The sequence below is a fragment of the Acinonyx jubatus genome, chromosome A2 (genome assembly GCF_027475565.1).
Source record: "Acinonyx jubatus isolate Ajub_Pintada_27869175 chromosome A2, VMU_Ajub_asm_v1.0, whole genome shotgun sequence".
Lineage (NCBI taxonomy): Eukaryota > Metazoa > Chordata > Mammalia > Carnivora > Felidae > Acinonyx > Acinonyx jubatus.
In genome coordinates this window covers 133,581,920-133,870,277 of record NC_069383.1, presented here as the reverse complement: position 1 = coordinate 133,870,277, position 288,358 = coordinate 133,581,920, and the positions used below count along the sequence as shown (strand labels likewise).

Genomic DNA, 288,358 nt, shown 5'->3' with positions numbered 1-288,358 from the left:
TTATATGTTTGTCATATATCCATTTAGTTGTAACATTTTTAAAAAGCTATGTTCAGAAGACCATTTCATTTACTCCTGTTTCTTTCCCCTTGTGACCTCTGTTCCATTATATGAATCTCCACCTTTTGTCTCAGAATAAAAAAAAAAATCCCCAGAAAATGTAGGCTTCTGCATTTAGATATATTTGAAGCTGACTTTCCTCCTATCCCTGTTTACTTCTCTGCCAAAGAGTTCAAAAAAAAATTGGAAAAATGGGAATCCTAGCAAATTAAATAGTATATTACTTACACTAATTTTTTAGGAATAACTCGTGCAATTTGGATATCTACCTCATTCTTCGTTTCCATGTACTTCCATGCTCTAACTTTTCCCTCATTTTTCTTGCTTAGCTTTAAAGAAGAATAAAATTACTTGCAATTTCACTCAGAGACATGCGCTGTTGAATATTTTGTTTCACTTCCTTCTAATCTCAAAGAAAGCTTTCGTTTTAGAAACGCTACCTTTATTTTTTAACGTGTATATGTATTTTGCTTCTAGCCAAATGAATTATTTTTTCCCATTTATAAAAGCAATGCATATTATTGCCATAAAATTAAACCCAATAAGGTACATAAAGAAAAAAATTGGCTGTGTTTTCTTACCAAATCTTTAGACGCATTTGCCCAAAATTTCAGGCAAATCTCTGTGGCTCTGGCAACCATTGGTTGGCTGTTATTGAAACTTTTCTGCCAAATTACAGGGAAGGTGGATAATCCTCTGGGCCCCCAGGTCAATTTGAATGGACCCTTTGTTAGTTTCAAGATATTTAAAATACATGTTGTTTTGGAACATCTTTTCTGAGTAGTAGGGTCAAAACTTACTTCCCTGTCTTTCCTAGAGCAAACTAGAACAGGGCGGTCTAGCTAATTGAGTGTGATGTTTAAATTTTTCTAATGTTTATTTATTTCTGAGAAAGAGAGAGACAGAGACAGAGACAGAGACAGAGTGTGAGAAGGGGAGGGGCAGAGAGAGGGAGACACAGAATCTGAAAGCAGGCTCCAGGCTCTGACCTGTCAGCACAGAGCCTGATGTGGGGCTCAAACCCATGAGCCATGAGATCATGACTTGAGCTGAAGTCAGATGCCTAACTGACTGAACCAGCTAGGCACCCCTTATGAGACTGATTTACTGAGTACACTGATTCATTTATTCAACATTTATTGAACATCTAAACTGTGCCAGGCATGGTAAAGGCATTCAGGAGCAAGACACGGAACTTACATTCTAATGAAATGAAAACTTTTTATTACCTTTTTTGGCCCTGCCCATTTGCTTGGCATGTAGTAAGCACTCAATAAATTTCTTTTGTCACACTGCCTTGAAGTGACTTGTGAAGAGTATTCTGGCATCAGCTGACCCAGCTGAGACGTGGAGTGTGGCCATGGTTCTCCCTCAAATAACGAGAACATTTGTTCCACCCCGGTTCACTTCCTGCTCAAGGTCTATTAAAAACAAACTCACCGTCAAGATTAGTTCTCAACTGGGTATGTTTCCAGGGGCAGGGGTAGATAGCCAGCAGATGCATCATACATGGAAACTCATCTCATCCCTTAAATCTGACCTCCGAATGTCTTTTAGATCTGCCGATTAGATTCTCGCTAGAACACAATATCAGACTCCATCCTCAAAGGAAATAAATTAAGCTACGCCACACGAGGACAAATGGTTGACATTCTGCTCTGGCTAGCATCTTGTGTGCAGCTGTGAACAGCTGTGTGAGTGCCAGTTAAGCTGTGATGCTATCACTGGGGAGAGAGATAAAGGGCAATTCATTCACAAAGCACTATTCAAAGGGCCTCACAGGTGTGTTCGAAGGATTGGTTTTCTGCTATCCCCTTTCCATCTGAAATTTATCCTGAGATAAGGTGATAGAACATAATATAGAATTATAGGTCTTCTCCCTCCGGGAACGGTGTTTTAGGAATACATGCTGTGACATTCATAAGCAAACATGAAATAGGGAAACGCACTCTCCACTTGACAAAGAGGATTAGCTTCTGACTCTCTGGAGCGATTCTTGGACCATTTATTCATTCCCTTATGAATAAGCCTCAGTACCCGCCCCCCGGCCCCGCCCCCGCCCCCGCCCACGGCGGCACCGCCGGTAGAGAAAGCACAAATGTGGCAAAGAGAGTGGCCCTTTTAGAGAACAGCTTTATTTATCACCCATATTTGCAATTCCACTCCCCTAAAAGAAGCCGTCAGCTGCTCATCCTCTGACTACAGTCGAGGCCTTTGGTGAACAAGGATGGGGGCAGACGCTAACTGCCAGTGAGGGGGACAAAATGAGGTGAGGAGAGGGCATTTTGTAAAGAGATTGAAATGGCCTGTGGATGCTTGTTTGAAATAGACTGCACATTGCTGCTTGAAGGGAAAATGGTATGTATCAGCGACCCTCTTGAGAAATGCAGTTAGAAGGTAAAACAGGAAAATTAACACTGGGTACAAATCCTAGGTCAGTGTTCCTAAATGCTGGCCCGGGACACGGGCCACCTTCGTGGACTCGGTTGCCTAGTAACCTTGTTAAAGCTGCAGCTTTCCTGGCTTCGCTCATGACTGCAGAATCGCCAAAGGACTACCTGAGTTTTTGCAACCAGCTCCCCAAGATGAGCCGAGGGTACATGGCCCTGTTGGGGAGTGACTGGTAGATCCCAGGCTAAACAAATAAACAAACCAGCAAACAAAAATAAAGCAGATGGGGAGGGGAAAATCACAAACCAAGCCAGAAAAATGAGACAGCAGGGCTTCCTGCCCTGCTATGTGGTCACAAACCAATAAGTAATAGTTTGCAATCAATAAATAGCAATTAATTGAAGGCTTACACTATATCCAGGACTGATCTATTGCCTTAAATCTTTTCATCTTTAAATTGCAAGGAAATTTATGAGTGAGGTAGGATCCATGAAGCCCCGGGTACATGAGACACAAGCATTTTAAGGCGCTCAGGGAAGACCACACCGCTGGAAGCTGCCAGGACCAGGCTTCAAACGCAGCAAGTCTGGCCCCAGAGCCGGTGGTTAAACTTTGACCAGTTACTGTCTTTCCTGTGCAAACGGCAGGGCTTGGGGAAATGAAGTTGAATAAGGCAGTGTTGTCCCTCAAGGAGCTCATGGAAATTTATAACGTCACGTAGCAAGTGCAGTGCGTAAGGCACAAAGAGAGACTCGGCGGTCTTCGCAGGATTACAGAGGAGGCCTGACCCAGTATGGGGAGCGGGCTCTCTGGACCTGAGCAGAAATTTGAAAGGATGAGCAAGAGTGAGCCACAAAAAGATTGGAGGGAGGGAGGGTGCTCCCGGGGGAGGACACAGAAGGAGCCAAGCCCCAGAGAAAAGCTAATAGGGGTTCCAGGCTTCTCCCAGGGTGTTTTTCCCAGAAGAAGGGTGAATGGATACAAGGTGGCAAGAATGAGAAGTCTGTTTGATCATGGAAAATAATTTCTAATGATCACTATTTGAGATTAATGTTAATAATTGTCACAATCGTTTTTAGTAACTGACATGAATGACAGTTGTGGTGTTTCATAACCTATTGCTGTGTTGTCCTGAAATTATCCTAAAGCTTAGCTGCTTGAGAAAACAACCCCTCAACTGTGCTGTTGGGAGTCTATGGTTCAGGAATTTTGAGAGGGCATAAGCGGGATGGCTTGAGTCTGCTTTCTAAATCAAAAAAAGATTAATGTTTATTTATTTTTGAAAGAGAGAGAGAGAGAGAGGGAGCACGCAAGCGGGGGAGAGGCAGCAAGAGGGAGACACAGAACCCGAAGCAGGCTCCGGATCTGAGCTGTCAGCCTGGAGCATGATGTGAGGCTCGAACCCATGAACTACAAGATCATGACCTGAACTGAAGTCGGAGGCGTAACCGACTGAGTCACCCAGATGCCCCAAGTCTGCTTTCTGATGTCCAAGGCCTTCACCCGGGGCTGGAAGTTCTTCCAAGAAGAATGGTCTACCATCTCGGTGGGGGTGATTGGAAGGCCGGACTTAAATGGGACTGTTGGCCAGAGCATCGCCATGTGCCCTCCTCAGCATGGTGACCTTAGGAAAGTGGGACTTCTAAGGTGAGTCACAGTCCCAGGGAGTAAGATGGAGGGTGATACTTTTTGACCTGGCTTTGGAATGACACCAAGTGTTACCCTACTATATTCTATGAATGAAAGCAGTTACAAGCACATCCAGATTCAAGAGGAAACATAACCTGAGGCGTGTCAAAGAATTTGGAGCCAAGTTTTAAAATCACCTTATGGTTAACATTTACTGAGTGCTTTCTAACGTGCCAGGCACTGTGCTAAATGCTTTAGCAAGGATATCTCATCTAAAGTTCATCATAGTACGGGGCACCTGGGTGGCTTAATTGGTTGAGTGTCCAACGTTGGCTCAGATCATGATTTCACGGCCTTTGGGTTTGAGCCCCATGTCAGGCCCTGTTGCTGGCAGCTTGGAGCCTGGAGCCTGCTTGGGATTCTATGTCTCCCTCTCTCTCTGCCCCTCCCCAACTCACGCCCTGTCTGTCTCTCTCTCTCTCTCAAAAAAAAAAATAAATAAATAAATAAACATAGGGCACCTGGGTGGCTTAGTTAGTTAAGCGTCCAACTTCAGCTCAGGTCATGATCTCACGGTCTGTGAGTTCAAGCTCTGCACTGGACTCCATTGCTGACAGCTCGGAGCCTGGAGCCTGCTTTGGATTCTTGTGTCTGCTTCTCTCTTCTGCCTCTCCCCAACTCACATTCTCTCTCTCTCAAAAATAAATAAACATTAAAAAAATTCAAATAATTAGACATTAAAAAAATAACAAAGTTCATCATAATGGTATGAAATATGTGCTCTGATTATGCCAGTTACAGATAGGGGATCACAGCCTTAGGGAGGATGTTTAACTTGTCCAAGGTCACCAGGAAGTGGCCATATATATGAGAAAGTGAACTCAACTTCGTAGGATTTAAAAGCATTAAGCCTAAGCTGTATCACCTTGGTATTCTTCTTCGTAACTCAGCCCCAATTCTTGGCCCAACGTGCATGGAAGGCTCACTGTTAATGTTTGTGGGAGGGAAGAAAGTCTCAGCAACTATACATCTAAGGGGACTCAAATAGGGACTCTCTGGGGGCAACATCATGGTTGGCGACTTCTGTGCTCTCTGTTGCCCTTGTCAGAAGTGGACCCCTGAAGAAGCAATGGCTGTGTGGACTGTGGGCCTGCTATTTACATTTCTCATGTAAATGTTCACATAATTCTCTCCCTGGAAGCCTCATCCCCAGAGGCCTTGGGCCTGAATCCTGAAATCAAAGAAACAGGACAAATATACTTTGGAAAATGCTTCTGAATTGAAGTTCTCTCAGATCCAGGAAAAGTGTTACACACTGGCAGTATTCATTCCCAGGAATATGAAAAAATACCTTTGACTACTTTTTTACAACTTATACATATTGGAAGAGTAATCTATGGTATTTAAACTCAATTTTGTTTCATGTACCCACTCGATATATATAGAACAATACATATTGAATACCTATTATGTGCCAGACATGATGCAGGATTATGAAGATCCTATGGGCAAGCAAGACAGAGATGATTTCTTCCCTCCTAGAGCTCGCAGTCTAGTGAAGGAGACGCAGAGAAACTAAGTACGGAACTATAGCAGTATATAATTGCTAATTCTCAAAAGAGCCTTGAGGGAAATTAATATGGTGATAAGATAAAAATAAGACAAGAGTAAGGTGGGAAATCTGTATGTATGCTGGTTGAATTAGGCCCCTCTGGAGACATGATATTACTTAATCAGAGAGCCAAAGTGAGAGAAGAAAAGAAAGGCTATGATCCTGTTTATTTTTATTCTGTTCTTTAGTCCCAACCTCCTTTCCTTTGAGTTCAGACCCTGTTCCAAAGGGAATTCAGCTAAAAGAATGTTGATGGATGAAGAAACTAACTGGTCCTTATTCCAGTATCGAGTTCATGCACACAGATTCTTAATAGGCAAGTGTAAAACCTGACATTTAAGGGATGACCTTATTCCCCAGCTGCATAGAAATCTGAGCCCAGCTCTAGCTAACAGTCTCAAAGTGTCGGTCCCTAGTGTGTTCACCAAGCCACTGAGTCCTCACCCTGGTGGGCCATTCTTCCTGCCTTCCACGGGCACCTTCAAACGACAAGAGAGTGCTGAGTGTTCAGGCTAGAAGATATGCTCCCAAAAAGCTTCAGGGATTTTCCTTTCCAAGATCAAACCATATTTATCAATACTGGGGGATTGACATTTAAGGAAACTTGGCCTTGGGGGTGGTGTTGCGACGGGGAATCCTACTAATAATTACCCCTTAATATAGTTATTAAAAGTTAGGTATTCACTGATCTGGTAAAGGAGTCTCTAATAGTTGAGACCCAACACCTATGGCAGTTGCAAGAGGTGACACAGGGATTCAGTGAGTTCGAGCCCTGCATCAGGCTCTGTGCTGACAGCTCAGAGCCTGGAGCCTGTTTCAGATTCCGTGTCTCTGTCTCACTCTCTGGCCCTCCCCTGCTCATGCTCTGTCTCTCTCAAACTGCGAGATCATGATCTGAGCCAAAGTCGGATGCTTAACCAACTGAGCCACCCAGGTGTTCCAAGAGCAGCTAATATCCTAATTCACACTCACTTTTATCTCATTAATTCTTATAACCACCCTAATTATTGTATGACATTCGACAGGTGAAGAAGCAATTGTATAGGAAGTAAGAATATTCACTAGAATAGCCACCAGATATAGGTGGCTGTTTAAATTTAAATTATTTAAAAATAAATGAACACTCAGTGCCTCCGTCACACCAGCCATATTTCAAGTATTTAGTCGTACATTTCCACCACTGTAGAAAGTTCTGTTGGATAGCTCTGGAGACTATAGGCCAGAGTTTCTCAACTTTGGCAATAGTGACATTTGGGGCCAGCTAAATGCTGTGGGGAAGGTCTCTCTTGTACATTATGTTTAGCAGCCACTACCCACTGGTCACCAGTAGCACCCTCCCCTAGTTGCAGCAACCAAGAAGGTCTCCTGAGAGTGTCAAATGTCCCCTTGAAGGGGAAATAAAATCATCCATGGTTGAGACAACTGTCCTAGACCCAGCCTAGGCTTTATAGGCTATGTGGAAACTTGGGTAAGTTGCTTTCAATTCTTTCAGCTCAATTTCCCTCATTGGTAAAATATTCAAAAAACAGAACACATTTCCATAAGGTTTTTGTGAGTGTTAAAGGTAAAGCATTGGTAGGTAATAAAAGCACATTAAATGGTCTTTAGGAAGGTAGTCCACTAATTCCCCCCCTTAACTGAGAGACATCCAGATTAGCTGATATGGGATCTGGGATCCTGGAAATTCAACTTTCTGCTTGCTGCTCCAAAGTTCCATCCATGAACTTGGGCTTCCATGCGTAGGTACCTCCAAGGCTGCCGACAATGACAGATATGAGTGGGGACTTGAAAACAAAAAACAAAATGGGGCGCCCGGTGGCTCAGTTGGTTGAGCATCTGACTCTGGATTTCAGCTCAGGTCATGATCTCAGGGTCATGGGATTGAGCCCCGAGTCGGACTCTACACTGAGCGTAGAGCCTGCTTAAGATTCTCTCTCTCTCTCTCTCTCTCTCTCTCTCTCTCCTTCTGCCCCTCTCCCCTGCTCACACACTCTCTCTTTATCCTCTCTCTCTAAAAACAAACAAAACTCCAACCAAACATAGAAAACCATCTTTCATTATCTATAGCCTGAATTTTGTCATGATATCTTTGAAAATGTATCGGACAGTGAGGCAATCAATTAATGAGGAAGATTTTTAAAGGTCTCTATAAAAATTGAATCAAATATTTAGATCAATCACAGTGAAGATGATTAAAACACATCAACGGACAGCTGCCAGTAAATTAATTGAAGTTTCAACTCAAATGTCTAAATAGGCATATTCAGACAATTGGCCCTATCAGTGTATCAGGTTTAGACTACCATGTTAGTAGGATGGAAAGATAATTAAATGAATTATTTGAAGTTTGTGCTTATTCTTGCCTTGAAAAAACCAAACACAAGTGCTTTAATGGGCTCACAGAGGAGACTTATTTTTATCCTTGAGATTTTTTTTCCTGTGGTTTATAGGATTAAGCTGAGTGTAACTTTCTAAATCTAAAACTGTCATTGTATTGGACAATATGAACCAATATTTGACCATTTTTGACCCATAAGAGAGGAAATTCCATAAGATGTAAAACTAATGCATCGAAGAGAGGAGCAAACATAGAGTAGTTCATTTCTTCAATTTATGTTTCAATAATTGATACCTGGTAGGTCATCTCTCTATCAGAAACAGAGATCAGGTTCACCCATTCACATAATAACCTAGCCATTCGTCATGCATTTACAATCGGGCCCCAGGCTAAGCATTACCTCATTAACCTCATTTAAACTTAACAAAAACAATGTGAAAAGGGTATTATTTATTTCCATTTTGAAGATGGGAAGACAGGTTGAGAAAGTTTGCTAACTTTTAGGTAAGAGGTATAGCCAGATTTCACATTCAGGAGTGCAGAATTTTAAAGCTTTTGTCCCCGGCCATACTGTAGCTGCAGGTGAATGGTGAAGAACATACTCATTCTCAGTGTTATAAATCACGTCCATAGCTAGTACTCCTCCACAACACTTAACCTACTCACTGCATCTGGACCACATGGGACATAGTAGGTATCATTTATGGTCTGACTCCTTTGGCCATATGAGTTCATTAAATCAGATTATGAATGAGACTTCTTTCACACTTTTGGGATGTAAAATATTTTCTTTTCAAGATGCCAATCGCCAAAATCTTTTACATTTTTTTTTTCTGGCTCCTTATTCATCAGAGAAAAATTCTGACTGGCCATTTTATTTTTTTTTAATTTTTTTTTCAACGTTTATTTATTTTGGGGGCAGAGAGAGACAGAGCATGAACAGGGGAGGGGCAGAGAGAGAGGGAGACACAGAATCGGGAACAGGCTCCAGGCTCTGAGCCATCAGCCCAGAGCCTGACGCGGGGCTCGAACTCACAGACTGCGAGATCATGACCTGGCTGAAGTCGGACGCTTAACCGACTGTGCCACCCAGGCGCCCCAAGACTGGCCATTTTAAAAAAGGAAGTAGGTTCTTAACAAATTAATCCATCCAGAATACCACCAGGCCCAGGATAAGAAAGATACTGTCTCAAAGAAGGAACTCACTAATTGAGAGTAACTGAAGGGAGAGACAATTCTGAATTAATAAAATGTCTTAATTAAAAGTATGAGTTAAAGAAAGAAAGTCTTAATATCTTTTGATATCCGATGGATAAATGAATCAATGAAGCTGGAGTGTGGAAAATATAAAACCCTGTGGTTTTATGGAACCCTGTGGAAGTCTACTTAAGTCTATTTTGATGAACAAATGAGGTCTAAGGAAATGGAGTATAGTTTTCCAGTTACTTGTAGGTCAAGGTGCTACTACGGTCTTGGGAAAAAAAGAATTCTCGTAAGCTGATAAACATTCCCCTTGCAATCTTTTCACACTGTACTACATATAAATTGTATGATGTGTACTATATATATATATATATATATATATATATATATATACACACACACACACATATATCAAATCTATACTATATATGTAATCTGTATACTATCTAATCTTAACTATATATTAATATATACGAATACAAATACTAATACCAAATTATACTATATACTGTATAACCTATCTGCCTCTCTATTTATATATAATCTCACAAAGATAATGAACTCTTCAGACTCTATTCAAATAATTAAATTTTGAATTGTTGGGGGTGGAATTCATGAAGTCTTTATAATTGATGGAGTCAAACTTAAAAAAAAAACAACTAAAAAAGGACAACCAAGTATGGTTTCTACTTGAACTGGTCACATTATGTTCCATCAAATTTATTACTCATCTCGTACCAATCACACGTGAAAACCAACTCTGATGTGAAGTGTTGGTATTCATTTCTGGTTTGGTAAAGCACTTAGTCCTACCTCCAATATCTGTCTAGAAGAAAAAGCCATTTTACTGCTATCCCACACTCAAGGAGGAGGGGGTGCACAAGGGTATGGATACCAAAAAGATCATCTTAGAGGCTGCCCAGCACAGTGAATTTCTTCTGTGCTAATATCTATGTTCTGTGGAATATCTAGATATTGTCATCTCTGCAAAGCATGCCCTGATAATATTAGAAAGAGAAATAAAACAAGGAGTAGAAGTATCTAAACCATGTTTCAATGCTTGTCCCTCACCACTGCCCGCGCAATCTTTCTCCTAACCCTTAAAGAGAATCAATTCTGTTCTCAGAGTTGACAGCCCAGAGAGACGCACATATTGGTCATTTCCACTGTGTGGCTTGAGAGGAGGCAGCGAGCGGGCTTCAGAGCATTTTAAAAGAAGCTGTATGATTCCAAGGGTGTTAAACATACATTCTCAAGGGGGAAATGCCACCCCCAAGGGGCCAACAATTCATTCTTCGGGGGCAAACAGTTCTTATTCTTTTTATGTAGAAAGCACAGATGTACATACAGCACATAAGCAGATATATGGTAGATCTGTGGCATGAAACTTCTATGGTGGGTGTGATAAGGGAAAAAATGTCTTCAAAAGCTACCGTAGAAGAACGATGAGAAAAAAGGCTGAGAACAGCTTGATGCAGGACAAGACAGTAAAGAGTATTCTGAGGTCAAGAAAGCTTCAGGGAGGGAGGGGCTGGGATGCAGATTTGGCAGGGAGGAGACAGTATTTGGAACTTGGAAGAGGGCTTCCGAGGCACCTAGAGGGCTTTGGTTTTACTCCATTCTGATTTTACCCAATTTCTACCTTCTGGGGATTCCCCACAGTGTCTGACCCACTGAGAATTCCTTTCTGGCTTTGGAGTACAACTATGTTCAGATTCACTTTAAGCATGTTTTCTAATGTTTCTGAGAGATTTGGGGTTTGTGGGGAAGCTTATAGCAAGGGTTTTGTTCACTACCTAGAAATGTAAAGTATTCATTACCATGTAAGAAAAGATAGGCTCCACTTTCTCTCTCTTCTTCCTTCCTCCTACTCTCTCTGTTGGGTAGACGCAAAGTCTGTGAGTTGAAGGAGGAAAGAGGAAAGGTCTTGAACATTGGCAGAATGGTGTCACAGGAAACCTTGCCCTATCAGCCACCATGTGAGGGTCTGGTCCTGAGGCTTCTGGTGTGTCTAGATTTCATACTTCTTGTGTTTCAAATGAAGACTTTGTATAAAATAATACTTAAGGTTGATTCCAGCTTCAATAATACATTAGCCCATAAAATGCCATCTGTATTTACACAATAGTGTGTTTAAAGTATAGCTGTTGGAGTTGTACATCTTTGGGTGAAGGTTTTGATTCTCCTGTTGCAATCCAAACACTCAGTAGAGTGTTGAGCTGAATCTATAATTGCGACCTTTGTGTGAACTGCACATCACCACAATACAAGGGAAGAGCCTCCACCGCTGAGTCTTTACAGATTCAACATAGGGGCCAAGGTTCAAGTCCTCTGGACTTGGAAGCCTCTGAAGACATACTTAGCCAAAATCACAATCTTGCCTACTACAGTGAGCCACATGAAATTCCCATTTTTGTAGTTCAAAAATCGTTGAATTTTGGCAAATTTAGAGTTCAACCTGGAGCTTAACCAGCAGATCAGTCTCCTTTAATGAGGCGACCATTTTTACTAAATAAAATCTTTACCTATGTCAAAACACAAGAAATAGCTGTCACTGATTTATTATTTTTTTTAAGTTTTTATTTTAATCACCTGGTGCTCATCACAACAAGCGCTTTCCTTAATCCCCATCACCTAATTTTGCTCATCGCTTCCCCCCCCTCCAAGCATCAGATTGTTCTCTAGAGTCAGGAGTCTGTTTCTTGGTTTGTCTCTTTGTTTCTCTCTCCCCCCCCCGCCTTTGCTCACTTGTTTTGTTTCTTAAATTCCACATATGAGTAAGATCATGTTATTTGTCTTTCACTGACTGACTTATTTCATTTAGCCTGGTACTGTCTAGCTCCATCCATGTTGTTGCAAATGGCAAGATTTCATTCTTTTTGTGGCTGAATAATATTCCGTTGTAAATATATGACACATCTTTACCCATTCATCAATTGATTGACATTTGGTCTCCTTCCATAGTTTGTCTATTGTAAATAATGATACAATAAACATAGGGGTGCAGGTATCCCTTTGAATTAGTGTTTTTGTATTAGGGGGTAAATGCTTCCTAGTGCAATTGCTGGATCATAGGATTTTAAGTTTTTGAGGAACATCCATACTGTTTTCCACAATGGCTGCACCAGTTTGCAACCCCACTAACAGTGCATGAGGGTTCCTTTTTCTCCATATTCTTGCCAACACCTGTTGTTTCTTGTGTTTTGGTTTTAGCCATTCTGACCAGTATAAGGTGATATCCCATTGTGGTTTTGATTTTCATTTCCCTGATGATGAGTGATGTTTAGAATCTTTCCATGAGTCCGTTGGCCATCTGTATGTCTTCTCTCAGAGAAATGTCTGTTTACATCTTCTGCCCGTTTTTAAACTGGATTGTTTGCCTTTTGGGTGTTGGGTTTTATAGGTTCTTTAGATATTTTGCATTAAAACCCTTTGTTGGATATGTCATTTGCAAATACTTTCTCCCATTTTATAGGTTGCTTTTTAGTTTTGTTGATTGTTTCCTTCACTGTGCAGAAGGTTTTTAATTTGCTATAGTTCCAAAGCTAGAAAAAAAGTTGCTATGGCTGACGTCAGAGAAGTTACTGAGTATACACTCTCCTATGGTTTTTATGGTTTCAGGTCTCACATTTAGGTCTTTAACACATTCTGAATTTATTTTTGTGTATGGTGTAAGAGTGGTCCACTTTATTCTTTTGCAGTATCTGTCCAGTTTTCCCAACACCATTTGTTGACGACACCGTCTTTTACCCATTGGATATTATTTTCTGCTTTACCAAATATTAATTGACCATATAATTTTGGATTCATGTCTGGATTTTCTGTTCTATTCCATTGATCTACATATCTGTTTTTGTGCCAGTACAATACTGTTTTGATTACTACAGCTTTGTATTATAACTTGAAGTCCAGAATTGTGATGCTTCCAGCTTTGCTTTTCTTTTTCAAGACTGCTTTGGCTATTTGAGGTCTTTTGTGGTTCCATACAAAGTTTAGGATTGTGTGTTCTAGCTCTGTGAAAAGTGCTGTTGGTATTTTGATAGGGATCGCACTAAATATGTAGGTTGCTTCGGGTACTGTAACCATTTTAACAATATTTGTTCTTCCAATCCATGAGCGTGGAATGTCCCCATTTCTTTGTGTCATCGTCAGTTTTCATCAGTGCCCCAGCTGTGTGGTTTTCATATATGGCCTTTATTATGGTGAGGTATGTTCCCTCTAAATCTACTTTGTTGAGCGATTTTATCATGAATGGATGTTATATTTCGTCACTTTTCCTACATCTATTGAAATGATCACATGGTTCTTATCCTTGCTCTTATTGACATGATGCATCACATTGATTGACTTGTGAATATTGAACCACCCTTGCAACTCAGGAATAAATCCCACTTGATCATGGTGGGTGACTTTTTTTTTAACATATTGTTGGATTCAGTTTGTATTATGTTGAGGATTTTTTGTTCTTTTTTTTAAAATTTTAATGTTTATTTATTTTTGAGAGAGAGACAGAGTGCAAGCAGTGGAGAGGCAGAGAGAGGGAAACACAGAATCCGAGGCAGGCTCCAGGCTCTGAGCTGTCAGCACAGAGTCTGAGGTGGGGCTCAAACCCATGAGCTGTGAGATCATGACCTAAGCCGAAGTCAGATGCTTACCCAATTTAGTCACCCAGGTGCCCTGATATTGGCCTGTAATTCTTAAAAAAAAAATTTTAATGTTTATTTGAGAGAGAGAGAGACAGAGACAGAGCATGAGAAGGGGAGGGACAAAGAGAGAAGGAGACACAGAATCTGAAGTAGGCTCTGGGCTTTGAGCTGTCAGCACAGAGCATGACGTGGAGCTCAAACTCACAAACTGTGAGATCATGACCTGAGCTGAAATCAGATGCTTAACTGACTGAGCCACCCAGGCATCCCTATAGTTCTCTTTTTTTGTGGTGTCCTTATCTGGCTTTGGTATTAAGGTAATGCTGGCCTCATAAAATGAATTTGGAAGGTTTCCTTTCTCTTTTCCTTTTTTTTTAATGTTTATTTTTGAGAGACAGTGCATGCACACACAAGCAGGGGAGGGGAAGAGAGAGTGGGAGACAGGATCTGAAGCAGGCTCCGCACTGACAGCAGACATCCTGATGCGGGGCTCAAACTAACCCCAAGGTCATGACCTGAGCCAAAATCAGACACTCAACCAGCTAAGCCACCGAGGTGCCCCTCGTTTTTACTCCTTGGAATAGTTTGAGAAAAGAGGTACTAAGTCTTCTTTAAATGTTTGGTAGAATTTGCCTGTGAAGCCATCTGGTCCTGGACTTTTGGATGTTGAAAGTTTTTTGATAATTGATTCAATTTCTTTGCTGGGAATTGGTCTGTTCAAATTTTCTATTTTCTGTTTCAGTTTTGGTAAGTTGTGGTTTCTAGGAATTTATACATTTCTTCTAGGTTGTCCAATTTGTTGGCATATAGTTTTTCAAAATATTCTATTAAAATTGTTTGTATTTCTGTGGGTTTTGTTGCTATTTCTCCTCTCGTTTGTAATTTTATTTGGGTCCTTTCTCTTTTTTTCTTAATAAGCCTGGCTAGAGGTTTATCAATTTTATTGATTTTTTTTCCCAAAGAACCAGTTCCTGGTTTCATTGATCTCTTGTATTGCTTTTTGTTGTTTTTTTGTTTATTTTTTATTTTGTGTGTGTGTGTGTACGTGTGTGTGTGTGTGTTAGGTTCTATATCATTTATTTCTGCTCTAATCTTTATTACTTCCTTCCTTCTGCTGGTTTTAGCAGCAAAAGGTGTTCTGCTTTTTCTAGCTCCTTTAGGTCTAAGGTTAGGTTGTTTATTTGAGATTTTTCTTCCTTGTCGAGGTAGGCCTATATTGCTATAAACTTTCCTCTTAGCCACTTTTGCTGCATCCCAAAGTTTTTGAACTGTTGTGTTTTCATCTTCATTTGTTTCCATGTACTTTTTTCATTTCTTCTTTTATTTCTTGGTTGACCCGTTCATTGTTTAGTAGCATGTTTTTTAACCTCCATGTATTTGTGGTCTTTCCAGATTTTTTATTGTGGTTGACTTCAAGTTTCATAGCATTGTGGTCAAAAAAGATGCATGGTATGACTTTGTTCTCTTTGAATTTGTTGATGCTTGTTTTGTGGCCTGATACATAATCTGTTCTGGAGAATGTTCCATGTACACTTGAAAAGAATGTGTATTCTGCTGTTATAGGATGGAATGTCCTGAATGTATCTGTTAAATCCACCTGGTCCACTGTGTCATTCAAAGCCACTGTTTCCTTGTTGATTTTCTGTTTAGATAATATGTCCATTGATGTAAATGGGGTGTTAAAATCCCCTATTATCGTATTATTAATGATTAATTCCTTTCTGTTGGTTATTAACCGTTTTGCATATTTGGGTGCTCCCAAGTTGGATGCAAAAATAATTTATTGTTATATCTTCTTGTTGGATTGTCGCCTTTATTATCATATAGTGTCCTTCTTTGTCTCTTGTTACTGTCTTTATTTCAAAGTCTCTTTTGCTGTTAAAAATATTGCTACTTTGGTTTTCTTTTGACATTCATTTGCATGATAGACATTTCTTCATTCCCTCACTTTCAACCTGCAGGTGTCTATAGGTCTAAAATGAGTTTCTTGTAGGCAGCATACAGAGGAGCCTTGTTTTTTTTAATCCATTCTGTCACCTATGTGTTTTGATTGGAGGATTTAGTCTATTTACGCTTAAAGTAATTATTGATAGACCTGTATTTATTGTCAATTTATTACTTATTTTGTGTGGTTTTTTTCTGAAGATTTTCTATGATCCTTTCTTATCTTTCATGATTTTCTGGTTTTCTTTAGTAATATATTTGGATTTATTTCTCTTTATTCTTTGCATATCGATTAGTGGTTTTCGATTTGTGGTTACCATTGGGTTTGTATATAACCTCTTCTGCATATAGCAGTGTATATTAAGTTGATGGTCATTTCAGTTTGAACCCATTCTTTACTCCTGTTCTCCTCACATTTTAGATATATAGTGTCTATTTTACATCCTTTTATTTTTTGAGTTCCTTGACTGATTTTTTACAGAAATATTCTTTTTTACTGTTTTGTGTTTCCTATCTTTATACTGTCACTTCAAGTCTCTCCTTTCCACTCAAAGAGCCCCCTTTAATATTTTTGTCTATGGTGTAAGAGAGCAGTCCACTTCATTCTTTTGCACATAGCTGTCCAGTTGTCCAAACACCATTTGTGCAAGCTACTTTTTCCCATTTCATATTCTTTCCTCCTCTATTTTTTTAACCATGGTTTGATTTCTCCCCCTTTTCCAAAAGATCTTAATGTGACCAGGAGTGCAAAGGAATGGGAATATTCCAGAGCTGCTTTAAGAGAGACGAACCTATAGCTTTCAAAGAAACGTCTATTTCTTGTTGTGTTCCCTACGTCATACAACAGCCCTGTGAAACTGAAGTAGGAAATTCATAGTCTTAAAAAAAAAAAAGTGCTCTCTAGAAACCCTCTGTCATCCTTTACAACCTAACCAATCCCTTTTGGTATTAATGTGTTTCTATGAATTCTGACCTTTCTGGTAACCAACACGGATATGCCATATCCTGGAAACAGACTGGAAATGTTGTTTGACATGTGGATTAGGCTGCAATGACAGTGTGGTCTGTCAGATAGTCCACAAAACACAGCTACCTGTAGAAAATGAACCCCCAAGTAGCTATATCTTCTCTCCTAGCGAACACAGAACGGTCTCATTTCTGAGCGAAAGCACAGCAGAAAAGGAAGACTTGCATGCCGCTTCTCAGGCCGTATCCTTATTTCCATGTCACTCCAGTCGACAATTCCCGGGACAACACAATCCACTATCTTGACAAGCAAATAAAAAGATACGAGACATAAAGAAACAATCCTTCTCAGTATCTTTTCTCAAGGTCTTTCTCCCAGAACAACTTTCTTCCCTCCAGAAGCCAGCTCCAAGGCCCTGGTTCATTGGCAGTATGTATTTTCAGTTGGCAAAAAATGTGAAAAGGAATCATGCTGAACTTAGCTTCCCCAAAACTGAATTCAACTCGATGTCAAACTCCTACTAGGGCTTGTAATTAGAGAATTACATCTGTAGTTAGAGAATCTGTAGTTAGAGAAAAGAGACAGCTCTAAAAAACATCTTCTCACCCAAAGATAATTTGGGAAAGGTCATTTTATTACATGATTTATTTATATTCTTTCTCCACGGTACACAGAGTTCTGATGGGTACACAGAGCTGAGAGGAGGAGAAACATTGAAAGAAACCCTTAAGGCCCACCAGTGGTAGGCATCTTATGGGCCAAGGAGATGTCTGGGGTACATCCTTTAACTAAAATAGCCTTCAAGTCAATGCAGTCCTTCCGTGTCAGTCAAATGAAAAGGAAAGTTCTACCATAAGACCCATGTTCTCCCCAATTGTCTGAGGCATCATCAGTAAGAAACATGATTAGCAGATCTTGCTTTTATAGTCACCAAGAACAACCAAGATAGTTTTCCCCTCTGAAAAGAAAAAAATGTCAAGTTAATCAAATTTCCAATGGTTCATCTTCTTTACACATTGTGTTGGCATGTTAACGGGCATAAATTTTCTCTTCTGGATTTCTTTGCCTGGAGAAGCATGTGACAATTACATTCTAAACAGACCTACATAGTTAATATGGAAAGCTGAATATCTCTTTAAATGCAAACAGATGGGCAGTTTTGTTTATCTTCACTTGGCTCTATGACTGTGTCCTAAACACGCAGGCAGGCTTTTTTAATACCAAGTTTATAATGGTGACAAGTAGGATTTACTGGAGAAATACTTTTTGACCATATATTTGATTTAAACTCCCCCTGAAATGGAGTCCAAGCTAAACGTTTCTGGGTTTTGTATTTTTGTTTTGTGTTTAAGCATTACTCCTCTCTGTTTATTGCCGGCATGTCCCAGACGCTGGGGTCAGGTGTTTGAAAATGAGAACCAAATAGTTTTTATTCTTGCCCTCAGAGTGTAGCCAGTACTGTGGCTTTGTTAAGCTTCTTGTTTCCCTTGCTAAAAAGTACTTTAAAGAAATGCAGCAAAAGAGCCAAAGAGAAGGTGAAGGTAAAGAATGTGATTTGGCTTGCCATGATTTCCTTCAACCCAACCAGTTAGGCATTCCTGTTTTTTGCTTTTACAAATGTTTACATAGGTAGCAACTTTCAGCGTCCTCTAGCCAATTGTAAGTTTTCTGATAGGGCAGACTTTATCGTCCTTTCTTCAAAACTGGCTTATTGGGGAAAGCTGTGGTGAGGATCGTATTCTCTAATAATGTCTGTGGCTGTGTTTGACCGATTGGCTTCAAAGACGATGAAGTATGATGTCTCTATGGAATTCCATTTGAGAGAGATTTAAAAATTAAACATCATGAATATTCAGTAAAGCTGCCTGGAAGTTCAGCTCTAAGTGACTTAATCACTTTCTCTGCAGTTTTCGTTAAAGAAGCCATTGTTGGAACTAGGAAAGGTGTTTTCTTTTGTTTTATATAGAAAACCCTTAAAGTTAATTAGCAATACTATGTGAACCATTTCCTTGAAATGTTGAATTTTAATGCCCCTCAAAATACGAGTCACCCTAGCAAGGCCATGGCCCCGCTGTAGGAGCCAAGGTTATTTCTTTCTTTTTTTTTTAATTTTTTTTCAACGTTTTTTATTTATTTTTGGGACAGAGAGAGACAGAGCATGAACGGGGGAGGGGCAGAGAGACAGGGAGACACAGAATCGAAAACAGGCTCCAGGCTCCGAGCCATCAGCCCAGAGCCTGACGCGGGGCTCGAATTCACGGACCGCGAGATCGTGACCTGGCTGAAGTCGGACGCTTAACCGACTGCGTCACCCAGGCGCCCCCAAGGTTATTTCTTAATGCCATCTCTCTGCTTGCATGCACATTAGTTTCCAAAGAACACAAGGCCAATACAGAATTGATCAGTACTAAGTCCATTTTGTTCTTTTTTTTGTTCTGTGTTACAAAGAGAATCTCAAATTATAAAACGTCCCATTTAAAATTAAGAGGACCATCTCCAAAGTTAGAAAAGAAGTAATAATGTAGGAGAGGTAATGTGTTCAGAAAAATTACCCAAAAGTGACATAAGGCAAAAACTTTACTATTTGCTCCTTCAAAGTTATATCAGTTGTTCTATCTAGCCCACCTTAATAGATTAAAAAAAAAACCAAAAACAAACAAGATAGCAACAATCTCAAAAACTAACGGGAAAATTATTTAGATTACTGAACGTATGCATACTTTGTAAAACAAGTAAGAATGTCAAGACTGAGGCCACTACTATAGGCTCTGAGCTCTGAGTTGTCCATTGAATTAGTCAAACCACCTTTAACTGAATTAAATTAAATTAAATTAAATTAAATTAAATTAAATTAAACTTGGCCACAATGGGTCAAGTCCAAAGGCAGGAGGTCTTATACCAAGTTATTCCCTATGGTGGGTAGTGAGATTTCCCACCTATAATCCATGCATGACATAGCAACTAATTAAAATCCAAACAACTAGAGAAGTCACTAGTTAATGAACATTCAAGAATAATAACACATTACATGTAGTCAGCATCTCTTAGAAGTCTCAGTACCCCAACTTTGGAAGGGAGATATTGTTATCCTCATTTTGCAAATAGGAATATAGATGCATGGAGAGGCCAAACAGCTATTTCACTGTATAGCATCCAGAGCTGGGATTGAAAGTCAAGACTGTTGTGAGCTGGGAACACCACTTAGTTTTAGTTACAGTTTCGATACGTACCGGTTGAATAACCTCGAGGAAGTCACTTAACTTTTCTGAGCCTCAGTTTGTCCATCTTTACTAAGGAGAAAACAAGCACTAACTCACTGTTGGGAGCATTAAGGAGACCATTCACTCACTTAAAGCATTTTAGCACAGAGGCTAGCCCACAGTAAGTACTCGGTCAACCTACTCTGGACACAAAAAGAAAAATGAGATTCTAATACAAAGTTGATTTCCCAAGAGTCCTCCAATGTGTTCAAGGAGAGATACGCAAACTACTGAGTGTTCAACTCAATCGCCATTCTCCACAAGGGTAAATTACAGTGGGAACTCATGTGGAAAATGATGAGTTAGAGGCATAGGGTGGCATATGAGACGAAAAGAAACCTATGATGCATCATGTTTACTGTGATTAACAAGGCAAGAAGGTGAACGTACACTTCAGAAAGCTCTTGAACAACAGCAGTGAGACAATAAACCCATTTCGTCAGTCTTCAGTTAGCTTAAAAAATCAATGCTCATTCTGGTTTATGTAAGTTATATATGTTTCAATAGGAAATTTTTTTTAAATACAAGGTGCTTAAAAACAACTCAAAAGTAAAATTTCAAGACTCTTTGAGAACATTCAGAATTCCCTTTTTAACTTTCCTCTTCTGGACTGTAATGATTTAGGGTGAACTTTATTTGACCTTCCAATAAAGGCTTCAGTTATTTGAGGGAACAAGAAAGATGGGAAGATGAAAGAAATCGGGTCGCCCAAGTTGCCAGGGCTGGCAAAGTGATTCCAAATTCAGAATCCTTGTGCCTTGAGCCCCTTTCAGAAACAGGCTCCTGGCAAATCCAGGGCAGAACTCCAAGCTATTGGCAGGCCAGTTTCAGTACAAAGCAAGCCAAGTGTAACATAACTGCCTAGATTCTGATTCTTTGGAGGTGTTAACTCCATCTATGGATTGTGAAAGTCCTTAGGATTTATCAGTGAGGGGCTTTTAATGTAAGAGAGTTGAAAATGGGCAGATACAGCCAGAAATGCATAAGCAATGCATTTTTCTTTTCCTTTTTCTTTTTAATGTTTATTTATTTTTGAGACAGAGTCAGAGTATGAACAGGGAGGGGCAGAGAGAGAGAGAGCGAGACACAGAATCTGAAACAGGCTCCAGGCTCTGGGCTGTCAGAACAGAGCCTGACGCGGAGCTCAAACCCACGAACTGTGAGATCATGACCTGAGCTGAAGTCGGATGCTTAACCAACAGAGCCACCCAGGCACCCCAGCAATGCATTTTTCTATGATACAATGTATCTGTCCCCTTCTGAACAAGGTACACGAGGGACCATTAGAGGATCCCCTTTTTTAAAAATCTCAATCATTTCATAAATAGCTTATCTGAAACAAATCAATACAAATCCTCCTCGCATCATTTTATCATAAAGACCATGTATTTCCTTTCTTTTTTTTTTAAAGGTCACACCGGTCTATTTCCTTTATGAGAGATCTCTTTGGGAGGTTCACTGCTAACCAATTAAAACCTAATCACCTTGGTACACTAGAATTTCTTTACCAGAAGCCTTTCTTACCCATTAAGAGTACTACAGTTTGGCATTTGAGAACAGTTCATTCTGGGCTGTCTGCAAAGAAGAAAGGGGATGAGAACCATTTTCAAGGGCTTTTCTCGTGACATTTACTCCTCAGCTCTGCAGGAGAACACGTCAGCTCTCTCAGTCCACAGCTGCCTGTACGTCCGTCCTGACTGCATTGCCCAGGGACTGTGTGCTCAGTTCTCAAAGGGGCCATCAGTCTGAGAGCTGGATGGGAGCCACCAGTGGGCAACGGTCTGGAAACAGACCAGTCCCTTCCTGCTCCTCACAGCAAAAAAAGTCAAACAAGATTGATGGAGGGAAGGGTAGGAGAAACTAAAGTGTTAGGAAAAATACTCCCAAATTTGGAAATAAGGCAAAAAGAATACCACGAGCCGTTTCAAAGTCATACTAACTGTTCTAATTAGCCCCCTAAAGGTCATTTGATGCTCCAGAACTGAACTAATATAGTTGCCGAGAGCCACATATGGGCCCTTTAAGTTAAATCCGAATTAAAATTAAATAAAAAGCTTTTGTACAACGAAGGAAACCGTCAACAAAATAAAAGGCAACCTACTGAATGGGAGAAGTTATTTGCAAATGATATTGTAATAAGGGGTTAATATCCAAAATATATAAAGAACTTCTACAACTCAACACCAAAAAAAAAAAAACAAAAAAAACAACCAAACAACAAAAAATAAAACCCTGATTAAAAATTGGTCAGAGGACCTCAGTAGACATTTTTCAAAGAAGACATACAGATCGCCAACGTCTGTTGGCCATGAATGGATGCTCAACATCACCAATCATCAGAGATATGCGAATAAAAACCACAATGAGCTATCACCTCATGCCTGTCAGAATGGCTAGCATCAAAAAGAAAACAAACAACAAATGTTGGCAAAGATGTGGAGGAAAAGGAACCCTTGTGCACTGTTGGTGGGAATGTAAACGAGTGCAACCATTGTGAAAAACATCATGGCGTTTCTACCAAAAATTAAAAATAGAAATACTACATGATCTAGTAATTCCCCTGCTGGGTATTTGCCCAAAGAAAATAGAATCACGAATTTGAAAAGTTATATGCACCCTTATGTTTAGTGCAGCATTACTTACAATAGCCAAGATATGGAAGCACCCATATATTGATGGAAGTGTCCATCAACAGGTGAATGGATAAAGAAGATATGTATATGAATGATACACACACGCACACACACACACACACACACAATGGTAGGAATGAGATCTTACCATTTGCAACAACACAGATGGAATTAGAGGGTATTATGCTAAGTGAAATAAGTTAAAGAAAGACAAATACTGTACGATTTCACTTATATGTAGAATCTAAAACAGAACACAAATGAACAAGGAAACAAAAAAGCCAAACAGTCGTAAATACAGAGAACAAACTGGTGGTTGCCAAAAGGGAGGCAGGTGTGTCTGTGGGCAAAATAGATAAGAGAATAAAGATGTAAAAACTTCCAGATATAAAATAAATAAGTCACAGAGTCAAAAAGTACAGCATAGGGAACAGAGTCAATAATATTGTAATAATGTTGTATGATGACAGGCAGTGACTACATTTACCGTAAACACTGAGTGATATAGAGAACTGTCTAATCAATATATGGTGCATCTTAAACTAATCTAATATTGTATGTCAACTATACTTCAATAAATAACTCAATAAAATTTAAAAGTCGGTTCTTCAGTTATTCTAACCACATTTCAAGAGTTCAACGGCTACAAGAGGCTAGGGGCTGCATACTGAACTGTGCAGATAAAGAACATTTCCATCATTGCAGAAAGTTCTATTGGGTAGCTGTTCTAAGGAAAGGTAAATTTGTGTTAAAATTTACTATTAATTAGAGCTTAGACCATAAAGTTAGATGTCCACTGGTAGAAAACTGATAAGTTGCAAAGAGTTTTTGTTTCTTAGAGATGCAAATAATTTTTGCCCAGAAGATAACTCCACAAGTTCTGGTTTTATTACCCTGAAGGAAATTAATCAGTTTTGTATATACATTAGTTATTTTGTTCCAGCATTGTTTAACTGAATAAATATGTATCAGTCTCTTACATCCTCCTTTTGAACCAGTTTTGTCTTCCTGCTGTGTCTCTTGGTTACTGAATTAGAGAAATCCTTAACATATGCCCATTATATATTTTGGAGTATTATATTTCTAACTTCTAGAGAACTGTAACAAAGGGATTGAACAGATGCACCTAGTGAGAATTTGATTTAAATAGGGTCTAAATTAAATATGGGGCAGATTGTTCTCTTAGCAAAATTTATGTAAGTGCTTCTCAGCTTTTCCAACAATACAGTAGCACAGCAGAGAGATTAGAGTCTACGCTTTGAGGATCTTTGTCAAGGTCCATAGAGGTCACTGCCAGGATAATACACAAGAAGGAAGTAGAAGCAACATAGAAGAGAAAAAGCTGAGGAAGATTGAAACTTTCCCCCTTTTTTATTTTGTGTAATATTGCATGGTTTTATTTTTTAATTAATGAGTACACAGAACTACATAATTAAAAATAAAAATTAAAAAATGCATAAGCAGGGAGGCAATTTATCATTAAATCAGCACTCTACCACTTACTAGTGTGTCCTTAGGCAAGTGATCTAATTTATCTGAGCCTTGGTTTACTCATCTGTGAAATGGAAATAATAACAAGTAGATCATAGGACCGGTGTGATGATCAGATTAGATGAATTGTGACACAGAGTTAGGACTCAATAAATGTTAGCTAGAATTATTATCACCCCTGGCAGTCCAGGAACATTCCTTAGAGTTACTGAGAAAGCAACATCTAATACCTCTCATCTGATTTTGAAAATTCATGGGAATACTGCTGCCTCATCCATAATATATTTCATTTTAATTCGATCATAATTTCATCTCACATTCTTGAGTAAAGATACTTCACTTTGAACTTGACTTTACCTGTTCTTGGTGAGCTCAGTGTATCATTAGGAGTATGCATACCCCGGATGGGAAAACATGGCATCTATGGTAGACAACAGTTTCCCTGAAGACTCGTAGGAAAAACCATTATACCTAATTTTAGTTGCCTTTGAGAAATCAAGAGTGTCAGAGGAAAGGTACAAATACACAAATATCCACATGCCCCTACCACCACCAATAGCACTACCCGAACAATGCCCAAACAACCTAAAACTTATTAGAACTTGCAATCTGGACAATTATTTTTGGTGAAGGAAAAGACGAAAGAACAAAGACCACACATATGACATATCACACCAATCTCCCTCCACCCCGTGCCCCAACCCCGTCCTTACTTATTTCATTTTCTCTTCCTCGTAGCTGAATACGTACATTTGCAGAAATTTACGTCCCAGAATAGAGAGAAGCCCAGAGAAGGAAAGCTCATAAGCAAGTGTGTTGGCAACAAAGAACCAATCTTAAGAAGGTGGGAACCCAAAGTAGCCCAGACAATCTCCCTGGGAGAATGGAAATTCCTCCTCCTCATCCCCAAAGGAGTCTAACCCAGGTTCTGTTGCCCTGCCTGTGACAAATGGTGAGATGGTGAGATGGTTATGGGTGCCTGTGGATTCCTCAAAGGGAAGTTAGGAGAGAAGGAAAGATAGATACTAAGTCTTTTGATCTCATGACAATTAATGGTGAAGATGTTTGTCGCAAGGATTAAGCAAAAAGGAGTTTTTGCTAAAAGAGACCCCTTGTTCACATTTATCCAATGCCCTTAAAGGATTATTTAATATATTTTTATTAATATTCAGTATTTATACAATTGATATTTAATATTATTATTTAAACAATCATTTCCTTTGGACTTAAATAGGCTTTAGCTGTAAGTGCCCTATAAGTGGTTTCTGCCCCCCTGCAGCGTATTACCTTGAGTAACTTTCAGGGACGGTCAGTCCTCACTTCCTAGGTATCTTTGTGAACAGTGTTTAGTAGAATATATGAGGGCATGGAAAGCCAGTAAGCATTAGCTCCCATTGTGATCACTACTGAACTAACTCTGGGGTCACCCTAAGAAGGCTAACTCTTAGTATTTCTTAAACTTATTAAGGAAAAGCCAGTTGTGTGGTTGATCAGGATCCTGGCAATTAAAAGGATGCACCCCCAACCCTGAGGTTGGTTGTAATGAGAAGGTGCTCACGATGGGAGGTGTGGATGCAGAGAAACAAGAGGTGGCCAGGCACTAAAAGACTAGCAAAACTAAGTAGTTATGACTGTTTTTTTATGGCCTGAATGCTGTATGCCCCCAAATGCATACGTTAAAACCCTCTCAACAATGGTATTAGGAGGTGGGGCCTTTAGGAGGTAATTAGGTCACAAGGGTGGAGCTTTCATGAGTGGGATTGCTGCCTTTCTAAAAAAATTTTTTTAATGTTTATTTTTGAAGGAGAGACAGCATGAGAGCGGGAAGGGCAGAGAGAGAGGGAGACACAGAATCTGAGCTGTCAGCACAGTGCCCAACGCGGGCTCAAACTCACAAACCGCTAGATCATGACCTCAGCCGAAGTTGGACACTTAACCGACTGAGTCACCCAGGCGCCCCATGGGATCGCTGCCTTTCTAAGAGGAGACAGGAGAACAGATTTCTCTCTCCACTCTCTGCCCTAGGAGGATGCAAAGAAAAGAGGTCCACCTGCAAACCAGGAAGTATTCCCTCACCACACGCCAGATCTGCCAGTGCCTTGATCTTGGATTTCCCAACCTCCAGAGCTGTGGGAAAATAAATTTCTTACTCAGGATGTTTAGGCCATCCAGTCTATGGTAATTTGTTAGACCAAGCTGACTAAGACAACTGTCCTTTGGGCTGAAGAGATAAGTGGTAGCCTTAGTCACTGCCAGGGGGGAAATGACAAAACACTAAGGGAGGAGGGAAGACATACCCCGACTTCTTTCTCTCCTGCCCCCTGACTTCCTTGTTGGTATCACTCTCTAGCCGAATCCAACTTGAAGCTAGCTGGCCAAGGAGCCCCAGATGCAGCTTAGAGGCGGCCCCCTGTGCCAGAGATGGGGAAACAAGAATGTAGGGGGAAGAGAGAGAATAACCATGTTCTAAGACTGCAGTCACATACATGGTTAATTTTCCTCTTCATTCCTGATGGTTGAAATTCACTTTCTAGAAGAGGCCCACCCTAGCCTTCTGTCCCTAGCTCTGGCAACTTCCTTCTCTTCCTTAGTAAATGCTGCCATTAAAACAACAACCTAAGCAAGTCAGAGGATATACAAAGACAACTTGTGCTACTTAATTTCAAAGCGCCAGCTCTTTGAACAGCATTAAAGTCTGTTTCTCATAGAGGGCAAATTAGTTAATTTCAAATGTGCTCTGTGAATATCAAGAGACCACCCAAATGTTTACTTATTTTAGGCCCTTCCTCTTAGTAGGTTAAAAGAATCCATTTGCTCTGCGAGAAAGAAGGGGTTGGCATTCATGCATATAAATTGTCTAAATTAAGGGTCAGCTCTATATTAAAACAACATTAATTATTCATTTAGCAGAGGAGAAAAATTTACCTATCACAGAAAACCCTTAGGGTGACATTCTTTTCTACAAACCCGCTTCTAAACCAAATAACATCTCAAATACTCCTCTTATTCAGCCTCGCTTCCTGGAAATGAGAAAAGGCATGGAAAGAAAAACAACTCCGTGCTTTATAGTCGCACCGTGTCTTAGGGGTTGGTATATGCAAGTTCATTTACACCAGGAGCTTAGATCCAGAATTCCAGAGCTGAAGAAATGTGCGCTGAAAAATCCCTTGACTGTTACTCTCTAATAAAGCTCAAACTTTGGAAAAAAATCAGTGGGGTCTGTTCCAGGCCTGGGATTCTGGGGACTAGCAGAGGAGGACCCCAGAGGAGGTGTCTAACACCTGGCTGAGTTACAAGTCCCCCTTCCTCTCTCTGCCCCCACTCCCCCAGGGACTTTCTGGAAGCAGAACAATCATTGTCCAAACTCAACTCACAGTTGTCCACCAAGAAAACAGTCTCTTTTTCTGCCAACTGGAATGTTTTAGATTTGCAACAGCAGACTGAAGGCCAGTCCTAGGGACTTGAGGAAGAAGAGTATCCAAAGAACACATTTTTATTTGCTAGAAAACAAGTACCTTGTTTATCATAACAAAGTCAGGGATCTGTATCTTTCTACTCTTTTTTTTAATTGTTTATTTATTTTTGGGAGAGACAGAGACAGAGAGACAGAGCACGAGCAGGGGAGGGGCAGAGAGAGGGAGACACAGAATCCAAAGCAGGCTCCAGGCTCCGAGCTGCCAGCACAAAGCCCGATGTGGGGCTCGAACCCACAAACTGTGAGATCACCACCTGAGCTGAAGTCAGACCCTTAACCAACTGAGCCACCCAGGCGCTCCTCTTTCTAGTCTTGATCTGGATAAATTCACTTTGCCCCTGCTCTCAAAATAACTATGGACTCCTACCAGTGACTTAAAGAATTTTTCTTGTTGTTCTGGTTTTGATGAATTAAACAGCTTAAGGTGTAGCCTGTTTTTGAGAGTTCCTGTGTTAGGAACTTGACATTGCTGAAAGCCAGGGTTGTTAAAATTTTCAGAGTAGGAGCATCTACCTGGAGTCACCATAGAAGCCTTGGGGAAGGCTACCAACATACAAAAATCTTCCCTCTTTGCTTGCTTGCATGGTCTGAAATTCAACCTTTAGAAGTGATTTCTTTGGATCTTTCATTGTCTTGTTTTCTAGAAGACTCATAATCAAATGCAAATACCACTAAGAAAGATACTGTTGAAGCTGTTGAGACCCTTGGCAGTTTGGGAAAAGTGGTATAGGGCACCAAGGCATTCCCTTTGTCTTGAAAACTGGGCGTTGAAAAGGTGCTAAAAATGCACCTTCTTCAGAACTTTTTTGAAGTTTTTTTCACCACGGCACAAAGTTCTTTCAAAAGACAGGCTTTAGGTTCAGAAGTTCCTGCTTATTAGCAATGTGGCCTTTGGCAAATCTCTTAAAACTTCTAGGCCTCAGTTTCACCATCAGTGAAATGGGCCAATAACATTCTATTAAGTATTTTTGTGGGTCTCACATGAGATAACTCGTATCAAGTTACTAACATGGCACTTAGAACATAGTAGGTGTTCAGTAAGTGGAAAATGGTGATGACAATCGCATCTGCTCCCTACAAACAGATGAATCAGGAAAAACATTTAAATGTGTACAGAGTAGGGAAAAATAAGGAAGAAGCAGATGGTCGGAACATTTCAATGGCAGCTGGCTCTCTGTTTCACTCATGCACTGCCTCTGTCTCTTGCTGGGAAGAGGGAGGTTTTATAAAGGAACTGTCACTGCTTTCCCTAGAGCTGATTTGACTCAGAGAGAAGGAGACACAGGGGAAACCATAAAAAGATGCAGCTGTCTGATTCCTCAGGTCCATCCCTGGGAGAATATTTACTCAGCTCCAAGGAAACAGTTTTATTTGGCAGATTATGGTTTTAAAGTTTTTTTTGCATCTGAATGCTAACATTTCCTCTCTCTCCAGCTAACTGCTTTGTAACCTTTATAATGTGGCCTTGTAAATAACCTTTTCTGCGGCTACCAGCCCGCTTGAAATTTAACTAGCCAGATGTAAGCCTATCTCACAGGACATCGCCTCCTAGAGTGATGCAACAATAGTCAGGGAAGACAGGGCAAAACAAAACAGAACAGGACGTAATGGATTGGGGGTCCAATTGAGGCATGCAGGTTTTAGTTTGATGATAATCCTAATATGCTCAGTAAATGAGTTTGCAATGGAAGGAAAATGGCGTGGATAAAAGTTTAGTCCTCATGAAGAGGTCTTGAAAACCTTTTTGCTAATTTTAAGTGATGGGAATCATTTCAAGGGCACATTTTCTTTGTGTATCAACCCGATGGCCTGATTTTCTGGTGGTATGTTTATCATCCTAAAAAAGAAAACCCGTTTCATTGAACAAGTAATGCATGTTTCCGTGGGCATATGTGAAATCATGTAGGGAGAAACAGGTGCAGAACTGAGCTCTGATGTTCACCAGTCTGCCAGCTCTGCAGTTCCCAGTGGGCACTGGGGCTTTCTGAATTTCCTGCCATTTTTCAGTTAGTCAAGTTCCAGCCTGTAGGGACAATGCCCTTCTTTCAAGCTGAACACAGCACTTTGCCAATTAGCCCCTGATGCAACACTCTGGGGTTGTTATGTCTCAAAGGTTGTCTGGAAAGGGTTCTAGAGGCTTCAGTTCCAGAACGTGAGACTGCACCGTGGGCATCCTCATATCCATTTCCTCCTACCCATCTCTGTGTGAATTTTAAGATGCACCTATAGGTTCCTCTCCACTCAAATGCAAATGAAGATATTCGTGGCTCCTTAAAGCCATCAAATATTCCCAGACATGTTAGAAATCCCTTTAGGCTCACCTAAGATTCCAAAGGATATGGATCTGCAGGGCTGCTAATTGCCATATCTGTATCCCCTGGGGATGGCAATTCCGTCTGCGCTCTCTAGACAAAGACCAGCAACTTTCTAGCCAATAACGCCCCCCCCCCCCCCGCCTTGGTCAGATGCTACTAATAATATTGCCAGTCTCCATCCTCCCTCCCCATCCTAGTAATGAAATAAAAAAAAAAAAAAACAAGTAAATGTTACATCTTAGAAGAGGTTGGAAGTTGCTTAAAAACAGGTAGACTATTTTGCTCTCATTATCCCGAATCCTTATTAATAGCACCTCCTTCACTCTCACAAACTGTCACAATTTCAGTGGTAAAAAAACGTGATCGCCATGTGTTTAGAGATTACTTGAGAAACCAAAATATTCCCCCATATCAGCGAAGGCAAGGGCTTGGTTGTTGTAACAAAGAAACCTCTAAAATACAGTCGTTGAAAGAATAGAGAGATTTCTGTGCCATCTAACAGTCCCGAGACAGTGTCTAGGATGGCAGTCTGTTCCCCAACAGGATCATTGAGGAACCAAAGTTCCTTCCCTGTTGTTGTTCCGCCATATCTTAGAAGGTTGAATTTGAAGTCAAATTAAATTCTCCATATTTGAATCTGAGTAGTAGTGGGGGTTGGAGCTAGTGGGGGTTGGAGTGAAGGGGAGGAGGGGGGAGGGAGTGCAAAGGGGAGCATGCCCAAAGATCAAAGGCCTAGGAGTAGAGGCAGCACACCTGACTCCTGCCCCCATTTCTGTTTGCAAGAGCCTAGTTACACAGCTTAGGGTCACACAGCTAGTTGAGTGGTGGAAACTGGATTTGAACCCAGGTATCTCAAGCTCATGGTCTTTGAGAAAAAGACACAAACAAATACTTACATTACACACAAATAAACACATCTATCATAAATTATATAATAGAAAACAGGCGCCAATAAAATACATTGGAATCTGAGAAAAGTGTGCCTAACCCTTTGCCCCCCACATGATCATGGAAGTCTCCAGGGTGGGCCTAAAACTCTGTGTCTTAACATATGAGCAGGTGATCTCTAAGCAGCCAAGAAGGCAGAAGGGCTAGAACATCAAGCATCACGGAGACAGGGATTGGGTCAGTTTTGTTGTCTTCTGCCTCCAAAGCACCTGAAACAGTATCTTGTATACAGTAGGCACCTAATAAATAGTTCTGCTATGAACAATGGAATTTCAGGCAAAGTGCACAGCAGGTGTAAGGGCTAGGCACCTGGCTTGCATTGAGTCTCTTTGACTAATACACAGCCAGTCTTTCGGGTTCAAGAGACATTTTCCAGCTGCTTCTTTTTTAGAAAGCTTTTTCTTTTAATTTTTTTTTTTTTTAACATTTATTCATTGTTGAGAGACAGGGAAATAGGATGTGAGCAGGGGAGGGGCAGAGAGAGAGAGGGAGACACAGAATCCGAAGCAGGCTCCAGGCTCTGAGCTGTCAGCACTGAGTCTGATGCAGGCCTCAAACCCACGAACCATGAGATCATGACCTGAGCTGAAGTCAGACGCCTAACTGACTGAGCCATCCAGGTGCCCCAAGAGACATTTTCCAGCTGCTTCTCATGGAAACCCTTGCAGAAATCTTGACATGATTTTTAAAATTCAACTGTCCAATGGCCAGGTCCTGTACCCTGAGCCCTGGGATTCAAGAGCCTTTCTAACAATCCCCTTTTGATAAGCCTGGCTTTGGCCTCTGTGGGCTGCCCCGAGGTGCAAACAAAACAGAAATGTGAAACTTGGGAGGCTGGCTTCCATTGCAGTGTTCTGCCAACTCTTTTGGATGTTCTGGATTCTGTTCCTCGTCTCTAAGGCACCAGCTCAGATTCTGGCCAAAGAAGGCTGAAGCTCATGGAGTGGCAGTTCCCAGGGAGAGACAAGGGGATGGATGAGAAGCTGTTACTCAAAAAGCTCACAAAAGGGTGTTCAGGCAGGTGCACTGGGTGTCAGGAAGGCAGAGGGAGAGATTGCTACCCTTTTTCTACAGAAATTTCGGAAACACTATCAAGAAAAGAGTATGAAATTACCCTCATGCCCACACTGAAAGAGTAGCAATTAAAATATCAGAACAGACACTTATGTTTTCTAGGGTTACACAGAGGCACAGACAATGGAATGAGGCCTGTGTGTCTGTGCTCTCACATAAAGGAATAGCAGGAACGTTTTGCATCAACCTTAATTATTTGTCTACCAATTCATTTTCAATAGCTGCATTTGGGGGACACCTGGGTGGCTTAGTAAGTTGAGTGTCTCTCTCTTGGTATAGGCTCAGGTCATGATCCCAGGGTCATGGGATCAAGCCCTACATCAGGCTCGGTGCGGAGTGGGGAGGCTGCTTGAGATTGCCTTTCCCTTCCTCTGCCCCTTCCCTGCTCGCATTCTCTCTCTTCTCTCTCTCAAAAAAAAAAAAAATAGCTGCATTTGTTCAAAATTTGATTTAACCAACTGTCAAGATACGTTTTTACTTAAAACGTTTTATTGATTTCATTAAACAAGTATGGTCAGGTGGTGCTAAATGGGCTTTGGTGTGGACTGGAGGGCAGTCTTCTGGTGCATTCTGGCTGCATAATCTTAAAGGGGCTTATGTTGCCTCATCAGTAAAATGAGGATGATAATGGTGCATACTTCACTGTTCTCTTTGCGAAGGAGCCAGTGAGGTGATTGCTAGGAAATTCTTGGCATCGCACCCACAGGAAATGGCACCCACATGGGCAAACCTCCATACACATTAGCTATAATCATTAGTATAAAAACAGACAATGCAGAAAACCATGAAATTTAGAAATCACCTGCAATCCTACCACCCAGAGAAGATCAAAGTTGACTCTGTCGTATTACACTTGTGCTTCCGTAACAGATATACACCGCGGGCATCTTTTTCCGCTAAGTTCTCTTGCTCTGCAGTCCATATCATCCTTTCTAATGACTGCAGAACATTCCATTGATGCAGATGTACCAGGATGTATTCTTGATGAAGAAGAAAACAAAGTTAAGCCCAGCAGACCACGAGTCCTCACTTCTATGCCTGGCCAAATCCTCATCGTGCACATTTCCTATCACCAGCAAAAAAAAAAAAACCCAAAAAACCTCACTATACACTCAACGCCGCAGTCAGGAAGGATCTGTGAACGGTGCCCCAATTTCCTAATCAGAGCTGACCTCGAGTGTTCCAGGATATCTCCCTTCACTGGCATACTCTGCTATTGGCTTTCAAAAGAATGAAGGGGAGAAGGGGTCAAATCCCACCCACCTCCGCTCTAGGACTCCTGCTGACTCAGCAAACAGGGGCAGTTCTGAAAGTGCCCCTGGGTTTGGCCAAGCAGGCACTCAGGCGCCCTTGAGAGTCACAGCCTCCTGGGGGCCTGACCGGGGAGGAGGGACACTTGTTTACACTGCATCCCAGACCAAACAGCTGGGGAAATTGCGACCCCTTTCTTTCCCCGCTGCTGCCTTAAAAACTAATTTGATTATCTCACATGAAGAAGAAATTTCCTTTCTCACTCTTTGTTCTGCTCTCTCCTTTCCGTCTTCCCTTCTGCTTTTTCCCCCTTTTCTCCTTCCCTCCCTCCTTTCTTTTTTTTTTTTCTTCCCTGCTCATCCCTTCTTTCCTCTTTCTCTCTTTTCTCCTTCCAGCCTCCATTTGTTGAGGAAAGTTTAACAAAGTGATACATTCTTTATTTTCCGAGCCAGAAGGATTTTTTGTTTGTTTGTTTGTTTGGCCAAAGATTTATTTGCAACTGAAAGAACGAATGAAATAAATGGGCCAAAGTCCTCTTTGTTATTCAGGCAAAAAGTCCACGGAAAGTACAGAAAGGGCTGAACTTCATGGTGACCTCAGCAAATATATTTTTGGAAAAAGAGGCCTGGAGTGTGGTTTCTACTCCTGCCCATGTGTCTCTGGTCCTCTGCCCCAGCCCTGTCAGTGGGAGAGTCCACTCCTACAATCAGAGGAAAGGAAGGAGTGGTGTGGACAGGGGGTCCAAACCCCCAGCTGTATGTCTTCTTCCAATGTGACTAGTTCTGCGCTTCCTTGCGAATGAATCACTGATCCACCTAATGCAGGAGACAAAGACCTGTGGCCTGCAATTAAAGCCCTCATTTCAATCCCTACTTATTTTCTAGGAAGGCAATATGAAATAATAGGTAAAAGCACATTTCACAAGTCTGCTATTTATACACTGTGTGTCTTCCAGAATATGACAGCCTTTCTAAGCCAATGGCACCCAGGGACAAGGCTGTGTGTGGAGAGGCTTATCAGCACGGTACCTTCCTTGCTCAGACAATTTGTAGCCACCGGTGATTAATACGACTCATTCAGTTAGCTGTGAATCTAACTCATCAAATTATCATGTAGTCCACACTTTCCACGAGGAGCCCACACCTGTGTAGGAAATACTCTTGCTGGAATTGAAATGCACCATATCTGCAATTTTTTACTGGTCTACCAAAAAGCAAGTCTTGAAAGAGGAAGTAAAGTGAGGCCAGCACGACCTGGACCGCTGCAAGCTCCTGGCTACCTGTGGCTGAGCTCTCTTTCCCAAACGTTCGTGAAGGGTGTGTTTAATAATGGAGTTCTGAATGCTATATCCATTGCCTTCTAGCTTTTAGAACCCACATTTTTCTCATTTTTGAAAACTGGAATAACATATTCCTGTCTCCAATTCCCTGGCCTTGCTCCCAGTCTCTGATTTCTCTAAGACTGCTGACAGTGGTTTTGTAATCACATCTGCAAACCCTTTCTATATTCTAGAATATAATCCAACTTGAACTCATTAAGTGTCTAGTTCCCTTTTATTATCTCTTGTGCTATTTCAGCATGTTTCTTTAAATATTACATATTATACATAATATACATGTTCATCTGAAGATTTCACAAATATGGTTAAGCAAAATGATGAGGCCAGAAATCATCAGTAATCCTAGCACGCAAAGATGATAATGGTGCTTCCAGATCTGCAATGCTACCTTCTCTGTGTTTCTTAGGAGAAATAGATACATATGCTGCTGGGTAAATAAAGCATGAAGGTTTCCCAAACAATTCTTTTTCTACAACCTTATTTTTAATGTTAGCATAGGGCTTCAGTATAGTTAATATGAAATAATTCATTTGAGCATTTTGACTTTTCAGCTACTTGCTATGTTACCAATGCCACAGTCACGGCTTTGGTAAAAGGAGGAGGTGCTCAGTAAATAGTTGCTGATGTCCTTAAGTAAGGAGGCTCCAGAGGCATGATGATGCAGACTTGGGAGTTAGAGACACTGTCCTGAAGCTTACTATCCCCATGTTATATGGCTGGCCCCAGGCCAATCTCCAGACTCATCAGGGACTCAGTTTTCCTTCAGAGAGCTCTCTCCTGGTAAACGGGGGTGACAGACAGTGGCTCCTGGAAGGAGATCTTGTGAAGGTTAAATATAAATATAATGCTCGTACCACAGTGCTTGGTTCTTAAGGAATATCCAAAAAGAATAGCTATTGTTAACATTTTTTTGGTTATATGATTCTGTATGGTTGAAGGTCTACGTACTTTGAAAGCAAAGATGTTTTTAGAAGTCAGTGGTTCTCTTCATTTAAGAAATTTACATTTTGAGGGGCACCTGGGTGGCTCAGTCGGTTAAGCATCCGACTTCGGCTCAGGTCATGATCTCACAGTCCGTGAGTTCGAGCCCCGCGTCGGGCTCTGTGCTGACCGCTCGGAGCCTGGAGTCTGTTTCGGGTTCTGTGTCTCCCTCTCTCTGACCCTCCCCCGTTCATTCTCTGTCTCTCTGTCTCAAAAATAAATAATCGTTAAAAGAATTTAAAAAAAAAAGAAATTTACATTTTGAACTCCATGCGAAGTAAAGGGAATTCAACAGTGCCGTATAAATACGATCTGCATAAGCATTCATGTTCAAACACTCATTTCATATGGACAGTCACTTCTGCCATGATGGGACGTATATACGTTCCTAAAAATCATCATGCTATGCAAGTAATCTGAAAAATACCACAGGGCTCATGGGGCATGGGGTTAGAACAACGCTTCTCTATCACTCACAAAATCTCAAAATCCCATATAATTTTACCCCTCTCCTTAGGGGACAATTACAATGTCTGGAAACATTTTTAGTTGTCACACTGGTGGGCAGTGGTAAAGAGAAGGGGGTAGGGAAAGGCCAGGGATGTTGGTAAACATCCTGCAGGGCACAGAACACTTCCGACAGCACAGAATTACCCAGGCCAGTATACGAAAGCACCGAGATTGAGAAACCCTAGGTTAGGGACACAACACTCGAAAATTTGTCCAGGCCTCATTAAAGGAAAAAAAGGCTAGCTATCTCATAAAAACAGTCACACAGCATAAAGAAATGGTTAAGAAATGGTTAAGAAATGCATAAATACCGCGGCATCGGGTGGCTCAGTGGCTCAGCATCTGACTCTTGGTTTCGGCTCAGGTCACAATCTCGTAGTGTCTGGAGTTCGAGCCCCACCTGGGGCTTCCCTCTGACAGGGCAGAGCCAACTAGGGATTCTCTGTCTCAGTCTCTTCTCCCCTCCCCCAGTCATGCTGTCTCTGTCTCTCTCAAAATAAATAAATAAACTTAAAAAAAAAAAACCCAAAGACATGCATAAATGCCGCAGTAAATATTGCACTTCGCCTTGAAAAAGACCTGGCGTTTGCCTCTGGAAATGGGCGTTGGAAGGGTTGCGGCCTGTGGGCTACTGCGCAGTGGGTGGAAGCAGCGTTGCGTACAATGGGACAGACAGTTGTAGCACCAGATGCACATAGTGTGGCTCATAACACCCAGGGTGGCCTGAGGTGGATGCTGATGTCTGGGGGGAGGGGGGCGGGGAAATGTATTTCACCCCAATCCGGTTCAGCAAGTGGCAGTTTCCCGCCCTCGCCTACTCTTTCCTGGGGGATGAAATCATGCATAAGCACACATGCAATTCAGTTATGTCCGAATCGTTCCTTAACGTATCCGTGGAGTTGGAACAAATCCACGTTCTCAAAACAGATTTTATAGCAGAATTGACTATACACACATAATTGCCCTTGAACTGATTTAACTAAAACTACACCTCACAGCAAGAGTGATCCTCAAAAGTGTGACAGACTTCATTATCACAAAGACTTTTAACCTACAGAAATTACCAAACAGGAATGTTCAGAGAAGCAACGAGGACCCTGGTTAAATAAAATTCTTTCACACGCGGTTGTATATAGCACAAGACTTTTCCATGACCTGGCAAGCGGCCTGTGCTATTTATAACGAAGCCTACTTTAAATCCTGTACGATGCTGAGATATTTAAGGGTGAAATTATATATGTGGGATTTATTTGCTTCAAAATAATCCAGGTGGGAAGAGTGAGTAGTGGGGCTAAGAGGAGAAATAATTGGCCATGAGTTTATAAAAGCAATTAGGAGATGGGAATGCGGGACTTGGTTATAAGCTTCTCCCTACTTTTGAGCAATAAGAAGAAAGAGAACAATACTTAATTTAGAAAATTGTACGCAGTGGCTTTGCAAACAGGTTCATATAACTATTGATTGTAAAATGGTGACACTGCTGTTTGTGGGGCTCCCGTGTAGCTATCGTACTGAAATATCACGTTAAAAAAAATGGGATGTATGGAAGGTATTTAAAGCATGCTTCATTACCAGAGTTCCCAAAGGACCGGCTCTTCTAAGTAGAGTACGATGAGTAGTAAAATCAGGTGTCAAAAGGAGAAAATTAACACTCACATCAAGGTCAGTGACCAGGGCCAACTACTCAGTGTTGTTTCACAAGCTGAGAACAGTAAAAGCGTGAACAGTGGAGGTGAGGTTGACCGTGTGAATCCAGACTGAACAAAGGAGGATACTGTGGTGGTTAAGAGCTTGGGTGGGCCTCACAGTCTGACCTCGCTGGGGCACATGAATCCAATAACTTTGAGAAGTTTTGTTGCCCTTCAAGTTTATGAAAACTGGATACTTGTTAGAATAAAAAAAAAAAGCAGCACAAGTTTTAAAGAAACAACAGGGATCACCGGAGATGAGAAAGGCACATCAGAATAGACTTGCCGAAGCTCCAAAGCAATGTTGAGGTACTCTCTGGAGCATCTGATGAAAACCAGAAATAATTTGCTCAGAAACGCACGTATGAATTCACACCAACATTTGTATGCAACGCCCAGAGAGTCACAGACCCCCGAATATTCCTTCAGGCACTGGGTTAAGAACCTGGATTAGGGGCCTGTGCCAACCGTTGGTCTAGGAGCCAGAGAGTGAAGACAAGTTAAATGCGTTCCTGTCACTGCAGCTGTTCCTCCTGACCTATTTCTCTTGCCAGAACAGTTTCCTCCACTCTCCCAGTTCTACCCCCTTCTTCAAAGTCCCTCACTTTCTGGACGCCTTCCTCAGCCAGTGCTATCTGCAGAATTTCTCCTCTGAACTCAGTACGGAACTTATCAGTGCTACTATTTTGGTCCTTAATCATATGCTCTCTTTGGATGTTTGTCTCTGGATACCTGTGTGTGTGTGTGTGCGTGTGTGTGTGTGACCTATATAAGTAGATTATAAGCAACTTGGGAGCAACACCATGCATCACACTTCCTGGTATATCCTCCCAGAACCAATGATGTACAGAACTAACAAATAAACAGATGCCGTATGTGGCTTCGAAGGAGGCACTCATGAAATACTTACCGGACAAATGAATATCTTACTCCTTCCCTCGCTCCTTTCTCTAATACTTCAAACTTAGCACTGTTTGCTCCTTCTGTCGAGAGCACTCTTTCCCCGGGACTCCCTAGCAAACTCCCATTTATGATTTGAAACTCAGTTCAGAATCTTCAGGGAAGTCCTCTGACCTCACTCTACCCCCTTCCTCCCCAGCTCCATGGCGTCGCCTCTGGAAGATCTCTGTCATGTTCCTACATGCAGCACGCAGCATATGGCAACGATTCCCCATGGGTGGTCTCCCCCCTGCTGGGAATAGGTGAGGCACGGTGCCTATGTAGTACACGGAGGGACACGTTTACTTGTTTATGCATTTATTTTAATGTGCATTTGTAACAATGTAACTAATACATCAGACCCACAATTTCACACTGTGTATTGATGAGGGTGAGGCTAAGTAAAGAGGAAAAACAAAAGAGAGAGAGAGAGAGAGAGAGAGGGAAACAGAAAGGAGGTTTAAGGAAAAGTAGTGAGCAAGTGACAACCCTCTTGTTAGGTATGGTTTTACGGCAGAATTTGTGGAGGTGAGGTATGTTTATTCAATGTTTTTGAGCACCAGGCTGGCATTTGGAAAAGGCAGGTATGTCATAACATCCTGTCTCTGTGTCCATCTCTCTTCCTAGGAGGCAGCCCCAGGAGGGCGGGGATGGAACCTAAGGCAGCTCTACACCGTCCAGAGCTGGCGCTCAGGAGTTCTTTGGCTGAATCGGGTCAAAGAGGACTGAGTTAAAAAATTCTGTCTGAGTTAAAAAATTCTGTCGCAGCACCAGCTTTGCCCTCCTCAAAGCACTATTTTGTCTGCTCCCTGGAACAGAGGGAAGGCACAATGATAGGCCAGAACATCACAGCTCTTCTTCCCCCCACACCCCGACATGTCCCCAAGTAGTCCAGACAGACCACTGTAGGAGCCCATCCTAATAAAATCCCACCAGATGCCTTCGTTTGCTTCAACCTTCTTCCTGGGTTTTGTAGGCAGCATGAAAGCCTAGTTATGCTTCTGCAAAGAGCTTTCTTAACCAAGGGCTCTCAGAGTCTCTTCACCGTGAGCACAAGTTTTACCCACCCAGGCGTTTGCTAACTCCACAGAACAATTCTTATTACCTTAGTAATCATGAGTTACTGAAAGAGAGGAAACGCAAAACACGAACGCTGCACCAAGGGAAAACTTGGTCAACCGGCACCTGCCAGAAAAGCCCGGAGGGTGGGAATGGAGTGGGGAGGCTTCCTCGGGCTCCTCCCCAGGGGGGCTGCTGCAACTTCCAAGCTGAAGGTCTTTGTGTAAGAGGTGAGGGGTGTGGTGGACCCAGAGACTTGTGGCTGGCTGGCGAACAAAGGAAGGAAAAGGGAAAGGCAAGGGTGCTTCCACTTTTCAAGGTAACATAGTTGAACGAATCCAAGATTGAATTGGCTGCAATCACTGGTGATTCATTGTGAGAATATCACAAAGGGCCTCTTTCCCCCCAGTTTCCGCTGTAGGGATTTCCCAGGCTAAGAGGGCAGCCCAGTTTGAGTCACCGGGTTGAAGAAACCTAGAAACGATAACGTGAAACAGATCAACTACACCCATAAAGGACTGTCAACTCTGTGCCCGCAAGAATTCTTTCAACACTAATTTCTCTATCATCAAATCTGGGTTTTTGTAAGTCTATTTATAATGGGACTCCAGCTTTCTTTCTTTGCTCTGTATCTTCCCCCTCTGAATGGTCAGAGGGCCATCTAAGAAAGAACTGACAAGTTGAAATTATCATCAATTATGCTGGCTACGCATTACCAGGTATCACAATGAAGAGCTTTCCTTCTTTTTGGGGCGTGGCCAGGTATCTCTAATAGAGAGATTTCACAGGAGCTCAATATCATTTCATGTCTGTTCGACTGAAAATAACAGCATTTTTGAGTGCCGAGTGCATTCTAGGCACTTAACATTCATTATGTCCTTGATTTCGAATCCCATCAGAAAGGTAATATTTCGATACTGAATTGTCAAGAAAAGCTAAGGTCTAGAAAAGCTAAATAAATGATTGGTCCACCATCACCTAGCAAATAAGTGGCAAAGCCAAGACAGAACCTCCGCTTTTACCTGTTCCCAATTTTATGTCTTCCCACTCCCCTGATTGCCCTTCTAGAAACTCTATAAAGGCAGGACTTAACAAAAGCAAAAAGGAATGTGATTTAGTACGACAGTCAAGTAAAGTGTGACTCATCACAAATGTCCATAACATGACATATCTCTTGCTATGAAATAATTCAACAACCTCACTCCGTTCGTGCATACGTGCCAGTCAGCCCCCATAGATCCCCTGGGGCATGTGCCCTAATGTTCCCTATTCATCCCCCAGTCTGATACCTTGCAACCACACGCTGACATCACAATATTTATTTTGTTAATGGGTGGGAACAGAGGAAGTGGCCATTTATGGGGCATGCGTTTTTTTTTTTTAAACGATTCCATTCCTGGCATTTGTGAACACCAAAAGCCCAGCGTTCAGCTCATTTCCCTGAGGATTCGAGGTTCTGAAAAGAATGTTTCGGGAGACTGGGGACTCTTGTCGTTTCTACTTCTAGGAGTATCTTCTCTCACTATGAACTCACTGAACAACCAGAGTCAGTATAGGTGGCGAGAGAGCGAAAGAGCAGACATCTCTTGAAGGAGCAGAAGATGACAGAGACTAAGGGGAAGGCCAGTCTTGGCGGCCAGTGTTCATGACTCTTTGCCACACCCAAATCTGGTCGCCATGATATGCCATGCGCGGTATTCACGCCATGCCATTGCTTTTGTTTTCTGAGTATGGGTTTCAATGCTTAGTGGTAACCCACAGGGTATCATCTTCTCATTGCATCTGGTGCCATCTTCTCACCAACAGCCTCCTTATTCGTGGACTGTCTGAAATTCACTGCTCACTTTAGCAGTGATCAAAATCAAGCATCAGGGCCTCACAGCTCCTAACCGACTCAGAGTTCCAGGATCCGAGGCAAGCCCCACGCTGTCTCCTCGCGAGTCCCAGTCACATCTGTCAGGGTTGCTCTGTTGGAAAGAGCTCTGCCCGTAAACTTTTAACTTTCCACTGTGCGATGTGCGGCCACGCAGGCACTTCCAGTACCACTTATCCCCAGGCCAAATATCGGGGTAACGACTGCCCTTTGGTGATGATGTCCAGACCCTCTGAGGCCCGTTCTCACACTCGGCAGCATTCTGTAGGCTGCTGGAAAAAACTGGAGCTGGACAGGCTTATAAAAAACAAGGAATGTGCCTCCTCCTTAAAGAACCCATCACCTCAGCATACTCTCCCTGGGAGGTTTGCATTCTTTAGAGTCCCCAACTTTCCATGCATAATCCTGGGCCCGTAGCTTCTGTTTGAGTTGAACTGAATCAAGATAGGAAGGACACACACTGTTACGATTCCCACTTGCAGATGGTGAAACTAAGACCGATAGGTTCAAATCATTTGACTGGTGTTACAAACCTAACTGAACATATAACGGTCAGGCTGGCACCAGATGCAATTCAAACGTTAAATAAGGATGGTTTTAGTGGTCATCGGAGGTATACTTTTGGGGGGTGGACAAAGGTGAATGCTGCATACCTAATGCATCAGAAGCAGCAAATGAAAGGGGGTGGGGTGACAAAAGGGGGTGAGAAGGAGCTGTGGTAAGGCCCTCACAGTCATGAACTATTAATGGCCAAGGAAGGGAAAGTTGTTTTTGCCACACGTGGTTGAATATGAGCTTTTCAGGGTGTGTGCTCACACCGTCGACTAACTGTGGGGAACTCAGAGGAAAAGACTTACGTTTCTCTTTGCCTTGGTTTCCTCATTTCCTTAAAGTACAAACAATACCACCTACCTCACAAGGTTGTTGTACGGAAGAAATTAGATAATCTAGATCAAGGTTTCTCAATAGTGGCATTATTGATGTCTGCAGCAGGAAAATCCTCTGTTGGCCAAGGCAGTGAGGCTGCCCTGTGCAGTGGGGCATGTTCAGCAGCCACACTGGCCCCCTGGCCCCCTACTAGATGCCAATACTGTATCCCTCACCCTCAGTCATGACAATCAGAAACGTCTCCAGACATTGCCAGATGTCCCTAGAGAGGCAAAACTGCCCCCGGTTAAGAACCACAGATTTAGCAGCGCCTGGGTGGCTCAGTCCGTTGAGCATTGACTGCAGGTCATGATCTCACGGTTCATGAGTTCTAGCCCCACTCTGGGCTCTGTGCTGACAACTCAAAGTCTGGAGCCTGCTCCGGATTCTGTGTCTCCCTCTCTCTGCCTTTACTCTGCTTGCACTCTGTCTCCCTCTCTCCAAAATAAATAAACATTAAAAAAAAAAGAAGAAGAACCACTGATCTAGATAAAGTGTAGGGGTACGGCACACATTTAATAAATCTTATTAATGAATGTCCACCTTCCTACCTACTTTTCTTCCTGAGATGTCTTTTCTGTGACCCCTTCCAAATATCTCCAGGTCTTCTGTTCCAATATTCGCATTTAAAACAATCTCTGGGGGAAGGGATGTGACAAATGCATTTACTTTAGGAGTGTTGTCATTTCAATCTGTCCTGAACCAAGGACACCACGTCAAATGAGTTAAGTGTAAGCACTAGTGACCTGAGTGAGACCAGTATTTCAGGGCAGTTTCCTTCCTGCCTTCTCAGAAGATAGTTTATGCAAAGGGTTATATATGCTGCCCACTTGTAAGATACGAATTAATGGTTCCCAAATGGTTCTGTGGAACTTCAGTTCTAAGTGGATGGGAATAAACCACATAATTAGAAAGTTCTGCGGTACATGAATTTAAGAAATTTTGGGTAGACCAAGATTAAACAGATCTCTTTACTTCTCGGGTCTTCTCGGGGTCTTTAACGTGCTACTATGCGCCATAATTACTCATGACGAGATATGTTTTGTAGCTTTTTTGAAACTCATTTTTAGGGGCGCCCGGGTGGCGCAGTCGGTTAAGCGTCCGACTTCAGCCAGGTCACGGTCTCGCGGTCCGTGAGTTCGAGCCCCGCGTCAGGCTCTGGGCTGATGACTCAGAGCCTGGAGCTTGTTTCCGATTCTGTGTCTCCCTCTCTCTCTGCCCCTCCCCCGTTCATGCTCTGTCTCTCTCTGTCCCAAAAATAAATAAATGTTGAAAAAAATATTTAAAAAAAAAGAAACTCATTTTTATATGGCACCAATTTTTGTAGGTCAGGAGTCAGCAGACTATAGCTTTGGGTCAAATCTGGCCTACTGGCTATTTTTATAAGTAAAATTTTATTGGAATACAGCCAACCTCATTCATTTACATATTCTCTATGACTACTTTCATACTACAATGGCAGTTTGAGTAGTGACAGAAACTGTAGAGCGTCTAAAGCCTAAATTCTTCACTACCTGGCTTTGAAAAGAAGAAGTCAGTTAACCCCTTTTTTAGCCTGAATGGTTTGTGAAAAACACTGCTTTGAAGAACCTCAGTGTTAGAAAGGATTTAAAAGGTTACTGCTGCCTGTGGTAGTGTGACTTCACAGTGGCCAGCTCCTTCAACATCATCTGGGGAGCTTGTTAAGAATGCAGATTCTGGGCATCCTGTCCTGACCCACCGAACTAGACGTCTAGGGGCAAAGTCCAGCAACCGAAGTTCAATCAAATCACCCACCAATTCTTACGCACAACTGAGTGCTGCTGATCTAACCTGATTGCCACCCGGGTAACAGAATCTCTCCTCAAGTGTCTTTGGCCTCCTTCCTACCTCGAAGGGTGGGGAACTCACTACCTTCCCCAAAGCCCATTCTGTTCTTAGGCTGGGAAAATTATCAGAACATTCTATATGCTGAATATATATAAGTTCTCTAGGAAGCCTACCCATTGGCTTTCATTTCCCTCCACTCCCACTTACAACTGTGGAGTGCATGGAAGCAAGAAGGCAAAGGGCAAAGTTACCCAGAAAACCTACATTTATAATTCCCTGGATCTAGTATTCCTCAGGAAGCCTTCTCTGGCTGCTCCACATCCTGCCCTGTCCAGTGCGTTCAAAAAGCATTGGAGGTTCCTCTGTGCAATCTCCACGTGTCTGTGATCCGGTATTGTAGTGAAAGGTCCAGATATCTGACCAACTCAAATAAACCTGAAGCCCGAGCCCAGTCTATCACTCCATAGCTGTGGGGCCTTGGGCAACCGACTTTGCCTTAGATCTTCATTTCCTTCTCTGTAAAAAGGGTGTGATTATAGCACCTACCTGGGGATGGTTTTGAGGCTTTGATATTACAGGTACAATAGGGCTTAGCTCAGAACTGGTTTATAGTAAATGCTCGGTGTCATCAAGGAGGGGATGAGGTTGGTATGGCCCTGAGTGGACGATGACTTTCTCTAGGGAAGGGACCGTCCATAACTTACCATCCTTTGAATGCCAGTGTCTATCATATAATAAAAAAGAAAGACTGAAGAGGGCAGATAAAACAGTGGCCAAGAACAATGAGAATGCAAGAGCTGCCTAGTTTGAAATCCCTTTACCACCTGTTGCCTCATGTGTGGTCTGGAGGAAAGAGCTTGATTTCTCTATGTTTTAGTCTACTCTTGAGTGAAAGCACTACCTAGAGTCGTTGGGAATGTTAAATAAGATAATGCAGGCAAAGGACTTAGCACATAACAAAAGTTCAGCAAGGGCTATAATTATTATTGCTAACACCATTGTTATTAATAGTGTCCCCTCAGCATGCGCCGGTGGGTGCTTAGATAAGAGGCTTGCCTAGAAAACATGTGTGTGCTCATGAAGAAGTCTTGGCTCTTTTTTTTTCTACTTCTTATCCTTAGATCCCTTGGGAAATACATAGGCGGGGAGACAGCTTAAATTTGGGACTAGGCTAACAGAGGCCCAGGCAAGTCCATCCTAGATTTATATACAGAGTAAATCCTGTGGCTACACTAGGCTGTGCACAGTTAACATTCCCCTCGGTGCCGTAAACCAGACGCCCCTCTCCTCCCCAATTGTTTGTAGCATGTTAGGTGCAGATTTCACTAAACTCCTAAACAAGGAAATGACAGTACCCAAAGGAGATGGAAGAATGTCTTGTGTCCAAACCAAATAAAGGAGAGACCATAAATACCAGGGCTCTGAGACATCAACATTCATTCTCAGAAGGCCCTTCTTTCTGCTAAACCTGACTCTTTCATCCCCCAGAGCCTTGCCCTTGCGTACCTCCCTCCGAGTTGAGGCTAATGGCCAAACATGAGCACCTGGAGCTTTTATCACACCTGCTTCTAAAGAGGTCAACAAAGTTGGATATTGAATGTCCTACTGTCTGCTTTATGAGCTGAACATTGTATTAGGCTCTGGGGGCAAAAGACAGACACACACAATTCTTGCCCTTCTGGAGCTCATAGTCCAGTCAAGGATACAGACGTTAACCAAAGAATTTGTGGTTTGCACAGTGATGCAAGCAGAAGGAACAGGGCAAAGGCCCTGTGGCAGGAAGGAAGAAGGCAGGTCAGAGGAACGAGAGGGGGCCTGCTTGATTATAGGAGCAAACGGCATGGTACAGAATGAAGCTGGAGAAGAGAGGGAGGTCAGACCACAGCAACACATAGCCGCTCTAACAAATGCAGTCTTTCTGTGCCAAAAAGAACAAGAAGAAGCCACTGAAATATCATAAGCAGTAGATTGATGGGATTTGCATTTCAAAAAGATCAGAAGAGTACTAGATTGAACAGATCCATTAGGAAGCTATTACAGGTAGGTTGACAAGAGATGGGTGCTGACACTGGCCAGTGCTGATAGACAGCAAAGGGGAAGACAGGCAGGACGGACCCAAGAGGTGGAACTGAGATGAGGAAACAATACCTTAGATCGCAAACTAGGAAATGTATAGCTCCATTCTCCTGAAAAAAATAATAACACGGGGATTTACAAGCCTTCAAAAGTAGAAAAGGAAAGGCGATTCAGTCTTATTGGGCAACACTAATGATATTTACAAATCTATCCTGCTCCATTACAAACTTAGCTTAAAAACTTTATGCATGATTTTGATAAGGGTGCCAAGACCATTCAGTGGGGGAAAGAACAGTCTTTAGAATGAATGGTGCTAGGAAAACTGGACAGCTACATGCAAGAGAAGGAAATTGCAGCCTTACATAAGACCAAATACAAGTATTAACTCAAAATGGATCAAAGCCCCAAATGGAAGAGCTGAAACTACAAACTCTTAGAAGAAAACACAAGGCAAAAATCTTCACAACATTGGATTTGGCAATGATTCCTCGGATAGGACACTGAAAGAACAGCCAAAAATATGGACAAATTTGACTTAGTGAAAATTAGATAATTGTGCCCATCAAAAGACACTGTCTACAGAATAAAAACGCAGTCCACGGAATAGGAGAAATATTGGCAAATCACATATTTGATAAAAGATTAATATGCAAAATGTATAGAGAACTCCTAAAACTCAACAACAAAAATGATTTAAAAATGGGCAAAGGACTTGAATACACGCTGCTCCAAAGAGCTACAAATGGCCCACACGTACATGAACAGATGTTCAATATCACTAATCGTTAGAGAAATGCAAACTGAAACTCCAGGGAGATGCCACCTCGCAGCCATCAGGAAGGCCGCCTCCCCAAAAATCAGAAAATAATGTGCTGCTGAAGACAAAGAGGAGTTGGAACCCTGGTGCCCTGTTGGTGGGAATGTAAATGCAGCCACTGTGGAAAACAGTACAGCATTGCCTCAAAAAATCAAAAGTGGCCCACCATATGATCCACCAATTCTACTTCTGGTTATATACCCAAAAGAATTGAAAGCAGAGTTTTGAAGGCGTATTTGTACACCAATGTTCACAGCAGCATTATTCATAAGAGCTAAAATATGGAATCAAGCCACTGTCCACTGACAGAGGAGTAGATAAACAAAACGTGGTTCATCTCCACAACTGAATGTCATTTAGTCCTAAGGACGAACGAAATTCTGACACAGGATACAACGTGGAGACAACTTGGGGGACATTATTCTAAATGAAATATATTATTCACCAAAAGACAAATACTGTGTGATTCCACTTCGAAGAGGTACTTAGAGTCATCAAAATTATAGAACCAAGAAAGCAGAAAGGTGGTTGCAAAGGCCTGGGGTTGAAGGGGAGACAGAGTGTTATTGTTCAGTGAGCACAGAGAGATTCAGTTTCATGAAACGAACAGAGTTCTAGAGATGGGTGGTGGTGATGGCAGCACAATATTGTGAATGTGTTGAATACCACTGAACTTTGTACTTAAAAATGGATAAAATGGTAAATTTTATGTTAGGCAAAAATCAGGGGGAAAACTGGCACAAATCCAAGGATTCACTGTGAAGGGCACAAATGCAGCTTCACAGCGTATGCTCTGGTTAGTTGCAATATATAATTCCATAATCAAAATTCCAAGTTAGAAGTAAAACTATTTATAGCAATATAGATCACTTTACACTAGCATCGGAGTCAGAAGAGAGTGGGTTCAAATCCCAGCTCAGTCACTTCCTGGAAATTGACTAGTAATATCTCCGTCCTGACCCTCAGTTTTCTCATCAGTCCAATGGAAAGGATGAACCCTGCCTCGTAGGGTTATTATGAGGCTTGAAGGATATGACATAAAGATTAAATGTGGATCATGTGTATAAACTGCCTAGTCCTGAGCTAGTTTTCTATATATATATATATATATATATATATATATATATATATATATATATATGTTAGCTCTTGTCTCCATCGATGACACACTGCCGGCAGGAACAGACACAACAGGAAGAATGAAGGGTGATTTCTTTCAAGACAGGAAAGTCGTACCATGTCTCCATCCCCAGACAATCACCTTCGACAGGGGCTGGTGGATTTAGAATCACAGTAGAGAAACCTCTTAGAAGTAAAAGGATAGGGCAGTTTCAAACATTTTCAGATCACAAAGAAATAAATTATAGGCTCTGAGCCAGTTACAAACTCTGCTGTTTTCCATTTGATCTGATTGTATTTCATTTAAAAAAAAAAACAAACAATCCGGTCACGACTCAACCAAAGTGAGGTGTTTTTTTTGTTTTTTTTGTTTTTGGGGTTTTTTTTTTTGACCCTGGGGTCATGACTCACAGTTTGAAAAACACCTGGTTAGGGAATTCACAGTGTGCGTCCTTCCGGGAAGCCTTCCTGGAACACCCTCACCCTGTGGAGGCTGTTCCCACACTTGAATTTCCTTGGCTTCAATGATTCCAGGCTATGCCTCACCATTTATTCATAATGCTTCTCTTGCTTCCCTAGATAGACTCCCCGTGGGTGTAGCCTTCCAAATCGACCCTCCTAGCCTCCTCCATTACTTCATATCCAGGAGACCTAATTTAAGAAGCTGGGGCAGTTTAATGTATATTGAAGGTAGCACAGGTAGGGGCAGATGGCCAGGAGACTAGCATCTGGTCCAGTTAACCTGCTCTGGCCAAGCACTGGCTCTGTGCCTTGCACTGTGCAAAGCTCAGGAAGAGGACGGCTTTCTTCCAGATTCCCAGGGCCCTCGAGGCTAGGCATGTGCTCAGATTGTGGGAACACAGCACACAAGCTTCAGCGTAAAGCCTCCGAGGGCTCCTGAACAGGGACACCTGGCACGATGAGACCTTTGCCCTGTGCAGAAACAGCTTCCTTAGCAATAAACAGAGCAAGACTCCGTCGCCCGAAGGCAGGGCAATGGCGCAGATGGCCTTGCAGGGCCTCAGCTTTGGGAAATAACCGTTTGCACTGGAAGCTCCCCCTCCCGTGTGAAACGCACGGAGAAGGGCAACTCTGAGCAGGCGCTTCCTTCCAGCAGGCTGGGAAAAGGAGCTGCTCTGATTTCTGCTTGACTGTTTAGGCTCGGGATGGACGCTCAAGACCGAAGCAGCTGAGAAACCATCCCGTCGCCGAATTGACTGCAGCCCCACTAGCGTGGAGAACAGCGTGGCTGTTGAAGAGGCAGACAGCACTGGATTTCCAAATTGCCTCCCCCACTTCCAAGCCGTTTGACAATGAAGATACATATATATATGTGTATATATATACACACATACATATATACACATACATATATACACATACATATATATATACATACATATATATATATATATATATATATATATTTTTTTTTTTTTTTTTTTTACCTCTCTGAGCTTCTCTTTCCACACTGGCACATTGTAAATCTTTAGTAAATGGGAGCCAGAGTTATTATTTTTCAACACTCAATACAGCATAATTGAGGGGGGAAAAGGCAGTCACCTGAAACAGCTCTTCCTTCTTTCAGCCAAAAGGACATATTTTCCTAGTGAGAAAACGTGGATGCTAGCCCCCCCCCCCCCCCCAATGCTCCTGGAACAGCAAGAGATTTTATCTCGGGAGCCTCTGTGTGATGCTAATGTACAAACATGACTTAGCTGATGATCACCTGTGAGCATTGCAGATAGAAGGATGCCTCTGGCATTGGCCACCTGTCCCGTGGGGGAGCCTCCCAGGCTCAGGAGACTTCAGCCAGCCTCTGAGCTTTTCAGAAGCAGGTTTTAGTAGATACTCTTTGGAGGCCTTCCCACTCCTCCCCTGACTTTCCCCACACCTGCCAGAAGTCCTACCCCCTCCTCTGGGAAAACACACCCCTGGCCTGCTCCCTGTACTGACTCCCAAGGGCCTTCATCCTCCGTGAAACTGTCCCTGAGGACTCCAGCCTCTATCAACCCTTCTTTTCGTTGAGGTCTTACAGTGAAAATCTAGCATCTAGAGCAATGCTGTCTCACAAGAATAGAATGTGAAGATAGAATTTTACATTTTTTAGGAGTAACCTTAAAGAAATTAAAAAAAAAATAAGGTGAAATTGACTTTAAGAAAATATTTTGAAGTCTGCTGTGTGTTTCACGTTTACAGGATATTTCAGTTTGGACTAGCCACCTTTTGTGCGCTTCGTAGCCATGTGCAAGAGATTTTGAATACTGAATGCTCCCCTCAGAAAAAAAGTAAAATATTTCGTTAATATTTTTTCATATTGATTACATGTTGCAATGATAATATTTTGGATATAGTGAGCTAGATAAAATATATTATTTCCATTGGACACTCCTTGGCTCTTTTTTTTTAAGATTTTAAAAAGTTTATTTATTCATTTTTGAGAGAGCATAAGTCGGATAAGGGCAGAAAGAGAGACGGAGACACAGAATCTGAAGCAGAGGCTCAAGACTCTGAGCCGTCAGCATGGAGCCCAACACAAGGCTCGAACTCACCAACCGTGAGATTGCCTGAGCATTCCACAAGCCCCCACTCCCTGGCCCTTAAGGGCCACTTCCTGCTCCTTTTACTAGAAAGCAAAGGCTTTCCCCCACCCCCTTGTACCATGTACTTCCCACACCTGGGTCTGCCCCCAAGCCGACAAGTGGATAGAGAATAAGAAAAAATGCACAGTTACCCACCCCCAACTCTTCAAACGTAGTTCCTCTGGTCAGAGAGAAGGTTGGGGAGCCTGCCTAAACTCTACTGCTGTTGCCACTGACCAGGACTACAGCTGACAGGTCTGAAGCTTGCCCACGGGCTGGAGGAGAAGGGGGAAGAAAAAACAAAAGAAAAGACATAGATTGCCCCCACTCTCTCTGTTCCTTAGGGTCCCATTTACATTCCTTGGACTAGAAGCAGGGGCTCTTCTTGGGGTTCTTTCTCCCTGTAACCACATGCTGTTTCAGGATTCATATTGCCCTTGAGCCCGGACCAGAAAATGTGGGAGTAAAAACCTAGGAAATTCATGGTCTCAATTTTACTTAAGAGTTCTGGCTTCTTTTTCTAATCCACCTGCTACCACTTACTTTTCAGATTCCTCAGATAGAAGCTGTGTGCATTTTGTCTAGGGTTTTTGCCTGCATTCAGTGGGAAAAATAAGGTAGAGTGTGTTTATGTCATTTTAACAAGAGCCAGAATCCTCAAGAAACATGTTTTTCAGTGTGTTGTATTGTATTCAGTGTCTATGACACTTGATCATACACAAATGGCATCTATAGAAACTTAGATTGGATTAATTAGGATATCATATTCTAGACCATGCCAAGTATCCACTATACTCCCACACTTAGAATGGAACAGACTGCTTTTTGCATTGAGAACAAACACAAAGGGATTTCAACACTTGTCCTTGAGTCAGGAATGAATGAAGGATAATCGCTGACTTTTTTCTTTGTGAAAAGTTTAAACATCTATTACCCCACATTACTGACTGTCACATATGTGTTTAGTTAGAGAATGTATATTACCTCCATGTTTTCAGACCACAGTTTTCTAAACATCTGACTTGATAAGGCAGCTGTTTTATTTATTTGGAATCTCTGATCATCACTCATAGTAGCCTTAAACTTCCTTTTATGGTAGACAATAGAGTTTGGAATTAAGTAATTAGGCATGTATTGCCGAGAAGAAGTACATCCATTTATATGGATCAACTAATTTCCCAAAGTACTGTCCACTTAACCAAAAAGGAAGTGATCCACACCTCTAAAAATCATTAGAGGGCCAGTCATTACTTCGGACACATGATGTGCTCACATACTCACACAGAGCTGATAATGCACTGATAAGGTGAGCCAAATTCCAGAAAATGTTGTGAAATAATTGGGTGGTTAAGAACATCACAAAACGGCAGAGTTATTGGAAATGATATCGTGGATATCTGCATAGTAATATGTACAGCACAAAATGTTTTTATTTAGTTGGTTATTCCTTCTTGTAGCCATCATTTATTAAGTGTCTATGATGTGTCATCTGTTTCCTAGACCCCCTCATATGCATAATTTGTGAGTAACCCCAGGTATGTTCTGCTTAAACCAAACCTTACACATAAAGTCTGAATTGACAGAACAGGTATACAGAGAAGTATACAAAGATAAGTTATTGAGTTCTTAAAACAACAAACTTCAAATTCTTTCCATTTACACGTATTGAAGCTACACACATTTTGGGGGACTAGAGACTCACTAAGTATAAGGGGCAAAAGCCAGGGCTTTGGAATCAGAAGCACCTAGATTCAAATCCTTAAAATTAGTTTAAACCTCGACCTAGTCATCTCTGACTTTCATGAGATAACAGTATCTATGTCAAAGGATTGTGGTCAAGTGTGTATGATATAATGCAGCTCAAGTTCATAGCACAAACAAACATGTGGTAAGCTCCCAATATCTGTTTAACTACTATATAAACTATAAAGTTTATTTGTACGATATATAAAGCAAATTATTTATCAATGGTTTATATATATATATTTTTTTTTTCAAATATATGAATTTGTTCTATTACCTATAAGTTTAGAAGAATGATTACATGTAGAAATAAGACAGGGAATATGCCAGAATCAAATACTTGAATTTTCATGTTTTCACAACTCCTGTCCTCTAAATGATATCAATTTAATATTTATCTTATTTTCTTGGGCTATTTTTATCTTTCTCACTTACTAAGCAACCATAGGGTATGTTTGAGGATCTACGGAACCCATGTGAGACATCATCCTTGCTCTCTCAGAGTTTACTTGCTAAAAAGACAAGAGGTACTTGAAAAGGTAAATCTTTTGGAATGAGGATTATTTGTGTTGCTAAACTTTGTGTGGGGGGGGGGGGGAAGAAGGCAAGTTCACTCACTCTTCTCTTTATGTTTCCCTCACTGGGTGGTGGCTTTAATAAGATAAGAATACTTAAATGGTTATTTTCTTGTGCTTTCAAGTGGGGGTTGAGTCTTTGAGTGGAGTGAGCAGAATACAGAGATGATTGCACACTGAGATAGTCTGGGAAGTCGAGAATCATTTAAACAGTAATATAATTTGTTAAGTACCTCCTGGGGCCTAGGCTCTTTGCTAGATGTTTTCACACTTAACCCACACCATAAGGATGTGGTATTACCTCTATTCCACTTCTGTGGTCGGTGAAGCTTAGAAATGCTTAGTAACACGCGCAAAGTAAAGGAAGCAAAGCCCAGTGTAAACCCAGGAGGGTCTGGGTTTTTTGTTGTTGTTGTTGTTTTGTTTTGATATCAGTCCTTAGCTCAAGTCAAGAATAGGTAATGCCTTAAAATGCAGATGTCTGTTCCTCTTGAATACCTTCCCTTATCCTTTCTTCAATGGGTACAATTCTAATGATTAATGTGCAACGCTGGGACCCTACCCGGCTCACTTCTGTGTCTGACGTTGCTTAATTAATCACAGGGCTTTTGTGCACAGAAACTGGACTTCATTTCAGAATCCTTCTGAACACAGCATCCCAAAGCAGTCAATCTCAACCAACTGACCAAAATTAATACTAAAAATCTGTTTGATGTGTCTCCCATGACACCCTGCTAATGACTTTACTAATAGCACATATAAGACTACGTTTAAATGATTCGCTTCCTTTTTAGTTTTAATCGTAAGGCTTCGGTGACAGGACCATTCATCTTCCCAAATCTAGCCCCTGTCCACAGTCTGCCACATAACACAATAGGCACCAAGTAGAAGTTTTGTTGGATCCAATGTAAGAAAATACTTTCTGTTTAAACCTCTAGGACTACTAGGGGTGCCTGGGTGGCTCAGTCGGTTGAGCGTCCGACTTCGGCTCAGGTCATGATCTCGTGGTTCGTGAGTTCGAGCCCCGCATCGGACTCTGTGCTAACAGCTTGGAGCTTGGAGCCTGCTTCAGATTCTGTGTCTCCCTCTCTCTCTGGCCCTTCCCCCCTCTCTCTCTGTCTTTCTCTCTGTCTCTGTCTCTGTCTCTCTCTCTCTCAAAAATAAATAAACATTAAAAAAAAAAAACACCTCTAGGACTACCAAAATGCTGAACATGTTATTGGCTAATAATTAGAATTGCTAACATTTATCAAGAATTTATTATTTGCCACAGATGGAACTAAGTACTTCACATATATTAATTTTTAAATAGTGTTTAAACAAGGATTCCATGAGATAGTTACATTATCCCCATTTTATAAATAGTGATACTCCAGGTCAGAGGGCTTAAATGATTTGCACAAGGTCACAGGCCCAAACCCACGTGTTCTGACCCCCAAACCATACTCTTAACCACTACACTGGTTACATCAAAAGCCCATATAGGATATAATTTTCCATCATACTCTTAACCACTACACTGGTTACAGCAAAAGCCCATATAGGATATAATTTTCCATCTCATGGCATATTTATATAACTGTATTGCTGCCCATTACTGGCCTTCCAGAACTCAGCCAGGTGTCCCTGAGCTTTATTTCAAAATTTTGCCAGAAAATTAACATCTTTCCCCGCTCTTCATTGGGTTCCTCCCGCTAAAACAACAACAATCCCCCCAAACTTGTGAATTAACCAATGAGAAATAGATTAAGGTCCTGGAGAAGTCTCTCCCCCCTTTTCCAGTTCCTTATCCCCAAAACCATTTTCAGGTCTACTCTGTGCTGGCCACCGTGGCAGGTGCCATAGGGTACAAAGTTGAATAGACTTGCTTCCCCACATGAGCATACTCACAGTCTAGTACAGAAGGAGCTGCATAATAACCATGGGCTGTTATTCAGAAAGGCAGGGAATGCTCTGGGTGCATGAGGAAGAGCCACTCCGCTTTGCCTGAGAATCTTGGATGGTGGCAGAGAATCATCCGGGACGCAAAGGAAGGAAGGGCACGCTGCAGAAAGAATATACACAGCACTGTGTTTCAGAGTCTAAATCCAGGCATTCCAGGGACATAACTGTCGATTTCAAGTCTCCGGTAGGTCCCTCCTGTCCCTGGCAACATGATTTGGGATCTTGTAAATCGAACTCCAGTAGATGTGCCCTGGAGGTCTAGAGTTCCCGGCATTGAGGCGACCTCTGTACATATGTTTCCTACACCAACACATGGAAATATTCTTCTATTTATTTATTATTTCAGTGCAGTGGTTGATCATGGTGGTTGAAGGGTTATCACGAGTTTTGAGGATTTTAGTGCACCTTTTACATACCCTGAGGGTCCACCTTCTGAAATCAATGAACGCCTCATGAGCATATTCTTCCAGAACTGAGACCTTCAAAAAGAGGCACATAAGTTCCCCAATTTCCTATGAAAGACATTATTCAAGTGTCCTCAAGTGACAGATGGTCTAATAATTTGCAAATACGTGCTCCTCACACTCTGAGGTCAGCTCTGTTTTACTTAAGAGCTTTCACTCACACGAGTACCATCTGGAGCCCACATCCTCTATCTTGGGCTTCAAATAAATCCTGATTTACCTCAGAAATATTTGCCAAGAGTCTGCTTGCTAGAAAAATTACCAGTTTCTCTTCTTTGAGGACTGCCTTTGCAGTATATGAAACCTACCTAGTAGGCGTCCATTGGAATACTCTTTAAAATGCTACAAGAAGATACCTGTTGAGACAAAGATTTGGGGAACTGTACCTAAATCTTCTTTTTCTTTTTCTTTTTGGTATGTGTGGCGGGGGGTAGTCTGCCAAGATTAAATCATTTTCTTTTAGCTGAAGCATCCTAATCCAAATGAAAGCTGCATGTGCTACATCATCATCCCGAATGAATACTGCTGAGGTTTCTTTGCCAAGCATCTTTTCAGCTAGCAGAATTTGTAAGTCTGGGGCACATTTTGATCCGATGATGTTATGTACGTAGAAGAATGAATGAGTGCTTGAGGATGGACTTCAAACCGTGAAGGAATCATGTGCTATTGTGTTCTTTGAAAAACCTGAAGAATGCTTTTGTGGGGTCCACCCCCTAGTATGCTGGTGGAACGTTTGTGACTAACACCTGGCAAAAGGAACCTGGGGGCTGGTGCTGAGGTCTTCTCTCCGGGACAAAAACCAAGGTGCATATAAGATTTTATCAATAATTCCAAGGTGTCACCCAAGCCCAGGCCTGGGTCCACAGCACTCTGGAAAATGCCTTAAGCATTGGAGCTAAACCACTGAGAAAGGCAAGGAAGCTCATCTAGCTACTCTATTTTTGTGCCAGTCATTAAACCCACAGACGCTCTGAGCACTGGCCAGCTTGCCGGGACTGGAAATGGACCACTCCTGTCCTTTCACACTGACTTCCGCCTGAGAGCAGGAAGGCATCCCTTTCCTCTCCAAAGTGGACCCGGATGCAGCAGATTCAACTGGTTTTAACTTTTTTTCAAACTTGATTAATAGTCATTTGAGTCAATTCCGGGTAGGAGGTCGGTCCTGCACACATAATTTTTTTTTTTTTTTGTATATAGGGAAGTGAGTAATTCTTAAGTTTTAGGGCAGGAAGAAAATCTGGAACTTTACCAAGTTTATTACATTTGGGGGGAACAATTATAAAAGGCTTTTTAAAATAAGTTTAGGAAATCACCCACAATTCCATTATCTAACAATAGTGTTTTTGCCACTTCCATGTTTAAAAATCTAGTCTTTTCAATATTAAAACTATAAAAATGGGATGATGGCACCTAATATTTTGCAGAATACATTTCATTATTAAAAACTTTTGATCATTTTTTGATACCCATAATTCCTAAATATATTCAAAAAGTTGACATGCAGCGTCACCTAGTAATCCACAGAACCCTCTTTGGAAACGCTGTAAAAAATCAAACCAGAAAATATCTCAAGAAAGTTAACAGAGAAGGCTCTAGTAAGAAAAAAACTGGGTTTGAATCCCAGTTCTCCCACTAACCAGCCAAAGAAGCATGAACAATGCATAAATAATTCAAGTCATAACCCTTTAGTGACCACCTGCTATGTGACAGGGACTTTGTGAAGGGTCTTGCCTGTGTTAATTTCACTTGATCCCGGAACCCCATATGGCTAGTGCTATTAGTATTCCTACTTTGCGGATGAGGATATAGAGGCTGAGGAATGTTTCCTGCATAAGATCACAAAGCGAATCAACACGAACTTGATCTGGCCTGTGTCCACTCCACCAGACTGAGTTTCCCTGATGCTCCTCCTCTGACTCTTGGAGACCTGGTCCCCGCCCCACCTCCTTCCCCACCGCTGTTAGTTCCCCTAACACTGGGCTATTTCTCACTCCCAGCCTTAGCACCAACTCTAACACTCAACCCTCCCCTTCACCCTTTATGTTTCCCTCTCCATGCCACTTGCTCCAGGAAGCCTTCCTGATACTTCGTTATACACTCTCTTCATTATATATTCTCTTCATTCATAGGCACATGTTCATTAAGAACACTTATGGGGGTTAATTCTTTTGGTAACTATGAGTTCACCTTCCATCTCCCCTGCTAGACTGAGGCTCCAAGGTGCCCTCACATCTGTATTATTTACCCCCACAATGTGAGTAAGCGACTCATCCTGAAGTCTTTAACTGGCAAGGTGGTCAGTTCCTATCAGCTCTTTTCTAAACCCGTGGCTTTCAGCATGACAAAAGAAAAGTATAAATGATGAAAGAAACTGCTCAGTTAACTTGCAGGACTTTGGGTGAGTAACCTTGAGACGCTGGGGGTTTTGAAAGCCTGGTCCATCCTCTGTTTCTTTTTGAACAGAAGCTCGAATCTGCATACACCGTTTTTGCCGAGAGAGAACATGAATGGCTATGGAGGAAGTGCATTTACACTGCTTTTTCAGCCACATGAAGCTTTAAGCCCACGGAACTGTCACTAAACAAAAATTTGATCGCGGCCACCGAGCTTCTCCCACTATAATTAAGACTGGAATAAGAGGTCCTAGAGTGGTGGTGCTAAGGCTCAATTTCTCCTGTGAGGGGCACCCCTGCCTCAGTTTCCATGGCCAAATAAATAAAGGAAATGCTGCATCAAAACTTGTCTTGAAAATTCACAGGGCACGTTAGCACATTAGTCAGACTGGGAGGTCCTGTGGGGAGAAAAAAAAAAACAAAAAAACAAAAAAACTATGTAACTTTGTTCAGTTCCTGAGTTTATTTGGCCATGTTTAGTCATAGAATGCTGCCTTGGATTAGACTATGCCAGAAGCAGACCCTGAGATAAGGATTTAAGCGCAAGAAGGTTTATTTGGGAGGTGAATTTGTATAAAGCACCAGAAGGGGAGAAAGGGAGTGAGACTGGGGAGGGAACGAGGCCGATGCAGGGTGCGTGAATGAGCAAGTTTACCCCTGTAGGCAACTCAAAGGCAGCCTCGCTGGGGACCCATGGAAGAGGCTCAAAAAGGTGACCCATCTCAGCAGTGAGGAAACTGGATTTTATTCACCCACTCTCATCAGTCGTACACCGAGGGCTGCTTTGGGGGCCACTAGCTTCCTGCATGGTAGCGGGAGCATGATGTCAGGCAAAGAGTAGCAGGTGTTTACAACAGAGCCCTGGGTGACATGCACAGGGACTGTGAGGGCTGAGAGGAGGTGGGTGGGACCATGTCTGCTGCACCAGTGTCCCTCTCCGCCTTTTCTTTTTTCACACAGGACACCCATTCACACCTGGTGGACGTGGTAGGTGAGGACCAAAATGTGGAAAACAAAATTCCAAAATTTGAAATTCAAGCAGTTCGATGAGTTCCCAGAAGCTATCCTGCAGCTGAACACACGGAGTGAATGCTATGCTGTAGTTTGCAAAACCCCAAAGGAAATTCCTGTGAATGCCACCAAATACCAAACATATAAATCTCAAGGCTCAGCAGAAATAGCCTTGGAAAATCGCAACTTATGGGATGCTACATCAAAAAGCCTTCTAGGGATCCAAACTTAGAATGGGGTTCTAACCCAGGCTGTCTGTGAAAGTGAAAAACCCTATTTCCCACAGCCAAGAGCACCTTGTCCTACCGATGTATGGTGACAGCAGGCTACGTCCACAACAAGCTAGGGCTTGTCATGTAGAGATACAGACAAAGCCGGAGAGCTCCGGGGAACCCCACTCTTATGGACTGTCTTACAGTCAAGCAAAGTCAGACAATATAATATCAAGAAACCAATAGAGAAAATAGCCATCGATGGTGGTACAGACTATGAAGGCATTAAAATGGATAATGGGAGAAAGAGCAGCTGGGGGGAGAATCACTTTAGGCCGAGCGATCTGGAATGGCATTCTTAAGGAGGTAAAATACGACCTGTCACCTCCTTGCTTCAGTGGGAGAGAAAGAGGGGATTTTAGGAGGATGAAATAGCAAGTTCAAAAGCCCTGAGGTGGGAATATGATTGGAGCATTTAAGGACTCAAAACAGGGGCCTGGAGTGTCCTGAGGGAAGGGTAGAGTGCTAAGAGTAAGGTTGACAAGGAAGGCTACAGTTGTAGTGTTGTGAGTAGAAATTTGGTGTATTTTCCCATCCTTTTCATTGTTCTTAAGGAAAAAAAAAACTCTCCAAAAGCATCAGGGAACATTTGCTGAGTACCAAATGATGCTCCCATGGTCTAGATCCAATTCTATCTCCAGGCAGCCATCTTTTTTTTTTTTTTTTTTTTGAGACAGAGCACCAACTGGGGACAGGGGTGGAGGGGTGGAGAGGTAGAGAGAGAGAGAGAAAGAGAGAGAGAGAGAGAGAGAGAGAGAGAGAGCAAGCACATCCCAAACAGTATCCACACTCAGTGCAGAGCCCAACACAGGGCGTAATCCCACGACCCTGGGATCATGAACTCAGCCGAAATCAAGGGTTGGGCGCTCAACTGACTGAGCCACTCAGGCGTCCCCAGACAGCCATATCAATAATCTCATCTCATTCTTCAGCATCTCCCACCAAGGTCTCAAGTGGCCTCAGAGATTAAAACCTGACTCTAAAAGCTGAATGCTGACCTACCCTTCAAAAGTCTTACAGCCCAGTCTCAAAAAAGCAATAATGCAAAGAAACAGGGCACAGTGTTGCTAGGACTCACTTTTTGCTGGAAAGACGTCTGCTGAGTATACACCATCTGATCTCACCAATGGCTTCAACCGAACCTTCGAGGCATACCCCAGGGCTGTCCCTTCCGGATTGCCATTCACTGACTCTACAGGAAGGATCCCCAGTGGCACAGTCACAAGACTCCCTCAGGCTGTCCCCTGAGGATGCTATCGGATAGGCTGTCTCAGGAGTGCACTTGGCCTTGTATGGCAAGAGAAGGTTGCTTCTTCACCCTCTGGCAAAGCCTAGGCCAGGAGATGAGGGGAAAGAAGAGGCTAGGTCTTGGCCTTTAGGGAAAGGGACATCACAACAGAGGGCTCTGTCATCCTGCAGGAGCCTGGATAAACCTCAATTTTCTTTCACTGGCAGTTACTGGGCATCTGATGTATGCGGAGCAGGGCGCTCCTGCAGAAGTGAGTCAAGCACAGACCCTGCCCGCAAGGTGTTTGTTATCCTGTAAAGAAAGGAACACTGGCCACTCCTGGTAGTAGCAAGCAGAATGAAATCAGGGTCCAAAGGGACATTCGCACAGAGAACTTCAGGACAGTCAGGGGAAGGGAAATTCATAAGCTCCCTGGCTTTCTTTGGCTTTGATGGCAGTTAACTGGGCTGACCAGGTATGTGTAGGACTTTATGGCTCCCTTGTCACACTGATGAGTCAGGCTTTTTTGGGTGAGGATGAGGCAACACTATGTCAGGCAACGGAGCACTATTGTCCAGAGACACGGGGAAGTGAGCAGGAGGAAAACAGCTCATGGAGACCTGGAACAACGTCCCCTCTTCCTCATAATGAGAGCCACTCTGAGATGTCTTCTCAGAAGAGAGTTCTCTCTCCCACTCTCACTACCCCCACCTTTTGCTTCTGCTGTTGCCCCTACATCTGGGTCCTCTCAAGATCTTTTTAACAGGCTCCTAGACCGACAGTCTGTTGGGTGTGAAGGTTACACTTAACCTTGGGCAGGTTGCTTCATCTCTGTGTGCCTCGGTTTCCTCATCTGTAACAGGTGGATATTAATAGTACCTACCTCAAATGGAATCTGTGAGGGTTAAATGAATTAATACACAGAGACAGAATGGTGCTGTCTCTGTCGTCAGGCTAAGGTGCTTATCTCTGGTTCCCTAACTGTGGCCAGGGTAACATGCTCTCGTGGACGAAATGGCTATTTACCAGTTACATTTACTTGGAAGGCAGCTGGGGATGTTAGACGTGTTAAGGTTTCCTGGATGCTTAGAACCTCTTAGATTCCTCTCTTCTATATCACAGTATATTTCAAAACAAATTTTAAAACTTAAATGCTATCAGAAACGAATACAGGATCATTAAAAACCAGTTAGGAAAAAAAAAAGAATCTAGCAAAAAGCAGATGAGCATCAGAGTAGAGGTGGAAGGAGTCACTCTCCTGATGCTACAGTAATCCTCCTAATTCCGTGTGGTCTGCATGGAGCTGACCCCACTGCAGGGGTGGGCCCATGGACCAGGCTGTCTCTCCCTTAGGACTTCTGCTGCACCTGGTGAATGATGCTCTTTTCTCCCGGGACCCTTAAGAGATAAGGTTGAATATGTTTGAAGATTCTGACGGTGAAGAATAGAGAAGCAAGCACATTCCAGCTTTCTGGATGAAAAGAAAGAAGGGTGGGAAATGAAAGATCTCCAATGACAGTTTGAGGACCTGCGTCCAGTGGGGCCCCAAACGATAACTTCTATTTATTGGCCAAAAAGTTATATGAGTGAATATGTTTCTTTCATATATTTTTTTCACTTCAACTTGTTTTGGCTGAGATTCTGTTACTTGCCAATGAAATAATTTTGACCAACCATCCAGAAATAACCACATTTGCACTTGTGTATATTTCCTTCCAGTCTTTTTTTTTTTCCCCTCGCTCAATCTCTCTGCATAGTTTTTTTTTTTTAAATGGAAGTGGATCTTGATCTACAAATTTTAGTATTCTTTTTTCCTTCCTGATCCTGTTATAAAATTTAGTGCCTTTGATTAGCATCTAAGTCTTTTGGGGAGAGGGCAGAAGAATTTCTGCTGCCCCCACCCTTCCCTGTCACCCTTCTGATCCCTGGAAGGTATTTCAGAGGCCAAGGGGCTATCCCGTGACATCCACAGATTGGCAGTTCCTTCCACGCTCAGTTCTATACCGCTGAGCTGGAGACCATCAGCTTTGATAGAAACTTTGGCCTTAGGTCAGCTTGGACTCCTGCCTGGTCTTTCAAAGCACTTTCCTTTTAAAGCCTCCAAACCCAGCATTTTCCATAAACATCTTGCTGCTTTTTTTTTTTTTTTAAGTGGAGAGAAATTCAAGGGTGAGCATATTGTATATTAATGGTGGTCTAGAGACATGCAACATGGACAGGAGTTTCAGGAATCCAAAAAGGGATGCACAGCATGCATTTGACTGGCAAGCAACCATTCGGAGGATAATTAAAAATTGAAAATGCTGTAATCACATGGTAGGAATTATACCTGCGATTCCTAAAGAAAATCTGAGGTGAAGCAGCCTTTGCTTTATAATTAGCATGATGAAATAATACAGGCTACAGAACATTTGTTAGCAATTATGGCTCGTTTGCTCTGCTTATAGCTCAAAAGCAACAGCAACGTTTGTTTTGCTAATCTCTCCTCCGGATTTGTGAATTATTTGTTTTTATTATCTTAAAGATAAACTGGAAAGAAAAATCCAACGCAGGGGGAATTTTTATAAGACAGAACACTCGAGTTGTCTTTGGATGTGGACACCACACTTAATTTAATAAAAACCAAAGCAGACCATGTTGGAAGCTCTAACGGAGGAATGTGTTTATAATGAGGGAAGTGCCACAGGTCAGAAAACAAACATGGGCTTTGAAACTGTGGATAATGGTCATACCCGTGATTCCTTATTCTGCCGGGTGATTCTGAACAAGTCATATCACCTTCCTGGATTCTGACTGCCCTCCTCTGCCTAGTGATAGCAATCATACCTGCCCATCTCAGAGGCTATGAAGAATGCAGGAGATAGCATGCTTTTGATTATGAAGAGTGCTTTTATAAATCCAAAACGAAAACACTATTATAGTGTTCCGATACTGTTCTCTAGAACTTACAGAGGGCTCGCACATCTAACAGATGCTGCTGTTATAATTCCTACCCTTCTTCCCCACCTTGTAGATCACAGATGTCAGCTACTTGAGTAGAGATACTCTTTGAGGGTCAGACAGTCAGGGATTTTAACCTCAGCGTGGGCTGTGTGACCTTAGGCGAGTTAGTGATCTCTCTGGTCTTGGAAACATCCTGTGTGCGGTGGAGATAAAGAAACATGTGCCTGAGGGTGCCTGGGTGGCTCAGTCGGTTAAGCGTCTGACTTTGGGTCAGGTCATGATCTCGCGGTTCATGAGTATGAGCCCCCCATCCGCCTCTGTGTTGACAGCTTGGAACCTGGAGCCTGCTTCGGATTCTGTGCCTCCCTCTTTCTCTGCCCCTCCCAGACTCACACTCTATCTCTTTGTCTCTCTCCCTCTCTCTCTGTCTCTCTTTCAAAAATAAATAAACATTAAAAGAAAAATTAAAAAAAAGAAAGAAAGAAAGAAACGCCTGCCTAACTACCTGAAACCTTTCTGGTAGATAGCAGGTACACATAACTAATTACGGTAAGCAGTAACACTCAAGTATTAGGGTCAAATAGGCTGATAAATGGGTACAGCAAAATTATAACAACATCATAACAGCTGTCGTGTTTTGACCACCTTCTCTGCCTTGAGTGCCCTTCTAAAACTTTCACATGTATTAACTAAATGATGCTCACAGCGCTTCTATGATGAAAGGACTGTCATTCTCAATTTATAGATGAGTAAACTGAGGCACGCAGGGATGAAATGTCTTACCCAAGACCATCCAGCTAATACGTGGCCCAGCTGGGATATGGCGCAGAAAGTCTGGTCCCAGAGTCTGCACCTGTAACTTTCATACTGCACTGTCTCTCTAATTGCTAACATTTATTGAGTGCTTACTATGTGAACATTGTTCTACCACTTTTCTAAGTGGGTTGCAATGATTAACTCCTAATATTCTGAGCAAGGCTTTCTTAGAGTTATTGTTTAGTTTTCAAAAAATGACGCCTAGTTAAATTTGATTGTCAGATAAATGACAAATAGTTTTTATTATAAGTATGGCCCAGGCAATATTTGGGAGGTACTTATACTAAGAAAATATTGTTTACCTGAAATTAAAATTAAAATTTAACTGGGAATTCAATATTTTATCTGGCAGTCCTACCTGGGGTAGGTGGAAACTAACCTAGTTCCTTGTGTTGAACAGACTTCAGGAAACAGTAATTTCTACCACTATTGGTATTTTCAGGTTATTCTGACATCTGTTTAAATTGTTCCCCTAGCCAACTAAAATGAGAAGCTATATGCATACAAAGAGTAATAATTATGATATACTAATAAAACCTTAAAATAATGGTGCCTCTGTAACTTGTAGAAACTATCCAAATGGAGTCTCATGACAATCCTGTAAATATTATCTCTATTTAATAATGAGAAAATGGAGTCTCAGAGCTATTAAATAATTTGCCAATAATTATTGGCACACAAATAAAAAAGCTAAATACAACATTACACTGTGGTTCCTAGGATATGAGAGCCGTGCCATTGTATCTCACGGTTTATAATGACGAAAGTTAGTGGGAGTTTGGATTCTAGCCCCAATTTCCATTAATGGCAGGACACATCTAAAAACTCAAGGCACAGTCAGCTCTATAAAACGAGTCAGCAGCAAAAGAAAAGGCAGATGGAAAAAAATAACATCTTCAACATCACTATTAAATGGTCCAAAAGATCATCTCACATGCTTTTTCCTTGCCCCTAGTGAGATTTCTATGGTGCCACAACCCTCAGGGATATGTCTGGAGAGTATCCATTTATTTTGAAGTTTTAATGTTCCAGGTGCTTTGATAAGAACTTTACTACCCCCTCAAGTAACCAAGAGGTAAAATTCTCATTGCATATATGGAAAAACCGACATTCTGGAAATTGTCATCTGCAAAAGGTTTAGCTTCTGGCTGAAAAGTAACAGAGCTGAGCCTGCACCCCAGTCTTATATGACTTCACAACCTCTTCTTCTGAAAGAGACATGATACACGTGCTGCCATGAACTATCCCACGCCCACTGCAGACATTACTAGTCGATCACGGTGTTCTTTCTCTTTGAGCCTGGAAATGACCACAGAATCCTTCTACTAACATTACTCTGGGCAGCCACTACAGGTCAACGGCAGCAGACGTTCAATGTGATGCCTAGCAGCCACCGCGGCAACACCTCCTTCTGACGCACACCTCCGTCTTAATGGTTACGGTGAAACAAGAGTCAACTCTGCCCGCTACGTGATGGATGCTACCTTAAGGAGACTGTTTGGTAACTTCCAGAAATGCAATTCGACTGAGATGTGATGGTTCAGAGGATGCAGTCCAACCGCTACTTATAGAGAGAGAGAGGATACCATGTGAAGAGCCTGGGGCTCTGTGCCACCAAGCCAGTTGTGAAGCCACCATTTCCAAAGTCTTGATGATGCTGCTGTGATGGTCTGTTGCTTTCCACAGGAGGAAAACTGCACTCTACTCCTGCCAAGAAGGAAGTTTAAAACCCCACCTCCTCTCTGAGGAGTTAGATTTCACTCTCAGACAGCATGCTCTCACAGGCTAGTGACTGGTTTGAAGCTGAGAGTGCCCTCGGATTGTGACACGGTACAGATTGAGGAGGGAAACAGGCCACTCCCCTGGCTTCCCAGTCTAGAAACCAAGCCCGCTTGGTTCACCCCTTTGTGCCCCCAGTTCCTCCCATTATCCCCCCCACCCCCAGCCCACATATAATGATGCTTTTCTACTTTCCCTTTCTTGGGGAAGGATTTAAGAGCTGTATGGACACACCCGATTCATTGTTAGTGAAAGTTCAGGAAGAGACCGTGAACCCAGTTAGGAATGAGCAGAATCAAAATGAGAGTAGGAGGGAAGGAAAAAGGGAACATTACCCTTGCAATATGCCTACTGGTAAGATACTATAACTCAGAGATCTCACGACTGGGACCCCCAAATTGTATTTAGGCCCCATCCTCCTCACCCTCATTGTTGTCAAAACCGGCACAGAGCAAGTTTATCAGGGTCAAAATACACCTCCAGCATAGGGAAAGTCTCTGCAGAGTCCACAAATAAAGCAAAGACATGACAAGCTTGGAAAGGTGGCCCGAGGGTGTGGTAAGTTGCAGGGGGCGCACATGAGGGGAAAGGGAAACAAGTGAAGGTCTAGAGCAGGCAGCCAGCGCAGGGAGGCACCAAGTTTGAAGGGAATGTGTAACGTGCACCACTATGAAGAGTGAGAGAGAGGTAGATTGGTAAACCCTGACATGGGGAGTGACTAAGAGCTTAAACTCCGAAGCCCGGCTCTCAAGACTGAACACAGACTGAATCACCTCCTGCCAGCTCTGGGGCCTCAGACAAGTCACCTGTAATTTCTAGGACTCGATTTCCCAATCCGGCAACAGGAACATAAATAGCACTTGTCCGATGGTGCAGTTCTGAGAATCGTGGTGAGATCATTTGTATACAGTGCTCAGCACAGAGTCTGGTACCTAAATAATTCAGCACATGTAAGTTGTCCCCATATCTAAATATGCCCACAATACATTATTCAGACTTTTTAAAGTTGTATAATACTATTTATTAAATTATCCCATTTCCCTAAAGCATTTTCTTTATACATGTAGATGTGCACAAAAGGAGAAAAAAAATAAAGCCTTGAAAGCTATGGACCAAACCCTGTTAACCGTGAGGACACGATGATTGTTTTTTTCTGCTTTATATATCGCTGTATCTTTTGGTATTTATCTGAACTAGAAGCATGTATGATTTTTATGAGAAAACTGTTAAAAATACAAAGCAAAGGACTTCTGACCCTGAAGCTTGGGGTTTAATGTGAGTTCTAAAAGGGACCAAGGTGGCTACAGCAACCTCAACAAAGGAACAGATGTCCCCCGTCAAGGTAAGCCTTAGTCACGAGAGAGGACAAGCACTTGGCCAGAGTGTAAATGAAAAGGATGAAAGGGCTTGGTGACGCAAAATGGGACAAAACGCACAGGCTGTGAGGCTGCAACACAACACCTAGTAGTTCCCACGCCAGCAGACGATGTGACCCACCCTCCACCGTTTTTAATGGAGTAAGGTGCTTTGCGTCGTCTTCAATGAAGGTAAAGTTTATTCCTCTGCCTACAGCTGTGTCCGGACTGCACGTGAGGTGGATGAAGTTTGGAAAAAGAGCACTGCATCTTGAAGAGAAATTGTAGAGCCTATTTGCCAAGTGAAGAAGGCTTTGTATGGCCACCTTTGACTGAACTACTCTGAGAACTTAAAAATAATTGTGGGGCACCTAGGTGGCTCAGTCGGTTAAGCCTCCAACTTTGGCTCAGGTCATGATCCTATGGTTCGTGGGTTTGAGCCGTGTCGGGCTCTGTGCTGACAGCTCAGAGCCTGGAGCCTGCTCCGGATTCTGTGTCTCCCTCTCTCTCTGCCCCTCCCCTGCTCCCTCTCTGTCGGTCTCCCTCTCTAAAAAATAAAGAAACATTAAAAAAAATTAGGGGGGAGCACCTGCGGGGGGCTCAGCCGGTTAGGTGTCAGACTTTGGCTCTGGTCATGACCTCGCAGTTGGAGAGTTTGAGCCCCATGTCAGGCTCTGTGCTAGCAGCTCAGACTGGAGCCTGCTCTGGATTCTGGGTCTCCATCTGTCTCTGCCCCTCCCCTGCTCGCACTGTCTCTCTCTCTCAAAAATAAGTACACATTAAAAAAAATATAAAAAAAAAACTTTTTTGAAAACAACTGTGAAAATATAAAGACAGGCCTGCTGATTGGATTGAGGTTTTTGGAACTGGCAATTAACCCAAGAAGCTGATTTTAATTGAATGGAGAGGTAATAAACATTTGATTGTATTACTCTAGCTGCAATCTATATTCCAAGTATGATTTTTCAGCCAATATTTCATGAGTGAAAATAACCTTCTTGCCTTTCTACCTTTTGGAGAAGGTGTTGACAAGGCACGAAGCATCTGAAATCACCTCCATTGTATTTCAGCTTCTGTCTGGGTCAACGAAACCATAGTCTTTGTGTTCTTAAATAACTCTGGGGTAGGAAGGTCCTCTTCCCAGGTGGCTCGTCCACACAGCTACAAGCTGGTGCTGGCAGAGGCCTCGGTTCCTTTCCACGCGTGCCTTTTCACGAGGCTACTCGTGAATCCTCTAGCACGGTGGCTGGATTTGGTCAAAGCAAGTTATCCAAGAGACTAAGGCAGGTGCTGCAATGCCTTTTATGACCTCCCCTCAAAGTCATAAGCTACTAGCCTTGGACGTCAGCTCAGGCCAGTCCTGATTCACTATGGGAGGCAAATACGAAAAGGGGTAAATAAAAGGAGATGAGGAGTTTGGGGAGGGAGCATCTTTAAGAATGGCTTCCAGATGGCTTCCAATACATAGTGACAGTTTTTAGAACCCATCGGAAGCAATATTGAACAGAGATTGCAGAGGTTATCAAAGCCTGGGTTAAGGGCTGGAAGTTTTGAATAATCAAAAGATCCAACTGTGAGGCAGGAGATGAACAATTTGGCCTCTAAAGTGTATGTGAGCTCTAGTTCGGACCCATTTCCTAGTTACCTGTAAGCTTGAGACCCTCTACCCTAGAATTAAATGGACAGCAGTGAATAACTGGTTCCTTCAATAAAATATTTACTGAGGGTCTGCTATGTGTCAGACACAGAGCTAGGTCCTCTAGCTACCCCTGCCTAACAGTGCCAGCCCCAAGTATAAACACTTACCTGATAAATGCATTATGTTTTTTCACAAGAAAAATCATAGGATGCCATGGGGAGTGAAATGAGCCAGGCACCATCAAGGAAGTGGTAGTAAACTCAGAAATGATGAGTAGGAAAGATCTAGAGGAGGGAGAACGAGGAGGGAGTTGTTGGTGGAGGGAACGGCATGTACGAAGGCCATGAGGTGGGAACATGATAAAGTACTATGAATCCTGAACTTCCTGGCCTACACTCAGGAAGTTACTGATAACTGATTCATTCGACTCACTGCTTGGTTACTGGGAGGAAAGTCTTCATCATTTAATACCAAATTATTTCTTCTTTGAGTTCTAGATAAAGATACGTAAGCTGTTTTCCAGACGCCCAAAGCACTGAGGCAACGTTGTGAGGCACATATTAGGAGGAGATAACTGCTCTTCTAGCTTACAGAATAGGAAAAAAATATACCGGAATTAGCAAAGAAAACATAACTGGGAATTTAATTGCTAAAGGCCCCGGTTCCTTCCAATGCCTGAAATTACAAATGAACAGCTTAAGAAATGAGTGAAGTGGGTATTTAAATCTCATGACCACTGACATCATAGGCATCATTGAACACAGGCAAATCATTACAAAGGGACTCTCAGCTATTTGTATGGATGGTCAGGACCATCCCTTTTCTGGGCTCTGAAATGACCTCAGGTATAAAAAAATTCGTAAATGAACAAAAGCATAACCATGTCATGGTCCCTTTAAGATAAAACTGGCAGCGTTTCACTAGAAATTACTGACTGTTCCAGAAACGACATTCTGTGTTCTGCAGTAAGGAGGAGAGCTTTTTTGTGTGTGTTTTCTTCCCTCCCATTTGGTTACAACAATGAGTCACCATTACCTGCAAAGCTAGACATGTAGATTTGCTTCTGGTGCCAGAAAGGCAAGACATTAGTTGGCTGGGATTTAAAATCAGAAGGGTAAAAATGTTTCATTTACCAGATTTAATTAAACATGAAAGCTTCCAGGAAGGGAAACATGCTCCCCATCCCCCATTCCCCACTTCTAAAAAAGTCTCTACTGATCTTCATTCCAAAGAGGCTACATACATTACAGAGCTAATTTTTAATGATTTGTGTAAAGCATCAATTTGCCCCAAATTAGAAAAACTGTGTAATGAGGACCGGTACAGACAGAACTCCCAAGTTTTATCTGACAAAACCACACCTCTGAAGGAAACTTATTTAAACGCGTTTATATAAAGGCTGTCTCTTCTGCCCACCTATCTTTGGCCTCCATGAGGTACAAAAAGGTGAGGTAGTGGAAACATAAGCTCATACATTTCCTAAGAATATGATGATTGTGTACAATGTACAGCAGGCCTGAGTCGCCTCTTAAGACAACGTCTCTCCCCAGCCTTTTCCCCCCAAATGAGGTCTTCCCAGGCAAGAAACCTGACTCTTATTTTCATAATGCTTCAGGCATGCATAGCAAAGAGCAGCTCTTTCTGCCCCTGTACTTGAGACAAGACTCCTGCATCTGAGCTGCGAAGTTAGGATTTCATCTCCGTGTCTTTGCGAAACTGAATAGTCAGAAAGAAAACAAGAGTCGACTCATTCTACACCTTTCCAAAAATAAAGGAAGGAGTGAATAATGAACGTGAGCATATACTTTTAAAAATATCTCCCTGGGAAGCTGATATAGATACGGATATGTATGAATTTCAAGATATCCACTGGGTTCTCTGGGCACGGATGGGTTGCCTTATAACTAGCCCCAAGATCTCTTTCGTGTCTGCATATTCACCTCAAATTATGTTTCAAGTCCTGAAGGCCAATTTTCTTCTCAGTTTTAATCAAATATATCCAAATGTGACTCCCACGACTAAGTGACAGTGGAAGGGTATACTTTTGGATGCTGGAGGTGGTGGTGAAGGACAATAAGCTGACAGCTTTATAACATAAAGCAGAAAAGGGGGGTGTTGAACCCCAAATCAAGAGGAAGCATATTTTTTGAGTGTAAGAACCGAGTCTCTTACAAAAAAAAGGAGACATTGTGACTGTAAGTGGGATTTTTTTTTTCCAGTTTCTCTAAAGGGATTTTTCAGGAGCACATTGTTCAACAGAAAGCATTACCTAGATGAGACTGTCCAGACCAGAATTGTTTTTAATGCTATTTTCTGCACTGTTAATACTCAACAAATAAGCAGCCATATTCCAACAGTGATCAGTCAAGTACATTCATCGCTCTAGTATCTCTGCATTCATGGTGGCTTTCTTGAATGCAGATAGTCGTAATGGATAAAGGTAGACACTCTTAAAGAACCATTCATGTCTGAGTCTCCTTATATATTTCCTTTATACTCTCTGCAAAAAGACTTCTATTCTCTTTTTACTTTTCTGTTAAAATTCTCTAATATCTTTGATATTCAGTACCAGCTTCTTCATCTTTACTTTTACAGAAATTTTTATAATTGCTCAAGTTCATTCACCTAGAGAAGACAGGGGCATCCAGAAAGACGCCATGAACTTGCCATTTGGTCTACTAAACACATAGCCCTTCATCAAAAAAGAATCTCTTTTAATTTGGGAACTATCACTTCACCAGCTTTCGGTTCTGATGGGAATTAGTTTAACCCATCCACCTGCTGAAATGAGAAGCATGTGACCCAGCTGGACCAGTCATCCTGCCTCCTCTGTGTGACCGGCCAGATAAATCCACATATGACCAACGTCAGCCAGTAAGAGTCCTGTTGGGGGTTGACCCGTGGAGGCACCCCATTGACTCTGATGAAGATGCACCTGGGAAGAAGCAAGCCTGGAAGCTTCCATCAAACCTGCCTCCGGGCATCGGAGGAAGCTGACTGAGGAAACGGAGCCCGTCCATACTCCAAAAGAAAGAACCGAGAAAGGGAGAGAGTAGACTTTGAGTCCTATCTCTGTCATTGTTCACAAAGCTGTTCCTTCAGATATGTGAGCAACCCATGATTCTCCCAACTAATCACCCTCTGTAACTCCTCTGGTAGTTCAGGTTGGGTTTCTGTAACTTCCTGATGATGGTAGGTTCTAACAGTTGTAACAGCAGAAGCATCTTGCACAGTGGTGTGCACAAAATAGGTACCTAAAGTATGTGAGTAAATTAAAGGGCAGATATTTATTTATTTATTCATTCATTCATTTTAATATATGAAATTTATCGTCAAATTGATTTCCATACAACACCCAGTGCTCATCCCAAAGGGCAGATTTTTTTTTGAAACAAATGAACTGTAGAAAGCAGAAGAGGGATTTCTAAATCGCACAACTATTTGAATTTTCTTGTTGTTATTGGCACTAATAGTGGCATTGTGTCAGACCTACTGACATTTCAGGTGTTCCTGTGCGAAGTGATTAAAACAGACCAATGCCGTCCCGTGGAAATACAACTGGAGGCACACGTATAATTTTAAATCTTCTAGGAGTCACAGTTTAAAAACAAACAGGTGAAATTAATCATAATATACTATTCTATTTAGCCAAATATGTAAAAAAATGTGTAATTCCAACATATAATCAATATAAAAACTACTAATGGGATATTTTAATATTCTGTGTGTGTGTGTGTGTGTGTGTGTGTGTGTGTCCTAAGTCTTAAAAATCCGGTATGTCTTTTACACTTAGAGTATATTTCTATTTGGACTAGCCCCGGTTCAAGTGCGCAGTAGTAACACGTGGCTTGTGGCTACTAGAGTGGACAACAGCCTGGTTGTAATTCTTATTCTACCACCAACTAGTTCTATGACGTTCAGAAACCTATCTGCTTTATTTGGGCCTCAGTTTCTTCATCTGTATTACGGGGATAATGATAATCATCCCTTCATCATAGGATGGATACAGAGAGCAAGGTAAGTAGGTTGGATGAAATTCCCGCCACACGGAGCTGTGTTCTAGTGGGGAGCATAGACAACTTACTGTTATAAATACAGGGAAACAGCAGAATGTCAGACAGTGCCAGAAGACAAAAGGTTACAGAGAAGGCAAGTACCTCTTCGGGGGATGGAGAGAAAGAGCGTGCTTGGAGAGATGTATCAGAAGGGGCCTCTCCAGGAAGGGGATCGGTCACCTGAGAGCTCCATAGTGACACACAGCCAGCCCCACCACCATCCAAGGTAGGAGGCCAGGACCTGTGTTCCAGGAGCCTCAACACTGTCTTGCAGAGAGACAACCCAGAAACAGGTCGCACAGAGAGGACTCCCGTACTGTAACCCACGTGCCTGCAGCCGGCACCCGGTCATGTTCTCAGTTTCGGTGGGATGAAATGCTGGCAACGGCCGCTTAGGGTCTCGCAGGCTTTTCTCGGGCAGCTGCTACAACTGTGCCACGCGCTGTGAGAAAGAATTAAAGAGAGAAAACCCTATTGACAGAGGAGGTGTGGGCCTCGGTGGTATGAAAAAAAATCAGGACCAGGTAATCTCAGGCAACTCTGGGTTTGGAAAAGACCGGTACAGGTGCCATGGGGCAACCCTGACAGATCTTCCCCTTGAGTGTGGAGTTTCGGGACGGTCCTGAGCTTGTGAGGTCCTGCAGAGACATACTCTCTGGGCGGCGTGCCTCTTAACATTGCTGCTGCCGAGGGCCAAATTGTCCTGGCTCGGGGCTGGGCCCACTGCTGGCTGCCTTGTTTTTATTCCCGCAGCCTGTTTCTCTTTGAAAGCAAATTGCTCCCCAGGCTGTTTATGACATGTCTGAGGCAGCTGGTCTGGTAGCCTCTGGAGTGTTCCAGGTATGCCCTACAGGTAAGGGAGCTTAAGAAGGCTAGCTGCTTCTCACATCAACACGGGCTCCAGAAAAGGGTCTGTGCCAAGACCTTGCTCAGCACCTAATATACCTCAATTCCTTTCATCCTCCCTCAAACAATCCCGAGAGAGGTCTTACTACCTACATTTTGCAGCAAAGGAAACTGAGGCTCATAAAGGTTAAGTCATTTCCTCAAAACCACACAGCAATTAAGTTGTGACTCCAAACTCTTTGATATTTCCCCTGTTCTGGGCTAAATGGCAACAGTTTAGGCTGGAGAGAGGGGAAGTGCCGGGCAGGTCATGTGGTAATCTATGGGTCTTTCATAAGTAGGAAACTCTAGCAAGGGAAGAACTTGAACTTGATTCTACTCAGTCTCTGACTTCACACACCCAGGTCACCGTGTGTCGATTTCTCATTTTGTTCTCGAGTCAGCTCCAAAGACAACAGATAATGCGTAGAAAAGATGCACTTTAAGGGCATAGGGAGTGCATCGCTGGGAACGGAATCTAGAGAAAGGAAGAAGGAATTTGGATCGCTACTGCAAAGCCAGATGTTGAATTCATTAATAGATGCCTTTAGGAGCGTTTTTAGAAGCAAAGGATCATAAGATTGAGACCAAAATTCAGATGAGAAATAGAAAGCAAAAACAGATTGCATTATTCATCCTCAAAAGGTCATCCTTCCCACCTGCAGCAGCAAGTGCAGTTTAAATTTGGTTACGTCATATGGGATCTATACATAGACCCACAGAAACCTTGAAACCTACTCTACCTCTTGTCATCCCCGCTTACTGACGCTGCCTCCTTGTCAGATTCAGTGCTTTCTTTTTCCTTAACATCCTTGGTTATATTTGATCTCCCTGACGCTCTTGTCACTCCCCCTCCTCATTCCTGTGTCCTCTCTTGCCACCTGTGAGATCGTATGTGCCATGGTTCTATTTACTGTATAACAAATAAGCCCCAAACCGAGGGGCTCAAAACAACGCACGCTTATTTCATGATTTTTGAGGGTCAGGAAGCCAGGCACAGCTTAACAAGGTCCTCTCTTTCGGGGTCTCTCTCAGGCCACAATCATGGTGCCAGAGGGAGCCCAAGACCCCCCCATGAGGGTACAATCTGCTTCCAAACTCATTCAGTGGTTGTTGGCAGGCAGATTGCCCATGGGTAGTTGGATTGAGGGCTTCAGTCGGCATTGGTCGACCATTGGAAGCAGCCCTCAGTTCCTTGCTAGGTGAGCATCTCCAGAGGGAACTTGATCAGAGCAAACAAGAGAGCAACAGCAAGCAGAAATCAGTCTTCTGTGATCCAATCCTGGAAGTGACATCTCATGACTTTTGCTGTATTCTAGTGGTGAGAAGGAGGTCAAGAGAGCCAGCCCTTGCTCAAGGGGAGGGGACTGCACAGGAGGTGGGGATGAATGGTGGCCATCTTATAAACCTGCCTATCACAAAAATCACGTGCAACATTTCTATTTGGTACCATACCTGATGTATCTAAATGTCCAGTAAATGATGGCTGTGTTTGACATTACATTCTCCTGCTCTCCTTCCTCTTCCACTGCCCTGGAGCTCACCCCAAGAGGATGGAACAATTATTGGGGCATTAAATACAAGAAAACTTAAGTTTCCATCCCCCACACCTCTCCACATACATACTTTTTCCCCGTTGGGAAGCCAGCTTAATCTTTCCAAAACCCAAATCTGATCATGTCCCTTCCTGCTTAAAACCTTTCAGTGGGTCCCCAACATCCTTAACATACCCTTATCATGGCTTTGGAGGCCCTACATGTTAGACCCAGATGAACCCCTCCAATCTCGTTTCTCTCCACATCCCCTCTCTCCTTTTATGTTTCAGCCATACTTACCTTCTTTTAGCTCTACAAACATACAAGGATTCTCTCCTCTCTCCCAGCCTGTGCTAAATATAGTCTCTCACTTCAAGCCTTTGTACTCTAAGAAAAGGGGGGGGGGAGTTCCTTATCTAGAACCTCCATGAGGGCAGAGATCATGCCTATTAGATTATGAGCCCATCCTTAGGACCCAGCACAGGGCCTGGTGGCAGACAACAGCCACAGAGGAAAGACTGTACCCCATGGAAGATGGCGGCAGAGTTTCAATTTGCCCTGACAGCACCCCATAGGCAGAGGGGCTATGGACCTGCCGCATCCAGGGTTTACTTTCCAGCACCTGCCTCTTCTACTCTACCTCATTCCAGGATGCCTTCTTGGAGAACAGAAAACGGTGACATCATATCTTCCAGGCGCTGTGTTTCTAGGGCAGGGAAATACATGAAGACACATTTGTATCAAGTATTATATTGTGAATTCCTGACATACGTTTTTGAACGAATGAAGGACGTAAGGCATCCAAATACAAAGAACACGTGTCCATCTTGCAGACGACGTCAGCTAGCATTCATTACATACTTATGACATGTCCAGCAGGCTGCAAGGGGATTCACAGGCAGCAACAGCAGCAATCCCTCCTTTATTGTTTACAGCACTGTGAGCAGACATAATTATTCCTGTTTCATGAACGAGGAAAATGAGGCTCAGGGAGGCACAGTTACTTGTCTGCCATCATGCAGATAAGAAGCAAGCTGAATTGGGACATGATAATGACAATGACAGCTGCTGTTAAGTAAACCTTTACCATAAGCCAAGCTTTCACCAGTACTTGATATGAGTCCTCTTACTTAATGCTCCTAGCAACCCATTAGAATGGGGACTACCTTTACCACTAAATTAGAAATGAAGAAACAGGCTCAGGAAATTTAAGAATGCTGCCTCTGATTACACAGCTCGAAAGAGGCTGCATTGGAATTTACTTTTTTCAGTGCATATTTTATTACAGTGATATTTTAACAGATAATTTCACTTCCAGATATGGAACATATTAGTATGTTAAGACAACAGGCTGATAACAGTAGCCAAGGTTAGCCCTTTTCCCGTAAGAAAAAATGGTGGTATAAATACTTAAGAAGCTCAAAACCATCACTTTAAGAAAAATGTATCTTACAGTGAGTTTTAGTTCTACTTGATAGGAAAACCAAATGAACTTAAAGCCGGACATCAATAGGCTACTCACCGGCATGTTATTCAAGAAAAGAAAAACATATTAATACACAAAAATAATGAAATGTTTGTATTTCTTGTGTTTTCATTTCCTATTGTCCTAAAAACAATTACTCAAATGTAATTCAGGATTTTATTTCTCCAGCCTGGCTGCTCACTTGCATTCTGGAATGTGATAGCACAGACGTTAACTATTCAGAATATCATGACCTACTGTTTGTGGCTTTCTAGTGTTGTGTCATGCTCCTACCCAGCCCTGGGATTTGAACCCAGGACCATCTGGTGCCCCAGATCATGCTGTTATCACCACACCAACTACCTACGCAGGCCACAGTATGAACCACAAAGCATGGGGAAAATTTGTTCCTCAAATACAAGATGTTTGAAAGCTATTGTGTGCTTGTGCAAGAAAAGGCCACAAACTCTCTAGATTCCAAAAATAATTACCCCAGGCTCCTTTGAGTCCCTTCTGGGTAACTCATCGGGAAGATTTCCCAATGGCCCAATGGTTTTAAAAGCAGACCGATAATCAGAATCAGCTGGAAGGTCCTTAAGATACATATTCCCAGGGGCCATCACAGACCCACAGACTCAGAATCTCCAGGCCCAGGGATTAGGAATCTGATTCCAGAGGCCCCTCAAGGATTGTGATGCCCAGCCCGATGAGAGCCGCCAGTTTCCCCAAGCCCGTGTTCCCTAGAAGAACACCACCCCATGGGACTTCCAAGCCTGCCACCTCTTTCTTCACAAACTCTGAAGGAGGGTGCTTTACTGCCAGCTGGTGATTAAGAATAAGCAAGTTCAGCCTAAAAATGCATATTCTTTTCCAGGCAGAACTTATAAACTCCCTTTTTCCAACATTAAAAATAAGATGATGGTGACAATGGTATCTATAGTCACTTACGGGGCATCTACCATGCACTTTATATATGGCATCTCTAATCTCAGCAACTCTACACGGCATATTTTATTCTCCCCAATTTTCACGTAAGGAAACCAAGGCTCAGAGAGGTTAATTAATTTGTCTAAATGTGTCCTTCCAGCAAATGACAGAAACAGGTCATTTTAACTCCAGAGCCCAAGTTCCTTCCCTTCCCCTCTAGCTGTGTCACCTTGGGTAGATACTTAACCTGTCAACGCCTTAATTTCTCCCCCTGTGTAAAGAAGAAAGCAGAAGTATCTAACTCACAGGTTAGATTAAAAGACACGATGCACATAGCACTCAGAGCACGGTAATATCAGATATTACAGTAGTTGGGTTTTATACCAGGGTTTCTCAAACACATCTTGAAATGCACACATCCTCTCGAAACAGTGTGTTAAGGATGCTGCGAAGTTCCACTGAGGAACCCAGTTTCACTCTACCTCTAGCTGGAAGATATATGTATTTCAATCACTTAGCTTCCACCTAATACTTTGGTCCAACCAAGAAGGAAAGGGGCCTTTCACATGCGATTTGGAATGGCATTGCTTGGATGATCTCACCGTCCACCAGCACTTGGAAAAGGCCCTACTGGAAGAACATACCAGTAAGAAGTACTTGCTTTGATACTGGCTGCTAATCCCATGGCCCAGCTTGACATTGTCTCTTAGCAACGTCCTGTCCTTTTCCCCTTTTCATTCTTGTGCCTCTAACGACACTTCCTTTTCTCCGGTTTCTCTTCAGCCTCGGGCTTTCATGGCCCCTTAAGCCTCGTTTACACAGGGAGAAGCAGGAGCGAAAGGCCCCGTGCACATATTTATGTTAATAGTACTGAGGGGAGGAACAGCCTGTTCTGGGGGCTGCTTTCCAACTGTCACATAAATCAGTCAGAAAAAAAAAAGTTACTACTTTCACAAAGACACTGCCAGAGTGGTCTTGGCAATGCATCATCCCCCTGAACCCCGCCTTCTCAAGTGCCTTCAGTAACGTCTCCCTCAGTTGTCAGGAAGAGAGGATGAAGGATTTCAGAGATGCGGAGGATTTCCAAGTCAGAAGGGACCTTTGAGATCATCCAGTGCTAAATCACATGGAAACTTCTGGTAAATACCTGTGCCTGGGGCCTTTCCCCACAGATTCTGGTGCTGTTGTTTGGCCATGAGGCACAGGCAAGATTTTTAAAGCTTTCCAGGTGACTCTAATGTGCAACGAGGGCTTGTGGTATTGATGTAGTGATAGCCCATGAAGAGAGGACCAGACCTCCCTCAGATCATGCAGGGAGTTAGTGATATCGGCAGAGCACTGACACCCTGTCACATTTTCTCCCACGATGTTATGCCGTAGCTAAGTTCTGGTGCTAACCTGCAGAAACACTAGATGGTGGTTTTACTAGAGTTGTGCATCCAAATCAGTGGACGGGCTCCTTCATTAAAAAAAAAATTTTTTTTAAGTTTATTTAGTTTGAGAGAGAGCGAGAGCACACACATGCAAGCAATGAGCAGAGGAGGGGCAGAGAGAGAGAGAATCCCAAGCAGACTCCACACTGTTAGCTCAGAGCCCGATGTGGGGCTCAAACTCATGAGCCACGAGATCATGACCTGAGTGGAAATCAAGAATCGGATGTTTAACCAACTGAGTCATCCAAGCTCCCCAGAGGCTCTTTTAAACTCACTTTCACCCACCTTGTTCTACCCGGACCAATTGAATCAGAATTTCTTGGTGAAACCCCAGCACACAGATTCTTAGCTCAGAGCCCGATGTGGGGCTCAAACTCATGAGCCACGAGATCATGACCTGAGTGGAAATCAAGAATCGGATGTTTAACCAACTGAGTCATCCAAGCTCCCCAGAGGCTCTTTTAAACTCACTTTCACCCACCTTGTTCTACCCGGACCAATTGAATCAGAATTTCTTGGTGAAACCCCAGCACACAGATTCTGAAAAAGCCTGTGGTGGCAATTTTGATGTGCATCCCAGTCCAAGAACTAGCCTGCTGGAGAGACCACCCATTTTGGAGTTAGAAAAACTTGGGTTCATATCTCTGGTCCATGAAATACTAACTGTGGTTCCTTGGACAAGTTACATGACCTCCTTCAGCCTCAGTTTCTTCATCTGCAAAATGGGACCACATAGGTAATTCCATTCGTCACTTTTATAGTTCAAGAGTCATTTCTCCTAGGAAGTCACAAGTGAGCTTTCAGAGGAAGCCATTCACCCAGCTTTCCAGGAAATGCTCTCTTAGAGAACACACTAAACTTCTCCTTTGTAACACTGAGTATAACTCAGTGATCAAGTAGTATGAGGCTTAATACATGGTTTTTGAATGAATGAATAAGCAATTAATAACGATTCAACGCATGTATAATGGATTACTCGCTCTTCGTCCCCACCACCAGAGATGAGCTAAGAAGTTGAGCTGTCTTGTTCACTGCTGCGTCCACGGTGCCTAGTGTAAGGCAGGCTGAACAAATGACTGATATATACGAAGCACCTGGCACATATCCACAGTAAATGGAACATGTAATAAATATTACCTGTTGTAACAATTATCTTCAGATAGGCCCCGTGTTTTACCCAAAGGCTCACAACAGATCTGAGACTTGAACTCAGTCCTCTGGACCGCCAGGCTCATTTTCAATCCATGAGGTCAATCTGCCTTAAGGTTTTCCTACTGGGAGGAGGGAATCTAGGAAAAAGTGGCAGGCTGTCTGTGCCCACTAGAATAAGCTGGAAACCCAACGGGTTCTTGCACGCTTCCAGCCTCCACTGTGCAATCCACGCATGCACACATATTTGCAGATGATAGTGACTGTTAGCATAAGCATCTTGATTCTTTCTCGAGAATGCTTTGGATCATAAACTCCTTAAGGGCAGTAATCATGGTTTTGGCTTCCACGACAGGCTACACCTATGGGAACTCTGCTGTTCGCTCATGACAGATTTGTGGCAGCACCACTGTGTTGATCCCAGCACCTTACACATGGTGGGTCCAGATACCTGTGATGATTTCTGGGGTGCCTGGGTGACTCAGTCCAACTTTTGATTTCAACTCAGGTCATGATCTTCCAGTTGTGAGATCGAGCCCCACATTGGGCTCCGTGTTAAACACGGAACCTGCTTAGGATTCTCTCTCCCTGTCTCTCTCTGGCCCTCCCGTGGGTTGTGCACACACACACTTTCTCCCTCCCGCACCCCTCCCTCAAAACAAACAAACAAACATTAAAAAAAAATGAACACCAGCGGTGATTTCTGATTTCCCCACTAGTCATCACGCTGTGATTAGGGGGAAGCTGGTGAGTGGAGGGGCCCAAGGAAGAGACGACATTCACATTATTGGCTGCATAAGCACACACTGTAGAAGGGAGTTCAGAATAAGGCTAGGGGTGGATGTTTCTGAGAATAACTCTGGGTGATTCCTTGTCTCTCTATATATATCACATGGAAATCAAGAGCTTTTCAAATGTTCATTTTATGTGCTCCAGATGTTATGCCAAGTACTTTAAAGACAGAATATCATTTAATTCTAACTCCGAGTGGTTGAAATCATCACTGTCAGCATTTTACGGAGGAGAAAACTGAGGCTGAGAATAATTTGCTAAAGGCTACAAACACCAGGATGAGCCAAGACCAGCCCTGGAAACAGACCTACGTGATGGTTCCAAGATCATAATTCATTCGTCAAATGTTTACTGAGCGGTACTATGTGCCATGTTGTTTTCTAGTTGCAAAGTATGTGTTACAGATGAAAGTCAAAGTCCTTGTGGGACTTAGGTTCTGTCTAGGGGAGACAAACCATAAATAACGAACCTAAACATTAACTAAATTATATGATATGTTAGAAAGTGATGGTACTACGGGAAAAATAGGGTGGTGCAAAATGGTGGGGAGTAGGTTGGAGGTGAGTGTGGAGGACAGGGTGGGAGCGTCTGTGATATAGGTTTGCAATTTTAAATATGGTGATTGAGAGAGGCCTCAGCGACAAAGCCACATTTGAGGAAAGAAGGAAAACTTCAAAAAGCTCTAAATTATATTATGTTCATTCTGCCCACCCCCCCTAAAATGAATGGATGGATGAATGAGTGAAGTACCACTGATTAGCACCTGCTATGTCTCAGGTTCTGTGCTAAGTGCTTTTTCCACAACTTCTCATCAAGTCCTTACAATGACCGTATAATAACGGTATCACCTCTGTTTTTCTGATGAGAAAATTGAGACCCAGAAAGGATAAAAGATACTGTTCAAAATTATTTAGTTAATGAGTGATGGGGCTGGGATTTCAACTCAGCTCTTCAACTCCAAAGCCCATGCTCTTCTTACTACAGGATGCTGATGAAGAGTATGGGGTGGTTGGGGGCTGTGAACACAGAGACACAGCATGGACCCACCGCTGACTTGAGAAAGCCACCCTGCATCATGCCCCACAAGGGCAGGGCAGCTGTGAGGCTGGGTGCCCCCCTGGTAAGCCAAGTGCGCACAGGTGTAGGTAGCATGGCTGACGTACGGTGTGCCCTACATGCCATGTCTCCCACATAGGTCCTCTTTTCTCCCCTACCTGGTTTGAAATATGTTTCTTCAGTAGTTACAGCAGATAGATGTAAAGAAGCAGTTCTTGAAGAGTTATACCATTTGCCAATATCAAAAAGCTTATGGTTTCTGGAAGCTCTCCAGGAGGGCTGCTCTTTGACCAAGGACCAATAGCACCCTGGACACTGCAGGCCAGAGGCTAAGATCTTTCTAGGATGCTTTTGAAGGGAGCTTTCATAAACTTGCTGGGGTCTTGTTCTTGACCAGACAAGTGTGGCTCTCAAGAATGATCTCCCCTATGTCTGGGGCGTCTTTTCCATACACTACACTTTCTCTTTCCTAGGGACATTAGGAGCTCCACTGTCTAAGAAGACTTTACTTGAATGCAGGTCGACCCAGCCTACGATGTATTCTGTCTCCCTCCAGCCTCATGAGGCTAGCAATCCAGTCATACCAAATGACCTCCATTTGGAAGCATACCAGCAAAAGGGGTGGGTCGCCTGAGTGACACTGGTCACTCAATAATGGACCTACTGAGACAATGAGGCATGCACATGAAGTGACTGGTGTGTGAGTGCTTTGCACATCAGGAATGCCACAGAATATACTTTGGAGATAATAAGGAAGAGGAGAAGGATGCTAGAATTTTCTCACGAATGCCCAGAGTTTCACAACCTTGGCCCATCCTTTGACCCCAAGCCAACCCAAAAGCATAGATTCTGTGCTTTGTACCCACTGTGCATACATATATTGAATATTTATATATATAACAATGACAACTAGTATTAACCAATTTTTATGTTTTGAAAGCATGGATTCATGGGCATTTATGTGCTACATCTCATTTAAGTGATAAAACAACACAGTTAATGGAATGTAGTGATTTAAATACCTTTTTTGCAAAGGAAGAAAATGAGGCCATAGAAGTTCATTGACTTTCCAAGGTCAGAGCTGGAGAATGATGGGAGTATAACGTGGGGCCCTGAGTCACATCCTCATGTTTCTTTCCTGACAAGGAAAGGCTGTTAGGTACCAGATTCATTTGCAGCAAGAGCAGTATGATCACACTCCACTTGTCTCTCTTCTTCCTGTGTCTCTGTTTGCATGAGGTCCCTATTCTTTCATCCCTTCCCGTCCTGTTTCTCTCCCTCCACCCACCTTCTTTCCTCCCTCTCTCTTTCTCTATGTCTCAGCTTGGATTTAAATTTGTACCAGGCTGAAATGTACAGAAAAGCTCCATTACCAGGTGGTCTCACCTACAACTTCCTATGGCAGAGACCCCAAGAGGGACATTGCAATGAGACCTTAGTACATTACTCCGGAGCTCTGAGCTGGTGGCATGCCCGTGTGCCTCAGAGGAGGCAAAATTCTCATTAGAAGCAGCATCAATGATGGCATCCCGTAACAGTGTGGGCTCACACAGAGGGAGAGAAGATCCAGGTTACCTAAAGTCAAGGCTAAAGCCCTAGGCCCTCAGGGCCCTTCCTCATGATTCCTTTACACCATCACACTTTGATATATTTGCCTGTCCAACATGTGTCTCTCCACTTGACTGAGGTATGTAGGGTATGAGGACCATACGAACTGTGTCTGCCTGGTTAGCACTGTCCCTTTGGTTCACAGCACAGTGTCAGGCATTGTGTGAGCCCTCAGAAATATGTGGGGAATAAATAAATGAATGAAAAATGAAGGAATGATGGAATAACAAGAGCTTAATATGTCATTCTCTTTAGGACCACTTGTCTTTTGAAAGAAGATTCTAATCAAGGATGCCTCTTAAGCCCATTAGAATTTTCACAAGGAAGGGGTTCCACCTGGGAGGCCATCCTGGAGCGAGCGTGATGAAGAGTGCATCTTTCCAGCATTTCTCAAATGGTACCTAACAGATGCCTTCATATGAAATCAGTCTCATCACCAAAACTAAGAGTGGCTGGACCTCAATGAACAGGGACTTTGAGGAAGTGGAGGGGGGAGAAAGGCAGCTGGGTTTGACTTCATTCCACCCAGATGTCCTTTCTGTGAGCCTCTGATTATTCTATCCTGAATCTGAAGGAAACGTGTAGAGATCTTGAGTCACAACCTAGAAGGCCAAATTCTTATGGGACAATAAAAATCTGAACCAAATGCTGGCCCTGCTGGGTCCGTCTGTTATTGGAATTAAGTCCCCCTTTTCATTTTATTCAAACTGAAGAAACTTTCTGGCAGGGTGTCAGGTTTCAAACAGAAATGTCAGCCAAGGGCTCATGAGGCCAAGATCCGAGCAAACTTGAATCAATTTATGCTTTGGGTAAAACTTCATATGGAATTTAGTGGTCTGGTGGGTCCATTTGTTAAATATTCTTCATTTGCATGTCCTGAACTAAAACCCTGCAAGGAGCTGTGTATAAAATCAGCATCAGAGGCCAAAGTAACCTCTTTTACCCAAAGTGAGGGTACATCTGTAGATGAGTGTGAAGGGCATACTAGAGTGATATTCTTCCCCAATACGAAAGCAGAAAAGAACTTGAACATGTGCTAAGCTTGATTCAAATCATGATCTGATACAGCCAAAATTAACCCTATTCATAATAACAATAATAACCTTTACTGAATGTTTATTATATGCCAGGTTCTATACTATGCACCCAACATTTACTGGTCCATTAATCCTTTTGATGATTCTACAAAGTAGGTTTTATTCCTTGCTCTATTTGATAGCAAACGAAACAGAGGAACAGAGCTTCCGAAATGTGCCCAGCTTGCAAGCCAGCAAAGATCAGGATTGAAAGCTGGACAGTTTACCTCCAGAACCTCTGCCCTTAATGTTGGTCAGGGACCGGTGGGGTAATGAATTCCATAGGCAGAAATATAAATATGATGCTTACAGCAGGTTTAGTTAGAATCTCATACGCCATGGGGCATTTTTAGAACCCCATTTTGATGGCAGAGATAGGTAAGCCACACAGTAGAACTGGGTTTTTCCCTTGAGTTGCTGGTATAAAGAGAAGCACTAGGATAATTAACTGAAAAATCCAGTCTTTGAACACTTTTGCTTTGTACCAATATTCTGGACAGATCAGGATTCCCCTTGTTCCCTGAGATGTTGAAGAAATGTTTAAATCACCTCTTTGCACTCTTAGCATTGGATGGAGATACAGCCAGGGACTGTCTAGGATCCCGTGGCTGTGAAGATCAGAATGAAGAACAACACGGCCATAAGGAGATGCCCTGATGGGGGACTGGCTGGCCTCACCCATCCACTAAATGACTCACAATTACACACTTGCTCTTTGCAGCAGGCTTGAATCAAACTCAAACCTAATCAGCAAACAGATGACAAGATGCCCGACTGCAGTAATATGGATGAAAATGCAAATTAAATTCTATTTTCCACATATCATTTTGGCAAACATTTCTAAGTTTGATAATGTCAATCATAGCAATGGTGAGCGGAAACAAGTCCTTTCTCCTGATGAAAGTGTGAATTGCAAGAGCCATCTTGGAAAGCATTTTGGAAGTATTAAAAATGTATACCACCTGTGACCTAGCAATTCTGTTTTATACATATTCATAAGAATGTTCATTACATTATCATTCATGGTATCAAAAAGTTAAAGATAGCTGAATGTAATACATCCAAACCACAGAATGTTATACAGCTCATAAAAAGACAGATATTTATGTACTGACAATAAAAAATGCTTAAGACACACTGTTAATTTGAAAAATCCACACAGCATGATATTATCCAATGATATTATCACACACACACACACACACACACACACACACACACACACACACCCCAATGCATAGGAGAAAGGAATGAAAAATATACACAAAGCTCAGAGATGAGATTACCCCTGGGGAAGCCCAAAGAATAGACAGCAATGGTCACAGGTACTGTCATCATTCAATCATTCAACAAATATTGTCTAGTGTCTTCTGTGTTCAGCATTGATGCTACTTTGTGATCAACAAAACACAAAAATCCTTGCAACCATGACACCTATGTCCTGGCATTGCTGTTTTGTTATGTTTCTAGAACAAGAATGTACTCATATAATACTTGTATAATTGAAGATAAGTAAAAACAAAAGCAAATTTAAAAGCACATTTTTCTATCAACAAAATGTCAAGTGCCTGTTTTGGCTTTTGAGAGCCTTTTCAAACAGTTCCAACCATAAATGTGTATTGGTGACTGCCATGTGGCTAGCGGAATTCCTCCAAGGACCCCCTCGGATGGTTGGCACAGACGGGGCGCAGTGGCAATTTCTTATTGCACAATGGCAGGCACAAAGTTGGTCCGATCCTCATTAACATTTGTGGGAGCATCATTAGACACAAGTAGCACAAAGTAGACATTGGGTGCTAAAACCCAATCTTATTATACATATATTCACCAAAATACATGTACAGGATGGTCTTAGCACCACTATTCATAGTAACCCCAAACTGGAAACTGTCTATCAACAGTTGAAAAAATGAATAATGTACTATATCCAACAAAGAAATATTACACAAAGACGAAAATGTATGCATGATAACTATATGCAACAATGTGGAAGAATCTTACCAACACAGTGTTGAATGAACGAATCCTAGTAGAAGAGGAAGACACCACCTAATTCCATTTATTTATATGACATTCAGTAGCAAGCAAAACAACACATGACACCGGAAAACAGGATAGCGGTTATCCTTGGGAGGGAGTAGTAGCTAGGGTGCATTATGGAGACTCTGGAGTGTGCTAGAGCTATTCAACTTCTTGCTCTGGGTGCTGGTTATTTGGTACGCATCATTTATGAAATATGTAAAGCTGAGTTTTACGGTTATAATCTGTGGCTTTTTTTATAAATATGTTCTACGTCCATCAATAGTTTACAAAAAAACAAGGGGCACCTGTGTGGCTTAGTCGGTTGAGCTTCTGAATTTTGGCTCAGGTCATGATTTCATGGGTTCGTGGGTTACAGCCCCACATCTGGCTCTGTGCTGACAGCTCAGAGCCTGGAGCCTGCTTCAGATTCTGTGTCTCCCTCTCTCTCTCTGCCCCTCCCCTGCTCGTGCTCAGTCTCTCTGTCTCTCTCTCAAAAATAAACATTAAAAACAATTTAAAAAATAGTTTACAAAAGACAAACAAAATTAAAACCTGAAACCCTAAAATCTAACCTGTTTCTTGAATCTCATCTTGGGCAAGTCACATGCCTCCTCGGGGCTTCAGTTTTAGCATCTATAGAATGGAAGGATTTGCTAGCTGATCTGTATAGGCCCTTCCAAATGCATAGTTCTGTTGTATTACTTCTTCAATTCCAATACTCAATTTCTGAAGCAATAGGAAAAGAAGAGAGAAAGTAAGCCTTGGATCATTTGCTATCAGAATTTGTAGAAGGCTTACAAAGTCACATGTATCCCATTTTCAAGGCATTTGTTGTAAATTAAAGACACAATTAATGAACAAGAGAGGTTCTGTCTTCCAGGAAAATGCACGGAGTTCATTCTTTCCCAAAGTGCTCATGGGATAAGTGTGAATATGCCACATACTGCTTTCTGCCAAGCCTCTTCCTATCATGCCAATTCACAAACCCTGCGACGGGGGAGTCAGCAATTGCAGAGGTGGGGCTGTTCCTGGTAGGAAGGAGGCAGCTACCATGCTCACAACCTACTGCTGTTTGAATAGGCACTTCCTCTATGAGGGGAGTTGGTTCATAATTTTCCTCTTTCCGCTACTGGAAGTCCTTGAATGGCAACATCACAGCTTGTACCCATTCACAACAGGAAAGTTTGACATCCGCAGACACTCTTGGCACGAGAGCAGGAAAAGCCCGGTCCTGTGTGTCAGCTTCTATATTAGAACCAGGAAAGTAATTTCTATAGTGTAGACCATGCTGTAATCTTCACACAAAATGTTGGGCTCTAAGGACTCCAGGGAGTCTTTTCCTAGTTGTAGCCAAACCTCACTGACATTTGCAAGGCAGGACCCCAAGCAGGGCAACGGTGTCAGGACCCAAACAGACACCCTTTGTTAACTCTAACCCCAAGGAAAGGTGATTTGGAAGTGGGAAACAACTTCTGTGGAGTGTGCTCATTGTAGGGATGTTACCCTGTTCAGGAGAACGGAGTCTCATACAAAAGGTGGGTTCTCACAGGAATACTAAAGTTAGCAGCTGAAAAGAGGCAAGCACAAAATCCGACAGGGGGCTTGGGCATGTAAATCAGCTCTTCTCAAATGATCACAGGTGAAGGCCAGTTTTGTTGTTTCCTTTAATTTTGTTTGGTTAATTACTTCTCCGAATTATTTCACTGTTATTATTTTATTATTTCTAATCTAATCTAGTCAATACATTTTTCAAAAATATAATAAAAAGGAACGATTAAAAACAGAATAAGGAGACAGGCAAAATAGAAGCCCCAAGTTCTGATTACTAGTTTCAACAGACATTATTCTGTCAGGTGGCTGGACAGGCTCATAAATGCTTCTTCTTGATCTGGGTGCTGGTCAGATAAATGTGTTTAGTTTATGAGAATTGTTTGAGCTGTGTGCAACGTCTCCATGTATCCACTGTGAATCCATGGCGGTCTGGGGATCTCTGGACCATGGCTCACTGGATGCTTTCTCACACTTCCAAGAGCATTCTTCTTTGGGAATAAAGAGAATGAACACAATGGCCAATGGCCAAGTAGGGGAAAGAATATTGTGATAACAAAGGTGACTCTAGAGGATGGAAGAACAGGTAGGAAAGTAAATTTCTCTCAGAAAGCAAGGTTTTAATGATGAAGCAATTTTGGGTAATGATGGGAGAAACCTGTTGCTGTCATAAAAAAGGATGAAAGAGCATCAGTAAACGGCCAGATTAATTCTGTAGAAGGACGCACAGAGATCTCTGCTCACTGTGTTGGATAAATCCAGGTGCTAATCGGCAAATATGCACCACGTGACATACTAAAGTTCTTGTCCAGGTCAACCCTGGGACACTGGGCAGGTCAAGCATCACTTCTGTCTGCTCATTTCCTACTCAAAGATTGCAGATGGAAAACCAATTTTTACAAAACCATTTTTCCTGTTTCACCAAAGACCAGATATAGAGTTCATGTCGATATCCTCACAGATAGTGATTCTTGAAAGCAAATTTAGAATGAGGGAAAATTACCACAAAACATTAGGAGAATAAATTGTAAAACTATTTAAAGTCACAGGGATTATTTCTCGCTGAAGCAAGCCAACCCTTCTCGTATTATTCTGGTATCTTGGACAAGAGAGTGACTTAAGTAGGTAAGACACAAGACTGAAATCCTACAGGCATTTGAGTTTCTAGTCCAAGGCAGCTGTTGGGTGATATCACCCAGTGCAAGAACAGCCATGTGTGGAGAGAATTAGCAGATGAAAAGCAAGTAAACTCGATATGGGGTGTATAAACGTGCTTTCTCCGTCTCTTTCAATTCTCCTCATAGATAGACACACCTAAAAGTGAAGTTACATATGTAGATGTTTATACAAAGCATAAAGGACACAGAAAGGGCCTGAGACATAAGAAACAGTGGAGGAAGATAAACATTTCATGATTCAGATCATGTTGCTTCCCCAATTCATAGAGTCTCTAAGGGAATAGCGATTCAACTCTTTCTATTGAACTCTCAGCTTCCTTCTAAGGAAGAAAGAGTTTGCTATGAGCAAAGGAAGTGCCAAAAAAAAAAATGCCAATTTGTGTCACACTAACAACTTTCTTAAGGCTGAATGTGGAGTTCGTAAACTCTTGGCTATAGTGAGTGCAGACGGCCTTGGGTTCTTCAGAAGGACTGTGGGAAATCTGAGAGGAGATCAAATTAGACACCCACTGATCAGAAAATGTTCTGACATCAGAGTTTTATTTGCAACAAGTGGCGGGGTTAACTCTTCCATGGCACCTGAGGTGAACTCAGAAAAATGGAATCCCTGAAACCATGTTTGGAAATGATTTCACTGAAGACAGACAGAGAGAGACAGCAACTGCTGGAGGGAGGACAGGACAGCAAGCAAACCAAAGTGAGACTCTGTAATCGAGACGACCTGTGGGGAAAAATGGAAAAAGAACAGTCCAACTTGCCTGCCTCAGACAAAACAACCTTCAAAGGCTACCTTCCTCCCAGTTGGTGGGGTACAGTCACTTAGAATAACTACCAGTGCATGATACATACTTAAAACTCTCCTTTCTGGGTTTATAATTTTCATAGAGGCAACTTCCTGCAAACTCCAGTAATGAATGTAAGATGATGCTCCTTTGGGGGGTTGTAAAGACAATCTAAGAACAAGTCATTTCAGAGGAACAAACTTCGCAGCCGGAGATCATTTCCATTGCATAATGTGCTTATCCTTGAAGCGTTCATTGTTGCACTCTTACCCGGGTGGGTCATTATTTTACTTACCTCATCAGGGAAATCATTGTTTAAAAACCGAACATAAACGGTGAAATAGTTTTCTACTTATCTTTTCCAGGATAATGGCTTCCCTCCCCCACTTCCCGCCACACAAGGGTTAGGCCCATGTGGGTGATGAATTGCTCCAAGACTCTGACAGTCCCAGAGAGAGGGACGAGAGTAAAAATAACTAGCTGATTACCAATAGGGAGCAAATTGGCCACTTGAGAATTCAGTGGCTAGAATGACAAATGAGAAAATGAAAATCCTCATCAAGAGACTAGACTTTCTGATTAGTCCAAGTGCTGATGACCACTTTTCATGCCTCTCCCTCCCTGCTGGGTGATGATTTACATCTGATTGGACATCATCTTGTATTTGGGGCAGTCGTTTCTAAAAGGGTGTTTGGAAGACTTTGAAGTACTTAATTATAACCAGGAGACATTTGGGGGCTGAGCAGTGAAATGGAAGATGCTCTGTCTTTGGCTGTGGAATGTTCATTTATACAAGGAGCCCATGTCTGGTTGGTTTGGTCTGGTTTTTCATTCCATCACCCCATAAGGCAGCCTTCCAAGGTTTTCTGGACTCTAGAAGAAAATAAAAATGAGAGTATTCTTGGCTAAGGGATCCACATGCAAGGCAGAGTCAAGGATTTCAATATGTGGATAGACTGGGCTTTCTGTTAATAGTCAACTACTAAAAATAGAAATAGTTTGGGAATCCTTTGAAGAGAGGCCATTTCTACTAGCCCTGATTTGAACAAATTCATCAAGTGAGGGAGGATATTAGAGAGTGAACCATAGACATGTTAGCTGTTCTCAAAAAGCTTAAATATATCAGGGGTGCTAAGTCATAGATACAGAATGAGATAAAACATGACCATGAACCATGAGCCCCCCATTTGGGGATAGCCATATGAGCTGTAAGAATTAAGAGGAAAAAGAGGGGATTTGAAGTTAAGTAACCAGGATAGGATGCATGGAGAAAAGTGATATGACCCAGGCTTTGAAATATGAATAAAACTATAGTAAATTTCTAGGTGAAAAGAGCTTCAATGAACAATGGTACTAGTATTTGTTTGTCTTAATGATCTGGTATGGAGTGAATCGAATGGTTTATCTTGTGCAAAGGGGGTGTAGAAAGGTGACTCTGAACATAAGTTTCCCATGTATGCATGGGCAGGGAATTACGTTTGGTCTTAAGAGCCTGGAAGAACATTAAAGGTTCTGAGCAGAGTTAGAACTCTGTTAGAGGTCTGTTATCTTCATCTGATGAAAAGAAAGCAAAACATTGTTCTCTGGAACTTTACCAACAGGTATGATCAACAGATAAGACTGCCATTTTGATTCTTCTTTGGCTTTCACACTTGTGCTCTGGAAGAGAAGAATGAATAACACAGTGCCTAGCATATAGAAAAACTCAACAAATGCTGACGATCGGATGAATGAAGCTGAAATTATTTAGAATCAGAGTACTTCTGTTTGGTAGGACAGTTCAAAAACATCTGAAGTTACCTCAGCCCTCTCAAGAAGTAGCAATGAATAATTTGAAGAGAACAAAATTAGGACTTATGTGAACTTAGGCATTTAACTTCACCTTCTTGGGTCTGAATTTTCGTCACATGAAAAGACAAGTTTTATGAATGGGTTCTAACTGCAGAAAGTTTTTTGTGAGAATATTTTGGGAGAGAGATGCCATTCCCAGTTTATGTTGGAGACTCAGAGGAGCATATATCCAAAACAAGGCTGAGGACCAGTGGACTATGTTCCTTTTAAACTCAAAGAGGCTGTGATTCTGAGTCCAAGGATAATTTACTTCCTGGATGGACAAATGGAACATCTGATGATACCATAGCTTTGCCAATGTTATCACCTTGCAGGAAGCCTGTTTCTGATTGGGTTAACCAAAATAAAGAGGAAAATTTTTTTCCTGTCAACCCAGCTTTAGATTCCCCAGCAATTTAAGGAGAATTATTGATCTGATCAGCCATACTGGGGTGTAAGCGACCATCAACAGAGATGAATCATTGAAAGACACCTGCTCCCATCAGAACATGACATTGGCAATGTGTAACCTCCAACATAGTCCTTTTTTGTAGAATTTTCTTTCTCTATATCTACTTCCTTTTTTTTATACTGGCTTCTGTTATAAGGTTATTGGAAAGAATAACTAGTTAATGATGGGGAAAAAACAGTTGGGAAGATTATACACTTTTGTACTCAAGACTATTGTTTAAAAACAATATGCAATAATATTTTTGCTGAATGTACACACTCAAAGTCACTCTGATCTGGGGATTTGTCCAGACAAATATGATGCTGACCAGTTGAAGTAAGAGAAGTTAAAGAAAATGTTATTGTTCCCCAGAAGCTATATCATCAGTGTAAAACTCCAGCATGGAAAGCCACTTCTGGCAATTTATAATGAGGCAAGACACTTATTAATGATTTTTGGCTTAATATATTAATGAATAGAAATCCGAGGGGCAAAGGACTTACAATGTAATAAGGAAAACTCAAGAAAAGATTAGGCTCTAATCAAAATAGATTGTTTTTAGACTGATTTTTATAAATTTAACTCTTTTCCTTTATTTATACCAAAAAGAAATGCAATGTGGAATGCTGATTGCTATCACTGAAAAAAAAGAATGGATATTAAATTTTGATATAATATTAATAACCTGCAAATGCCAACTTACAAGAAGAAACCATATATAGGCAAGAATATAAATTCTTGGAGAGAAAATGTTCTGCCTATAAATATTAAGAAATTTATTTTCTATTTTTTGAATAGTAATTTCCAGGTTTAACTGAAAAGCTGATTAGAAAAAGCACCATTGGAAAAAGAGCTAAAATAGTGATGTTTTGAACAATGACAATAACATTTATTATGATTACCTTTTCTTTCTATTCTTCCTCCCTCTCAATCCCTTCTACTCTAATAATGATGTTCCTTACTATTCATTAGGCAATCTAGACTGAGGAGAGACAATTTCCTCTAAGAAAATGTGTTAAGAACTTTTGTTTACCTCACGAATAGAGTTCTCTGGATGGTATTTTCCAATAGTGAGTCAAGATCACTCTATTTGCCACTTAACTATTCTAGACTTGTCCATATTTTAGTGTTTTACTTCTTTGTCATGAAAGCAGAAACTTCTACTCCATCTGTAATTTTCTTGCTTCTACTGACAACAACAGTTGTTTATTAAAAGTACCTAGCATCCAAATGTCTGTTTTCCACTGTGCATAGTGACTTGTTTCTAGTCGCCCAGAAATGAACTTATGGGTTAACTCCAGCCTGAAGCGGTACCATAGGTTATAAGTAACAAAATGTTTAGCTCAATGTCCCATAGTGTCAGCAACAGGAAGTGCCTGATAAAAACCTAAGTAAAGCTGAAAAATGGCCCAAATTGCAGTGGGCTTTATGGTACAATCCCAGTGGGGGTCCTGCGGTTTTCCACAGTACCGAATCTACTCCCATATCGTTGCTTATAAGTTCTGAGAAGAGTTGGCTCAGTGTGTGCGTACTGTGATATTGATTTGTTATTCTAAAAATTACTGTATATAATAACTTTTTAAAAAAAATATACTGACCTGATTCTACTACGGTCAAAAGTAGGGTAACATTGGGGACAGATTTTCATCATAGCAAACAACCAAGGGGGAAAACATGGAGACAGTTACAAAGGGGATAAACTAGGCTTACCTCTGTTGAGCTCTAATTGACTGCTTAAGGATGAGAGGATCTGACTGTAGATGATTTATTTACCCAAATAAAAAAAACACACAAGGGCATTTACTAAATGCCTTTAGCCATTTAGTTTATGGCATGTTTAAAAGCCAACAAGGACTTTAATTTTCTAGTAGTATGGAATCACTGGCATTTTCATGTCAAGACTGTGACTGTACATTAGTTCTACAGTAGATGTTAATGAAACCTATATTATGGTTGGAATCTCCATGGGAAACTTAAAGAATTCTGTGGTGTTTCTTCTTCAGTATCTGAAACATAGAATGGAGTTTTCACTGAACATCTTTGTATTTGTGGAGGTTAAGTTTGCAATGCAGAGACATTACATCTTGAATGTTTCATGGTGTCCTCAAGAGGTCCTAGGGAGAGTGACTGTGGTTTTCAAACCAATGTGATGGGCTCCTAAAATGCACACAAAGCTCTAAGGGATTCTGTGCTCCTCATTCATTCTTTATGATTATATCTCTCTTAGTGTATGGTTTTCTTTATGTCAGAGCCGAGAAAACTCGGTTTCAGCAAAGTTAATCAGTTATCCACAACGACACAGCTAATATACATTCAACCCAAATGAATTCCATTGATTTAACATCTTGAGAAATTTCTACTAGGATCCTAAACAGGCTGTACCCTGAGAGTCTACCTTGAAGGCTCTCAAAACAAGTAAAGACTTAACTGAATGCCAGAGAAGAAGGAAAAGTGAGACCCCACACCTATATTGTTGAGGTGTGTGTGTGTGTGTGTGGTTTTTAGCTTCAGCTCTGTTGACTGTGTTTCTCGGACTTAGGGGAAGTCACTGTGCATACCTTTCTCTTCCTTATTTGTTAAATTGAGGTGGACAAAAGAGTGAATGGATCAGTTCAACTGCATGCAATCTTAGGGCTGATGCTGAAGGATTCCAGTGTGTGTGTTTACGCCAAAGCATGATATGTAAAAGTCTGGAAAATACTGTAGCTTCCAGGTCTCCTTTTCAAGGTACTTGCCTTTTCTCCCACCTCTCAATTGGAGAACTCCCAAAGTTCTACCCCAAACCCTCAGTTCTTCTCTAGCAGTGCTTTTTCCTTGGGTGGTCTCACCCTTTTCTAGCTCTTGTTTTAAAGTCTGTATTGTCTGATATTAGCATAACCACGTCACATCCTTATAGTTGCTATTTTCATGATATATCTTTTTACAAACTTGTTCTCTCTCTCTCCATACATATATATATGTGTATATATATATATGTATATATATATTCAAACATATATATATATATATATATATATATATATATATATATATATATAAAATCTTTGAACCCAAATGATCTCCTGTAGACAGCATACAGTTGGATCTTGCTTGGTTTTTTGTTTTTTTTTAAATTTTTTTTTCAACGTTTTTATTTATTTTTGGGACAGAGAGAGACAGAGCATGAACGGGGGAGGGGCAGAGAGAGAGGGAGACACAGAATCGGAAACAGGCTCCAGGCGCTGAGCCATCAGCCCAGAGCCTGACGCAGGGCTCGAACTCACGGACCGCGAGATCGTGACCTGGCTGAAGTCGGACGCTTAACCGACTGCGCCACCCAGGTGCCCCTTGCTTGGTTTTTTAAGGGAGAGTGGGGGAGGGGGGAAAGATGGGTGATGGGCATTGAGGAAGGCACTTGTTGGGATGAGCACTCAGTGTTGTACGTAAGTGATGAACCATGGGAATCTACCCCGAAAACCAAGAGCATACTTTATACTCTGTATGTTAGCCAACTTGAGTTATATTTAAGTTATATTTAAAATATATTTAAGTTATATTTAAAAAATAAAATCAATCTAAAAACCTCTGCTTTTGAACTGGATAGTTTGATCATGCATATTACATGGTATTACTGATATGGTTGGATTTACATCTGCCCCCTTGGTTTTTGATTTTCTAGGTCTCAAATTTCTTTGCTCCTCTGTTTCTCTTTTACTGTCTTCCTTTGTATTTAATGGATATTTCCTAGTGGAACATTTTGATTTCACTCATATTTCATTGCATTAAAAATATTTTCTTAGTGGTTACTCTAGAGCTTATAATATACATTTTAGCTTATCAAAATCTACTTCATATTTTTAGTAGCTTAGTTCCAGTGAAAAGTAGAAACTCTACTTCTGTCAAGTGCTGTTCCCCCTTCCTTTTATGACTTTTCTACACATTGATCTAAATATGTTACAAACTAAACAATGCATTGTAATAATCATTACTTTATGTAATCTTATGTATTTTACAGGCCCTGGGAGAAGAAGAGCAAGTACCTATTTATAGAATTTATTATATTGATCTTTTTACCATTGCTGATTCATCTCTATTATTCCTATGGATTCAATTATCATCTGGTATCATTTCCTTACCCCCCAAAAAGCTTTATTCCCAACCACCTCCTTTGTACTGTTGCTTTCGACTGCATTCCCTTTCTGTACAGTATAAGCCCTTCAGTATAATTATATATACATTGTTTTATATATACACATTTACTTTTTAAAATCGGTTAAGAGGAAAAAGGGGGGAAATAATGCAAGTACATTGTCTTTTTTTGTCATTTTTTTAAAATTGAGGTGAAATTGACATAACATATAATTAACCATAGTAAATTATAGAATTCAGAAGCACTCAGTGCACTCACAATGTTGTTCAACCACCACCTTTTCTACTTTTAAAGCCTTCCAATGCCCCCCAGAAGAATATTCCACATCCATGAAGTAATCACCTGCCATTTTTCCCTCCCCCCCATCTTCTGGCAAACACTAGTCTGCTTTGTGGCTTCTATGGATGTATCTACTCTGGATATTTCATATAAAAGGAATCCTACAATATGTTTCTAGCTTCTTTCCCTTAGCATAATGTTTTTGAGGTTCACCTGTGTTGTAGCATTTATCAGTAGGTTCATTCCTTCTTTAGGACTAAGTAATACTTCATTGTATATATATACCACAATTTGTTTATCCACTCATCTGCTGATGAACATTTGGGTTGTTTACAGTTTCATCTTTTGGCTACAAGGCATGATGCTGCTATCAACTTCCATGTACCATTTTCTATGCAGGCATGTTTTTATTTCTCTTAGATATATACTCAGAAGTAAACTGCTGTGTCATATACTAATTCCGTTTTTACTATTTAAAGAAATACCAAATTATATCCATACTGCCTGCACCATTTTATATTCCTATCAGCGGTATACACGTGTTTCTATTTCTCCACATCCTAGTCAATTGTTACTATTCTTGGTTTCCCCCCACCCCACCTTTTTAATAGCCATCTTAATGAGCATGAGGTGGTATCTCATTGTGGTTTAATTTGCATTTCTTTAATGACAATGATACGGAACATGATTTCATGTGCTTTTGGTCATTGGAATATCTTCTTAAAAGAAATAACTTTTCAAGCCCTTTGCTTTTTTAAAAAATTGGGTTGTCTGTCCTTGTGTTTTTGAGTTGTAAAAAGACTTTATTTATTCTTAATAGTAAAGTGTCCCTTATCAAATATAGGATTTGTAAATATTTTTTCCATTCTCTACATTGCCCTTCCACTTTCTTGATAATAATTTTCGATGTATGAAAGTATTTCATTTTTATGAAGTCAAATTCGTTTATTCTTTTTTTCTTGCTCATGCTTTTCGTATCAAATCTGAGAATCCACTGCCAAAATGAAGTCATGAAAATTTACCCTTATGCTGTATTCTATAATAGCTTTATTATTTTAGTTCTTATATTTAGGTTGTTAATCACTTTTAGTTAATTTTTATAAATGGACTGTGACACAGGTCCAGCTTCATTCTTTCCTACGTGTATACTCAGCTGTCCCAGCACCATTTGTTGAAGAGACCATTCTTATCCCATTAAGTGATCTTGGTACCCTTGTTGAAAGTCAAGAGGCAATAGATTTTTGGGTTTATTCTGAACCCTCAATTTTTTCCTGCTGTTCCATATGTCTATCTTTATGCTCATACCACAGTTTTGATTGCTGTAGCTTTGTAATAAGTTTTGAAAACAGGAAATGTGACTCTTCTACTGTCTACTCTTTTACTTTTTCAATATTGTTTAATCTATTCGGGAGTCCAAATAGATTTTGAGGAATATTTTCAAATTGGAGGTGTATCTTCCCATTTCTGTAAAAAGGCCACTGGAATTCTGATAGGGATGCACTGACATTGTAGGTTGGTTTGGGGAATATTGGCATCTTATCAACATTAAATCTTCTAATTCGTGAACACAGGGCCCTTTCCCATTTAATCAGATCTTTAAAAATTTCTTTCAGCAATGGTTTGTAATTGTCAATGTACAAGACTTTCATCTCCCTGCAGTACTCTTTTGGATGCTATTATAAATAGAATTATTTTCTTAATTTTCTTTTCAGATTGTTCGTTTTTGTGTAGAAACATAACTGATTTTGATTACGTACTCAGTAATTGTGCCGAATTTCTTTACTAGCTTTTTAAAAATTTTTTTTTAACGTTTTATTTATTTTTGAGACAGGGAGAGACAGAGCATGAACAGGGGAGGGTCAGAGAGAGGGAGACGCAGAATCTGAAACAGGCTCCAGGCTCTGAGCTGTCAGCACAGAGCCCGACGTGGGGCTCGAACTCACGGACCGTGAGCTCATGACCTGAGCCGAAGTTGGCCGCTTAACCAACTGAGCCACCCAGGCGCCCCTCTTTACTAGCTTTAATAGTTTTTGTATATGTGTGTTCTTTGGGCGTTTTGCTATATAGAATCATTTCATGGGCAAATAGCAAAAGTTTTACTTCTTCCTTTTCAATTTAGAAGCCTTTATTTTTTTTTTCTTGCCTAATTGCTTTTCCTAGGACTTCTAGTGCAATGTGCAACAGTAGTGGTGAAAGCCTACATCCTTCTGTTGTTCTTGAGCTTAGAAGGAAAGTTCTCAGTCTTTCACCATTGACTCTGATGCTAGCTGTGGCTTTGTGGTAAATGCCCTTTATTGAGTTCCATTATATTCTTTAAAATGTTTATTCTTTTTTTGAGAGACAGAGAGACAGAGCATGAGTGGGGGGAGGGGCAGAGAGAGAGAGGGAGACACAGAATCCGAAGCAGGCTCCAAGCTCTGAACTGACAGCACAGAGCCCGATGTGGGGCTCGAACTCATGGACCGTGTGGTCCTGACCTCAGCCGAAGTCAGATGCTTAACCGACTGAGCCAGCCAGGTGCCCCTTCTTTAAAAAAAAAAATTTAACACATTATATTCTTAATTTATAAAATTTTTTTTTATCATGAAAGGATGTTGAATTTGTCAAAGGCTTTTTCTGAATCTACTGAAATGATTACGTGGTTTTATTCCCAATTCTATCAATATAGCATATCACACTAATTAATTCTTTTATGTTAAAAGGCACGTTTATTATGTTTGAATTCCTGGGATAAATTCCATTTGGACATAGTATGTACTCATTTTAGCCCACTGTTGTATTTGGTTTGTTACCATTTTGTTGAGGTTATTTGCATCTATATTAAAAGGGATATTGGCCTGTAGCTTTTTTTCTTGTGGTATCTTTGTCTGGTTTTGTTATCAAAGCAATGCTGATGTCATAGATTACTTTAGTTAGTATTCCTTCCTTTTCAAGTTTCTGGAAGAGTTTAAGAAGGATTGGTGTTAATTCTTCTTTAAGTGTTTGGTGAAATTCACACTGGAGATTTCTGGTCCTGGACTCTCCTTTGTTGAGATATCATTTACTACTTATTCAAACGCTTTATTTGTTCTATGCTGTGATTGCTATTTTCTTCTTGAGTCACTTTTGGTAATTTGTGTGATTTTAGGGATTTTTCCATTTCATGTAGGTTACCCAATATATTAATTGGATTATAATTGTTCATTGTATTCTCTTACATTCCTTTTAGTTCTATAAAGTAAGCAACAATAGCTCTACATTCATGTCTTATTTTAGCTATTTGTGTCTTCTGTGTTTTCTTACTACAGCTAAAATTTCTTACTACAGCTAAAATCCGAAGCAGGCTCCAGGCTCTGAGCTGTCAGCACAGAGCCCGATGTGGGGCTCAAACCCACAGACTGCGAGATCATGACCTGAGCTGAAGTCGGACGCTTAATCGACTGAGCCACCCAGGTGCCCCAATTGAGAGCTTTATTATTTTTTTTTTAATTTTTTTTCAACGTTTATTTATTTTTGGGACAGAGAGAGACAGAGCATGAACGGGGGAGGGGCAGAGAGAAGGAGACACAGAATCGGAAACAGGCTCCAGGCGCTGAGCCATCAGCCCAGAGCCTGACGCGGGGCTCGAACTCACGGACCGTGAGATCGTGACCTGGCTGAAGTCGGACGCTTAACCGACTGCGCCACCCAGGCGCCCCGAGAGCTTTATTTTTAATGTAGGCATTAAAAAGCTCTAAATTTCCCTGTGGGTACTGCTTTCACTGCATCCTGTAAGTTTAAGTATGTTGGGCTTTCATTTTCATTCTTTCTAATTTCCCTAGTGATTTAATCTTTGACCCAATGGTTAAGAGTATGCTATTTAACGGACACATATTTGCAACTTCTCCAGTTTTCTGTTATTGATTTCCAGCTTCAACCTGTGTGGTTGGAGAATATATTTTGTATTATTTCAATCTTTTTTAATTTATTGAGAATTGTTTTATGACCTAACATATCGTATATTCTGGAGAATGTTCTGTATGAACTTAAGAAGAATGTGTATTTTGATGATGCTCAATGAAATGTTCTTTAATATGTCTTCTAGATTTAATTGGTTTATAGTATTGTTCTGGTTCTCTCTTTCTTGATTGGTAGTTTGGCTAGATGTTCTATTCATTTTCACTTTTGGAAGTGGAGTATTGAAGTCTCCAACTATCATTGTAGAAGTGTCTATTTCTCCCCTCTATTTTGTCTTTATTTGCTTTGCATATACACTACACAATGTCCTTCTTAGTCTCTTGTTAACAATTTTTGACTTTCACCTACTTTGTCTGGTATTAGTATAAAAACCCAGCTCTCTTTTGGTTACTATTTGCATGGAATATTTTTTTCCATTCTTTAACTTTCAACTTATTTGTGCCTTTGGACCTAAAGTGAGTCTCTTATAAATAGCATATATTTAAAACATTTTTATTTTTCTTTTTTTCATCATGGTAAGTGTAATCTTTAATCCCTACCACCTATAACCCCTCCATCCCCCTGCCCACCTCCCCTCTGGTAATCATCAGTTTGTGTTCTGTAATTAAGAGTCTGTTTCTTGGTTTGTCTCTCTCTCTCTCTCTCTCTTTTTCTTTGCTTGTTTTCTTTTTTAAATTCCACATATGAGCGAGATCATATAGTATTTGTCTTTCTCCGATTTATTTCACTTGGCATTATATGCTTGACCTCTATCTATCTTGTTGCAAATGGCAAAATTTCTTATGGCTGAGTAACATTCCATTGTAAACCTATGTATCACAACTTCTTTATCCATTCATCTATTGATGGACACCTGGGCTGCTTCCATAGTTTGGCTATTGTAAATAAGGCTGCAATAAACATAGGGCGCATGAATAAAACATTTTTTAAAAATCAATTCTGTCAATCTCTGCCTTTTCATTGGTGAGTTTGATTTACATTTAGATTATTACTGATAATGAAGGACTTAGTTCTGTCACTTTGCTATTTTATATATGCCTTATATTGTTTTTGTTCCTCAGTTCATCAGTACCAACTTCACTTGTGCTTGATTTTTTTCTAGCATAGTATTTTTTTATTACTTTTTCATTCCCTTACCTGTATAATTCTTAGTTATTTTCTTAGCGGTTACTATGGGGATTACAGTCAAACCCTCAATATGTATCAGTCTAGTTTGAACTGATACCAACTCCAACTTGGCTTCAATAGTACTCATTAATTCTGGTCCTATCCAGTCTTCCAACTCATTTTTATTATTATTATCACAAATTACATCTTTATATATTCTGTGCCCATTAACATAGATTTACATTACTGTTTTATGCATCTGTCTTTTAAATAATACAGGAAACAAAAAAGAGAAGGAAAAAGCCCCAAATTCTGTAATACTAGCTTTTATGCAATTACCTTTACTATGGTAGAACTATACCTCTAGGTCTCTTTTTAGCATTCTTTTTTAGGGCAGGTGTACATAAACTCTCTTAGCTTTAGTATCTTGGAATGTCTTAATTTCTCCTTTGTTTCTAAGGGATAATTTTGTCAGACAGAATTCTTAGTTGACACTTTTTTTTCTTTCACAATAAATATATCATCTCACTGCCTTCTGGCCTTCATGGTTTCAGAGGAAAAAACTAGCTGATAATCTTATTAGGGATCCCTTATATGTGATGAGTCCCTTCTCTTCCTACTTTTAAGATGTGCCTTTGCTTTTGACAGTTTGATTAGAATGTTTCTTGATGTGGATCTCTTTTTTCTCCTTGGAGTTGTATGAGATTCTTAAATGTATAAATTGATGTGTTTAAGCAAAATTAGGAAGCTTTCCCTTGTTATTTATTCAAATATGTTTTCTACACCCCTTTCTTTCCCTTTCCTTCTACTCCTTCTAGGACTTCCAGAAAGCATATGTTGATACCTTTAATGGTATCTCATAGGTTTTTTTGGCTCTGTTCATTTTTCTTCATGCTTTCTTCTTTCTGTTCCTCAGAACTGGTTATTTCAATTGTTCAATAGTTTTATCTTCAGGTTTGCAGATCCTTTCTTCTGCCTGTTTAAATCTGCTGTTGAGCCTAAATGTCCATCAACTGATGAATGGATAAAGAAATTGTGGTTTATATACACAATGGAATACTACATGGCAATGAGAAAGAATGAAATATGGCCTTTTGTAGCAACATGGATGGAACTGGAGAGTGTGATGCTAAGTGAAATAAGCCATACAGAGAAAGACAGATACCATATGGTTTCACTCTTATGTGGATCTTGAGAAACTTAACAGAAACCCATGGGGGAGGGGAAGGGAAAAAAAAAGAGGTTAGAGTGGGAGAGAGCCAAAGCATAAGAGACTGTTAAAAACTGAGAACAAACTGAGGGTTGATGGGGGGTGGGAGGGAGGGGAGGGTGGGTGATGGGTATTGAGGAGGGCACCTTTTGGGATGAGCACTGGGTGTTGTATGGAAACCAATTTGACAATAAATTTCATATATTGAAAAAAAAATAAATCTGTTGAACACTTTTTGTTAATTTTTCATTTCAACTTTCATATATATATACATATATATATTTCAACTTTCATATATATATACACACACATATATATAGGCATTTCTATTTAGTTCCTTTTAGAAATTTCTGTCCAGGTACCTGGGTGGCTCAGTCAGTTGGAATGTCTGACTCTTGATTTCGGCTCAGGTCCAGGGTCTTGGGATCGAGCCTTGCATTGATTGGGCTCTGTGCTGAGTGTGGAGCATGCTTGGGATACTGTCTCTCCCTCTCCCCCACTCATGCACACTCTCTCTCTCAAATAAAAAAAAATCTGTCTTCATTGGTATTTCACTAATTGTTCCTACATTATTTTCTTGAATTCCTTTAGGTCTTGTCTATTAATTCCTTTAGCTCTTCACATATATTAGTATCATTAATTTAAAGTCTTGTCTGGTATGCCCAAGTTCTAGGCTTTCTCAGAGATATGTTATGTTGATTTGTTTCCCCTATGAACAGGCCACACATTTCTGATTCATTACTTTGTAATTTTTTGTTGAGAACTGGACATTTTTTATGTCATAATGTGGTACCTCTAGGATTAAGATTCTCCTTTTCCCCCCCGGGACTGCTGATGTTGCTTGTAGAGGGATATAGTCATCTGTTTGTTTACTGACTTCTCTCAACTATTTTTACAAGGACCCTTTTTCCTGTCAGGTGTGATCGCTCACTAAAGTCTCTGTTCTGTTATCTCAGCAGTTGGCTAGTGGCCTGATGGAGAATTCCTTGAATCCATGGATCCAATAATGAAAGAATAAAGGCATTCTATTCTTTTAAACAAATGCTGCCCCGAAGCTGCTTCAGTCTAAGAGGGCTGCAATAATAGCCAACTCATGCACTGGTCCCTCAGTAATCTGCAAAACAGATCAACACATATAACCCTGATCCTTGGAAACCAAGGTGCTTACTGTGTACAACCTGGCAGCTTCAAGACACATCAGAAACATAGGCTGCCATTCCCACAGCTCCCTGATGCAAGGCCAGAAAATGGAAGAGGGTAGCTTCTCTGTGAAATGCAAAAATTCATTGGCCAGCGTCTTACTTAAGCACTCTCCTAGATACTGCCAGAGTTTGACCAGACTCCAGATTTCCACTAGTTGATTCTGATTATAAATGCCTCCTCAGAGGTGCTTTTTTCCCCCAGGGGTGGGACTGGTTCCTGAAGTTTCCTACTTCATCGTCTTCCATGACATCACTCTACATTGTCTTTTAAAATTATCTGTATTGACACTCCATGTTTGTGTGTGAGTGTGTGTGTGTGTTTGTGTGTGTGTGTGTGTGTGTGTGTGTGTGTGTGTGTGTGTTGGTTCAAATTATTGTCTGATGCTACTACTTTTCAGCCCAAACAACTTCCATCGGCATTTCTTGTAAGCAGGTCTGCTATCAACAAAATCTCCCAGCTTTTGTTTATCTGGGAATATATTTACTTTGCTTTCATCTTTAAAAGGGTTTTGCTGATTCTTGCTTGACAGTTTTTTCTCTCATCACTTTAGGTATGCCATCCCATTGCTGTCTGGCCTACATTGTAGTCAAAAGTTGGCTGTCTACCTTGATGGAGTTTCTTTGTATTTGATCTTGTATGTGATGAGTCATTTGTCACTGCTTTCAAGATGTTCTCTTTGCATTTGACTTTCAAATATTTTACTATTATGTGTCTGAATGTGGTCTATTTGTGTTTATCCTACTTATGGAACTTCTTGAATGTGTAATTTTTCATGAAATTTGGGGACGTTTTCAGCTATTAGTTCTTTGAATATTTTTTCTGCCTCTTCTGCTTCTCCTTTCCTTGTATTATTTTCATTACATGTATGTTGGTATGTTTAATGATGGCCTATATTTTTCTTATTCATTATATTCATTTTTCCTTTAAAAAAATTTTTTTTTCTTTTCAAATTGCATGATCTCTATTGATATCTACTCAAATTTCTGGGGCCATTTTTTGTCTGACAGAGAAAATCTACTTTTGAACTCTTCTAGTAAATTTTTCATTTCTGTTATACTTTTCAACTACATAGTTTGTATTTGGTTCATTTTTTTTATAATTCCTATCTCTTTATTGACTGTTTTAATTGGAAGACACATTGTTCTCATGGGTCCCTTTAATTGTTTAGACATGCTCTTCTTTAGTTCTTTGAACACATTTATAATGGCTGTTTTAAAGTCTTTGCTAAGTTCAACACCTGAATTCCTTCAAAATAGTTACTAACACCTTTTTTTCCTTTCGTATAGGTCACACTTTTCTGTTTCTTTGAGTATCTTGCAATTTTTTTTGTTGAAAACTAGACATTGTAGATAATGTATTGCAGCAACTCTGGACATTGATTCTACATCAGCCCTTGCCCTCAGGGATTGATATTATTCATGTTTTCCAAGTTATTGATTTATTGGTTTCATTACTTGGCTAAACTAAATCTGTGACGTCTATTTCCACCCAGTGTGCAGTTTGTGATATCCCTCTTATTTTTTGTTTTTGTCTTTTAGTCGGGTTATTTTGGGGTCACTAATTAATTGGCATAAGCCACTTATCGGTTAAAGGTCATGCTTAATCCTTGCTGGTAATTAGACTTTTGCCTTTACAGTGGATATGTGAGTAGCATTGAGGCTACTTCCACAGATGAAGATGTTTACATTTTTTGTGCCCTGTTTTTCTAGGGACTACCCCTCTCGATTCACTCTTGAGAGTGCAGCCTCCCATATACACACACACACAGTCTTCCAGACTACCCGGGATATATGTGATTTTATTTTTAAGCCTATCTTCTTAGAAGTTGCTCCTGGGTTCCAGTAGCTTATTGCTCAGTCAGTGTTTGGTTAGAGGTTATCCTTAAGCCCCTGGTGCCAATGCTAGATTTGTATTTATTTCATTTTTTTCTGTGTGGAGCTTGGAAATATTTTCAAGTCTGCCCTGTGTCTTGTTCTGATTACTCTTGAGTAGAGACCGTCTATTACTTGTGTACTGCTCCTTCAACCCCCAAGGTTGCCTATGATGCCAGGAGGGCTCTTCTTGGTGGTCAATTTCTGTGGCTGTTTTTTGTTTGTTTGTTTGTTTTTTGTTGTTGTTGCTAAGCTTCTGATTGCTCTACATTTTACTCATTGCTACCAATGTCATGGAGTTATTAGCATCTTCATAATTACTCTCCATCAAGATCACCATTGTTTTCAGCAACACTGTAGGCACAGAATTCACCATGTTTTGTTCCAAATAAAGTCACTCCCCTCAGTCAGAGATGTAGTGGCCTGCCTCTCCACCCTGGACTGAAGCTCTATGCTACTGAACAAGAATTTGGCATGGGGAGAGAGGCCCACTTCTCATGCAGTGACACCCCTGCTCTATGTCTACAATCAGGCATTGGGGAGGGATGGTGGCCCCTATTCTTGACTTGACCCTCCTAGCATGGGACTCCTACTCTACCTGAAAACTGCTCAAGCATGACCAGAGTCCAATACTATTAGCCTGTCATATTTGGCATACAGCTTCTGTCCCACAAGTTGGGGCTAGGTGGAAACTCCAGTCCACTGTGAAAAGAGCTTTTGAAACATGGGGTTTTGGGGAGACAATGAGAAATGCTGGAAGCCTGCCCTTTCATTGGTGATTCCATAAGATACAGCTGGGAAGTGGGTATCATGGCTCAAATATTACAGACTTTATGATTCTTACTGAGATTTAGTAAATTTATTTGAGTGAATATTTCTCCATTTACTATATGCCCTTAGGACAATTTCTAGAGACTTTAAGGAGATTTATGTATTTATATTTTCACATACTTGTATATATTTTTAATTGTATCTATATATTATATATATGGGGGAGAGAGAGAGACGGAGGGAGAGAGAATGTCTAGATAGATAAATTTTCTTCAGCTAAATAGTTGTTTTGCTGGGGTAAAAGGTTTACTGTGTCTATACTGTATCATTCCAGAAACTGGTCTCCTATTCTGCCTCTTAAATATCATCTATGAGGTAATGATGCCCATGTGCCTATCTCAAACCCAGCCTTTCATATGGACACCATAGTTCCATATTTAGCAGACTATTTGTCATCAAGTAGGTTTGGGTTTGTTTGTTTGTTTGTTTTTACCAAAAATGTTCTCTACAGGTATTCCTTATTTCAGTAAATGAAACTACTATTGTCCTGGTTAATAAAGTAAAAAATATAAGCATCAGCCTGGATGCCTCCCTCTTACCAACTACATATAATCCGCGGGCAAGTCTCATTGGTCCTGTCAACTGCTCACTATCTAGAAACTGCTCACTTCTTTCCACTTCCATGCCTCCTATCTGAGTCTAAATCATCCCCCCGTCCTGATCTGTTAGAATAGATTTCTAATGCACTCTGCCTTCATTCTTATGTCCCCCACCTCCAATCCATATCATGAACAGTTCCCAGAGTGATCCTTTTACATATAATATAAATATATGTCCCCTAGTGCACACTGTGCACCACTGGCTTCAGCCCTCTTTTCCTCTCCTTCTAACCTCATCTGGAACCCCTCCCTTTCTGTTATAGTCACACTGTCCTCCTTCATGGTATGCTTACCTCTGTCTTGGTTCTCTCCCTCTCCCTTTCCAAGACTGGCATTTCTCCTCTTTGTTTTCTTAAATGTCACCTCCTCGGAGAAGCTTTCTAGGTAGTTTTCCCCCTATTATTCTCTCTTGCGTTGTCCCATTCATTTCCTTTGCAGTTCTTGACATACTTGGTAATTATTAATTTCTTTAATGATTTATTGTCTGCTGCTCCCACAAGATGGTAAATTCCAGGACAGCATGAAGCACAGTTGTTTTCTTTGCTGCTCTGTAATAAATACCGACTACTGGGGTGTCTGGGTGGCTCAGTCGGTTAAGCACCTGACTCTTGATTTCAGCTCAAGTCATGATCTTATGGTTCATGAGATTGAGCCCTGTGCGGGTCTCCACACTGACAGCACAGAGCCTGCTTGGGATTCTACCTCTCCCCCTCTCTCTGCCCCTCCCCAATTCACACATGCTTTCTCTCTCTCTGTCTCTTAAAATAAATAAATAAACATTAAAATATATATACTACAATTATTAACAGCTCCTACTGACCAAGCACAGAATATGTGCCAGGAGTAGTTCTAAGATACACATACATATATACACACACATACACAAATATATATACACATAATTACACTCACATACATGTACACATGTATGTCAATTCCTACACGTGTGCACACATGTACACACATACACACACTCATTTAATCCTCACACCAACCCTATGGGATAATTTTATTATTTTCACTTTACAGATGATTCAGCAAAAGCAGAGGCACGTTAAGTGACTTGCCCAACGTCACACAGTGAGTGAACAGCCTAACCAGACTCTGTTCCAGCTATTCCAGAGTCGAGGCCCTTAAACATTTCAGACCTTTCTCAGTGCAGCGCCAGGAGCAAAGCAGGTGCTCAGTTAGTATTTGTAGAATCAAAGAACAAGGAGACTGACAAAATGATTTTATCATCCCCTAGAGCAGTGCTGTCTGACACAGCATTCTGAGATGATGTAAATGTTCTACATCTGTGCTGTCTTATACAGCAGTCAATAGTTGTATGTGGCACCTGACCACTTAAAATGTGGTTAGTATGACTCAAGAACTAAATTTTTTATTTTATTTAATTCTAATCAGTCTAAATATAATAGCTACATGTGACTACTGACAACCACATTAGACATTACAGTCTAAGATTTTATGAGGTGGTGTCACTTTTGATGCATTGAGATTTATACAGCCTTGATGAATTTAGCTCCAAAACCGAAGACAAAATTCCCTTTTGCATTTCTTTTTTCCCTAGTGACTTCCACCCCCAGTTTTTCAAACATCCTTCATCCTCCTACTTTACTTCATTCCAGCCTGTAGAATCAGACCTCCTTCATGTGCAGCTCCAGCAAAGCCATCTTCCCCACCCCTCAACAGTTCTTTCAAGTCCTTCAAAAGTATTTAGTCAACCAACATCTAGAGCCTACTTGGATGGGGCACTGGCCCAAGTCCTGGGAAGGGTGGAGGGAAATAGAGCCACAAAGACAAACTAAACAAGGTCCCTATCTCATAGTGAAGGGGAGTTGGTTAGACTAGTAAACTCACACTAGTAAACACACACATAGGAGCCAATAAAGGGTGTGGAAGGTAGGGGGGCGGGGGATGGGGGCAGGCTGAATGTCTAGTTTCGCTGCTGTGGTTTCCAAACTGGGACTCTGCGTTGTCTACTTGGCAGAAATTGCTGCATAATGGCACTGATTTCACTTGCACTTGGACCACTAGAATAAGTGGGATCGATCTGGCTTTGCTTTCAGAACTGAGCTTATAATGGACATGAGAAAATCTTACTGGTGTCTAGAAAGAGGCATCAGTAAGGAAGGAACTGCTATTACACTTCACCCTGCTGACTTGGGCGGATAGAAGATGGATCTAGTTCTCAGACCACCACCCCATCTTTTACAAAAAAAAGAAATCATCAAAGAAATAGTATATAATAATTAGACTGAGACTCAAATATTAAAGAAGAAGAGGAAGAGGAAAAAATGTGCACATTAATCACCTAACTCATGGGCAATTACTACTCGTATTTCTAAACAATGTCCAGTAACTGGGGTAGTGAAAATGCATTTCTTCCCTCCCACCATTTGCATACTTGGCATCTCACTTACATTGTACATAGGTTGCAGTAAAAAGATGCTGCTTTGTTTGGATTTTGCTTTTTCTGTGGAATCCATTATAAAGCAATGTGCTTTTGTGTGTCAAAGAGCAGAAAGGCTCCACTTCCTCTTTTCAAAAGGATTTGGGCAGAAGTCAACTACTGTATTTATTCCATGCAGTTTTCCTTTTGATTACTAGATGTGTGCTGGTTGTAGATGCCACAGAAAAGCAGTGAATGTTCTCACACAAAGGACTTTCTATCTTAAGATGGGTCTTACAGCATCATGCTTCTGAAAGCAAAATGTTCAGTCACCTAAATGTCACTCTATAAATAGGAAGCATTTAGACACATAGAAACATCCAGATAATGCCTTCCATGCTTCATTTTTCATCTGCATATCTGCCATCAGTGCACAGGTAGAGTGACCATGTATTTCATTTTTTCTCAAACTTCCTCAATCTTACTCTTTTCAAAAAAAGCAGTTCATTAAAATCAAAATCAAAAGAGATTTCACCATAACTCTCTAACACTTTTCTTTTAAATTACACGACAGATTAGAGACTCAAAAAACAAGCGGGAAAGACCTAGATCAACAGTCCTAGGCTACTCCAGACTAAGGGAAATATCACCTAAGAAATTTACTCCCTGCATCTAAGTTTATTTCCCAAAGTGTGTTCCTGAGAACACTAGTTATGAGCGGTATCACACTGAAAACATTCCACAGTCAATACCCTAAGCCCATCTGCCCATGCAAAATGGTTGTGCTGGTGTCATGAATATTTTCACCAGTATTTCCCAAGCCTTCCGATGTACCTTCCACTCCACTGCACATTCCCACTGCCACATAAAAACTCCTAACACAAGCAAGTCCTAGACCACATTCTGCCAAACATACACATATGCAATAGCAAATAGGCAAATACACATGAACGCATACTGTTCTTGTAAGTTCTAGAAAGTCCCAGTCTACCTTTGGGTTCTCGCATAAGCCCCTTGCATAAAATATTCACTCTAAGACGGGCTGAGATCACAGTCTGCTGGGTGCTATCCTAGCAGACTACAGGACGGTGTCACGTGACAGAGAGCTCCGTGAAGTGTGGGGGCAACACCTCAAGGACCAAAGAGATCAGATGACTGAATCCTCTGGTTCCCGTGGTTCAAGGGAGGGTTGTGGGGCTGTGAGATCATTCTGGCTTGTAATACATCTGAAAACCACTAATTTTAATAATAAAAAGGCATTTCTATTTCCTTTCTGCAAACCTGTGGTGTAGATTGCAAAAGTGGCATTCACAATATCTGAGCAACTACCTCTGAGGTGCAAGTCTTTCTGAGAGTTGCTTCAAATGCTAATTTTTCCTACTGGGTAGGCTAACTTGCACGTACCCATATACAAAACGTTACCCTGTTTGTTAATTGCTTACTAAAGTAAATCACCACATTGATCCAATAATGCGTGCCTGGGGATTCAAAGAAATCATAAACATGCTAAAGATTCTTACAAGTCCTACAAAAAAGAAAACCTTGGCTCAATCCAGAAGATTTTAACTTATGTGGCCTTGGAAACATCAGGACACATGCTTTTGAGGAAAATACTTATTTGATCTTGGAAGCAACCTACTACATATTGTTTCTTTTTAAAGTGGATTATTTTTTTTCTTCTTTTAAGTAGGCTCCACGCCCAGCATGGAGCCAAGCGCAGGGCTTGAACTCATGACCCTGAGATCAACAACCGAGCTGAGATCAAGAGTTGGATGCTCAACCAACTGAGCCATCCAGGTACCTCTCCAAAGTACTTTCTAAATAGAAGTGCTGTTAGATGCCATTGTAAGTCCAGCCAATTCTTTACAGACAGAGAAACGGTCATTCTGCTGTGACTGTAATGTGCAAGGATGTGCCCCGTAGAGTCTCATATCCTCTCCACCCTGTTAATAAAAGGACAGTTCCATTACAGGAAAAGGTCTCTTTCACTACCACTCTCTTTGTCAACTTTCTACCTTGGTTCTGTTGGGAGTGATAACCTCTATCTCATGACATTGAGGTAAAACGTGTAAATATGAATGCCAACAACTGAGAAGGTAGAGATAGCAGGAGACTGAAGATACTGCGGAGATACTGTGGATACCTAAACCAAGGTTGCCGACCTCTGATTAACTCATTAATTGCTTACAGCTCTATTATCTATTTTGTTTGTTTGGCAACGAGATATATTTTTCACTAAGCACGTACTTTTGCAGAACCTCAGCCCGTTAACTAAAGAACAGCCTTCCATTACCTACTGGGGAAGACGCAGTTCAGGGGCTGTCATGGGTGGCTCAGATGAAGCCCCCCCAAAGCACCTGGGCCTCCCCTCTACTTCAAAACTCAGCATATCGCCCTATAGTACTGATTTGCATACCTATCACTACACTGCGTGCATTCTTGTGGTACTGCCTCCCAATGGCTCGCACAGAACCAGGCACATGCAGTCCCTCTTGGGAAATCTGTTGAATAAACTGATAATGTAGCATTCTCTCTTTCCTCAGTGATACTATCTCCCTCTCCAAAAACTTTGTCCTTTTGACAGTGAATTTAAAAACAAAATACCACCTAACATTTTGATAGTGATGGCTTTAAAAGACAGCAGTGGCTTGCGGGGTGGGGTTAGATACTCTCGTATGGTAACTGAGGAACACTAGGTATAAAAATGACTGAGGTCTAACAGGGTATCATTGCTCCCGACAGAGGCTGATAGGATCTGGTGTGGCAAGGCGCGCTGCAGGATGGTGCTGCATAGAGGTCAAAGGCAAAGGCAGTGGAGCCCAACTATCTGGACTCCACCCTCAGTTCTATCACTCACTTACTGGATGCCCTGAAGCAAGTGTCTTCTCCTCTCTGAGACTTTGTTTCCTTATTCTAAAATGGGGTGGTATCTAACTCAGGAAGTCTGTAGGAGGATTAAATACATTTCAAAATAAAAATATAGAAAGTGCTTAACACAAGACATGGCACTTAGTCAATACGCAACAGATTTTAGTTATTGTTATTTTCCATCTCAGGTACTATCTGGCAGTTGCTTCTCAAGAGTTCACAGAGCATCACACACATCTGTTCTCTACCACTTAGAAAGCATGCAATACATTTTTAATGAAAAATTTAAAAACAGTTAGTAGCACACCTATTAGAATGGCTAAAATCCAGAACACTGACAACCCAAATGCCGACAACGATATGGAGCAACAGGAAAGTTGCATTCGCTGCTGCTGGGAATGAAAAATGGTGCGGCCACTTTGGAAGACAGTTTTGAAGTTACTTTAAAAACTACACGTAATCTTACCATTCACTCCAGAAACTGTGCTCTTTGATATTTACCCAAAGGAGCTGAAAACATGTGGCTGCACAAAAACCTGCACGTGGATGTTTACAGCAGCTTTATTCATAATTTCCCACGCTTGGAAGCAACCGAGATGTCCTTCAGCAGGAGAATTGGTAACCTTTACTACAACCAGACAATGGAATATTATTCAGTGCTAGAAAGAAATGAGCTATGAAGCCATAAAAAGCCATGGGAGAACCTTAAACGTATATTACTAAGTGAAAGAAGCCAATCTAGGAGGCTATATACTATATAGTTTCTACTCTTTGACATTCTATAAAGGGAAGGGAAACTCTACAAATTTTAATGGTTGCCATAGCAGGGGAGGGGCAGGGGTGGGATTATAGGGAAGCACAGAGGATTTTCAGGGCAGTGACAACATTCTGTATAATGACAGATACCTGTCATTATACGTGTGTCCAAACCCATGAAATGTAGAACACCACGGGTGAACCCTTAGATAAACTATGGGCTCTGAGTGATAACAATGTATTAGTGCAGGTTCATTAATTATAACAAACGAACCAGTCTGGTGGGAGATGCTGATAATGGGAGAGCTGTACATGTTGGGGGGGAGGGGAGGGCAAGGAGTAAATAGGCTGCTTCTGTACTTTCCTCTCAATTTTGTAGTGAGCCTAAAAACTGTTCTAAAAATTTTTTAAAAAAAATTTAAAACCCAGCAGGTAGCCATGGATAATTTCTAAGTAGCCAAAGGGATCGCGGTATGTCAGAGCTTGGGGTCTGGGGTCCACTGGCCTGAAGTTCCCTCATAGCCTAGCTGTGTCACCAAGAGCAAGTCAGTTAACCCTTCAATATAAAATATAAAATTCCCTGCAGAATGTTTGGAAGAGCGAACGGGTTCTGCCTAGTGTCTGACACTTAGCAGTCAATAAATCTTAACTCTTTTTAACAAACCCTCTGGGAGGTTCTGATGTACTGTGCTGAATGAAAATGTACATTTTATTAAAATGTCCCTTTTTGGCTGTCTGAGGCCCTTTCTAAATCTATGACATTCAGCTATACATTGAGCACCAATCACCCTTGGAACTTTTCCACTCTCTGCGTAACTGTGAACCTTACCACCCTAAGAACATTACACACACCATGTCATTTCTCATTTAATAAAGCAAATTGCTACATGCAAGGGTAGTTATTCTCATTTGCAAATTCATATCTAATTAGCTCTCTAAAAGCAAACTGCAAATTGAATCCAAGCAGATCACTCCTACAGCACTTGCCCTGGTGAACTAAAATGAACAGTGGGTCCATTCTACAGTTTGCCAAAGATACTACATATGGTGATGAAATTGTGTTGACACGTTTCTCAGAAGAAATCCTAGTCTACAGCCATACCACCCTGAACGCGCCCGATCTCGTCTGATCTCGGAAGCTAAGCAGGGTCGGGCCTGGTTAGTACTTGGATGGGAGAAGAAATCCTAGAAGAAATTCTTCTTGGTTGTCTGCCGCAATAGGCATTTGCCTCCCTTCCACAGTTTGAAGGGAATTACAAGAGTTGAGTGACAAACTTTTATGGAGACCGGGAGGCAAAAGGGTGACAGTGTGAGAGAAAAAAAAAAATCTCCAAGGGACAATCATATGGGGAGGGACAGTCAACAGCCAGAACTAAGACCTCAGTGAAGTTCATGTTGTACAGGTGGAAAAAGTAAATGGTGGACAAGTGAATATCATTTGGGCAAGAGGCAGATCACTTGTAGAAGAGATAGTATGTCTTTTGTCAGTGGTATGGGGCAGAATTTTATTCTAGGCAGACTGGGTATAAAGAAGTGATGGGAAGCAAAGGATATAAAAACATTTATTATGTTTCCCTGTCCAGCACCCATGCCCTCGTTTTTTGAACTCAATGCCTCAGTTTCCTTTTGAGGAGTCTTGTACTCTATGTGGTTCAGGTGCTGCTGATACCAGTCCCCTCTCTGGAAGGTATGGGAGAGACAAATGACCCAGGTGCAGCCAGAGTGAATTTTCAGACCTTTCACTCTAACACTATGGGAAGTCATTTTCTTTATATATGAATGCCAAGCTCATAGGACATGAACTCTGGGCTCCTGGTGTCACCCAAAGAGGGAGCCTACTTGAACATAACACCAACATAGGGAAACAAGAGTAAGCAGGTGAAGAGAGGTGGCTTTGCTGGGTCACTGTTTGAAAATATGCATCCATCCAGCCATGAATCCTCTGGACTTTTCTGTATAAGAGTCAGGGAATCCCCTTTTTGCCTCAGCCAGTTTGAGTTAGTTTCTGTCATTTGAAACTGGAAAAAATCTGACTCATTACTAAGACAAAGGAGAAGTCACATCTACTTATAGTATGTACTACCTTTTCCTCAAACACCATGTATTGTTGATATGATCATATTGGTCTATAGTGGCCATGTTTTCCCAACCACTTCCCCACAAAATCAGCTTATCTGCTCAGACAGGTAGAATTTTACTCATAGAACAGCTGAACGTCTGAATATCAGAACTATTCGGAAAACCTGGGTCATGTGCAAAAAAAAACACACTTCCTGATAGTAATCATCACACAGTACCATTCCCCTACTGAACTCTTGAAGCATGCGTTTCAAACTCACATTCCTCTATTTAGTAATCAGGCTAAAAATATCTTTCCTACACTCTCTGTGTGAAGATTAAAACACATTGCTCAAAGCTGTTGCACCACGTAACTGCAGCAAACTCTAAGCTGGTCAACCAATACTTGGACCCCGTGGAGAGAATCCCAGGAGAGAATTCAGCCCTCCGCACCCCATCTTGCCATTTTATCTGCTGAGAGTGATTCACTCCAGTAACCTGGTTCCTCAGTATCTTAGTAACCACTTTATTATACAAGGGTGATCCTACCTTATGCCATAGAAAAGTTCTCCCGAGAAGCTGTACAAACCCAGGTGTGTTCATTCCAGATCTATGGTCTGTGCACTACACACGATCATTTCAAAGACGTCCCATTTCAAAATCTTATGAATTGGCAGTTGGCAAGAGATTCCTAATGCTACGTCTTCTGGTATGACTTTTGCAATCATGATCTCACTTTTGTAATCCAGAGGCTATCATGGGATTTAGTACTTACTATGTACCAGGAATCATGTTAAACATGTTAAACATCCGCTGACCTGGTCACAAAAGCTCATGACATAGCATCTATTGATATTTTCAATTTACAAATGAGGAAACACAGAACAGTTGAGCAAAATTGCCAAGATCACACACTTCGTAAATGTTGAAGCCGAGGCTAAATTCTAGGCCATCTCTTCTACTTCTCAGAGTCCAAGTTCTGAATGCCAGTTGAGGGTTGGGTGGTCGTCCACACTGGCATCTGCTCTGCTCTGCTGCCAGCTGGTGATGGGCACCTGAAAGAACTATTTGCCCTTTGGGAGTTCAGTTTTCTAATCAATAAAAGAGTGATCTCCAAACCCTCCTCCAGCCCTGGCACGTGGTGAGCCACAGGCCCTCCTCCTGGGTTCCTGAAGGGTTCCATGTAGGCAGACACCGGCTAGAGCACAGTTCTCAAACTTACTGAACATCATTAAAGTCTAAGGAAATTGTTAAAAACAAAGACTTCCAAACCCTCAGGTAGAGGGGTTGCAGCCAGAAGTTCCAGGATGGGGCAGCAAGATCTACATTTTTAATAAGTCTCCTGGGGGATGTGGATATATGAACTGTGATTTGAAAGAGCACTGGCAGCTCTTGGGAGCTAATCAGAAATGCAGATCTTGGGTCCCACCCAAGACCCACTGAACCAGAACCTGCATTTCACCAAGGTTCCCAGGTCATCCTTGTGTATATTGAAATGATCCTAGAAAACGGCCAACCTGATTAATCCTGACAACATACTCAATCTTGAAACCAAGGTAAACACAGCACATCCTTACCTAATTGTTACTACTTTTAACTTCTCTATAATTGCTACTCTTAAAAGCATCAACTGCAAGTGTGCTTTTCAAGATACCTTTGGCAGAGCCCTAGGCTTCAGTCCTCCAGGGCCATCTGGGGATAGGGACTGTGTGAGGCAGCCTACACTGAGTGGCCTCCAAGCTACAAAGTCTCCTTCAAACGAACCACTCCACTTTGATCAGTTTTAGAATTGCAGTTTGATTTTCTTTGAAAACAGGGTTTTGTTGCTTTAAGTTTTTTTCTCAACCCACATCGTGCTCCATAGTGCACATACATCAATGCCATTAGTACCTTCCCCATGATACCCAAGAGATGGGCTTAGGGAATGAACCTGGCTCCGTTTTCTCAAATGCTTCCCTAAGGGGCAGAAACATGACCTTCAAAATGTCAAAACCTGCTCCTGTTCCCAGGAGGACTATTAAGTCACTTTCCTACCCTACTTTAATATGCAATGACCAAGAAAGACACTAATGTGGAAAATTCTGAATTCAGCTCACATACCATTGCTAGTTTATAACAAAAGCTCTATGTATCTTCTCTTATAAACTAAAAGGTCCCCACTAGTCAATGGGAATTTGATCCTTAAGGTAAACACAAGCAGTCCAGATCTTTCTTTAGACCAAGTACTTTGGAGATATCTTTAGTGATTAGTATTGCTGGGTGGCTCTGGAGTTAGAGAGTCTCAGAATTTACTTAATAAAGAAGTTAGGGGGAACCTGAGTGGCTGAGTTGGTGGAGCATCAGACTCTAGATTTCAGCACAAGTCATGATCCCACAATTGTGAGATCCAGCCCCACTTTGGACTCAGTGCTCAGTGTGGAGTCTGCTTGGGATTCTCTCTTTCTCTCCCTCTCTCTCTCCCCCTCCCTCACTCATTCTCACTCTCTCTCTTTTTCTCAAAATAAATACATAAACATTTAAAAAAATAAGTCACAAGAGGTCCAGGAAAAGATAACCTCAGTTTTACTAACACCTAACGACTGGTTCTCACCTGGGATACACATAACAGTCATCTGGGGAACTTTGAAAAATCTTGATGCCTAGGCTATACCCAAAAAATTACATCAGAATTTCTGGGAGTAGGTCTCAAGTTTTAGTGGGTCCCTAGACATCTTCAATGTGTATCTGAGGTTGACAACCATTGACTAGGGCACTAGACATGGGAGCACTGGAGACAGAGTCCTGTAAGACACACGCTCAATGGCCCCGCTCGCCCCTCTCTTGGTCCCCCTCTTTCACATGCAGATGACCATTCATTTATTCGTTCAGCAGTTATTTATTGAAAATCTACTATGTACTCACTTGTAACTGGGAATTATAAACTCAAAAATCCTGTTCTTGTGGAGCTAATAGTACTACAAACAAATTTTTTTCTTTTTAGTTTTCACCCTAAATAGGTGCTATAAAGACGATGAATTCTCATGTTGGTGTAGGATGTAAACATAGCCTCTCTGAGAAGGTACCACCTGGGTCCTGAGTTGAATTTTGGGAAGGATGTAGTTAAAGGATCTAGGGATGAAGCTCTTACGCAGAAAGAATAAGTATAAGTGGACCCCCAATGGGAATGGTATATTGAAAGGGTAGACAAAAAAAAAGTCAGGGTGGCTGGAGCACAGTCAATGAAGAGTAAGTTCAAAGAAATGAAGTCATAATGGTAGGCAAGGACCAGATGGTGTAGGTCTTTACAGACCATATTAAAGAAAATAGAAGAGATAATCTGATAAAAGAAAACTTCAACAGTGGGAAATTATCCACACAAAAGTTCATGCCGATCTCACGAACAACAGCCTACAGTCTAACATAATACTTCTGCATTTTATTTTACTTTTGTTTTTGGCAAGGGATGGGACAGGGTTGGCACTGTTCCTTGGGGACACATAATAAAATTGCCTGGGAGAGGGGTTCATTCAAGCTGTGTGACACACACTGTCTTTCTCCATAGGTGTGATTCTATTACACTCCCCTAGGGGTGTGACCCTTGTCCACAATGAGGGACTAAGAACAGGAGTAGGCCATATCCAGTGATGGCAAATAAAAACAATATGCACATTCAGGATGTGTAGGTCTATATATTAAGTCCAGCTCATTCACCCTAAATTTCTATATTCTCTAAGTATAGGATGTCCCACAACATGTCAATCACATGACCCAAACTGCATTCATCTTTATTCATAAATAGACTGGTATCTCCTATAATCTCTATATCAGGTGGTATAAATAGACAGTGGTTGAGGCTGGATCATGTGATGATTCTTCACTCACAAATCTGCTTCCTGGGCTGGGGTCGCCAATATACCTGAGTGGGAGCTGGTCAGGCCTCTCTACTCCCCTGTGGTTAAGCTGGTCTTCCTCAGAGCATGGTGGTCTCAGATTGGCTGACTTCCCCTATGGTAGGTGGCTTCTCCCTGAATGAGTGTTTCAAGAGACAGGATGTGGAAGCTGCCATGCTATTAAAGCCTGAGTGCGAAAATGGTCACAGCATCACCTCTTCAGTATCCTCTTGCTGAAAGCAGTTTCTGAGCTCATCCATATTCAAGGGTAGGAGTCAAAGACTCACCTCTCAATAGGAGAAACACTGATAAATTTGTGGCTACGTTTTGTCCACCACAATATATAAAACATATACACACAGCATGTGGTATAAAAATATGTATCACTGGAAATATATTTTTATATATGTATATATACACAAAGCATGTACATTATACGTACATTATGTATTATATATAATTATACATAATAATTATATAGAGTGCATGGTACATTTTAAGGTATAATGTTTCAAATACAATCTGCTATAATAGTAACTAAATGCTAGCCCAATCACCTTATAGTGATGTCCTATAATCTTTTCGTAAACTTAGTGGAAGATAGGATCAACAGATGTGGGGAGGAAATTGGAAGAGTGACCAAAATAAGCGGTGAGAAGAAACATTAACTTCCCTGTCAGAGGCACGAGTCACCCTCCATTAGGTGGGCACCACAGGATTTAAGGAAGTTGCTGTCATAATCCTTCCAATGCAACCAATGTGAGGCTGCCCAGAAGAGGAGGCTGTGAGGGAGATTCACTTCATTGCCCATGCTGGGTGTTCTGAATGCTTTCGTGTAAAAGGTAGCACCATCAGCAGGGAACAGGACATACCAATGTGACAGTGAGTCACCGAGTGAAATCATGGCTGCTCATGGTCCGATGCCTGCCATGCTGGGAGCACAATAAAATCGTTCCAATGTCCCACCCCCTCCAAGGAAAGGTCAAAGAAGTTTCATCTTAGGGCACACATGAGGAGAGGAGAGAACTTCGTGTCTCAACTATTTATTTTATTTTATTTTAAATTCCAGTAGAGTTAACACAGTGTTATATTGGTTTCAGGTGTACAATATAGTGGTTCAGCACTTCATACATCTCTCAGTGCTCATCACGCATGTATTCCTTAATCCCCATTGCCTATTTCACCCAACCCCCCGCCCACCTCCCCTCTGGTAACCATCAGTTTGCTTTCTATAGTTAAAATGGTAGCCTTCTTGGTTTGTCTCCTTTCCCCTGGCTCATCTGTTGTTGCTGTTGTTGTTTGTTTCTTAAATTCCACATATGAGTAAAATGATATGGTATTTGTCCTTCTCTTATTTTGCTTAGCATTATACCCTCTAGATTCATCCATTCAAGTATTTTCATATAAGAGTATTCTTGGATTCTTTTTAAGGGCAAGGATACCTCCAATTTTTCTTGAAATTTATTGTGAGGGAAAAGTAAAAATTAGCCAACCTAAACAAGTTATATATTATGTTCGAGAAGAATTCATTTTGACTTAGGTTTATCCCAAGTATGCAAGGCTAGAAGACATTAGAAAATCTAACTGATGTAATTCACCACATTAATATGTTGTGGTAGCTGGTCTTAGAGATGGCCTCTTGGCATCATATCCTTGCATAGTCTTCTGGCATTGAATCTGGGCTGGCTTGTGACTTATTTTAATTAACTGAATGTGGCAGAAGCGGTGCTGTGCCAATTCCAGGAACATGCCCTAGGAAAGACAGGCAGCTCCTGCTGTGCACATTGGATCACCATGTAAGAAGTCTGCTATCCAGCTGGAGAGAACTTCCGGAAGCCAGAGAGAGAGAGAGAGAAAGGCCTAAGACTGTGGACAAAGACTGGTCCAGCCATCCCAACATCTCAGCTGCACTGGGACTGCAAGCCATCTCTACTGAGATGCCAGACACGCAATGAGCCATGTAGGATGCTCCAACAGCCAAGCCGAGCTTCCACGTGACTCCAGCCCCAGACACTTTCTCCCCATGACTGCATGAGAGCATCCAAGTAACAGGAGCTGAACAGTCATCTTGCTAAGTCCTCTCATTCCACAGATGTGGAAGGTCCACCAAAATGGTGGTTCTTCTAATCCACTAAATACTGGCATGGCTTCTTATGATGTAATAGATAACCAAAACATTAAAAGAGAATATTCATACGATGATTTCCAAGGATGCAGAAACGCAAAAAGCATTTGACAAAAAAATTCTACACTCATTCAGGATTTAAAAAAAAGAAAAGAAAAGAAAAGAAAAGAAAAGAAAAGAAAAGAAAAGAAAAGAAAAGAAAATCCTGGAGCAAACTAGGAATATGAGGGACCTAATTTACTTAATTTGATAAAGTAGAGCCACAAAAAGAACCCCAGCAGTCATTTCACTTGAAGGTATATTCCTACTCTCAGATCAAGAAAAGACAAAGCTCCTCACTATTACTTCTAGTAAGAATTATACAGAAGGTTCTAGTCAGTGCAGCGAGTCAAAAAAAAAAAAAAAAAAGAAAAAAGAACAAATGAATGAAGAAAGAAAGAAAAAAACCAAAGAAAATCCATAAAGATGAAGAAGGAAGAAAAAAAATCTGTCCCTTAAAAATGGTATGATTTTATATATATAAAACCTCCCAAAACTATAGATATGTTACATGTATTAATATAATAATTAAACATCTTTTCTAGATATCAATATAAAAAATCAACTGTACTATATACTAGCAAACAAAAAATTAAAATTAAAATATAGCATTCATAATAGCATCAAAAACGTGTAAGAAAAAATCTAACAGAAGAGTTCTAAGACTTCTAATGAATAAATTATAAAATATTAATAGACATTAAAGAAGACCTAAATAAATGCTCACAGATTGAGAGCATCAATATTATAAAGATTAAATTCTCCTCCAATATAATCCCAATTATGTTTCCAAATTTTTCAACAATATGAGAAGCTGAATCTAGAATGTATACGGAATTGCCAAGGATGAATATAGGCAAGAACAACAGTAGTATGGGAACATGTGCCCTGCCAGGGATCAAGAATTATTATATCAGAATTAACTGTAGATCAGGATAGGTAAACAGACCAGTGGAAAGGAGCATCAAACCCAGAAACGACCCATGCATGTAATATGGGCGTTTGTTGTAAGACACATGCATGGCAGTTTGGGAGGGAAAGGAAAGATTTCAATAAATGTTGCTGAGACAATTGGGTATCCATGTTTTTTGAAAAAGAAAAAGGAAATATATAAATATATATGTGGAATATGTGCACATAATTATGGAATATATATTACATATGATAGTAATATGTTATGTGGAAATAAATATATATATATCATGTACATAATATACCAAATATGTATATATAATTATAGAATATATAATATATACATATATATTTACATATATGTATATATTTACGCTTATAAGATATATTTATAAATATATATTTAAATTATATAATTTATAATTTAAAAATTTATATATTTATATATTTCCATATAATATCACATACAAAATAATTCCAATTAGTTTCTGACTCATATAGGAGAGAATAAACCGTGTTTTCAGGAATGCAGTGTAGATAAGAATGTCTTAAAATACAAAGGACAATATGGAAAGGGTTATATATTTCGCTACAGTAAAAAAATACCATTAAGAGAGTGATATCTATATATTGGGGTAACACATAACCAACAAAAGGCTTGTTCTCAGAAAACAAAAAGAACTCTCCCAAAACCTTAAGAAAAAAATAGGCAAGACAACAGAAGAAGTTCTGCAAAAGATTCAAGTCTTTTGTTTTACAAAAGAGGAAATCCAAGTGATCAATCAATAAATATGTGAAAATGTGCTCAACCTCATAATACAAAATATGCAAATAAAAACCAAAATGAATTGTGTACATCTACTGGATTGAGAAAAAAAAATGTTAAGTCTGAAAACACCAAATGTTTGGAGAACACAGAACTTTGGGAATTCTCATACACAGCTGGTATGAATAATGTAATCACTTACTTGGGTATCTACTCAGGTTAAAGATACACTTATCCCACGACTCAGTGATTTCAACCTTGGGTGTGTACCTTAGAGAAATGGGTGCATATGTGCCCTAGGATGATTGTAGCCTGCAGCAGATCAAACCTGGGATATACACCTTGGGTACAATGGATAAATTACAGTATATGCACACATGGCGTGCCATGCAGCAATGTAAAGGGACACGCAGCACAAATAAATCTTGTGAGCATATACTGAGCCAAAGAAGTCACATACAAAACTATGATTCCATTTCGATAAAAATTCAGAAACATATATTTTGGGGTATTCATTCATATTAGGTAAAACTAAGATGAAGAGAAAGATACCATAATGGTGGTTACCTCCAGGAGAGGCTGAGGGAGCTGTGATGGGCTCATGGGCTGGGGCAATGATCTTTTTCTGGCTCAGCATAGTAATTATATCAGTGTTCTTTTTTTCCTTTCCTTTTTTCTTGTTGTAAAATATATAGAACATGAAATTTAGCATTTTGGCCATTATTCGCATACAGTTCTATAGCATTAAGTATGACATTCATACTGTCATTCAATCATGGATGCCCATTTTTACGATTATTCAACTAACTGCAAAAATGTTTTATGCACTTTTCTGTGGGTTTATCTCTCAAGAAAAGAAGCAGAGAAAGTCAAGGGTATGTGCAAAGACTTAGTCACAGAGGTATTAACCATAGTCCTGTTTATAACAAGCAACAATATGAAACATTCAATCACTACTTTGAGTTGCATGAAGGGACGGATCAAATATCAACACACACAGACCTGTGGACGAGATTTCATACAGCCTCCAGAAGTGATATCACAGAAGAAGATGCCATGGCATGAAAGACAAGTGAGGTGTACAGTGAGGTGGAAAATATATTTATGATACATTATGCACAGATATTCCAGTATTTTAAAATAAACTACAAATATTCATGCAAGGAAAAAAGATAGGAGAAATACATTACGATATTAACTATGATTCTATTTGAATAGTGGTTTTATGAGTGACTTTTATTTTTATCGTTTTGCTCATTTGTATAGTTGCAATTTTGAGCAATGGATATGGATTACTTTTTAAGGGAATAAAAAGGAGCCAATACATTCTACTGGGAAATGATAATGAAGAAGTGACTAAAAATCTCCAAATGGGAATATGAAACCTGGAATTAGCTTCTAGGTGTATCTGGAGAACATCTGGAACCCTATCAGCTCCCATCAGCCTACTGCAATATAACTTTTCCTTGTCAGTTACCTCTTTCCTACCGGGTTACTTTTTCCCAGAGTCCTAGCTCTGACAGTGAGATGAAATTCTCGCTGTCTGCTCTCGAAAAAAATTGGGCCGTGGAGGTAGGGGGATCCTTTGAGAACAGCCGGCTCCTAATTGAAAGGAAGTGAAAATCCTCCAAACATTTGCACGCACAGTTGATGGATCATCCCTCACTTTTCCTCCATCTGGTCTGTGGCCTCTTGCAGAAACCAAGACAAGAAAAATGAAGTGTACCTGACACAGGGAATGAGGGGAGTCATTTGGATGACAGAGTACCAGCTCCCCATAAAATGCTTGGAGTGAGAGAGGCAGTGGGACAGAAGGCGCCAGGCACAGGGCTCATATCTGACTTCACGCTGGGTAAGTAGACACCAAACACAGGGCAAGGAGAGAGGACTCGGCAGTCAGTACACAAATAGGCTTCGCAGTCAGTACACAAATAGGCTTCGCAGCCAGGCTGGGTCACACCCTGTGCATACCTGTTAGCTCATCAGAATGGAATTCCTAACTGGTAAGCTGTGGTTGAATGCGCCCCACAACCCGTCCCACCCCCCCACCCCCTCCCCCATGCTAGTGATCCCCTACTGGGACCTTACTTCATAAATTTCTAAAAGAGGAGAATTCAGATTATTTTATGGCAGGGAAAGAAAGTCAAAAAGCATTAAGTGGAAAAATACTAATAATTCGTTATATATATGTGTGGCATGCAACTACTATAATTTGCATTATAGAGTCTCAAGGAAGAGAAGGGCTGGGGGGCACAGAGGGACTTATGGGTTAAGGAACTATTTTTTTAATATATATTTTTAAAGTTTATTTATTTATTTTGAGAGAAACAGAGACAGCACAAGTGGGGGAGGGGCAGAGAGAGGGGGAGAGAGAAAATCCCAAGCAGGCTCTGCATTGCCAACACAGAGCTCCACACAGGGCTGGAACTCACGAAACCCTAAGATCATGACCTGAGCCGACATCAAGAGGCAGATGCTTAACAGACTGAGCCACCCAGGTGCCCCAAAGAACTATCTTTTTAATTCGTCTAGTTCTTGTTAATAGGTGTGCTATAAAAAAGGGGTCAAATGAATTTGGGAAACGTTAGATAAAATATATACAGTTTCAGGAATTCCTAAGGTCTTTAATTGACTAAAATGCGTGTGACTCTCTACAAATACAAATAGCGTAGACTTTTTATGCAGAAACTTTTTGACCATAAAATATCATCTAAGGAATTCACCTTGGAAACTGCTTCAGTAAAGTAATCCTTTTCTTGTCGCTTTTTCCAATGTAGGAGAGCAACAACATGCTCTTTTTTCTCACGGATTTCGCTGGTCGTGTGGTATCAGCACAGGACGTTTCAGGGCTTTCCTATCTGATGAGATGGTTGTCCCCACACTGGCTTTTCTTTGTACTTATGGCAAGTGATAAACCTGATAAAGCTCGAACTACTAACAAGTATCAGGGGCTTTCATCAACCAGACTAAGTCCAGAGCCTTTGCAAAATGACCTCCCAGAACTCAGAGGTACTCTGTTATTGGAACTATTAATACTTTGCCAGAGAGTACACTTTGTCTTTGTTTTCAGTGTATTTTCTTTCTCGAAAGAAAGAAAACAAATGGGCTCAAAGGAATGAATAGGGGAATGTATAGAAATTCCTTAAAAATTGCATCTCCATAACTTTGCAAATAAATGAGGAATGTATAATTTATGTACGCTTACATGCTTGTCACACCTAACCGTCATTCTGTATGGCACTCTTGATTTTCTTTGAAAATAATGGAATACAAATACTTGGAGAAATTGGCCAAAAGAAGGAGAATAGTTCAGATGTAATGAGGACTAAATTGATTAAGAACATGGCTAGGAGTTAAGTGGCCTTCTTCACCTTTCCAAAGCTTCCAGTTAAGACTTTCATTCTGCAGTAATGAAAACCCCAGCCTTATGAACAAAATTCAAATGAAGTCTATATGCCAAAAGAAATAGAACTTAGCATTTATTCTCCGTTCTTGCTTCCACTTGGAAGGTGCCTTTTCCCCTAAGAACATGTTTAAAAGGATATAAAAGTGGCTTTCTATTTTGGGCCAGAAGCAGAAAATGAAAGACAATGGAGAAAAAAATATTAGCTCAGCTTTTCCAGGCTTGAAATAATGTGTGATTTTTGCTGTTTTTCCAACTTTTGAGAACAAGTCTGGTAGAATGCTTAACTCATTCACCTCGTGAATCACCTTTCTTTTGTGGGAATATTAATGCCAAGCTTAAATTTCTCCATATGAGGAAAGAAAACAAAATCAAACGCAGCAAAGCTGTGAGTAGTTTGGTAAATAAAATCATTCTGTCTCTACTTCATTAATTCTCCCTTCATCCTTTGGAGGTCCTGTGAACTATAGCAGTGCATCATTTAAATGGTACTTTCAGGTGTTTCACTGAGACATAATTAAAATTGATGTTGTCATCTAGCGTTTCCTTGTGCAATTTGTCTAACTCCTCGCAAAAGGCAAAACAAAGCTCTTTGTTATGACTTTGTCTTTCTTCAAGAAACTGCCTAAGATTTTCTTCGTGTGTTCTGGAAAACTGGCCAACTGAAAGAGAACTTATGGATTCCTGAAGGGATTTCCTTAGCACGATATCCAAGTGGTCCATTTGGAAGGACCTGCCATGACAGGAAAGTTGGTATCCCCAAGACATTCCATTCCCTAGTTGAAAAGCACTCATGAATTTTTAAAAAATCTTCTTTACATTGATTACTCCCTCCAAAGATATGCATCAGGCTCATACTATGAGCCTCCTGACAGAAATAAGGCTCTAATAGACCACAAGACCCCACCTCTTAGTGGGGCTCACAGTCCAGCAGGAAGGCAGACATGAAACTCGTAATTAACAACAACACGTAATGAACACATCAAGAGGAAGTAACTGGTGATGTGGATTTAACCTACAGGTCAGGAGGGTCACCCTCCCTGAGGAAGTGAATTCAAGAAATCTCCCAAAGGATGCTGAGCGGAGATGGGGCTGAGGAAAGGACCAAGTTAAGGGAGAGATAGGGGCTGAAGGCCCCTGGAAATAAAAGAGCTAGGCATTTGCTTTCTGTCTTTCATACATAGTCCAAGTTTCGCCTTTAGTTTCACATAGACTAAAAACTACTTTCTCCTCCTACAACACCATTAATAAGATTCTGTTTTCTACTATTTTCATCTCTTTTGCGTTTCTTTAGAATATAATGATTTAATGAGAACTACTATTTTTGAACATTCATTTTGCACCTAGCCCACTGAATCCTCACAAAACCTTTTCTCCACAGTTGAGGGAAACAGAGATTCAGAAGGTTACCCAGTCAGGCAATTACTAAACTAGAATTCAAAGCAGGGTCTGAGACAGAGATATTCAAATATAAGATTTTAACCAGTTTACTGGGGTTTCTTTAGGTTCAGATCTACGAACTATTTCATCTAAATGCCAGGGGTGGTAATGGGGAAAGGAGGTGTTAAAAAGATTCCCAGCACTCATTCAGCTGTTTTGAGTCTGAATCTCTGAGGACTTGGTCTGTGGATTTGCATTTTAACACGTTCCCCAGGTGCTTCCCTTGCCTTTGAGAATCACTGAACTTCATCCCACTTCCCCAGTGAGAGAGAAGGGGGTGGGGCTGGAAAGGGAGGGAGGGAGAGGGAGGAAGAGAGAGGAGGCAGAGGGACCACTGCTGATGCACTTTACTATATACTCTTGTCTATGTTCTTAGAATGCCCTTCTGCCTGTTTGGTGAAATGAAACATAGAATGGTCATGATTTTCAAACTGCAAATCATTTAGCCTCATGCACTGGCAAGATGTTAGGCAAGGCACAGAGAGCTGCGAGACCTGCGTATTCAGGCTTCAGCCAAGCTGTGAAAAGTCAGGCTTTTTTCAGAGGAAGTGAGATAAGACAAAAACTTACAAAAACAAACATCCTGAGGCTGGTGTTCAAAAGGCCACTGGCAAAATCTATAGTCTAATGTGAAGTGAGCTAAACAAACACATTACTGGGCCATCCAGGAAACGTGAAGCAGATGCCTGGAAGTGGGATGTGTGTTTTCAACCTGGGTAGAAATATCCCGGGGAGTGATGATATGGAATCAGACACAAAGTGCAGATAAAAACAACAAGGGGGATTGGCAACAGGCAGCGTCTCCAGGATGGACAGGAGGTGCTGCTGTTAGGTGGTTCAGAGCAAGTTCAGGGTAGGTGGGGGATCGGTGCTCCAATCTCACTTAAAGTTGCACGCCCTAGTTTTCTCCTAGTCCTGGCATTACCTAATGGCAACTAATTCACAAAGGAGTGGTGGTGGAGACCCAGTGGCCCCTGCTAAAGCTTTAGAACTTTTGTTCCTGCAAAGGTTATGGTGCTGCCCACAACACCCCCCCCCCACAACGTGTTATGTACTTTCAAATAAAAACAATACCAATTCAAAATATGAACAAAGGTAGTTCAGCAACATTCCAAGTTTTCCTCTGAGACTCATTTAATGCTTTTTGAGAAATACAAAATAGCAATTTCTGGCAAAAAAAAAAGAAAGAAAGAAAAAAAAAGATTTTGTGTGCTTTGCTGTTTCCCGACACACAAGCTTCACCTGGTGAGATAGCATTCATAAAGTGCTTTCAAACTCCTTGGAACAAATGAGGTACTCAGTCAGGGGTAGTTACTATTATTTTTAATAATAGCAAGATATGAGGTGCCTGGGTGGCTCAGCGGTTTGAGCGCCTGGCTTCGGCTCAGGTCACGATCTCACGGTTTGTGGATTTGAGCCCTGCGTAGGGCTCTGTGCTGACAGCTCAGAGCCTGGAGCCTGCTTTGGATTCTGTCTCCATCTCTCTCTCTCTCTCTGCCCCCCCCCCCTGCTCTCTCTCTCTCTCAAAAATAAACATTAAAAAAAATAACATCAACATATGTTCCCAATTACATTTACTGCAGGCTCCTTCCCTACCTAGCTAAGGCTCTCCTTTCTGTAGATGCGATTTTGCCACAATGGTACTATTTGGCATTGTTGGAACCCAGCTCTACAGAAATGAGGAAGGTGCTCGTGGCTGCCCTCTCCTCAGGACCAGAGTCCAATTCTCTGGCATGGTTTCCCACTGAGCCCTTTGTCTCTTTATACTTTCCCTGTCCTATCATGACATTTAATTAGTTATTTTTTGCTTGCTTTTAATTAAAGAAACACTATTTACACTCATCTGGGAACCATTCACCGAATGCCACCTAACTCTTGACATTTGTTTAGAAACCATCATTTTATTTTGCAGAATTTTTATAGCATGAATATTTGATGACAGCCCTCTCCAAGCACAAGCTCCTTCCTCTCCTTCTAGAAGGTAATAGCAGTCAAGTCAACCTTTAAATTGTTGTGACCATCACACTGAAATTTCAATTGCATTTTGGATTTACATTATCAGTAACAATTGGGAAAATTGTAGTATATCTTAAAGTAACCACACATATTGTTGTTATGCCTTGAAATAGTACATGTATTTCCTCAAAAAATCTTTTTCCTGGGAAGTCGTATCTTCTGCCACCAGCAATGTTTCAACGTGGCAGTTGTCATGGTAACGTCTAATTATTATTACCAGTAAACTATTCCAGATCTAGATTTGGGTACAGGCAAGATATACTCCAGGGGAAAAAAATGATGGCAAAAACTCTTAACCACTATTTCCTTTGTTAAAAAATTGCATTCGGGTCACTTAATTCTACCCATGACATCAAGGATGCCTATTTTTATGAAAAGCTGGTTTTATACAGCAGGAAAATTGGCCCTTTCGTTATGATGCCTAATGATTCATGGCTGTTAGGGAACTCTTTCACAGAACAAAGCAGATTGGATTTGGTGGTGGACTTTGCATTCCACAGCATCTCTTAGGGTCTCTATGGGGTCAGGGATTTAAGTCTTAGAAATTGCGCTTGGGCTCCAAGTTGTCCAGTTCCATTTTCTGGAGTTTCTGAGGGCAATTGTAAAACTGGTAAAGAGGCAACAATGTGAGTTGATGCAAAACACCGCTGCCCATGAAAAGACCCAGAGGCACCAAGGGTCTCAGTTCTTAGCAGTGAGACAGAGATGCTCACTAAGAAGGGAATGAAGCATGGACAAGAGAAAAAGGTGGCTGTAACAGGGGTGATCAAAATCATGTAAAATCAATTAAGCCTTTAGAAATTAGATAGGTACACTCTCTAGGTGGGATAGCCAAGGTTTTTCTGGTCCCAGAAGCATCTCACTGAGTTGCTGGAAGAGAATTCTTTCCTATATATACTTGTTCTTCTCATCTGGGTTCCTGATTCTTTCGTTTAGATCTGTGCATAAGAGCCAGGTTTTGGGAATCGTGGGGCACATCATGTTCTAACAAACTTCTTCTGAGCACTTAGTATATCTAGAGTGATAAATACCCTATTTCCTGAGTTCTACCAAGTCCATCTGTCAAGTTAATGCCGGGATGCAGGAAGAACACTGCATGGATATAATAAGTTATATCCCCAGTTCAGAAATTTTAAAATATGAGAAGAAAAAGAGAGTTTATCTTAGAATAGGGTGCTGTGGGATATTCAAGAACGCAGTTATATTTAAGAATATGGCTTTAAATCAGACTGACCTAGGTGTAAATCCTGGCTCTGTCATGGATGAGTGAACTTGAACAAGTTATTTAACCTCCCTATGCTTCAGATTTCTCAACTTTAAATCGGGATGATGGGCAGTATTTCATCATTTTTTGAAGAGCCTGAAAATATTGTTAGTAAAACATCAATAGCACCATCATCATTGTCATGCTCCCAAGGTCTGGGCTAGAGATTCAAAATGTGATGGTTGTCAACACACTGGCACCAGGTGAGGGAGTAAGCATAGGGAGGAAGAATTTAGCACTTGCTATCTGGGTTTCAATCGCAGCTCTGCAACTTCCTAACTGCATGACCTTGGGCTTACTTGACCTCTTAGGGCTTTAATTTTCTCGTTGGTAAATATGAACCACCATAGCACCGATCTCTAAGAGTTCATGGAAGGTTTAAACGAATGACTATACATAACGTGACCAGCCCAATGCCTGGTACATGGTAATCAATAATTATTGGCAATTTTTCTTTTAGTATTATACTCTATTTACTTTAAATATCTTTTCTACTGTGGTAAAATATGCCATAACAAAGTTTGCTGTTTTAACCACTCTTCTCCTTTGCGTGTCTACGGGTTTGACTTCTCTAAGTGTCTCGGTGAGTGAATTCGTATAGCATTTGGCCTCTTCGGACGGGCTCTTTTCACCTAGTGTAATGTCTTCGAGGTTGTTCCATGTTGTCACATCTTTCAGAACTGCTTTTCTTTTTAAGGCTGAATAATATTCCATTGTGTGTATATATCACATTTTGTTTATTCGTTCATGTGTTGATGGACATCTGGGTTGCTTCCCTCTTTTAGTTCCAGCGAATAGTGCTTCTGTGAACACTGGTGTATACAATGCTTATTAAAACACAGCATCAGGGAATTCATGCCAGCAGCAACTGGATACGGAGAAAAAACTCAGGAGCTCCAACATTTAAAGGACAGGCAAAGGAAGACTTACTTCTTTGGGAAAGTTCTTCGAAGGGTTCCAGGCAGAGGCAGGGCGTGGTGTCATTCATGAGGTGTTCGCAAAACATGTCACGAGTTCGATTTAGGATAGTGGCCTTGCACACGGGCAAGAGCGAACAAACAGATATACTGAGGAAATACCACGGAAAGGGATCATACCAGCAAGAAGAGCCATAATCGAAACCTCACAGCCTCTTCAAGAAGGCTGTGCTGTCCTCAAGTGCTTACAACGTGCTTGGCTCTGCTAAGTCCGTTACATCACAGCTTTAATCCTCTCTGCTACCCCAAAGGAGACCATCCCATCTAGTGGGTGAGGAAATCCACTGTTGTGTAACTGCTACCGTCTCAGTGAGCTAGTGCTCAAACTAGCACTTTGCCCTGCTCGGCCTGCTGCGAAACCCTGGGTTTAAATGCCATGCGCTCTGTGCCCATCCTGAACAAGGCAAGAACTCATTTCACATTCAGCAAGGACTCTCCTGAATCCTTGTGTCTGCCTGGTCTTTTGGCACTGTCTTAAAGACATTTCCAGAATCAAAGGAGGACCTTTAAGTGTCTAATGGATTTGACACATGTATATTCTTATTTTTTTGGCTTGCCAAAGAGACCCAAACAACATCTGAGCCTGTGATATCCCTGATCCTTTCTTCACTAAATTTTCAAGTTATGGTCTATGGACCACAGCATGTTAAAGCCATACAAAGAACAGAGCAGAGGCCAGGAATTTCCCTTGATCAAAACCCCATTCTATTTTAGGTTCTATAAAAAAGGCAGCTCAAGTAAGAATGACACTTCCAGTTATCTACTGCTGCTACCCAAAAACGTTAATTTTTGTGGCACAATCATGGCGTACCATGCAATTTACCACTTCCCAGGCAGTCCCTAATCTTCCATTTTGCTCCCAGGTAAGTTCACTCACGCCCAGTGGAAGAGACACGGGCAGCCCACACCCTGAATATTTCCTCCTAGAAATACTTGACATGTGACAGATTTGTTGGTGACTCCTCAGTAATTAAAGTGTCATAACAAGTTGAAAAGCCATTTCCAGAGATTCAACAGGCAAAAATAATTTCCTTTCTATAAAATGGTTATGTTGCCAGCCATAACTCTTAAACAGGACTGACGTGATGATCAAACACAGTGATATATGTAAATTTGTTTTGCACACTATAAAGGACCTTATGTATGTAAGGGATTATTATTTTTATTATTACCAATTGACCTGTTTTACATTTGATGTTACAAACTTGAAAGTCCTTTGCATCAGAAAGCTATTGACGTATCATGCGAAAATCTAAATTGAATTCAATCTTTAGCTTTTTCTCTAAGCAAGCTTAAAAACCTGGAAAAGTGGAGCATGTGATTCTGGGTTTAAAGGGGTGATACAGACCCAGGTTCCTTATCCTCAGCATTGTCACTATGGACATTTTGGTCCAGATCACACATTGTTGTGAGGGCTGTCTTCTGCATTGCTGGATATTTTGAAGTATCCCTGGCCTCCGCATCTGCCTCTGAGCCATGACAATCAAAAAGTGTCTACGCATTGCAAATGTGCCCTAGGAGGCAAAACTGCCCCAGACTGAGAACCACTCCTATAGACAATGGAGCTGGAAAGGCTGCTATAACAGCATGGACGATGGAAAGTTCTATATAATTGTAGATTTTTCAGTGTTGTTTCTACTTTATGGGGGAAGCCCTTTTTAATCCTTCTCCTTCACAAATCTGCGAAGTTGAACTGAAAGTTCTGTGGTGTGGCACTGAATTATTGGCTGACTGTTGAGGCTTCTAGGGGATTAGACTTACTTGGCTAAATTAGCACTTGGATTCTATCAACATGGAGACCCAGAAATGAACAAAAGTGAAAGCAAATGAGATGCCTGCAAGTGAGTGGGGCAGGGGCAGAGGGAGAGGAAGAGAGAGAATCTTAAACAGGCTCCCGGCCTGGTTTGGAGCCAGACACCAGGCTCAAACCCACGCACTGTGAGATCATGACCTGAGACGAAATCAAGAGTCGGACGCTTGACCAACTGAGCCACCCAGGCTTTATATTTATATTTACAAATCCCCAAATGCTTTATATTTTGATGTAAAAAAAAAAAGACAGATGGCCAACACTGCCCACACACAGCTCAGCCTAACACACACACACACACACACACACACACACACACACACACACACACACACAATCTCTAAAGCTCCCAAGAGATCCTGTGCTCTTGTCTTCTAGGTGAAACAGGAGAAATTTAGAGCAATTCAGTCTGCTGAATAGCAATTTTTTTTCTTTTTCTTTTCTGTACAGAAAACTTCACCAAGTTCTCAACCTCTGAGGAGAACTTTATCAAAGTTACTTGCTGTTGCTACCTGTTAAATAAGATATCAAAATCCTTAGAGCTTATCAGTTTCAGACAAGTCTGAAATATAAAATATGTGTCATACTTGACACTACAGTTACACCTTTCCCTGAAAGGCCACCAAGGACTCTATAGTTTAATTAAGACTTCAGATTTAGAGAGGGCAACAAAGACGTAGATAAAGTGATTTCATCCAAGGCCATACAGAAGGAAAATGACAGACTAGAAAGCGAACACCGGAAGGATTTTAAAGTTTCTTTTCCTGAGTTATTTTTCATCCGTCTCTCCTACTTCTATCTTCTTTTTTTTTTTTTTTTTCATTCTGCCTCCCTTATCTTATTACTGATGATCTGTCAGCACAGCGCTTGGCTCCTAATACATGCTCAGGAAATACCTATCACTTAATCAAAGAACGACTCAAACCACAGATATCAAGGGAAACGAATTAAAGCAACTTCCCACTGAAGAGACTATTTGCCCTAGAAGAATATGGCATTGTGACTTTTTAAAAGTAAAAGTGCTGATCGACAGCATTTTAAATTCATGGCCACAGATCTCAAATGGCCGTTCAGTGGTGCCTACTACTGTTTGGGACATCCAATTCCCTTTCTCCAAAACAATGAGTTCATGGATAACCTTAGAACTCCATAGACATTGTGGTGGACAATGAAATACTAAAATAAAAACAAATGTATAGGTAAGACATTGGCTCAGCACAGCTTAAAGAAATGTCTGCTTTTGATGAAGGCTTTCCACAAGCAGTGGAACAGGCAAAGGCCAGTCAAAAATCTCAACTGGAGCTTTAAAATTCATAGCTCTGGTCTCCACACACTGCCATTTGAAAACAGAGATCATGCCTCCCCTTCTTTTAAGGTGTTCCATGAGCATACACACAGACAAATTAAAACAAAACTCATTTTTGCTGGTAGTTCACTGCCTTCTCTATGCAACCTCACGTCAAGGAGATGGAAAAGAGACTAAAGCCAAGTGCACCTTCTAATATCCTTGCCCGAGCTCACTACCCGGCAACCACATGCACCACACATCACATGCAGACGCTTGCAGAATCCCAGAAGTTCAATGATTTTGCACATTACTATAATCATGCATATAGGTGCTTTGGATACTTGCAGTCTCTGGCAACTGACAGTTTCAAGCTGCAGTAACGGCCTTGCGGTTTCCCTAATTGTTATTTCCCCTGAGAGGGCTTAATGGAATTCATGCAACACAATCAAACTTACACAAACATTTCACATGCATGTCAGCTTTGATGGAGGTCCAGCCAATGGCAAGAGAACAGAGAAACAGATATATCTCACTCTTGTTCCTCTGCTCTGCTGCACTTGAACTATTAGAATTGCCCACTATCTACATTCTTCGCTTCCACCGTATATGCCCTTGCCGACCTATCTCCCCCAGATGGAGTGTGAACATCACAGCTGGACCGATAATCCTACAATGTAAATTGGACCCTGTCACCTCCCTGTTTAAAACTCTCCAGAGCAATCTCATTGTCTGAGACCCACTGGCCACTGCTGGAGCCAGCCTCCCACTGTCCCAGTAGGCTCTCGCCACAGCCTCCAATCAGCCCGAAGTTTCCCCAGTCTCAGTCTTTATTTGAGCAGCACCCCAGCCTGAGAAACTTTGCCCAGTCTCAGTCTGCACGTGTCTCCATCAGACGGTTCTCCTTCGGCCACATCTCCCCTGCAGACTTTGTCTACAGAGGTCTCTCCCTTCATTCTTTATCAGAGAACCCCAATCACTTTCTTCATAGCACCGGGCTCAGTTTACAAATACTGGCTTATGAATAGCTGTGCTTATTTCCTTATCTCTTCCCCCAAAGACTGTAAGAGATTCCATCTATTCCATTCTCTGCTGTAGAACAAATTTGCAACTGTAGTGGACATGAAGCAAACATAATAGAAGTTGCTTAAATGAACAAACATATATCATGACACAAATGGATGACAGCTTTGAAGAAACACATTTGCTGAGAAGAAACCAAATGTAAGCCTTCTGTTCAAATGATTACCCGTACCCATTTAACCTTCTTTTTCTTTGGGCTCTGCCTGTCCCTTTACCCAGTTTGGGATTTACAGGAACTCAGGGTTTCCAACGTGGTATGGCCTGAGGAAACACCAAATGAGCCCACTGCTTATGTTTCATTCCCAGATTTTTGACCCCTGTATATTTGAAGGGAAATCTAACCTTGATTCATTTATAGTTGGTAAAAACTATTTCATCTAATTGTCCTCTTTTTTTTTTTAATCAAAACCTTCTTTTGCTGACACAGGAAGTCATATTTTGTCAAGACTAGATGAACTTGAACCCAGAGAGGTTTGAATTCTACTGCAACCTCAAAAACCACAAAAATGGAAGAAATGTGGGAAGTCAAATATGTTCTTGTGCCTCATCGATAGGGCCTAACATTTTTTTCATCTCGGGAAGATTTATGTGTTGCCAGTTCCAGCCCTACCCGTAGTTTCTTGGTATAGACATGAGACACCATGTGGGGACTCCAACTTCAGAAGCCAGTTTTCACTGCAACCCCTTTTGGCTTTTTGAGTTTCTAATGTAACCTTTGCAAACAGCTGGTCCAAATTCCATCATGTCCCAGACCCACACAGACCTCCTCTGCGTTATATTCAGTTTGAGGACAAAGGAAGTTCAGGGAGGAACAGTGAGCAAGATGTGATTTGGCCAAGTGATTATAGCTGCTTTGCAAGCAGCTACCCAGAATACAGATTTTACTGTTTTTTTAAACCTTTAAATGACTTATGGAACTGTATGCTTTTATGCTTTTTTTCCTCCGGAGCTGAGAGACAGGGCTCACCCCTCCTATGTGATGTACCACCCATTAAAATAAACCCTCTACAGTCACAAAGCATATCTCCTCATGACTTGGTTAACCCCCACAAACACAAAGACCACCACAGCCCTTGACTTCTATCAGTGAGCAAAATGGAATTAAATAATGTGTCACCCCTCCGACTTTGATGAGAGTTGTATATAAACAGAGTGCAAGAGGAAAGAGATTCTAGTTCTGGGTCTAGAGTCCGAAGGCCTTAGGTTTATACCTTAGCTTTTTCACCTGTGAAATATATTACCTGGACCTCAATTTCCTCAGGTGAAAAGCAGGGCTAAACAAGAGAAACTTCCACATCAGAGGATTTCTGCGAGACTCAAATAAGTGAACGCAGATAAAATGCTGAGCACAGGCTCTGTGGAAAGTATATATTACATACTCAACAAATAGAAGTCAGTAGCATATTTTTTTATCATCATTTTTTTTCTTTCTGAATGAGGAATAGTTAATACTCTGGTTTCCCTTCAGATTGCATAAATCTTTCACCTTTTACTGAATGAGGAATAGTTAACAGCAAAGCTGTCTGAGGTAGAATCTGGTCAGTTTATAGGGCTCATTCAGGAGCTCTGCACACATGGGTATACATCAGTCTTGGCATACAGAGTTCAAATTCCTTCTATGGCAAAAGGGTGAGTAACTTCATGGCATGAATGTTAGGGACTACCTTCAAGGAGACTAAACTGTAAGTGTCAAGCGTCTATAATTTTTTTAAAAAAGTATTTATTTATTTTGAGAGAGTGATAGAGAGTGAGAAGGGGAGGGGCAGAGAAAGAGGGACACAGAGAATCCCAAGCAGGCTTCAGACCATCAGTGTGGAGCCCAATGTGGGGCTCAAACTCATGAACTGCGAGATGACAACCTGAACTGAAATCAAGAGTCAGACGCTTAACTGACTGAGGCACCCAGGTGCCCCCAGTGTCTACTATTTTTTAAATTTTATGTCCTGGAACTTGAGATGTGAAACCAACTAACATTCAACCACGGATGAAAATATTTGGGGGTCAAAAGTGAAATTCCATGTTTAAATGATCAGAGACAGGTATTCCAATGCACTACTAATGGAAGTAGAAATTGGTTTCACCATTTAGGAAAGCGCTGTGAAAACATCCGTTGATGTTAAAGCTAATGCATCATCTCAAGACCTAGTAAGTCTACTTCACTGTGTTTAACACTAGAGAAACACACCCAAGAAGACAGGCACAAAATATTTAGAATGGCGTGGTTTGCATTAGTGAGAGAAACTGGACACAACTGAAAGGTCCTTTCACTTTTAAATAAGAGAAGCTAATTCCTTGAAGAAATAACCCTAAATATTTCAACAGATTCACAATTTGTTGTGCGGTTCGTGGACAGCCTATGTGGTGATTCCGTTACCCAACCTTATTTCATAGGTGGCTCTGCCATTCCCTGGGACCTTGGAAACTTCTGCTAAATCTTTTGCATTCTGCTAGCACACAAGGCATGAGGAAAGGCAGCAAAGACTTTGACATTTGAATAGATCGAGCCTGGGTCACAGATCACTTCTTTCCACAATTCAGTGGCCAGAATGCAGTAACCGAAGCCGTATCTATTCATGATGTGGTCCAGATACAGGTTCGGGAAGAATGGGAACCAGGCTTTTGATGAACAACTACTCAGTTTCTGACACAAATACTGTAAGAATATTAAAAGAATAAGGCTGATCTATTTTACTAGCAAATGAGCCTTCTAAGACATACCACTGAGTGAAAAAGCAAGCGAGACACATATCACAGAATGGGTTCCTTGGAGGCAAACTCTAAGACGGTGTTTACTGTTCAGGAAACTTATTAAGGAATATTCATTTTATCAGTATGTGAGGAAGCAGGATCGGTCAGAGGAAAAAGCTGAGCTGCAATGCAGGCCCAACGGCAGCTTCAGTCACTCCACAGCGTTCTGAACCTAAAAGTTCATTCTGAGTTGTCCCAAGATGGGCCAACATTGAGAGTCTTGCACTGAACTGGCATAAGAATGTGCACAGTGGTTTCAAATGGAACCGGATCGGTTATTGAACGCTGGGTGAATCTGAAAGGGGTGAGGCTGAGGAGCTTCTGTGCAAGTCGTCAGTCCCTGAAGGGCTTGACAGCTGAAGACTGTCTGCTAACGACATTCCATAATGAGGCAAGGAGTCCTTCATGGAAGAGTCACGTGGGCAATGCACAGCAGGTCTACCTCGCGCCGCAACAATCGAATCGTCTACCATTACTGCCAACCAAAAGGACATGATTACTTTCTCTGACTGAATTTCTGCATGCATACATAAAAGCAATTTGAATAGATAAAAAGCTGGACACTGACAAGCATCAGGATTGTTGTGTTCCTTTTGAGAAAAGGAGGCAGGTCTGAGACGGAGGGCAAAGGTCAAGGAAAAGTTATCGGAAATGTTAATGTTTTTAAACAGAGAAAATGAATTGACACATTAGTTCTGTGATGAGGATTTAATAAAATGGCATTTGAGATGTATTTCTTGTACAAATATAGTGAGCAAAACAATATTCTATAGGAGTAGGACTTTCCATTTCTAAAGCGTTGGATTAAAATAGCTCTAATTTATTCAAGGATTGATGGACTTTCCTTCTCTCTTCTTCCTCCCACAGGTTTATGGCCATTTCATTGCTCACTGTATCTCCATCAAAGGGTGACTGGGGTTGGGGGGCCTGGGTGTGGGGAGGAGAGGAAGGAAACTAGAATCAGCAATTTCCATTACTTGCTAGCAACTCTGGTGAATATGTTTAGTGGGGGAAATGCTGAAAATCAGTTATTTGGATTATCTGAGCCTGTCAACCATCCATGTTACACCCTCTTCCCAGTAGCAGAGACTCATGAGAATTGGCCATAATTGCATTTGCAGTGATGGCAATTGAAACAAGATTGTTTTCAATGACTGTGTGGTTCTGACTGAACTATTTTTTTTTTCTCTTTCAAACAGCATGTATCCTAACAAGGCATTTTGAGGAAAGAGACAGAGCCCACTGTATCCTCACCTGTTACTTATCTACCAGTCTTTCAGGGAAAGATAGTTAATCTAGACAGAACAAGACAATTTTGTTTTAATCTGGTAATAGAATAGCTTATTAGGGATGCCTAGTAGCAGAAAGGCATAATATAATCAGTAAAAGGACATAAAGGTCACCTGGGTGGCTTGATCGGTTAAGGGTCCCACTCTTGATTTTGGCTCAAGGCATGAATCCATGATTCGAGCTCCGTGTCGGGCACAGTGATGATAGTGCGGAGCCTGCTTGGGGTCCTCTCTCTCTCCCTCTCTCTGCCCCTCCCCTGCTCTCTCTCAATAAATAAACAAACAAACAAACAAACACACAAACACACACACACATGGTGAGTGAGAAAGAGAGAGAGAGACAGAGCAGGGAAGGGACAGATAGAGAAGGAGAGTGAGAGAATCCCAACCAGGGTCTGCACTGTCAGCACAGGGCCTGTACTGTCAGCACAGGGCCTGTCTCAGGACTCCCAACTCGCCAACCATGAAATCATGACCTGAGCCAAAATCAAGAGTCAGAAGCTTAACCAAGTGAGTCACCCAAGCGCCCTTCAATAAATATTTTGAATAAATAGTTGTTGAATTCAAAATAATTGAATATTTTCATAATGCCAGTGTTATAACTCTATCTTTAAAATCTCTGTGCTGTGACTGTTCATACACTGGGTTTTAACCAAGTCACTGCCAAGATGAATGGTTTTCTCTTGGAATTACAATGCTGGGTCGGAAAAACCTTAGAATAAAATTCAAAAGAGTACGGTTCTGAGTCAGACCACCACTTATTTCATTTAGTGATTTTTGAGACAAATCCCACAGACTCTGTGTCAGTTCAGCTATCAAACGAATATACAAGGACAAATCCTATGCTTAATGTTTTATACATATTTTTGTATTCATGATTTTACCTTGACACTGATGTTAACAACCTATTGAAGGGTTTCATTGGTATCAAACACAACTGAATCTTGACCTAACTATAGACTGACTGACGTTAAGTAAGCGAAATGGTCTCCTCAAGATTCTATGCCTACGTCTTCATTTTAAAATGAGTTCATATACTTATAGTTCATTTCTCATCAGATTGCTGTGAAGTCAAAAGTGAAAAAGCATGTAAAGTGCCTTGCACAAAGCCATCATATAAAAGGGAGTTATCTTCAAGTCTCAGCTATCCCTTTAACAAGGCTCACTCTGCTTTTCTCTTTTTCCAAGGAAAAACACACGTTGTAAAATAAGCATTCTTCAAAGACAACCTGAAGACGTCTGGGAATTCCAAAGGCTGAAAATTCCATGAGTTCATAGAAGCTTTCGCTAATTCCACAGATTTAAAGACAAAAGAGAGAGAGTCAACTGTGTGCCCAAACTCATTTCTGATGATTTCTTCCATCCTACCCTTTCTGCCTCTCTGGGGGTGGCTGTGCCTGTAAAAAACATTGAAGTTGTCAGGAACAGAGTCTGCTTTCAAGACTGGAATGTCAGAGTAGAGACTTCTGTTCCTCAGACCAGAAGAGACTTGATTTGGTAAGAGTTTCCAGGTCTGAAAGGAGACAGAGCTGAGACATGGGAACTGATACAGATAAACAGCACAAACACCTTGAGAGAGTGATATATCAAGAGAGACTAGAATAGGACAAGAACAAGATCATGACACAAGATGAGATAAGAAACCAGAAGACCCTGTCTAAAAGCTCTAATGTGTGTTGCAACCAGAGGTTGACCATATCCCACAAAATTCTACATTACATAATTGCAATGGGTAATGGGCGCTTCCTTGTAAAAAGGAGAGATTTGTTTTCCCTTTTATGGCTAAAGTAAAAAGCATGAAAAGTAGCCCCATTAGGAAAAATAAAGTGTCATCATGTGAACTGGCACATCTCAGGTGAGTTAGAATAAGATGATTATGGAACTGGGTTGATTTTTCATAAAGCAAAACCTTATTTCTAAAGGTGCCGAGAGACAGGATGGGGACAGGTATTACAAGGTTCGGGTAGTCTCTTTTGTTGTAAATAGACCAGTAAACAATACACAGTTGGAAACAGAGCCAAAGAAAGGGCTTCCATTCCTCACTGGAACATAAGCTCCAAGAAGTCTTGTTTTGTTCACTGCTGTATTCCAAGCTCCTAGATCATGCTCAGCCCTTGATGATTATCTATTGAGTTAATTAGCCAGCTGTGAGGCCTTGAAAAGAAACCAGTACATCTGTGGAATAGGGAGTAGGTTTAGATATTCTCTAAGGCCATCCTAGTTTTAAAATTTTACGGTTGTATCAGAAACTACAAATGAAAAAATGGACTTCACATTTTTTCTCTCTATTACCTATGTTATTTCTTCATCCAATGTCTGTATGATCTATTCTAGCACGGCTAGGTGTAGAAAAATACCCCTGGTGGGGTATAAGATGTCTTCAGGAGTCCAAAGATAATTACTCTTTAAAATGAAACCTTTTTTTTTCAATATGGGTAAGAAAAATACAATTCGTTTTTCAACTCCATTTATCATAATGTTGTAGAGTTTACTTTTCAAATAAAGTTACAGGCAAGTCAACTTAATTAAAATATTTTAAGTAAATTACAATGCAAGTGTCTTACAGCAAAACTCACAAAAAGTAGAATACAAGCAACTCCTGTTTGAGAAAAGCACCTCCATACAGCATAGATCTCAAAACCTGATTTTGACTAGTGATCTCTAGAGGAATGAAGCCCATCTGAGGTAACCTTTAACACTACAGCCCTATTTGTAGTAAAGTAACTACCTTCATTGTACTCTTTAAAAATATAGTAGGTATTTTTAATACCTTTATATTAAATATACAGTAGCTACTGGGCAGCTCAGTCAGTTAAGCATCCCACTTCAGCTCAGGTCATGATCTCCCTGTTCATGAGTTTGAGCCCCTTGTCAGGCTCTGTGCTGACAGGTCAGAGCCTGGAGCCTGCTTTGGATTCTGTGTCCCCCTCTCTCTCTGTCCCTCCCCCACTCATGCTTTGTGTCTCTTGGTCTCTCAAAAATAAATAAAAACATTAAAAAAATTTAAAAATATACCTGTTCTTCCGGCCATGATAGATTAACAGCTACTGAAGAAACCACCTACCATAAACAATTAGAAAACTGAAAAAAATCTATGTATTACCACTGTTTTCAGACCGTGGACTACAGACAGCACAAGACTATGATCCCTAAGAAAAAGAAAACAGATGAGGTAAGGACATAATAGAATTTTTTTTTTTTTTTTTTAACCAGGAGATACTTTTCAGATAGCTAGTCAGGGAAAGGAAGCCCAGGTAGAACATGGGCCCTCACTAACTGGAACAGACAGAGTTCAAAGACTGAGTAAGCTGAAGTGACTGGAATTTGTGGGGCAAAGTACTAGAAAGGAAAGAGATATTTAGGAAAGAAATTCAAAAAATATGCACAAGGGCGCCTTTAAGCCTTTGGGTGATTATCAAGCCATATAGAGCGATACTCCACAAGGTACAGAACTGGGGAAAGAACAATAACTTAATGGCTACCTTATCTCCCATTGGGCTGAACCATCTTCAAGCTCCGGCCAGCCAGAGAGAAGAAACATTACTGAAACCATTAAGCAGTTAGTAGAGACCCTAGAATGGCCATGCCTCAGTAATGATACAAAATTATCCCTGGAATAAAGACTACTCCATACCTTCCCTAACACATCTTAAGAACAAGTCTCATAAAGATTAAAGTGATCCATACTTTAAATGACTGCCAGATCACAGAGCAACACTATTTAAAGGAACGTCATAAAACCTGGACATTCAACAGTACAACATTAAGAAAGCACCGCATCTAATCTAAAATTACCACACCTGCAAAGGATTAGAAAAAAACCTTTTTCTTCCCCCACAAGCAGAAGAAACATTAGGCAACAGAAATAGACCCACAAGTGACAGAGAATATGTAATTAGCATACGAAGACTTTAAAATAGCTATCAGAAATAGTTGGATTAAAAAAACACGAATACAGTAACAGAAATGAAAACTGTTAAAAAAAAAAAGAACCAGTGAAACTTCTAAAACAGAAAAATATTTAAAGTGAAAAAATTCACTAGGTGTAACAGCAGTTTGATTCTGCAGAGGTAAAGGTCAGTGAACTTCAACAAAGAGAAGAAAGGATATCTTTTCAAAAACTGGTGCTGTAACAATCAGATGTCTGTGTTGGAAAATATCAACTTTGAACCCAAGTTCCTATCACATACAAAAATAAACTAGGAACAGATCCCAGAACTGAATGTAAAATCTAAAACTGTACAAAGTTGTGACTTTATTTAGGCAAAGATTTCTTAGGACACAAAAAGTACTAACCATTTGAAAGACTGATAAATTAGATTTCATCAAAATTAAAAATTTTGCTACTGATAAAACAACCACAAAAAAAGATGTCAAGTCAAAAATTTAAAGAAAATAGTCGTAATACTTATCTTTACCCAGAATATATAGATAAAAAAACTGTCATAACTCAATAATAAAAACACAACCGAATTTTAAAAATGGGCAAAAGCATTGAATATACACCTCACAAATGAAAAAAATACCTAAGTGGCCAATAAGCACTGAAAGATATTTCAAATCACAGTCACCAAAGAAATGCAATTTTAAACCACTCTATACCCACTAAAATGGTTAAAATGAAAAAAAGAGGAACATTACTAATATTTGCCAAGAATACAGATCTGGAAATGTCACCCATTCGTGGTGGGAGTGTAAATGGTGTAAGTATCTTAGAACACAGTTTGGTAGTTTCTTGTAAAGTTAAATATAAACTTACCATATGACCCACCAGTTCATCTCCTATGTATGAACCTAAAAAATAAAAAGTATGTGTGCACACTCTGCTAGTCTATTTATGTGAGTGTTTGTTGATATATACAATATGAATGAGCCTCAAAAATATTTTGCTGAGTAAAAGCAGCCACACACAAAAGAATATATAGCACATGATTCCATGTGTATAGATAGATTAGTCTATACTGATAGTAATGTAATGGCAACTAAGGTTGGGTTGGGAAGTTGTCTGGGCAGGAGCAGAAGAGAATAGTTTAGTGAGTTGGAAATTTTCTGTTTCTTGACTTAGGTGATGGTTACATGTGTTTATGCATATATCAAAACTCACTGAGCTACACACTTTGAACGGGCACATTCATTTTGTAGTATGTAAATTATACTTCAATAAACTTGAGAATATGTTTATTTACACACTCACAGGGCAAAGTTATTTTAGGTTTCTGCCTATACATCTTTTGTATCATTTATCTTTTTTCTATTTCTTTTATTTCAGATTTGTATTCTCTGATGTCTCCCCTTGCCTACACTTGGTAAGTTTGAGCCCCTTCCCCCATCATGGTGCATGACCAACATAACAAGTGATAGCTGTTGTCATGTCTGCAAATGCTTTCAGCTGTACAAAAAGAAAACTTCACAGACTGTTCCCAATTAGGTGACGTACCCACGTAAGGTCGGTGGTAAACCAACTGAGACCCACAAATCTATAATCTTCTAGCTCGTATTGATGCCGCAATGCTTAAGTTAATTGTTCTTTAGGCAGATCTTTAGCAAGTTTACTTTATTTCTTCTTCTTCTAAACACAACAAACTAAGGCTGTTATCCCAAGTCTACGTTCCTGAATGCCATGCATTGGTGAAAGAAGGCAGGAGGAAAAAGCTTGAAGACTCAATACTCTTTTCATGCTCTGAAAGCCTCTTTGGACTAAAGATAATACAAACTCTGGGTGTTGTTGCCAAAAACATGAGATTTTTGGTTTCAGCTGATGATTCAGGAGCTCAAAGTGTCAACTGGGTAATGGTATCCAGGAATAATTCAGTCCACCAGTCTTTGTAGAGTGATTGGACACAATGCAGGTCAACAACACTGAACAGCCAAAAAACAAAAGTACGTTGTCAGCTAGCAACAATGAGAGAATTTTAACAGGTGTAATTTATAGCACTACTGTTGATGAAGTTAGTAACCTTTAGCAAGGAGACAGACAATCAATAAATAGCTGCCTGAGAGTCTGCACCTGCAGAAATTTAAGTGAAAATTGACCAGAAAGTCAGCTGTAAGAGGTACTAGCAGAATACTTAAACCAGATGAAAAAATTTAAGGTTAATGATAAATAAGTGACCAAAAATGTAGCATTAGAATAATGATTTCTTCAACTTCCTAGAAAAACTGGATGAATGTTCACTAAAAAAAGAAAGAAGAAAGCAAATGTAGAGAATAATACATTGATGCATTTACGGAAAGGGCTTGGGGTATTTAAACTGTGGCTTTGAAACCGCAGAAGGGGAAAACATATTTTTAGAATTTAGCGCATGCATTTCTATTTATCAGTGTACCATCTATTTCTCTGCTTAGATTTTATGGTATTACTGTGGAGATACTTGTCATACAGCTTATTCAATTGGACCACGGTATATGGATGTACAGAGTTAATCAACGTTGTAGATAAGTGATAAGGCCTCGGGGAAGGAGAACATTAAAGCTCTGGTCTAACACAATGAGTTAACACCCTTGGGAATGAAGAGCTATTAAACAAAACAGGGAGGCCATATTGCTCAGTGAATTCAGTGAGATCTAATGGGAATTTCAGAGTAAATTTATTTTACAGATGTGTAGGCAGCTTAATAATTCCAAGTGCTTTTTCTATTCTAAAGCAAATCACCCCACCACATCTTTTCATTTAACACTAATCAATTTGCTTAACGGATTAGGAAGGGAAAGGATGTGCCCCAAGTAAAATGATCCTTCTTATCTTTAAGTTTTGCACTTGTAACTCCTTTCACAGCCTTTTACAAATCTACATTAGCTGTGCTGTCACAACTTAAGTACATCTTTTGGCTTCAGGAATTGTGGGGGAGTTCAGGAGAGTCACTTTTTACAGTAGTAAGACAGCTCTACCAACAAGCAAAGGGCTCATCAAAAATAGAAGACATCAAACAGACAAAGCGATCAGGTAGCTTCCAGTAACTTCCCATCTTAGTGCAGCAGAATCAGATACGTCTATATCCTCAAACATTCCATATCCTGGTTTCAAAATGTTCACTTTAAAATAGATAGTAAATAAACCCTGACTTGTGACAACTTTTTGCTCTTATCCCCTATCAACTTGAGGTCAGACAGTGAATGGTATCCTGTGGATTTTAAAAACTAGTGACTATCTCAATTTAGACTCAAGGTCCAAGGACAACTGGACCTGCTTCTATGAATAATTAGTAACATTCCATAGAAGGCATTGTTACTTTTCGTTGTCTAATTCGGAAACCACAAATAAAACGTTGCATTCAAACTAAATGAAATTAAGAACTTTTATGAAAGAGGATAACACTTTTTAACAGTAACATTTTCGACTTGGAAAGATTTGATTGAGGGTCTGAACGCTCTGTTCTGCAAACTAGCTCTGTGAGCCCAGCTCTATTGTAAGCTGCTTAGTGTCAGTAATGTAACAACTACAACTACAGGTTTTTTTCCCTCTGTTCAAGTCACTGTTCTAAGTTCTCTACGGTTACTCATGGAATTCTCCGAATAACATTACGCATTAATTATCATCCTCTCCACTTGACAAGTGAAGATATTGAAGTGCTAAGAATATTTAACGTGCTCAAGATCGCAGAACTTGGGAAGAGATGAAACAGGTTTGAGCTCTGCACAAAAAGGCGTCCGTAACTGTACAAGGAACACAACAGGAGTGGGCCCATGAAAACCCACCTGTAGATGTCCTTTAGCTAAAAATACCAGCCAAGTCGAATGAAACAGCAAACAATCAATGAGGGTCAGCTAGGGTCAGTATCTTTTTATGCCCAATTGTAACAAAGATTCTCTTATAGTTAGTCCATATGAATTTGTGTTAAAGAAGGTACAAATACCAAAACGAGGGCAGGTTAGCTTCTGAAATATAAGAGAGAAATTTTAGAATCACTTGCTGGTGGTACATCCTATTGCTAAAAAGTGATCTTCATCAGAAAACAATTTTAAAAAGTCACCAACAGTTTTAACTACGGAATACTGAATAGATTTTCCAGTCTAGAGTTATGGAATGGAGCACAGTGAATGTTTGCTCAGCAGGCACTGAGAATGGCATTTTACACACGGCCCGGCATGTTGGGTTAAGAATTACGTCATTTCTAACCGATTTGGAAACTGAGGCTCCAAACATGCTACAAGTCACACAGCTCTCCCGGGTGGTAATGTTGGGATTCATCTCCTGGTCTGTTTACAAAAACTCTCATTCTTTCCACTCTTCTGCACTTTGAATCTCATCACTGAAGCCCTAAATTCAAATAACAACAGAGATCACTGTCCAAGATGAGTTTCAATTGTCAGCTTGTCTATTGAGATAGAGAGTTTGGCTTTGGAAAAGAAAATCAGTGGTTAGTCTGTCACCCTATTTCAACTTCTTCTCTCTCAGCTTACACAGGAGAAGGTTTCCTTGAAATTTTAATGTTTGCAAACAAATCAAATCTGGTGGTATCAGATGAGCTATATTTTCCACACAAACAAGGGGTAGGAGGGGTGGGAAAATAACCTGACCTTCTTCTTGAGATTGGAAATGCTTAAAGGCATATGGGAAAAGCCCCCAGGGGAAAATATTCACTATTTTTTTCAGCAGTTCAGCTCGGTGTCTGTTGCCTAATCATTTTCTTATCGCCAAATATTACATATTTACACAGGTGCTTCTCTGATTTAATTGTTTGGAAGCAGTCACTGGAAGCAAGGCTATGTGACTCAGCTTTGGTGATGCAGTCCAGCTGGGGTCTGACAGGTAAATAATTACCACTAATCAAGGCCTAAATGAATTCAGGTTCTTCAAAGTCAGATGGGGGGGGGGGGAAGGGGGTAGGGGTTATAAATGAACTGTTAGCAATATCAGGAGAAATAAGAGCTGAGTAGTCTAGTCTTAGCCGAAAACAACAAAGAGAAGAGTTAGCAAAAGTAAGACCTCGACTGCCACATGTATTATAGCACAGAGACCTCTGGCTGGGGTTCTGGCATTCCCCATTCAGGCCTAATTCACCTGGGGATCTTAGGAGCCTCTCTGTAAAACTGAGTTGGGTCATGAGCTGTGTCCCTTCCAGTCCTCACAGGGTATAATCTCCTGATTTCCTGATGCGGTAATTCAGATTTCTTAACATAAAGAGGAAAAACATTTCTTGCTCTGGTTTCTGTATCAATGAATATTGTTTCAAATAAATACTAAGAATGAACACATTTGCTCCTTGACAACGAACCATAGGTTGTGAGTGCTTATTAAGTGAACACACTTAGGTGGGAGGCTGTCCACCCTCTTCAGGGGCCAGTGGAGGTTTCCTTGGAGTTATTAGGAAGGGAACCTGCCCCAAGGCCCAAGGCTCTACATGATGTATTCACAGGCTGCGAGGACATTTGTTTCAAAGTCGGCCTCTACTTGCTAGAGAAAGGCTTGCAGCCACGTTTGCCGGTCATTTTTCAGGCTCCTGGTAATGAACAAAACAGGTCTGATAATTTTCAGTAATATACTCAGGAAATGTGTGGTGCAGCTTTCAAGCAGTTGACACAGAAATCTGGTTCAATCAGTGTTGAGAGCCATGCCTGAAGAAGCCTTCTGTGTTTTGGGACCAGCCAGGGTAGCTGTATCAGCCACAACAAGGCCATATTTTGACTGGTTTTCATCAGTTTGACTCGGGTGTTTTTTCTTTCTTTCTTTTCTTTTTCTTTTTCTGCCCCTTGTAAAAGCATTTGGCTTCGAAGCACAAAAAAAGAATTTTTTAGTTGTAACTCCAACCAAGTTCTCTCTTATTGTCTTTCATAAAATGTGGGTTGGAGGATTTACCTCATGGTTTGACTCCTGGCTAGAAGTAAGCAAGAGTCTAACATCAGGGGAAAGTATTAAATGATCACCTGTGATTCTCTTTTTTATCCTTCTCTTTAGTCTGAAATTGTGGCGCACACACCTTTGCTCTGAGCAGAGTCCCCACCACAGCTATGAATGGGGGGGTCTGGGAGAGAAACACCCTCTCTTGTCAGAATGAGCACAACCCCAAAGAAAACATCACAACCCCGAAGGAAATTACCGACATCTTAAGGAAATGGTTCTGACTGAGGTCTTCCAACATGCAATACTATGTGCTGACTCAGGGAAAACTTAAGGCAACATGCTGAAAACATTTACAGGCCCGGAAAATAACTGGTTTAATAATTCAAGATGCTTTTAAGTTACAAAAAGAATACTTTAAAACAAATAAACCTCCCTTTCCAAAAGCCGTGTCGTAGAGTCGGCCACTCTTGAAATGAAAAAAACAGAGCTTGCCATCAAATGCAAATTCAGCCTCTGAAACTCCTCAACAATGGACAAAGAACCTCCACACCCCACACCCCTAATCGACAGATGGAAATAAATATCTGTTTCAGGACTTCAACACAGTTAGATGAAAAGTGAAATATTTAATCAATTCCTCAGATGTATTTTCGTCTGAGTGTGCTATATGTCAGCTCTTCCAAGTGTTCCACATTCCTGGATCATTTTAGGAGGGTTTTTTTTTTGTTTGTTTTTGTTTTTGCATTGCTACACAGCAGGTACTGGGATACGGACCAAAGTTTCTTAACCTGGGCAAGTATTCACACTTTGGGCTGAATAATTCTTTGCCGAGGAGACGATCCAGGCATTGTAGGATGTTTTAGAGCATCCTTAGTCACTTTTCACTAGATTCCAGCAGCACTCCCCCAGTTGTGACAACCAAAATATCTCCAGACACTGTGAAATAACTCCTGAGGGAGCAAAGGTGCCACTAGTTAAGAACACACTTTACTTACTTTTATTAATTCGATGCCAAATGCACTCGATCAGGTAGGTGCTATTATTGCCCTCCTATTTCTTCATTATTCATAAGTAATGAGAACATAGCATAGAGGGCATTGAGTGAGCTGTTCAATTTCATTCTAGTGAGTGGCAAAAAGAAAAGAAAAGAAAAGAAAAGAAAAGAAAAGAAAAGAAAAGAAAAGAAAAGAAAAGAGAAAAGAAAAGGAAAGGAAAAGGAAAAGGAAAAGGAAAAGGAAAAGGAAAAGGAAAAGGAAAAGGAAAAGGAAAAGGAAAAGGAAAAGGAAAAGGAAAAGGAAAAGGAAAAGGAAAAGGAAAAGGAAAGGGAAAGAAAAGAAAAGAAAAGAAAAGAAAAAAGAAAAAGACTTCAACCAGGGATACCTGGTGGTTCAGTTGGTTAGGGGTCAGACTCTTGATTTCGACTGAGGTCATGATCTCACCGTTCATGGGTTTGAGCTCATCAGGCTCTGCACTGTCGGATTCGGGATTGGGATTCTGTCTCCCCCTCTCTCTTCCTCTCCCCTGCTCACTATCTCTATCTCTCAAAAAAAAATTTTTAAAAAAGACTTCAACTACATCTGCAAATGTTATACTTAAAAAATGTTTATTTTTCAGAGAGAGAGAGAGAGAGAGAGAGAGAACACAAGCAGGGGAGGGGCAGAGAGAGATGGGGACAGGGGATCTAAGTGGGTTCTGTGCTGACAGCAGAGAGCCTGACACGGGGCTCAAACTCACGAACTATGATATCATGACCTGAGCTGATGTCAGATGCTTAACTGACTGACCCACGCAGGCACCCCGCAAAGGTTATACTTTTTATCCTACCACTGTCTATATCCAGAATCTGAATTGAGCAATACTGTAGTTGCTTTCTCTATAGTCTAAGATTTCTAAAAATACAGAAATAAATGAACACATTCTTAAAAGAGTTGCTAAAATGTCACATTATGCAAACCTCCTTCCAAATCAAAGACGTTCATTGGAAGGTGGGGAATGACCATCCGATGGGGCATACCTGGATGACGGTAACTGAGACACATGTAACTGCTGCCATTTGCTTGACCTTTGCTGTTTCAGCTCCCTGAATGGATAGGCAAGTCTAGAGCCTGCCAGATTCACCATAAAGCAGACCACCCTAACACTACCGCTTAGCAAAAACGACATTGGGATAATGGAAAGAGAACGGAACTGTGTTCCGAGGGTTGGGCATACCTAGGCATTTCTGCTCCCTAACTCTGGGAATTCGGGGAAGTTGATTAATTTCTTTTAGCTTCTGATTCCTCATCTGAAACTAAGAAGGACAATCACACCTCTGCCAAAGTGGTTATAAGGACAAGTTAATACATGCAAAGCCCAGGACATAGAACTTGGTAGGAAACAGGCACTCGGTAGAGGGACATGAAAACACTTATTGAGCTTTTACTGTATACCAAGTACTGTGCCAAGGGCTTTACACAAATTATTCAGCTTAATTCGTGAGGTTTGTTACCTGCCTGTTCTGTTAGGCAGGCACCCCTTCTTGGGTCTGTTTACTTATCTGTTATCTGTCTCCTGCACTTACAGAACAGCAAGGAGCGTGCCTGTTTTAGTTACTGTCGTAACGCAGTGCCTCATACCTCCATCAATGTTTGTTGAGTTATTAATGAACCAATTTCTTCTTAATGAAAGAAGACAGATACACCTGGGAACAATCTTAGGCTCTCTCCTATGAAGCACTCTTGATTCTTTCATGGCAGCATTTCTGGGATTCGTTCCTTTCTCCTCATTCCCGCACCCACCATCCCGCTCCTGACCCTCACTGCCTGGAGTCTGGACTACCCGAGTCACATCACAATCTTCACGTGGTTCCTAGCCTCCTCTCACACCCACCCCTGCTCCTCACCGCTGCCACAGGAATCTTCTTCACGCACCCCCATCAGCAAATCACGACCATTCACTTGCAACCCAAGCCTTCCATGATCGATCCCACTTTCCCTAACCCATCTCATCTTCTGTCACTTACTAACATTATCATTATTCCAGGCAGATCATTATCTGCTTGAACATTCTGCTACAGGGACCTGATGATCATCCTGTTCCTTATTTTTTTTTAATTTTTTTTCACGTTTATTTACTTTTGAGACAGAGAGAGAGAGACAGAGCATGAACGGGGGAGGGTCAGAGAGAGAGGGAGACACAGAATCTGAAACAGGCTCCAGGCTCTGAGCTGTCCGCACAGAGCCCGACGCGGGGCTCGAACTCACGGACCGCGAGATCATGACCTGAGCCGAAGTCGGACGCCCAACCCACTGAGCCACCCAGGCGCCCCAATCCTGTTACTTATTTAGTGCGTAGTTTACTGAGTGCCTCTATTATACACATACCATGTATGTGTGCTCCTACCACACAAAACATAATTACTGTCCTTGGGAATTTAAAAACACGGTTAAGGAGAAAAGCACCAACACAATTGTGATATACTACTACCTATCCATTTGAAAAGGGTACAGGATGCCAAGTAGGCACCTGGGAAGGTCTGTCACCCACAACTGGGAACTCAGAGAAATGTTTCCAGTTGAGGCGGGGAGAGCTAGATAACCTGACCCCTCACACGTCAAAAAAGGAAGAGAGCTTGGCTAGGAAAAACAGCGCAGAGACAATAGCAGAAGGAAAAATACGGCTCACTTCACACATGAGCCACATGAGCCCTACTCTCAGGACAACGGGGAATCACAGAGGAATTCACAACAGGTTAGGTGAAATGTAACTGTTTGAGACTCTAAAGGAGGGTGGTGCTGCCATGAGGACTTTACCAAGTCACCATTTCTTCTTTATAAAATATAGCCTTACGGAGCAAATCCATTTCCCGGCAGAAAGAAGGAATGTCAGGAGCATCTGGGTGGCTCAGTCAGTTGAGCGCCAACTCTTGCTTTTGGCTCAGGTCATGATCCCATGGTTCGTGGGTTCGAGGCCTGCGTCAGGTTCTGTGCTGGCAGCTGTGAACCTGCTTGGGATATTCTCTCTCTCTCTCTCCGCCCCCCCCCCCCCTCCTGACCTCTCTCTCGCTCTCTCAAAATAAAGAAACACTTTTTTAAAAAGAAAAAGGGAATGTCAAACAAAAGGATTTTTGTCTGAGTCTTTGGGAAAAAATCTGAAAAAACCTGCACTGAGGTCCTCTCTGAGCTGTTAACAACTTTGGTGCTTTTCCATGCCTCGATTTCCTCATCTGTCAAATGAAGGGAATTAACGGACTATATGATCTACCAGGCTTTTCCCAGCTCCTTCCTCCTCTGAATCCTGACCTCTTGCAGATGGTCGTTTTGAAGCTAGAAATCTGCTAAGAAGACCCATTTGAGAAGCTTGTTAAAATCGTGGAAACCCAAACCTCACCCTCTGAAATGTAGGTAAGGTAGGTGTAAAGTAGGAACATTTAAAAATAAAAGTGCCCCAAGTGAATCTCATACACTGGTTTTCAGATCGAACATTTGAGAAACTCTGACAGAAAGAAGCGTCCCTTCATTTAAATGGAAATAGAGGGGCGCCTGGGTGGCTGTAGGTTAAGCGTCCAACTTCGGCTCAGGTCATGATCTCACGGTTTGTGGGTTTGAGCCCCGCATCGGGCTCTGTGCTGACAGCTCAGAGCCTGGAGCCTGCTTTGGATTCTGTGTCTCCCCCCCCCCCCACCTCTGCCCCTCCCCAGCTTGCACTCTGTCTCTGTCTCTCTCTCAAAAATAAATAAAACGTTACAAAAAAATTAAAAAGAAAAAAGAAATAGAAAAGAGGCCTGGAGATGACTACCCTTTCAGGAACTGGCCCCTATACAGTTAATCATAAAGAGCCCCAAGTATCCAATTATACCTTTGGGAAATAGAAGCCAAATTAGAATAGATCACCTTGGGGTACCTGCGTGGCTCAGTAGGTTGAGCACCCAAATCTTGATTTTGGCTCAGGTCATGATCCCAGGGTTGCAGGATCAAGCCCCATATCCGGCTCTCTGCTGAGCATGGAGCCTGCTTAAGATTCTCTCTCTCCCTCTCTCTCTCTCTCTCTCTGCCCCTTTCCCATGCTCGCAGGCTCTCTCTCTCTCTACCCCCCCAAAAGAAGTAAAATAATTTTTTTTTAAAAAAGATCATCTCAAAAAAAAAAAAAAAGATCATCTCATTGGAATTGAAATGGAGAGACTATCACCCTTGTTGATTCTATGCTGTGTGCCCTGCCCTATGCCAGGGGGCCTGTAATTGTCACAACCAGGTGGCAGCATCACTAGTTTCCAACATTAAGAGGCTGTGGCATTTGCAAGTGAGGAGTTAGTATCACAAATGGTCACAGGCTTTGGTTACCTCTTCTAGTTTCCCATCACCTGGAGATAATTTTCCAGCATATACTGAACATATACGCCCTTTGCTTTAGTGTTGCTTCCCCAGTACTTGGTCATTTGAACCAAAACAATTATCTCACCAATATACTACCCTAATACATAACTGAAAATATGCCAGTCTTTGAGGATGGGCTCAAGAAAATCAATTTTCCCAGCTCTTCCTTGCCTTCCAGATATGCCCTGAAATAGGTAAGATCAAAATAAAATGCATCAAAGAATTCACCCATGGAAATCTTTGCAGGAAATAATCCCTCAACCATTGAGAAAGTTAGTCAGGCTCTCAAAACCAGGGTTACTCTCTGCGTGCAAAACTGTAATTAATGTCAAACTAAAACAAGCCTAAGATGCGGTACTCTCAAACAAAGAAATGGAACATAAGGAGAATTTGATTTCAAAGGCTAAGGATGAATTCAGAATTAAGCACCAAAATAGATGTTCAGGTATTAACAACTGCTCCTTGTTATCACCATCAAAATGTTCTTGGCATTGAGGACGATGAGCCGGTAGCATGATTAAGCCGAGCGGACAAAGCTTTAAAGGAACATTTGCCTTGAATTTTAGTTTAAGGTCAGTGTGTATCCTTCTCACAAGGATAGTTTTCAGAGAGAACTTATTCATTCATGTCCAGTACCAATTACGTTGACAATGCAACTCCCATAAAAAGAAGAGGGAGAGAGCTCCCATCTTGGATGACCAGGTAGCCCCGTGAGGCAAAATGAGCTTCGGAGACAGACCTGAATTTAACTTCTTGCTCTGCCACTCACTAGCTACAGGTCTTTGGCAAGTGGCAAAACTTCTCAGGGCTTATGCCATGCCCTCTCGTTTGTAACGCAAATACTAACCAGTACTTTAAAGAAATACCAGGAAAACGAGAGGTAACATGTGAGATGTGCTTAGGACACAGCTTGGTAAAAGAAGTCACCACAGACAGTAACCATTATAACTGAGTAGCATTCACATGAATTGGTTTCTTTGAGCGGCGTCACAAACACCACCCTCTCGTCAAGATACAGTTCTGTGAAAAAGAGAGTTTCTGAACCTGCAGAGCTGTGCACCGTTCTGTAGACACCCTCAAGACTCAGGCAAAATTAGGCTGCCATTTTCAACAATCTCCCCTGTGGCCCAAAGCTTTCCTTATAGTTTAGTGGCCGGCATCATTCTACACAGAACTTTTCAATGTTATTGCCAAAAACTCCATGAAACCATGTTCTGAGACTCTTATATATCACAGAGATGGTGCTTATTAAATAATAACCTTATTTTCCTTTTCTTTACGACTCTAGGGCAGAAACAACCAGTCTTGAAACGACATCATTCACTCATCTATAAATATCTACGGAACACAAGGTGTTATGTGCTCGGGATACAACGCTGGCCTCCTGCTCAGCAGGATGGGGAGGCAGACAAGGAAAAGGACTGATAAGTGAATGAGAGCTAGCCGAGGGAGAAGATACAGGGGAAGTGCTTTGGGCACAGGGATTAAGTGCAAGGCTTCAAAGTGGCAGAACAAGGTGAATCCCATACAGGCAAGGTTTTTGGTAGGGTTGGAATGGGACTTTCCCAAAGTATTGAGTCCTGCATCACCTCACATTGGTCAAGTGTTTGATTTCACGTAGACTACTGTAAATTTCCTCCAGATCCCTGATTTGTAGAATACCCACTGAGAATAATAAAGGGCTTTGAGGAAAACAAATCCAAGCCAAATTTCCCATTTCACGACTGGGTGTCTACACAACTTGGGCAGGTCACGTGTCATCCTTGAGCCTCAACTTTGGTATTTACAAATGGAAGAATAATACCTACTTTGTTGAGCAGGTGTGACCATTAAATGTAGTGATAATTTGGTTAAAGAACCTAATGGATGCCCAGACATGTGATAGGCACTCAATAAACTCCAACCTCTACCCATAACTGACAGCTGAAATCTGTACATTTCCAGCCGGCAAACACTGATAAAGTACCTGTGATTAAAAAAAAAAAAAAGTCAGGTATATCATATTTAGAGTTTTCTGTTTTGGAAACCAAAATCCCTCATTAATAATAATCATCCGACTGTAATACTACTATTGAGTACTTACTCTGGGCCAGACATGACGGGAAGCATTCATTTTAAACTCTTAAATCTTACAACAATCCTATGAGGTCATCTGTATTTCATGAAACACCGCTCCCATTTTCTACAAAAGAAAAAAGTTCATGAACTCAAATATATTTTGACATTTTGTATGAAACTAAGTTAAACAGGTTTGTTACCTTCGGAGCTTCTCAGAGCCTTTAATCTGACAATATGCATGATCAAATCGCAGAGAGAAGAAGAAAGTCTAAAGGGTTTTCCAAGTATATTTGACCATTAAATCCTTTTTTGGTTGGATGTGTATTGAAATACTTCTTAAACATACTTTGTGAACGGCTCAAAAAAGAATTAACAGCTCCATCTCTAGAAAACTGGGGCTCAGAGAAGTAACTTGTCTGAGGTCATCCAACTAACAAACAGGATGAACCGTGATTTGAAACGGGGTCTTTCTAATTCCAAAAACCATGCTCCTGGCTACGGGACAATTATTTGCAACACTGCCCCAGTTCTTAGAAACTGTTAAGGCTGCAAAAACAGGCCTTTGCACCAAGTTCTGACAATTCCAGATAGAATACCCTCCGAAAGAAAACCTTAGGATATTAAGTCAGGAGTCTGGGGATGGCAATCACCCCCTGTGCTGGGAAAAGGCAAAAAGGCAGGACCCATTCTGTCCTGCTACGGAAACTTGCTAAGCCCTGGACACAAAGCTCAGCTAGACACCCACCTTATTGCCTCTGGTTGTGCCCTGGGCTGTTTCCCCCAAATCTCAGAGCTCACGCACTACGTCCGTGGCCCAATCCCTCTCCCTACCTCTCACTATTTTACTGGTGCTTAGTGACAGCTCACACCTGGCTGTTCCCTCAGCAAGGCAAATGCAGCCCACCGCTGAGCGGTTGCTAAAGTAAATAACTCACTTAACCCAAACCTAATAATCCCTCTACAAAACTCAGGGAATATGAAAAAGAATTACCCCATCCAGTTGCCTCGGCATTATGGGAACAGGCAGGCCTTTCATTTACTCCAGCAGTCCATATGTTTGAAGGTCAAACAACACCTGGATATTTCTTTGAAATAAACTAATTGAGCCTGGATGATTTAGAGTCAGTCTTGCTGAAAGGCTCACTGGATCACCAATGGTAAGGCAAGACCTGCTTTTGAAAAATCCTGGATCCTCCAACCCCAGCTTTGTCAAAGGCGATGAATATTTGATGCTGTTCAAAGATTAAGACCTGGACCAAACTGAGAAAAGAGAAAGAGAAAGGATTGCTTTCACACTGCTATGAAAAGGAGTCTTGGCCCCAGGTGTTGAGGGTGGTAAAGAAATCAGAGCTAGCCAAAGAAAAATCAGGCAGAGAGCCTAACGAGGAATAGTTCTCAGCCACTACGTGTACATATCAAGCACCTGGGAAACACGTTAACAATGCAGGCTTCCTGGCCAGCCTTTCCCTTTTGTTCCTCTCAGAGCCGGTTTTCATGGAAACCTTGTTTATAAGAACGACACAGAATTAGCACATACAGAGACCAGTTTGACTCGGAGCGGGAGGAAAACATCGACTTCACTAATTGGTTTTGCTGCATATGCCACTGTGTACTCCAGTTGCTTGATCTGCTTTGTGCACAGGCAGCTTCAACCTGTGAGCCAAAGGTGAGCTTAGAGGAGAAAACCTCTCCCAGCTTATGGGTGGCCTCCTAGGTTCAAACACATAATGTGGGACCTTGTACTTCTTCATAGCATTTATTGTCACTGTGGTGAACAGTTTTCCCACTGGACTGTCAACTCTATGAGGACCGTGCCCATCGTGAGCACTAACACAGCCCCGGAACCTAGTACACACGGGCACATACGGGTGCTCCCTAATTATTTCCTAATCAGTGAATGGCCTTAGAAACCAGTGAACAGGCTAACAGGAAGTTCCTGGAGCAAATATATTGGCAGCTAAATAATTTTTGAGGAAAAAAAATTGAGACCTTGCACAGATACCTGATTTGTATCTTATAATTTTAAAATGTGCATTCTTGTTAAGAACCACTCTATTTGGTTTTCATCACACTCAACCTTAAGATTAAGGGAGATTTTGGAAACTGGAATAATGGTAATTAACGGTGTAGTTGTAATTATAACGATGCTTGGAGCTAACATTTATCAAAGACTTGTGTGCTTCGCCGTGTCCCAGGTTTTATCCATGGAGTACTTCACTCCATTGGCCCCCTAAACCTGTGAGGTAGGTATCCCATTTGAGAGGAAGAAGGCACTGGAAGCTGACCATGAGAACTCCGGTCTGTCTGTGCTCTCGAATAGTTTACACAAACTGTAAGGGAAAATTCATCTGAGCACAGGCTCTATCCTCTTACCAGACACTACAAACAGCAACAAGCAAAACCAGATACCGTCCTAATTCTTTTGGAGTTTATAGTCTAGTGGGGGAGACAGATGTTAATCTATAACCAGAAAAACGAGAAAATAAATACAACTATTTTAAGTGTTATGCAGAAGCATTCTATGGTATTAGGAGGAATTAGTCATCATCAGCTTTCTTAAGCTAAGATCTCAAGGAAAAGTAGACATGAACCAGGGAAGGAGGAGAGGATGAAGCTTCTAAGGAAAAGAGCTGTGTAAAGGTCCTGTGGTAGAAAGAAACATGTTGCTATATGAGGGAATGGGAAAAAAAAAGGTGTAAGAGACTGGAATAGTAAGAGCAAGAGGCCAGATTTGGCCAGAAAGGAAAGTAGGCTCTAGAGCAGTGGTTTTTCAAACTTGAGTAGACACATCATAATCATCTGGAGGACCTGCTAAAACACAGTGTGCTGGACCCCATCCCCAGAGTTTCTGATACAGTAGACTTTGAATTTGAAAACACACACCTGGGTGATGTCGATGCATTCTTAGACCATATTTTGAGAACCACTGCCTTAGACTATACAGCATCTGGTAGACCAGGGCATGGGTTTCTGATTATGTCCTAAGGAGAATGGAAAATTATTGAGGGATTCGAAGCATGGAGATCATGTGACCCAATTTACATCTGAAGGAAAAAAAGTCACTCTAGCATCAGGGTGAAGAAAATACTGCAGGGAGGACAGCGTGGATGGAGGTAGACCAATCAGAAGGTATGTCGCAGTTGTCTAAAAAGAGTTGTGGCTTGGACTAGAGTGTGAGACAGAAGCAGATAGATTCAAGAGAGATTGAGGAGGATGAAATCAGTAGGACATAAGTGATGAATATGAGGGTTAAGAGAGAGAATAGTTTCCTGGCTTCTACTTGAGCAACTAGACAGTGTTGCTGTTCACTGAGAGACACCCTGGATGAGGACCTGGCCGGGAGGAGAAGATTATGCGCTCAGTCTTGGACTTGCTGAGTGTGAGGTCCCTTTGAGGCATTCAAAAGATGGCAAGTAGACAGTTAATGTACAGGTCTGGAGTTAAGTGGTGAGATCAAGACTGGAGATAAAAACTGTGAGTCATGTGAGAATATGTGTGATATGAAACTATGGGGGTGGATGAGATCACCAGGGAGGGAAACTAGAATAAAAAGAGTAGAGGGTGTAGGGCTTCTAACATTTAACTTCTGGGTAGAAGGTGAGCCAACACATGAGAGAGACAAGGAGTAATAGGACAAAACTCAGGAAGAATTGTGCCCTGAAGCCAAGGAAGGGAGGCAACAGTAGGCCGTCAAGCAAGTGCTGCTCAGAAGTCAACTAAACTAAAGACTAAGGAATATCGATTGGAATTAGGAAGGTAGAGGTGACCATGATTAGAGGTGATTTGGTGAAGGGAGAGAGAAGAGATGGGGAGTAGGCTATACCTGAAACTGGGGGGGAGAGGGTGTCTCACCCCCAGCCTTTATTTGCTATTATTTTCAATCTCTCCTCTTTCCATTTACAGTTCAAATACATTATTTCCCCTCCCAGTTCACTGTCAGATGAATCAAAAGTTCACACTTTCCATTTTTACCTCTCTTTATTCTTCGTACCACTGCAACTGGACTTCCGATCTCATTACACTTTTATTGAATACCACATTCATTTTGTATGTGTCATCTCGGTGCCCAAAATAGTTGCAAAATTTTACCAACTCCTAATTTTCATCAAAGGAGATCTCAGCGCCAAGTCCTAGATCCTGGTCTTAGTTCTCTCATTGGCCAATCACCTTCGAAGAATGGATAATCAAGGGAAGATGTGCTGATCAGGCCAGGGGAAGGCAAAGACAATGTCAAGTTAAAGATCACAGAAGTCCTTTATCCTACTTGAAGAGTCTGTCTGACTATCTATGGGAAAAAAAATTTTTTTGGCTGGCCCCAATCAGTCCTTGCTCAACAGCAAACTTAAGAGTTTGGGATTCAGAGCCAGATGAGTTGGGATTCAGAGCCAGCTTGGCTCTGCAGCTTACCTGCTGTGTAAACTTGGACAAGGTGTTCAACCTCTCTGAGACTCATTTTTTATTCATGGATAAAACAAACATAAGAATAGATACCTCAAAATATGGTTGTAAGGGATTAACTGTTCAGTTTAGTGTCTAACTCCCATTAAGCAATAAATGCATTTTGATAGTGAATGCAGTGGGCCCAGCAGACAGAAAGAAGAATAATGAAATGCAAATGGACAAGATGGCACTGGTTTCCAAAGTCACCCCTAATTCCCAAGTATTTGGGCTTTTCTATCCTGGCCCCTTGAAAGAACTTTTAAATTCATTATACTTTTAAATTCATTCACTATGGAGTGTGTCTTCTTTGATCAATATTGTACTCTTCTAAAAGGGGGCTTGTTGAGTTGCTTTTTAAAATTAAATACTCCCAAGTTTTTACTGTTCAGCTTCTATTCAAATAAAAACAGGTAATGAGATGAGTTATAAAACAAGGAGAATATATATTACGGGAGCTGGCTGATTTTGTCTAGGGTTAGGCAGATAAAACAAACATTAGAAAAACAACAAAGCATGGCCTAGTACTTTTCCCTAGGTAAAAGAACCAAAATAGACACTGAAAATGTGCATCATTCATTCATTCATTCATTCATTCATTCAACTAATCAGTCCTGAACACTTACTTAGTAATGGGCCCTAGGCTAGGATCAAACCAAAAGAATCAGACTTTGTTGTTGTTTTTAAACTCCCATCCTGCCAGATACAGCACTGACTCACTGTTCACAGTAGAAGTAGAGTCAACAGATTGGAAGCCAGAGAGAAGAGGTGTGATTTATGCATGGATTTTCTGCAGTTTGGTACAAGGAGACCATAAACTCACTGCATGGAGATTTTCACATCCAGTTCATTATCCACCCAGTGCCAAGTTAATAGCAACAGAAGTGTCATTCAGAAAAAGTTTTCCATCCTGTAGCATCACCAATAAACTCATGAGAAGAATAGTAGTAATGGTTGCAATGATGATGTAAACCTTTACCTTTCGTATTTAAAAGCAGGGTAGAGGGCCACCTGGGTGGCTCCATTGGGTAAGGGTCTGACTCTTGGTTTTGGCTCAGGCCATGACCTCATGGTTTACTGAGTTCGAGCCCCGCATCAGGCTCTGCGCTGGCAGCGAGGAGCCTGCCCGGGTTCCTCTCTCTTTCCTTCTCTCTGCCCCTCCCCCATTCACGCTGTCTCTGTTTCTCTCAAAAATAAATAAATAAAAGCAGTGCACATGCATTAATGTGTGTTATCTCTTTTACCCTGGTAAAACTTCATGAAAAGGACACTATTATCATCATCCCCATTTCACAGACAAGGACACTAAAGCTAGCATGGATTAAGAATTTTGTCTAGACGTTTAGGTGGCAGATCTGAGACCTAAAAGCATGCGGTCTATGGTATAACTCCCCTTTTAAAATTGACATACTTTACAATTTACCATTTACAATTTAACTAACAAAATTTAAAAACTAGTTCTGGATCTAAGAACTTCTACATCTACGTACCCTGTCCGCTGACTCTTTGCAGGTCATAATGATCCCTACAAATCGAGTGTGAAGCTCCCCTTTCTCTCCCTAGCATTTTTTTCTTTTTTTTAGTTGCTCTGCAAAGCAGCATGGGTACCCAGCTCATTTTTCATCTTCCAAAACTAGTCTTGCCTATCGCCTCTCCAAGCAGGGGAGCCCCATCTAATTGGCCCTCAAGAGCTTTCTGCAAATTAATCATTCTGAATCCCGAAGCTCAGCAAAAAGTTTCTCATTCTACGCTGAGTGCAACAACTATTTCTGGCTCCAAAAGAATGTTTTCACTCACTGCCACAAGGGCCTGTGAGAATAGCCAAGAGGAAATGGCAGGACTGTTCTTAACTGTGAGGTCATCTCATGCTGGTGGCCCAGAGACCTAAGGAAAAAGAATATTCTTTCCTTAGGGTAAGACTGTCTAGCTATAAACTTGTTGTTTTATTGTACCTATTGTTATTTCAAGGACAGTCTCATCTCCCTATGGAGCTTTATTTGCCCTTCACGAGTCATTTGGAATTTTCACTGAGATACAGCCCTAGTTAGCTAAGCACTGGATTCCTGCACTAGTTGGGGGTTACTTCTTTAAGAAAAGATCTAATCAGGGGCGCCTGGGTGGCGCAGTCGGTTAAGCGTCCGACTTCAGCCAGGTCACGATCTCGCGGTCCGTGAGTTCGAGCCCCGCGTCGGGCTCTGGGCTGATGGCTCAGAGCCTGGAGCCTGTTTCCGATTCTGTGTCTCCCTCTCTCTCTGCCCCTCCCCCGTTCATGCTCTGTCTCTCTCTGTCCCCAAAATAAATAAACGTTGAAAAAAAAAATTAAAAAAAAAAAAAGAAAAGATCTAATCATTTCATGCCTAGGGCCTATATGCTCTGTGAACTTCCAAACACCAGTAAAAACCACAAAGATCCTACCTTCTGCTCAGCATAGGTTGTAGTGTCTTCACCCGAAGAATATTCTTGATTTAAATGTCAATAAACTTTTCAAAGCATTCATTATATGCCAGCCTCTATGCTAAAAAGTCACATATGCTATTGCTATGATATTCCTCATAAGAACTCTTGGACAGGAGAATTCCTGTTTTCATTTCACTGCTGAGAACATGGTTAAGTAACTTGCCCAAAATGTTGGTAATGTCTGAAGTTGGGTGATGGGTACACGACAGTTCATTGTACTAGTTTCTCTAATTGTACTTATAATATTTTTCATGATATAACGTTGTCATTGCTATTGCTCTTACATTCACTTTCCCAAGGCTGTGGTTTCAAACCCAAATCTATTAAGCCTACAAAGCCTAAGCTCTTAAACATAACCATACTGTTGACTATTGCCCAGTTGAAAATGTTAGCCAATGTTCACTTGATGCCAAAACAACTTCCTAGAAAACCAAAACCCAAACCGAAACAAGTTAGTCCATTTCATGTACTCGGCAGCAGGCAGCCATCCTAAAAGGACTCTTTGACAGAAATTTCTGGGTGTATCACATTACAAAAAGCATTTCCTAGGTGAAAATGACTTGACTGTTTTTCTCAGACCAATCCAAACTGCATGCTCACCATGGATGAGCTTTACTCATTTATTTATTTCCCTTGCATTCCATTTGTGGTATGAGGAGCCCCTTCTTACCAGATACAGCAGGCTCAAGAACAGCTAACGTGGCATCTGGCTGCAATTCCAGCATAAAACGAGCACTGCATTTGCTGTTTCCTGGTTATTTATCCCTCGTAATAGAAACTCATCTCAAATAATGATCGGGGGGATCTTTGGGACTGAGTTGAGATGATTCTTTTTATTAAACACCTAACAGCAATACACAAGTCATGTTTCCATAACCAATCATTATTGACTTTATGGCTGCATGCTTTTGTTTCTTAAAATGACATGAAAACTCATTTGTAAGTAAAAGCAGTGAGTTTATTTTCTCTTGGTAGACTTTTATAAGCCTCTGTGATGCATTCTGCCAGCCTCAGATATTGAGAAACTAGGCCTAGGATTTACTCTGGCACCAATTCTCTAACACCGTTTATGAACAACTTCTAGCCCCAACTGTTAGAGACCGGACTCTCGTGCCTTCCTTATTTCATTATGTCTTTGAGGAAACAAGATTCCTCCCTCTTGCCAAAGTTTGGTTTAAGTGATCTTCAGACGTGCCTGAGGAATAGTTTCTGGAGAAGCATGGAGTTCTGGGAAGCATCAACCATCTGTCAGGTGGTGGGGGAAGCATTATTTAGTTTGTAAAAAGAAGAAAAAGGAACTCCATTGAGCTTAAGAACATAAACTGTGGTGGTGGGGTGGGGGGTAAGGTTATTAGGTTGTGTTCTTTACTTATCACTAAAATGGCTTATTCAGATAAATCTTCTCAGGGGAGTCCCCTCTGATGCTATGGTTTCCGAACATGAGGAAAACATTTTGATCCACTGAAAATGCTGAAAAAGAAGTTATATTAAGAGCCATTTTCTTGGTCAAGTCTGTTATTGCATAAATATTCATATCTAAGTTATTTAAACATTGCAAAAAATATTAAAAGGCCTATCTACCTCTTGTTAAAATAGATGACTAAAAATTGACATATCTGAGCTAACTTTATTTTGGCACTAGGAAGGTAAGACCAAAAGGTGATCAAAGATTCACTCCCATGCCCACCCCAGCCCTGACCCCCGACTCCCAGGGAATTTAAGGCAACATGTCCTTTGTAATTCTCAGGTTTGATGTCTTAACCTAGGAGTTCTTATGCTTCTCAAACTCTACATCCCATTTCTATGATAAATATTTGGTAACATAGCCAATGTACACATACAATTGGAAAAATATTAACAAGATCACCTCACTATAATATAGAAGAGAAACAAAGAAAACTCATTTAAATGGACTGCTAATAAGAAGAAGATAAATTAACACATTTTAAAATATAAGCACTCAGGCACGATTACACTGAAGACACCTACTGCTGCTTCACCTACTTTCATTAAATCACCTTGGATTTAAGAAAAGTTACAGTATTCACAGAATGTGTCTATTCTTCCCCTTTCAGTCACAGAGTAAAAGTATGAAGTTCTCCCTTGTCCAGCAAGAGAGCAGATGCAGAAATGAATACGAGAGGCGCTAATGTCCATGAGGAGACAAACGCCCCCAGCGGGCGTTTCGTCTCCGTATTTATTGAGCCTACAAGATATTTCACCCACGTGGTGAAAGTGAGGAAAACAAGAACTTAACACACATGAATGTGGAGAAAACAACCAGATAGTAATCATTAACTTCTGTGTGTACGAAGCAAAGGGTCTGGGGGAGTCAGTGGAGTTTGTGATCAAAGCACAATAGTATATTGGCGTCAGATGGAAAGTAATTTTACTCGTGATCTCATTACAATAGCTGGATACCTAGCCTGGGGGCTTTCACCCCAACGAGGCGGCCTTCCGCCCTAAGCTTTTTTCTAACCCATTTATATAAGTAGAACCTATTTCCCCACACCTTTCCATCACACATTTTGAAATGAGAACTAAAGAACATTCACATATACATGCGTGGAGTTCCCATGAGTATGACAGTTACAAACTCAAAATGGAACTCAATCCCAAATTTTCACAAGTGGGATTGTTACTAGTGATATGATTTTCTGAAATGGTGAACAATGCTTAGAAAAACCCTGAAACCTACTCTCTGTAGTTACAATCCCAGAAAATGTAATAATATTAAACCATCTATCTATTAACATCTAACATCTATCATCTACCTAAGATAATCATATGTAGGTTTTTCAGCCCAATGAATGTCCAGCAGGATATCTGAAAGTCATACAAGACTCAAGTACATTTCCTATCTTGTGTGTTCATCGCACTCATAACAGGATGCCTAGCACCCCCAGATGCCACCCACTAAATGCCAGTAGCATCTCCCCAGTTGTGACAATCTAAATCATCCACACAAATTTCTAAACGCCTCCTGGTGATTGTGCTCCCTTTGAGGACCAATGTCTGATGAAAACACCAGTGGTTTCCTGTACAATTTGTACTGCGGTTCCTACAAGGGATGACCTATTCTCACCTTTTTCCTAGATACAAGCTTCATCTCTTTTAGAGCTCACTAAATTCATTCCCTCAAGTTAGACCTGGCTGGCCACTAACTCCTCTAGCTGGACCAGATGTCTCCTGCTTCTGAATTCCTGTTACATGGATTTTTTGGAGGGCACACATCAATGAGTAATTATCTGCTAGCCCATGCTGATATTTGAAAGCTTCATATGAAGGTGTCTTATATCTCTAAATCAACTGCAAATTCCTTACAAGCAGTCTTTTCAGTATTTATATTAACACAGTTCTTTAGAGGCACTTGTGGACTGAGGTTGAGTTAATAAAGCTAAAAGTCTGGACAAGTGGATTTTATACTTTTTGGATTTGTGAAGATGCAAACTTGGAGCATTCCAGACAATACCTCAAACTTCTAAGTATTCCACCTGAATGTCATTCCCATAGTACCAATTCCACCTGCGTCCTATTCCCAAGGGCCTGGCATTCTTACTCATTTTGAACTTATTTCTGTAGTTCTCAGAAACCAATCTATCTGCTTTCTCACAGGTAGTGAATACCATCTGTGTCAAAATCAACCAAAGATACATGTTAAAAATAAACTAAAACAGACAAAACAAAAAAACCAATATTGGGTGCTATCACCTGGAATCTATGCTTTGAGAAACACTGCTTTATAATATAAGCTAATTCCTTCATCATGAAACAATTCATCCATGAACGTAAACAGGACTTTTATATTAAATAGGAATCCAGTCAAAATGGTAAGGTGTCTTCTAAGTCCAACTTAAAAATATTATAGACCATAAATCTCATGAAAGCCAAGGTCAGTGAGTGTTAATCGTTTCGGCAGTTGACTTTTGGTGATACTGTCTACTTTATTTCATGGTTTCCGCATTTGGCTTTTGTTCATTATTTCATCAGTGTTCTACCTATGTGATGCATCATTTTGCTGGTCAAAATCTATATTTCATTCCCTGATGTACTCAAATATATGCAGGTGAAAAAAAAATTCATGTCAAAAGTCCTTCAGGAGACAGTTTCTCAGGGGGAATAAGTCTAGAATGGGTAATACCCTGCAATGCATTCTTCTGCTGAATTAGAGACTCCAAGGAGGGCAATGACTGTCTCTCCTCTTTACTCCCATCTTCCTTTTCCTTGCTTGCGCCTGATCCATATTGGACAATTGATAAAAATGAACGAATGAAACATTCATATAAAAATATATTGACTGGAGCGCCTGGGTGGCTCAGTTGGTTAAGCATCTGACTCTTGATTTCAACTCAGATCATGATCTCATGGTTCATGGGATCGAGCCCTGTGTCGGGCTCTGTGCTTACAGTGTAGAGCTTGTTTGGGATTCTCTCTCTTCCTTTCTTTCTGTCCCTCCCCTGGTTGTTCTCGCTCTCTCTCTCAAAAATAAAGAAAGTTAAAAAAAAAAGCAAAATAAAAATATATATATTGACTGGAGCATTAAAAATTAATGATAAGTGGTAACTCATTCATCTGATAACTGTGCATTTCCTAACTGTGTGGCTTTAGCTCCATGGGGATCATACCCCTGGTTGTCAGTCAAACTACCTAATAATCACAACAGCTACAGTTATGGAGTATTTAATCTCTGCCAGGCATTGTGTTGAATCTTTCAAAGATATTATCTCATTTAATCCTTACAGCAACCCCAAAGAGGAAGGTACTAATTTCCCATTTGGAGAAATAGGACAACTAAAGCTTAGAAAAGTGAAGCATTTTCCCACTTATAAGCAGAAGAAGCAGAATTCCAGGCCAGCTCCATCTGCCTCCAAAGTCTGTACTCTTAATCACGCCAACCCTCTGTTCTGTGTTGGGGGGATAGGAAATGTGGATACATAAAAGACTATGATCAGAGAGCTGGAGGTCACAGGGACAAACAAGATGAGGTGTCAAGGAGCTAATAAAAGGCATCCTTGATGGTTCAGAGCCAGAAGAAAGGATGGAAGGTGGCGATGGAGGTGTGGGGAATGAGGTCACCCTTGGAAGAGAATGGAATGTCAAATAAGAGAGGGTATTCTGGAGCTGGATGCCAAGCAGGAGGCAGCGCTATGCCCCCTCACACACAGGTGGGGCGGAAACCTCTGGAAAGGAAAGAGACTATGTGACTAAGGAGCTTGTAAGCGATTCAGCTGGAAGCAAACAACACAAGGAGAGCCCACACAGATGCCTGCTCTGATGCCTCATGAGTTTACTGCAAGCAACTCACATGCACCTCACGCACACAGACCGCCTGTCTTTTCCAGCTCAGCCAACCAAACCCTATGAGTCATGCCCTGGCCCCTCACATCTGTTCTTAGCTGGTGGTTTGCAGCTACCCAAAAGGAGGGCAGATGAAAGATGAAATTACCCATTTGGGTTTCATTGCAGGCTGGACCAAGTGTAATCGTTGATGGAGAAACCTCTATCAGGCCCAGTTTGGAGGGTCACCGAGAAATGGATTACAGCTACAGAGAGTTTATGTGACCCATCGGTACCAGGTGCAGGTACAGGGGATTTGAGGCCATGGCTTAAGGTGAACACTCACCCTGTGGCCCTTGTCCCTTCGCTGAGTCTAGAGAGCCACTGATGCCATTTCTTCTACTCCCTGTGAAGATGGGGCCTTCGGTCTCCGTCCTCAGTGCTCTTTGTTCGATGGAAGGGGGTAGGAGACTCAGTGCATTTACCAGGAGCGAGTAGGAGCGTGCCCCTGTCAAGCTCTGTGTAGCAAGGTAGATCCCTCACTCACTGAGAAGTGACACACACCCTCCACTAAAACTCTCCAAATCAAATTTAACACAAAATGAAATGTTAAATGCTTAGAGAAAAGGGATCACACCTATATGTCAGGCCCAGTACCAGATATTTTATATGGAATCATCGTGTGTAATGATGATCATACCCACCCCATGAGGTTGGCACTATGTCCCCTTCACAGATGAGAGAACTGAGGCAGAGCAGAGATAAATACATACAGTTCTGCTCTAAAGGTTTTTGTTCCAACATAATTGATGTTTTAGGAAACAATTTGAACCTAATGTGAATTTGTGATTTTCACGTTTGCTCATGCTTATTTGTCATTGCAACACACACTGGGAGGATGCAGAAACTGCACTTGGCTGAACTGGGCTCCATAGAAATGCACAAAACACATACTTGCATTTCCGCCATCCACCTTCAGGTCACCAACGGTTATGAACCACACCATCCCTGTCTGCCGCCACAATTTTCTGTCCCATTTCAGATAACCTGGCTTCCACCTGCTTCACAAATGCCCACAAGTTGCAACCCTTTCAATGCCCATTGCTGCAAGCAAATTCAAGATCTTTTTCAAGGCTAAGTGCAATATTTATTGTCATATTTATGTATTTCCCAGCTATCTAACAAGCGTAAACTACCATTTAGACTCCTAAATACTGACAAGTTTTTGTTTTGTGTCCCTTGCTTCATTTTCCCATAAGCTCTGTGGTTCTTATTGCCTGGTTTTGCAAAGCACAGTGATTTTCAGAAACACATATGTTGTATTATAGCATTATTATTTGTAACTTGCTCAAGATCTCATGGCCAAGTAGTGGCCCAGCAGAGATTCAGACGCAATCTGCAAAGGGACCCATCCTACCTTCTTAACCCCTGTATTTTACTGCTTTGACATGTATCATCTGTTCTAATCTTCACAGAAGCCTTAAGAGAACCTTTTGATTCACATTCTTAACCTGAAGAAATTGAGATTCAGAATGTAACTCGCCTAAGGAAAGCTTGGACCAAGTTGACCATAAGGGATAAGTCTGAAATTCACACTCAGGTCTGTTTCCTTCAAAGTACTTACCCAGGTCAGGATTCCAGCAGTGTGTATAAATGGCAAGAGTTTTTGGTGAAGGGGTAATGCCACAGGTCTAAACATCTCTTCACTGATATTTCACTAATTCAACTCTCTTCTGCCAGCGGAAGATAGGTCCTCAAAATTTGAATCACTATCTGAACTATTTATTCACTCTCTTTTGTGGTTGTTCTTTTGTTCATTCATTCCTTTATCAAGTTTTTTTTTAAATTTTTTTTAACGTTTATTTATTTTTGAGACAGAGAGAGACAGAGCATGAACAGGGGAGGGTCAGAGAGAGAGGGAGACACAGAATCCGAAACAGGCTCCAGGCTCCGAGCTGTCAGCACAGAGCCCGACGCGGGGCTCGAACTCACAGACCGTGAGATCATGACCTGAGCCGAAGTCGGATGCTTAACCAACTGAGCCACCCAGGCGCCCTTCCTTCATCAAGTATTTATTGAGCAGTACTGATGTTCTCTCCGTCTGAAATGCTCAATTCGAATACCTCACATTAACGTCTTACCTTAGACATCACTCTTAGAGCTGCCTTCCATAATCTATGCCCCACCAGACCAAGTAGGAAGTTCCTTTACTGATAGCATCCTTTGTCAACTTGTACTTTGCTAGTACTTACCACTACCAAAGATGGCATGATTACCTGTAAAGAGTTCTTTGATCATCTATCCCCATGTGATGGTAAGCCCAATGAGAGCAAACCACATTTGTCTTTTTTTTTCATGTGGATCCCCACCACTCAGTGCCACACTACAAACAGAGTAGGAGCTCAATAAAGGCTGTTTTACTGATAGCCTTGGACCTGGCACTGATATAAAAAGAAGCCCAGCGTACAGAGAACATCTTCATCCCAGACAGGCGCCTCTTCAACAGTTAAAGTTGTACAGGTTATTGAAATTCTTGCACTGGAAGGATATATCCATGCAGTGTGTGCACAGAAGGACTGTAAAGAAAAAGTAGCTGACAGACAGAAAACTGATCCACAACAGCTTCTATAAACGGACCATGAAATCATCAGGTTCCTTGGTCTTTTATTTGTTTCTGGATGGAATCCCAGGCAGGGAAGATAACCTTCACCTCAGAACAATGTGGCGCATCATATGTAAATGTAATGAGATGATGAATTATTCCAATGTCATTATGCCCATGATTTATGGGGAGACATTATCTGCTAAAAGCCTGGGCTGAAAGAATATTGATTTCGCTTTTACCGAGACAGCCATTTAAAACTTTTTAAAGACAGCGAATGATTGTTTAAAAGACCAACTTCAAAAAGGCCAGTTTCCAACCATTTGGTGGGGAGGGGAATGGAGAGGAAGCACAGATGATGATGCAGCGACTTTAAGTGCCAGTTGGACACAGTTAGCCCCTCTCACTCCATCATCTCCTGGAACACCTTGCACTTCTCTTTTGTAGCACTTGGCTGCACGCACAGGGTTTTATACCAAATTCTGCTTTAGGACCACTTCTGGGTTTAAAGCTGAATTTTGTTCCTGGGCAAATAATTTTCTTTATCCTTCTCACCCAATTTATTCTGAAATCCAGAAGCAGCGGGTTGATGACATTTGGTAGCAGCAGTGATGGTAGGGAATTTTCTTTTCTCCTTTAAGTCAAATAACGCGATTTTCTAAATCACACACTATCATGCTGATAGTAAATTATGCTTTCCCCAGAATGTAGGGAGAGCATATGTGGTGAATTTTTCAAAAGGAGGATATGACAGTATGGAACAGAATGGTGGATTTGGGTCTAAGTTAGTGAATCTGAACAAATATTTTCTTGTTCTCTATATCATCTTATATTCTATAGTTGGATTTCCTACCATGCAAAAGGAAGGAAAATTAATATTTCCGAGTATCTTCAACATGCTAGGCACTTTTAACCATGTTTTATTTAATCCCCCAGCAAGTTTCTAATATAGTTATTGTTGTCTTCATTTATAGATAAGGCAACTGAGGCCTGGAAATGCTAAGTCTAAGGTTACAGTAACTGTTGACAAAGCCTGAATTTGTACCCAGTACTATTTGATTCTTAAACCTCTTGCTCTTTCCAGGACCTTCTCTGCATCTCAGTTCATAATATCATGTGTCCTCACCAAGGAGGAAATTTTAGTCTTCATACTGTGTTGTTTTACGTTTGGAATTAGCAACCAACTCTTTCTTTTGGTCTATCTGGTTAATTAGGCATAACATTCATTCCTCATCTCTCCATACTTCTGGTCAGCTGAGATGGATACATAGGTAGATGGGCACCTGGGTGGCCCAGTCATTTAAGCATCCAACTCTTGCTTTGGCTCAGGTCATGATCTCATGGCTTGTGAGTTAGGGAGAGCCTGTTTGGCATTCTCTTTCTCCCTCTCTCTCTGCCTCTCCCTCGCCTGCACTCTTGCATGCACTTGCAGGCACACTCAATCTCTCTCTCAAAAGAAAATTAAATAACTTTTAAAAATTAAAACAAAGATCAGTAGAAAGATAGATGGATGGATGGATCTAGATGTAGATCATCAACTCGAGTCACCTGTTGGTCCTCCATACTGAACATTAATTCATTTTTTTCAGGTCAGACTTCTCCGCCACAAAATGAAAATCCTGAAGCTAAAGAAGATCTTAAAGAGAATCTATTCTGGGAACCACAAATTGGTGATGAGCTAAATTTGACACCAGGCATGTTTTTGTTGTTGGCATTCATGGATTGTTCTCTTTTGGTTGGTATATTCTCTTATGTATATAAACTTATTGATTTATAATTCATATATTATGCAACACACCCATTTAAAATGTACAATTCATGGGGCACCTGAGTGAGTCAGTCAGTTGAACAACTGACTCTTGATCTAAGCTCAGGTCTTGATCTCAGGGTCATGAGTTGAAGTCCTGCACGGCTCCATGCTAGGCGTGAAGCCTACTTAAAAAACAAAAAATGAGATCATGCCATTTAAGACAACATGGGTGGACCTAGAGGATCAATTTGAGTAATGCCATTTTAACAATATAAGTCTTCCAACCCATGAACATGAAATGAGTTTTCATTTATTTATGCCTTAATTTTAGCAAAGCCTTATAGTTTTCAGAGTATAAGTTTTGCATTGCTTTGACAAATTGAGTCCTAAGTATTTTGTTCTTTTTAATGCTAATGTAAATGGAATTTCATTTCTGTTTTTTTTAAGTTTATTCATTTCTTTTGGGCGGGGGGGGGGGGAAGAGGAGAGAGAGAGGGAGACAGAATCCCAAGAAGGCTCCACACTGTTAGTACTGAGCCCGACGTGGGGCTTGAACTCACAAACTGTGAGATCATGACCTGAGCTAAAGTCAAGAGTCAGATGCTCAATGGACTGAGCCACCCAGGCGCTCCTGGGAATTTCATTTTTTAATCTTATTTTTACTTAGTCCATTGTTACTGTATTTACATCCAATTAACTTTTGTATGTTGATCTTTGTCCTGCAAACTTGAACTCACTTATTAGCTTTAATATATATTTTTTATTCTTTAGAGTTTTCTCTATAAATTAGATCATTCCACCTGCAAACAGAGATAGTTTTACTTCTTCCCTTTTCATTTGGATGCCTTTAAAAAAAGAGAGAGGAAAACCCAGAAGCCTACTTTTAACTATAGAGAACAAATTGATAGTTACGGGGGGGGGGGGGGGGGGGCGGAATAAATGAAGCAGATGATGGGGATTAAGCAGTGCACTTGTTGTGATGAGCACCCGGTGATGTATGGAATTCTTGAATCACTATATTGTACACCTGAAACTAATATTACACTGCATGTTAACTGGGATTTAAATATAAAAATTTAAAAAATATACACATATACATATATATGTATGTATATATATGCCTCATCTGAAAAAGAGAAGAAATTTGGATGCCTTTTATTTTTCTTGCCTAATCTTCCTGACTAAAATCTCAAGCCTAATGTTAAATTAAAGTGGCATAAATGGACATTCTTGTCTTGTTCCTGATCATGGGGAAAAGGTTTCAGTCTTGCCTTTAAGCATAATGTTAGCTATGGGTATATTGTAGCTATCCTTAATCACTCAGAAAATTTTGTTCTTTCATAGTTTATTGTGTTTTTTTTTGTCAAAAAGGAGAGTTGGATTTTGTCAAATGCTTTTCCTGCATTTATTGTGATAATTATATGGTTTTTTGCCCCTTGTGCTATTGATAGAGTATATTGCATTAATTGATTTTTAAATATTAAGCTAAAACTGTGTTCCTAGGATTAATCCCACTTTGTTATGGTGTATACTCCTTTTTCTATATTGCTGGATTCAATTTGATAGTATTTTGTTGAAGATGTTGTATCTCTATTCATAAGAGATATTAGCTGTGATTTTCTTTTCTTGTGATGTCTTTGTCAGGTTTTCATATCAGTATAATACTGGACTCACAGACTGAGTTAAGAAATGTTCCCTTCTATTTTTTTTTTTTTTTTGAGAGACTTTGTGAAGAATTGGTATTGATACTTTAAAATTTTGCTGAAATTCATCACTGAAGCCATCTGGTCCTGGGCTTTTCTTGTTATAGGTTTCTAATCTGAGTTCCTATATCTTCTTGAGTCAGTTCTTATACTTTGTATTTTTCTAGGAATTTTTCCATTTCATCTTGGTTATCTAATTTGTTGACATATAGTTGTTTGTAATATTCTTTTGTAATCATTTTTATTTCTTTGAAGTTATTAGTATTACCCCCTCGTTCATTATCTATTTAGCAATTTGCCTTCTCTCTCTCTCTCCCTCTTCCTCTTCCTCTCTCTCTCTCTTTTCTTGAGCAGAATGCTAAATGCTTATCAATTTTGTTTGGTTTCTCTAAGAAACGTGGGCATGTACACAGTCAACCCAGGTGACAGTGTTTTCTGCAGGAATCTCTGTTTCTTTCTCTGAGCTTTCTCTTAAACTGACTGCCTCTGTTGGTATCACACCCAGATGTTGGGCTACACTAACTATTGACTCATTGCTCTACTGTTTATTGGCAATGTTCTCCAGCATAAGTTGCTTCAGGGTATGACAGAAATGAATTCAGTCCCCTTCACGAAGTCCTCTGGGGGAATACGTGTCCCAAATGAGTCTTCAGCATTATAGCAGCAGCTCAGGACTGTAGCAAAACCTACTTACTCCTAACAGACATGCCATGATCGATCCTTGATTCAGTGACTCGTAGTCACCCAAGTCCTCTCTTTGCAGACAAGGAAACAGAGACATAGAAAAAGGAAATAACTTATCCAAGATCACCTCACCACAAAGCATGGGGCTCAGGAACCAAGTTTCGTAACTGCATGTCATCTTCCCTCGTCACTTCACATTCACTTTGCTATTTTCAAAGTCAAATCTGAGCAGACGTTAAATATTTACGGTAACTTGGCTACAAACATAGCTGTAGGTCTTCATTTTTCCCTGACTCAGGGCCTCCTACAATGTGACTTTACGGCAAAAGTCCCATTTTCTTATTGCTTGAATGTGAACTGGCATTGCAAGTTTCTTTGACCAATAAAATGTGGTGGAAGTGAGGTGGTTCCAGATTCTAGTGTGGGCCTGAAAAAGCCTTATGACTTTGGCTTTCTCTTGGAACCTGGAAACATGGGAATGAGTCTAGCATAGCCTGTTGGAAGATAAAAGACATGGCCCACTCCATGCATTACCCCAGGGCAAAAACCAGACAACCACCAGAGATGTAAGGGAGGCCATTCTAGACCAACCAGCTCTGGCCAACCTGCCAGCTGGTCACAAACACATGAACAAGCCGGCCAATGCCAGCCAAGTCTAGCTCAGATCAGCAGAACTGCCCAGCTGACCTATCGATGCTTGAAGAGTGATAATAAATTATTATTGCTCAAGCCTCTCAGTTTAGAGGAGTTTGTTACCATAGTTCATTGATAAAGCTGCCAAAAAAGAACAGCATCAAAATGTGCCATAAATATAAGCAGTCTTGGGATTATATGAAATTTTGAAATATCTCTACTTTGGACCTCATCTAAATGTGATACACGTAAACTAGTGATATGCAGGATACTTTAAAAATAACACAAAGAAGCCTTAACATTTTTAATAAATATATGTTTAGACTAATAGAACACACTAGTTTTCTATGAACAATAGTCATAAAAAGCTTTTGCCTTGAACAAGCTTTTTAAAGCCAAAAAGTATCCCAACTTAAAGATGATAAGTAAACAATGGTACAGGTGGTAGGCAGAATAGTACAATATGTGAAGCAGAAGCAGGGAAATAAAAGGAATGCCTGAGGTTTGGGAAACACTGTAGTAAGGCAAGTGACCTGAACTTGGCTGTGGCATCTAACGTTTAACCCAAGTGCTTTACCTGAGTATTTGGCAATCCTTAGAGAACACTGGCCTGAAGGAATTTATCTTCTAAGTGTGGGATGAGCATGAGGCATATTGATGTGATAAAGAAAACAGTTTTGTCTGATAATCCAGTTTTGTAGACCTATAGGTCTATATCTCTATATGGCAAGTATGTATACAGACACACATTACTTAGTGTTTACACAGGGTCTTATCTGAAGATCTCATTACCCTTCACAGGCTTTAATTAAACCCCACAATACCCCTGATGAAACAGCTATTATTTTAGATGGGTAAATTGAGACACCCTTAATCAAGGCTCCTCAAACTGATGAAACAATCTGCCTACAGACAGGCAAGAAGTGATTATCTAAGCTGTGAACAGAAGCTGCTAGTCTTTCTCTTAAGTTCCAACTCTTCCACTTTACTGCAGAGCCTGAGGGAGGAGAAAATTACCTCTTTTTAACCGTATCTTAAAGCAAGGTAAGATTGTCTCTCTCCCTGGGCCTTACTCATATTATAGTAGGGAAGAACAACTTGCTTGCCTTTTTTGTTTGTTTTTGGTAACACGTAAGTTCCTTATCCCTTCCCATGGAAAGTATCCCAAACAAAGGCCTTTTTCAGAAGTGTTCTGGAATGATCTACCTATTGCATTAAGACAGACACCAAGACTCTCTGCTTTTAGGGAGTATTTTAATCCCTTATCATAAAACGCTTTGTCAGTGTAAACAAGCTTGAAGCTGTCCATGTTCCCTGCCAGAGGTAATGATCCATGGCCAAGCATTATCTTTGGCTCATTTAGATTTCCTGGAACCATGAGTTCAAATCCTGCCAGGTCAGCTTAGGCCTTTATCCTTTCAAATTAGATAAATGAAGCAGAAGACAGTTTACCAAGTTGTATTGCTTGGCTAACACTTTGGAAAGCAAGAGTCTAATTTAAAGTTCTTGGGATAGTGGTTCTTCACGAAAACTTGTTGACTTTCCCTCGTATCACAAGATCAAAGCTAAATGCTACTAAGTAAGCACCTCTTTAAAAGGACTAATAGAAAGTGCTTAGAAAGTTTTGCCATATTTTTTTTTGATAGAAACTACACTTTAAGTTGTCTAGGATATCATTTTTCCTGTGTTGCTTAACTTGAACTGTAACACATACACACACATACACACATTTGAATTGTTCTTAAGATATATTATTTACTTATATCTTTGGCTAGATGCTCTTACTGACCTGGAACTAGTGACTCACAAAGGTTCATAGGAAACAGCCACTAGGAGTCACTGGGAGTGTAGGAAGAAGATGGTTCTGATTATGACCTTTCATATCATTTTTCTTGGCTTTGGAAAAATCTCTTGAACTAATCTGTATCTTAGCTTCCTCATATAAACTAAGGATGATAATCACTGACCAATTCATAAGCTACTATGAACATAATGTATGTGAAAGTATTTTGCAATCTATGGAGAATTATGAAGCTCTAATGGATTTGTTATTTATGGACTGATTCTTGGTAAACTCATTATTTATATGTTAATGTATGCTATCAAAGACCATCTGAAAAAATCACGTGCTACTGCTAAAGAAGTGTTTTTCTTTATTACTTTTAAATTTATTTTTGAGAGAGAGACAGAGCACCAGCACGGGAGGAGCAGAGAGAGAGAGGGAGACACAGAATCTGAAGCAGGCTCCAGGCTCTGAGCTGTCAGCACAGAGCCTGACACAGGGCTTGAACCCAAGAACTGCGAGACCATGACCTGAGCCAAAGCTGGACGCTCAACTGAGCCACCCAGGTGCCCCAAAACTCTTCCCATGGTGGTTTGTTCAGCACACTACTTTGGTTGCAAGTAACAGAACCTTCAACTTACGCTGTCTTAAACAGAAAAGGGAATTGACTGGCTTGTGGCACAGCTAGATTCAGATGATGTCAACAATATACAATTGGGATAACAGAATTATTAGTTTTGCTATGTGTGTTAATAGCACTGTAGGTATGCTTTTTAAAAGTCCTTCTCGGGGCGCCTGGGTGGCTCAGTCGGTTGAGCATCCGACTTCGGCTCAGGTCACGATCTCAGGGTCCGTGAGTTTGAGCCCCGCATCGGGCTCTGGGCTGATGGCTCAGAGCCTGGAGCCTGCTTCCAGTTCTGTGTCTCCCTCTCTCTCTGCCCCTCCCCTGTTCATGCTCTGTCTCTCTCTGTCTCAAAAATAAATAAAAAACGTTAAAAAAATTAAAAATAAAATAAAAGTCCTTCTCTGTTGGAGACACAACATACAGCAATTATGGAGAAATAAAATGATGTCTAAGACATTTTCTCGCTTTGTGTCTCTGTGTCACAATATGGTAGTTCTTGCAAATATTTCAAACATTTTCATTATTATATTTGTTATGGTGAATCCATAATCAGTGATCTTTGATGTTGCTATTTTAATTGTTTGGAGCGCCGTGAACTACACACATATAAGACGGTGAACTTAACCTATAAATATTTTATGTGTTTTGACTACACCACCAACCAACCATTGCCCCATATCTCTCTCTCCTCTCTCTCTCTCTCTCTCTCTCTCTGTCTCTCTCTCTGCCCTCAGGCCTCCCTATTCTGTAAGATATACAAAACTATTGAAATTAGGTCACTTAACAACTGTATAATGTCCTCTAGGTGTTCCAGTGAAAGGAAGTCACACATCTCTCACTTTAAATCAAAAGCTAAAATTAATTAAGCTTAGTGAAGATGGCACGTCGAAAGCTGAGATAAGAAGAAAGCTAGGCCTCTCATACCAACTAGCCAAGTGGTGAATGCAAAGGCAAAGTTCTTGGAGGAAATTAAAAGTGCTACTGCAGTGAACATATGAATAATAAGAACGTGAAACAGCCTTATTACAAATATGGAGAAAGTTTTAGTGGTCTGGATAGAAGATCAAACCAGCAACAACATCTCCTTGAGCCAGAGCCTAATTCAGAACAAAGCCTTAACTCTCTTCAACTCTATGAGGCTGAGAGAGGTAATGAAGCTATAGAAGAAAAGTCTGAAGCTACCAGAAGTTGATTCGTGAGGTTTTTAAAAAACCCAAAACATAAAAGTGCAAGGTGAAGCAGCAAGTGCTGATACAGTAGCTGCAGCAAGTTATCCAGAAGATCCAGCTAAGAGAGTTCATGAAGGTGGCTAGTCTAAACAACATATTTTCAATATAGATGAAACAACCTTCTATTGGAAGAAGATGCCATCTAGGACTTTCATAGCTAGAGAGGAGAAGTCAATTTCTGGCTTTAAAGTTTCAAAGAACAGACAGGCTGACTCACTTGTTAAGGGCTAATGCAGCTGGTGACTTTAAGTTGAAGTCTACGCTCATTTACCGTTCCCAAACTCCTAAGGCCCTGAAGAATTAAGCTACGTGTACTCTGCCTGTGCTCTGCAAATGAAACAACAAATCCTGGATGACAGCACATCTGTTTACAACTGGTTTACTGAACAGTTTAAGCTCAATGTTGAGACCTACTGCTCAGAAAAAAATGATTCCTTTCAAAATACTAGTGCTCATTGATGATGCACCTGGTTACCCAAGAGTTCTGATGGAGATGGACGATGAGGTTGATGTTTTCCTGCTTGCCAACACAACATCCATTCTGCAGCCCATGAATCAAGGAGTCATTTCAAATTTCAAGTCTCATTATTTAAGAAATACATTTTGTAAGGTTATAGTTGCCATAGATGGTGATTCTTCTGATGGATCTGGGTAAAGTAAATTGAAAAACTTCTAGAAAGGGGACCATTAACAACATTTACGATGCCATTAAGAACATTTATGATTCATGGAAAGAGGTTAAATGTCAACATTAACTGGAGTTTGGAAGAAGGTGATTTCAACACTCGTGGAGGACTTTCAGGGGTTCAAGACTTCAGTGGGAAAGTAACTTCAGATGAGGTGGAAACAGCAAGAGAACTAGCACTAGATGTGGAGCCTGAAGATAGAAGTGAATTTGTGCAATCTCATGATAAAACTTGAGTGAATAAAGAATTGCTTCTCATAGATAAGCAAAGACAGTGGTTTCTTGAAATGGAATCTACCCCTGATGAAGATGGTGTGAAAACTGCTGACATGATAACTAAGGATTTAGAATATTAAACTTAGTTGACAGAGCAGCAGCAGGGTTTGAAAGGACTGACTCCAGTTTTGAAAAATGTACTGTTGTGGGTAAAGTGCTATCACATACTACAGAGCAAGTATTTGTGTGGGTCAATCAATGTGGCACACTTCATTATTGTCTTTTTTCTCTGAGAGAGAGCGCGCGCACTTGTGCATGTATCACACATGTGCATGAGCAGGAGAGGGGCAGAGAGAGAGAGAGAGAGAGAGAGAGAGAGAGAGAGGGAGAGAGAATCCCAAACAGGCTCTGTGCTCAATGCTGAGCCTTATGGGGGGGCTTGATCTCACAGCTGTGAGATTATGACCTGAACCGAAATCAAGATTCAGACGCTTAACCCACTGAGCCACCCAGGAGCCCCTATTGTTGTCTTATTTTAAGAAATTGCCACAGCCAACCCAACCTTCAGGAACCATTACCCTGGTCAGTCAGCAGCCATCAACACAGAGGCAAGACCATCTACCAGCAAGACTAACAGCACTAAAAGCTCAGGTGATGGTTAACATTTTTTGAGATAAAGTATTGTTTAATGAAGGTATATACATTGGTTTGTTGGTTTTTTTTTTTTCAGACATAATGCTGTTGCACACTTAAGAAACTACAGCACAGCTTAAACATAACTTTTATATGTGTTGGGACACAAAAAGATTCATTCGATGTGCTTTCTTGCAATATTCACTTTTTTTGTGTGATATTTACTTTATTGTGGTGGCCTGGAACTGAACCCGTGGCATCTCCGAGGTATACCTATATTGCTGAAATGTAGATAACTGCTAAACCCACATGATGGGGCATAAGTCAGAGTGGGAAGTTCATTATACTTAACCTCTCTACTGTGATGTATATTTGAAAAGATTCAGAACAGTTAGTTATAATATAGGATTTTCAAATATGCCATCACCAGGCATTAGTTAACACTTCTCCGTCCTCAGCTCTGCTTTCCTCACCTGTCTGTGTCCTCTCTGAGATGAACTCTCTCCTTTGGTGATAAACACGGATTCTTGGGACTGACATCATTCTTAGAGCCAAAGACCCTTAAGAAACGACGGTGCCATCTTTTTCCTATTAGTGTTAGCAAAATTCCCAGAGGAGCCACATCTCCATTTCTGAATTAACTACTGTTGCCTAGGAAGAGAAGTTCTGACATGGCAGCCTAAAGAACGGAAGGCAGATGAGTGTGGTGATTACACTGTGCTCGCCAACCTAAGTTCAGATCCTACCTCTGTCACTCACGGGACAAGTTCATCAACTTCTCTGGAACTCAGTTTTCTCATCTCTAAATTAAGGACAATAATAAAAGTACTTCATGCTGTTATTATAAGAATTAGAAGGTTAGTATACTTCAAGTGATTAGAACAGTGCCTGGAATGTAGTAAGTCTACTAATTCTAAATAAAAATATAGTATTATCTGCCAATCCCTGTAGTGCTAAAGATAAAGTCATTCCTAGCAGAACCATATGGGATGGGATGCCATAAATGAAAAAAAAAGTTACTTTCTAGGAGATAGGCATATGAGAAAGCATACTGGTCAGACATAAACTACAAATCATAGATATCCCACTATCATATACACATGCTTCACTGCTGTAGCAAATTTTTCATTCATAGAAAATTCAAAGACAATCTTCATTCTGAAGCTGGTAAAATGACTTCAAATGCCAAATTGGAAGGGTGTAAACTGAGATCATTTTCCTAGATGTCATTTAAAACTCCTCCTAGGAGTATTCATTTACATGCAGACAGAGCATTCATCAACATTAGTCCTATCTATTATAAAAGTCAGCTTGGTAAAACTTTAATGTAACATCCTCTGGTGATTGATCCTTGACCTAGAAACCTGAAGCTTCAAATCTTCTGAAAAACCCTTTAATTCAGATATTTCATTAACTCCAATATTTTTACAGCATCTTCTGCTGAGAAACCCATACTACATTTTAAGCATATTGAAAGCAAGGACTTCATTATTCATCTTTTTTATTGCAGCATATCTGAGACAAAGTATTAATTTATTCAAGAAGTATTAATTGGCTCTCTGCCTGGCTCTGGTAAATTAAAGAGATACAGTCTATGCCTTCACATATCAAATGTTTATGAGACAAAAAGGACAATGTGAAAAAGTACTAAGAATCCAGAAGGAGGATTGTTAGGCTCGAATTCCAGAGAGATTTGAGGTCTATCTTAGTCCAGGACTCAGGAATACTCTCCTATGGATAGGCAGTTGAGTGGAAATTTGAAGGAACTGATCTGGAGAATTGGTTAGAGAAGACTCATTCCAGGCAAAAGGAATACATGTGTGAGAGGAGCGTAAGGATTGGGAAGACGTGAGAACGCCTCATTGCTGTAATAGTGTGCAATGTGGAAAGGAGACTGGGCAAAAATATTCCGTAAGCTTCCTTTAAACAAACTAGCATTTGACCAGGTCAGTCATGGGGCACTACTTAAATACAGCTCATGACATAAGGGGCCCTGTCCTTTCTCACCAAGCCTGGAAAAATTTAAGTATGATTTAGATATGCTGGTCATAAGAATTTACCTCTCAGGTCTACTGCAGGAATCACAGTTGGTCATGGGTCGTAGCCTTGGATCTATGATCTGCCATGCATTGCACTGAGGCCATTATTCCCACTGGCTTCCAGCCAATGACTGAGCACAGCAGGGAAACTGAGGCATACTTGTTCCTGGGAGATAGAAGCTCGTCTGATGGGCAACTGTGGCTGAAGGATTCCCATTCAGCCATGTTGAAGAGCACAGCAGTCTGGACCCTTCCTATGCAGGCTTCCTTCCTTCCCTTCTCACAGGGTCAGAAGGCACACAGTCCAATGGCTCTCCGCACCTCCTCTGGCTCCTCTGGCTTCTTCCTTCACAGGTATTTCCCCCAGTAAAGTGCTTGCCCATCTAATCCTGTCCTAGTGCCTGCTTTTCAGAGGACCCAAACAAATAGTCCAGACTAACCATATATGTGTCTTATCCTGTGAAGGGAGATAGCACAGTCAGTTACAAAGATTTTTTTCCTGATGGCCAGTTAGGCATAGATATGGAATCCCAATGAATATTTAATGAGTTCCTTGGTTAACTTAGAAGAGATCGTCATGGGCCAGGTTGTAGAGGGTTTGAAACCCAAGTGATAGGGGGAGAGAGAGGTGAAGGGGTGAGGAGATGTGAGGAAAGCAGATGGGGAAGGAAAGGGAGAGAAAGGTGGGCAGGTGGAAAGGGAGGAGTGCAGGAGAGGAAGGGAATTTGAAAACAAAAGAAGTTTCATTGGGACAGGGGAAGAAAAAATACCACACCCTTTATTAATTCTGTTGAAATGACAGTCTCTTGTCCTTGGAAGGCTTACTCTCCTCTTTAAGAAAAAGGTATCATCACTATATCTAGAAGGGAACTTGTGTGATCGCTTAAGTCTAGGACAGAGAGAGGCACTCTTTAAGGGAGAGGATATATATATAGGACGCCAGCCTTTGTATCGTGTAGATTTGGAAATTGAAAGAGCCTCACTTCTGGAGTTTAAACTCAGATTTTTTTTTTTTCCTGGCTGGTATGTCTTTGGAGGTCAAGTCACTTAGGAATTTCTTTCCCTAGTTTCCCTTTCAGAGTCCAAATATCCCTCTCCAAATATTCAGAAGCAAAACGTGAGGGAGCTTGAAACAATGACGATCCATTCCTGATGTGAGACCCGGAAAGAGATATGACCTGCGATGGTGGGTGAGAGGATGTGAAATCTGCACTGTCTGTTATGGTAGCTACTAGCCACAAACGGCTGTTTGCATTTCTACTTAAATTGATTATAATCATATAAAATCTTAAAGATTAGTTCCAGAGGCCCATTCATGACATTTCAAGTACATAATAGCCACTTGTAGCTAGTAGCTGCCATACTGAAAGGCCACATAGAGAATATTTTCATCATCACAGAAAGTCCTAGTAGACAAAGTTGTGTTAAATAGACACAAGTACAGTTGGGAAAAAGAGAAGGAGAGTGGAAAAGTGAGGGTGCAGGAAAATCTTGCTCTCTGGCAACTGGTTCTAGGGTTGGCCCCATGTCATGACCAAAAATCACGGACAGGATAAATACCTTAGGAAAGTTTCTCCCACATATTTAGCCTGTCATGGATTCTCTCTGAATGGGATCATATACCTTGAACCACAAATTTAAAATTATTAAGTATTCTTACGTATTCCCTGTATATGGTAACAGAAAAAAAAATTATTTAACTGTGCCGTGTTTTCCTTCTAGAACAGAGTTTCTTGACCTTGACACTATTGACATTTGGGGTCAGATAATTCTTTACTTGGATTAATTCTTTACTGTGGGGCTGTTCTGTGCATTTTAGGATATTTAGAGCATTTCTGGCTTCTATTCCCCCAGATGCTATTAGCATTCCCACCCCGCCGTGGCAACAATTACAAATGTCTCCAGACATTGTTCAATGTCCACTAGCAGGAAAAAATCACACCCCTGTTGAGAACTACTGACCTAGTATATGACACATGGTGTCTATAATATGGCCTTGGGCCTGGTCAGAAAAGTAATTGCCACCTCCTATCCTGAGCTATAACCAAGCAGTGGCCTGTGACTGACCTGGCAAAATAACACTTTGTTTAGAGGAAGTTCATAAAATAATTTTGGCCAGAAGGATGAGCTAACCTCATAATAAGTACTTGAAGAAAGAAACCACCCCTCAAATGCATGATGTGTACCACGACTGGGATTGACTTAACTAGGATGAAGAAATCATATAATCTGCTGGGTCTACAGATATGTAAGTAACTCAAATGTGTGTTTCTTTTTTTGGTATCAAAAGATAATTCTAGAATAAAATTCCCTGTCACAGTCATTTTAAAGTACATCCACACTGTCAAAAGTCTAAATAACTACATTTCTCACTCTCTAAAAATGGAAGGCACTAAATAATACAACACTATGTTTTAACCTGAAGATTTCATACTCGATTCTAATTCAAAAATATATTTGCTGACATCCATGCTTTATAAAATAATTCCCTTGTGATAATTATGTACCTTGAGCACAATTACCAATGCATCTGTCTTGAATGCTTAATATATTCTATGGCAAGTGCCTTGAGAATTTTCAATTCTGCCACTACCAAGAGAAAGAAATATTAACCATTCAGAATGAGATGATCATATTAGATTTTGTGCACAAAGAAAATCACAACTTAAACGGATGTCTCTCCAGAGCCCAATGTCACTACTATTAAAAGACTACAGAGTCCTGGAGAATAGGCACCATGTGCTTACCACTCCTTCCTATAGCGTCCTACACTTATTAGGCGCTCAATAACGTATTTGTTCGGGAATCAACTAACTTAGAACTAACGTCCTGAGTATATCGCTATAAAACTTGGACCAGAATAAAAGTCCCTCAGTTCCCAATCACTCTTGTTTTCTAATGCAAACAATATAAGAGGAATTATGTATGGTTAACAGACTGTGCAACTTGGAACCTAAAGGATCAAATTTCTTTTCAGTTGCTCTGGTCACCAGCACATCTTCTCCACTGGTTACGTGTTAGGTGACCTTATGAGTTCCCTAATTTTCTGAATTTCAATCTCCATACCAATAAAAAGAGATAAAAATGCCATATTGAGATCTTAAGTGACAAAATCTACTCAAAGCTTTAAGCATATAGGCTAGCACATAAAAAGTGCTTTCTAAATGTTAGCTATTAAGTTTATAATTTATTTGTCCCATAGACCTAAAAAGATTTTACTTTTCATTTTTTTAAAATGATGACTATTTTTTAAAACTATTATTTTTTTATCTTTTGGAAGTCAAATTTCTCAACACTTAGCCTGAAACTTACAATGAATTTAGGAATCTGAGAAACACTCTTTCACAGATATTTACATGTTATTTAGAAACAATTACAGTGGCAATGAGAGATCACTTTCTTAGTAACAATCTATTTGCACCTTAAAAAAAAAGTACCCCATATCAAATATATGCTTGATGTTAATAAGAGGTAGGGTATGGGGCACCTGGGTGGTGCAGTCAGTTAGGCATCCGACTTTTGATTTCGGTTCAGGTCATGATCCCAGAGTCATTGGATCGAGCCCTACGATGGGCTCTGTGCTAAGCATGGAGCCTGTTTGGGATTTTCTCTCTCTCTCTCTCTCTCTCTCTCTCTCTCTCTCACTTTCACAGTGCCCTCTTCCCCGCTTCCCTCCTCACATGCTCTCTCTCATTCTCAAAAAAAAAAAAAAAAAAAAAAGGAAAGGAAAGGAAAGAATAAAAGGAGGTAGGGCGTAAGTGGCACAACCTTCTTAAATATAGGAATTTAATAATCTTTTTTTAGGTCTTGAATTTATGTTAAATAGAATTTAGAAATTAATTTTAGGAGGATTGATATAGATATCATTCTGAGCCTTACCATCTAAGAATATGATTTCTAACAGTATTTTCTTATATCTTTCAATAATTTTAAATTACTTCATCCTTAAAGGTCTCTCTATCTTTTCTTAGGTTTGCCTCTAAGGATTCTGTAGTTTTTATGGATTTGTGTGTAGGATATTGTGGGATATTGTGATATATTATTATCACATTTTCTAACTGGTTAAAGCAAGAATAGTATATATGATTTTGTATATTGATTTTGTATCCTGCAATCTTGCTGAAGTCTCCAGTTATTGCTTATATAGTTTGTATTCTCTTATATTTGCAATGCTGACAATCATATGCAAACAAGCAATAAATTTCTATCTACCATTTTAGCTTTTGTATGTCTTTTTAAAACTTTTTTAGGTCTTTATTTTTCTTGTCTTATTTATCTGGCAAGAATAGCCACTTAATGGTAAATACAAATAATGTCCAAGGAAAACACTGATTTATATAAATATAAATATAAATATAAATATAAATATAAAGAAAGTATATATATATATATATATATATATATATATATATATATATATATAAAGAAAGGCAGCCACTCTGGAAAACAGTATGGAGGTTCCTCAAAAAATTAAAATTAGAACTACCCTATGACCCAGTAATAGCACTACTATGTATATCTTTTTTTTAATTTTTTTAGGTCTTTAATTTTTAATATTAAATAGCTATTTAATATTAAATGCAAATAATGCCCAAGGGAAAAAATATATATAAACATATATATATATAAACATATATATATATATTTAAAGAAATGCAGCCACTGTGTAAAACAGTGTGGAGTTTCCTCAAAAAGTTAAAATTAGAACTACCCTACGACCCAGCAATAGCACCACTAGGAATTTATCCAAAGGATACAAAAATGCTGATGCACAAGGGCACATGTACCCCAATGTTGATAGCAGCATTATCAACAATACCCAAATTATGGATAGGCCCTAAATGTCCAGCAACTTATGAACGGATAAAGAAGATGTGGTTTATATACACAACGGAATACTACTTGGCATTGAGAAAGAATGAAATCCTGCCATTTGCAGTAATGTGGATGGAACCGGAAGGTATTATGCTAAGTGAAAAAAGTCAGTCACAGAAAGACTGATATCATGTTTTCACTCATATGTGGATCATGAGAAACTTAACAGAAGACCACGGGGGAAGGGAAGGGGAAAAAATAGTTACAAACAGAGAGAGAGGGAGGCAAACCATAACAGACTCTTAAATACAGAGAACAAACTGAGGGTTGATGGGGGTGGTGGGGGAGAAGGGAAATTGGGTGATGGGCATTATTATTAAAACATTATTATAGTAACATACATTTGTTACATGAACCAATACTGATACTTTATTATTAACTAAAACCTGAAGGATATTTAGATTTCCTTAGTTTTTACATAAGTCCTTTTTCTGTCCCATCCATGGTACCACATACTAAATAATCATGTTTCTTTAGGCTCTTCTTGGCTACGACAGTTTCTTAGACTTTCTTTGTTTTTGATGACTTTGGCCATTTCAAGGACAATGGGTTAGGTGTGTTATAGGATCCCCCTCAACTGGAATTTTCTGAAGATTTTTCTCTTGATGAGACTGGAGTAATATGTAAATTTTTAATTATCATTACTTGGAGTGGAATTGTATGAGTTCTTTGCTAGTGACACAATCATATAGTCTCTCTTTAATTTGCTTCCGTAGTTAAGTATATTACCAGATTTCAAATGTCATGCTATCTCGAGTCCTGAGAAAAATCAACCGCATCATAATGTATTTTTTAAACAAGGCCTATAATTTTACTTTCTCATACCATCCTTGTCTGGTTTTATTATTGTCTTTGACCATATTCCCTGGGAATCAAACTGTGGGATAGAGATTTATGTGCAAGAACTTTACTGGTGAGGCTCTCAGGATCAATTCCTATGGGGGCAAGGACAGGGGCCAGAGCGGAAGTGCAAAGCAGCTCCCGAGGAAGCCTCAGCAATGTAACTAGGGTCGTCCTTCCAAGCTGTCTTAAATCAATTCACTGTGGCTGGGCTCTTGACCTACTGCATCTACCAGTCTTGGATGTGGGCCCAAGGGACATTCCTGGAAAGGGACTTAGCTATGAGTGGTCTGCAGCCACCACTCCCAGCATCTAGGGGAATGTATGCCTTGGTCCTTAAGAGGGGACCTAGGAAGTTTGCCACAGGAAGGGACAATATGCTTTCCTCCAAACAGGATTTGGAGTGTTGGACAATTCACGGAAGCTACAAGTTCTCTACTCTGTTGACGGGGTGGTAAAACTTGACTTAAAATCCATGTGGGACGTGAGGGGAGGTGGGAGGAGGGGAGAGAGTGGATATATGTTTGACTCCCGAATCAAAGGTTTTCACAGCTTCATAAGTCCTTCATCCCCATTGAAATCAACACTGGCAATGGATAGATTTTCTAAGAAATAATAATTTTAGATATTATCAGATGTATCAGCATAGAGTTATTCACAATAACTCTTACAATATTTTAAGTCACCATTATCTAATTATGTCCCCTTTTTGCCCTCAGTTATGTTTTGTGTCCTTTCTTCTTTATTGCTTGTCGACTTCATTAATCTTTTCAAAGAACCATACTTGGTTTCTGCAGATCATCTCTATTACTTGTTTTCTGTTTCACTGATGTTTGTTCTTATCTTTATTAGTGTCTCCTTCCTACTTTCTTTGGGTTTACTCTGTTCTTTTTCTAACCCGTGAGTTCTGGGCACATTACTTTTCTATTGCTTTTTCTTTTTTAACATGTACATTTAAGGTTACAATGTTCCCTTCTGAGCACTGATTTAGCTGCATTGCATATGGGGGTTTTGTTTTGTTTTGTTTTTATTTTCATTTTTTTTTTTAGAGAGAGAGAATGCATGAGCAGGGCAGAGGAGCAGAGGGGCAGGAGGCGAGAGACAGAAAGAGAGAGAGAGAGAGAGAGAGAGAGAGAGAGAGAGAGAGAGAGAAATCTCAAGCAGGCTCCACATTCAGCATGTAGCCTGATGCGGGGCTCAGTCTCACAGCCAACTCAGGTCATGATCCTGAGACGAAATCAAGAGTCAGACACGCCAGATGGACTGAGCCACCCAGGTGGCCCTGCATTCTATATGTTTAAACTAAATGTAATAGAGATTTCCAGTTGTCCTACATTTTCCATCCTACCCTCCTTCAATTTGTTCCAGGACTTTTTGAGGAGTAGGTCCAATTTGTAAGCAGATATGAGTTATAGAAACTCCAGGGTAGCCATACAGATGCCTAGTCAGCTGTGAAACTATTCATCAGGCCAGGAGAGCGCAGGCCAGATCCTAGTACCGCCACAAGAGAGGCTGGGCAACGTAGAATCTCACCAGAGTGAGATGAAATTTGGAGAGTCCACTACTGAAAAGAGTGAGGAATGGATGTTGGGAAACTATTGGCAATATCTGCCATAACTATATACAAACACACAGGGAACGCAGCCATGAGACCTTGCTTTGAACAACGGAGATGTGAGCAGAAGAGATACATGTACCTTTCAATTCAAGTCTTTAAAGAGAATGAGCATGCCTTCTCCTTACCCTCTTCTTCTTCCCTATTAGCAAAAGTCAGCATGATGGTTGGAGCTGGAAGTTATACTGGACGATGAGACGAAAAGGGCATGTTGAGGATGTCAGAACAAGCTAAGAGGCTCCGAGAAAGACAGGACCTAGCGAGAATTCCCCTGGAGATCTTCTCTACACTTTCTCTTCCTGAGAAATGGCTGCCAAACATGGGCAGGGTGAGTCTCAGGCCCTGGTCATCATGGAGTCCCAGTATCAAGCCAGGAAAGGAGTAACGCCAGTGGTGATAGCGAAGCCAACTCTACCCTTACCTGCAAAGTTTTATTTTTTTGCAGATTTATGCATCACTTGCAAAGTAAAGTGATTTTAACCACCTACAAGAATTTTTTTTTAATTGAAGGGAAGAAGTTATTTCAGAGTTGGCCTGACAGACTGTGGATACATAACAGTTAAAATGTAGCACCAGTGACATGTTGCGTGTTACAGGGTGAGGTTTGAGGGTACCCACAACACAGCACAGTGTTCACAGCAGAGTGTTTACCAGCTTGGAGAGACTTGAATAGATTCTGCTCCACCTCTTTCCAGCTTTGAAACTTTAGGGAACCCTCTGTTTTCCCTAACCCATAGGGCTATTCTGAGGTTTTAATGATACTGTAACTACGAAGTGCTTTTTTGTGCCTGGCACATAGTGAGTACTCAATGAGTGGCAGCTAGCCTTATTTCTAGAACTTTAGAGCACTGGCCCAGATCTGGAGTCTTCTCCTTGGCATTGTCTCAGGCCCACGATTTTCCCTTCCCTTCCCTTCCCTTCCCTTCCCAACACAGGAACACTTGACATATGCTTGCCACCAAATTCTAACACTGCCATAGGTTTCTTAGTTTAAGGATTCAGCTTCTAAAAAAATAAATCAGCATCCTGTTTTATGGAAGCCTAAGGATCAAATTTTTATAAAACAGGTTTACATTTAATGACAAGTACCTGTGCCATGAACATGTCGTTGTTAATATTTGTTTCTACGGTGAATTGCACTGAACAAGAAGGTATTCAGATAAATAACCTCATGTCGTCAGGGGGGACATGGGGGAGCCTTCTTACTTCTCATTAATTCTCGATTCCAAGTGCCCTTTGCACCTATTAGCTCACCATTAGATCAGAGTAGTTATTATTATTACTGAAACATAAGGTTAACATTTCCATCATCACTGGGGTTAAAATTTGCATACTTCTGCATAATTCCTGTGCACAGATGCTTGTACGCTCCGTCTTTCATCTTGCTGTGCACAATTCATCTGGAATTTCTTAAAACTGGACTATTCATAATAGTCTTGAAAGAACTTCAGGGGGAATGTTGAGTTCAACATTTTAGCAGCATCCTTCACTTAAATAAAAAGCTTCAGACCCTCTTGAAGACATGAACAGTTTTGACTGAAAAATCTAATATCAACCACATGGGCTAAATGATTGCAGAACAAACTTTTTATTGCATTATAAATCTGCCGGAAACAACAACAAAAAAGGTCATCAATCTCTTCCTTACTTCTTCTTGGCATTTTGAAATTACCCTCTTTTCCTTCCTTATTTCCCAACCAAAACCAGGGTATTCAATGTTGTCACAAATTCTATTTGTCAGTGATGTTCCTTTGATAAGCTGTTGAAGCTTGTAGGCCAGATGAGAAGAAATCACGTAAGAACTCAAGCCATTTTTTTTTTTAAATCAAGATTGACTAAGGGACTAAATGACTTCCACTTTGTAGTGGAATCAAAAGAAACGGGTCAACAGCCATTATGTGAGAAGAAGGAAAGGCACCACAATAGAGCAGCTCAAAAGGAAGGACATCTGAATTTTAGCCTTGACTTTGCCTACAACTTGATGCATTTTCTTCAACTTTGCATTAGTCGGGCCTCTCGGTTTCAAGGGACAGAACCCAACCCAAGTGGCAAAAGAACAGGTAAAAGCGGGGCTAGGATGGAGCCACTCACTAACTGACTCCCATAAAAGGTCCAGGGGTATATTTGGTTCAGGTGTGTCTAGACACAGGCACTCAAATGACGTCACCAAGAACACGGTTCTCCCCGTCCCTCACATCCCTCTTCCTGCGGGTTGACTGCGCTCCTGGGCAGGCTCGTCACACCCTGTGCAAAGAGAATTATCGGCAGTTCCAGCTTGCGTCTATCAGCTCAGCAATCCCACTGGAAAGAGACCTCCACTTTCCCCATTGTTTCTGTAAGCCCTATGGTCTTTGGAGAATCCCTGTGGATTTCACACCCAGATTTGAACCAACAAAAAATGCAAATTGTCCAGATGGAGGGTACATGCATCCCACAGCACATGGACGGAAATCCGGCAGGAGGCACTTACTCAAAGGAAAATTAGAAATTAGGGCACTATCACCGGAAAAAGCAGGAGAGGCATCATAACAGTGGTCAGGCAAAAACAATATCCTTCCAGTCCAACTTGTCTTGGATTTCCAATACTCCCAAAATTATATAATTTAGAGTTGATGATGTGAAGTTTTTTACTCTAAGGTTCAAACCACATTAATTTGAAGAAATTTCTCAAAAAGGGATGGCTGATTGGAACCCTATACCCATTCCCAGTCTAACTTTAGTAATAAGACATGCTAACTTGTGTTAGGAATATAGCACTCCACAAAAGACTATTATTTCTGATGCTGCATAAAGCTAAGTGTGGCCATAGGACTGTGGTAGTCTGGATTACGACTTGCCAGGATATCCAGGTCCTAGACCCTGGAACGTGCGAATGTCCCCTTACATGGTAAAAGACTCTGCCAATGTGATTGAGTTAAGGATCTTGAGATGAAGAGAGTATCATGGCTTATTCAGGTGGCTCCTAAAGGCAATCACCAGTGTCCTTATAAAACAGAGGCAGAGGGAGATTACATGCAGAATAGGAGCAGGTGATGTGAGCATGCAGAGATCGGAGTGATGCAGTCACAGCCAAGGAGTCACCAGAAGGTGGAAGATGCAAAGAGACTGTCCTCTTGAGCCCCCAGAAGGAGTGCAGCCATGTGGACACCTGCATTTCAGCCACGGAAACAGAGAAATGTGAGAGTATAAATTTCAGTGGTTTTTAGCTACTAAATTTGTGGTAATGTGTTACAGCAGCCACAGGTAACTAATATAACTGAGTTCTGGCAAATAAAATATGAGCAGAACAGGAGGTATCCAGCTTCTAGCTCGTGCCCTTTAAGGGAAAGGTGCTTCCCGCCCTTCCCCTCTCCCTCCCCTGTCCAGTGGCTGCAATGCCAACATGCTGCTGAGCCATCATGGGCTGCCACTCATTATGGGAATAAAGGGAACATGCCTGGATAGTAGAGCAACAAGATAGAAGGAGCCTGGAACCCCAATATCCACTTTGAAACCTCAATTTAAGAGATAAATAAAACTCTGTCTTGTTGAAACCACTATATTCTGGGGTCTCTTATTACAGCTAATCTATAACCTAACAAAATTACCATTTTTGTCTGCCATGAAACTGCACTTTAAAGACTTCAAACTCCAGGGAGTATAATTAACTGAAGACCTAAAGGCTACAGTCTGAAATCTACCACCACATTTGCACCCAGCCCTCACTTTTCCCACAGGCTGCTCCCACCATCTGGGTGTGGTGGGGATACTAAAGCAACTTTATTACTGGGCGATATGGGGCCCATCTAACAGCCAACTTTGGCTCAAGGACTCCTCAGTGGCTTTGCCAAAGCTCCTGAGACAGCACAGCAATCTAATATATTTTCATCAAATTCCCTTCCCCCTCACTTTACTTGGGGCAGACAGTTTCGCCATCCGATGGCATTCCCAGTCTTACCAGTTCCTTCCCCATTCTCCATCCCAGGTGTTTCCCCTAATTAAATCCTTGCTCATTTAATCCCATCTTGGCAAATGTGTCTCAGACTAATACATGGTCTTTTCCCAAAAGTTCAAGAACAATGAGGTCCTCTGGCAAAGTAAGAAAAAAAGTGAGAATCTTAACAAGTAGTAAAAGCATCTTGTCATATACATATAAACCCAAGGTAATTGTGAAGTGAAGAAGAGTTGACCATGTTATAGTTAATTTTCCCCAAATAACCTCTTGATCACTTTCAAATTCTCTCCTGCCACTTGGAAAGAAATTAGGAGGGCAACAAAATTTTCTCTAAAGATTTGGCAGACTGCATATTATTGACTATTCCAAATTACTAAATGAAAAGTAAAATTCCATCAATTATCCAATCACTTTATTTAAATATCAAACATCTGGAGGCTGATGATAAGCAGGTTAAGAATTCAGGATGACTGAATTGTTCCTTAATCTTTGGCCAGATTTAACCTAGCGTAGACGCAATCCATTAATCCTGAATTTCAGTGTATTTGCGCATTTTTGTCTTGGTGTGTGTGAATCACTTCCCCTGGATGTACAAATGTCCATACAATGTGAAGTCTTGTGTAGCTCCCCCATCGGGAAGTCATTGTCATATTCCACTTCAATCTATTGTCTTCAGCTTTAGTTATAACAGATTTCTTTCTGCTTAGTTTGTCTTTTGGACTGTCACACTTTTAATTCATGTTAGTAGTCCCATAATTATTCTTGGCACATCTGTCTTCATCACACATCTGCTGAACTGAATCAAAGGTGAAAAAGTTGGGAAACGCATGCATTAGTACTGCAGGAGACTAACATTTCTTCAACAGATTCTGGCACAGGAGTTGGGAACATCCCTCCTGGATTCATTATTGGAATCAGAAAATATGTCATTGAGAGGATCTCAGGGAAGGAAATGCCTGTTGTTGACAAAGGCCTTGAACACAAAACAGAGCAGATAAAATTGAGACCAATGAGTTCTAATCCTTCCACATGTGGTATATTTACAGCCATGACAACTGAGGCAAGACTTTCAGAGGCATGCCTCATTCATTGTGAGGAGAGATGGGGTGTGTGTGTGTGTGTGTGTGTGTGTGTGTGTGTGTGTGTCTGTGTGTGTGTAGTCCTGGGGATAAGAGCTGTGCATTGCTTTTTTGTCTATGATCAGACAAAAACCAAAGTCTTTATACTGCACTTCTGAAAACAGGTTAGATATCTTATTTTAAATGATTACAATAGAGAACAGTTACTAACATAGCTCCCACCTAAACATGTGTTTAGGTCTCTAAGGGGTCCTTTGTTTGGTTGGTTGTATTTGTGGGATTTTTTTTTTAATTAAAACAAGACATAATATCTAGTCATGGTAATAAGAAAATATTATTAGAGGGAAGCCTGGGTGGCCCAGTCAGTTAAGCATCTGACTCTTGATTTTCGCTCAGGTCATGATCTCACAGTTCCTGAGACTGAGCCCCAATTCAGGCTCTCTGCTGACAGCATGGAGCCTGCTTGGGACTCTCTCTCTCTGCCTCTCTGACTCTCTCTCCCTCTCTCTCTCTCTCTATAAATAAACATTAAAAAGAAAATATGATTAGAAAAATAATGAATTCTTAGGATATTAGTATATTAGTAATACTCAACTAGGAAGTATAAAGCATCGATATCAATTTCTAGATCTGAATTTGCCACAAATAACAACGCAACTTAGGATTACCCACCTAAACTGAGACCCAGGAAAGGGCTGAAGTGTTTCAGTTGAAAACTGGTGGATAATGGGCCAAGTTCTGCCTAAAGATATGTTTCCTATGGCCAGTCAGCATTTTTTTTTAACTAAATTAGTTGCTTGGCTATAACTCAAGACATTTTGCCAGAAGAAGAAACACAATTTCTGGTTTCTTTTGAAAAATTAAAAGATACAACCAACCTCATCTTACACTTCCATATGACAACCACTGGGTAAAGCCCATGTTCCCCAAGTACACCTGGTACACTTTACTCATGAAGCCTGACTGCACTTGACAGACACCAGAATGTGTGACTCCTATACTCCGTGATCTGAAAGGGCCCGTCTAGTTCTCAATGTCTGTGAGCCCAGAATATAACTAAGAGTCTAGAAACAAACCCATACATTTAGGGTCCATTGATGTTCAACAGTATTGCAAGACAATTCAATAGGAAAATAAAAGTCTTTTCAACAAATGTTCCCAGGACAACTTGATATCCACATGCAACAGAATAAAGTCAGGCTCTTTCCTCACATCATACATAAAAATTAATTCAAAATGAAAAAAAAATAACTCAAAATGGATCACAAACCTAGACATAAGAGATGAAACTATAAAACTACTAGAAGAATAGAGGCAAAAATCTTCATGATCTTAGGTTAGGCAAGGTTGTCTTAGATATGACACCAAAATCCCAAGTGATGAAAGAAAAACAGATGAATTAGAACTCATAAAAAATTTAAAAACGTTTGTGCTTCAAAGGATACCATAAAGAATATAAAAGGCAACCTATAGAATGATAGAAAATATTTGTAAATCATAGATTTGATGAGGGACTCATAAAGAATATATAAAGAACAGGTACAACACAACAATAAAATAACAAATAACCCAATAAGAAAATGATAAAGGATCCCAGTAGACACTTCTCCAAAGAAGATACACAAATGGCCAACAAATACATGAAAAGATGTTGAACATTATTAGCCAGCAGGGAAATGCAAATGAAAATCACAATGAAATATGACTTCACACCCACTAAAATGTCTGTAGTCAAACAGACAAAGGCAACAACTGTTGGCAAAGTTACGGAGAAAGCAGAACCCTCATATGCTGTTGTCAGGAATGTGAAATTTTGTGCCCACTTTGGAAAACAGTCTGGCAGTTCACCAAAAGTTTAAATTTAGAGTTACTGCATAACTCGGCAATTCTACTACTAGGGAAATGAAAACATATGTCCACACAATAACATGTACATGAATGTTCATAGCAGCATTATTCACTATAGCAAAAAGTAGAAACATCCAAAGGCCCCTCAGTTGATTGATGGATAAACAAAATGTACTGGTATGTACTGGAATATTATGTGGCAATAAAAAGACACAAAGTCCTGAAACATGCTATACAAGGATAAACCTTCAGGACACTGTGCTAAGTGAAAGAAGCCAGATGCAAAAAAAAGCCACAGATGACAATATTCCAATTATACGAAATGTCCAAAACAAGTAAATGCACAGAACAGAAAATAGATTGATGGCTGTCAGGGGTGGGGGGTAGAAGGAATAGAGAGTGATGGCTAACCAATATGGGGTTTCTTTGGGGAGTGATAAAAAATACTGTGAAATTAGACAGTGGTGATAGCTGTACAGCTTTGTGAATATGCTAAAACCCACTGAATTGTATGTTTCAAAAGGACGGATTTTCTGATGGATGAATTATATCTCCATTTTTAAAAGTACATGAGCCTGCAGGAGAATCTAAATTTTCATCTCCATTATCCTGTCAACATTATCAATAGCATCAAATTTCCTTCCCCAGTGAAAGGCTAACCAGTATGAGCAACCCACTTCACTTTAGCATGAAGCAAAGTGAATTATGGCTAATGTGGCAATAAACTTTACTTATGGAAGAATAAAACTTGAGCCTCTTATTTTTTTAAAAAAAGAAAACCTTAAGAAAATTTTTTAAAAAGATGTATGTTTACTCTTCTTTTGAAGTTTAACATTTTTTATACTTTCTTCTCCAATAAACATCTGAACTCTATAGGACCACGTGAAATACATCTCCTTTTGTCTGCAGGCTGTTTCTGGGCAGGGAAGACATACCCTACCCTAGTCAATGACAAATTGATTCATTTAAGCTCGAACATCCTATTGCATAATTACCCTTAAGGCTGTGAGCTCATGGTCTCTTCCGAATTTCAGATCAAGCTGGGACATCTGGGAAATGGACACACTACAGAGACTCATTTCAAGCCACCTTCCCCCCATTCCAGTACTGGAAAATGGCCAGTTGTCTTGTAATGGGACTACAACAAAAATCAATTTCCAAATTGAAGGGCAGTATATCAGCAAGTGAATTACACCATCCCTTTAGTATTCCTCTTCTTGACCAGGCACAAAAGTTAGTGAATTATGTAACAGTATCCAACCAAGCTGGGCAAAATTCAAGCGTTAAATGTGAAAACATGTTTGCCCTTAGAAAGGGGTTCACATGGAAATGACCATGAACACAGTTCTGAGTGCATATATAATGAGAAGCGGGGCGGGGTGTGTGTGTGAAAATATGTTATTTTCTAAGTTGGCTGTTTGAACTGGTTTGACTAAAAGGAGTGCAGATTCTTTTTTGGCAGAAACTTTTCCTTTGTTTAGAAAAACACCTTTATGAATCTCCTCAAGCCCTGGCTGAGATCTAAGAGATCCAGAAAGAGAAGAATAAAATGGATTTATGTAATAAAATAAAAACAATTCCTTAAAAAGTAACTTCCCTAATGGTGTTGGGCAAGATGATGCCTTCAGATCCATCCCTCAGCCCTGCTCTATGCACTGTGTTTAAACTCCATGGATGGCAATAAACAGACTCCCTAACCCACTGGCTTCCCATTGGGTTCGGCCCATTAATGGGAGGTAATTGCCAAAGACTGGAGAGTGGGAGGAGAGTGAGTCCAGGGTGTTTATTCCCCAGCCTCTCTTTATGTTAGGCCTCTGGCTAGCAGATGTTAGGCAACCAGCAACCACTCTGGGTTCCAGAGTCTGTTTCTCTGTCCTTGTCCTTCAGGCTTGAAAGCAGTGACAGCTCCCTGCTCTTCCCTGCCATAGAAGTGCTGCTTCAAGATAGTCACTTCTGCTATAAGCAACGTAGGTGTTCTCGAAACCATCATGCTCTGCAAAATTCTGTCAACAATATCAAGGAGCTTATGGGAAAATGGGGTTAGAGCCACACAAACTGTACCTATGACATCTTAAAAACAGAGGAACCCAACAAAAATGGTTGACGGTGTTACACTTGTTACACAATTAAGAAACACATAAAGACAATAAATGTTGCCTTTTTACCTTGAACAAGACCTTGGGACGTGCTTGTGGAAGTACATTTCATAAGGGTTGCAGCTTGTAAACCGTTGCAAAGCGGCAGCAGGAAGCTTATCTGAAATGCAAAGAAAGTTGCCTTACCAGATGGGCATGGTGTGGCTCGTGCCGCTGTGGTGAACTGAGGAGGATCATGGCTGTCTGGGGAGGGGGTATGCATTGTGTGTATTCCTACACTGTCTGGTTCAACTGGGTGCAGATTTCTGGGTTCACCAAACGCTTTTCATGGATCACATCACACATAAGCAAATGCAAAACTACGCCCACAGACTTCTGCTCAGGTCATGATCTTGCGGTACGTGAGTTCAAGCCCCACACCGGGCTCTCTCCTGTTAACGCAGAGCCTGCTTTGGATCCTCTCCCTCTCTCTCTCTCTCTCTTTCTCTCTCACTTTGCCCCTCCCCCACTTGTGTTCTCTGTCTGTCTCTCTCTCAAAATAAGTAAGTAAATAAATAAAACAAACAAACAAACAAAAAAACTACATCCAAATCATTCCAAGGTATATCAATGGCATTGGAACGAATCTGTGTTTTCAAAACAAGTGTTATAACAGAACTGATTGAACACGGCTTATTTCCTTACACTTGGTCAATGACTTTATCAATAACATTTCTGTTCTGTTTCCTGTGAAAATACTTAGAGAATTGTGGCAGTCTGGGGACAAGAGTCTCCAAACGGCCTGTAAGAAATTCCTATTGGAAGAAGTTGCCAAGAAACTTTGAAAGATAGTGGTGTGTCTTAATAAAATTCTAGTGTCTTAACGTTCTATACTATCTCGCAGTCCCTGCCACAGCCTGTCTCACTCACCCTGTTCCCTGCAACAGCTCTGGGTTTGTGGGGCTTTGGGAAATGAAAGGGGGGACAAGCGGCATATAGAACATGAAGATGGGCAGAAAGGACAGTAGTCACAATTGCTGAGAAAAAAACAGCTGAGACACAAGCCCTTTTCTCCCACATCAGCCAAAGAAAAATCACCTTTAAAAGGCATCAGGCAGTCCATGTTCTGCTAATACGGGTGGAGCTCTGTAAGGGCCCTTCCATTGATTGAGAATTGGACTCCACCTAAAAGGAAAATGAATATAGCTTTGACTTCCACATTTTCCACCAAGAAAAGCCTTTCAACAATACCTTCCATTCCAAAGGCACTTGTTCTGCAAGCAACACATATTTAGGAGTGAAAAAACTGAACTTTTTCTCCCTTCAACAAGTCCGTTTATTTATTTATTTTTTTACCTGAGTCAGAACATAAATATAACTGAGGCTCTGCCCAACAATACTACATTAGCCATAGAAGCATGCCCACATGAAGGGATTATTAATCCTCAAAAAAGCCTTGGCAGAATTTGATGAAAGCTGAAATGTATTTTCACAGATGGTTGTGTTATGCTGTATTTGATTTGAAAAATATTAAACAAAGCAATACCCCATTTCTGTTTTATTCCCTGAAAGCAATTATTACATGAAAAGGTAGACAGACAGGACACAGTTAACAAACAAAGACTAAAGAGTTGTCATCAGCCTAGAAATGTTCTGGAAAATAAATGAGAGCCACTCGCCAATAATACGACTATAAAATACAGAAATAAAAAATCTATATTGCGAACGTACACGTACTTATAGCCCACATCACAGTTTGATGAAGCAAGAGATAAATGGCCCAATACTGATTGTTTTTACAGGAATATGACAATCCTCCAAAGAAGAGAAACAGAACATCTCTCCATTCACATAAAAAGCAAATTACAGATGGGGAAAAAAAATTCACTATGCTCAGAGCAAGATTCAATTAAAAAAATATGTCTGGCTTTGACAGGGCAAATTCCAGGCGTAGTGTATTTTCATAGAAGTTGGTCCTAGAGGAAAGATTTCAGTGCTACAAAGGCCTGTGGAACTTTTCATGGCTTGTCATTATTTCTCTGTAAGTCTAAACAAGGATTTCCGCCTCCTTAGCTCATATTTTCCCCCTAACTGATCCTGCAAGGTGCCATTATGCTTCCGACAGTGTTCTTCCCTTCTGAAAATCACACTGTATAAAGCTGCATGGTGGATTTTGAATAATAATTAATGCTGCCTTATAGCAGCAATATAACACACAGTGCTTTACTAGGGATTACATGGTGTGTGTGTGTGTGTGTGTGTGTGTGTGTGTGTGTGTGTGTGTGAGTACATATGGTTAAATGGCAGGATGAAACCATGGAAAAGAAGACCAGAGACAGCTTGTCATGTCCCACGCAATGCTTGAAGAACAGCACAAATAGCATTATTCAAACAGAACATAACTCTAACTCTGGGACATCCATTTGTATCTTCAGAAAATTAGGCGGCAGCTATTATCTTTCTGTTGTTCAAACTGATGAAACCAACACACAGAACCGCCGCCGCTCACAGGGTTTTTGAGCCAAAACTTCTGCATACATTCCCTCTGGCTTGTCACCTCTCATCCACTTTGTCCAGAGTATCATTAAGAATTTCTAGACATCGGATTCTGGATCTTGTTACAATGCTCAGAATGGCTGTCAATGGACAGGATAAGAACTCCAGTAGTCAGGCTTGAATTGTGGGAATAAATACACCCATTTGGGTGTTATCAAGCTGTTCCATTTGTCTCATCATTTCATTCTTCAGTTGACACTGTGACCCTTGGAAAGCCAAGGAAGGTGTTTCTTCGGTTTTCACCCTCAACCTCAGGGCAGCATGGCCTTTATTCTCTGTCCCCTATTGCCCTTTGGAGATAATTGCCTGCAGTTTGGTGCCTATATTACATATGTTTCAACCTGTTCTCCAAACATTAACTGTTTGGGATTAAAATAGTTTCTACGAAGCATTTGCAGCCTTTCCTTGAACTCCTGCCAATGTATGGCTCTCCACAGAAAGGAAAATGCTGAGCATTAAAAACGAAATGAGGATTAGTCAGAGCAGATAATAAATAGCACACTACTGCATGTGGCAGAACTAGAAGAAAAAACAACAACTTGTTTGTATTTTAATGATTTAACCATGACAACCATTTGAGGTCCTGGTAAAGGTAACAGAAATAAAGGCCCGCGTCAAGAAGTACGGAAAGACTGGAGAGAAGCTGTGCCATCAGAAAACCTATCAGATCATCAGTACTGTGTATGTAACCAGATTATGAGAGTCCATTTCAGTACTCCTGCAATGCATTATTTTCAATGTAAATATTAATCAAAGTAATAGATGATGCAATGAATCCTGAGAATGATAAAGCTAGGAGTTGGGATGATGTCTGCAGGATCTAGTCCTCCTAATGCGATGCTGTTGAAGGGGCAGGGCAAATTCTATCCAGACCTTTGTCAGAGACTCTGCAGGTTGGGTGGAGAGTGGCCTGGCTGCCACTTGGGAAGAGAGAATCACAGTGGTAATACAATAACAAACGCCACCACCACAAGTAATTTAATCTAACAAAGAACAACAACAAAAAAAACCCTATATGAAGCTGACGTACTGTTTTCATCTCCATGTTAGAGATGACAAAACCAAGGCAGAGAGGTTAAGCAACTTGCCAAAGGACATACAGTTGACAGATGAGGGAGCAAAGATTTAAAACAAAGCAGCGCAGCTCCTAAGAAACCCTATGCAACCCCCTAACCTCCCTGTATGAGCGGGCTGGGAGTGTCGTGGCCTTTATGCCACATACCATGACAGGAGGAAGCGCTTAGCCAATCACTCACGCATTCCTTCAGACATTCAACAAATGCATAATGTACACCTACTATGTGCCTGGAATTACTGCTGGAGACAGGGATTTCATGATAAACAAGCAGATGAGCTCCCTGCTCTTTTGGAATTCAGTCTAGTTGGGGAGATGGGTGGCAAAATCCAGGCTGCTTACAGAGCTTGGAGGAAAATAATACTAAAATGGATGTGTAAGTTTAACAGGCCTCAGAAGTGCCAAGAGCGCTTACTAAAACACAGATTTCTGGACCTCATCCCCATAGTTTCTCATTCAGTAGGTCTGTGTTTAAGCCCAAGAGTTTATATTTCTAACAAGTACCACAGTTGATAACTGCTGACTTAGGAGCTCTACTTTGAGACCACCACCATAAGGGTTATTTGGTTGGGAGAGAAATATTCTTTGTGTTGTACTGCACCTCTGTTGGAGGTGAGCCTGTGCTTATGAAGAATCGTCACTGACTATATAGATACAATTTTAGACCTGCCAGGAAGTTTCTCTCACCTGCCTTAAAATGTGGACATATTCCCTAGGATGGGTATAACACAAACCGCCACCAACAGCTATTCACACATGGTATCTGAGCAAACAAGACGCAGATTCAGTAGCTTCTGATACCAAAGAATTGAAAGAAAAAGTAAAATACGAGGCCACAGAGTGACATCTTGAGTACATTATTAACGAACAGGGAGGCAACATTTAAGAAAGTGACCCTATAAAGGCACGGGGTCCTTAAGGAACGAGCACTATTGCAGGGAATTTCTACCCATCAATCCATGAAACACATTCCATCCTTACAGATAATGATATGCTATCATTTAATTGACATGATGATTAAAATTGCTTCCAACTGCATGAGGCTGGTTTTAACACATCTTTAAAAAAAAGCCTGAGTGTTTCTTCTCTGTAAAAGGGGGGTTTTCCAGATTCATAGCCTTCTTGTCTATTGGAAATATCCATGGCAAGAGTGAAAAGAAGAACTGGGAAAAGGCCAGTTTCTTTCAAAACCATATGTGGATACAAAGGGCAGCATTATCTGTAAGCAAATTATTATATATCATATGTATGTGTGTGTGTGTGTGTGTATATATACATATACATATGAGATATATATATACATATACATATGAGATATATATATAAATGGCATATATATATATATATATATGTATATATAAATGGCTTCTTTTCAAAAGAGAGTTAATAGGTCAATGCTATGGGACAGGAGGGCTTCCATTGAAGAATGGAGGACCACAACCATTGACATTTGGCTGACCTTCTTTCCACATTACATAGAATGAATTTCTAACGTGGAGGATTCCATGTTAGTGTGCTCTGCAAATAGCCTTATGCTAAAGCCACGGAGCAGCACAAATAGTTGCATAAATAAATATCCCACCTTAAAGACAAATGCAAGTCATATGGAAAGTCCTTTAAGACTTGGGTATGTGTACTCAGTTTTTAAGAGTCTCTTATGGTTTGACTCCCTCCCTCTCTAACCTCTTTTTTTGTTCCTTCCCCTCCCCCATGGTCTTGTGGTAAGTTTCTCAGGATCCACATAAGAGTGAAAACATACGGTATCTGTCTTTCTCATTACTTATTTCACTTAGCATAACACTCTCCAGTTCCATCCACGTTGCGACAAAAAGCCATATTTCATTCTTTCTCGTTGCCACGTAGTATTCCATTGTGTATATAAACCACAATTTCTTTATCCATTCATCCGTTGATGGACATTTAGGCTCTTTCCACAATTTGGCTATTGCTGAGAGTGCTGCTATAAACATTGGGGTACAAGTGCCCCTATGCATCAGTACTCCTGTATCCCTTGGGTAAATTCCTAGCAGTGCTATTGCTGGGTCATAGGGTAGATCTATTTTTAATTTTTTTGAGGAACCTCCACATTGTTTTCCAGAGTGGCTACACCCGTTTGCATTCCCACCAACAGTGCAAGAGGGCTCCCATTTCTCCACATCCTCTCCAGCATCTATAGTCTCCTGATTTGTTCATTTTTAGCCACTTCTTAACAGAAGACCATGGGGGAGGGGAAGGGAAAAAAAAAGTTAGAGAGGGAGGAAGTCAAACCATAAAAGACTCTTAAAAACTGAGAACAATCTGAGAGTTGATGGGGGATGGGAGGGAGGGGAGGGTGGGTGATGGGTATTGAGGAGGGCACCTGTTGGGATGAGCACTGGGTGTTGTATGGAAACCAATTTTGACAATAAATTTCATATTTAAAAAAAAAGACTTGGGTATCTGTAATATCAGCATCTGGTTACCCACTGTTTCTCTTGGCCAGGTAGTTATAAGGTAACTAGTTTTGTCAGTCACTGAGTTTCTAAATTGACAGCTCACAGGCCAAATCTGACCCAGAGATGTGATTTGTTTGACTTGTGCATTTTGTTCCTAGTTGCTGTGCCCTTAAAAGCTGATCATAAATGGCTGAAATGGAACATTTGCTCTCTCTCTTCTGTGCAACCTTGCTTGTCGCTCTACAGTATCTTTGGCCTGGACTGGGTGACACCTTTACATTACTGGCAAATCCCCTGAAGAGGCTGGAGTGTTTTGACCCCTGCTATTTAATTTACAAAATCAAACTTCAACTCCAGCACTACTTTCCTGTTAATTCCAACTACCTCATATTTTTTCTTCATTTCACCAGGGGACGGACAGGTTTTTTCCATAAGAATTTTAATCGTTCTTAGGTGAGTGATATAATACTATATAAAACTTTGGAAGGAAGTTAAGTTTCTCAGTAAAAGGGCAGAATTACCTTGTTGTATGACTCCTGCTATGGTCGACATTGCTGATCTGTTTTAGATTGGCTTGGAAATTTTGAGCTGATGAAATGAAATGTCAAGACTGGGAAGTGTCTTGATTTTTAGCAAAATGGGCATATCACCACCAGACATGAATTAGCCTAGAAAATACATTAAGTTTTAGGAGGTTCAGAGTGGGCTTTAAAAAAAAAAACTGAGAAGGCTGAGAGAATGTGAAAGGCCCCAAGGCATGTTCATTTTTATTCTGTAATGAATAGGAAATACACTGCAGTAAAAGCAGCATTAATGATTCAAAAACAGCTGGAGATATTGAAACAGAAATTAATCCTACTTACCTAGCTCTTAAAACTAGTAAAAGGGCAAGGTGGGGTTGAAAACTGGTACCTGAAGCAAAATGGAATGTTGGCATTAAGCACCTGTGACCAGTCATTTGTAGGCCACTCACACACAAGCACAGCAAAGCCTCTAAGCGGCAAATCTCACTAATTAGAAATAACTGGGGTGATGGCCACTTGGAATCACTGTGAAATCTGAAGTGTGGACACATTTTAAGGAGATATAGCAGATTGGTTTCAACGGCAAAGACTAGCAGCAAGTGACGCTTCAAGGACAGCAAGGTCCCACTGGATCCGCTCAGGGGAAAATCATTTGTTGTTAGCACACTCATTATACACCCGGAACTGCCACTCAGGCTGTGTCTATCACTGTAAAACAGTTTTTAAAAACTAAATATATCTCCAACTACCTTTTCTATCCTGTTTATGTGACCATTTTCTTCAAAAATGGTTGGAAAGTTTATTTTAGGCCGAGCTCTCTCTTGAGTGACAAATTTCACCATATTGGTGCCCGATGCATCGAAGTTGTCCCAATGACCTTAAAAGTTCTTACTGTCATAATTTTTACTGAAACGTGGATGTATGTGTGTGTGAAACATATTCTTGCCACATCTTGTATATTTATGTAACATTTTCTTTGACCATGCTTGACACACAATGTATTCGTTTCAGGTGGACAACATAGTGATTCAACTTCTTTATATGCTATGCTGCACTCACCACAGTGTAGTGACCATCTGTCGCCATACAACATTATTACAATATCACTGACTATATACCCTATGCCGTGCCTTTTATTCCTGTCACTTCTTCCTTCCATAACTTGAAAGCTGTATCTCACTCTCCCCCTCACCCATGTGGCCCATCCCCCTTCCCGCCTCTCCTCTGGAAACCAGCAGTTTGCTCTCTGTATTTATAGACCTAAATCTGCTTTTGTGTTTGTTTATTCATGTTTTTCAGATTGCACATATGAGTGAAATTGTATGGTATTTGTCATTCTGGGACTGACTTACTTCATTCAGCGTAGCACTCTAGTTCCATCCATGTTGGCGTAAATGGCACGATCTCATTCTTTTTTGTGGCTGTGTGATATTCATTATTTATATATACTACATCTTCCTTATCCATTTTCTGTAACTTTCTTGATTAAATAAACTCAATTCTAGGAAGCAAGTCTAGCCTCCACCTGTTCACTTTGTGGTTTCACTCCGTGGGTGTGTTGGGAAGGTATGGACATCGTGACTAGGGCCTTTCCTCACTAATGAATTTGGTGGGGACTTTTAAGCTAAGAGAGAATATATCCAGCAGCCCATTTTACATATTCATACCCAAACCTATTTCAACATCAACTCTTAACCATAAAGGAGTCTTAATAGAATTCCCAAGACCAAAGCACTTGATGAATTCCATATTCAGTGACTCAAGGGTGAGGTTTAGAATGTTTACAAATGTCTTTGTGTTTCATTTGGGTCAATGTACAAATAGCTTGCTCAAAGATCCTCGAGAAGAAGACCTCCCGGGCTCTCTAAGGAGAAACAAAAGAACTGACCTCAAGTACATTCTCAGCCCCAGGCCCTGAATGATAAGCTTTATATCTGCAATGTGTGATAAGTCACCTTTTTAGTGAGATTCTGCTGACCACTCTATTTAAAACTACACCCCCTCCTCCTTAATTTCTCTCCCTTACCATTTACCACTTTGCACTATAAAATTTACATATTTTGTTTATTTTTTGTCTTCTTCCTCTAGAATATAAGCTTCATAAGGTAAGAAATTTTGCCTGTTTCTTACTGCTTTATCTCTGATGCCTAGATGGTCTGGCAGGTAGTAGACAGTCAACAAATCAATGTTGAATAAGCAAACCGCTGAATACGTATCTAGTGATATAATTTCATCATCTGTGTGCCAGTGCACGCTGCATCAGCAAGAGTTGGGTGGGAACACTAATACTGCCATTTGCAAGCTCAGTGGCCTCAGACACGGGACACTTTCTCTGAGTCTCAGCTTTTTCATCCCTGAAAGGTAGATAAGGATAGTTTCTTTCCCATAAGGTTGTAGGAATAACAAAACAAGGACATGTCAGGATAGCCTTTGGCATGGTCTTAGGCACACTGTAAAGGTTCCCAAAGCGTTGCCTGTTAGTACTGCTGCTGCCTTAATCCTCACCTATAAACTTATGCAGAATAACAACCAGTGAGTAGACAGAATCCCACAGCTACATATTTCTGCCCCCATCTCTTCCGAGAGCTCTGACACAGAAGTAGGGAGAAATTGGTGAAGAAGCTGCCTTACTCTTGCTCCTATTTTGCAAAACCCTTTCTTGGGGCTGGGGGTGGGGTGGGCCTCCTGCATGCGACCCCACGCAGGGCGGTGTGCAGCAGCTGGCCTGCCTGCCGCTGCGTTGTGTGCTTTGTAAATCAATAGGGCATTTGGGTCTCAGGCTGTCCACTCTGCTACCCTTCTGAAGTCTTAACTACACTTTAAAAGCAATTATTTTGCTTCTAGCTTTGGGAAGGAGGACGTGAAAAGAGGCCTGGCTGAGGCAAAGCTCATATTTCAAGGCATGTCAGGGACCAAGATCGATGACGTGTAGATAACAGTGGAAATGGATGTAAAACATAACCTCAGGTAGACTCATGACTAGGCCCACACAGAGTTCTTCCCCTGCTTCAGAATCAAGAGGAAATCGAGTCACAACATTCAAAACCAGGGACAGAGAGCTGCAGAATGAAAGAAGGCTCAGTAACACTCACTATTCGGAACTCCTGGAACTATAAAGTCTTAGCACTGCTCCACATGGGGGTCTGTGCACACAGATGCTTCCAAATAATGCCTGTTTCCTACTTCTTCTTCTCTGTGTTTAATTAACAATAATTGGTTAGAATTAACAATAAAGGCTACTGTTTAAAAGTTCTCATTCTATGTCTAAGCTCTTGTTTAGCTCCTTGCAACAAACTGTTGAAATAGAAAGCATTGATTCATGTGCCCATTTCACAGAAGGGGCTTAAAGAGGTTAAGTCACTTTTCTTTGGTCATAAAGCAAGTAAGCAGCACAGTCAGAATGGGTACCGAGGTCTGATTCCATCCCAATATAATTGAACACTCTGCTCTGTATTATATAACACCATAAACTAAATTAGGTCCTCTATGACGCTCTCATAGCTCCTTGTACTTTTCCTCACAGCATGGAACTGAATTTGTAAATAAATGTAAGGATGTGATTACTTGCCTAATATCGGACTCAGTACTAGAAAACACATTGTTATTATAATCGCTTTTGGTATCACCGTATTTGCAGCACAGAGCACAGGTCGAATTCACAAGAGAAGCTCAGAAAATATCTGTTGAAGATCTGAAAAAAGACAAAGTGGACAAAAATTGAGATTTCAGGTTAAGATGCAAATTCATTTAGTTGTCTTAAATAAGTAAAAAACACTCAAAACCCATTTATTCAGTGATTTTCCCCTTTCGAAGGATACAATCAACACGTAAGCATTTCTAATAATCCTTTACATGGATATCCCACAATAACATGGAAAATTCAAACAATTCTACAACCTTTATTGCTTGACTCTTTCCCTAAAGAGGTACCAGTATATTTCTATCTTACACCCTCTTACCTCTCTTTACTTCTAGTTCTTTGTAGAATCTTTTTTTTGTAATACTTGGTAACATTCGTGGAATGAACCAATCAAAAATACTGCTGGTCAGCTATTGTGGTATTTTAATGAAATGAAAAATGCTGGCACCTTTATAAACACATATAAATCTTTTCTGATTGACACGAATTTTGAGATTTTCAGCACAAATTACTTTGTGATTTTATAACATCCACAACACAACGGAACAATGTCATTCCTATTCAAGGAAGAAACTCTATGGTCATGAACCCAGGCAAAAGAGAAAAGGCCTTGCTGTTTTAGTTTGGTTTTCCCAAACAAAGTAGGGAGGTAAACCACAGCCTCTGACCATGTATATAAACATTTGGAAAACTGGTTGAAATTGCTTACATGTAAACAGCAAGAGATTAATACTGTACTTCTGAAACTGACTTTAATGAATCCTGTGAGATTTCACCACACAAAAAGCTAAAATTATTGTTCCCAGAAATAAATAAAAGGAAAGCAATGTAAGAGTGTATCATACCCTTCTCTTAGCAAAACAAAATAAAACAACAAAAACAACAATAAAATGGATAAAACAAACAGAAAGAAAAAGAACAAATACTCTTTGGGGAAGGGAAGGAGTGGTGATGGAGTGTAAGGAAGGAGGAACATTCTGTGAGGCAAGACAAAGAACATTCTGGTGCAATGAAAAGGAAACACAGAATGTAGGATGGGATACAGTGTGGGAATCAAGGAATGGAAAGAGAATGGATACAGAAGCAGAGGAATCCAGCTCCCGGCTGGTAAGCCAAATGCCACAATAATCCAATTTTAATTATACGTGAGTCCCATCTCTGCTATTTGTTTAATTTTATTCTCCTCAGCAAATACAGAGACAGCTGTTTCCCTTTTGACACAATTATCTTTGTCTAGAAGCTTTCGAAATGTCCCTTTGAAAAGTTTGCAGAACTTACAAGAATCCTGAACCTATTAAGTGACAGATCTTTTGGATTTTAAACAAGGAAAACATTTTTTTTCAAGGCCTTAACTCCGAAACCCAGAGGATCAGAAACGATAGAACAAAACGCTTTGAAACTCAAAGTAGGATGAACAGCAGCACTTATTATGTTGGAAGTCAACAACCTGACCACTAGGCTTAATTATATTCTGAGGGAAAAACTGACCCAATGTGTCAATATCTTAGTTCAATATTCAGAATCTGTACTTAATTGTGGGTGGCACTGGAACATAAAGTCAAGCAGATTTTAGGATGAGTGGTCACATTGGCCATGTCAACAAAGAGACAGAAAGAGAAAACTGAGGAAGTTAGTCAAGAGAGAGTAAAGAATACAAAAGCAAAAAAGCGGGGAAAGACCATGAAGGAAACAAAAAGGCTAAACAGGTGGCCCCAGAGAGACAGAAGTATCTTCCATTCCTAACCATTTGCCGCCTACTACCTCATGAAGATTTGGAATCCAAATTTGTGATAAACATATAATGGCCAATATTACTGAGCACAGATCCAAGGCATCATACATACACTGTTTCATTTCATCCTCCAACAACCCTATGAAGAACTGTTATTATTTCCATTTTACAGATGACAAAACCAAGGCTTAAACAGATCTAGTCATTTGTCGTCACAAGTCTTACGATTAATGACTGGTAGCAAAGGATTAAAACTCAGTTCTGTCTAGTCCCAAAGCTCGTACCCTCAAACCCAACTACATTGCTTGTTGTAGGCATAACTGACCTTTCTCTTTACTTGAACAAGCTTGAGAGTTTCTTTTTATAGAAATCAGCCATCCCCAATTAAGACAAAAATGCAAAACTTTAAGATGTTGGGCAAGGAGGAAATCTCACTACATACTGAGGTTATGATATGGAGGCAATTGTGAGGCTTACAGCCCCATTACCAACTATGGAGACCGCAAAAAGATCACTGGTTGCAAGGGGGTAGGGGGGTAAGAGGGATGAGTAGGTGGAGCACAGAAAATTTTTAGGTCAGTGAAACTATTTGTACAACACTCCAATGGTAGATACGTGTCACAACGTATTTGTCCAAACCCATGGAAGGTACTCCACCACCGGGATGAACCCTGATGCAAACAATGGACTTGGGTGATAAGGCAATGTCAGCATAGGTCCTCCGATTATAAGTTGTGGCAGGGGAGGGGCAGGGAGTACTCTATACTTCAACTCAGTTTTGCTATGAATCTAAAACTGCTCTAAAAATGAAGTTTATTAATTCTAAAACATTCTTTTGGGTATAAAGAATCAGCCTTTAAGTGTTTTTTTTTTTCTCTTCAATTTTCTCTTTTCCAAATTTTTACATTCAGCAAATTGATGGGTATAAAAGACGCTTCTTGTTAAACTTAGCGTCCTGTTGTTCTCTCCAAACAGTGTTCTTACACTTTTTAAAAGATACAAAGTAATTTAATATGATTTCTTAAGGTGGTTAAGAGAAAAAGACAGGGAGAGTATACTTTCAGTAATAAGGCAAATGAAGCTGAGGAACTCAGATGCTTATGTTTACCACCAAGGAAATGTCAGAGGACATTTACATTCGCCAAATTCTTTGTGTATATATCTTTAAAGCTGTCTAGATGCATTAGATGAACACAGCATGACAATGGTCATACTCTCTGCTCTATACTTCACTTCTGCACATTGGATTGCCTGAATATAAATGAAGACCAGAATGTTCATTTAAATGCAGTACTGGTGTGCCTTTTGAAGAAACTGTCTAAAAGGATATTCCTTTACACACTGGATCTTGCACCTCTTCTCTCAACGTAGGATTTCCGTTGTAAAGAAGGAAGAGAAATTGGAAGGAGGCCGAGTAGAAGGGAAAGAACGTCAGGTTTTGGCCTGCAGTGGCCATACGGCTAGCTCGGCCTAGCATGGGTCCGATGAAACTGAAAACCATAGTATTTACATCTCGGGGTAAGTAAGGCAATAACAAGGCTGGAACTGGGATAGAGATATCATGGATTATCATTAGAGTCTTTAAATGCTTGTGGAATGTATCGGATGATTCTTGGAAATTGTTTCAAGGAAGAGCCACTTTAAACATCACCCTAGTTGAAGGAAAAGACGTGGGTATTTACCGTGTACACAGTACTTGCTTTCTCAGGTAATGATCTCTACCATCTTACACTCATGCTCTGGGTCTTCTGATGCACAACATAACAGAAGGTACAGGACCTCAAGACCTGAAGGTGACTGCAGTGAAAGAGGCTACCCACTCTGTCTCCGCCTCAGGACCTTCAGCCTCAGGCCCCTGTGTGGATGTGGAACAGGTTCTCCCAGCAACGGGGAGGATGGGAGAGAGGATGCTGCGGGTCCCGGCCAACACAACAGAGCACTGACCTGGAGCCAACAAGAGGTAGTGTTTCTCATTTAACGGGGTAAAAATGAGAGGTTCCTTGTCCCAACCTCCCATTCTTTTATTGTGTTCGTAACATCAGAGGCAAATTTTTCACCACGTGTTTAGAAACATCTACACAGTTATATGAAGTAAGCTTTGCAAAGGATAATTCGTAAACAAATGGGACTTTCAGTTGGGACTATGTGGGTCTATTCAATGTTCTCCTCCCTTTAGCAGGTGAACAGCCTATTTCTAAGGAAGGATGCCCCTCTGGAGAATGTATGTTATAACTTGTGATCATCGGCTTCTCACGCAAGGAAACAAAGTCACCAAGCCAAGCCAGGATGTCTCAGCATCCAAGTAGAGAATTTCATGGAATGGGGTAGGGGTGCACGAAGCTGAGCGGAAAATCACAGAAGCATTGTCAGGGATCATCCCCAAACCAGGACCACTATGCAGTCAGTGCTTATCAAGGCATAGTGACAGAGTGTGTAGAGACATCGGAGTATGAATAAAGGGTGTCGTGGTGACAGACGTGTAGCTACAGCACCTGCAAGAGCTTCTGCGATTCTGCAGACACTTTGGCATTAAAATGTGCCAACATGGAGGAGTGGAGAAGGCTCTAGGTAGGCATCATACAGCTCTTATCTGGGGGAGTGATAATAAATGGAGGTATAAGCCCTAATGAGAGACGGGTATAAAGACTAGGGAGACCACAGAATTTATCATCCAACAATTTATCATCAGCCAAGACAATTTAGGAGTGAAAGTGAACGCTATTAGTAATTATACTAGGCATAAACTAGACTGTCTTGGGCAGCTTGGTACATGTGGGCTCCCTACTGAAAGCAAACAATACTTTGCCTTAATGTTGACCCCTATCTAGCCACTGAGGCCAAAAGTTCGGGCTTTGGAGTCAGCTGCCCTGTTCGGAATACAAACGTTGTTGCTTATTCATCGTTTGATTTAGGACAGGTTGTTCAACCTCTCTGTGCTGAGCTTTCCCACTTGCCTCACAGAGTTGCTGTAGGAATTAAAGGAGTTAGTTTCAAAAGGCTGAGCACGGTGCCTGGAACATAGAAGTCACTCAGTCAGTCATTGCGGTGCCTGGTGGCTCAGTAGGTTAGGCATTTGGCTCTTGGTTTCAGCTCAGGTCATGATCTCATGGTTGGTGAGATCGAGCTCCACATCGGGCTCTGTGCTGACAGCACAGAGCCTGCTTGGGATTCTCTCTCTCTCCCTCTTTCTCTGTCCCTCCCCTGCTTTCCCTCTTTCTGTCTCTCTCAAAATAAATAAACATATTTTTTAAAAAAGAAGGTAGGTTCCACATTTGCTGCTTTCCCATCTTTGTATTTTGTGATCATAGAACCGTGTATCTTACAAAAAAAAAAAAAGGAAGTCTCTCAGTAACAACAATATCATCATCATCAGTGTAGTATGTCCAGATATACAGGTATATGGTGTCTGGAATCTCAGCAGAGAAGCAGTTACTTCAATTTGTTGTTGGGGAGGGGAGTGGAAAAGACAGGGGAAAGGAAAGGTTTCAAAAATTTTCCTAGAAAAGAGTGATGTAACACTTGACAAAGTATGACCAACAAAAATCTTATTCATTCCAATTTCACTTTTTAAAAAAGTTCTGTGGCTACTTACACAGATACGAAGTAAAGTTACTGATGCAAAACTTATGATTAACATGTTGGTAAGTATAAATGTATAGTAATCAAGATTACAGTGGGAAAAATTAAACTCTAGTAGAATGACATTTCTATGTCTCATAGAATTAGCAGTTCAACATTCATTCTACCATTGTATGAACGCAGGAAACCCTAAATGAGGAAGCAACACTTTGGCTGGTTTCCAAGTCCTGACTACCCATGACATACATGAAATCTCACTCTTTCATTTTGGTATTTCCGGACCTCAGCCTGACCTCCCACCATTTTCACTGTTTAGCCTCTTGAATTTATGCACATTCATTCTGATAACACCAGTTAAATTTCAACCCTGATGGCGGGTAGCATTTATTTAGCAATTATTGTGTGCAAAATGGAATGTTAAATGTTTCATGTAAATTATTCCAATTAAACTTTGAATCAATCTATGTTAGAGAACTAGATAATCCTCATTTCACAAAGAGAGGCCCAAGAGATGTAAGTAAGCCACCCTGGGTCACTGACCTAGGAATCAAACATCATTCAGCTTTAACCCAAACTTAGGCTCCTAAGCCCCTACCATAGTAACTATACAATTAGCTCTGGTCTTTGTGTTCTCAGCTTATTCACTATGAGCAACAGTGGATAGACCTACACAAGTTTTAACCATTTTTCTCCCTGACCAGTATTTTTGGATTCACAAACACACACCTCTTCCCAGCTTTGTCATGCCCTCGAGCAATAGCCCACCCCCACCAAATGCCTGGTATCATCTCACTGTGGAAAGTTTTACTTAAAATCTGCTGTTCCCTCTACCAATAATCCCCCTGCCTTACAGAATGTTCTCTCCCTGGCCACAGAAAGGAGGTATCTGTTTGATTTTAATCACTCTCCTTACAACCCCAGCTCAAGGGGATACAGGTAAAAACAAGAAAAGGAGTCAGCTGAAAAGACAAAGTTCTTGGCTCCAAATTAAAAACAATTCCGAACACTCCATATCTGAAAAACGTGCACATGATTCCTGGGAGGGACTTGGAAACGAGCTTGCCTCTTACACTAATATATCAACTGTCAGCCTCTAAGCATTGGAGGTTTAAAGACACACGCTGTTCTTGTTATGGAAGGCATGTTCTTGAGGGTACATCCGTAGCAATTCATCACTACTTCAAAATCTGTTGCAAATTTCATCTAGGTTTGGAATCCAACATTTATGTGTGTTTTAGGTGTATAAAATGATCTTAAACGAGATTATATGTGTACGAGCCAGTGAAAAGTTAGAAGGCTCTTACAAATGCAAATACTGTTGTTATTAGAAGAACATTAGTTATTAATACATGTGAGCCTCTTACATAGTATTCTCCTAGGGAAATGGGTTATGGCTTTATTTTTGCAATGTTTTATTTAAGGTCTGTTTTGGTATTTTAAGTTTTTATTTAAATTTTAGTTAACATATGGTATAATATTGATTTCAGGAGTAGGATTTAGTGATTCAGCACTCACATATAACACCCAGGGCTCACCGCAACAAGCGCCCTCTTTAATGTCCATCCCCCATTTAACCCATCCCCCACCCACCTCCTCTCCAGCAACCCTCAGTTTGTTCTCTACAGCTGAGAGTCTCTTATGGGTTGCCTCTCTCTCTCTCTCAACTTCCAGTAAATCTGACTTTCAATGCAATGCAGACAGACATAATTTTCTTATTTTTGTTTTCATTCTATCGCTGTTGACATATTTTAAATTAGTCAGTGAATCTGTAAGGTGCCCAAATGAAGCAGCATGGGCTCCTCCAAACACCATCACTACTTAGCTGTAATGCAACTGACTGGAATAAGAAATGCAGAAAAATAACTCTTTATTATTACCTGTACAACCTTTTCAGCTCAGGCCACACTAATTTAAACAATGCAATTATTCAACCAAGTCTGTGATGAAGGTTTTCTTTCTGTTCTCTCTGGTGAAGTGAGTTGTTTAAGCAAATGAAGGTATAAATAAAATAAGAGCTCAGAGGAGAAAGTTTAAAGACAATTTTTTAAAGTTTTGAATATATCCTCAGGCAACAAAACAAGAAATGTAATGATTAAATATAGGCAATCAAGTATTACCTAAACTTATACACCTCTTTAAAAACATTTTAGTGATTGTCCAGAGGTTTACAATATACATACTTGATTAATCAATCCACCTTCAAATACTATGAAAGTGCATCATATGATATGCCAGATGGCATTAAATCCCTTTTGTTATATAATGGATAGAAATGAAAATAAATTTGAGCTACTACACTATACATTTCAGTCTGTTTTCATTAATTCACACAGATCATTCACTTTGCCTCCCTTTACTCCCTTTGACTCTTACAGTCTGGGCTACTGGAAATGTTCTGTATCTTGATGTGAGTGATGGTTACACAGGTAAATACATATGTAAAAATTCATTGTGTCCTTTATTATATATATGTTATACTTCAATTTTTTTAATATGAAATTTATTGTCACATTGGTTTCCATACAACACTCAGTGCTCATCCCAACAGGTGCCCTCCTCAATACCCATCACCCACCCTCCCCTCGCTCCCACCTCCATCAACTCTCAGTTTGTTCTCAGTTTTTAACAGTCTCTTATGTTTTGGCTCCCTCCCTCTCTAACCTTTTTTTTTCCTTCCCCTCCCCCACGGTCTTCTGTTAAGTTTCTCAGGATCCACATAAGAGTGAAAACATAAGGTATCTGTCTTTCTCTGTATGACTTATTTCACTTAGCATAACACTCTCCAGTTCCATCCACGTTGCTACAAAAGGCCAGATTTCATTCTTTCTCATTGCCACATAGCACTCCATTGTGTATATAAACCACAATTTCTTTATCCATTCATTCGTTGATGGACATTTAGGCTCTTTCCATAATTTGGCTATTGTTGAAAGTGCTGCTATCAACATTGGGGTACAAGTGCCCCTATGCATCAGCACTCCTGTATCCCTTGGGTAAATTCCTAGCAGTGCTATTGCTGGGTCATAGGGTAGATCTATTTTTAATTTTTCGAGGAACCTCCACACTGTTTTCCAGAGCAGCTAAACCAGTTTGCATTCCCACCAACAGTGCAGTTTTTAAAATGTGATGCATGGTCTAAATCTCCATCAATGTTCTCCCTGAAGGCAGTACCACATTATGGAAAATATGGATGAAGCATATTTTGAAGGTTGTCTGGGTTCCTTGTGTCAACACTCAGAGCTCAAGAGGCTGGAGTCTCTGCTGATCAGTTATCACCACTCCAGTCCTAGAATGCCTTTGTTGTTCCAGCCAGCCCACTTACAGATATTGCCTATTGCTCAAAAAAGCCAGACTCACACCAACAAAGAGGTATCTTGCCAATGAAACAATCAATTACAGTCTACCTGGCAACTGGGGATGGAAGTGAGTATTTTTTACCCTAGTCATATATGAAGAATTCCATCTTAATAATGATGGGAAATCTCAGCAAACTGAGCATCATTCACATTCACTTATTCATCAAGCATTTTACTGTATGCTCATTATGTGCCAGACTCTATGCAGGAACACACAGTCATTATTATTCCAAGGAGCTCACTGTATTTGGGGATAAACAAGCAATTACAATGTAGCAACACGGTAAGTGTGAGAGAGGGAATTGTAGATTCTTTCAGTTGCTAAACTAAAAAATCTAGGAGTCCTGTGAAGGGGCGCAAAGAATGGCTTAGGACTAGCAGAAATATCCTATATTTCTGTATTATAATGGCGGTTTCACAGGCGTAAACATCTGTCTACACTCATCTAGTTGAACACTTTAAAAGAATGAAATTTGTCAAGAAGTTGATTAAAGTCTGAGTTATCCTTAATTAATCCTTTTCTCTCATCCCAAACTGACATATGGGTGATCCATTCAACATCTAAAAATCATCCAATCCATCCACTCCTGTCCATCACCACCATTTCTGTCCAAGCCACCACCACACGTGAGCTACTGATCACGGTAGCCTCTGACTGGTCTTCTGACCCTTCTTGTGTCACAAACTCCATTCTCCACATTTGTTTATCATGTAAATCTAGATTTTATTTCTTTGTTTAAACTCTTAAATAGCTTCCAATCACAAATCACACTTAGAATAAAACTCAGATTCCTTACCAAGCCCTTCGAGATGTTAACAGCAGCAAGTCTAAAACTTCTTGGTCTCAGGACCAAATTTTACACTCGTAAAAATTAATGAGAAACACTAAGAGCTAGGGTATAGCTATATATATTTACCATTTTAGAAATTAAAGATGAGGTATTTTCATGCCTCTTTTAAAATAATTTTTAGTGTTTGCTCTGGAGCTTATGTATCTTTAATTAATCTACCCTCAATATTATACTGCTCCCCATGGTGTACAAGGAAGTTACAAGAGTATTTTTCTAGTTCCTCTCTCCTCTCCTTTTGCTATTGTTTTCTACATTATACTCATACATTTTCCTAAATAAACAATATATTACAGCTTGCTTTAGACAATGAATCATCTTTCAGAGCAATTTAAAGTAAAAAAAAAAGGACTTGATATTAATGTTCATTAATGCCATTTTTAGTGTTCTTCATTTCTTCACAGAGATCCATGTTTTTACCTGGAATTATATTCTTCTACCTGAAGAACTTCCTTTAATATTCTTTATAAAACAGATTCCCTGGTAATGAATTCTCTTGGTCTTTGTTTGAAAAGTCCTTATTTCTCTTTTGTTTTTGAAAGATATTGTCTGTTGGGTATAGAATTCTGGGATGATGTTTTTTTTTTTTTTTTTTCAGTGCTTTAAACGTCACTCCATTTCCTTCTGGCTTGTGGAGTTCTGATGAGCAGTCTTTTTTAATTTCTATCTTTGTTCCTCTTTATATGATGAATCTGTTTTTCTTATACTACCTTCAAGAACTTCTCTTCATCTTTGATTTTGAGCAATTTGATTATCATGTGTCTATGTTTTGGGGTTTTGTTCAGCTAGGGTTTTTTGGGGGGGGTTGTATTAGAATCCTACTTGGTGTTCCCTGTGTTTCTTAGATCTATAACTTGGCATCCTTTTGATCATTTGATATTTTTCCATAACTCTTGTATGCTCAGCTTTGAGTTTTGTTTTCCATTTGTGTCTCAGACTGGATAATTTCTATTGGCCTATGTTCAGTTTCATTGATTCTGTCCTGAACTGTATTGAGTCTATAGATGAACTTGTCAAAGGTTTTCTTTTTTTTTTATATGCAGCATTGCCATGTGATGGTTCTTAAAATTTTTAATGTTTATTTTTTGAGAGAGACAGAGACAGAGTGTGAGTGAGCAAGGGGCAGAGAGAGGGAGGGAGTCACAGAATCTGAAACAGGCTCCAGGCTCTGAGCACTCAGCACAGAGCCTGATGTGGGGCTCAAACTCATGAACTGCAAGATCATGACCTGAGCCTAAGTCAGATGCTTAACCAACTGAGCCACCCAGGGTCCCCATGATCGTTTCTTATAATTTCCATCTCTCTGCTGAAGTTCATCATCTGAAATTATATACTGTCCATGATTTCTACTAGAACCTTCAACATATTAATCATATCAATTTTATTTTTTTAAGTTCACTTATTTGGGGGGGGGGGATAGAGGGACAGAGAGAGAGAGAGAGAGAGAGAGAGAGAACTAATGGGAGAGAATCCCAAGCAGGCTCCACACCATCAACACAGAGCCTGATGCGGGGCTCAAATTCACAAACCGTGAGATCATGACCAGGTGCCCCTAATCATATTAATTTTAAATGTCTTCTGATAGTTCTAACTGAAGGACCTGGGTCAGGCTTCATGCCTTTCCTAGAGAGGTTGCTGTTCCCTTCCTCTACACATGCACCACAAAAGAGCTTCACCGTGGACTCTAATTCGGCCTCCACTCTTTCTCATGAGTACCCAGTAAGGTCTGTGTAAAAGAGCCTGTTAGTAGGTGTCAAGTCCTCTCCATTCTGAGGCTCTCAGGGTTTCTATACTTTCATGTTAGCCATCCCTAGCCTTTATCTCATGTATTAAATTTTTTATCTGTCATTTTTCTTATCAGCTTGTATGGCTCATGTACCATTTCTCCTTGGAGCTGCCTGACTTTCCTTAGATTTCACGTTAGTTCACTGCCCTGAGAACTCACACATTTGAAGGACATGTGTGTATATTCTACATACAAGACAAGTTGTATGTCATCTCTGGAAAACTCTTTCATAGGCTCATGAGAGAACAGAAGTGAAAAAGTCAAATAAGCTTTAGTATTATTGTGAAAAACATCTTAACACTATGGCTTTGGGTCCTTTGAGTAGTCTTTGAGGCTTAATGCCCTACCTGATCCAATCCCCACTGACCCTTCTGATGTTATCACCAAAAACTATCCCACTTTCCTCACTACAGCCAGCCATGCTGGTCTTTTCATTCTGCCGGCACATCAAGCTTTCTGATGGTCTAGATGTTCAGCCCCCGCTATTTCTCCCATATAAAATTCTGTTTCTCGTCCATCTTAGAAGGACTGACTCCTTGTTGTTCAAATTTCAGCTTCAAAGTACCTCAAAGATATCTACCATGATCACCTTGGTCTAAAGAACCTATAAACACATATCAACTCTAAGACATTTTATATCACATCACACTATTTTCTTCTTTCAAAAATTATTTGGATTTTCAATATTTTTTATTTGCTTATTTTCTATCTTCCTCCAACTTTTTGGCTTGTTTGCTACAATATCTAGAGTAACTAGAACAGTATCTGTTGTGTAGTAACTCTTAAAAATACATGTGAAAAAAAATATCTTAGACTATTTTATTGACCAAATTGTATCAATCATTATCAAGCTAATTGTACCTTTTAAAATCATTAAAAATGGGAAACAACTCCCAAAGGGCTGTTTCACTGGCCAGGTCTGGTTAGTATATAGTGGAAATGTTCTTTGAACTGAGTTGGTTTTTAATCTAGGCCCAGTTGAACTTACTTCAGAGACAGGCTTAGCCACCAGAGATATAGAAGCATGGCTGAGAACCTAAAATATGATTTCAACACATGATAAAGCAAGGCTGTTTCAACAGCGTGGGAGGTGCTATTCCCTAAACAGCCAACACTGAGTTTTCTATATCACACTACCTGGCAAATCATTGTTTTCTTTTCAATAATCTTTGGCTTACCATCCTTAGGCAATGTGAAAAACTAAAAGGGAACCTTTGAGCCAGGAGGTTGGTGGAAATCCCCTGGTTTTCAGTTGTGCTCTACCTGGATCCCCCAAATGATATTTCAACAAATAAAGATGACAGGAGTGAATGTAGACTTCAGAACTGGGGAAAAAACATGATTAGGTGTCTGATTAATCTCATGATGCATTTTCCCCTTATGGAAAACTATGGAAACTGGAAAAAAAAAAAACAAAACAAAAAGAAGCATACCCCTTTTTTAATGTGATTTTTGGCAAGAAATTAAATGCAGATAATTTGCAGTTTGTTTTCCACAAAATGAATGGAAGCTTCAGTAATAAACTTTTATTCAACTCTCCTAATATAAATGATCACTTTTTCCTCAGCTGTCTAATTTTAAATGTATGTTACCAAGGGGCTGAATCTTTTCTCTAAGGTTTTGATTGAGGCACATAAAAAAGAAAAGAAAACAACAAGGACCGTGATCCATGCCTGTATCCAATGGTCTGAGAAGTCCCCAAATCTGTCCTAGAGAAAGGGTATAATATGATGAGGATGGGGAATGAACATGGGGCCAAAATCTAACCTATATTCATATATGTATATATATATATATATATATATATATATACATTGTTACCATATGACAGGTGCTGTGCTAAGTGAACAATGGTGAGAAAGAAAGATATAGTTTCTTCCTTAATATGCTTCAGAGTCTAGAAAGAAAATAAGGGCATAATTATATATGCAAATTACTCTAAATGTAAAATGGAATATGCTATGAGAAAAATGAATAATTGGACATACAAGATTGAAACCCAGAGGAGATCAATAATGGAGATGAAAATTGGCAAGAATCAACATACAGGTGTTTTTTTAAGGCTATGATAAACAGATTGCTGACCTAGGATGACAGAATAAATACATGACACAAGGAACCAAAGAAAACTATGATTTACAGTGTGGCTCAAAGGTGGAGAAGCCAGTAGATAGGGCCAATTTAAAAACAGGTGAAAAATCAGAAAATATCCATACCACAGAAGCCAAGACAGTGAGTGCAAGGGATGAGTATGAATGTCAAATAGCGTTGAGGTCCAGTAAAATGAGTCCCTAAAATGCCTGCTAAATAAGAGAACATGGAGGTCTCTAGTGACCTAAATAAGATCACTTTTACTGATGCAATAGAAACAGAAACCAGATCAAAGCAAGCTGCAGAATAATGGCAACGTCTGTGCCATGCTGAACGAAACACACATCTAATTCACTTCCTCCCAATACTTCAGTAAGACAACAACAGAGTTGCTGTTGTTGTTGTTGCTGTTGCTGCTGTTGATGCTGTTGCTGCTGTTGTGATAACGACACAAGCCTACAAAGATGGGGAGAACAGGAGAAAAGACAATAGCAACATAATGTGGAAGCTTGAAAGCAGATGGGTGAGAGGGGCAACTGGCTTAAGAGATTCAGGAAAGCTAAATTCCAAGCTACTCATGAGAAAATCTGGGCATAAACCAATTGACACCACAGAGTCCTCAACAGACACAGGAATTAGCAATAGTTAGTAACTCTAGAACTAAGAGATTTGGGAAGTTTACTAAAATGAAAAGGACTGGGTGAAAGTTGTTTGAAAAACAGAGGTCTAGATTCCCTCCATTTTACCTTGTTGATTAACCACCCTTCTGCTACCCTACAGAAGTCTAGAGGATTTTTCTGTACAGAAAATAAAACAGAAGTTCTCTGGATTAGTTGATAAAGTGAATGCTGTCATGAAAACAAGCAGATTAAATGACCATATGCATATTCAATATTGAATCAAGATTCCCTATCTGCTTTCCTACTTGGCTCCAAAACCACAGGGATCCAGAATCTACTCTTTGAGACACTTTCTCAAGGGAACCTGATCAAATCAAGGTGAAAAGGATCTAAAGATACTTACATTGAAGGTTCATGCCAGAATGACCCACCCAAATGTCCTGAAGTAGAGCTCAAAGTTGACAAGCTCTACCCACATATTCACGTTATCCCATTGGTTCAGTGCCCCCAACTCTCAATCATAAGCATATGGTCAAGAATTACCAGATATATGGAAGAAAGAGACCATTAAAATATATGGGGCAGGGGAGGGGGTGAAGGAACTTGAAAGAAACAGACACCATACAGAAAGTAAACTTCAAAAAATTATCATTTTTAATACTTTCCAAATATTTCCAAGAATATATATACTTATTTCATAACAAAACAAGATGCTCCTAAAAATAAATATATGGTATCAAAAATAAAAAAAGTATGTAGAAGAACTGGGAGACAGAATTAAGGAGTTCTGTTAGAAAGGAAAACAAAAATATATATACAGAGGAAAAACAGAAGAGGAAAAAATAAGAAAACTGAAAACAAAAAAGTCTGGGAAGTCCAACTTCCAAGAAATAGGAGCACTGTAAACAAAGGGAGGAGTAGAAATCATCAACAAAATAACTCAAGATTTCCTGAAGTACATTAGTAGTTAGATTGAAAGACTCATTGAATGCCAAAATTAAAAGATTAAATAAACACATTACTGGAGATAAATAATCTACAGATTTTCAGAAAGAAAAGAAAAAAGAGTAATGGGTCATAAACAAAGCATGAGAAATCAGAATGGCTTGGAAATTCTCAACATATCACTGGAAGCAAGGAAAATTATTTCAACGTAGAATTCTGCACTCAGTTAAGTTGTGAGTCAAGAATGAGGATAAAAGGATCACAATTAAATATGCACATTCTCAAAAAAAAATGTACCTTCTGTGTAACCCTTCTTCAACAGTTACCAAAAAATAGCTTCTGTCAAAAATGAGAGAATAAACTGAAGAGAGACAAAGGAAGGAATTCTGGGATGGCAGGGATGGGAGATCCCTGGGTGACAGCCGAGCACCAGACAAAGAAAGCTGTGAGTCCAGATTTGTTCAGGGTGACTATGGAAACAGAAATCCTGAGGCTGCCATCACCAAGATGCCCACTGCCAGTTTGTCCTGAACGAAAGATGGAATGCCCCAGATTCTTAACTATACTTGGCAGTGTAAGCAATGTGCTGACGTGTTCCCGCTCTCCTCTATGTCCTTGACGCAAGGATCAGCTAAGGACATTGCACCATACAGAACAATTCTGCTTTGACATACTCCTCAAAAGGAGGTCATCGTTCACTTAAGAACAGAATATACAGAGCATCCCAAATGTGTTGACCATATTTCTGCTGATGACAGAATCTGTGCCAATGCCCCTATGTGGGAAACCCTGTTTTCCTGGCTCTCTGCTAACCTTGCTCACTTATTTCTACATTACAGACTCTTAAATTTTAGTTAAAACTAGACTATGCCCCAGAAATGCTGTTGAGCTTCTCTTCCTGAGCCCTTCTTCTAATGATGACAGTAGAGTCTTTTGCCCAAACAGCCAAACTTCTGCTTACTTCAGAGTTTTTCAAAACCAAACAACAGTTTAGTACATATAAGTGTGGTAAATATAAAAGCTGGGTGAGGGGATAATTAACACAGAAGGTATTATATGCTTACTTTGGGGCAAGGAAGGGACAGAGGGACTTGACTGAGGAAGGCCACATAAGAAGATTCTAGGATGTGAATAGTATTCTACCTCTCAAGCTGGAAATGGGTTTATGGGTGTTCATGTTATTTTTATTCCTTAAACTGTATACATACATTTTATTTACTTTTCTGTATCTGCAAGACGTATTTGAAAGTTTCAAAAATATTTTGTCATAAAAAAGTAAGAAAGGAAAACTAAGAACTAGAGTTATTATGATTTGCTTATGAAGAAAAGCAAAGAAATGAGGTAATATCCAGCAGGGAAGGTGGAGTCAAGGGAAATTTTTATTAGGAGAGATTTGAGACTATATTTTCATGATGAAGGTTTTATCCAGTAGAGAATTTGGCAATGTTAAGAATGAATAACAAGAACACCTAAGAGGCAAAGACCACTTGCAACCTTACTGCCTGCTGCTCTACAATACAAACCCTCAACTATAGCCATTTGTTCCACTATATGTAATTTACTTGAAAATATTTTAATAGGTTGCGCAATATACAGGTGTACGAGTATAAATTAAATCCATTCTTAGAATCTAGAGTCAGATGATTAAATCTGAAGAATACTAGTCGGGTTAGTTAACATTTGAAAGACCCCAACCACATGACCGTAACTGAGCCATTCTACAGAAAGCATGTCAAATATCTCTATCTAAAGTTACACCAAAGGGTTGGAAGTAAATTTTTCATTGGTGAAGTGAATGGTATTCAAGACACGTAAATTATAAATGCTACAGAGGAGCTCTCATCCTTACAAAGGTGGGGCATAAGAATCTGGTGAGCCAGCAGCCTGACAATGCTCCTGCAGGGATTTCATTCATACATTCATACATATATGATGTCGGTAAAACATCATGGCTGTTTTGGCTGCCTGACACAACTGGGTCAGTTAATCCAAACCATTAGAGCATGGCCACATTTGTCTTGGAGTGACTCTTTTACTCAAGGTGTTGACCAGAGAAGCTAAAATGTCAGAGTTAGCAAATAGGATTATAGAAGAGACTTGCTTGTAAACTTTCACACATGGGACAGAAATCGGTTTGAGCCAGGCACTCACTAATGCCATATTACCTGATAGAAAAATTTATATGTAGAAGAGACATCTACTTCCTACCCAGCTGTTATTGTCAGAGGCTACCAGTATTTAATGAATGTTCTTGACAAAGGCCAATGAACAAATTAGGTCCATTTGTGACACTTGTGCAGCAACACTCAAATTCAACTTTCTTTTTGGATTAAGGCTTCTCTTTTACCGTCTCCTACTCCAAACGTCCCGTCTTCTCTTACACACCAAGCCCACTCATCTTAATACATTATCAGAATCATTCAAGTAATTAGATAATTCATTTGTGACACTTCGTGACAATTCAACTGTACGCTCCTAGTAGCAGAAATTTTGTTGCTCAGTTTTCTTAATAGGAGTAACATAATAACAAGAATCATCTCTCTCTGTCACTTGTACTTAACCACGTGCCGGGCACTGCTCTATGTACTTAATATGAGCTAACTCCTATAATCTTCACAGTAGCCCTAACAGCAGTTACCATCAATATCCACATTTTACAAATGAGGAAACTAAGTCAGAGAATGGTTAAGTAAGTTGTCCAAAGTCACATGGTAGTCATTCAAACCAAAGCCAGTTGAGGTCCAGAACCCAAACTCTTAACCACTATTGTGAGACTTCTAACCTGGAGAACTGTAAGACAATGAACTTGTGCTGTTTTAAGCCATGAACTTTGTCATTCTTTGTTCTATCAGCAATAGAAAACTCATATGACTATATTCCCTCCACACCCATTCAAATCACAAGCACAAATCTTTGCATGTCATAAACTTTAACAAGTAAAGATGTGAAAGAATACATATTTGTTGAATTTATTACAACTACCAAAAAGGACTTTCGATGCAGAAGACATACAAATATAATTATCACAGAGAAAAATTACATAAACATGAATTTCAAAGAGGAAATGAATTTCAAGGAAGAGGCAGGGGCACGAATCATAGAGACCAAAGACCTTGATTCTGGACCTCATGTGATCTAGAAATGCCTATGTGACTTGAACAAGTTTCTAATTTCTTTAGGCTACAGCTTCTAGGTCATAGAATAAGGGAGTTGGACCTGTTCATCTTGGACTTCCTTCTGGTATTAGAATGTCTTTCTAAATATATTTTCTTTCTATTTATTTGGATCAAATAATAGTGTGCCCAAAGTTTCCTTTGAGATAGTCAAAATATATCATCATGAGCAGGGCTAATAATCAGATTCATGATGAAATGCACAAGGAAATACTCAAAGCTGACCTTAAAGGACCACTACCTAATATAACCCAAGGCTTCCTCCTTCTACTTTAACTGATCCTGCTTAGTGGCCTGCCATTCATCACAGAAACTGATCACACAAACCACAAGGGCGTCGATCATATTTCTTGGGTCTATGCATTTGTATAACCTCATTGTCTCTATACAGTGAACAGAATAAGAATTTCTGACAACATCTCTTTCTCTGCTGAAAAATAATAGACGTTTGTATAATACCAATGATACTGGTCTTCTGATGGCCAGCTCAGTGGTTTATAGTTTCCAATAGAATATGCTTTTATGTATTGTCTTTCTAACAGTACTGTTACTGTGAAATATAATGGGAGAGTGTGCTGGGGAGCAGGAAGGGGACAGAGAAGGGATAAGAGAGAGGAAATAGAGGTTACAGTTGAGGGGGCTGGGAGATGCTTGAAGCTATTTGGCCTTGTGTCCACAACTGACAAAACCATTTACATTTTTGTGGGTTTTGCAGCTCCAGCTAAAATTCACTTGAGATAATGAAAAAAATATATGAAAATTAGATTCAGAGAACAGAGCAAAACAATCATTATGTGCAGAAGACTGGAGTTCTCAGGACCAAACTGTTGCAAATGTTTGTGCAGACAACATAGTTTGAGCACAGTGTACATTCCTCACAGTCAAAGAGAGTAGCCAATGATGAGTGAAACATCCAGACAAAGGAGACCCCTGCAAAGTAACATGAAATTCTTTTCTTAGCAAACAATCAGATTACATCCAGTTTGACTTGTTGAAAACACAGCGAAGACATTTTTCTTTCTTTGAATATCTTAATATAATGAAAGGATAAGGATATGGGAAGGGATGAAGAGAAGGATAAAACTTTATTAGAGATGCAAACATTGTCAGATGGCAAGGCAGAAAAGAGACATGAGACATGTTAAAAGAAATTTCTGGGAATGGATGCCTTAAGTATCCAAAGGAAGCCAAAGTACAGGCTGGGAAGAAACAGGAAAGGAAGATTAAGAGGACAAGTAGTGGGAGAAAACAAAAAGTGACAAAAATTGGGGAGAAAGAGAATGGAAAATACTAAAAAGAAAAAGAGAGGAAAAGAGGTAGGAAAAAGAGAAAGCGGAGGCTGGCTTTCTGTCCTTCCACATTAGCACATTCAGAACCCACCTTTAGAGTCTGACCCATAATTGCCTCCGCTTTCTTTTCTTTCTCAGTTTTTCCCAGGCCAGAATGGATGGGAGGAGAAGCTGAGAGAGGACACATCCAGGCTCCCCTTCACTTCCATGATAAACGGGATGCACTTGATTTTCTATCCCACCAAGACAGAAAAACAGATGTCACCACAAAAGGTACTGTTATAAGACAGCATACAATGGGTCCCCTGAATGGAAATCAGGGTACTGTCAGAAAAGGCAAAAGATGTGGAAATCAAAATACTGTACAATCAATCAATGTCCACAACAGAAACGATTCTCTGAGCTAGTCCTATGTTACGGTGAGCTCTAACCACACACAACTTAGTGAAAGAGAACTGACAAACAGGAACCCTAAAGTAAATATTCAAAGGTCTTTTGAATCTTTTTAAAAGATGATTTAAAAAAAAAACTTTCCCCTGACCTCATCTCACAGATCAAGGTTATAAACAAAAGCTCAGGTAGTTTTCTTATGCTATATGTTCCTACAATAAATTCCTAGATTAATTAAGCTCTTCTTAAAATTCCATTAAAAATGTAAAAACACTGATTTATCATCCCTTGAAAATTAGCTATACTTTCAGTCATTTTGGTAGTTTTTATCTTTATGTTTTCCTTTGTTTTCTGCTATGCCCACTTTTTAAGAATTAGGTATCCTAAATTTTTTCATCCAGGAACAAAGTGATGCTGTTTGCTTTTGGCTCATTGCAGTAACTTTTTTATCTTAAAAAAATTTATTTCGCCTGGGTGATCCAGTCAGTTTCAGTTCAGGTCATGATCTCATGGTTTGTGAGTTCAAGCCCCACACCAGGTTCTACCCTGACAGCACGGAGCCTGCCTAGGATTCTATCTCCCTCTCTCTCTCTCTGATCCTCCCCTGCTTGCTCTCTCTCTCTCTCTCTCTCTCTCAAAAATAAATAAATAAACATTTTTAAAAATTTTCCTTCAACATTTTTTCTTCACAGGAATGCTATTCAGGCCTCCCAGAATCTGTCATGTTATATTGTTTTACATCTAAAATCGTACACAGTTATTGTAAATGCATTTATAAATGGCAAATATTTACATATACACACACACACACACACACACACTTGCAGACAGGTATATATTCAATATTTACCATACAGATAAATTTTGTCAGAGTCTGTGTTAAGCGGATGATTATTAAAGATGTCAAAATCTGGTTCTAAGACTATGATTTTATAATTTTAGGATAATTATACACCTATAAGGATTGATGTATAGAAATGTTAAGTGAAAAAAATAAGATGGGCAATATATATAGTTTGATCTTATTAAATAAAAAGAAAACATAACTGTAGATGTATACATTAGTCAGACACTGATCGGTTTTGCTGTGGTAACTAATTAACCCTGACATCTTAGTAATTAAACACAAAGGTATGTTTTCCTCATAGTACATGAATCACACACATGCAGCAAGAGAGAGCTGTAACCTACACAGTCATCAGAGACCCAGGCTGACAGTGGTTCCACCATTTTGAATCTGCACTACTTGGAACATGGGGCCTCCTCAGCCTTTGAAAGTAAAGAGGAAAAACTCATAGAGCTCACAGAGGTCATAGAGAACTCATACTACTATTTTATCCATCAGCCCAGCAATGACCCATGTTGCTTCTGCTTATAGCATACAAATCTAAACTATTCCTGTGGCCCATCTGAGCTACAGAGGTACTGAGAATGGGAAGAGGACATGGTTATCCAGCTGACATTAATGTTTCTGACACATTATATAAAATGCAAATAAAAATTCCAGAAGGAAAAACAATATTTAATGGGTGTCTCTGGGAAGGGGAATCAGATTACAGAAAGAATGGAGACAAAGTCCACATTTTATATTATACACTTCCAAACTTACTGCATGTTTAAAAATTTGTTAAACTTTATTTATTTATTTTTGCAGGGGCAGAGAAAGAGGGAGAAGGAGAGAGAGAGTGAGCATAAGCAGGGGAGGGGCAGAGAGAGGGAGAGAGAGAATCCCAAGCAGGTTCCATGCTACCAGTGCAGAGCCTGACAAAATGCTCGAACTCACGAACTATGAGATCATGACCTGAGCTGAAATCAAGAGCCAGACGCTTAACTGACTGAGCCACCCAGGTGCCCCAAAACTTTTCGCATTTTTTTTAAATTTTTTTTTTAACATTTATTTATCTTTGAGATAGAGAGAGAGACAGAGCACGAATGGGGGAGGGTCAGAGAGAGGGAGACACAGAATCCGAAACGGGCTCCAGGCTCTGAGCTGTCAGCTCAGAGCCCGATGCAGGGCTCGAACTCATGGACCGCGAGATCATGACCTGAGCCGAAGTCGGCCGCCCAACCGACTGAGCCACCCAGGCGCCCCTCGCATTTTTAAAATAAAAAGCAACTTTCACATTTGGTATTAAATAAAATTTTTTAGACACTGTTAATGAGCTGTTCTGAGATAATCCAGTTAAAATGAAACGGGTAAATAAGTGGTTAAAAAGCAATATACAAGGAGTTTCCATCAATGGCTGAGCTTCAAGAATGGGCCTAGTTTTCAGGGATCTGCCAGAGCTCTCTCTGATTTAGTGGCTGTTGTTTGATCAATGGCTGAAATGATAGAGTGGAGAGCTTGCTGATTAAGTTCATGGATACAGCTATGTTAACTAAAACTTTTGAGAGCCGTGATTAAGATCCAAACCAAGCTGTCAGAAGTGAGCTATGGCCAAGTGTGGGGTGTGAGTGTACCTGGGAGTGAAGAATGAATCTCTGAAAATGGCAAGGGTCAGACAAAAGTACTTCAGTGCCTCTGGATTCAGTGTAAATCACACGTCCGATGAATGTCTGGAATAAATGGAGTTCCTCCAAGAAATGTGGCACTACTTGGGCATTTCAAATGTTAAGGGAAGATAAGATTGAAAAGCCAGGAACATTCAAAGCTTGCTGTTTTCACAGTCATTAGAAAAACACATATACATTTGCTGAATATGGTGAATTGTGTCAGTCCATGGGCTACAGTGGCAAATACAGCACACGTTTTCAAGGTGTTCATGGAGATACAGCCTAGCTAATTTCTTTACATCCTTCTGTCTCATGGTACCTAGCTTCAGTGTTCTCTGGAGATACTGTTTTCCAAAGTGTGGTCCAGGATCCAGCAATAACGGACTCTCCCAGGAGCTGATAAGAAATGAAGACTCTGACGTGCTATTTCAGACCCACTGAATCAAAATCTGCTTTTTGAACAAGGTTTCCCAGGTGGCAGATGTGAACATTCAAATCTGGAAACAAAGGGTCTAAGTTCTATCTGTCTGCTCCAATTATCCTGTCAAGGAGCAAGACTCCTTACTTCTTGTTCAGTCTTCTTGCCTTTGATGTTGTCTAAAACGAACAGATGAGACAACTGGGAGGTTGAACAGGCTGAACAGACAAATGTGATGAAGAGATGAGCCAAGGAGGGGAAATGCAAAGAGAAAGATTCAGGCAGGGTAATTCTGTGGGTGAATTTTAAGGAAAAGTGGAGACAAGAAGGGAAGAAAGATGGAGGGCAGTTGTAAATAAATATGGAGGGGAGGGGAAGCAAATCTGAAGAAAAGCTGTGCGTTGTTCAACGAGTCTCCAGCCGTCGTTCATTGAGAGAGGGCAAAAATATTAACATTTCTTCTTCACTATCTTCAGGTGTCATGACTGGTGATGCTTCTGTGTGAAAACAGAGGAGAGGGAACCACTATGCACCTCAGCTTTAGATGAGTTACCTGTTTGTGGGATTTTCCTGTCCTTTGGTAGACAATAGTGTGGGAAAGGCAAAATAAAAATAAGACCACTTCTGCAAACTAAAATAAGCAGTGATCATTCTATACCCTTTCCAAAATGGAAGATACTTTTTTCATTACTTCATAATGATTTTGTTGACTTTCATCCATCTTTGTACTGAATTACTTAATATTTTAGTTCTGTATTTCTTTTTAATTTTTTTCATGTTTGTTTATTTTTGAGAGAGTGACAAGAGACAGAGCATGAGCAAGGGAGGGGCAGAGAGAGAGAGGGAGACACAGAATCCAAAGCAGGCTTCAGGCTCTGAGCCATCAGCACAGAGCCCGACATGGGGCTCGAACTCACAAACCATGAGATCATGACCTGAGCTGAAGTCCGATGCTTAACCAACTGAGCCACCCAGGTGCCCCGATTTAGCTCTGTATTTCCAAGGCTGGAGTGAATGAAAAATCATCAAAAATAATCTTCAACTTGTGGAACTTAAAGAGAATATTTCAGCTCTGGTTGTTAGCTAAGTGAACTGCTTCAGCACTGACAGCCTTTACTCCTTCTATGTACATAACAGAGTATTGATTTTGGAGCCTACATGAGTAAAAGTGATGGTGGGAAAGGGAATTTATAAACCACTTGGTAAACTATAATAACCCCGACTCTTGTGACTGGTGTGTATAATCTGTGCATTTCAAAAAATATATAAACCAAGATAAATCTCTCATAAACAATCTTTAAAGGTTACTGGAGATGAGGTGATGGCTCTCCTTAGAAAACAACTCTCATAAAATATATCTTTAAAACAGCTTTGAGATTAGGAAAAAAATAAGAGAAACTTCTTGGCTCTTTTGCTCTTTTTGGTGCTTGTCTGATTTGAGCTCAGGTTGGGTATGTTTATGACAACAAAATAAAGAATTTTGTTTTAATTTACGCATAGCCTTTAATATTGCATTACCTATACACGATCCTGTTTGACTTGGACAAATTACCACGTATTTAACTTCAGAACAATTTCAAAGACCTTCATGACACTAGGTGCTCTTTGTCTCTGGGGCAGTATTTCAATTGGTCCATGGAAAGAAGCCTTTGAAACATACACACGCCGATACCGATGGCAAGAAGAGTGTTGAAGTTCACAAAATGTGGTGTGAGTATTCAATTGTTATCACTAATTGCTGGTATAGGTATGACCCACATCTTTCAGATTAAAAATAGAGAGGAAAAGAGGAGAGATCGAGGAAGGGAGGTTGCTGATCTGAACGTTCTTTCCAATGACCATACCAAGGCTATAATACTTCAGGTGTTCCACAGGTTATCATACAAACATGGTGAAGGCAAAAAATCATGTTAGGTTGATTGCTGCTCTCCAAGCTGACTGTGTAAACCTCCAAGACACGGCACAGTGTCTCTTGGTAGATTTTTAAATCCTCAGGCCATGCTTCATTGGCCCACTGTTTTCTGGCTTGGACTGTTGGCATATGAATTCTAATTACAGTTAATGCACTAATACTAGGTACTCATCTCCAATCCCCCAGCCACCAAATCCACTGTAGAAATGGGCCACAAGTCAAAGCCAGGAATTTTTAAGGGAAAATCAACTGCTGAGAGGGACAGGATCCCATTCCTCTTCTGCTTGAATGTGTTCTCACGGCTCTTGGGATTAAGATCAAAACCTTTAGGATGAAATTCACGGTCCCACACAAACTGCCAGCTCCCTCATTCATGCTGCACCCCCTCCTCCCTTAGCTTTTTGCTCTTCAGCTACACTGCCTTTCTCCTGCCATGGGGTCTTTGTCCAGATCACTGTCCCCTGCCTGCTGCCTTTGTAGCTCTCCTTCATCCTTCAACTCACAGTGTAAACATCAAGTCCTCAGGACAAGTCCACCTTTGACACTCAATCTAAGTAGTGCCCTCTGTTACGTGATCATAGGACCCTCACTTTCCCATGATAACATATACCACAATTGCAGTTATATCACCACATATTCAACTGCTCTTCCTGAACACCTCCTCCTAGGTTTTACTTACGCTCCTTAATCCCAGTAGTGTGTCTGTCACATACAGACTCCAAAAATATTCGTTAACTGGATGTATGAATGAAATAAAGAACACATGAGTCAGTTCCATAAGCTACCTAAATACTTTAACTGTACCTCTCTAACAGCCCTTCTTACCAATGTTACAATTTCTTAATCTGTCTCCTCCATTTAGTTGTATTATCTTCAGGCCGAGGGTTCTGTCTGCCTTCATGTATAGCTCTGGGTCTGGCTCATATAAATTAGCTTGAAGATAAAACCACTTGGAGACAAATAGGAGGAAGACATGGAGACAGAAGATGGGTAACAAGAAGGAAGGAAAAAAGTAGGGATATGGTAGGAAGAGAAAAGGAAAACAACAAGGGGCAGAATTTCTAAGGACTCAAAACACAGTCGTTACCTACATAACTTTTAGCAAGTCCTTAAGTTAGATGAAATACAAATACAGGAGAAAATTCATGATTAAAACCTTCCTTTGGAGAGAGAAGAGGCTTATGCAACCCTTCTGGAGTGCATGCCAGACAAATGTGGCAGGCTGACAGCATTATAAATAATACTGATTAAAAAGTTGTTTTTATAAAGACAAACAGAAGGCTAAAATTCCTGTTGGTAATATCCAAACTATTAATAATTTTGATTTCAGGTTAATACGTTCTTGGGGGAAGAATAGAGGACTTCAGAAGGTATTTTAAATAGTTAGAAACCAACGTATTACCACTGGTATTAATGAATCTTGGGAAAATTCATGATGTCACTTGCTTTGAACAATATGAGGACCAGCTGCACGCAGTGCAAAATTAAGACTAATGACTAACTGTTCACATGCAAAACTCAAACTTGCTGAAGAGGACTTGCTAGGCAGCAGCAGATTGTGAGGCTCAATTACTAGCCCATCTTAACTGAAAGTGTGAAAAGGTAGCGTACAAGTACCATTGCAAGATGGTCCTTAGCCAGTCATCTGGTCCTTAGCTACAAGAACCTCACCAAAAGTGTTATGATGCCAGAGCTTTCAACTATACTTCGCAGATATTTTACAGTTGATATTTTGCAGTTGTATGAGACATGTTCAAAATGTGCTATGGCTACACTCAATAGATGGTCTCCATCAGAAAGTCTTCAACCCTCTTATAGGTTACAATTTTTTACTTAAACTTAGTTATCCAAGATAGTATATTTGTTCACTGTCCCCTTCTCAGAGGAGATGAGTATTATTACCATATGTCTTAACTCCTTGGTATTTTTTTATTCCAAGGTAATACACTTTTGTTGACAATATTATGCTTTTTGGGGGGCAAATGGAAACAAACCTCTTAGCAACTGCTTCATTCATTTTCAAGAAAAGATGTTGGAATATCTTTGACGGAATCCTAAGTCAAGTACAATGAGTTTCTAATCAAATCAAATCCTATCAATTTTGCTTCCAAAATACATTTTTCATTTACCCATTTTGTACTACCTGAGCTACTACGACAATCTCCTATCTGGGCCTCTAGTTTATATCCTTGGTCTCTTCAATCCATCCTCCCCATGGCAGCCCCAAGGGAACTTTTACAAACAGACATCAGACCTTATCACCCTTCAATGATTCTCCTTCTATTTAGGATAAAGACCTTTACCCTTACCTAAAATGTCTTGCCAACCTCCCCAAACTCATCTTGTATTATTTTCCATCTACCTTCTTTATATGTATTTTCATCTTAAAATTTAAGGTTTATTGGGGCACTTAGGTATCTCAGTAGGTTGAGCATCCAACTCTTGGTTTAGGCTTAGGTCATAATATCATTGTTCATGGGTTCAAGCCTCACGTCGAGCTCTGTGCTACTGGTATGGAGCCTGCTTGGGGTTTTCTTTCTCCCTCTCTCTCTCTGCCCCTCTCCCACTTGTGCTCTATCTCTGTTCATTAATTAGATATTTAAAAATTTAAGGTTTATTAACACCATGCACATATTTACCCTGCTCTCCTCGCTCATCTTGGGTCATACACCTACAGTAAGTGTGGCACTTATCTGGGTAAGGCCCAGCTGCTGTGAGTTTAGAGGTCAGCAGGAGAAGTTCAGATACTACTTTCAGTGAGAGGAAGAGGCATTAGAGGGTCTTGGCTAAGGTATGACCTGATCTGACTTACGTTTTTAAAGAGTTCCCTTTGGCTCTGGGTGAAGAATGAAATGTAAGGAAGCCAAAATGGCAGCAGGTGAGGACCACTCTAACAGAATCATAATGTTTTTAAAACCCAACACAAAGCTCAGAACTAAAGGGAGTGTAATACTTCTTTATAGAATGAACAAATTAACAATGAAAGAGCAATAAACAGTAGTACCAAAGAATGAGTCAAGACTAGGAGTGACTTATAGCCCAGAGAAATCCATTTGTAACTCTTTGAGTCAGAAATCAGAACCGCTGACCACTCCTGTTCTGGATGTCAGCCGGCCATGTGCTCATATTTCAAACAGAGTGCATTTTATGATTAATCTTAATCCTCCTACCTTCCATAGATGTAAATCATGTAAACATTTTACTGGAGGAGGAAAAATGGTAAATGATCTCTCCAAACATCCCCTTTAAACTTCTTTTGAGGAAAGCAAATTTCCAAACTCATACATTCAAGTGGAAGCTAACTGGTGGTAAACAAATACCCTACTTCTGCCCATGAGATTTCAGAGGTGACCCCCTCTTCTGCCATCACCGAATACAGGATGCAACATAGACAAGATCTATACCCTCATTTTTGCCTCTACTTCCAACTAACTACAATAAAGAAGCCAGAAGTTGTCCAGGTTAAAATATGAGATCGCTGGTCTCCTAGATTAGAATCCTCATGCATTTTCTTTTTCTTTTCTCAGGCTTCTTTTTTCACTATCAACGTGATTGCCTCTTCCTGATTTGCAAATCTCCTTCCAGGGACTGTCTAAATTGCAAGCTTCCTTGATCTACAACCCAGTCAAACGTACGATCTGTATCTCCAAAAATCCAGCATAGGCTGCCTGCCTGTTGATACTAATCTTCTGCCTTTGCCAGGCACAGACAATAGGGGTTGGAGAGTGTGAATCTGAAGATTCACCGGACACCAAGCCATAAATGTGCCTGAGGGTAGGTAGACTTGTGGCATTTTCGACTTGCTCCTCTAAGAAGACGCTAGGCTCCATTTGATCTTCCATTGTTTCTGCCCTGAAAGATTCAATTACTTATAACACTGAAATTCAGTTCCTTCAGAGAATCTCACATCCAGCAAAACAGAAGAACAAAACACCCCCCATTCACTTCAGAAATTGAGTCAGAAAACCCAAAAGGCAAACATTGTATACATATGCTATTATGTTGTTTTAAGATGTTTTGATTTCCAATAGAGTAAAGTAAGTGAGACGTTTCTCATTTCACAGCCGAAACCGTCATGGGCAACACAGTATTGCTTATTACTGTTAATTTCAGTATCTGTGGGTGCTTTTTTTTAAAAAAAATCAAAGGGTGACAATTCTCCATTAGAACTCAAATGATAAGGTGTTTATAAGAGAATACTACCAATAGGCTGGTTATCTATAGTACATTTTCATCAAATCCAACTGTTCAATAGTAAGCCTGAAAAGTTTCCTATACACAGAATGACAGATTGGACAAATGTGCCTTCAAAATCAAAGGCATCGTAACTTCTCTGTAAGCACAACTGATAAATGATTTCCCTGGCAAAGTGATTTCATATTTTTGTTTTGATTTTTGTTTCCCCTGAGATAAACTGTACTATTAACTCATATGGCTAGAGACCTAAAGATCATTTCTTCATCTTTTTCTCTCTCTCCAAAAAAGAAATCTTGGACATACTAATTAAGTCACATGTCCTATTTCTACTTGTTCTGGCTTAAGGCAATACCTATCTTGGGATTCTGGTCCTGTTGATAAGCTGGCAACTTGCGATACCTTCCAGGGCTAGAACTTTCTAATTAGTAGGGATTTCTCTGCAAGAATTAAAGGAATTCTTTCTCGCATCTGTCTAAATAAAGTTTGAGCTCCTTTTTACCCTTGGAATGATCCATATGTTGACACCACTAAAAGGGACACCCCAAAGCATAGAGAAAGAAATGTTTCATTTCACATGCCAAGAAAGAGATGGTGGTGGTGGGAAAGAGTGCCAGCATCATAAGGGAAAACTCCCACAGGAATGCGAAGTTCTGTAAGGGCACAAGCTACCTCTTCACAATCTGCCTTCCCGATATGTGTTTTCTGTTGACAGAGTTCATCTGGGACTGTTCACTTTCCCTGTCACTTGCTAGAGTCTTTTAACCAGTGATTTGGGACCCCTCCCCCCTTTTTTTATTTACCTCTGCATCAGGGACTAGACCTTGGGCACTCAGCTTCAACCTCAACTGTAATATAGCTCATTCTTTGTGCTTCACTGTCCAGACTAATTCTGTAAGTCATTTGAATTAGAGTTAGCCTGAGAATTTCATAATGAGTTATGTTTCTAGGATAGTATATTTACATTTCAACTCAAACTCGGGGCTTGAAAAACCATGGGAAATAAACTTTTCCACATACATATGCACACACATTATTGTATGGCTTGCTGCATCATGCCAAAATGGCTGGTCCCACCTTAAGGCATCAGCCCTGGAAATGAAGACTGACTTTTTCTTTGCTGATGAAAGCAGTGCTCTAGAAAGCCTCGTGACCTCAGGATTATGGTCTTATAAGAAACGAACTGTAAACCTATGCACAGAAGAGGCCAGAATCTTGTAAGCATACAGGAACGATTTTGGTTGCAATTTTTACTACAGTGTGCTTTGTCAAGTAAAACCAGCTCAACATTCCACATCCAATAGTCATGCAGATTTCAGCTCTTTTAAAAATTGGTAACCAAGAAACACAGCTTAAGAAATAAACCTCATATACAAAAATAACCTGGGAGGAAAGGGAAAGTCACATGTGGCAAATACACTTTGGTAGTCAGTACTGTAAATCATGAAACAGGTTAGTTAAATATCCAGAAACACGCAAAATTGTCCTCTCAATTGTTCTTCTGATGTACCCGCTCCCCACGGACTCATTACTAAATTATTTGCCAATAATGAATTTTCTCTTCTTCAAATGTTTTTAGAGCTAGGAGGAGTTGGCACTGATGAAAAGCTTTCTGGAAGGAGAAAGGTTATATCCACACGACTCTCAATCAACTGGTGATAAAGTTGAAAACTTCTGTTGAACCATAAGAAAGTTTTCTCTTTGTGTAAAGTAGTGGTTATCAGCCAATTACTTTGCAACACCCTCTTGAATATTCTGAAATAAAATTTGCCAACAATGTAACATACCAACATATCACTAAAATAAATACACAAATATGCCCTAACTGTAATAGGAAGGGGACAAAGTCACTTGTCATAATATATTATGCAAAATATATCTGCATGTTTGGGTACTAAATTACAGTTCATGATAAAGGAGTCAGATGATTTCATCTGTGCATAAAAGCACAAAGCTACAGATATTTTCAATCCTTGGGAAAACCAAAATTGCAGCTACATATTTCTCACGCAAGCCCTAGAGGAAGGTGCTTTTACTTAGAGCCACTGTTATTATAACATTAGATGGTTAGTTTGATAGTCCCTTTTTTATATTATTGCTTTTGGGTTTGATTCACCATTGGATGAGCTAGTAGTGTCACAGCCATTGATGAGATTTTAGAACCACAGTATTAAAGTTTTTTTCAACTCTGTTACTAAGTATAATACTCTAATAGTATACAATTCTAATGAACAGAGCTTAAAAACTTGCCCAATTTCCATGGCCTGCCACATGAGCATACCTATAGAGGAAAATAGTAAAAACCTAAAGATAAAAGGACAGCCCTTAGTCCCCTTCAGTTGGGTCTCCAAAACTCCGAAGGACAGTTTCCTTGTGATATCTGAGTTTGGAGAGCAGATTTCTAGCATCCAGAAATGGACAGCATCATTCCTGAGTTTCCAGTGAATCCCATTTCTCACTAGGGACTAAAATATTTGAACTCCTCTATATCTCACCTGTGAGGCGGGGACAGAGTGGTGTAAATGCTCTCACCTGCTCTATAAGGGAGTTAAGTTCTACTGGGTTCTACTAGGCTAAATACTACCTGAGAGAGAGAAAGAAATAGTTTCCTCCGGGTTGTTCTTCTTAAGTTACCCTGGAATAAAGACCAGTTTTAATTTTGCTTCTGGTGAATCACACAGATTAAAAAAAAAAAAGTCAATTGACTCCAATATGTCAACCATATGTTTCCTTCTTAGCTGTAGACCTGTAATCAGATCTCATACTTACTAACGTTATCAATGGTGTGTGTGTGTGTGTGTGTGTGTGTATCACATTATACTATGCACATGATCCAGGAACTCAGTGTGTTCTACTTCACTACTCATTTATTCACTACTCATTTATCACTACTCATTCACTTCTGACTCTTGGGTAACTTGCCTCCTGAAGAGAACAAATAATTTCCATGATTGGCCCTCAAGCAGTCAATAGCTCTCCTCATAATCACAAGATAGCTCCCACACAGTTCCAAGTTTCATATGTGGATGAAACAAGATGTAGCAAAAAAGACTGCCTCTTAAATTAAAGAGTGAAATAGAACCTTCTGGAAAAGTTCTTTCTGAGAAGTCCCCTAGCCAACCTCTCCTCATTTTTTAAAGACCAGTACTAGATTTCATACCTACTCCTAAAATAATTTATTGGCAGAAAGAATTCTTGATGGGATCAAACAAATGAGGATCTACCCTTTGGCTGAAGGAATACTAGTGGAGCAGGAGTTCTAAAGAATAAGAGAACTTCACCTTTCCTTCCCTTCTCTTCCCCTCCCTTCCTTTCCTTTCCCTTCCTTTCTCTTCTCTTTCCTTCTTTGCTTCCTTCTTTCCTTCCTTCCTGTTTCTTTCTTTTTTGATAAGGATGGGAAAGAAGGCAAACAATACTGTTACATAAGGTTTCTAAAGGCAATCAAGAAATTTCCATTTTCTGAGTTATCTTGTCATGAGGATTTCCCAACTACCTCCACACTCCACAGCTTCCAAAGAGTACCATTTTTTCCCCAGTCCATACCGCACTGTCACAGCTTTGTTGCTTATGCAAAATTCTCTTATTTTCTCTTCACTAAGACTTCCAAGTCAAGTCATTTAGGGTATGTAAAAGTGCTCACTCACTCACTTATTATTATGTATTAATAAATTAAATGAATTTATAAGCTACTTTTTCCTATTTACCAGGTGCCAGACATTGTGATAAATACTCCCTATGCATGGATGTACTTAATCATCATTGCATCCTGGAGGAAGGTACTATTTTATCATCCTTCTTTGGTAGATAAAGAAACTGAGCCTCAGAGAGGTTAAGAAACTTGCTCAAGTTCACACAGTTAAAAGTGGAAGAGCAGATGGGTGAACCTGTGCTTACCTGATTCCACAGTCCAAGACTAACCATTGTTTGATATCTCCTTTCAGGTTATCAACTATAGTGAATGAGTTCATATAAGCATTGTTTGAGCTCCGTGTGCATAATTACTCACAGCTCTGGTGTTCCTAATAGTTCAGTGAGTATAAACATGATATCCTGTCCGCAGAGTTCCTGAGAACTGGTTAGTGGGCTGGGGTCATTACCAGCATGACTAAAGGTCCCTAGATGAGTGAATCAGAGAAAGAGCTTAAAACTAAAACAAGAGTCCCCTGATTCCCAGGCCAGGGCTCTTCCCATAGATAAACAAATTGGTTACCCAGGACACAAACCATTCTTCTGTGAAGTTCATCCAAGTAACCTCCTCACAGCTCTCTAATAAATAACAGGTAATGACGTTAACCTTGATAGAAAGAAGTGAACCCGATTAAGGAGAAATGTGACGTGGCTATTCCACGACAATGAGACAAGTCAGAAGTTATGGATAGAAACTAGAGTCAAATCCGGGATCTAAATGCCCCTTCCAACCCCTGGTTACAGAAGTCCTTCTTATAATCCCTGCTGTCTTGGAGAAGAAAGGAGTAAAGTATTCCATCTATGTTGTCCACAGGACGAAATTCCTTATGCTCCATCTGCTGTCTAGTCAATCAAAAAAAGCATCTTCGTCTGTCAGTCCCACGGAATAAGACAGAGTGATGCTGTAGTACTGGGAAGGAAGAAACCAAGTCAGGAGGAGTGAACCACACCCATCAACTGCTCTAAGCATGACCTCTAGCTCAATGACAAAAGTCTTAATTTCAGAGTGTTGAGGAAAGAGTATCCTTGCTGGCAGATAAAGTACAACTTCTCTGTGAACAATGGACCCCCCACAAATCATTGCTTTCTCTTCCCAAGTATCTATTTGACCCTTTGCAAAAGGTTAATCAGATTCAGCATGGAGTAATGTCACTGTGCAAGTCTAAAATCTATGATTTGCAGATAGAGATTGGCAGGGTGAACTGAACCACAAAGTCTGTCATCAAACAAAACACACTCACCTCTGGGCAGCAGAGCAGATTCAGGGCAGCTTGCTCCTATGCCTGGTAGGTTAGAGGAACACTTCCGTAACTAAAATGAGTGTGGGGGTCCAGGTTTGATGAGCTGATGTCCCTTCAGACTTCCATTTGAGGTATTTGTATGTCAGAGTATTTGTACTGTTCGAAGATGGCTTTTGTGTATCAGACTGTATGTTAATCTAAAGTAGCCATCCAACATTTTCTTCAAGGTAGTTTTCTCCAAATGGCATTCCCTTCAACTTAGGTCCTATTTCCACACAATAGAGTATAAACTCCATGAGAGCATAGACCCAGTGAGGATGAGCTTCCTGTGCTGCTCCTAGAAAATCCAAACTAACAGTGGCTTAAACTAGATAAAAACATATTTCTCTCTCACATATAAGAAGTTCAGAAATAAGCAGTCGTGGGCTGGTAAGGTGGCTCCAAGATCTTCAAAGTGCTCAGACTCTTTCCGTCTTTTGAGTTTTGTACCTTTAAAGGCTTTTGCCTTCAGGTTCAGTTACATCTTCTGTGTTTCAACCAGCAGAAAGAACAAGGTGAAAAGAGGCAATGCCCTCCTTCCTTTAAATATACTTCTGCTTATGTCTCATTGGCCTATACTGAATCACATGGACATACCTTCTGCAAGGGAGGCTGGGAAACAGTCTTTATTTCTGAACAGGCTCAGTAAAAAACTAAGGATTTTATTATTATAGAAAAAGGGGGAAACTACTATCAGAGTGCAATTAGCAGTCTCAAACACACCTGTCTTATTTGCTGCTCTATATCTAGGACCTGACCAATGCTTGCCTATTATAAAGGTTAAAGAAGCCATTTGTTCCATGAAAATGAATGAATGAACGAATGAATGAATGAACGAACGAATGAATGGAATTCTTTGGCTTATACACTCAAAGACCTCCCATTGCTTGTAGGCTGAAGACCCTAAACCTTAAGATGGCCCACAAAGACTTTTTTATTGGAATCCTACACACCACTCCAGCCTTCCTTCCTTCCACTGTTCCATCTCTCTTTTAGCTCCAGCCATGTTGACTTTCCTCAGTTCCTGGAACACCACGGGTTCTCTCCAGGTCACTGTACATGCCATTTCTTTTGCCTAAGATATTCTTCCCCACTCTATTCATCTAAATATTCCCTACTCTTATCTTATTCCTTTTCCACCTCACTTCCTAGGAAAGCACTCAGGATAAAGGAGATACTCAATAACTATTTCCTGATTGACTGATTGATTACTTAAACATGTAATTCCTCAGCGAAGGGTCTCTAATTCTCTAGATTGAGTTGGAGTCCTTAATATATATTCCATAACAACTGGAACTTTTCCTTTGTGACTTATGTACTCTTAAAATTATTTACTTAATTACTTAGAAGTATTTACTAAATATTTGCCATCCTTCATGGAAGAAGACCCTGGAGGGCTAGGATTATGTCAGTCTTATTCTCTCCCAAATCTCCAGAGCATAGAAAGGTGTATTGCATATAGATACTTCACAAATATCTGCTGATTATGGGTGAACGCCTAATTTGTGTAAACTATAATATGAAGCTTTTGCTGAACATAATTAACGTTCAAAGAAAGACAAATAAGCATAAATGCACATTCAGGAAAAAATTATATAATACCTGATTGTATTAAAGAGACATTTAACGAGCACCTGCTTTTTGTAGATGAATAAAAGTATTGCCCCTCAAAGGCCTCACAGTATAATGAGGAGTATGAATTGTTAATCATCTTGTAGTTATTTATTTTACGCTATTCCTTTTAATTACAGATTCTCTACCCACCCATCCAAGTGCAGTAGGGCACATGGCTGCCTTGCTAGAAACTACCTTTTTCAGCCTCCCTTTAATCAGATACAGACATGTGACCAAAATCTGGCCAATGGGATGTGAACATCAGTGATGCATGCAACTTCTACACTATGATCTTCTAAGGAAGCTGCTTGCCTTCACCTTCCCTTCTCCCCCTCCAGGTGGCTAGGTGATAACAATAACTAAAGCCACCTCCTTGGACCTAGAGATAGAAGATCCATGGTTAGGATAGTATAGGCACTCTAGACTGTTCATTGTTTGTTCTGTAAGAGAGGAGTAAAACTTCCATCTTATTTCAGCCACTATAATTTGGGGCCTCTTTCTGTTACTGCAAGTTAACTTACATCCAAATAGAGGGGGCAAACAAATACACCACCATACATTAAGTGCAACAGTAGAAGTATGAAGGTAGAGTCTAATCTTACCAAGATATTAGCATCTGAAGATGAAATTCCTGCACCATCTAAATTACATCTAGATCACCCAGAATACATTCTAATTAGTAGTCAACCTTTCTCATGGCCTCTAGATTTTTCCAGAGCATGAAGAAATCTTAATTGCCTCCTGAACAAGGAGTGAAGTGTCACTTTCCATGTTGGTGAAACCTCTGAAATCATTTACCCATTCTTCCTCTGTGTTTTTCCTATATAATTGGACTAATTTCATCCATGAATGCAGTAACTGGGGGCTTACCTGTTGTGTGTACTTGATGTCATGTAAGTCAAATGGGCATATAATGGTCATCCATGGAGGTGGCCTAGAGAACTCAGCACGCAGCTCTGTGTCTATGAAGCGGGGCATGAAATGCTATAGAGAAGAGCCTCCAGGAAAAAGGAAAAAAAGGAATCTTCATATCTATAATAAGACATGAGATTCAGGATATTTAGCTTACTGGATTTATTGAGGCCCCTGTCTCATTCTACCTTGTATGACTTTATATACCCCATCACTCATGGGTTTTTCTTCAGAAGTTTTGACACCTCTCAGCAATCATCATCATGAGTGCACCTGCACTGATTGGGTCCACATATTTATGATACATGTAACATACTGTGACATAGGTTTTGTCAAAGCGGTAGACAGAAACTATTCCATGTTGTCTACAATAAGCTACTTACAAGAAGAACCTGTAAACTCCGGATTTCTTAGGCAAGTTGGCTTTATTTCAAACTCATTCCTATAATAATCTTTTTTCCTTTTTTTAATTTTTTAATATTTATTTTTGAGAGACAGAGAGAGACAGAGTGTGAGCGGGGGAGGGACAGAGTGTGAGCGGGGGAGGGGCAGAGAGAGAGGGAGACACAGAATCCGAAGCAGGCTCCAGGCCCTGAGCTGCCAGCATAGAGCCCGGCGTGGGGCTCGAACCCACAAGTGGTGAGATCATGACCTGAGCTGAACTCGGATGCTCAACCGATTGAGCCACCCAGGCGCCCCAGTAATAATCTTTTTAAACCCCCATGGAAATCAAATTATAATTTATATGGCTATGGAGGAATGAGCTATTTGGAAACACTTAGCATGCCTCTGCCTTTAAAGGAAACCAAATGTCACCTAAATGGTATTTGTTTTCATTTTTTTTACCTTAATACATCCAGTTGGCTTATATTGAGGGTTCGCTGCCAGTAAATTCATGTCCTGCTCGAAATCTGCACTGATGTGTATTTTATCTCAAAAAAGAATCTCAGAGTCTCTACCAAGTTACACTTTTCTCCTGACAACTCAGGAAGTTGTGGTCAGGATACTACGAACTACCTGTCTCCACAACCCAAGGATCTTCATGTGATAGATGATCTACAAAAATAGGTTCCCACAATTCCACCTATCCCTGACACACATGCTATTCCTAACACCAAGGTGGGGGGTGGGAGGCTGTTTCCCTTTCCTTGAAACTGGACTGGCCTCATGACACTCTCAGACCGAAAAAAAAAAAAAAAAAAAAAAAAAAAAAAAAAAAAAAAAGCAACCAAAATGACATTATGTGATTTCTGGGCCTACCCCCTTAAGAGATTCCGCAGGTTTCCTTGTGCCTTTTTGAGATCCAGATGCCGTGTGAAGAAGCACGGGCTACATCGCTGAACGATGAGAGACCATGAAGAAACAGAAAGAGTCAATCAGTCCTCTGCTGTTCCATCCACCCCACCTAAGGTCCCCAGGCCTGTGAATGAGGCGGTCTTGGCTCCTTCACATCCAGTTAGAGGACCACAGGGAACAGAGACCAGCCAAGCCCTGGCCAAATGGCAGGACTGTGAACAGCGAAGTAGTTGTGGTTACGTTAAGCCACTGAGCTGTGCGGTGGTTTGTTATACAGGCATGATAAATAAGACAGATGACAGAACTGAAGCGTAAGAGGCCATCACAGCTAGTCAAGTAGCAAAGCTGGGATTTGAACCCAGGCAACCCCGCATCAGAAGCCACACTTTTAATTACTATCCTATGATGACTGTTGGGCTGTAAACAAAAAGCAAAACTGAATGAGAAGGTAGATCAAAACCACAGTCTAAGAGGCAGGTATGAATAAAGGAAGGGGAAAAGACAATAAACAAAACAAAACAAAACAAAGATTAGGCCAGGGATCTGAGGCAACAGAGTCAAGAAAAGTATATAGGAAACAACATGGTTTTCAACATGTATTTTTGCCCTTTAACCCCTGCCTGAGGCAGGATATGTTTACCTTGATCTTCATTCATGTACACTATCCCTTAGAGTCCCATAAAAGAGGCAGCAGTTAAGAGCTTGAACTCAAGGGGCACCTGGGTGGCTCAGTCACTTAACCGTCAGACTTGAGCTCAGGTCATGGTCTTGCGGTTAGTGGGTTCAAGCCCCACGTGGGGCTCTGTGCTGACAGCTCAGAGCCTGGAGCCGCTTCAGAGTCTCTGCCTCCCTCTCTCTCTGCCCCTTCCCCACTCACACTCTGTCTCTCACTCACTCAACAATAAAGGAAAACATTAAAGAAAAAAAAGAGCTTGAACTCTGAGTTCAGTACCTCTCATCTCAAGCCCCTTCATCTTAGCTGTGTGCTCTGCTCACATCACTTAACATCTCTGAGTCTTCCTCTAATCCATCTATAAAAGAGCCAAAATAATTTCAACTAACTCATAATTTGTTATAAGGATTAAGTAAAATAATATACTCCTGATGAAGGGCCTCCTGGGTGGCTCAGTTGATTAAGCGTCTGACTCTTAGTTTCGGCTCAGGTCATGATCTCACAGTTGTTGCGGGTTTGGGCCCCGCATGGGGCTCCGTGCTGGAGGTGCGGAGCCTGCCTGGGATTCTCTCTCTCCCTCCCTCTCTACCCCTCCCATGCTCACACTGTCTCTCTCTCAAAATAAGGAAATAAACTTGAAAAAAATTAAAAATATAAATACTGCTGGTTAAATCTCAGCAAATGAGAGTTATTATTTTGATGAAAACCTACTTCACACTGTGGCCCAGAGACATTCCTCCGTACACCTTTGGCAGTGCTCCTTGTTTGGTCTGGTCTCAGATCTTCCACATTCTATTTGCAAATCCACGTGCAGCGTCAGCCACCAGATGTCTGTCCTCCCACACTGCTGTAGGCTAATTCCTCCTCGTGCACACACTGCTAAACTGCCATACCTGTTTGGCCTAGGGTTCAGAAAACTCTATTTTAAGCCCCCAACTGACTGCCAAATCTGAAAACCCCCTATCCAACCCCGGAATCTCATTTTGCATCTCTTGCCATGTTAAACAGTAAATAAATTACCCCCTGATCAAGGCAAAAGCCCTTTCAAAAGGGCCTTCCCTTTCCTTTCTTCTTTTATCATCAATCTTTGTTGCTAGTCAGGTCATTTTTTTTATAATGACATCTAAGCTCTCTGCTCCCATGGGCATCTGATACAGCCTGCTCTCTCTCAGCCTGTAATGCCCCAATCCTCCCTTTCTTTTCCCATTATCTCAAATTCCCCAGCCACTAGAGTGATACCAACAAGCTGACAACTCACTTGGCTGCCAGACCTCTTCTAAGTACTCATTAATTCGGCTGGTTCCAGAACAACATGCCTTCCTACCAGATGCAATTCTCTTCCCTTGCTTTTCGTTTTCCAAGCAAGGGGCCTGCACCTTGGAGTGGCTATGATGGATTGTTTTTAACTTTAATTTATTCCTGCATGCATAAAGAAAGCATGAGGATCCCGGTTCCCTTGATTAATGTACCGATACACCCTGAGAGCCTTCATTTTTGTTCCCAATCACATTTGGGAGGATGTGTCCATGGCATGCAATAGTGGTAGTCACCACGTTCTGCCTGGGGCGATGTTCTTCCCCTGAGTCTCCACAGACTCCTGGTGGAGCTTCATCCTCTGAGCTGGGCTACTCCGCATTTTACATTCCACCATGAGTTTTCTCTCTTCTCTTTCTTCTTGGGATATCATGAGAAATCTGGCTTTTATCTATCTATTTATTTATTTATTTATTTATTTATTTATTTATTTTTAACTTACATCCAAATTAGTTAGCATGTAGTGCAACAATGACTTCAGGAGTAGATTCCTTAATGCCCCTGACTCATTTAGCCCATCCCCCCTCCCACAACCCCTCCAGGAACCCTCTGTTTGTTCTCCACATTTAAGAGTCTCTTGTGTTTTGTCCCCTTCCCTGTTTTTATGTTCTTTTGCTTCCCTTTCCTTATGTTCATCTGTTTTGTCTCTTAAAGTCCTCATATGAGTGAAGTCATATGATTTTTGTCTTTCTCTGACTAATTTCACTTGGCATGATACTGTCTACTTCCATCCACGTAGCTGTGAATGGCAAGATTTCATTCTTTTTGATTGCTGTTTAATACTCCATTGTATATATATACCACATCTTCTTTATCCATGCATCCATCAATGGACATGTGGGCTCTTTCCATACTTTGGCTATTGTTGATAGTGCTGCTATAAACATGGGGGTGCATGTGTCCCTTGGAAAAAGCACACCTGTATCCCTTGGATAAATACCTAGTAGTGCAATTGCTGGGTCGTAGGGTAGTTCTATATTTAGTATTTTGAGGAAGCTCCATACTGTTTTCCAGAGTGGCTGCACCAGTTTGCATTCCCACCAGCAGTGCAAAAGAGATCCTCTTTCTCCACATCCTCGCCAACATCTGTTGTTGCCTGAGTTGTTAATGTTAGCCAAGGGAAATGTAACTTTTAGAAGAAACCTAGAACACTCCCTAAGAGAATCTAGTCCAATCAAGTAGCAATGCCTCACATTTCCAGGAGGAAGCAGTAATTCCTACAGCACAAAGCATCAGTCACTTCTAGCAACAATACCGGTAACAGTTCCAGAGAGTTTCCACAGAGATAGAAAGGACATGTTCCTCAGGAAAAGAAAGGACAGCAAAGCCCAGTGACATTCGCTCACTCTCTGAAAACTTGAAAACCAACAGATGAAAAGACAAATCAAAAATCTCTTACAAACCTATTTTCCCCAAATAGATGAGAGAGACGGAATCCTACCCTACCCAACCCTACCAACTACTAGAGAAGAACAGGGAGAGTCAATGAAAGTATCCAAAAAATAAGAAGATATTTTTTTTTCAAAGTCATTTGCCATATTTTTATTACAAAGTGTACCGAAATCATAGCGTAGGTCTGGGGGAGTAACAGGCTTTCTTTGTTCATAGAGTATCAGATGAACAGATCACAAAAATGTGAGTGCCTTCCTTTCATTGGGATCTGGTACACGGAAAGCTGGAGCAGCGAAGGAGAGCCAAGTGGAGACCAGGAATTTGCGGACAGAAGGGCTGCAGCATCTTTCTAGTTGAAGAAGACTTTCTTAGCAGCGACTCAACAATCCTGACAATCCCTTCAAGGGGATTCTCATGCCCACCTCACTCCCTCTCTACTGGCCAGGCTGTGTGTCATTCCCCTCCAACACAGGTGACATTGTGATGCCTCAGGAGCACTGCTCCTACTAGTCCTTTATTTGGAATTCCCAACATCCTCCCTTCTGACTACTTCCCCTACTCTTTGAAATCCTATTTGACACACATACGTATTCAGTATTTGTATGTATTCAGTTCAAATGTATTCAGTATTTCTATGGAGACTTCTCTGGTACATCTAGCTGCAATTTCTCACTCCTTCATTAGAATCCCGTCATCATCAACACGGCTAGCACTCATCAAGGCTCTTTTTTGTGTGTTCTGTTATAAAGCAAACATATTATTCAGGGTCTTTGTGGTATTAATTACTGCCTGTTTGGAGAGGCAGGGAGTGTGACGGATCAAGGGAAATGAAATGTGTGCTCTCAAGGGAATGGCTATCAGAATGTTGTTGGCGTTGTCATCGCCATCATCCCCATCAGCATCAACCATTATTTAACTGGTGCAGTTGCCCCATGATTGATACATTCTCTGCCCCCTGAAATTCATGTGCTCCCCTGCTTTTTCCTGTCTTCTGCATTAGAGGGGGCTGTGTGACTGGCTCTGACAAATGGGCTCTGTGCAGATGTGCCATGTGTCCCTTCCAACCTGAAGCATTTAAGAGCTGAGGAATAATGATCCCTGTCTTCCAGCTCTCTTTCCTTTTCCAGCAAGGTATGCATTGAAGTGGCAATGTCACAAGATTGAGGTGACCTGGATGACTGCTGAGCCGGTGGATGGATAGCAGTTGCCCTGGGGAGCCCCCTGACTCACAGCAGATTTTGTGTGAATGAAAAATAAACCTTGTTGGGTTGAGCGTCTGAGTTTGGGGAGGATATGTTAGGGCAGCACAGTCTATCCAAACCAATACATATCTAAGAGTTGGGTGCTCTTACTATGCCCATTTCTAAATGAGAAAACCAACACAGAGAGAATAGAGCTGTATGTACAAGGTAGGAACAGAACCACATTCCCTCATGTGCATGATCAGATCAAAACAACACCAACAGAGCCTATTGGAAAAATGTAAAGCTTATCAACAAACTCATTACTCAGAGAGAACCACCATTGTCACTAATGTGAAGACCGGATTTACTATTATGCTAAATCTAAATCACAACAATAACAAAAAATCATGGTGGAAGGCAAAATGGAACCTATCAGAGAGATATACTGATTCAGTAGATTGCTTCACTCTCAATTTTTTTCTTTAATGATTTTATCTGTTTGCATATATTTCATGCATGTACTAAGTAAACTCTGTATATTGTCTCACTCTAGTGAAACTACTAATTTTTTTGTCAGAGCATTTATTGATACATTCATTCATTCAACATATATTTATTAAATGTCTATCATATGCCGAGCACTCTGATAGCCCAGAGGGTTTGGCAGTGAAAACCACAAGCATAATTTCTACCCTCAGGGAGTACCGATAGTCTCATGGATTGGGAGGTCATAGGTCACCAGACAGATATAAATGAAGACAGTGATGAATGCTCTAAGGAAAGGGAACATGGTTCTAGAAAAACATTTGATGATAGAACCTTACGTGGATGGGACCATATAAGTGTTAGTTGAAAATATGGAACTTGAACAAAGATCCAGAAGCCAAGTCAGAGTTGAATATGGGATCAGGGTGAGAAAGAGGAGAGCATTCTAGACTGGGAAACAGCTCAGATAAAGGTTCAATGCCAGTAAAGTGCAGTCTGAAAAACTGAGAGGTCATTCTATAGGACATTAGAATTTTCATGAAAAAAATGATTTGAAAGATGAGACTCAAGAGTTAAGCAGAGAACAGACAGCTTAACACCTGCTTGGCCTGGGACACAGTGCTTGAGGAGAGGCCACTACCTGTTCTCTTAAAATCCTTTCTACTCTTCTTTCAATCAAAGAACACTTGTTTTTTCAACTGTGCACAAGGCAACCTGGAATAAAATCTACATTCACTAGCCTTCTTTACAACTAGTTATAACCTTGGCCCTAAGTGATTTATAGGATATAAGCAGAAATGGCGTGTGCAACTTGTAGCAAAGTTCCTTACCAGGGAGAGCGCCCTTTGCAACTCCATTATCTTTACTGCGGGCTAAAATACTGATGTAATGGCTGGAAGTGAGCAGCCATTTTGGACCAGGAGACGTACATGGAAAAGAAAATACATGTGACAGGAAAACAGTATAGAAGAGACCTTGTTCTCTGATGCCATATACCATCCCTCGATGGACTTCCCCTAGCTTCTAAAATATGAAAAAGAAATTCACTTCAGCCTTCTTTAAGCCACTGCTGTCTGGGGATTTTTTTCCCTTATTTCCATCTAAATGCAACCTAACCCAGTGCTGCATATTAAATAAACATTAAACTCCTTTAAAATGCTATTACATGATTTAGGAAATTGACATAATCATAATTGGAAGATAAATTTTCACTCAAGAATTCTAAGGAATTCTTCTCCTTCTGAGGAGCAAGGTTAGTGTACATTTTGCACAAAATCTTTGAAAGGAAAAATCGTATTTTAAGAAGAAATGCTGCATAACAAATTAAGAGATGTCCATTTAAAAGAGAATCATTATTGGGAGGCCTGGGTGGATCTGCTGGTTAAGCTTCCGACCCTTGATTTTGCCTCAGGTCATGATCTCCTGGTTTGTGTGATAAAGCCCCACACTGGGCTTTGCACTGACAGCACAGAGCCTGCTTGGGATTCTCTCTCCCTCTCTCTCTTCCTTTCCCACCCCCCCCCCCCCCCGCCCGCTCCATCTGTCTGTCTGTCTGTCTCTCGCAAAATACATAAATAAACTTTAAAAATAATTAAATAAATAAGAATCATTTTTTAAATGTTTATTTTTGAAAGAGAGAGCGCATGAGCGGGGGGGGGGGGGGGGGAGGGGGAGGGACAGGCAGAGAGGGAGACACAGAATCTGAAACAGGCTCCAGGCTCCACACTGTTGGCACAGAGCCCGATGTGGGGCTCAAACTCACAAACCGTGAGATCATAACCTGAGCTCAAGTCGGGTGTTTAACCGAGTGAGCCACCCAGGTGCCCTGAGAATCATTACTTTTTCAAGGCATTCTTCAAATCACTGGACACTACTTCTACTCCAGCAAGTCAGCTTCTTTATGAAACTAAGTTGCAGAGTGTGGGAACAAATAGACATCTAACAATCTGAGCAGGTCTGCTCAGACCACAGCAGCTAATGACTAGAGTAATGGACATCTTTTGCCGCTGGCTTTCCAATGCTGGAAAAAATACTGTGAAAAGTCAAGATTCTGTCTCTGTTTATAATTTGAGGCACGGCTAATCTTGAAGACAAGAATGGGTACAGTCCCCAGCTCTTCTTTATTTGCCCACTGATGTCCTGTGTCTTTTTCTAGCTGCTAAGCTACACACAAAGACTTGAGTCACTGAACTGTGGAACTGCCCTAGAAGACTGAGGCCTGGAGGGTAGAGAGGAGAGCACCCCACACCACTTACTGCAAGAACACTGATTAAGAGGTACTGAGAAGAATTACTGCCAGACTTTTTAGATAGCAGCAGTACAGGCATTTGAAGTTTTGGCTTCTAGACATGAGGAAGATGAGCAGCACACATATAACAAACATTCCTTAGCTTCCAAGGAGGTACCAGCACTAAGCTGCAGACTGCATGTAATCAACAAACTTTCCCTCCGCTCTTCCAAAGAAATGCCAAATCTGAAAAAGATGAAAATGACTGTGGGCCAAACAAGCAAACTTTTCTTCGGCTGAACTCCACGTCAGTCAATAAGAGGAAGGGCAGACGAGGGCTCAGTGAGCACAGAATCTAATTCCATGTGACAGTAGAGGAGATGACTGAGGACAGAGAGGGAGTCTGTCCCCTGTGGTCACGCAGCTGGACACTGTAGCTGGATTCACAGCAGGGCCTTCTGTTGCTCAGCTTTCTCTCCACAGCATCCCGCCACGTGGTGGTGCCTCTTAGCCCCATTGCTTCCTCCTCTTCGACCAGGATCAGCCATTGTGCAACACAACGGCATCTTGGGAGTCTTGAAAACCTGTGCGAGTGCAAAGTCATACTGCCTTCTGCCATGACGTTTCCCTGCCTTCCCCCCGAACTTGTGGGAAGTGCTGCGTCCTGACATTTGCACGGAGACAGGAGCTGTGAGAGAAAAAGCCACTGCCACTAATTCAAAGGCTCAGCCTATGGAAGGAATGGCTTTGTGCTGGTCGCAGCCTGTGTGCTCCCTTCCCTTGGCAAGATCTGACAGAAAAAAAGGAGAGAAATGGGGAATCAGATGGCTGCTTTTGCAATCCCCATTTTACAGATGAGAAGACCAAGGAATGGTGGGACTAAGGTACTCCCAGGATTCAAACCCCAGGTCTTCTGATTCCCAGTGTAATGCTCTCCCCATTGTGATACTGTGCTTCCAGACATTTGTGGTATAAAATTATGTAAGAATGCAGAAAAGTCACTAATCCTAACAAAATAAAGTAGGCTCCTGTTTTAGATTGAATTTGTCCCCCTAAAAAGATATGTTAAAGTCCTAACCCCTAATCCCTCAGAATGTGCCTTTATTGGTTAAAAGGGCTCTCACAGATGTAATCACTTAAGATGGGTTCACACTGGAGGAAGATGGGCCCCTAATCCCATGTGACTGTTGTCCTCATAAGAAGGAAGCCACATGAACAGAGACGTACAGGAAGGCACCATGTCACTACAAGGACGGGAGTGACATACCTACAGGCAAGGATGCTGAAGACATATTGTCAGCAAACGACCAGAAGCCAGGAAGAGGCAAGGAGGGGCTCTTCTCCACATTTTCTCAGAGGTAACAGGGCCCTGTGAGTAGTAGCTTCCAAAACAGCCAGCGAGACAATAAATGTCTGTTGTTCTAAGCCACCCAATTGGTGGTAGTTTATTATGGCAGCCCTAGGGAATTACTACAGCTCCCATTTAGACAAATCATAAACAAGGGAGAAGCATAAACAGCTTAGCGTCTGGTAGAGATACAAAAGCACCCATGTGGAATCACTTGGCCTCAGGCTACAACACCAATTCCCTGGGTGACCATGGGCACGTTAACTCCGTTCTCTCTGTCTCCCCTTTAACAACAAAAAAGCAGAAATGGAAATAGTAGCTCTCTTACAGTTTGAGGTTAAGGTTAAATGAGGCAATGCATGTTAAAACACATAGCACAGACAACACACAGAACATAATAAGGACTCAAGAATGTTATTATCACCATCATTATTTATTTTTCAAGGCAGATTTAAATACAAGGTGAGGAAGAACAGGAAAATAATTCACAAACTTAACAGAAGTCTCTATAATCAACCTTCTGTTCATGAATACTACAACTAGCTACAAGATGCATGTGACTATTTAAATTTAGATTAATAAAAGGAAACCAAAATCTTAGTTTGTAAGGCACACTAGCAACATTTCAAACACTTAACAGTCACATGTGGTTACTGGGGCTACCATATTGGTCAATACAGGGTAAAACATTTCTAGTATTGCAAGAAATTCTATTAGACAGCAAAGTCATCACCCTTGCTGCATTAAGGCCTAGGGTAGAGACTCTGCAGCAACAGAGGCCAAGATGTCAAAGTCATGTTATTTTCTTTTCCGCTTATAAAGAATTCCCAATGCTGAATCAGTAAATGGACATTTAAAAAATCCCTTTATCAGTGGCAAACATAAATGTCAGTTCTTATCACAACTTCAAATAGAATTCATAGCTACCTAAAATATTTCATCTACAGTTGGCTATGTTAGAAGCCATGAAATGGAGTGTGTATTAATCATATGATTACCAGGATATGAATAGCTTCCTTAACAGTATCCATAAAAATGGGAAGGCCTTTGAATTTTCGAAACAAGAATTGGTACAAACACATGTAAAATGAGCCCTAAACTCACTCCAGATTAAGAGAGGCCATTCTGGTGTAACATGTTGACCACACAAATACATTTTAAAAGTTGAGCACCTGGGATGGATTAAAAACCACACGGAGGACTGTAGCCAAAGCAAAGAAAATACAAAAATAAGCGATAGAAGAGAAATCAAAGTGACAATATGGTTTACAAGTCTCCGGTGAGATGTCGCCTAAAATGCTTTGTTCCCTGTAATTGGGCTATCACGAAGACATCATACAATGAACACCCAAGAGACAGCCCACGATGCTTCTACTCTTGATAACATTTCTGTTTCAATCGAGGGGGAAATCACACTTCAAGAAAAAGCAAATCAAAATAGAGAAATAAAGTTTGGTTTCCTACAAATCAGAGAAGACATCAAAGAACAATCAAATTCTCGAACCAAAGCCCAAAACTCTAACGAAATCACTTAATCCCAAGCATAAGAGGGTCATGGTGCACATGAGCAGAGATGTGGATAATATGGATTTTGGTCCCATTGCACTTTTTATAGTAAGAGAAAGTCCTGATCGACGGAAGTGATAAGGCCCAGGCATGTGGGAAGTAATCCCAAAGGGGTCACAGTGGAAGTCCAGTGACCTCTTACTGTCCAGCCATGCTTTATCTCACAGACATAGCCCACCATCAAATGAGTTCCTAGGGCAGACCGAGGAGACCAGGGGTGCCTGCCATAGTCACCCTGTCAAGATGTCCCCTGCCTCAGGAAATGATCACACCCTTCGGTCTTCCACATCAAATTTCACAGATTCTCCAAGTTCTCTTCTTTCTACCTCATAAATGTTAGTGTGGGAAGTGGCAGGGTCTGGCGAGCACACCCCAGTAAAGTCCTTCCATCCTCTTCCCTGAAAGTGAAATCCCTTCCAGCCTTTTCCCTGAAAAGGGAAGAGAAAAGATTAATGAAAGAGAAGATCCATACAAAAGAAGGGGTCAGAGAAAGAACATCTAAGAAAGAACCTTTCTAAAGAAGAAGAACCCCTCTCCATGCGAAACCACCATTGCCTCTCTGACAGCTCAAAGAGAAAATGTGGCAATTTTAACATCATGGCAACAACCCACTGATGCTCCACAGTCCTTTCATACGACACCTACCTGCCACCTGAATAGATGTGCTCATCTCCTCTTCCTTAGAGGGGTTCTGCACATATCAAGGTAGCCTCAAGTCAAAGGCATGCTACAGGTAGGCAGTCCAACTGTGAGTTGTTTCTGAGGTCCGATCCTGGACTGGTCCTACCACCATACAATACACAAAGGCTATCACATCCTTGCTGTGTACACTATTAAGAAATACAAGCAATATATTGCATGGTTTATTTCTGGACACACCCTTGCCACATAAAATGGGTTTGTTCCTCTACCTGAGCAGGAGGTTCTAGGCTGTTCAACCAGCTAGAAAGTGTATGCTCTAAAATGGTATATATGTGTTACAAGATAATGACTACATTCAACGATAAAGAATGAGGTTAATAAAAGACAAGAGCATCAGAAAATGAAGATTCAAACCTCTTAGTAGAAATTTTAAGAAAAAGGAATAGCCCAGTAAGCCATCAGAGCAACAGAGGTTGCTGTATTTAATGGCATATTGGTGACAACATCAGAAATAGCTTCAGTCTAGTATAAAAGGGATCTCAGTTTTAAATCAGCCTGGGCCCCTATCTCAGAACTTCAGAAGCTGTCTCTGGAAGGTCTCTCCCAGTTCTGTCCCTTCTTTTTTGCCAGTGTCTACATGTCCTGGGGGCTTCCTGAGTCCCACAAGAGGATATCCAACTGAGAACACCTGGGGATTTTGTTTTGCTACACTTAACACTCATCTGCCAACATGTTGTAAAAAGCAGTCCATACAACCAAACGTCATTCAGCTGTGATCTACACGAAAAACAAAATCGATGGGCAGATCCAAGGATAAGCAATTCACTAAAAATACTAACAAGATAATCCTAAAAATAGCAAAAAATACTGTGTGTTTACTGTGTGCCTGGCTTTAATCTAAACAATTTACACATAACTCCGCTAATCCTTGTAACAACTCTATGAAATAGGTACTATTATTATCTCTATTTGATATATATAAGAAACTGAAGCATGGCAAGACTAAGTAGTTTGCCCAAGGTCACATATCCAGGCATAAAGTTTCCAGAGACTGTATTCTTGACCACTAACTCTCCTACTTGCAAAGAGACACAAATTTAAGCGCATCCTTGTTTCTTTTAATAAAACACAAGAGAGTGAAAGGGTAGCATTAGAGTGAGAACTTTAAATTCACATAAAGATGTTTTTAGAAAAGAAATCATCTTCAGATATTAGTATAGAGAGGCACAGATAAATATCAAATTACTTAAAGCTGCTGCACAGCAAAGGAAGCAGTCAACAAAACTAAAAGGCAGCTAACGGAATGGGAGAAGATATTTTCAAATGACATATCCAGTAAAGAGTTAGAAAACAAAATATATAAAGACCTTATAAAACTCAACACCCCAAAAATGAATAATCCAATTAAAGTGAGCAGAAGACACAAATAGACACCTTTCCAAAGAAGACATCCAGATGACCAACAGACACATGAAAAGATGCTCAACATCACTCCTCATCAGGGAAATACAAATCAAAACCACACTCAGATACCACCTCACACTGGTCAGAGTGGCTAAAATGAACAAATCAGGAGACTATAGGTGCTGGAGAGGATGTGGAGAAAAGGGAACCCTCTTGCACTGTTGGTGGGAATGCAAACTGGTGCAAGCACTGTGGAAAATAGCATGGAGGTTTCTGAAAAAGCTAAAAATAGAACCACCCAATGATCCAGCAATCCCACTACTTGGTATTTACCTAAATACAAAAACACTAATTCAAAGGGATACACGCATCCCAAAGTTTATAGCAACACTATCTACAATAGCCAAATTATGGAAATATCCCAAGTGTCCATCAATTAGTGAATGGATAAAGAAGATGTGATACACACACACACACACACACACACACACACACTATGGAATATTACTCAGCCATAAAAGGAATGAAACCTTGCCATTTGTCAGTGACATGGAAGGAGCTCGAGAGTATTATGCTATGCAAAATAATTCAATCACAGAAAGTCAAATACCATATGATTTCACTCATGTGTGGAATCTAAGAAACAAAACAATCAAAGGGGAAAAAAGAGAAGAGAGAGAGAAAGGCAAACCAAGAAACAGACTCTTAATTGTAGGGAACAAACTGATGGTTACCAGAAGAGAGGTGGGTGGGGGATGGGTTAAATAGGTAATGAGGATTAAGGAGTGCACCTGTCCTGATGAGGCCCAGGGAAAGTACAGAAATGCCGAATCACTATGTTGTACACCTGTAACTAATATTATTACACTATTTGTCAACTAACTGGAACTTAAAACTTTGAAACATATCGAATGATTTGAGACACTACTTATACATGTGTGTGCTAGCTTTGCAGTCAAGTTCAATGGGAAGTATAAAGCAGAATTTTTCCAGTGAAAGACTATGGGCAGGTGTTGAATACATGTGCCATTTAGTCCACATGATATTTTCAACTTTTTAAAAAATTTGCGGCCAAAATACAAAAGCTGAACATTTTTACATGTTCATGGCCTTAGGAGACACAGGTGCCCCAACTCAGTCCCAAACTTCAGACTTCTCTAAGAGAAGGTTTGTCAATGCCCTCTCATGCATGAATACTTACAGCTAAAATGTACGTTTGTCCTTCAGAAGGAGCACAGGCTTGAGTTCACCACACTCACTACCACTCCCTTTTATCTTAAACCTGGCATCTTCCCTCGTTTATATTTCCCACTACAACCTCAGAAAACATCTGAGCACGTGAGTCCTAATTTGCAGGAAAGGAAAGGAAGTTAAAGAGGAAAAGATTCTGAACCAAAGGTGAAATAAAGGGATTGTGCTTCTAGCTGTAGGACTGCTACCACTACCTCATCCCCCATATACTCACTCTTTAAATGTGAGGCCAGTCTAGACATCAAAGTTGCACAGGTTATAAAACTTAGATAGGAGACAGAAGCAATAAATGGGAAGTCACAGCCGTGAGAAAGGAGTTTGTCACTGTTACAAGGGCTACCTAGGAGAGGCTCCACCTGTGCACGGCATGACAAAGAGAACTGGTCTGGGCTGGTGATATGGGACATACGGTGACCTCTGAGGCATGACGGGCAGTTACCAATGTTGCTTCTCACTGGTGTATTTGGTGGACTCTTCAGATAAGAGAATGACTTTTCCTTTCACTCTGCCAATTTCTAAACTTCCCAATTGCACTGTGATATTTATAGGTGCATGTGGTTTGTTGTGTTGTTTTTTTTTTTTTGCTTTTTTACTCATGCAAATATGCAAAAACTTATTAATTCATTCCATAAATGAGGATGGAAAGGATGGAGCTATGGGCACTGTGCCAGGCGCTGTGATATAAATCTACAAGGTAAACCATCAAAGCACACTTTCACAGATGGCTGCCATTGCAGGGAAGGTTACTTCCAGTATCCGAAGGTCACAGTAATTAGCTGTAGATAACTGATACAACCTTTTCCTGAGGTGCATCCCAACTCTAAAGGGAAACGACTGATGCTTCACAAAATACTGAGGAGGATGGACTTATTACAGGAAGAGCAGAATCAGAATTTCATGGTAGGATCAAACATAATACAAAATCTGGAAGGGTAAGTAGATTCAGGAAGCAGAAAGAGAGAAGCAAAAATAACTAATGCTACAAAATCATGAGGAAGGCTCACCACTGTCCTTGAGTTGTGCAAGATTCTGCTGAAACACGACTTCATCAGAACACATATCAGAAACCACCCTCTAACAGCTTAGTTGTGGCACCATTTCTATGAAAGATGAAAGGGTATCTGGACCGTGCTGTCTGCATTCTGATTCCAGTCTTACATTCTGAAACCACCCAAAGCAAGGCTCTTCATTCAAGTGGGCTTAAGAGACATGTCTGCTCCATGGTCAGTCCCATTTCACAACAGGAGGGTGCTCATTTCCATCCTGCTTCAAGAGGTCCCCTTAAATCTACAGTAGATCTGGGAGAAGGAAGGGAAGATACACTCATGAATTCTTAGATGGAGGCAGAGAAAGGCCTTGGGTCAGGTGTTCCTGCCAGACTGTCCCTGCCAAGGGTTCTTCAAATACTCTTATATGAAGATTAGACTGTCAGTCAGCTGGAGCTTGGCATATGCCATGTGAAGTTAGTAATTTTGTGGGAGTGAGTAGTGTGCTAATAAGTGTGCTGACCCAGGGCTTCTTCTGAGGGCCAGTTCACCAACCACCTCCCAAACAGCTCCTAGGTAGTGCCGAATCCCTTCTTCCCAGAGCCACAGGTTTTAGGCTCCTTTCTCTATGATTTTCTTCTCATAGACTACTGCTCAACTACCCACCATCCACAAACCTATTTTCTTTGTTTGGCCCGCCAGGAAACCAGTGCCTTATTTAAAGCAGAACCTAATTTCAGCAGGCCAAAATTTGGTTGTCATTCCCTTCAGGACAGGGAGGGCTTGGTTTTTAAAATCAAATTACTTAATTCTATTTCATGGAAGTGAGGAACTATTTCCTTGTCATCCTTCAGGAAGACATCTCATTCTCAGATCAGCTAAACAACCTCTTCCAATGCAGCAGCAGCAACAACGAAAGACATTCCACATGAAGATGGGTCAAACCTTTACTTACAATTTCATGTCTATTATGTATGCAACCTCACTATCCAGATAAGCTAATGGAATTAGGAGACAATTTCATCTTTTAAGCTCTTTATTTTGTTGGAATCCAGTGAAAACTTGAATATGGATCAACTTGAATATGGATCTTTACAGTCTGGCCTGTGTTCATAGGCAGGCAACAATCATAGGGGTAAAGCAATACTTTGAATTCATACTTCCAAATTCCAGTTCAGACCTCAATTTAGATACTTAAACATTGTGTGTCCTTGGGTAAGTTACTTAACTTCTAGAAGCCTCCATTCTCTTACCTAGAGAATGGGAGTAATATAGCCTTGCTATACTGCCCAGTCCTAGGCAATACACTAGATCTGAACATCTGGACAGGCATCCAGCACAGTGCCTGGCACAGAGCAGGGGCAAGGAACATAAATTATGGCAATGCCCAGCATGGAAGAGACAGCAATTAAAACAAGGAGAAACTGTTCTCCCTACTGCATCAAGGTTTAACAGTGCACCCAAAGAAAGGCTAAAGCTTCAACTATTGGCACAAACTATGTTTAAAAAATAAATTTTTGGAGAAAAAACAGACCAAAGAGGTATATCAAAAAGTTCACAGAAACTAAATGAATGGACAGATGGTCTGTGTTGAAGGATAGGAAGGCTCAATACTGTCATGATGTCAGTTCTTCCCAACTTAATCTACAGATTCAAAGCAATCCTAATCAAAATCCCAGCAAGTTATTTCATGGATATTAACAAACTGATTCCAAAGTTTATACAGAGAGGCAAAAGATGCAAAATGGCCAACGCAATATTGAAGGAAAACAAAGCTGGAGGACTAAAACTACCTGACTTCAAGGCTTACTATAAAGCTACAATAATCAAAACAGTATGGTATTGCAAATGAATACATAAGCAGATCAATGAGTACATTGATAGCAGTAGAGTAGAAAGCCCTGAAGTAGACCCACGTATACACAGTCAACTGGTTTTCAAAAAGGAGCAAAGGAAATATAAAGATGTGAAGATAGTCTTTTCAATAAATGGTTCCAGCACAACTAGACACCCATATGCAAAGAAGTGAACCTAGACACAGGCCTTATACCCTTCGCAAAACTTCACTCAAAAATGGATCACAAATTTAAATGTAAAAATGCAAACTATAAACCTCCTACAAGACAGCACAGGAAAAATCCAGCTGACCGTGGGTATAGTTATAACTTTTTTAGATATGACACCAAAGGCACAATCCATGAAAGAATTAAAAGTAAAAAAAAATTCTGCTCTGCAAAAGAAAATGTCAAAGGACAAGCCACAGACAGGGAGAAAGTATTTGCAAAAGACATATCTGATAAAGAACTGCTATCCAAAATACACAAAGAACTGTTAAAACTTAATAATAAAAAAAGCCCACAATTAAATACCGGGCCAAAGACTTTAACAAACACCTTACCAAAGAAACATGTAGATGTTAAATAAGCATGTGAAAACATGCTCCAAATCATGCCATCACACAAATACAAAATTAAAAACAACAAAATACCACTAAACACTTATTAGAATGGCCCAAATCCAGAACACTGATAACACTAAATGTTGGTGAGGATACAGAACAATAAGAAGTCTCATTACTGGGGCGCCTGGGTGGCTCAGTCAGTTAAGCGTCCGACTTCGGCTCAGGTCATGATCTCACGGCTCGTGAGTTCGAGCCCCACGTCGGGCTCTGTGCTGACAACTCAGAGCCTGGAGCCTGTTTCAGATTCTGTGTCTCCCTCTCTCTCTCTGACCCTCCCCCATTCATGCTCTGTCTCTCTGTCTCAAAAGTAAATAAACGTTAAAAAAAAAATAAAAAAAAAAAAAAAGAAGTCTCATTACTGCTGGTGGAAAAGAAAAATAGTACAGACACTTTGGAAGACAGTTGGGTAGATTCTTAAAAAACTAAACATACTCTTAGCATACAATCCAGCAATCACATACATCGGTATTTAGCCGAAAGAGTTAAAAATGTATGTCTGCACAAAAACCTGCACCTGGATGTTTATAGCAGCGTTAGTCACAATTGCCAACACCTGGAAGCAAGCAAGATGTCCTTCAGTTCATGCATGGGTAAACTGTCGTACACGCAGACAAGAGACTATTATTCCACACTAAAAGAAAATGAGCTAGGAAGCCATGAAAAGACAAGGAGGAAACTTAAGTACATATTATTAAGTGAAATAAGCCAACCTGAAAGGCTGTATACTGTATGATTCCAGTTATAGGACATTCTGGAAAAAGTAAATCTATCGAGACAGTAAAAAGATCAGTGGTTGCTGGGAAGGGGAAGGAGAGATGAACAGGCAGAGCACAGAGGATTTTTAGGGTGGCAGAAATACCCTGTTAGGATACCATAATGATGGATACATATCATTATACATTTGTCCAAATACCAAGAATAAATTGTAACATGGGGCACCTGGGTGACTCAGTCCGTTAAGCAGCCGTCTCTTGGTTTCTGCCCAGGTCATGATCTCAGGATTCCTGAGTTCTAGCCCCACATCAGGCTCCGCACCAATAGTGCAGAGCCTGCTTGGGATTCTCTCTTTCTCACTCTCTCTCTGCCCCTTCCCTACTCGCATGCCCGCGCCTGTGCTCACATGCACACACACGCACCTCCCTCTTTCTCTCAAAATAAATGAAATAAAAATAAATAAACAAAAAAAATTTTTTTAAAGAATAAACTGTAATAGAAACTATGGGCTTTGGGTGATTATAATTCATCCTTGTAGATTCATCACTTATAACAAATGTACCATTCTGGGGGACATGCTGATAATCAGGTAGGCTGTACATATGAGGGAGAAGGGGTATATGAAATATTTTGTACCTTCCCTTCAACTTTACTTGGAACCTAAAACCTTTTTTAAAAAATGAAGTCTCAATTTAAAACAAATTGTTGAACAACGTTGATTCATTCAGCCAATCTATAATGAGTAATGACTTTATACCAGATGAGAACTAAGCACTGGGGGTATAATGCTGAAAAATATTTGGTTAGTTTCTGTTATCATGGAGCTATGGGGAAATAAAAGTAAATAAACAAGTGACAAAATTAAATTGGGATACTGCTCAGGACAATAGAGAATATTCTGGAAGTGGGTGCCTAATAAAGTCCCCTTTGGGAAAAGCAGCTTTCCCAGAGGTCCTCTAAGCTGAGACTGTAAGGGCAGGCAGCAACTAGCAAAGTGAAGAAGGAGGGTAACAACAGGCACAAAGGTCTGGAAGTGAAAGCAAATGAACCCTTCCAAAGAACTAAAAGAAGTCAAGGAAGTCATAGAATGCAAGGGGGCCAAAAGGTATGCTTGGGGACTGGCAGGGGGGTGGTGGGCCAGGCTCAGGAGAGGGGATTTAATTCCAAATGCAATGGAAAGCTATCAGAGAGATTTCAGCAGAAAAGTGGCTTATTTTAAGGTAGCGGGACTATGGAAGATAACTTCCCCCTCCATATTTTGATTTTTCTAAAATCTCTATAATGAACAGGTACTACTCACGTAATTTTCAAAAAATTTAACAGTTTCCTTTAAAAAGAAAGAAATACATTAAGCCATACGTTAAGTAGGCCCTTTTCAGAGAGGAAGTCAGTGACCTGAACATCATTAACACCACCAAGAACTCAAACCAACGATGTAGAAATTGGAGAGGGTAAACACAGCATCTTTGGCTCAACGCATCAATCTAGAGATTTAGCTCAGCTGAGTTGCAGACCAGGCTCTAGACACTTCAACATGAAGTTCTCAGGGATTAACATCTTGAAGATATCAGAGAAACAAGCAAGAAGGAAGCTTAGAGATGTAAGGTGTTTTCAAACACTGTTAAGAAAAAGCCTTTTCTTTCCTTCTTCAAATGCAATTATGAACACACCACTGCAGTTTGAACAGGATGGGAAATGCAGGAGGGAAACCCCAACTGTGATGACTTAATGTCCTTTATTTCCTGTAGTGAATTCCTCCCCAAGACCTCGAGGCAAGGGCTCCTCAAAACCACTTGAAACGTATCCACCTTGATCCAACATTGAAGAAAATGCAGCCCACAGATGGGAAGCTCAAGCTTTTAGTCCTGGAAAGGACTGGCATGAGGTTGTTGGCTTAGTATAAAGCAGGGGTTTGACTCCCAGCACGTGTTCTGCATTCATTCTGGCTCCCTCTACCCAAAAATGAGTAAAAAAAGTAATTGCCAGAAATGAGGGTGCTCCAGGCAAAGAACTGGAGTGACAGCCAGACCAGCACATTTCTTTATAGCCCTCCTTACCCCACTTCCCAGGACCCAGTCAAGCCTTCAGGAGGTCACAGTCCACCCTCCGAAAGATCACCCACGCAGTTCTGTAGTTTAGTTTGGGCTCCAACTGTTGGGCTTAAATAACAACAATAACAACAACAAAGGGGACCTTACTGGCTCATTTATGAGGGAAGGCTAAGGTCAGTTGTTCCTGGCATGGTTAGATCTCACAGGACTTTTTCTCACCATCTCTTGCCTCAGCTTTTCTCTGAAGTGCTTCATATCAAGGGAAGATTCTCTCTACCACCATGGTCACTGACAAGTCTGAGTTTAAGATTCTTGGCATCCAAGATCCTGAAGATATGTGCAACTCTTCCCTGCTAATTCCAGCAAAAGTTCTCAGGAAGGCTTGATTTAGGACAGGTGCCCATACATCCCTGAAACAATCATTATAATCTGGTAAAACCTGGCTTTTGGATTGGCCCAGTCTGAGTCTTGTGCCCACTACAGGAGCCTCAAAGTAAAATCATCCCCATCTAGGGGAGTGGGAGAAAGACTGAAAATGACAGGTTGGTGGTTCCTACATGGACACTTGGGCTGCTTTTCTCTAAGAAAAAGGGCGGGGATACTTGGTCAGCAAATACAAGGTCTATCCTTGACATTTTATGTCTGTACCAGATCATTTCCTACTAGCTGAAAGTCAAATACTGCACACAATCCTAATTGAATTAGCCCCCCCATCAAAAACTACGTGGCGTCAACTAGAACCAAAGTGAAATGAAATCAGCTGAATTAAGAGATTTCTATGGTTTACTTGAAGTCAGATAGGTCCCAAGCCATGTCTGAAAATGCACATTGTAAAGCTATACTGGTATTTATTCCTTGTCTCTATGACAGGTAACTATAGAAAGAAAGAGTATTTGAATGCATATTACTAGATTTACTATATCTGCCTTTAGGATAAATAAAACCACTCAAAGCTTCCAAACATGACATGAATTTTTAACACCAAATCTTAAGAATTTTTTTTTACAAAGACCACAGAGGGTAATTGTATGCATATATGCAATTATAATGAAACTTATGGCTAATTTTTTAAAGAAATATCATCTTTCAGAGCACAGTAAGTACTCAGCATCTGCCTTTGCCTTCTCTGGACCATTGGCATGAGGAATAAGGTCAAACGCATATTTCAGAGCTTAGACGTTTCAAGTGTTCTACTCCTTGGGTTTCCAAAATAGCTCTCAGATTTCTTCAAAGGTTTATTCACAAAACAGAGCTAAAATGTAATGAGAAAAGGCTGAAAGAAAAGCTCTAACCCAGAGACATCAGGTGGCTTTTGAGAAGCACTTTAATGACAAAGCTGAAATCGACATCTGTTAGCACCTTTCATAATGGCCCCTGGAAAATGCACTGAATCCATTTAACTCTTGGCATCCAACAAGAAGGGATCCTCCAGGTCCAGCAACTATTGGATGCTCTAAACATAAGCCGCAGAGTGGCTGCGATGAGAGGAAAACAAAGCAAAATGAGGTAAAATGAAACTCACTTCTCTTCTACTTGCTCGTCCTGCCCTGGAGGGAAAGATGACAAAATCCACACGAGCTAAATTGCTGCACAAGCGAACCATGGGTAAGGGCCTTGGGTCAATCCAGGACAGGAGAATGACATCTGTTAATGTTTGGGGATGGTAACATTCCCCAAGGACCTTTAGAAACAATGCCAGCTTTCAAATAGCGCTGGTCACTTCCCTCCCCCTTCTCCCCATATAAACAATATCCTTCAAACTTTAATAATGGGAACCAAACCTCATGCCACACTTAACATAGCTGTTCAATGACTTTGCTGAGGAGAGTCCTTTTTTTTTAAGTAAAAAGTTTCTCTACCAAGCCAGTAGAATACAATTTAAAAAGTACATACGGTAAGCAAATTCAAGTACTGGATGGCTTAAAGATTAAAATTCTATCTTCCTAAACCCAGTTTGGCAAAATCTTTATTCTCACTTGGATTACTCCTTCTATAGAGAGTAATCCAAGTAATCCAGAAGTATGTAAATACGATTCTTTTACCCGTTGTAAAACACATGTCTGTGAGTACCTCTGAGGGAGCATAAGCTCTGAGGGACTATTGTGGAACAGTGAGGTTTGCACTTTTACCTCAAGGCCTCTAGTTCTGCTCTTTTAGCTCCTATTTTTTGAGGGTCTAATATATGCCAGACACAGGGAGTATTAAGGATGAGCAAAAGTTCACCAGCAGGCAAGTCAGAGAGATAAACACATAAAGAAGTGATTACCATCCATGTGACTATGTAAAGCAACAACCAGCAACTTAGCCAAACAAGGAATTATTAGGGAAGGTTCCCTGGGAAGCTAACCTTTGATCTTTGAGCGTTATATACGACCTCACTTGGTGGAAAGCGGTGTTGAGGGAAAAGGCAGAACAAAGAGTGGGGAGTATATTCTAGACTAGAGGACTATGGAAGACCAGTGGGAATCTCCTCTCGAATTGTTTGGGCATGGCTGCTCCAAGTGTGGCAATGAAAAAGACCGAAGCTGTATGGCAGACAGTATTGAAGCCTCACTCTATAATCCACCCCATCATCCACTCAATCCACTCCCATCTTGGGTTCACCTATAGCCTCGATGGAACAGTTCTTTTACAGGCTGACAGCCCTCCATTTCAACCACCTACAGCTTTCTGTTTCTCTGAGGATTTTCTGATTCTTTCAAAGGCCAAGGGCAAGGCAGCCAGGAAGTACTGAGGATTTAATGGCCCCCTGGGCAATCTTCAGTCAATGAGGAAGGGCAGTTGGTGTGAAGATACACAAGCTTCCCCACCCCTTTGTGACACAACTCTCAGTACAAACTAAACAATCCTCAAAGTTTCCCCAATGGGATTGAGTCCAGTTGCCCACATTTACAAACCTTACCTGTCTTCCCTCATTCATTTTCCCCACTGCCTCATGTAAGCTTGCTAGAATCACCTTTCACACCCTGTGCATTAGTTATCTATTGCTTTGTAACAAACTACCCCCGAATGCAGCAGGCTAAACAACAATGCTCAGCCCTGTCAGTGTAGAACCTGACATGGGAGCTACATCGCACAAACCATGAGATCATGACCTGAGCTGAAATCAAAAGTCAGCTGCTCAACCGACTGAGATACCCAGGTGCCCCAAGAATAAAAAATTTACTATCGCTTGTAGTTTCTAGAGGTCAGGAAATGAGGAGAAGCTTAGCTGTGTGGTTCTGGCTCAGGGCTTCTCATGAGGTCTCAGTAACTGAAGACACCACTGGAGCTGGAGGATCCAGTTCTAAGATGGTTCACTCAGATGACTACCAAGTTGGTGTTGAGTGTTAGTGGGGGGCCTCATCATTAGAATTCTTCATAGGGTTGCTTGAGGGTCCTCATGACATGGCAGCTGGCTGCCCCCAGAGGAAGGGATGCAAGAGAGAGCAACGCAGTTGTTACAATGTCTTTTATGACTTGACCTCAGAAGTCACACTTTTCCTATACTTCACTTCTGCAGTATTCTACTGGTAAAACAGGCCAGCCTTATGCAATATGGGAAGGAACTACAGAAGGGCATGGATACACGGGGCTAGGACTATTGGGGGACATCTTGGAGGCTCGCTATCATACTTTATCTTAGGGTTTAAGAGTAAAGTTTATCCTAATCCATTAACGATGCCTGCATGAATGGGACATAAAAATGCTATCATGGATTCATACATGTATGCATGGGGATCTGTTATCCTAAAATTCCTGAGTTCAATCTCCAAAATTTTCGAAGATTACTTTGATTCTGACCAAGTTCTGAAAAAGCACTCCCATTCTGGATGTAATTGTTCCAAAATTAGGCCAACCCCAATTTCCTACTAATCTAATTCTTCCTTTTGGGATTCATGTTGCTGAGCAGATCTGGGACAACACCACCCTACCTCATTTAGGAACATTTTGAGATCTTTCAGTTGTTTATGACAATGCTAGACTACTTTGGTCACTGATACAGGTTCAACATTCTAAAGACATTGTTTCTTCTAATTTGTAATTAACACGCATTCTTCAGCAAAACCATTCACTAGGAAAAAGCAACAAAATTTCAATTATCCTTCAATATTACCATATTCATATCCACATGGGAATTCCACAATATAAATCAGGTCTCAACAAGTTCTGCCCCCAGATTCCTTAGAATATAAAAAATGATATAAAGAATTCAGTTTGCAAATGACAGTTCAAAGTCTTCCTCTTTGCCCTCTTGTGACAAAATGAATACAAATACGTCCAAAGTAAAGTAACTGTCAAACAGCACAAGAGGTTCACTAGGAGGAAGAGTTATACTTGATGTATGTTTCAACCACGCCCTGAAATAACCTGTCAACACATGCCTAAACAATATTCTTAGTTTGCTTCCATGGAATATGCAAATTGCAATCCAATTTCACAATTACATTTCCTCAGGTTTACATCCTTGGTTATATCAAGATCATACGAGCACATAAGACTTAAGTTAGCAAACACAGAGCAAAATGTAAATACTTAGGCACGTGAACACCTAAAAACTCAAGTTTCAAAACTCACACTGTTAAAAGTTATGTGCGCTCTTTTTTAAATGATGTACTTGGTTATTTCTAACAGCATTTAAAAGCATGCCAGCAGGATATTATCTATTTGTAATATATTCTTGTACATCCCAGGGACTGGGAAAAAAATGTTAACATTGGAATGTTAGAATAAGATGTGAGTATTAAGTAAACAAAGGTATTTACCTGGAAAGAAATGGGTCAAACCAACAAAAAATACAGAGGAATGGTCTAAAGTCATCTTCATTGCTGAAAGCTCAAGTGTTTTATTGATTATCATTTTTTATTATGGTACTGGGTAGAGGAGTCTGAGTTTTTCTTTTTCAAGGAGACACCAACCTCTTTTTAATCGTTCTCCAAATCAAGGGAAAAAAAAACTGCTTAAACTCTGAGAGGTATAGTCTTTTCTTAGGATGCCAGGAAGACAGATTTTAATTAATTTAATCACAGTAAAATCTCAACATCTAAAATAATTACCAGTACCTAGCCAAGAAACTATTATCTGTTGAAAGTAATCAGTAAAAGGGAGCCAGGCTGGTCAGTTAAGAATCCAACGAAAGCCTTTTTAGTGTTGCTGATCAAGAGCAAAATCATCAGGCTTGAGTTGTTCTGCCTTAACTTCCCTTTCTCTTTTTCTCTGACAACCCAAGCTCACTATAAAATGACCAAAGCAACTTGGATGTATTTATGGGTGAATCCCATCTCCATATGCTGCCTGTAAAGAAATCTGTTTTGTTTATCCAGTTTATAACAGTGAAATGTGATGATTACATTTTGTTTAATATATGTTTGCTGTGTTGCAAAATAGTTTGGCTCTCTTAAAAATATAAGATAGAAACAACAGGGTTCTGCTGAGTCATTCATACACATTAGCCCTGAGAGCATTAATTGAAAACAGGTGGGGAGTGACTTTTTTTTTAATAACTGCTTTATTGAGATATAACTCACATACCATAAAATTCATCCTTTTAAAATGTACAACTCAGTGTTTTAAATATATTCACAAAGTTGTGCAACCTCACCACTATCGAATTCCAAGACATCTTCATCATTCCCAAAAGAACCCCCATACATTAAATACTAAAAGTCACTCCCCACCTCCTCCTCCACCCCATCCCTGCAATAATCTATAATAGCTAAAGATTCTATAAATCTAAATAATCTATAAATATAATCAATTTATATCTCTATAAATCTGCTGATGGACAATTCATATAAATGGAACACTGCAACATGTGACCTTTTGGATGGACTTTTTTACTTAGCATCATGTTGTAGCATACAGTGGTATTCAGAATAATATTCTATTGTGTACGTATCTATATATACATTGTGTATGTATGTATATTTATATATATACATACACCAAGATTTTTACTATATGCAGAAAATCTACAAACTCCACCAAAAAAACTATTAGAATACATGAATTAGAGAAAGTTGCAGATACAAAATTAACACACAGAAACAATTTGTGTTTCTATATACTAATAACAAGCTACCAGAAAGAGAAATTAAGAAGACAATCTTATTGACAATTGCATCAAAAAAAAAAAAAATTCATTGGAATAAATTTGAGCAAGATGGTGAAAGACCTATACTCTGAAAACTGTAAGACATCAAAGAAAGAAATTAAAACCAACACAAATAAATGAAAAAATGATACCATGCTCATTAACTAGAAGAATTAACATTGTTAAATGTCCAGACTACTCAAAACAATCTATAGATTTAATGCTCTCCCCATCAAAACACCAAAGGCTTTTTTCACAGAACTAGAACAAACAATCTTAAAACTTGTATGGAACCACAAAGGACCCCGAATAGCCAAGGTAATCCTGAGAAGGAAGAACAAAGCTGGAGGTATTGTGTTCCCTGATCTCAAATTATACTAGAAAGCTAAATAATCAAAACAGTATGACTCTGGCACAAAAACAGACACAAAGATCAACAGGACAGAATAGAGGGCCCAGAGATAAACTCACGCTTATGTGGTCAATTAATCTACAATAAAGGCAAGAATATACCACAAGGAAAAGATGGTCTCTTCAATAACTGGTATTGGAAAAACTGGACAACTACATGCAAAAGAATGAAAATGTACCACTATCTTACACCATATTTGAAAATAAATTCAAAAGGGATTAAAGACTTCAATGTAAGACCTAAAACCATTATACTCCTAGAGGAAACATAAGCAGGAAGCTCTTTGACAGTGATCTTAGCAATATTTTTTGGACCATTCTCCTCAGGCACGGGCAACAAAAGTTAAAATAAACAAATGAAATTACATCAAACTGAAAAGCTTCTGCACAGTGAATAAACCCATCCACAAAATGAAAAGGCAACCTACTGAATGGCAGAAGATGCTTGCAAATAATATAACCAGTAAGAAGTTAAAATCCAAAATATATAAAGAACTTATGCAACCTAACATCAAAAAGACCAGCCAGACTAAAGAATGGGCAGAAGATCTGAAGAGACATTTTTCCAAAGAAGATATACACATGGCCATAAAGCACACGAAAAGGTGCTCAACGTCACTAACCATTGGAGAAATGCAAATCAAAACCACAACAAGGTGTCACCTCGCATCTGTCAAAATAACTATTATCAAAAAGACAAGAAATAACAAGCGTTAATGAGAATGTGGAGAAAAGGGCATCTTCATATACTATTGGTGGCAATGTAAATTGGTGTAACCACTATGGAAAATAGTAATGGAGGTTCCACACACACACACACACACACACACGCACACGCACACACACACACAAAGAACTCTCATAAGATCCAGCGATTCCATTTGTGGTTTTTTATCCAAAGAAAACAAAAACATCAATTCAAAAGGATATGTGTACCCCTACGTTCATTATAGCATTATTTACAACAGCCAAGATAAGGAAACAACCCAAGTGTCTACTGATAGGTGAATGGATAAAGAAGATGTGGTGAATGTATGCAATGGAATGTCACTCAATGATAAAAAAAGAATGAAATCTTGCCATGTGCAACAACATGGATGGAGCTGGAGGGTATCATACAAAGTGAATTCAGAAAAAGACAAATACTGCATGATTTCACTTATGTGTGGAGTCTGGAAAAAAAACAACTGATGAACAAATATAACAAAACAGAAACGGACTCATAGATGCAGGAAACAAACCACTGGTTACCACAGGGAAGAAGTTTTCCGAGGGAGGGGAGGACAAACTCCCAGAGATAAACGGTACAGCAGAAAGAACATAGTCAATAATACCGTAATAACTTTGCGTAGTAAGAGACGGTAACTAGACTTATTGTGGGGGATCATTTCATAATGTAGGAAAATATCACATAACTATGACATACACCTGAAACTAACAGGATATTATATGTTAACTATACTTCAATTTAAAAAGAAGGGACAATCCTTGCCTGTAACTAACACTATTACTTTCCTTCTGCCCCCAAATCTTCCCAGATTTAAAAAAAAAATTAAAAAGAAAGGAAGTCAGGAAGGCAGGAAGGCAGAAGGAAGGAAGGGAAGAAAGAAGAAAGGAAGAGAGAGAGAGAGAGAGAGAAAGAAAGAAAAGAGAAGAGAAAAGAAAGAGAAAGAAAGAAAAAGAAAGAAAGAAAGAAAGAAAGAAAGAAAGAAAGAAAGAAAGAAAGAAAGAAAGAAAGAAAGAAAGAAAGAAGGAAGGAAAAGAAAGGAAAGGAGAGAGAGAGAAAGAAAGAAGAAAACCCTTTTTTGTTCAGGCTTTAATGTGCCGAACTTCCACAGATAAGTCATAATTTCTCTGAATAAATCCTAATTCTCATCTCCTTGGTCAAATATTCTCTTTTCCAGCTTCCCTTGCAACTAGGAGCGGCTATGTGACCCAATTCTGGGAAATGAGACATAAGAGAACATTTGAGCTTCTCAAACCTTCTCCACTAATTAAAGGAGACTGATCTCCCACATACTACTCTCCTTCCTGCATGGGATGCTAGGGACACAGTGCCTAAAGCTGTGGCAGCCACCCTGTGACCATGAGGTTACCAACACAAGGAAGATGAATCAATTCACTTAGGGTGACGGGAAAATGAGTATCTTGGGTCTTCAATAGCATCACTGAACCACAAAATATTCGTTCAGAACTTCTTATTAATAATATACATCATGATGGCTTCAACAAACAAACAAGTCCTGGAACTTGTTTTCAGCAAACTTACAGACAGGCCACATAGTGGAAATTCTCTGGGGAGTAAGCTTTAGGGGAGCTCCAAAGCCATTTTTCCCCTCCAGTGGCTGGCAAGGCTGCTGGTTTTCAAGGCTACCGAGCTCAGGAAGAGGGTAGAATTATGGCAAGTTTAAAAGTGTCATAAATCTTGCTGTTCTTGCTAAGATTCACCCATTGTTTTTGAATAAACCCTTCCTAGATTTTTGCCAGTTTTCATTTCCAGAGATCCCCTAAAGTTGATCTTGACACTTTTGCCAGTGTTCTCATTTCTTTTATGGAACAGTGAATTTTTGGAGGTCCTTCTTCCACTATTCCAGAAGCTGGCCCAATGTCTTTTTTTTTTTTTTTTTTGAGATTCCTAATCCAGAATTTTGAAAAGAATGAACAAAAAAGAAGACTTGAGACATTTCCTTGAGGGGGGGGAGGGGGTATGGAAATGTATTTAATAAGAAGTAGGCAAGTGGATTAGTTGTCAATTCTAAAAAAATAACAGAAAAATTGATGTGCCAATTAACCAATTATTAAATTTTGTTAGGTGCACAGCACACCCTGTGTACTGAGCTTCTTTTCCTTTTGCTTATTGTTAATTCAGAACCAAACAGAACTGGAAAAAAATATTTTCATTATACTAAGCATGCAAATCCTTAATTATATTTCTTCATAGCTCTCACTGGTGAGAGTGAGGAGGGGAGATTCCTGATTTTTGTTACTTTTTCCATGCCCAAAGAATGTGTCAACTGCTGTGCTACCAAAATGAGGCATGTTGTGGCAGCTACCAGAGATGAGGCAACGTGCTGAGAAAATTAAACTCTTTCAGACTTGTCCTAAAAAACTTAACCCTTTAGTGTGATAGCAACATCTCAGAGATTGCCCCCAAATCCGTTGGAGCAGGAGCAGGGGCAGGGCGGGGGTGGGGAATCCCACTGCTAATAGTGAGGTATACATTATTGCAGTCTGGATTTTAGAGGGGTAAAGCATCTTTTCCTTCCTTCCTTCCTTCCTTCCTTCCTTCCTTCCTTCCTTCCTTCCCTCCTTCCTTCCTTTTGTTTCTCTTTTTCTTTCTTTTTTCTTTCTTTCTTTCTTTCTTTCTTTCTTTCTTTCTTTCTTTCTTTCTTTTAGGATAGCACTTGATATCCAACTTTCAAGATTATGTGAAATCTAAACACGTGTAGAATATTTCAATGTAATTTTTATATTTCATAACACACTACATAGAGGCTGATGGCTTTAGGGAATCGATTGTTATCACTTCCGAAATTGGTGATGTTAGTAGAGAGAAGGTAACAGAAGTTATTCCCCTTCAGATATCTCCAAAGAGCAGCAATGGCTCCTTATAAATGTACAGCCCAGTCACCCAAACCAACAGCTGCTTCAGTATGATGGAAGCAAAGTGAGATTCCCAACGTAGATATCTATAAGCTTCGAGGCAGAATAAAGGTGTACTATGTTCCTTTCTTGATTCAGCTAATTGCTGAATGACATTTTAATAAGCACCTGAGATACGACAAACCTGCTATTTATATTAAAATCAGCTCCAAGCTGCAGACAAGAATTTTGACTAGAGAACCCAACAGGAATGCCCCGATACCAAAGCTGGGCAAAATGAAAACACTCTAATCACTGTATATCTTTGAAGTCCATAAGCAAAGGGATAAGAAAACGTTCTCCCCTTCCTATAAGAAGAATCAATTGCAAAGGCTGCCGCGAGGATAATTTCTGTACAAGTTGTTAAAATCTTAATTAGAAATTTCAACTTGAAGATTCCAATAGTTCTTTGCTCTCATTTTATCTGAACTAACATTTTAGACGGTTGGTTTGTGATCTTCCAGAAAACCTTGTTTCAAGATAAGCCCTTTCATCTTTCGAATGGCTTTAGGGCATCCTTCTCAGTGCCAGGAACACAGCCATTCATTTCACAAATGAGGCCAAATGATGACATTACTTGGCCTTCTTTCACAAACATCCTTCCTATCCACAGCAAAGCAGTGAATGTTACAACGGCATCTGAGGCCTACGAATTGTCTCTGTAAATCCCCCCACACACACAAGAAAATCAATAGACGTTTTCAGAAAGTTAGAGCTCCCCTATACACTAATAAGCTGAATACATTGGGAGAAAGACAGTGTTAGAGAATTCCACTTCTGTGATGAGTCTTATTATGGTTTCTTGGCCTTTTTTTTTTTCCAACTCAAAGACTGAAACCTGAGAGAAGAAGATTCTCCTCCAAAACAGGCAAGGTAGTCCTTAGCCAATATGACTTTGAACAAATCACCTAAGCCTTACCTTATTTGCTTCCACCCCTTACGTATCAATGGAACACTAACAGTATCCAGCCCAAAGGACTGTACTGAGGCATAAGTCTGTGTCAAGTGCCTACTCCAGGCTCTCGTCAATGCCCAATAACAGGTGGCACTGATGATGACAAGAATTGCATTGATGGTTGGTAAGGAAGAGGACACCGATGACTGGCTAACATTGAAATTTCGCTCAGAAACTCCCTGTTCTGTTGCTCGTCTTCCACTCGCCCTTGCAAGGTTTCCTTCCTCAGCACTCAGAGAGTTCAGATCCCCCAGAAGGAAAGAGAATCAACAGTTTAGTAAGTCCAAATGTCTGCAACATAAAGACGACTGAAAAAAAACAGTGAATAAATTACTCAGCAGGGTGAATTTGGACGCTGGAGCATCTATGTGGAGCCACTTCCTGCAGACAGCCACACAGGAAGAAAAGAAAGGATGAGACCAAGAAATAAGCAGAAGAAACAGCCCAATGGAGAGTCCACCTGGATAGCGAGTCTTTGTGAAATGGATTCACAGGTATCACTACAGTGAGCACCTTTGTCAGAAGAGCTGAGCCGTAGAGACTTTCCTAGCGTTGTGTGACTAAACTGTGACTCAAAGCAGCATAAATGCAGCATAAATTGAATTCTAATTCCTAGAGGAAAGTGGATTTGTCGATATGGTGAAGAAAAGTAAGATTTAAGCTTCTAAGATTTAAATTCCAAGGTCTTTGTGGTGGGGACAAGGGGTTTATTTCTGTTTGATTTCAAAGATGCAGATATTGGTTATTAAAACAATGTTTATGATTAATGTAAGAAAGAGGAGTAATATGCAGGAGTAATCATACAGATGTTGAAGCCCAAAGAGCTGAATCCAAATTCCATCTCTGGCTCGAATGAGCTGGACTAGAGTAAGAAAGTCATTGAATTTCTCCATGTTCAGTTCTCTCACTTATAAGATGAGAGAGCTTAATGACTTATTTTATTTTGTCCATATGCATTTGAAAACCTTTATGCATGCTTATCATTAAAAAAAAACACACAGCTTATGTTACGGTACAACAAAAGCCCTCCCCAACTCATTACTGACAATTCTCATTACTCAGATCTAACTACAATGAACAGTTCATATACATTAACATATATAAGATAAAGACATATATTTTACCAAAAAAATGATTCTACTATACTATTATGCAATTGCTTTTTTATTCCTAGTGATATTTCATGAGCTCCATTTCAAGCGAGTCTAGGTAAATGTGCTTCATCCTTTTTAAATAACACATAACATTACATTGTGTCATGGTTTATTTAACTTTTCATCCTTTTGGAAATTTAGGTTATTTCTATTTTTGTTTTTTAGGGGATACAAACATGGCAGAAATGAACATTCCTGGACATACATTTGTGCGCACTTAGGCTCACACGCCTGTTAATAATGGATATTTTACAATGCTTCCAAAAAATTGATATTTTTCTTCTTTCCCAAACCATATTTTTTTGTCTAAAAACACGTTGTAGAGAGCTTTAGCAAGTGATTCTGAATGACCTCTCTCTCTCCCTCTCTCTTAAAGAAATAAAGATACAAATATGATGACATTTTACTGAAAATCTGACAGAAAGCCTAAAGACAACTTTTCAGAAGGTGTTGTTTAATATCATCAATAATGGGATACAGTTTAACCTGTCAAGCCCCTCAGAATTTTAAAGAAATATTTGGGTCTTGATGAATGAGAATCATAACAAAGTAATGGCATAGTGTGGGAGAAAGGGGAAATATTAATTACCTAAAGAAAACCAGGCAGAGCTCAGCTGAGAAGACAAATCTCTTTTCTGACTGACATACCGAGTGAAAAGAATAATTCAACTTCAAAGCCAGAACAAAAAATTCGCTACTCACAATAATTTAGGAGTCAAGATTGACAGTTTGCCACAATAGTTAATCTCCTGATTCGCATTCAAGGCATTGACTCAATAGAATGCCATCACTTATAGTATTGCCTAAACCTAATGAAATTCGCTACTGGAGATTTTACAACTTCCTGTGTTTAAGAACAAAGGTCCCTGAAAAAAAATGAGATGTCATTTTAGCTGTTCGTGCCCCCCTTTCAACTCAAATACTGCACATTACATCAAGTCAACAAAATATCGTGATTAAAACCAGTCAAATTTGCTACAAAGGAAACAGATAATATGATGGATGGCATATTTACCTGCTTCTGAAGGCGGACTATCAAGCAGAAGAAGGGAAAGTCAGGTAAGAATGGCATGACCACCCTCTTGTCTTCTTCCAACAAGGCATCCATCCAAAAACACCGATTTACCTTCCACATGCTTTATTTTTGGGGGGAGCATCCATCTTCTCAGAAAGAGACACATTTCCTATGTTAGAGGGAAGACTTTCAAATTAATAAGTTATTGATGTATTAAAATTTTGGGAAAGGAATAAGTGCGGTGAGAAAATTACCAAACCCAAATCTTTGTATTTTTTTTTTTATGGAACCTTATTGCAAGGTGGTGATGTAATTCTAAGAACCATTCCAGTGAGCCAATTCATCACCCCAGCTAGTGTTTTCCTTCTCTATAGCTGCATCACTGAGAAAGTTCTGAATGTGGTATATTCAAAGAGCCTAGGGCTGATAATTTCACAAAAATTACAGTCTTTATGGCTCTGAAATTATTTATATTAACGTACTCTGAAGAAAATCCTGGGTCTATCATAAGGCCACGTAACAGGTAACTGAGGGGTGCCTGGGTGGCTCAGTTGGTTGAGCAGCTGACTCTTGATTTTGGCTCAGGTCATGGTTTCACGTCTCGTGAGATTAAGCCCTGCATTGGGCTCTGCACTGACAGTGTGGAGCCTGCTTGGAATTTTCCCTCTCCTTCTCTCTCCACCCCTCCCCCACCTCAAAATAAATAAATAAACTTTAAAGAAACAAGTAACTGAAACTGAAGTCTTCGCAATTTCATAATATCCAATCCTTACTTTCTCAGTATTGTTATATTTGTAAAACAAAAGTATTCTGCAGGTTTTTAACATTTTAAGTATTTCAGAACAATTCCTGTGTAAAATATCCAGCACAGAGAGACAGCTATGTTTCCTATAAATCCCACAGAAATGCTTATCTTAGACACAAATGTTTCATTCAGAAATATGTCATTAAAGGAGCTTGGATTCTACACAGTGCCTGCTTTCAAGAGAACTCTCATCTGTTGGTTTCTGTTTGTTACCTGCCTGACTTCCATTCATTCCTCTTTTGCATCCTGATTTTCCCCGTACTGCTCTTTCCACAATCTCAGCAGGGTGATGTCCATCATCTCCATAGATCCAGAAGTGGACAGGTGACTCAAGTCTGACCAAGCACAGCATCACATCCCTGGGACCATAGTGATTCATTCAAGGATGAAGAAAGGAGTTCAGTCTGGGCTGGCTATAGCCAGTGAGTTTCACTGCCAGGAATCCATTTTAGAAGACAGACCTTCTGTTTTCATGGCTGTTGCTTTTATTTGATGCATACCTTCCCAAACAAGCCTTTCCTTTGGCTGCCTTCTCAATTTGCTAGGAGCTTTTGGAAAACGAAATCATCTTCAGATTAGGACATTTCACTCTTTTTTCTTTGCTTTGATCATTTCTACCCCCTTCAGGTTGCTTTTTTTTTTTTTAATTTGACTCCAGCCAGCCCTCTCCATGTCTTCATTTCTAGAACTACAGTATCCAGGAACGATCCAGAGAACAGAAAAACGTTTTTGCTGCAGAAGGATCAGGATCTAGGCACCATGTGGCATTCAGTTGGACAGTTTCTTATATGTTCTTTACAAAAACAACAAAACAAGAAATAAATAAGAAACTAGAATCAAAAAGGAGCCATCCAGCACTTCTTTTCTCTCTTCTTGAAGCTTGGCTTTGCGTTCTGCAAAACAAAGCAATTTACTGGCAGTGCAAAGCTCCTGTGTCAGTTACAACTCCTTCTCTTGCATGGGACTAAAACCTCAACTCGAACTGACTTAAATCAAAAAAGAAAGAGAGAAATAGAGAGAAGCCTCTTTTTCAGAAATGCCCAGGATAGACGCTGGCTTTGGGGCACAACTAGATTCCAGACGCAAATGATATTATTAAGACCCATTTTCATTTCCCTTGTGCTGGCGTTATGGTCACAATACTCACGGTGATGCTGAAAAATCAGGGTTCAAGTACCTGTAGATAGAGGAAGAGAAAGCATATGCAATGCATTCATTCCCTCACCTACCCCTCTCTCTCTCTCCACACAGTTGCTTCCTGGTTACAAACCCGTGTCAGACTGTGGCATCCCAGAGACGGAGGCTTCGGATCACAAGTCTAGGTGACTCCAACACATCTCTCCAAAGTTAACTAATTCAATCACTATGCCTAATTGCAAAAACCCTGGTGGGACGCTCTCAGAGGGGCCATCTGTATCTACCCCGAGTTCAGTCAGAGGAGCCATGAAAGCCACCTCTTTTGGGCTATAAGGCAGAGCATCTCAGAAAGCTGAAGGGAAAAGAGAAAACCAAAGGACTCTCAGGCATAATACAGTCCCCACCACAATGTATACACACACACTTCACAACCACTGAGGGTCTTCCTATTACTCCAACCTATTCTCCCATGTGGTTAGGGATGGAAATGAAGTTGAACAACTTTCTCCTCTCAGGCTATAAATAATCCACACTTCCAACCTCTCTCATGTGTTTCCAAAGTGCAAGCTTCCTCATAGCCCGCGGAAGCAGGGTCAGGACATCTCTCAGAATACTCTAAAACAGAGATGAGTCCAGTAAAACCCCAGGCCAACTCCAGCCGATATTCTAACTAGTACCAGATATGCCAGATCCAATGAGTTCAAATCTTGACTCCATCAATTATTAGCCAGGTTGTCCCTAGAAAGTCATTCAACTTCTCTGTGCCACATTTTCTTTGACTGTAAAATGTAACCGTTGTGGTCTTTGTGGTCCCTCCTCTATGATATTCTGCAATGATTTATACAGTGGGCCTGTTTGGTGGTATTCTCTCACATCTAAACTACTGTTAATACTCTAATCTTCTTCTAGACCAAGAAGAATTATTACATGTCAAAAAATAAAAGGAGCATCGGTATGGAAATACAAATCTGAATTCTCAAGCCAGCCCTGACCCCAGTCATTGTGCAGCCTTGAGAAGGCACTAGGGCCCCTGGATTCTCTCCTATAAAATGAGGGAATTAGAGTAATTGTCTCCATGTTTCCTTCCAGCTTTATTCTAATAATACTCCTTAAGTGTAACAACTATTTTAAGACTGGACGTGAGGTAACTCACATGTTACCGTCATGGAAACATTAAGATGTCTTTGTTAAATAAAGGAAGTACCAGGATGCTGTCAAATATGGAATTCTCTTGCATATGCGAGGCTGGAGAAAAAAAAAAATTAAGACCGCGACTTCTTAGTAACACTTCTGATAAGCTCTCTGGGGTACCATCCTGAGAGAATATAGCTCTTCATTAAGATGTCCTAGCCCAGCACGACAGAAGACAATATGCAGAACATTTTCCCTTGTAATATGTTGCTGTGTTTTTGTGGGTCGGTTGTTTTTTCCTCTATTGATTCCATTTACTGGATAACTACTAATTGTTTCCTTGGCCTAGTAGTAAGCCCCATTTGTGATTTATAAGATGGATTCCAAAGCAATATTTATTTTGTTGGAGGCAGAGAAATTGGCTTGCTGTTAACCTTATAGTCTTCTGGGTTCTGGAGGAGACTTACCCTGAGCAGTATTATGTCTGAGTAAGGAGCCGAGCAGTCCCCGGGCTGTCACAGCCATATATCCTTGGTATACCAGGAAATACGCTTTTGTTCAAAAATCATTTTCAAGTCACTGCCCAGGCCTCTCCACAGAAGCAAATACCATTCCATCATTAGTTTCTCTTCTGACCTGTGCTCAGGCACAAACACATTCTCCTACAGCATCAAATACTCTTCAGCAAAGACTTCATCCTCAAACCATCCCATCAAAGTAATGAACAGAGGACACTTAACAGCAGGACTAATCTTGAGTATGTGCCCTATTTTGTGAGCCCAATCGCATCTTCTTTATAAAAGGCAAGAAACCAATTAGAAGTGCAACATTCATAGATGAGGATGAAAGAGTGCGGTATCTGACACTCCAGAGAAATAAGGAGGATAGAAAAACCATTTGTTGAGTGCAGACTACCGGCTGAATTTTAAATGCAGTGTCAAATTAAATCCGAGTAAGAACTTAGTGGGGGAGGTTGTGCAGACGTTCCTCTTTCCTTTTTACCCTTTTACAGGGTTATGAAGCAACTTGTCCAAGGCTGCTGAGATGCTAAGCAGCTGAGCTGTGATCTGGACCCAGGGCTGTCTTGCTTTCAAGACTGTGCCCCCAACTTTACCCCAAGATGCCCAAATATCATGTGATATAACTGGGAGAGCATGGGCCTCGTACCTCATTCAGATCCACACTGATGCATATTACACAGTTTCCTATATAATGACCTGTGCCTCCTTCTAGAGCACTTTCATAATGCCCCAAAAAGTGAAATTGTTCTCAATATCTTGCTTACTTGAAAAGGCAGATTACACTCGTCATTCAAAACAAAATAGCTCCCCCTACAGTTTTTGTTCCATACACATTCTCAGCTTTGGCAAAGGAGGAGGGAATCCGCAGGTCGGCAAGGCTGAACTGAGCGTTTCCTCCTTATTGATGGGAGTAATTATCAGTCCATCTGCTTAGAGAGGATCAGCGGGTGCTACTCGGAATAAGAAGATGTGCCTTTTGCATTTTTCTCCATTTCAGCAGAATCAATCTATAATCTGTTAAGAGCCCTGCACTGATTCTGACTGGCTCCAGGCTGGAGTGAAAGTGAACTTTCTGGAGGCCGAATTCCCTTCTGATTTGCAGCCCAGGGCTGGCAAAGGCATTCTGTCAGCCTTCCAAGCCCTGAGATTCCTCTGTGACATCACAAGTGCCGGCTTTGCCCAGCACCCAGTGCCTCCCCGGAACTGTTTGGACCAGCGCACAGCTGTGCGTCAGCATCACCCCTGGACACGGCCCCCACGTGCGTTCCCATGAGGCTGCAAGCGGGAACACCACTGACGATGCAAGACCGGTGGGAACTTCTCTGCAGTGTCGTGGGTGCTCAGGGGGCCTGGGAACGTCACGAATGCGGAGTGGCCTAATGTCATTTGATCTCATCATTATGCCTTCCAACAACAAGCTGTCTCTACCCCTCTCCCAACTGATTCCTTCCCTTAGAGCATTTCCTAAGAATATGGGTGGGAATGATGGGGAAGAGACCCTTCCTATGTCCATGCAGAATCTACCTAAGTGGATAAATGAGTACCATGCGTAAGTACCATGCATAAGTACCATGCATAACAGTCAGAACTCCAGTTCCCCCCCATCAATACCAGACAATTAAATGAGAAATGCAGCTAAAAGGTAAAAATTTTAAAACATAGGGGCGCCTGGGTGGCTCAGTCGGTTAAGCGTCCGACTTTGGCTCAGGTCACGATCTCGCGGTCTGTGAGTTCGAGCCCTGCGTCGGGCTCTGGGCTGATGGCTCAGAACCTGGAGCCTGCTTCCGATTCTGTGTCTCCCTCTCGCTCTGCCCCTCCCCCGTTCATGCTCTGTCTCTCTCTGTCTCAAAAATAAATAAAAAACATTAAAAAAAAATAAAAAAAAATAAAAAAAAATTTTAAAACATAGACATAGTGATAGCTACTACCTAATGAGTTCTTCACATAGACTAACCACTGTGTTAACAACTTTACATGTAACGTTTCGTTTAGTTCTCAAAACAGGCTTATGAGGCCTGTTCTGCTAATACACCCATTTTGCAGAGGAGTAAATGAAGATTCAGAGGAGCTAAATAATTTTGCCAAGCTCACACAGGTGTCAAAAAGCAGAGCATAGAGTTGAACTTATATCTCACTCCAAAGTCCATGCTCTTAGCGCTCTGCAGTACTGCTTGTCCGAAACAGAAATGCCAGCTTTTATGCAGCTACTTACAATAGAAAGTACAAACGGATCCTAGAAATGACCCTTAAAATACTCAGATACTTAAGAAAATTGAAATTTTGAAATGAGCACGCTTGCCTCATAAGGTTGTTCTTTGCATCCAAAAATGGCCTTTCACTTCACTGACTGGACGTGACAGTTAATGTGTATAGAATGGTTTGTGACTTTTCAAGCATTTCCATGTACGCCATTGGATTGGATATTGCCAGGAATCTGTGAGAAACAGAGGGCAGGCATTATTATTCCCACTATCTAGATAAAGTGGCAGGCTTAAGGCCATTCAGTGACATGGCCAAGGTCCCAGAGTTTAAAAACAATGCGTCCCAACTCAGTTCACAGCTTTTTCTAGTCCCCAGAGATGTCTG

General features: G+C 40.6%; 2 long non-coding RNA genes across 8 annotated transcripts; one reads left to right on the top strand and one right to left on the bottom strand.

The window, feature by feature from the left end:
• Positions 1 to 55,082: 55,082 nt before the first annotated feature.
• On the bottom strand, positions 55,083 to 287,428 carry LOC113593591 (uncharacterized). 6 transcript variants are annotated; one of them, XR_008297078.1, is made up of 7 exons: positions 283,197 to 287,428; positions 282,179 to 282,347; positions 202,483 to 202,569; positions 201,475 to 201,565; positions 159,357 to 159,625; positions 158,391 to 158,489; positions 55,083 to 55,318 (listed from the first exon to the last, which is right to left on the bottom strand). It is a non-coding gene; the product is annotated as an uncharacterized LOC113593591 (long non-coding RNA). The 6 variants fall into 6 exon arrangements; XR_003413873.2 differs by lacking the exon at positions 159,357 to 159,625; XR_008297077.1 differs by lacking the exons at positions 55,083 to 55,318; positions 158,391 to 158,489; positions 159,357 to 159,625; positions 201,475 to 201,565; positions 202,483 to 202,569 and adding exons at positions 255,921 to 257,295; positions 259,654 to 259,847.
• On the top strand, positions 140,459 to 152,131 carry LOC106968822 (uncharacterized). Of its 2 annotated transcripts, XR_008297073.1 has the most exons (5): positions 140,459 to 141,685; positions 142,364 to 142,672; positions 146,445 to 146,481; positions 149,833 to 149,924; positions 151,071 to 152,131. It is a non-coding gene; the product is annotated as an uncharacterized LOC106968822 (long non-coding RNA). The 2 variants fall into 2 exon arrangements; XR_001429211.3 differs by having other exon boundaries at positions 140,459 to 142,672.
• Positions 287,429 to 288,358: the final 930 nt, after the last annotated feature.